The 271,954-nt window shown below is 43.1% G+C and overlaps 8 protein-coding genes and 1 long non-coding RNA gene across 19 annotated transcripts; 2 read left to right on the forward strand and 7 right to left on the reverse strand.

The window, feature by feature from the left end:
* Positions 1-5,569: 5,569 nt before the first annotated feature.
* Positions 5,570-15,283, reverse strand: LOC135410851 (uncharacterized). The gene is made up of 8 exons (XM_064647695.1): positions 13,504-15,283; positions 11,172-12,278; positions 10,189-10,254; positions 9,143-9,243; positions 8,345-8,409; positions 7,613-7,764; positions 7,374-7,526; positions 5,570-6,245 (listed from the first exon to the last, which is right to left on the reverse strand). Exons 1-8 carry the CDS (start codon positions 14,963-14,965, stop codon positions 5,926-5,928), a joined length of 3,426 nt encoding a protein of 1,141 aa, XP_064503765.1. The 5' UTR covers positions 14,966-15,283; the 3' UTR covers positions 5,570-5,925.
* A 22,950-nt stretch (positions 15,284-38,233) lies between these two features.
* On the reverse strand, positions 38,234-118,095 carry B3GNT2 (UDP-GlcNAc:betaGal beta-1,3-N-acetylglucosaminyltransferase 2). Of its 4 annotated transcripts, none has more exons than XM_064647710.1 (2): positions 118,007-118,095; positions 38,234-40,674 (listed from the first exon to the last, which is right to left on the reverse strand). In XM_064647710.1, exon 2 carries the CDS (start codon positions 40,663-40,665, stop codon positions 39,472-39,474), a length of 1,194 nt encoding a protein of 397 aa, XP_064503780.1. In that variant the 5' UTR covers positions 40,666-40,674; positions 118,007-118,095; the 3' UTR covers positions 38,234-39,471. The 4 variants fall into 4 exon arrangements, with proteins under 4 accessions (XP_064503780.1, XP_064503779.1, XP_064503777.1 ...); XM_064647709.1 differs by lacking the exon at positions 118,007-118,095 and adding an exon at positions 55,109-55,224; XM_064647707.1 differs by lacking the exon at positions 118,007-118,095 and adding an exon at positions 54,263-54,722.
* On the reverse strand, positions 69,171-137,071 carry COMMD1 (copper metabolism domain containing 1). Its single transcript, XM_064647719.1, has 3 exons — positions 136,850-137,071; positions 118,007-118,288; positions 69,171-69,311 (listed from the first exon to the last, which is right to left on the reverse strand). Exons 1-3 carry the CDS (start codon positions 137,036-137,038, stop codon positions 69,204-69,206), a joined length of 579 nt encoding a protein of 192 aa, XP_064503789.1. The 5' UTR covers positions 137,039-137,071; the 3' UTR covers positions 69,171-69,203.
* A 1,490-nt stretch (positions 137,072-138,561) lies between these two features.
* On the reverse strand, positions 138,562-143,443 carry CRLS1 (cardiolipin synthase 1). Its single transcript, XM_064647717.1, has 7 exons — positions 143,081-143,443; positions 142,464-142,601; positions 141,658-141,787; positions 141,168-141,253; positions 140,718-140,786; positions 140,472-140,563; positions 138,562-138,884 (listed from the first exon to the last, which is right to left on the reverse strand). The coding sequence occupies exons 1-7, from the start codon at positions 143,324-143,326 to the stop codon at positions 138,797-138,799; spliced, it is 849 nt and encodes a 282-aa protein (XP_064503787.1). The 5' UTR covers positions 143,327-143,443; the 3' UTR covers positions 138,562-138,796.
* A 1,273-nt stretch (positions 143,444-144,716) lies between these two features.
* On the reverse strand, positions 144,717-161,828 carry MCM8 (minichromosome maintenance 8 homologous recombination repair factor). 2 transcript variants are annotated; one of them, XM_064647697.1, is made up of 19 exons: positions 161,755-161,828; positions 161,318-161,467; positions 161,055-161,129; positions 160,457-160,539; positions 160,123-160,272; positions 159,323-159,426; positions 157,164-157,362; positions 156,197-156,282; positions 154,663-154,814; positions 153,485-153,683; positions 152,666-152,696; positions 152,248-152,388; positions 150,422-150,563; positions 149,617-149,812; positions 149,132-149,345; positions 148,055-148,264; positions 147,396-147,472; positions 146,739-146,928; positions 144,717-145,449 (listed from the first exon to the last, which is right to left on the reverse strand). In XM_064647697.1, exons 2-19 carry the CDS (start codon positions 161,442-161,444, stop codon positions 145,357-145,359), a joined length of 2,469 nt encoding a protein of 822 aa, XP_064503767.1. In that variant the 5' UTR covers positions 161,445-161,467; positions 161,755-161,828; the 3' UTR covers positions 144,717-145,356. The 2 variants fall into 2 exon arrangements, with proteins under 2 accessions (XP_064503767.1, XP_064503766.1); XM_064647696.1 differs by lacking the exon at positions 161,755-161,828 and adding an exon at positions 161,593-161,754.
* A 39-nt stretch (positions 161,829-161,867) lies between these two features.
* TRMT6 (tRNA methyltransferase 6 non-catalytic subunit) lies at positions 161,868-176,940 on the forward strand. 5 transcript variants are annotated; one of them, XM_064647712.1, is made up of 12 exons: positions 161,868-161,976; positions 162,516-162,685; positions 164,096-164,223; positions 164,618-164,727; positions 167,932-168,023; positions 168,112-168,195; positions 169,340-169,464; positions 170,723-171,087; positions 171,326-171,411; positions 174,530-174,632; positions 174,720-174,806; positions 176,135-176,940. In XM_064647712.1, exons 6-12 carry the CDS (start codon positions 168,164-168,166, stop codon positions 176,306-176,308), a joined length of 972 nt encoding a protein of 323 aa, XP_064503782.1. In that variant the 5' UTR covers positions 161,868-161,976; positions 162,516-162,685; positions 164,096-164,223; positions 164,618-164,727; positions 167,932-168,023; positions 168,112-168,163; the 3' UTR covers positions 176,309-176,940. The 5 variants fall into 5 exon arrangements, with proteins under 5 accessions (XP_064503782.1, XP_064503783.1, XP_064503784.1 ...); XM_064647713.1 differs by lacking the exon at positions 164,618-164,727; XM_064647711.1 differs by lacking the exon at positions 162,516-162,685 and having other exon boundaries at positions 161,869-161,976.
* A 1,719-nt stretch (positions 176,941-178,659) lies between these two features.
* On the reverse strand, positions 178,660-189,759 carry CHGB (chromogranin B). Of its 2 annotated transcripts, none has more exons than XM_064647699.1 (5): positions 189,662-189,759; positions 184,470-184,513; positions 183,121-183,214; positions 180,037-181,799; positions 178,660-179,065 (listed from the first exon to the last, which is right to left on the reverse strand). In XM_064647699.1, exons 1-5 carry the CDS (start codon positions 189,705-189,707, stop codon positions 178,982-178,984), a joined length of 2,031 nt encoding a protein of 676 aa, XP_064503769.1. In that variant the 5' UTR covers positions 189,708-189,759; the 3' UTR covers positions 178,660-178,981. The 2 variants fall into 2 exon arrangements, with proteins under 2 accessions (XP_064503769.1, XP_064503768.1); XM_064647698.1 differs by lacking the exon at positions 189,662-189,759 and adding an exon at positions 188,412-188,503.
* Positions 189,760-193,803: 4,044 nt separating this feature from the next.
* On the reverse strand, positions 193,804-240,249 carry SHLD1 (shieldin complex subunit 1). The gene is made up of 6 exons (XM_064647718.1): positions 240,134-240,249; positions 239,640-239,713; positions 238,837-238,950; positions 236,760-236,929; positions 200,797-201,869; positions 193,804-198,510 (listed from the first exon to the last, which is right to left on the reverse strand). Exons 4-5 carry the CDS (start codon positions 236,920-236,922, stop codon positions 201,349-201,351), a joined length of 684 nt encoding a protein of 227 aa, XP_064503788.1. The 5' UTR covers positions 236,923-236,929; positions 238,837-238,950; positions 239,640-239,713; positions 240,134-240,249; the 3' UTR covers positions 193,804-198,510; positions 200,797-201,348.
* Positions 204,332-213,753, forward strand: LOC135410862 (uncharacterized). 2 transcript variants are annotated; one of them, XR_010428916.1, is made up of 3 exons: positions 204,332-204,435; positions 209,603-209,690; positions 213,588-213,753. It is a non-coding gene; the product is annotated as an uncharacterized LOC135410862 (long non-coding RNA). The 2 variants fall into 2 exon arrangements; XR_010428915.1 differs by lacking the exon at positions 213,588-213,753 and adding an exon at positions 212,414-212,716.
* Positions 240,250-271,954: the final 31,705 nt, after the last annotated feature.

A 271,954-nucleotide genomic window follows, 5' to 3' on the forward strand; every position in this document is an offset into this window, starting at 1 on the left:
AGCCTGCCCTCCCCGCGCTTGCCCCTTCCCTGCAGTGCCCGTTTGCTCACCTTGCTGCACGTCAGCTCACGTGGCCCCACCTGCACCTTCTCCAGCATCCCAGCTCTGACTGAAGTTGAGGGATTTGGGATCACATAAAGGCTCTGTACATCAGGAACAGCCATTCCACCATCTAAGTGGCAGCATTTGGGCTTTCAAACCACCATCACTGGGGTACCCTGTGAGAAGTTCCATGGGAAATCACTGCTCAGAAGCAGCCTGAGCTTTCCAGGAGATGGGGCTTTCCACATCATTTCCAAGTAATTTCTTAGCCATGTATAACTACATTTTTATGTATCACAGTCACTCACTTGGGTGAGTATCATCCAGTCAACAAAATACCACTAAAAGGTTCTGCACTTGTGCTGATATGGCAAAAAATACTTTCTCCAGGAGGGGTTGTCCTCAGTTTGTGGTTTATATTACAGCCTCACCAGCCTAGTGCCATTCAACCCACAGCATAAAGCCGCATTTCCATAATTTCACTTTCCCTGCTGGCAGCAAAGCTCTAGAAGCACTTGATGAGGGTTGTCCTCCTAAATCCTCTAGGTCACACGAGGACATCTGAGCCTCTGGAGATCTCCCTCAGCATGACAATAACAGCAGCGGTACCCCAGCCTCTACCAACTGGCAGACATTCACAGGCAGCAAAGACACAGGAATGGGGTCCCAGCAGGCTGTGAGCTCCCACATCCCTTTCCCGGCTCTTTCCTGGTTGTGGGAAGGAAAATCAAACTCATTTCCAGCATGTCCCTTCACAGTGATTCTCCCCACACATTATTTGTTGCTTTCACTACTCAGGCTAAGGTACCAGCCACGGCCACCACATGTTGGGTGAGATGTCTCACATTTTTCATGGCTTATCTGGTGAGGTAGGTGCAAATGGATAGGATGAGGGGTCTCCCACAAGGAGCTGCCTCCACATCTTCTGCCCTAACTTGATTACTTGTGTCCAAGTGCTTTGAACAGTGCTCTGCAGCTAGGTGAGGCTTGCCCTGCTGGCTTCAAAACCTGGGGAAAAAAACAGATGAACTTGAAGCATTTGGGAAGAATGTGTTCAATCGCACTTAGTAAATGTCTTTTAAAAAAAAAATCAGCTGATGTTCTTCCCCTGCAGCTCCCAGGACATGTTCCAGTCTCCAAGTAAATCATGGAACTTCTGAAACCTCTGCACACATCACAGTCGTGCAGCAATAATGCATGAGAGAACAGTTCCTACCACCAAAAAAAAAAAAATCATTTGCGATGGCCCATAAATCAACAGAGTATGTCATTTCATATGGCCAAGGGCTGTGAGCAAGCAGAGTGCTGCACAGCGAGGTGACAAATTCATTTTGGATGTCAGAAGCAGCAGAGCTTTCCAGTCAATCTCTGACTGCAGTGACCAAATTCAGATTTATGGATCCAGCAGATTTGTCTTGTTTTATTTTCTATTAATTCATTCCCCTGCAGATGAGAGAAAAGAGAAAATGCCAATACCCTGACCTGCAGCAGACGGAAGGAAGTTAGGGGTAGATGCCTCCTCAGCAAGTTCACTGGGGACACAAAGCTGGGAGGAGTGACTGATACCCCAGGGTGGTATGGGACAGTACCCAGAAGTACCAGGTATTCAGTATGGGAATACCCCAAGGTGCTGTGCAGCCCTTCAGAAGGACCTCAACAGGTTGGAGAGATGGGCAGAGAAGAACAGTCTGAAATTCATAGAATCATAGAATCAGCTGGGGTGGAAGGGACCTCTGAGATCATCAAGTCCAACCCTTGATCCACTACCACCGTGGTTACTAGACCATGGCACTAAGTGCCACATCCAGTCTCATCTTAAAAACCTCCAGGGATGGAGAACCCACCCCTTCCCTGGGCAGCCCATTCCAATGCCTGATTACCCTCTCTGTAAAGAATTTCTTCCTCATATCTAACCTAAACCTCCCCTGGCAGAGCTTAAGACCATGCCCTCTCATCTTACTGAGAGCTGGCTGGGAGAAGAGACCAACCCCCACCTGGCTACAACCTCCTGTCAGGGAGTAGTTGTAGAGAGTGATGAGGTCGCCTCTAAGCCTTCTCTTCTCCAGACTAAACAACCCCAGCTCCCTCAGCCTCTCCTCATAGGACCTGTGCTCGAGTCCCTTCACCAGCCTTGTTGCTCTTCTCTGGACCTGCTCCAGCACCTCAATATCCTTCCTGAACTGAGGGGCTCAGAACTGGACACAGTACTCCAGGTGTGGCCTCACCAGTGCTGAGTACAGGGGAAGAATCACTTCCCTGGACCTGTTGGCCACACTGTTCCTGATCCAGGCCAGGATGCCATTGGCCTTCTTGGCCACCTGGGCACACTGCTGGCTCATGTTCAGCTTCCTGTCAATCCAAACTCCCAGGTCCCTTTCTGCCTGGCTGCTCTCCAGCCACTCTGTGCCCAGCCTGTAGCACTGCAGGGGGTTGTTGTGACCAAAGTGCAGGACCCAGCACTTGGTCTTGTTGAACCTCATCCCATTGGAATCAGCCCAACTCTCCAGTCTGTCCAGGTCCCTCTGCAGAGCCCTCCTGCCTTCCAGCTGATCGACACTCCCCCCCAACTTAGTGTCATCTGCAAATTTGCTGATGGTGGACTCAATCCCCTCATCTAAATCATCAATAAGGTAAATGGAGGGTCCTGCACCTGGGGAAGAACAATCCCATGTACAGGCTGGGGGCCAACCTGCTGGAAAGCAGCTCTGCAGAAAAGGACTTGAGAGTCCTAGTGGACAACAAGCTGTCCATGATCCAGCAGTGTCCTTATGGCCAAGAAGGCCAGCAGTGTCCTGGGGTGCATTAGGAAGAGCATTGCCAGCAGGTCAAGGGAGGTGACCCTGCCCCTCTATTCAGCCCTGGTCAGGCCATACCTGGAGTGCTGTGTCCGGTTCTGGGCTTGTCAGGACAAGAGAGACACGGAGCTCCTGGAGCAGGTCCAGTGGAGAGCCACAAAGAGGATTAGGGGACTGAAGCATTTCTCATATGAGAACAGGCTGAGGGATCTGGGCCTGTTCAGCCTCAAGAAGAGACAACTGAGAGGGAACCTCATCAATGTCTATCAGTATCTGGGGGGAGGGTGCCAAGAGGATGGATCAGTCTCTTCTCAGTGCTGCCAACTAATAGGACAAGAGGCAATGGGCAAAAACAGATGCACAGGAAGTTCTACTTGAACATAACTTTACTGGGCAGTGACCACACATTGGAACAGATCATCCAGAGAGGTTGTGGAGTCTCCCTCACTGGAGATATCCAAGAACTGCCTGGACACAATGCTGTGCCATGTGCTCTGGGATGACCCTGCTTGAGCAGGGAGGTTGGACCACATGATCCACTGTAGTCCCTTCCAACCTGACCCACTCTGTGATTCTGTGAAGTCAGCCCCTCTCAAATCAATTGGGAGAGCAGGAAAGGAGGAATGGGTTCTTCCTAAACTGAGCTTGGCATTCACAAGGCAAAACAGGGCTGCATAATACTCTTTTGGACAGAGTGGAAAATAAAAGGTAACATTACTGGGGACTGAAATGGTGGATATTTGTACCAGGGAAACCCTAGCACCTATTGCTTATGATGGGCTTGATGTCTGGATCTGTCTTGCTGTGTTTCGCACACAGATCGCACGTGCACCTTAGATGCTTCCAATAAAAGCCTGACACCTCTCCAAGGCACAGCCATGAGGGGCAGGCACCATCTCCACCTCCTGCTTTCACACAAAGCCCAGATGCCCCTCGCTGTTATGGGTTTGGCTGCAGAAAGCAAAAGCCCTGCCTGGGCATGTTTCTTCTCTGGGCTTTTACTCCATCCCCTGTGCCAGCACAGGAGCATTAGCAGGACATTTTTGTCTGGAAGAAAAGCTGAAGGGAAAGATGGTCCATTAAGAGCCTCATGCCTGGGTTACAGAGCAGACTACAGCTGTATTAGATGAGCTGGCCTCCCACACAGGAGCACAGCATGAGGCTTACCTTGCTCCTGGAAAACTGAAAGGAGCAGAAGCATCAATCTGCTCATTCATTTCTTGAATTTGGTATCCAAACCTTAACTTACTGGGAGAGAGCAGAGTTTCCAACCTGAAGAGCTCCCGAGTTCCCTTCACAGAACCAAGGAGGGGAAAGGGGAGATCATGACTGACCAAATCCAAGGCCAAGGCCAAGCCCCTGCTGCTTTTCTTTGATCTCAGTGAAGAAAAAAGCACACTCTGTGCAAACCTATTAATGGTTTCCTTCTCTTTACAGTGGAAAATTACACCTACTTATCTGCCTCCAAGGGAGATGTTTGCATTTAATTGTCTGCTATTTGCAAAATACTTTGAAAGCCACGCAAAGAAAACAGTTGATAAGAGCTGATCGTTCCACATATGTCAAAGGAAGCAATGATCAGGATGTCTTCAGGAGAGCCATTTTTCTCTACCCTTCTCAGTACCCAAACCTGGGTAGCACTAAACAGTGGTAAAGTGAGTTGCTGTTAGGGGAGTTTGTGCAGAGAGGTGTTAGTTCTGCTTCACATCTCCACGGGCAGGAGGGGCCCCATCAGCATTAGCTAATTTGGATGAGCCTGTTATTGGAGAGCAACACAGTCACCCCTTGGCAGAGGGGCACTGCAGCTGCCAGCCAAGCACAGGGGACACTTGCTTATCATCTCAGTGCAAATAACATGCTCTCACCTGATTTTCACAACATTGCCATTTATAATGCCCCCATCTGTACCACGGCCCCCTCCTCTGGCAAATCCCCCTCCACATTCCAAATGTTGCTTCTTCCCAGTTCAACAACTAAGATTAAAGAACTGCCTTTTGGGTGTGGCAGGGTTGGGGAGCAGGGGAAGGAAAAGAGTTATTCTATATACTCATATCCTCACCAATTCCCTTCAGAGAAACACAGCAGGGCCTTTTCCAAACCCTGAGCTGAGCATACATGCATGAGCAAACTGCTTCATTCAGCCCACACCTCCACAGCACTGCTTGGCCAAAGCTGCTCAACAAGCACAAAGACACTGTCTACAAGCTGCACGAACTGGTCCTATTTCACTCTGGGTTCCCCAGCTCCAGCCGTGTCCCACATCTGGCAGCGTCTCCCAGGCCAGCTGGATCCAGCGCCCTCCCTGGGTTTTTGGTGGCAGACAGCTCCCTCCAGTGGGGCGTTTGCCACCACACCATGCACACTTCTTCCCGGAGAAAAGAGGTAATTCAGATTTTAACCCCCTCAAACCAAGCAAATAAAAAAGTTAGCAGCCTCCAGCTGCAGGACAAGCTGGGGAGGCACCTGTGCTTTACGACTTGGGTGGTGGTGCTGCTTTTTGCAGCCAGCATCTGGACAAACAGCATCCATGCAAGCACCAAAAATGCCGCCCACATCATTCAGTGAGCAGGGGCCCACCTGCCATAACATCACCAGGATTCTCACCAAAACTTTAAATCAAGTTCTGGAGGTGTTCCTCAGTCAGGGTGGAAGTAACACCCCACAGATCCTCAGGTCATGCCAGGGCTTCCCATAGAGCTCTGCCTGAGGGGTAGGAGAAAGCAGGCAGCACTGAGCAGGATGCAGAATAACTTTTAATTTCTTAAATTAAGCACCAAAACATCTTATTTCCTTTTTTTCCTTAAAAAAAAAAAAAAAGTGTTTAATTTTCACATACTGACAGCTCTGTGCAGCTCTTGAGCAGGGTAAATCAGCAGATGTACAGCAGTGTGGAGCAAGTATTTTGCTGAGTGAATATTAAAAAAAAAATTAAATTACAAGACTAGGAACACTGTTGTGGGATATTCATGGTCCATAAAACACAGCAAAAGGGTTGGCACAGCCAGTGGCTTGTGTCAGCTGGGAAATGCAGGAGTGACTGCACAGGTCACTAAGGCCACAGGGGGGCTGGGGAAGACCTGCAACTCCCTCAGAGTGGGGAAGACTGCTCCAGAAAGACTTGGCACACCTCACCATGGTGGGCATGGACACTCCACAGCCACTCGGGGGGCCTGGCCCGCAGCTTCAGCTGGAAGGGGTCCAGGCGCAGGCACTCCCCCAGGTCATGCAACTCCATCTCTGGCTCCTCCACGGACCTCACTGATGACTCCTCGAGGCCTGGGCTCCTCCTGGGGTGCTGTCTCCAGATGGCTGTCACACAGAGGATACCAGCAGCCACCAGCATCATCAGGACAGACACGATGGCTGCCCCCACCAGGATGTCAGTGTGACGGAGGAAGAAGCTGATCCCTGCCAGAGAAAGGCCACGGCCTCATCCCAGGGGCCATTGCCCCAGAGGCCCCCAGTGTGCTCACAAAGTCCCCCACATTGTGACTGCAGTGCTCAGGGGTGAGACCTATATCTGTGGGTGCTCCTCCAGGAAGTTCAACCTCTTCTTGCCTCCTGCTGTCCAGAAACCCTCACTCACACCTGCCCTCAGGGCAGAGCATCTCTCCCAGACATCCATCCCAAAGAAATACTTAGACCAAGAGCCAGCCTGCAGGAGCATCACAGGCTGGTGATGCCCCAGGAGAACCCCAACAGAGTAGAGCCATTTTCAAACCCACAGGGACTAAAATACCTGCTGCTGTTCCCATCCAGGCCTGAAGGGACCCTCTCCATGACCCAATGGATAAACATGAATTTATAAAATTATCTATACCTGAATATAACCAGCTGATCTGGATAGGCTTAGACTGCACAACTGGTTAATTAACTTGCAGTCACTAGGATGGGTGAGAAATTATATTTGGCTCACAGTTATATATTTTGACTCACATTGAGGTTTAAGCCACTGCAGGGATGTGAAGTAGTTTTGGTAAAGCAGCAGCAGAGTTTTGAGTACAAACTGCAGAATATTGCTGTTTTTCAGGCTGCAAGGCCTCATTACTCTGCAAGATTGGATTAGCCATCTCTGATTATAGTCAAGCACCATGTGCCATCTGCTCAGCCTTGTGTCAAATACATCAGGAGAGCTCTGGGGTAGACACCAGGAACATCAATGTCCTTCTCACCAAGATCTACACAGTATGACAGGAGAACACAGGGCACTACCAGGAGTGACCAGGTTTGCTGATCACATCAGTTACAGCAGAGGTAGCTCATAAATCACCCTTGACCTTGCTTATAACTTCAAGGCTCACATGCCAAGTTGTAGCCCTGATACAGGGAAAGTAGCAGACTGGGGAAAGGGAGGCTCATGGAGAGGTTATAGTGCCAGCTGCAAACTGCCTTGCAAAGATATTATACATCTATATAAGGACATCTAAAGCCACCAATTCAGTAACATCACATATAATAGTGCACCAATTACTCACCCACACACACAAGAAAACACCCAGCTGCAAGAGAAAGCGGAACTGCTGTTTTGTCCTCTACCTGATCGGGGAGTGCGGATGCAGAGGGTGCCGGACTTGGTGGGAGAATGATCCTCATAGCCCTGTTTGCAGCGGCAGAGGTAGGTGCCCACGCCATTGAAGCACTCTGCCTCCTCCCCGCAGAGGCCAACCCCGGCATTGCACTCGTTCACGTCTGTGATGGGGAATAGATGCCCTAAATCAGGTCAGCCTTGGCATAAAAGGGTTTCTCCCGGGGGAAAAAAAGGGTGAACCACCCACCTTCAACAGACAGCGAAACAAGCTGCAGCTTCTCTGCTCCGACTGAGGTGCCAAGCAGCTCCTCCAGCTGGGAGCGCAGGAGCAGAGACACATTCCTCTCCTCCGGCTTCAGGTGCAGCCAGAAGGTGAGCAGCAGGTTGGCATCCCTTGTGCTGCAGGTGAGGGAGAGCCCAGGGTAAGGCAGGAGGGAAGAGTCACTGCAGGCCCGCCAGCTCTGATAAGCCCATTTAGACCTTCCACTCACTCTTGCAAAAATTATTTGTGACAAGAGGCAGCTTTGCACTTGGACCAAGGGAAAAAGGAAAGCCCAGCTCCTCATTTGGAGCTAGGCTGAAGTGACGAGACATTTGTGTAAAGTGAATTGTAGTGGCAATCTGAAGTCCCAGATAAACCTCAGCCAAGTGCAGCAGCACCTTGCTGGCAGCTCCCAGCTTTATCCAGCAGGCTTTGTGGGGCAAGTGTGAGAATTCTCACTTTTCTCTAGAGTTTAAATCCATCTTAGACCTATGTAGGCCCCAGCTAGCACTAAACGTCAATTTTCACCATCTTTCCTCTAGAAAAACAGATTTATTTTTTTTTTTCTAATTTCAGGACAAGTTACAGATCACAGCAGAGGAGAAAGCACATGTGTCTGCCTGGGGAAGGAGAATGAGAACCCAGACAATACAAGCAAAGAAATATTACAGGTTATAACAGTCACCTGCCAAGACAGCAGCACAGCAGTAACCCTACCTTTTGACATCATTTAACTTTATTTCATTGACTCTGTTGGCAGAAAGTTTCAGGTTCTTCTGTATCTGCAAAGGAACAGAGCAACCAGTGCTGATTTGATATTTGACAGGAGTATGACAGCAGTTTCTTTTCTCAGTCTAACTCCCCATCCTGCTCTTCCCCTTCACAAACCACCTGGGATGCAGTAGATGTCCCAAAGCCCACTGCTCTGAGCTTTTCCTTTAGGAGAACACTAATTATTCCCATCTGCTTAGCTTCAGCTCAGCTCCCAAACACAAAAGTGAATTTGGAAAAAGGAAGGGCAATAGTAGCCCCAGGTAAGTGGGTATGAAGCCATTGCAGAGCAGCAGTTGAAGGGTAGCAGCTTTCTAGGCTAAGCAGGAGGCTGAACCCTGTAGCTCCTCCTGTCTGCATTCCAGAAAGGAAGTTTAGGTGCAGCCCTGAAAGCAGATGCTCACACACTTGCCCACTTCTAGGCTTTGGCTACAAGCTACCCCATTTCCAGAGGCGACTTACAGCCCTCAGTTGGTTGTGTCCCTGTATCTGAAGTGCTTTTCTGCTGCCTTGTGATGGCATGATTTGCTACAAAGGGCTAAACACCAGGCACTGCAGCCAGGCACCCCTGCCAAGGCATCAGAATTGGCCTCAGATGATGAACAGCACAAGCAAATAAGATACTGGTTCATCATGTGGCTCTAGCAGAAAATCTCTGGAATGCATGGCACAGCATGGTCTCTTCTAATTGAAGATTTGGGACATTACATGTGTTTTTCTCCACCTTCCCATACCCAGACTTACATGGTTCTTCATAGATTCGAGAAGACCCTTTCGGAGCTCACTTCCACCATGAGGAATCCAGTCCTTGGGTTTGACTTCCATAGTTACTTCAAACAGCATATCTACCAGAAGACACAAGATGCTGCATGTTCAAATCCACATAACACTGACAGGCTCCTTAAATGAGTTAGTCCTAAAACATCAGCACTGGCAGAACAAACCCATAAGGACATGCTTTTGCAAGTCAGTGCCACGTGGGTATTTCCAGAGGCTATGCACCAGGTAGAACAAGTTGTTGAGTAACAGGTGATCAGAATTGATCTTTCCATGAAAAAAGCATAAATAATGCATGTCCAATCACATTCACTGGTCTTTAGCTATTCTGTTTCCCAAAGGTATGGTCATAATTTGCGATAGAATCTAAAAGCCCACTTCTCTCACCCATCTCTGGGATCGGCTCAAATAAACTGCAGTGGTCTGGCTGAATCTAGGCTGGCACAAATTTTCCAGTCTGCTGTTTAAAACCTATTTAATTCATCGATATTTCTCAGGTTCAGAGCTCAGGCTCCTTCCGTATCGGCTCCTTTTTGCAAGCTGTTTCTGTGGCTTGCTCTGCCATAGAAGCCCAGCATTATGCTGCCTAGTTGCTAGTCCTCCCATAAGGTGGTTTTGCTTCTCTCACTGGTCTGAGGAGCAGGACTTCTGCAGGTTTCTGATTCCAGTAGTCACAAGGTGTCCATTGGAATGTATTGGAGGAATTGAAGTTCATTCACCTTAGAAAAGTCTTCTTTAAACAGCCAACAAGTAATGCTTAAACTTGAACAAGCCAGCATTTATGACAGTCATGTGAAATCAGGTTTCTCCAGGACAGGTACAAAGTGGTGAAAGCACAACTGTGGGATTGCAGTGGTATCTTAAAAACTAACATCTTCGAAGTGGTTACTACTCAGAAACAACCCCCACTGATTTCTAAATTTAATGAGCAGGTGATGTCCGGCACAGCCCCAGTCAGCTCACTGAACTTCGGACAGGGTTTTAAGACACATTCAGCTCCTTGCACAACTCACCTCCGGGATGGTGCTGGGACTGCAGTGCTGTGCCATTCTCCAGAGATGCCAGGGCAGAAACCAGATCTGTCAAAGAAAGGGAAAGCATCAGGCTGCTGAACTCAATGTACCAGTAATGGGGGAGGGAAAGGACATGAGGTCTGCGTCACTTTGCAAGAAAAGTGCCACATGCCAGCTCTTTTTTTCCAGTTTTTTTCTATTCTTTGCACTGAAATTAAATATCAAGCCCTAAATACAATCTGCTCTCCTCTGTAGTAGAAAGCACTCTTTAGAAAGAAATCACCCCAATAAACCTCATTTCCATTTCTAGTTATGGATGAAGTGTTATCCCTGTGAAGCCACTGGAGCTGCCCTGGAGCCCAACAGAGCAAAACTGCTTGTGCATTATGTGCCAGAAAATGAAAAAAAAAACCTAAATAAAATCTACAGTGGAGGGGCAAGAACAGTTTGGAGGGGAGGAAACACCAATTGAAAACCTCTTCTACTTTCTGGCAGAAATTAATGTACATTAGTGGCTAAATATTTCTGTGAAAGTAGTCTGCCATCAACTTCTAGGAGACAAAAGCCTTTTTTTCCCCTTTCTCCAGCCTCTGGAGCTCAGACTCTGTGATCATGCCTGGGAGCACTGTGACAAGCTACATAAGAATCAATGCAAGCCAGAGATGTTTAAAGCCAAGATAACATTCACAGTGGAGAGGCTGGCTCCTCCATGGGTAGTTCAAAACACTTGGATTAAAAAACAGCCTGTCCCTATCATGAGTAGTGTCATCCCATAGATAGCCATGTTATAGCAGATAATTCTGTCTTCTCAAGTACCTCCTGCCCTGGATACAGAAGTCAAGAGTGCTACTGCAGGGACCAACTGAAGGTAACAGCCATATCTACAAATAAAACCTCTTAAGAGAGTGATGCATCATTGGAGATGGATATCACACAATGTCAGGCATCAGTTCAGTCACAGATAACTCAAAAAACCACCTTACCAAAAAGCTCTTCAGTCCTTTCCCCCAGAGACACTGTATCACCAGCAGTCACACCAGGAGAGGGATAGAGAGAAGGTTTTGTACTTGTGTCTGGTGGTGGCTCTTCCAGCACTGGTGTCTGTGTGCGATGCGTAGCAGCAGCCACTTCTTCTGACAGGCTGTCACTGGCCTGACCCAGACTGGATGATTTGTCAGAGACACCTGCATTGCTGCTGGGCATCTCTGAGAAAGGTAAACCAGTTGAGTGACTTGGGACTGTGGTGGCCAGGGCAGCTACTGGCTCTACATCCCCCTTGGTCAGCCCCAAGGCAGGTGGCTCAGCTTTACACCCAGTGTCTTGCCCAGCTGGAGCTGCCTCCACCAACACGTCATCTTCAGTTTCTCTGCCCTCAGTGCTACCATCCTGAGGGCTCTTTTCCAGCTTGGTTTCATCCTGCAGCTGACCATGCTCACTCAGGTCAAGCTTGCTCAGGTTAGTACCAAACTGAGCATCTTCCGTGAGATCAGAAGGGTGTTGGGCCTTTCCATCTGGGCTCACAAGATCAGGCTGAATCCTGCCACCGGCAGGTGCAACTGGTGGGCCTAGAGAGGCACTGAGCATGGACACTAAACCTTTTGTTGCCACTGTCCTCCAGCTCTCTTTTTTAGAGGTCTCCTGGACAGGCTCTCGGGGAGCTGCTGTGGTATCGTTTGAAGAGCCCACAGCTTCAGAGTCTCTGAATACGTAATACTGTCCCTTAAAATATTTGTATTCATGGCTTTGGGAGCCACTCCCTGACAGAAACAACACCTGGACCTCAGTAGCTTGCGTAGCAAAGACCAGAGTGCCTCGGTTGTGGCAGGCATACACCACTTTGGTTTCCACACTTGATGAGACCCCCTGGAAGATGATCTTGTCCTGGTTGCTGCCACAGCCGTCGCTCCCCTCAAATCCCTGGACATAGATGACAATGTGCTTCTGGGGGCCTGCCCAGATGGTCCAGTTGCACCAGATGTTGGTTTTAATGTCAGCATGCAGCGGAAGGTAAAACACCCCAGACCCATCCTGAAAGATGAGATGGCAGCTCCTGAGGGGAAAGTACTCCATTGCCCAGGGGGGTCCCAGCTCTGACACATCAGAAATACAGAAAAGAAACACGTAATCAAAGGTCATTATATGCATCAAGACAACATGGATATCACAATTCCAGGAGCACTGCAAATTGCCACAGAACAGGCAATGGAGCCACAGAAGAGGCAATGGCCCCTGGAGCCACATATCCACTCTACAATTGGAGCTGAGCTTCTATGAGGGGCTGCACAAAGCAGAGCCAATGTCAGCCAGCTACAAGATGGACTCACCACCGGCCAAAGCCAAGCTCATCATCAATGGTGGCAGCACCTCAAGAATAACATGATTAAGTAGGGGAAAAAATCTGCTGCACAACAGTAGCCAGAAGGAAGGAGTGGACTGTGTGAGAGAAACAACTCTGCACACACCAAAGTCAGTGCAGAAAGAGGGGAAGGAGGGGCTCCAGGCACTGGAGCAGAGGTTCAGCTGCAGCCCATGGAGGGGCAGCTGTGCCCCTGCAGCCCCTGGAGGAACCCGCATCAGAGCTAATGCCCAAAGGAGGCTGTAGCCCCATGGGAAGCCTGTGCTGGAGCAGGCTGCTGGCAGGACCTGTGGCCCTGTGGAGGGAGGAGCCCACAGTGGAGCAGGTTTGCAATCCCACAGCAGACCCATATTGGAGTAGCCTGTTCCTGAAGGACTGCACTCCGTTGAAGGGATCAACACTGGAGCAGGGGCAGAGTATGAGGAGTCCTCCCCCTGAGGAGGACAGAGCAGCAGAGACAATGTGTGATGAAGTGACCACAGCCACCATACCCTGTCCCCCTGCACCTCTCAGGTCAGGGGAGGAGGTAGAGAAACCAGGAGGGAAGTTGAGCCTGGGAAAAAGGGAGGGATGTGGGAAAGCTGTTTTTAAGATTTGGTTTGATTTCTCATTATCCTACTGATACAATTGATAATAAATTAAACTGATTTCCCCGAGTTGAGTCTGGTTTGCCCCATGACAGTAACAGGCAAGTGATCTCTCCCCATCCTTATCTCAACCCACCAGCCTTTTGTTATACTTTTTCTCCCCTGTCCCACTGAGCAGGGGAGTGAGAGCAGCTCTGGTGGGCACCTGGTGTCCAGAAAGGGTCAACCCACCACACTTCTCCCCAGAGAGCAGGTTATGATGGCCAGGTGGAGATTGCAGGTGAAAGACACAGCCTTGGCTTTGCCCTCACCAAGTACTTCTGGCCTTCTGAAGATGGGCTATACCAAAATTCAGAGTACTGAAAAACCTACCAGCATGTTCCCATTGCTGTCCTTCTGCCATCTGGGTGTTTCTGGATACATCAGAGGGATCCCAAGGCATTTGGTCTCTTGATAGTGTTCCTCCCCATGGAGCTGCAGGAAGATCAGGGTGTGCAGGAGTGGTGCTGAAGGAGGCAGTTCTCTGCTGTCCTGCACCCACTCGAAGAGCTTCTGTGGTTTTCTGCATTTTACATCCCCCAAGGATGGAGGCAGGAGCCAGTTTGTCACTAGCAGCTGTGTCCTGATGCTGCACAGGCACCATGTGCTCCTCTCTCCTCACCCCCCAGCTGTCAGACAGGGAAGCTGGTGCCACCCCAGAGCCACTGCTCACACAGCCCTTGGGCAGAGGAAGCCCCACACCAACTCCCCTAGAGCTTTCCAGCAGGGAAATATCCATGAGCTTTGTATGTTGGAGGCCAGTTGTTCCCAGCTCAGATTTAGGTATGGACAAGTGCCTTAAACTGCTTTGGCAGCTCAGGCTTCTCTCAGGTAGCAGATGCAAGTGGTCCTTGTTTACCACTTCATAGTGGCTGCTCAGGCTGGGTGTCAGGCCCTGTGCAAGGCCCTCGGCCTCACTGCTCACCGTGCCACCAGCTGGGATGCTCAGCTGGGGATGGCTTTCACCCTTCTCCAAGCTGACTGTGCTGAGCTGCTGGTTCCTGGAGGTACCTGTGCTTTCTTGGCTTTCCCCTCTGCCAGGGGACACAGACTGCGAGTGTGCAGCTGAGTCCAGGCAACCTGTGCGTGTTGGTTTAATAGTAAATTGTAGGTCACCCAGACCTTTTGGCTTCAAGGTAGCGCTCAGGACAGACTGGCTGTCCTCCAGACTCACACCTGCTGGCTGCAAAAGAGGTTCTGCCGCATGCAAGGCACCGAGCAAAGGAGTTTCCAAATGCACACTTGAAAGCCTGTGCATATAACCAAAACCCACAGTGATGTCCCCACTCACAGAGAGACTCTGGCCCCAGCTATCTTGTGCTGCAGTGGGGATTATACCCTCAGGTGTTCCTGTGCCTTGACCTTCCTGAACCCCCGGCAGCTCAGACCCCAGCTCACCAGGAGCTTTTGTTTCCAGAAGCAGTGTCTTTGCACGTTCACGTGGGATAAGCTCAATAGGACTTTCCACAGCCATAGTATCCAGAGTGATCCCTCTTTCCTGCATCAGCTCACCACTTCGCACTGTGGTCTCGCCAGGGCTCGTGGTGCTACATGGGGTTGCCAAGCCCAGCACATTTCTAAGGTTTTCAACACAGCCAGACTGAAAAATACTGTCTTGCTTTGGTAGTTTTGGAGCAGGAGTTTCAGAAATCCCATCATCTTTGGAGGAAGATTCACCTTCCTGGTCTTGGAAGATGTAGTATTTCCCTTTAAACTGTGCATCTCTGCAGTTTGGCAAGTACCTCTTCAGCAACACAACATGGACAGCCTGAGCAAAGGTGGCAAAAACGTGCATCTCCTTTTTCCAGCAAGAGTAAACAACACTGTTTTCCACCAGTGAAGAAACTCCTTCAAATAGAATTTTGTCCTCATTTTTGTTGCAGTCCTCCTTAGTGTTAAAGCCTTGAATATAAATTATTATATGCTTTCTGGAGCCTGCCCAGATTGTCCAGTTGCACCAAAAGCTTACGGGGAAATCACCACGGTATGCTGGAGGAAAAAACTCCCCATACTTGTCCTTCAGAACTCTATGGCAGCTTCTTATAGGCACATATGCCAATATCCAGGGAGACTCTGGCTCTGGAAGACAAGAAGCAACAACGAAGTTTTCCCCCATTCCCCGTTCCAGAGTTACCAGTCCTTATTAGCAGAAATTATTTTAAAGGTCGCTCTTCTCCCCATTTTGCTGCCCCCTGCTCCCATTTGCCAATCAACATGCAAATCCATCAGCAGAAGAACGTGCAAGTAACTCTGTGTCAGGTCTGGAGGTTGAGGCCACTTGAGTGTGCACCCACACACCAGCCTGGGGTGTGCCTAAAACTGCCAACCCTTCCAACCCAAGTGGTTGTTTCCATCCACACCTGCCAGAAACCTACCCCAAGCTTTTGCCCCATCAGTGCTCGCCCCACCTGTGTGTGCCACTCCAGAGTGCTTGGAAAGCTGGAGAAGCCCTAGCTGCCACCACCACCTCCTGCTCCATGAGGAGCCAGGCTGTACCCCCACTGCTACCACCCCAGAGCAGGGCACTCTCACACTTTAAGTCCCCCCTGCCACAGCCATGCAGGAGCACAGAAGTCCCAGCACAACCACACAGTGGGTGCCACTTGTCCCAGGGAGGCAGATTCTCATCTGCAGGGTTAGGCTATTTAGGGATCAAAGCTAAAGGCTCAGGGAATTGCCACACCTGGGCAAGTTACAAAAGCAGTGAGTGTACTGTTACATTTGGTTTCAACACACAGGTGATGTTTGTTGTTTATACACAGAGATGGGAGATAAAGCTCTCCTGAAGGTGTTTTCAATCTCTTTGCTTTAAAGGGCTCAGCCAAGCCAGAAGCCCTTAAAGCCTCAGTAGGATAAGCAACATTAGTATCTCGTCAAAGTGTGAAGCACCTTCCCTTAAGCAGGAAGAAATACAGTGTTTTCCAAAAACACCATCTCAAAGCTAGAAGAGTCACAGGTTCAGAACAGGTTTACCCTACAGGAGCACAGTTGAAGTTTGGGTTGAACTTTTGCTACTTGTTTTAATTGCTGCAGTGCATTGCTCCTGCCTCCAGGACCTGCCCTGTGGTAGGGATTTGGCAGCCACAGGATAGTGGCACAGGTTCTCTCCCACACTAGCACTGATTTTTCCTCACCCCAACACCCAATACTGATCAGCCACATCCCCTTTCCTCTCCATATCACCCCCAGGGCCGGGTTGTTGTTCCTGACTTTCCATACCACTTATTGTTGGCTTGAGGCACCCAACAAATTCTGGGTAGAAAAAAAGACTAGTCTGAGAATTAACTCTTACCTGGTTTAACCTTCCAATATTCCTGAGAGGATCCCTGTGCCTATAAAGAAGAGAGAGTCCTGTTGCAGATCCAAGTACCACTGCCCATGCTTATAATGCTGCTCAGAGAAATGCCAATCCAAGCCCAAGGGGAAGGGAGCACCAAATCCACCATGGTGGATTGAGGTTTTGCCTGCATGTGGACCAAGCCCCAAGGCCACCTTGTTTATTCCGTGTGATAATAAATCTTCACCCCTCCCTACATCCAGAAGCATTGCCCAGTTTACACTGTCAGACCACAGCCAATACAAAACCACACCCGAAACACAGCAAGAAAAGCCCAGCTGTGCTTTAATCCATAGAGGCCACACAGAGGAGAAGGATTTGTAAGCAGGCAGGACACTGCATCCAAGAAGGGAGTTTCCTCCAGGCAACCGAGTCCCCTCTTCCCATCACTCACCCTTGGCGCAGCATCAGAGTAGGATCTCAGCATCACCCTGGGAGCCTGCCCACCAGTAGCTGGCCCCCACACCCCAAGCACCAGGAGCAGGGCAAGAAGCAACAGGGAGGGCAAAGGCTTCATGGCAGAGGTTTACCAGGAGCACAACATTGAAACGAGACCACAAAAAAGAGAAGAAAACCCCAGCTCTCCCCTCCCTAAAATAATCCACCAGGCAGAGCAAATGTGGGATCACCACCTTTCCCAGCCTCTCTCCAAAACACATCCCTACAGTGAGGGGGCTGGCCTAGTACCCACTCACTCATATATGGCCCTGCTACACCTCTGACAGCAATTAGCTAATCAAAGAAATGAGGCCAGCTGTCACTTGTTAGGGACATACTTGCCCTTTCAATTTGCTGTGCAAGTATTCTTTCTTTGCTGGATGTTTGAGTGAGAAGGCATTTGTCCATTTATAACACATAATGCTATAACCTGGAATTAAAGTCATGCTGACCCCCCAACATGACACAGAAGGTGCTTGCTGTCTTAAAAAAGAAAAAAATATTCAATTACTGAAGGGGACAAAAAAAAGCCCCAATGTAAAAGTGAGTGTTTTCATCACAACATTTTAACTGGCTTCTGCTGAAGGCTGTGATTCTCCCCAGGGCTGCACCATCCTGACGCAGGACTGAGCAAAAAAAGGTGAAACTGCCTTGAAATACAAGCACCTTCTCTCCTCATCTACACTTACTGAAGTGTGGAAAGCAAATAGCCCGGGTGATGATGTATAAATTATTAGATGCTTAAAATTCTTTCAGTTGTAACAGTCTAACTTGTCATTAGGGGCCACACAGATTAGGCAGTCAGGCTGCTTGACACGTGGCTTTGACAATATTCCCTTTAAAACGTCAATCATCACTTAGCAAAATAAAATGATAAATTCCTTTTTTTCTTCTAGTCATCACAGCTTGACAGGGTGATGGGTGTTCAGGGACAAATACACCCATGGGTTTTATGTGGGTCAAAACAAGCAGTGCATCAGACCGTCCCAGTCATCTGGATTTTCAGCAAGCAACCACATCCCAGCTCCCAGGTTTTAAGCTTTTCCACCCATCCCAGTGCAGTACCAATGACCAAATGGGCAGTGAGAGCCTGTCATTCTTGCAGCAGGACAAACCTCTTCCTTCCACAGCCATCTGTCTGTAACTACACATGTTCAAAGCGATCCTAAATCCCCTCTTTCAGTCCTACGGCAGGTGTGGACAGACCTGCAAAACCCCTTCCACACTTATCATAAAAACACAGAATCTTGGAAAAACACTCCAAGATCATCGAGTCCAACCACTAACTCTACACTGTCAAGCCCACCACTGAAGCATGTCCCTGAGGGCCACATCTGCACGACTTTTGAATCCCTCCAGATATGGAGTCCTTGTCCTTATGGGGAACTTCAACCTGCCAGATGTTAACTGAGAACACCACACAGCTGGCACAAACAGGTTCTAAAGATTCCTAAAACTCATGGATGATAATTTAATGGTAAAAGTACTAAGAGAGCTGACTAGGAAAGATGCCCTCCTTGATTTGTTGCTTCTTAACAGAGAGTGTCCCATGAGTGAAGTGGTGACTGAAGGTCACTTTGGCCACAGTGATCATGAAGCAATCGAGTTTAAAATCTCTGTTGACAGAAGGAAAAGTGCCAGCAAAACCTCAGTCCTGGACATGAGGAGAGCAGACTTCAGGCTGCTCAGGGAACTAGGCCCCCTGGGAAAATGCTTTTGAAGGTGCTGGGGTCTGTCAGTGCTGGTCACTTTTTAAGCACCACCTCCTAAGGGCACAGGAGCAGGCAATTCCCAAATATTGGAAATCAAGCAGACGAGACAGAAGGCTGTCTTGGCTGAGCAGGGATCTTCTTCTGGAACTGTGGCAAAAATGAAAGGTGTATGCATGCCTAGTGGAAGCAAGGTCAGGTGATGTGAGAGGAATACAGAGATGCTGTTCTCCACTGCAGGGAGAAGATTCATGCAGCCAAAACTCAGTTGGAATTTGAAGCTGGCCAGCAATGTGGGGGACAATAAAAAGAGGTTTTTTAAAATACATTAATAGGAAAAGGCAATGCAGCCTGTTGCAGGGTGAAGATGATCACCTCACAAACAGGGATATAGACAAGGCAAAGATGTTTAATGCATTCTTTGTCTCTGTCTTCAACACTGATAACAAATTAAGGGGGTCCCAGTTCCCTGAGCTGGAGGACCATTTCAGTGAGAATGATAAACTCCAAGTTGACCCTGATCTGCTGCTCCAGGTGGACCCCCATAAGTCTATGGGGCCTGATGGGATTCATATGAAAACACTCAAAGAGCTGGCTGGTGTCATTATGAGGCCTCTCTCGATGATTTTTGAACTGTCTTGGGAATCTGGAGAGGTCCCAGTTGGCTGCCTAACATTGTCCCAGTTTTCAAGAAGGGCAAGAAGGATGACCCTGGAAACTACAGGCCTGTCAGTCTCGCTTCAGTGACTGGAAAATTATGGAGAAGATTATTCTGGGAGGTAGTGACAAACACCTGAAGGACAACACAGTCATTAGTCACAGCCAGCACGGCTTCATGAGGGGAAAGTCCTGCTTGTCAAACCTCATTTCCTTTTATGACAAGGTAACCCACCTGGTTGATCCAGGGAAGACAGTTGATATAATCTTCTTGGATTTCTGTAAAGCTTTTGATACCATTTCTCACAGGATCCCTCTGGACAACATGTCCAGCACACAGCTGGATAAACATGTCATGTGATGGGGACCCTGCTGTAAAGCAGGGAGGTCCCCAGGGTATCATCTGGTTTACAAGGAGAACAGGAGCATTTGCTTCATATTAGCTTAACAGATGGTACAGCAGAGATGGTGAAATAAATCCTAAGGGCAAGTTTATTTTTTATTTGCTGATATGTAAGTATTTGAGTGAGGAATTTTAATGCGCAGGGGAGTTTTTTTGGTTGATTGGTAGCAATTCTTTCAGTTTTAGCCTATTCCTATAAAACCATAAATTGCCCATTAGGATGTTTGGTCCTTTTGACTGAATCCTCATGCTCAGTAGTTGCTGATTCTTACTTATTGTGGGCACACCTGGCCCAAGATTATCCCTTGGGGAAGAGCTGGTGGGCATGTTCCCGCTGGCCCTGAGCCAAGTTGCACAAACTCTGCACCATGGGGCCAAAAAACCCTAATTGCATGTCTCAGCCTTTCTACCAGCTCCTGGACTCCCGATTTCTTGGGATGGCACTCCATCTCTCCCAGGATGATCTGAAGGACTCAACATGACCTTCAGCAGCCAAGCAGCTCCTCAGGCTGCCAAGGCACCAGGGCTGGCCACAGCTAAGAGGGACACAGCCACCTTGGGGGCTGCCAGTGTGGACAGTCAACAAAATTAAGCTGATTTCAGCAAGTGCTCAAATTTCCCCCCCAGGCAGCGTGATGTACTAGGAGCTTCTACTTACAACTCCTCTGCTGTCATTTGTAGAGGCACCATAGACTGTCTGAGAGCTTAGGATAGATAAATTTACCATCTGCCTCCCTCTAGTGATTGCATTGCTGAATAAAGAAAAAGCAAAAGTCACGCTGGGCTGGAGTTACTTTTCTTTTCTTTCTTAGGAAATCAAAGTAACTGAACACTTTCATTTTTTCTGTTGCTTATTCATGATTCTCTTATGCATCAAAAGTGAGTGGGAAGAAGTAAAAGAGGATGAGAAATTAGGATTTGCTCATTGCCTCACTAACTAGGATAACTAAGTCCCAAAATAAAGGGTAACATAGATGACAAGTAAAAGCTGCTGCAAAACAAACATTTTTTTATCAAAGATGAGAATATTTTTTAGGAAAAATTATAACATCACTGATAAGGTCTTTTTCTTTAGCAGGTTTCAAAAGTCGTGTTATTGTTTAGACCTTAGCAAAATTCCCAGTGAAATTCCAGGGACTCATCCAGGGTTCCCATCTCAACAGCTCCATCTTTCTGAGTGAGCTGACAAGGACTCTGCTTGCAAGGGCTGCTTTAATATTTATATATACATTATGTAGAAAGAGATCCCTGTATTTAGTGACCAGAGATAAGCATCAGGTTAAGTCCCATTTCTTTGTGTCACTCATTAGCCAGATTGATTTTAGGTCTGCTGGGGACAAAGATGCAATTATGCTTTTAGATATAATTAAATGTAAGGCATTTCTCAGAACCTGGTGTTTTCCTTAAATAGGGAGCTGGCTTTCCTTGATCACTAGTTGCTCCTCATTGATTCAGCTTCTAATCCTCTGGAGCATTCTCAGGGATGTTTTAAATGAGTGATGACATCACGCTCCAGCTTATCATGGTGAGTGTTTTACCCATGTTGATGGTGAACTGTAATATTGTTAATAAAACTGATATATAGTTTAAACTTTGCATTTTGTGGGATTTGTATAGACTAATAGCACAGATTGTACACCTGCAAGATTTGTGAGAAGAGGAGTAGCATGGGAGGGATAAAATATTTTTTCTCTGGGCTTTCTGAAGCCTTTGAGGCACCTATTCCTTCTTCATCTCAATCTGGGAGCCCATGGACACTATCATTTAACCTCAGTGGGAGAATGCTATGGGATCCATATCAACTTGACTTAAAGATTCCCACTGCTGTCTTTTCCACAACTGAGCTGTGGCAGGCTTGGTTAGACCCACTACTGCATCCACAGAACAAGAGCTGCTGGTCCTGACCCACTTCTGACCTCCCACCTCACCTCAAAGGATGCTCCTGCTCCCCAGAGGAGCAAAACTGGTTGTACCAACACCTGCAGTGGCTCCTACTGCAGCTGGAAAGGAGAAATCCAGCTGAAAATCAGTATTGCTCAAAAAAAAAAAAAAAATAAAACCCACCAAGAAGTCCAAGTCTAACAACCACGTTGCAACATCTTGTTTAGCCCATGAGGGCATCCTCAGGTGTTGGCACTAATTTTTTCCCCATGTGATTATCCTACAACAGGGGAACTCATCAGGTGCATCCTGCTGCCAGAGAGAGCACTTGACACTTTGCTGTGCCACTTCAGCTCATTAGCAAGGCAGGAAAAACACCCCTGCTCTTTCTTTTTTTCCTTGCAGGGTGACTTTTCTTGCTCCTTCAGCATAAGGACTCATGGCAGCCACAGCTGCTGCCCGGCAGGTCCAGGAAAGCTGCTTGCAACCAAAAAAGATGAAAGGTGGGTTTAGAGGTGGTTCACCTGGTGATGAGAGGGATAGAGCAGCTGTCACCACAGCCAGGGATTTACACTCTCTAGTCTCTCCTGGCAGGGGCAGACATTGCCCTTCTGCTTCAGAGCAGGCAGGCAAGAGGGTTGATGGCCATCTCTTCGACACCATAAGATTCCTAAGCCAGGCTCACTTGGGGAGAACAGTTCTAGAGGACCTGGGAGGACTTGCATACTGTAGGGCATGGGCAGGTTCATCCCATTCCTGGAACAGTTGCCACCTTCTGCACATCCTCAGCAGCAGGAAGAAAAGGCAGAACAAAACCCTGTGGCAATGATGCCCCACACCCAGCCAGGCCATGGATTCTGGTGGGAGGAAACCCAGGCTGCAGGCAGCTTTGTGTCCTGCAAACCACTGCAAAACTGATTTATATTAAAAATAAAGAGCACACAATACCGAAGTGGTTGGGGTTTGTCTATTAATCTCTCAATAGTCAGCTGCAAACCTAACAAATCCTCTGAAATAGCAGCAGGGAGCCGTGTCCGAGCTCATTCCTCCCTGCCCCCTTTTACAGCTAAAAATAATCAATAATGACTGCCTGAAACAGGGCAACCAAAGCAATTTGACAGGCTGTGGGATCATGACTCATATTTTCACTCACACGCTGTCTGGGCACAAAACTAACCATGGGGCTCTGTTTCCCAGCAGCTGTGGTGGGAAAGCACCTCTGAACCATTGGGCACCTGGACAGAGCTCCCGCATCCCCTCCTTTTCCAGTGATGCTGCAGTGGTGCTTCGCTGGGAAGGAATGAAAATAAGACCAATGCAGCCAGGATGAGAGTGGCATTATCCTCCCTGCTTTATGCAAGCAAGGGCTAATGGAACCACTTGGGAGCAATGAGTCCCCAGGAGGCAGCTGGGCTTGTTATTCTGCTGGTAATGGCTGTTTTCAGCCACCACAGGCAGCAGAAGGGACTTGTTCAGGGTCCCCTGGGTGGCAATGGTGCTGGAGGAGTTTTCCATCCAAATCCCCATCCATAGGGGCCATCTTCCTCCCCAGGCAGCCACCCTGCTCAGGTGGGTCCAGTCTCTCTTGTTCCTATCTGTTTTCCCTCAAAAAGCAGCAGCAACACCAAAAGAGATGCCAGCAACAGTCTAACCAGCAGTTCCCTCTTCAGGGACCACATTTCAGGAGCCAATAACAAAAACTAGTGTTTCCCACCCGGCTCACTGCTATACTGCCTCCCATCACCTCTGGGGGAGTTTGCTGGGGAGGGTAAGAGGCAGCCTCGTTTCTCTGTGTCGGCATCACAGACGTGGGGAAAGCCCAGTGTCTTAGGGACTTTCCCAGCCTAGCAAAAGAACTCACTATATTACTCTCTTCTGCCCCAAAACAGCATAGCTTGGCCTGGTGGTGATGTGATGCCAGCACAGCGGTGCCCAGGGAACAGATGCATTAGCACTCACCCCAAACTTTCAGGATGACTGTACAGACATAGATCCATGTGCTGAGAAACTTGATTTTTCAGCAGCAGATCCTCTGTCCCTCACTGCCACCTTCTTGTGACAGCACAGAGTGGGTGTGAGGTGACCACAACCCTTTGCAGTTCCTCTCCATGCTGGTTCATTATTGCACAGCTGGGGGCGAGGGAGGGGGATCCTGTCCTCTCTATTAAAAAAAAAAAATTAAACACCTGAAAAAAAAATATGCAAAACAGATGCCACGAAGGCTGTGGCCACTGATTGATGTGATTTACTCCCTGCCTGCTGGGGAACGACTGGGTGTCAATGGATTGCTGCACAGGTCCTGTCCTGATGCTGACACAGGTTCAGTGCAGACTGCTCTTTGCACTGAGTTGTCTCTGTTCCAAGCCAGTGTGACTGGGTCTGCAAAGGGACTGACCCATCACAGCTCAGCATAGAGCTGGCAAGCCTCCCTGGTGTCCTGGCAAAACATGCCATGAAGGTGAGGCCCTAGAAGAGGGATTTTCCCAAAGCCCTGGATAGATCTGCACAGCCCTGGTTAGACAAGCTCCCCATTTTCCCTGGGGTAACACTCACCTCATCTTCTCAGCAAGGTCTGTTGCATACACCCTTGCTTCTGACACCTCTACTGGGTAGGAAGCATGGGATCAGATTGCTGAAACCTCGACCAGACGTGTGCCCTGAGCTGGTGCCAGTGCCTGAAGGCTGGTGGTGGTGCCCAAGGGCTGGTGGTGAGTTCTGCTGGGGATGTTCATTGCTCCACATGCAGACATGCATGGCCAGAGTCAGTGAGCCAACACGTGGTGCTTGCCCACACCAGATGCATTCAAACATGCTTTGTCTGGGCTGACAAACCCCTCTCTTCCCCTCTCCCTCAGCCCCACCACAGTCAGCAGCTACTCCAGGAGTCTGGCAGCACCGTTGCCTTGCAAATCTCAGCATGGGAAAAGGTTTCAATTCCAACGTGCTGCTGCTGACTTCACTGGGCACCTACCAAATCTGGGACTGAAACGTGCTGGAGGAAGGCAGCAGGGATTGCAGGGAAATCCCCCACAGTGCTAGCAAAGAAACTGGTGCTGTGAGGATGATGTAGCCAGGAAGTGGTCTAGGAAACAGTGTTGAAGTTTGACTTGAGAACACACCACCACTTCTTCCTCTAATGCCACTCCTTGCACGTGGTTCTGGAGCATGATGCCTGGTACAGAGCCACCACTTCCTGCTCTTGCTAAAGACTCTCACACAGAGGAGAAGTGAAGACAAACGTTGAAAATCCAACAAACAGATCATAAAAATGAGGATGAATCCTAGCTCTGAAAGGCTGCAGGAAACTCTGCTCTGTACATTCACGCCATGAAGCCACTGGGGGATCACAGCAGCAAAGGCAATAAAAGAGATGGATTTTTTTTACTGCTCCGTGCAGGGAGCAAAGGGCTCCCAAATATTGTGCCTCGCAGCACCTCTTTCAAAATCATCCAGATAGGAGCCATGATGCCTCCAGCTTCAGAAAAAAGCCAGATATTTTGGTGGAAGTCCCTCGGGGAATGGGCTGCTCAGAAGTAACCTATTGCAGGTAGTGAGGCTATACAACAAAGCCTGTGGCAAAACCCTGTCCGATTTTGGGGCAGACATGAGCTCAGCCTGAAAGGTCTAAATTCCAGATGGTTTGTGCAGGCTCACAGGGGTGATGACTGGGTCCATGCTGGCAGCAGCCATCAACTCTTTGAGAGAAGATCAGAAACACATCCAATTCCTCCAGCTGGATGTTCAAATGACTACGCCAGTAAGATGAATGTCCTCAAAGAACAGACTAAAAGAGCTATCTAAGGGGAAATTCATCTCCCTTCAGCCTGAACTCTCTTTTACTTCTGGCTAATGAGCTCACATGAAGGAATCCAGATGTTAGAAGCAGCAGTCACGCCAAAGAGCTGGCCTGTGTCCGTGTATGATACTTCCCCACTCTCCTGGCTGGATGGGCTGGGAAGGAGCTTGGGAGCAAAAACCCAGTTGAACAACAGCTTGCATTAGCTGAACAACTGCCAGCAGCCACGGCAACTCATAAGCCAAGGAGAAAAATCCCACCTGCAGTAAACCAGAATGATGGTTGGTTAAAAAAAATAGGCCGAGCAAATATTGCAGCCCTTCATGGCTCTGAAAATTAAAATTAAATTTTAAAGAAGTCAGTAAGAGGTATGCTTGGAAAGGGGATTTGTCAAATGGTAGCTTGGTCGCCACTTCTTTGGGTCTGTCTGAAACTATTGGGCTGTGAGTGCCTCTGCTGCCACAGGGGAGTCTGCTCCTATCAGCCACCCACACTGCACCAGGGAGGACCTTGTGCAAGAGATATAACTCTGCAGGACCCAATTCATCTGGTAATTCATTTATATGTATTTTCAACAAATAGGTCTCTTTGCCGTGGAACAGGATCTTACATCCCCTGGTGACACTGGCTGGTGTTTCTTAGCCACCAGCAGCCATCAAAAATCCCCCCAGCTGGATCATTTGTGCTCAGCTGGGTGTTGAGGAGCTTATTTGTACAAGGCTTTGGGGTACAAGGCTTTGGGGTCACCAGCCTTGATCTGGATGAAAATGGTTCACCCACTGCCACTGTTGCCCTGGCAGCCTGCTGGCCATGGAGCAGAGGGGCTGGATAGTCTTTCTTTAATTGCAGAAGTAGTTTGACAGCCAGGCTTATGGCAAAGGATCCTAATGAAAAGCAGCTGCCTCACGCCTGTAAATAGCATTGTCTGTGCAGCATTTTGCCCTAATAGAGCAAAATCAGAAGATAGGAATTTTCTTTATATGTAAAGACTTTCAGTCTCAAATCCAAACTTTACTGACACCATTGGTTGGAGGGGGAGGGTTTAGGAACAGCCAGATGTTGAAATAATTTATTCAAATGTGTTCTTTGAGACTTAAAGCCCCCCTGAGGCTTTGTTTTGCCCACATCACCCTGGCTTTGGTGGGGATCAAAGCCTACAGTGCCTGTTCCTGCCCCACCAGCCTGAATCAGCTCCCAGCTCCACCAGGATGGGAGCTGCCAGGCAAAACCCCTGGCTGCCACTGCACAAGCACTTGGGGACCATGTCCCTCCCATGTAAGTGCTCAGTCAGGGTAGCACTGGTTTGGAAGACAACCTGTATCTGAACACATCTGCAAAAAACTCAGCATAGAGCACTCAGGTTACCTCGAACAGACTTAAATACCTTCCCTTGCCTCCAGCCATGCTGTAAAATCCTCTAGCAAGAGAGATACACTTTATATCACACAAACCTCTTCACTCCCAGCCTTCCCTCACTCTCCCAGGCTGGTTTCTCTGCCAGGTCCCTCCTTGCTGGCCTCCCCACGCTCTTGCTGGTGGCTCATCCTCAGCTGGGTTTGTGTTGTACAGCTACAGAAGACAAACCCATCTTAACTTTCCTCATTGAGCAGGCACTCATTCCAATGAAGACTCATCTATGATGTGAAGTGAGTGTAAGCTGGGGTGTCTGCCCAAGCCCAAACATCACCATCCAGACCAGCAGGCACTCCACAGTCAGTGAATATGGACACGGATGGACAGAGCAGCAGAAGCCCGTGTGAGAAGTGAGAAGTGTTGCTGTAGGGGAGGGCAGCTTGCCCATCCCATCTCATGCCATCCTAACCCATCCCATCAGGCACCAGAGCAAAACACCTCCCCATTCCAAGTGGCCTTTCCTTCCCAGGTGGTTACACAGCCAACAAAAACAGCTGAGAAATGGCATTTACTACTTTCCCCAAGTGTACAGTGGAAGGAAGGAATGAAAACCAAAGCATTACTGATGTAATGCTCAAGTATTTGGTTAATAGTAGAAATATAAGCACTGAGCAAAGCCACCACTGAGTGACACCAGCTTCCTCTCCTTCTCTGCTCACTTCATCTCACTCAAGAAGTTGGCAAGTTGTCTGCAGAGCCAGAGTTACTCTTGCTTCAAAAGCCTTTGCTTCAGGACTGTCACTCTGGGGAGCTTCATGACAGCCAAAGGACAGCCCAATTGTTTTGTCCTGCTCTGCTCTGCACTGAGGCGGCCTCACCTCGAGTCCTGTGTGCAGTTCTGGGCACCAAAATATAAAAAAGACATTAATCTATTAGAGAGTGTCCCAAGGAGGGCCCTGAAGATGGTGAAGGGTCTGGAGGAGAAGCCTTATGGGGAGCAGCTGAGGTCACTCGGTTTGTTCAGCCTGGAGGAGACCAAGGGGAGACCTCATTGCACTTACAGCATCCTCATGAGGGGAAGTGGAGGGGCAGGCACTGATCTCTTCACTCTTGTGACCACTGACAGGACTCGAGGAAATAGCATGAAACTGAGTCAGGAGAGGTTTACATGGGATATCAGGAAAATGTTTCTCACCCAGAGGGTGGCCGGGCACTGGAACAGGCTCCCCAGGGAAGTGGTCACAGCACCAAGCCTGACAGAGTTCAAGAAGCATTTGGACAACATTCTCAGGCACTTGGTGGGATTCTTGGGATGTTGGGTTCAATGATCCTGATGGTCCCCTCCAACTCAGCATATTCGACAGCAACGGAGAGTACAAAGTAAATGACTGCTGCCTACATGCAATGGCTTGTTGTGAAAATGAGGAAAATAATTATCTTCTGTGAAGTTATTATAGAGTTGATGTTCTTGCATGTTATACTACAGACAATTGCTAGAAATTCTGTATATTAAGGAAACAAAGATTTTTTGGGCTGGCTCCTGACAACACTGCTAAAGGTGAACATCAGAATCGCCACCAGGTCAGGCCAATGGTCCACCCAGCCCTGTCTGCACCTCCAACAGCAGTTATGAACAAAGGAACAGGGAAGAGCAAGAAGAAGATGACTACATAAGTTATTTGCCCCTCCCTCCAGTGGGTTTCAGCTCAGGTGTCTTTTAAGCCAGGTGTGATTTCTGCTCAGGGACACCTGCCACACAAATACTGCATTCCTGACATTGACTCCCTTTTTCAAGTACTTGCCCGGTTTTCCCTTGAGCCCATATATATGTTTAACACCCAAAACTCCTCAGGCTGGTTACTCCATTAATCCAGTCCCTGCTGTGTGTAAAAAACCCATCATCTTTTCTTGTGGCTCTGGCTGGCTCCTGTTGAAGACCCTCCTTGCTTCCTGCTTCTCCAGGATACTTGTGATTGTGTAATCCCCTCTCATGCCCTTCTTCAGTCATTTCTTTCTAAATCCAAGACTAATACCTCACACAGACTGAAGCTGCTACATGTGGATCGTTGTGGTCTCCTTCTGCACCTTTTGCAGCTCTCTTCTGTCTTATTTAGATGAGGAAACCCAAACCATGAGCGTATTGAAAATCTGGATGGACCATGGATTTACTCTATCCCTTTCCTTACCACGTTTGGCGTGCAATTGGCTCTGACCACTTCCCAGCCTACCTACAGCAACCCCAAGATCCAGCTCCAGAGCAGCAACAGGTAACACCTATTCCCTCACCATGTCACCTTCCACCCCTCCTCCTTCACATCTACCTCCCATTTCACTTGGCCTCCTACAGCTCCTTCTGAACTTCCCCCAGGCTCCCCATGTCCTCATCACCACCACCCTGAGAAACTTCCCCTCATGAGCAAGCTGTCCTATCCCACTGTTCACCTCCAGTTCAGTGTGAATATGTTGTAGATAATGTTGGTTCCTGCAAGAAACTGTCTTATGCTCACCTGCCTGGGACCAAAGATGGTGTGTGAGGAGGACTGTCCAAATAACAGAGGTCTAATTTTTGTTACAGACCATTTGGCTCTTCTCAAAACTGTGCCTCTCTCAAATATTTGCTCTCACACCAGGTACCAACATGTGCCCAAGAGGTTAGGGACAAAAATTGTTCACTGAGTTATTATCTATATTTACGTAGCACATCTCAGATGCTCTTTTCCTCTGCAGCAGCTCCACGAGTCAGTGTGGAAACATCCTGGAGCTGAGTTACAGAATGCAGTTTTCATTTTTTTTGCCCCAAAAAATGGCAGCCTTGGAGGATATGACACAGCTGGTAAGAGCACTTGAGCTCTTCTAACTCTTTATCCTGTTTCTTAAATACCAAACTATTTTTCCTCCAAGTGTATGTTTACAAAGATTTTCAAATCTTAACATGAACAAAAATTCCCTGGAGTAGAGGCTGGCATCATGCCATGCTATAGATCATTATAAAAGACAAATTCCAGACACCGTGATATTCAGAACAGAAGTAAAAGGAAGAAACTCAGGGGGAATTTATAAATCAGTAGGTGGGAGAGATGTTTAATATAATGTTAAAGCAGCACTAGTTTATTCAAGCAAATGCTGGGTGACTAAATGAAATGGTGGTTGTTTTCTTTTGCATAATTTGGGCCCTTTCCTTTCGCAGTTCTCCCTTCTGGGGATAGAAACAATAACATCATCCCTGAAGCACCATGTTTTTCTGCTCACTCTCACAGAACTACACCAACATGGGTGCTCTGGTGTCTGTTTAGTCCCCAGAGATATGCAAGGTGTAAACATGTCTCTAGAAATAAGCTATCCATGGTGTTTTTGAAACCACTGTGCTTCACAAGATACAGACCCGGGGGGGGGGAAAAAAAAGTCTCCCAAATATTTCTGTGCATCAGTTTTCCACCAGGATTTTCATCAGGTGATCTGTTGGGATGCAGGAGCAGGCCGAGGTTTCTGCCAGGTTTGCTGTCAGCTATGAAATCCTTCCAGCTCTGATGACCTTGGCTGCCCCTCAGTGAAGGGCAGACCCTTCATTTACAAAAAACACTCCCACGCCAGGCTTTTTTATCTGTGTTTATCCCCCCCTCCTTCCCCTTCTCCCCTGCAGAGGAGCATAGGAAGTCATCTGGCAAGGCCCAGCCAACCATAGCGCTCCAGCTGCATTCCCGCCCCGCTGGATTGCTGGTGGAAGTGCACAACTGCTTCATTACAGGAGTGATGTAGGTCTGACACCACACTGGCCTCTAACCCCTTTTCCGAGCCTGGTGAAACTGGGAGAGGTGATGACTTTATCGTTTGGGCTTCTCCTGTTTACTGCAGCACCTCAGGACACAACCCCGCACGTTCATCAGTTAGGAGGGTAAAGAGCAACCCTACCAGGTTATGCAAGAGCTTCCTCTCCAGACAGACACTTTGGGGATGGATGTAAGTAGGACACAAAGATGTATCTTCTCTAGAATAAATCCCAGTGTAGCAAACGTGGCTTAAGGATTTCTTGAACAAACAGCTGCGCTGTGCACAACAGCCATGGACACAGCTGTGGTCTGAGAGTCTCCCTATCCCTGTTTGACCCCTGCAACCTCCTGCAGAGACCAGAGTTCATCCATATCCTCTCCTGGTTTAGATGAGGGACAATAGAGCGTCGCTGAATTCAACCACAGTTCTCTCCATGGAGAGGTTAAACTGCAGCAACTCCCGTTGCTTCTCTGGGCAGGAGGCACAGGGCCTCGGAGAGTTGCCCAACACAAAATAAACAGGGAGATAATTTCATCGAGTGCCTTTGTTGTTTGGAGGCACGAAAGGCAAAAGACTGAATCACAGATGTGGGGAATGAAGAACTCTTCTAATTATTAAGTACCATTAAAAACTTCAGTGCAAAACTCATCTGTGTAATTAGGTCAGTATCAATTACCCTGAGCGAATGATTCAGATCTCTCTAGCATTAAACACCAGCTACATGCAACAAACATCCTAAAGCAGGGAAAACCCTGAAGAGATCACCTGAGAACAAGCAAAAACAAATCCAGGAATGGATATTACACTCTTAACCACTCAACTGTGCACAGACCAGGACATCCATTTTCTCTCCTGCCCTAAAACACACTCGGAGTAGGGAAAAAGCACATACAGGTATGAGAGGGCCCTCCCATGTGCTGGAACTGCCTGAGAATTGGAATAAAGGAACAAGCCTCATCTGAGATTTAGTGCATTGGGTCCATGCCAGTTCCTTCTCCCAAGACACAGACGCATATTTCACTTTACTTTCTAGCAGGCAGCTGCAACTCCATCACACAGGATGGCTCAGGCAACACAGAAGAGAGCTGGGAAATATAACAAATTCTGGCATAAGCAAATGTGATTTGGTGTAGCAAAGAGTAGGAAGTCAGTTCCAAACCTAAATCAAACATGAATAGTTTTGAAAAATTCTGAGATGCTTCAATTAGAGTTCAAAGAAAACCCCTCTATAACCCCTCACTGTGGCATTAACTTTCCAGCAGCTCTGAACCCCATTTTCTCACACTTAATATTCTTTCACTTATAGCTAAAATGGTTCATCTTTCTTTCCTGTGAGGAAGAAAGCACAGGAATCAAAAATCAGGAAGCTAGAGCAGAACAAATGGATAATCAGCATTGAATAAGAACTGCTGGCATGTATCACATGTCAAGGTACACCTCATGGAGGAAAAACACCCTGTTCGATGCATCATGTAACCACACATAAAACTTCAATTTTTCCTCTTATACTTTGTTACTAAGAGATCACAAGGGCATCAGGTTTAAGTTGTATCACTGATGGCTGTACCAGCAACACCCACTGGGGATGGTCCATTCTGAAAAGATAACAAGGGTAACCCTCGTGCCAAACCCATACGCCCTGTGGATTCAGGGGGGCAACACCTCCCTGGAATCTCATTTTCCTCTGGGAAGAGTAATCAGCAGCACTGCAGGCTGTTACTGAGCAGGCACAGACAGTTCAGGAGATCAGTTTTTGTACATACTTTGTAGTCTCACACTGTTCCCACAGGTCTGGCAGAATAAAGTGTTTGGCTCAAAAGCCAAGTTGCCACGCCACAAGTAAATTTTTCAACCTTTTAGGCACAATTTACAGGCTTTGATAAGGGCAGAGGGGTTAGCACTTATGTCCACTCCAAACTGCAAGGTGGGGAGGAGGGAGCTGATTTTCCCATTCTCGAAGCACCAGATACAGAATGTTCATATAGCACATAATTATGTTGCAACGTTCTTTGCCAGTGAAGGTTTAAAAAGAAAAAAAAAAAAAAGACAAAAAAAATAAAAAGACAAATTCCTGGAAGATGATCTTGTTGCTTGTCACTAACCACCATGGTCTAGAAGCAGCTTCTAATGATTAAAGGCTCTCATGAGCTACCAGAAGCATTTTGTTCTTCCTCTGAGGGCTTGAGGACCAATCTAGCCTTAGAACCAATACAGCTCTTCCTTGAGTTTACTTTAGAACAATCCAGGTTATATTTATATGGAGAACAGATGACAGCTCTAATAACAAGAACAAATTCCCAGACTAATTCCAACAAGGAATCCCTCTGAAACCTGAAGGGCACAAACAAAACTCATCTCTCTCGAAAGTCATCCAATTTCTAGGTATTACAAAGCATGGCTTGTTTATACTGTCTTGATAGTGATACTCATCATTATCTTCATCTGAGCATCACTACTGCTGATCACCCAGGAGGGTATCAAAACCATGCAGGACAGGTTTAAGAAAAGCAACAATTTACTGGCCTCTCTGGCATTTATTTTTGTTTCAAGATGAAACTTTCAAATCTCTTGGGTAGCTGCCAAACCTATGTCTAAAGCAAAAGTCTCCTTCCTCACATACTGGAAAGATTGAAAGAAAAAGGCAAATTTCCTTTGGTTTTACATCTATTAAAAAAAAAAAAATTCCCTCACTTCCCACTGTGCCTAAATAAGATACCCATCAAACCAAGGGGTCATTTGTTCCTTCATCTCACCCTATTATTTCATAACCTGGCAGTTGCTTACCTGAAAGCTTTTGTAATGTCTGTAGTGGGAATTTCCTGCAGCCACTCCCACTATTTTTTAAAAAAATCATTTGTACGTGCTTGAATATGGGACAATAAGAAGTGCAAACCAGGATGCAGATTTTGGAAATGAAATAAAACACAACAGGTCTCTAGGTACACAAACATGCTTCTATTTTCTTCAAAAGTATTGCTAAAGAATATTTCGAATCTCAGTAAAATTTGGTCTAAAAGTGGATATTTTTAATCTCACCTCTACTCAGAGGTGAGCTTTCAGGTTTGATTTCCATCGAGAGAGATGCCAGCCTCCCTACTTAGCAAAAAGACCGGACATAAATCCCACAACTACCTCCAGCTCTATCCCAACAGCTAACTCTCTAATGTTACAGGATACCTGGAAAGTAAGAGCACAAAATATTAAGAACCAGAATGATCTTACAGGTAAGAAAACAAGGAAGAAATTACTTGCAGGATGATGCTTTCTGAAGTTACAAATTTATTGCACAAATGAAAGGTTGTGTGTTCTCAAAATTCGTGACCTCCTTCCATGCAGTTCAAACACTCATCACACAAGGGGCTCCTGCTGATCTGCCGGCACAATGCGCATGTGCTGTCCCCAAAAAAGACAAAATTCAGACTGTCATGAGATAACTGACTTTCCTGGAAGAGGAGGAATATCAGTGGCAGCGGTAGGAGTAGTGGAGAAAAAACAGATGACACATTTCAGGTACACAAGGAAACACAAATGAATCACGTACGACCTCCTCGCATTGCGGAACTCGGCCAAAATTTAGCTGGAGGGATGGAGGAAGAGGGGAAAAGGACACAAAAATACAGCCACAACAAATACTAAGCTGCAGCTCCTGGCTTTAAAAGCTATCAGGGGATCTTTGGGGATTTTTTCCTAACCCCTGTAGAAACTCTCTCCAAATCTTTCAGGGCAGTTTTGATTAAAGATATTACAACGGCAGTGACAGTAGAAACTTTCCAAAATCAGAAAGTTTACAGCTTGTTTTGCAGTCCAGCATTTTTTTTCTCCCACTTACTCCACTGTTTGAAACAGTTTGAATCAGGCTCTGATAGAAGTGATTTTGTAAATTTTTTTTTAAAGCTGATCTCTCAGGTGAATTGCCAGTGAACACTCTCCAAACTCTCTTTCCTCCATAGTCCAGGGGTCTGTCACTGAACATCAAGCCACAAAATGAAGTACCTTAAGACTACTCTGTCTGAGGGAGTCAAAATCCATCTGCTAGAGGGATCCATTCATTCCAGTGAATCCAAAGAGGTGTTTCTGTTTCTCAGAAAACCCTGAGATTTACTGGTGAGGCAAGCACTCAGTCTCTACCAACAGATGAGACAACACGGGACAGAGGGAACAAAGACATGATGACAAAGCAAGAAAGATGGATTTATTTAGATGGGGAGCTTAGCAGGAAAAATTGTAACTGACACAGGTTGAACAAGCAGAGGTAAGCCAAGGAGCCCAGAAATTAGAAGAGTGATTGGAATTCTACATAAAATTTGACATGGTGCACATTTCTACCTTGATTTATTTCTGACAGGAAATGCAGAATGTATTCATATAAATCCCCCCTCTCAGAAGAAAGCGGGTAAGACGAACAGAAGGACTTCACCTAAGATCAGTAACTTTTCAGAACGTGACAAACAGCAACAGGAGAGACCCCAAAAGCAGAGATCCCATGTGTTCATTGTCCTTCAGGGATGAATGAATTCCCTTTGAGCCAGCACAAACCTGCCGTTCCCATCCAGTTCAGAGCTGAGTCACACTTGCCAGGCCTCAGTGATCCTACCACATACCAGACTGCTGACCTGAAAATGAAAACTGGGCAATAAACTTACATGGGGAAGTTTTGAGGCCACCCTCCACAGTTCCTCAGAGAGCAAAGATGCTGCATGCTGTCAGTGCCCCAGCCCCTACAGCACAGAGGGTGCTGAGTTATAAGCACACAACTCGTGGTCTAAAGCGCTTAGGCTTGAAGACAACTCAAAGAATATATATATATAAGTGCAATAACATACAGAAAACAGAGCAAAATTTGAGGTTACAGTGATTTGTTCCATACTTATGTAGATGTTAACAGAGCCTGAAGTGATGGCGGTCACACCGAGACCAGATTATGTCCAACTCACCTCATTCAGTCAGATGTTAGACAGGGTACAAATGTTTTCATTGACAAATGAAAATGGATGTTTATCTTTTGAAAAGGCTGGTGTGCAAACCCCACAAGGTGCTGCTCAGCAGAATCTACCCAGAGTTGTTTAAACATTACTTTGAGCAGGCCGGGCCAATATAAATATAAACAAACTGTGATTAACAACCAAATACCTGATCTGAGCACAAGCAAAAGAAAAACTGACCTGCTCAGTTTTTCATCATTGCTGTCATTTTGAAAATTTGCTTCCAGAACTGCTGTTTTCTTTACTAACTTCTCACTCCCACTCTTGTTCTCATCCTCATCCAGCAACAGCTTTAAGAAGTTAGAGGAATACAATGAAGAGAATTTGGAGATGTTTTGTGCTGGGGCTGATTGGCATTCCTCCACTCAGAACCACCTCCGTGATTACTGTCTGTAAAAGGGATCCATTAAGCACCTCTCCCTGCCTTATTTCCTTGCTAAGTTGGGTTCGTGATTATTCTGTGAGGAGGAAGTAGTTCAGCATAGACATGAACTCATTTGGATTGGTGCCCTCAGGAAAACACAAGTACAGTGGAAATCTTATGCATATGAGGTGAAATAAGAGAAAGGAAGCCAAATTTCAGGGGGTAAACTGCTTACTGTAAACTAGATCAGAATAACAGCAGCACCAGATAAGAGCTGGATTGCTCATTACTGCATCACAAAGCCCAGAACTAAGGATTACCTGCCTGTAGATCCCTGCTGACTTGCATACCTAATGCAAAAATTTTAGTGAATCCTAATCTGCCCCTTTCCTGTGTTTTCCAGCCAAAACTCTTCTGAAGTTTGTCTCTCTGCGCAGAAAGGATTGCCAGGAATTCTCTTATCACCAGTCCTGTCAAGCGCTACATTTCATTCCAGCCTACATAAAAAAAAAGCTGGGTAGGGGAGGAAGGGATCCAAGTGTAAGTGCATACAGGCTAAATAACCAACTGGCAGAAAACTGGGACTCCATCCTCTAGAAGATAAACATTATAATTTGTGCATTAATTATAGCTCATTTACCTTCCTTATCCTGTATTTCCTCCTCCCAACTGGATTTTGTAACAAAGGTCTGAGCCTTTATACAAACAAGTTAATGGATTCTAATGGTTCACCCTGATGCAATGTTATTTAATCACAGCAGCGCTTCATTTTCCCTGCTGTATTCAGGGAAGAATAAATAAATAAATAAACATCGTATCCACATTCAAATGTCTCATCTAAACACCTCTTATTTCAGTTTTCAAATTCCATTGTTTCCATTGTAGTGAAATTTTACCATGCTTTCGTTTTAGTAGACTCTTTCCCTTAAGAAAAATGCAACAGAAATTTTAAGTATTTAGCAGTATTTAAGAAAGATACAGCAGAATACAGCAGATACATGTTATTTGTTTTTCAAAGACTTTCATGCTCTGTTTCCCAACTGTCCCCAAATCCCATTGCCACCACACTTCTGGGTGCATTCTGTGCATTTTATCTCTGATATTTATTTCGCTTACTCTTTATACTCCACACACTCTCAATTATTTGTCAAGACAATTCTTTCTCCATGGGAGTGGACCAGAGACATAATTGGATAATAGTCACCAGAACTTCTCCATGCTCACGGAAAACAAAACTGGTCTGTCCAATTTCCTCCCCAGAACCTTTTACCTCCTCACCCCACCAGCACCACCTGCTCAGCCTTTTCCTCTCCCCCTTTCTCTTGTCACTTCAGGAGGTGGGTAGATGCTTTCTCACAGCATTTCTCCTTTGCAAGTACCACTCGGCCTGTTTTTCCTTATTATCAGGGGCATCCTATGCAAGAGGCCTGCTTTTGATCTCATGGTTGCAGGTATAAATTACACAATTAATGCTGGCACTCCACCAATCCCACCCATTTCACTTAGTATCACATGTGCACTCCACCCTACCTTACTCACACCATTTAAATCCTGGGCTTTTTTCCTGTCCCTTTTTCTTTTTTTCCCTTCAAGCCTCTCTTCCATGGACCTCATCAGTACGTTTAGTGTTCACTTGCCTCTGTCTCTGTCACTCCCCTCCATGTCTCTACTCAGCAACCCCTCCTCCCCCCTCAAGGCTCTTGACACTACATCTCTCCTTGCACCTCTCATCATCAGCATAACTAATTTTCTTTCACTTGGCCCAAACTCTTGACAAAAATCCCGCTAGTGTTTAAGGAAACAGGGTGCTAGGAACAACAACCCATGAACGGTAAAACCTGCATCTCTTTCAGAAAGGTGTAATTTCTCACAAAGCACAAGGTCAAACCTCATGGCACAGCACCAGAGCACAGTCTGTCTGTCTTTTACCTACCCTGGGGCCGACACGATCATCTACAGAACAAAAAGGTGGAAGACCAGACGCAGACAAAGTACCACGTTTGTTCAAGGTAAATGAAGGGGAAAAAGCAGGTGAAGAAGCAAAGGAAAAGAGTCGTCGCTGCCAAGTTGTTTCAAACAAAAACTAAAGTGCCAGCTATTCAATCCATCCCTTGACTCCTTTCAGCTGCACAAGCAGTGGCATTGTACAGGCAATTATCTCTGTACATACTGTTTCTCCCAGGGCACTTAATGTCCCCCTGCTTTCGCCAGAGTTGTCCATCTATTCCAGTATCTAACGAATGCATGCACAATTGTGACATTTTCTCGATAGTCTGGTACACAACCATTAGAGAAATAAAGCCTTTTGCTTTATGTCCTTTTACTGAATGCCACGTTCTAGAGCTCTGCAAGTCAACATGAAGCATTACAAGAAATACTTAAATCACATTTTATTTTTCAAGTTCAAAAATAACAATTAGCTTTATTTAACATGTTACACGTATCAGATTTAAAATATCATGCTCTATTTAAATATCTGAATGACAACACTATACAAATAAAATGTTACACAAAATATATTTAAGAAAATGTTTTGGTCTTCCATCTGAACAATAAATAGACAGGCACTTCTACATGTACAAAGAAAGCAACCACTATTTAGAATAATTCTTATAAGCAAGATGTGGAAATACAGAAGATCTGAGTTTCGAGAACATGTTTAACTCTACGTGAGGCTTCATGCAACTTCAAAGTTTGTTTCAAAATCCGAAACTCTTTGTATCTGCACAATTCTGGATTTGCTACCGCTTTACAGGAGATCCAAACCGTGCTCTCATAAGCAATGTGCAATTTCAGTCATTCCCATCAAGCTACCTGATCACATTTAGTGCCCAAACAGGAAACAAGGATTGACCAGAGTAGCTTTTCACATAAATAACATAAACAGTAAGTCATCTTTAGTAACTAAGTGAGGCAGGGACCAACTTAACTGTACCTACTGCCCAGCTCCAAACAAAGTCTGTTCTTTTTCCTTATATATTGAGCTCTTAAGGGGTGTTTCAAGCAGTATTACGCTTTTCTTGTAAAAAAAAAAAAAAGGCATAATCTAATAAAAGGGTAAATTCCTTCAGACACAGATACACTTTGCACAAAAGATCCTAAGTAAAGGAGAAAAATACTGTTTCGGGGTGCAAAAGGACTGAAAACTATACATTAAAACAAAATCTAAAAGTTAAAGTCTTGTAAATGATTCATACCTAAAGATAAAATTACATTCCTCCAATTTGTGTATTTTCAATTTACAGTGGTTTCCACACATGAACCCTACTCAAGGAAAAATTATCTTCCACCAACACAATTAATGAAAGATGCATTGCAGTAGGCAATCCCTGTTTCCATACAGCTAACCAGTCACTGACAGCTAGTTATATCCTCAAAGTCTCTTTTAAAATTAAGACAAATATTGAAACATAACGACCATCAGGACAGTGGAAAAGTCAGGACCAAGTCTTCAAGCCATCCCTTCAAATTTTAGTATTATTCTCGTTTTCGAAAGTACAGGAAAAAAAGTTTAGGGAGAAAATTCAACTATTAAACAGAGCTTCAGTGATCCACCAAGGAAGTCAGACCCAAACCTGGAAAGTTATTTGGACTTGGACTTATGCACATTACTTTAACAATTTAAGTGTGGATCTTGCAAGTGTGTCCAGATCTTAATCATCTCTTGAGGTTTTCTACTATGTACTAACATTAAGTTTGTGTAGGAACATATGTTATTTCTGTATTTCTCCTCGATGTCAAACGTTTTGAAGCCTTTGTGTTTTTCCGGAGCAAGCCCAAGCTTCTGAAGGCACATTCCAGTATAAACATCATCAATAGGGTAAAGGAGTACCTGGTCAGATGCATTATTCAGTCTTAATGCCAGATCACCAGAGTACAGAAACCCGCCACCTCCCGCATACGGAGGGTAAGAACCTTCATAAACACTCTCTGGGATGTAGTACTTCAATTTTTTCTCTCTGTGAGGTCCAGCATCTTTGATCACGTCGCCTATAAATAAGTCTTTGGCTTTTTCCTTTGATAAGCTCTTCAAGTAATCCAGGATCTGATGGGTATTCACAAAAACATCATCATCACCCTTAAAAATAAACTGGACGTTCGTGCAACTGCTGCTGACCCACTTCAGAAACAGCACCTCTTTCAGAGTCAGGTTGAAGAAAGTATCTCTGTAGTTCCAGAGGAGAATGTCTTGGTGGGTTTCACTCTCGAATTTCAGCATGTGTGAAAGATCGGGAAAATGATCCTCTGGTGGGGTCTGTCCAAGTAAGAAGACCCTTTTGACTATCACATCCCCTGATTCAATTTCCTTGCCCCAGGATTCCCTAATTGCTTGCCTTCTATCAAAATGGGGTATAAGTGACTTAATAGCCAGCAGCAGAAAAGGTTTATGTTTGCACTTGTTTGGCTGATCCATTACTAATGAATAATTTCTACATCTCAAATAAAGTAGAAAGTCTTTGAATCTGTCTGGCAGGTTTGCAAAGTCACTAACCTCTGAAGACACCCACGGGTCAGGGTCACAGGAACTGAGAGCGCTCAAGTTAGAACTCAAATTCTCTTCCACAGTCATATTGGAAAGCAAGGCCAGAATAGGGTTGTACAGGAGTTCAAGCTTCTGCTGCTGTTTGTTCCAGTAAGCTTTGTGAGGGGTATATTTTCTCCAGAATGTGCTACGTGGTATAACAACACGGCCCTTTGCATTCTTCTCTTGGCTGCCACTTTTTGAGACTTCCACAATCACATAAATAAAAATGTTCACCATCATCAGAATTCCCAGCAGCTTTAATCTTCTGCGTCCAACACTCATTTCTCATATCTAGAAATAAATAAAAGGAGATTTTTAGCCTTCTTCATATCAAGTTCTCGACCTCATAAAAATACAAACTACTTTCAGGTGAACAATATGAAAGTTAGTAGCCTAAAACCAGAGGTCACCTACACCCCCAAAAAGGCCAAATTAATCTGTCTCTAATACATGCACACCTACAGCTCGTAGGTGTTTGGGGTCTCATCAGCCAGCTGCTACAAATGCATGGTTTCCATTTGCTACTTAGGAAGGTTACACAGCATTTCACTGGGCACCTAAATCAGCCAGCGGTGTTTGCTTCTTATTCAGATCTCCTGTAAACACTTGACTGTATAATAATTAGAATCCGAGCCCTCAGCTTGGCAAAGGCAGGCAGAGAAAGTTTTTTTTCTGCTCGTAAGGTGAGCTGAAGGGTATAGAATAAATTGCTATATGATAAGGTCAGTTATTTTTAAATTAAGTTTCAAGCTTTTATATTTGCACTCTTATATCTTCCAACTACATAACAGGCAGAGCCAAATTTTAAAGCACACAATCATTTTCTGACAATTTCACTTGGCTGTTCCTTGGGAGAGAAGAGAGGCTGACAAAACTTGCCAGCTGCGTTGCTGGTATTCAGATCTCAGCAGACAGAGGAGAATGTGAACTTGGATTTATATTTTTTTTTCCCCCTTCAACTGGAAAAGAAATGAATGGCAGCTGAAAGTAGAACTGTAATTATTAGGAAGTTTAAAAAAAAATGAAAAGAAATAAAAAAGGAGAGGTCTCCCATACATGCAAGACTTTGAATTGTTGAATCAAAAATTCTGCTACCCATCTCCAGTTTTTACTGAGAGAGACAAAATGGATCAATCCCTCTTTCTTCCACAGCTGTCAGGATGAAAAGTACAAGGAGAAACATGAAAACAGCGTGTTCCTCTAAAGCAGTGCTTATCAAACTGTTTACCAGCCCAGGGGTATATCCATGTACAAGCTACACAAATAACTCAGAATTAATAAGGTCAGCAAGGCTACGGTCAAGTCATATATGGAACTCATTGCTGAAGACACTTCCACTTGCCAGGAATATAAATGATTATTAGAAGACCAGAAAAATCTCACAGAAGATTTGTAATCACTGTTACAAGCCCAGCTGTAAACACGGCCTCTGAGGTCCTGAAGTCACAGCAGACAGGGGCACTTGAAAAGTACACCTTGTACTTGCTGCTGTTTTCGTTTCTTTTCCCAGCCATCACCAGATGACTGAGCTAGACTGACCCTTGATCTCTTCTGGTTTGATCAGCCTTACTTTCTTTTACTCCTCAACAAGTTAAACACTAAACTACTAAAAATTTAGGAAGAAAGCAGCAGGTAAATAATCAGCAATCTTTTTTCTCTTATTTGACCTTATTAATCCAAAGTGGGTGTGTGTATTTCTGAAATAAAAAGCCACTCTCAGAAACAACAGGCTACTCAGAAACACCCCTGTCCTTCCTCATGTACCATCTGCATATTTATCTTTGTAATACACTCAGGCCAGATCCACTTTATGTATTATTCTATTCTCAGTCAGCTATGAAGTTCCTGTTCTAATTTTAAAGTAGTTTTCTTCTATACTTTAAAGACAAAAAACACACTTGTGGTCAGTGCCATCACTGAAGCTAAACAGCTGAACTGTTACAAAGCACTGGTTGGTCACACAGAGTTCAAAGAAACTTTATCTTCCTCTTTCAAATGCCACAGCAGCTTCCACTAAGAACAGATAATTAAATATTATTTTTCTTCACTTTCCTTCCAGTACAACAAAAATACTGAGGCAGCTGTCCCCTGATTGTACTACTCCATGCAGCTCAGCATGCACATCAGTGCTTATCTACCCTGTCCTCTGAAGCACTTCTCACCAGAACAACAAATGATGTGGTATCTGACCTGTGATCCCGGGACTCCTGACACAACGGGATGACATGCTCCCTCCTAGTAACAGCCAACAAAACTCAGGATTGTCAAGAGCTCAGCCAAAGCTTGATTTTTCAGGAAATATAGCACTAACACAGCACGTCTGTCACAGCCCCCAGCTTACTAAACTGTGAGTATTCAACACCTCTGTAAGTCATCAGGATACTTGACTCTTCTGAACACCAGACACCATTTGCAAACACTTAACAAAATCCTTCAAAACACTGTGACTGCAATCCTCTGCAGCAAATGAGACAGGGATCCTATGCAGAAAAATCTCCATTTCCTATTAGACTTGGTAGAACTTTTCATCAGAAGTCTGGCAAGGTGATAGTGGTTCCATCACACACAGCACAGTAAATGCTATCAGTCCCACAAGTAAATACTTCCAGCCTCAACCCTGTTCAAAGCTGTGGATCCACAAGCAGCTCAACCACTCTTATCACCTGATCACTCTTGCTGATGGAGACTCTCTCCTCCTCCCTTTCTGACTCCAAGAACTCGGGTCCAAGCCCTCCCTCACACTGGCTCTGGTGCTCTGCCAAGCCTCTCCATGAATCAGTTCCCATCACCAACCCAGCAGAAACCCAGCCCTGACCAGAGATGCACACCAGGCAAGCACCACAGCAGCTACAGCGGAAGCACAGGGCAGAAGGAAGCAAAGCAGACACATTTCCTCTCTTCAGCTGGGATGACAACATGAACAACTGAGCCTTGGTTCTGGATCCACAATCCCCACCATCCTCCAACAAGAGGCTTTGTGGCACTGTAGCTGTGACAGCATCACACTTACACCCTGGTGCAGGCAGTCATGTACCACCAGTCTCTGAACAGACTGTGCAGGTGCAAGCTAAAACATTCAACTTTTCCACCTTCTTCCAAGTCTGACAGAAGCCACAGCCTTTAAACTGCAAATACTTGTATCTACTACTGAGGACAGGAGTTATAATGTATTTTCTAAGTGGGTTGAGTAACATGTCTACATTATCTGACTGCCAAACCCAAGCATTAAAAGTCCATTTATTTACTGAGGCTGACAAAAGATAAGATAATCCTTATTAGCTACAGGTATTACACCTACCACTCTACTGGTTCAAGAGTAAACTATCAGGAATTTGGCAAAACAACGTTTTAATTCAGCTATCTAATAGATATAACCACCCTTCTCTCTTTGCAGAGGCAAGCTGTAACTGGCACTAAGGCAGACTTGGATCTTACCATATAACTTCAGTCTGAGGCCTGGTATCCCTTACAGAAGTTGTACATGCAGCACAACTTCTGACTAACACATCACAAGGCATACTCAGTCCTACTAACCTCCTGTGAGATGTATCAGTTCTCCTAAAAGCTCAGTTTTGTTCAGTGAGTCAAGAGATTTCCGGATTGAGCAACAACACAGTTTTAGAATGTGAAGATGTCAAGAGCCCCAGGCTGTTACAAAAAGTCTGTGCTATTTCCAGCTTTTAAGAACTTGAACACTATTTATTTTTTAACTACACACAGTCATATCTCTTTTCCCCCCCCTCAGAGCTTTACACAAGTTCACTTTTGTACAATAGTAATTAAGAAAATCTTAAGAACTGGAAAATACCGAACAGATATCAGTATTCTGCTTCTACAGAAGCACGTCACACACAGTGGCTACCACTGAAAACAGTCAATGTTCTCTGTGTTCTTCAAACAGCACAGTCTGAAACAATGCTCCAGTTGGAAGACAGTTACCAAGATAACAAAGTAAAGAGTGCAATGAAATTCAGAGCAGTTATATGTTTATTTTAACATCAGTTTTCATTATTTGCATATACCTGCTTTGAGACAACTTTCAGCATATTATTCAGCTTTGGGAGAAATTCCAATCTTCCAGTATTTGAATACCAAAGGACACCAGTGCAACTTGTGCATGGAATTTCAAGACCTGAGTAAATAGCAAGACTAGGAAAGGATGTATTTGTATTTTCCTAAAACACACTCCAAGGCATAAAGAACTATAAAGAGTTTGAATAAATGCCAAATTAACTTCACATTCTGTTTCTCACCAGTTATCTTCAGCACATTTTTGCTCAAAAAAACCCCAAAAGCAACACCAAAAAAATATTGATGTTATTTTCTCTATACGCATTTGCCATACCAGCTACATAATGAACTTTTATCTGTTGTCCCTTCCCCTTCTTTTTGGTCATTTTTGATATTACAATAACAACAAGAAAACCAAATCGTTTAGTACTTAAAGCTCACAAATAAGAACTTGTGGAGACTTTTTTTAGAGCTGTACATCAGTGGGACTTGGTGCACGGTGCAAACCACAGAACATACTCAGTTTTGCACAGACTATGAAGTCACTGTGCACCCCATGCACAAGTGATGGCTCTGAAGTGAAAGAAAAAAGCAAGACTCCCCTCGAAGCCTCTTAAACCTCATCCAAGCCACAACCAAAATCAAGCAGAGAGAACATGTTCCAACAAGGTTCTTCTACAGCACAACCCACAAGTGACCACACTCCTTCACTGGGTCTCATCAAGCCTCCAAATCGCAGGGATCAAGAGTCAGCCTTGATGAGGTGAGAACACCATTCTATAAGCTTGTCAGGAGACAATCAGATTATCATGGAAGCCAACTCCCCAAGGTGCAATGCATAGACCCTGCAGCTAATCCGAAGGGATCTGTGAGCACTACATTTAAATTTCTCAGACTACCACCACCACCACCACCTGGATGCCAGCAGGTCTCCACGTTATGCAGAGTCTTGCTTTTCAAAGCAATCAGATAAGGTTTAAAGGCATTGCTCAGAGCAGCTACGTTCCAACGAAACTCCAGAAGTTAACTTGCCAAAAGCTAAGTTAACTTCTTGAGTTAACTTCTAAGGGCGGGGAAATCCCTCCTACATTAAAGTTTGTGAAAGCTTAAGGAGAATCTAACTCCCTACCCCTAATAGCCTACTTGACTGCTGTCCCCACACTACTAATGTCAGTTTTTCAGCTGTGGTATTAAGACCTTTCATTTGCTGCTGAACGCCAAGTTCTGAGTATCACAATTCCAGAATCTTCAGAGTAAGTCATATTCTGTTCCTGTCACCATTTTCACTAATTTCAGGTGTTCCCCTCCCTCTAGCTCTTCCAGCAGAAAAGAGAAGCTACCAGAACACGCTATTTAAAATAACTTCTATGAAACCAAAGTTTTGTTGACTTTATATTGCTGTTTAGAAATATTGCAGCAACACCCACGAAGTTATCTTTTCAAAGTAAGTCAACAGTAAAAAATTAGTTTCAACTTCATTAAAACCAGCTTATGTGAAATTCCTGCTTGACAGAACACTTAGAGATGGAAGAGATACTATCAGATCTCCACCATCTCAAACTGAATACTTCCAACCCCAAACCAAACTGCTCAAGTGCCAAATTCTTCAACTGGAGAGTGATCTATTTTTTCATTTTTAAATGAGAGTCAGCTACCAGCAAATCCTCAGATCCCAACCCTATCTTTTAAGTTACTAAAGGTGTCTCTCACAAAAACTTTGGATTTAATTAAGATATTTAAATACTGTGCACCTACTGAATTCACTGTAAGTTAGGCCTAAATATTGTCTTTTTAGCTGTTAAAATTAAATTCTTGGATTGGCTGAATCAATGTTCAGTTTCATATTTGAATTGTTTTAATGTTTCTATAGAAGATCAAGGTATATGCAAGAAAAGCCCTTTGGTCATTATGAGAAGTATTCTGTAAACTCAATCCCAAGTTTGATGTATATTCCAATTTTTCTACTGGTATAGACTACTTGAGTTTGGTCATGATTTCCTACAGGGATGAAAGAGCAACAGAGCTCCACATGTACAGCACACTTACATAAGGCAATTTAAACCATGGCATGTCCCTATAAATCATGTTGATATCACCATTCTATACTGGCACACCTACAGCCACAGTAAACATCTATGAAGGTGTTCCTCACTGCACATGAAAAAAAACCCCAAACCAAACAAAAAAACCTGTAACCAAAAAAAAAAAAAAAAAAAAAAATCGGTTTCTTTGTTTATCAGTAAAAAGAGTTTGGGTTGTTGGTTTTAGGGTTTTTTTTTTTAGTAACTGAGATTTCACACTGACAACTGTGAGTAAGATCTCAACTCACTATAAAAACAAATATTAAAGAGGGCCTGTGGTAGCAGAAGTGGCCTGTTTTTCCTAATTTGTTAATACAAAAAAGTCATTCTAAGGTCAGTTCAAGCTTTAGAACTATGATATTGCAAATTTGTTAGGAATAACGCAGAGTTGCCAGTTTCCGATTTAAGAACTTCAGTTTTTAGTTACCCTTGACAGGCTTCAGCTTGAACGAACAGTAAATTATAAAGAATCAAGATAAGGGGTTTAACCAAGTGTCAGCAGAGAAGTATTTCTTGGAAGAAAATTAATTGCCATTCATCACGTCAGTCACAAGTTGGGGAGGTACAGTTCCATGGCAGTTTGAAACAGTTTCAGTCACAGCTGACTCATTCCTGTAATTTATTCCTTCCCCTACAAACTGCACAGTCCCATCCTACCTCTGCACTGATAGGATTGTGGTGAATCAGTTCAGGAAGCCAGAGGATGAGAAAGCTCCTGACAATAAAGCAGCAATTAGTTTTCAGCTGCCTCCCGTCCCTAGAGGTGTTTGCCACTGTGCTGCACAAACACCAGGAATGGAGCAAGAGAAGAATGAAGACTCCCACAGACCAGACCACAGCAGATCCCATTTTTCATCAGCTTAAACTTCCATGTACCAGCACGTTGCTGCTGCACCTCTGGTCCTGTTCCCACCTTTATCCACAGAGGTCCAACAAGCAGGGCCAGACCCACCACTGGTCCACCAGAAACAAAGAGTTTGGGAAACCTCATCTTTAACGAAATACACCCCAGGGTTTTAATTTCTCTAACACTTTTTGTAAGCAGGCCAGCTTACAGGTTGCCTACTGAACCAGCGTGACCCACCCATTTGTGCTGCTCTTTGTTCAGGGGTTCCTTTCACCCGGAGTGTTATCTGCCCATAATTCCTAGAAAGCCAAGGAAGTGGATAATGAAATACCTTCCTCCCAGATTCTTAGTACTTGGATCCGTGTTTGTTCTGATAACACATTGCAAACCTGACTCATGCTTTCAAGGTACATTTAAAGAGATGAAGTCTGCTGGACAGACACACACTTACTCCTTGCTTTTGTGCTGTATTTGAAATAAAAAAGGTGATTTAATGTACCTATTCAAGAGGCAGATGACCATAATTTCCACAGACAAGACATCTCCTCCTGGTATCTCTTCCACTTTTATCTTAAAACCAGTAATTAGTACTGCCTTAACCATACCTCAACCACCTTTATGTCTGCATAGAGAGCATTCATTATTTAGTCAACTAACCAAACCATCCTTCAAGTCATCAAAACTTTACCTTTTCTTAGCCTTCTTGCACAAAACACACTGCTAAAAACTATGTTTCAAAAGCAAGTACAGTGTAACCTGGTATGTCTGTTCAAGTTACTACCTACCCCTGATGACCACTGTCCTTTTGGGTTAAAAATAAACCAACACTGGTTTTCAATTTGACTTCCACAAGCTGCCACTTTTGCAGTCAGTGGCTGGGTGATGGGATACACAGCTGGGACTTCCCAGCCATCTCGAGCCATAATTCCCTGCAAGTGCTACGAGGTTGCTCAGAAGGCAATCCAAACCAAATTCATACTGTGAATATTCACGTCAGAATTCTGGGATCTGCCTCTGAACTTACAGTACTGAACTAAACACGTGTTTGAGAATGCAGAACCTACATTTTAAAATGCAAATACATGAAAAATACTTCTGCCTTCAACTGGGTTTGGTTTCAGGTGTAATTAACGAGTACAGTAAAAGTTTTTCATCTTTCTGAATAATTCATTTGAAGCTCAGAAAAAAAAAAAAATCAGTGGAGTTCACTGTCTTCTCTCAAACTTATAAAACCTAAGATGCAGATCTCGTTCTAGCCTGTCAAGTTTTTGGAAAAGGAAACAATTTCTCCACAGCTTTAGGCAGCTAAAGATGCATATAAATACCAGGAGGATTTTGTAAAAGATCTTTAAGCCGGTTAGGCAGCTACTCCCATTTTTGTTAACAGCAGATAATCATCTAACCCGATTAGAGACTTGTAAATCCAAGGAGTACCTTCTGTACCTGTTACCTGCACACGGATGCAAAGTATTTACTGAGTTTGTGAGTGGTTTAGGTAACCAAATTTAAGCTGTTTTGCAGATCTTTTAATTGTTTTTATTCAAAAGCAAATCAACAGTAAGTGTGCAAAAGATAGCCTTCCATTACCAGTTTCTAACATTCAAATATCAGATTAAAAAAATACAATTGCTCAAGTAAGATAAAACAGCACTAAATTCAGGATACAGAGCAACGTTCAGCTGCACCTAAAGAATCCCACCCTTTCCCAGGCCATGAATTCCCACATTTGCATAGCTCACTGTATTGCATTCTGTATAACCCTGAAAATAAGCAAACAGAAAGGCTATTTCTCAATCCACTTAGTTCCTCAATTCAGTTCACAACGCAGCTGCACAAACAGCTACACGAGCACAGGAGACCGGAGGCACAGAAAGCAGCAACTGCTTCAGCCACTCTGCCTCCAAACCGCAGTGGGATACACCAGGATGATGCTCTCAGCAGCCAGCCTGGGACAGGCTGAACGGCGGGAGAATGGCAGGAAGCTGCACATCCCACACACACACCTTGATGGGGCACATCAGCTTTCTACTGTAAATTCCGTACAAGTATGCACATCCTCTGGTGGTTCATAAGCCACTGAGCCACTGAGAGTTAACCTTTTACAGAAAAAATAAAAATTACTCATTCCCACCCAAGAATCAAGATTTCTTGCCCACTTCATTTAGAGAGCTGACTTTCAAATTAAGTGATTTAGTCAATTCACTCTCAGACTAACTCTTCTGTGAGTTTAAGATGAAGCAGCTGCTAAGTTTCAGAACTTATTTACAAAAGACGAACAGAAGTAGTTCCAAATTAAGTGCTTTTCAACTCATACTATTGTATTTCTCTCTAACAACAAAGCTTTCTTAACCAACTGCTGATGGAAACTGTTTCATCAATTCTCCCTTTAAAAAATCTCAGCACCACACCCATCACACAGCGGGATTCTTTTCCTTACTTAAATGCTAATTGCCTCTCATGAGACACCAATTCAATCATTCTTCTGCGCAGTTCATCACAAGACAGTTTAATGATCCAGTCTTTTCACTGGGCTTTACATGATCTGGAGACTTGGAGAGGTTTACACAGTCATCTTTTAAATCCTGAAAGGCCCAAGAGAAAGATACAAGCAAAGTGGAAGATCAAGCCCAAGATACCTGTCAGTTCTTCCTATGCAAAAGCAAAATGTGACTGAACAGATCTGACAGTTATTCCCAAACTTTTGGCTAGTGACTTTTTCACTCTGTACTAAAATGACAGGAAGAGCTTGTATTTCATTATATCATCATCATCTTTGTTGCTTTTTTGCTGATTTCTAAGCACATAAAGGGTGCTTACTTACATAAAGGGATACAGCTGTGAAGTAGTAGCAAACTCATTAAAAACATTTAAATATATATTTGTGAGGTCAGCACGTGGCATAACAGGGAGATTACATAAGTAATTTTTGTTAACTGCACTCACAGGCCCAAAGTCCTCCCTAAATCAAATGAAGCACTGTCCTGTGCAGGGCCAGGAGCTGGACTTCAACAATCCTTGTGGGTCCCTTCCAACTTAGGATATTCTACGATAAGCACTCACCTGAACATAGCCTATGACACACCAGAAACATCAAATACTAATCCTGTGACTGCCCATGCACACAACTACAACCACCCAATTTAATTGCTAAGACTTCGGTTAAAAATGTAACTTTACAAACTACCATATAAAAAAAAATTTGGTGTACCTGAAAAAAAAAATTTTAAAACTTTAAATATAAAAAGCAAACAGATGCCTACTTGCTTCAAAATTACTTACACACTTCTACTATAGAGTAACAGAAAACGTAATAAGGAGGCATACTAGGAAAAAAAATCCCAAACCAACAACCTATGAAAGGAACAAAGATGGTTTCAAGCTTTTGAGAGGCGATCAATCCTAATGGCCTTCAAGGCACATTAACATGAAAACCAGACATGTTAAAATGCTCATAATTTTAATGAAATATATATTTCTTTTTATATTCTGTGCTTTTAACAAAAACATACAAAAAAACCCCTTGTTGCCACAACAAGTACACTCTAGCCAATATCTTCCCCCCATCCTGCCTTTGACCTGTTCTTGGCCAGTTTTAGAATTATACTGCTTAAGAAGCTTTAAGTGTGTGGCAAACCTGCAAGAAACCTACCACACTCTACTATGTAGACTGCAAATCCTTCAACTGAAGAAGAAGAAATTAATGGGATTTTTAGAGCAGGACACATAACCCAGCAAAACACAAAGACCTTGTGTTTCTGACACAGCTGCTCAGTCACTTGCCATTGAAAGGCACCAGTCTGACAGCACACAGAAAAAGTCCATCAGGTAACTAACTCTGAAGTTTCACAAGCTGCCTGAAGTACAGATTTTACAAGATAATCTGACACACATTTGTCAAAAATTAAGTAATCTGCTGAAAAAGAACAAGTTACTGAAGAATCTGGCTGAGGATTTTAATTGACACTGTTCAATCTTTTTCCTACCCTTTAGTTAATTTGGAGCAACATGACTATACAGATTTTGGTCAAATGCACATATCAATGACAAGCCATCAATGCTTCTTGACTGTTGTGATAAATGACAATATTGGCTGTGATAGGGGACATATGTTTCAACAGGATCAGCACTGACACAGTCTTTTGTCACCACCATTTGTTCTCCTTCAACTGGATCTACACAGCCAACAGGAAAAATCCCTGTCAGAGCCAGTCCCACTGCAAAAATAGCTGCACCAGGTGGCAGTAAAATGACAATTCCTCATCGTCTAAGCGCTGACAAGTCACCATGGAGGAGCATTCCTCTGAAAGACTTTGCTCTCCAAGGAGTCTGATAGTAGGCAAGATGAAGACTCAAATCCTGCTTTTTTCCCCCTCTATATACACTGTGTATATATGTTCATGCAGACAGTTGCACAGATTTGTCAGCATGCAATACAAAACCACTTTATCTGCTTCTTATTTTTTTGTCAAACACTACTTTTTCTTTCTGAGCAAACACTGCCTGTATGCTGACCTCCTCAGCATCATCTTCATTATCCAGAAGTATTTAAGAATTTCAAGAGGAGCTTCCAGGCAACAACGATAATTTTTTTGACCACCAACAACATTGTGTTCATTAGAAACAATCTCTAGGGAGAATTGTGAGCTTTACCTATCATGACACAGGGCATCAGACAGCTCACTGCACTCCCACTAATCTAATGCATGACCTTCAAAACAAGTCCCTTCAGCAGTGTTACCTTGCTGCTGCATCTCACTTTCCGGCATTTTTCTCATCTTTTAATAGTATGTGGAGAAAAGACATGAGCATAAATCCATGCATGATGGCTCCAGAGATGACAAAATTGCTTTAAATAAATTCTAGCTTTTGGCTGGAATATACAGCCACACAACTGTACTGCACAACATCTCGTGCAGAAAGTCATACGCTCAAAGCAAGCAGCAAAACAAGGGGTTCCTTTAAGCCAAAAATATTTTGATTCTAACCGACAGCACTGTCTTTTTGTCTTTTGTATATGACAAACATTCTGTATTTCAATTCACCTCCGTGGCAGTATTGCTTTTTAAGGATTCTACTATGGTCTCACGTTGTTCACGGCCCCAGAAAAGAAAAAAAAAACAAACAACCCCCAAACAAACAAAAACCCGAACAAGCAAAACACATCAGAAATTACATCTGCTGAATGAGAAAAGCTGATTCTCTGTTTCGTTTCCTCCCCGCATTTCGTAATAACTGGCAGCTAATTCAACTCCTCCAGTAGTTTCTCAGGCATTAGGCTGGGTCACTAAGTGACAAGGCAGTCCTTGCCAGCAGCCACCTGAACGAAACACCGACTGTACCACTCACCCGAGTGTCATCTGCTGCCCCCACCCCACCCTCCACACACGCCCTCGGTGACACCACCAGGACCCGACGCCAAAGCGGAACTGCAAAGAAGAACATGAAACCGTTTCAAGCAGCTTAAAGAGAGAACTAAATTCCGCGCTGCCTCTCTGTAAAGACAGGCGAGAAATAGTTTACCAGAAATTTCCTCAAAGGAGAACGCTATAATCATGTTTCCTCAAGAACTTTAAGAGTATATATCTAGCATGTAATTTTATGCATCTTCCCGTATCCAGATTAAATTGTTCTGTGCCCAAACCCACTTTCTCTGTCCAAAATACAAAAACAAAACAACAAAAAAACCAAAACACCAAAACAACAACAACACCAAAACAAACAAAAAAAAAATCACAGGGAAAAAAACCTCTACTGTACCACGCAAACTCTTAATTTGCATAGTTAAAACTAAACATTAGTGTTTAATAATCAACTCCAAGAGCACTGAGCATTTTGGGAAGCCGGATTAAAGGGTTACTCAAGTAACTTTCACCACGAATTTTTGCAGGATGACTAATGAATTGCGAGCTGCAGTTCAGCCACAATCACAGCGAGTAACCTGAAGTCCCCCCCCCGACGGGGTACAGTACGTCTCAGGAAGTTTAAAGGACTAAAAAGCATCATCTCGTGATGGAGCACATATATTCAGGGCCAATTCTGGCAAAAACGTAATTTTCCCCCTTTCAGCTTCACCGAAGTCCACGTTATAGAGCCACTATCTCAGCACTACACTGTAGCGCAGAATCCTAGGGTTTGGCAGATATTAATAATTAACCTACTGGGTTGCAGCCCGCTAACGAGCTGAGATGAGCCGACACGAGCCGAGCCCAGGAGCTGTGCGGGTCTCCCCGCTCCGCACCCGGCGGGCGCTGCCCTCCCCTCCAGCCAAGGAGCGGATTGCAGCAGCACCCAGCACTGCAGCACTGGGCTTTCTCCGCGAAAAGCTCACGGCTTCAGCACCAACTCCGCCCTCCCCACGTTTAAATAAATTAAAAAAAAAATTAAAAAAAAAAAAAAAAAAAAAAAAAAAGGCAAACGACGACAAAACATACGGTGGGGCTGAGCTGGATTAAGTTTCATCCATGCCAGCGGATCGTGCCTCTTCTTCCCCGCCTTTCCTCTCGCCTGGTTTGGGCTGCAACATGTGCCGGCCGCCGGTGCTGCCCGTGCGCCCGCGTGGTGTAACCCCACCCTCCCAGCGCCCGGCACCTCCCGCTCGGGGGGGGGAAAAAAAGCGAACCAAAAAACCCCCAAGCCCTAAGGAAAAAAAAAAAAACAAACCAAAAACAAAACAAAACCCACGACAAAACAAAACATCAAATTCCGAGTAAATGCAGGTCTGCGAGCGTTCGCCTTTCCGCCGCCCGCTCACAGCGGTCAGCGCGCAGATAAAGCGAGGGGGCTGCGAGGAAGGAAAACCTCGCGACCTGGAAAACCAGGGGAGGTAAAAATTAAGTTAAAAAAATGATTTTTTTTTTTCAATTTCCCCTCGCCCCGTCCCTCCTAAGCTCCTCTCGCAGCCGGCAGCCGAACCTCCCCCCGCAACCCTCCCCGCACGTACCTTGCCCGGCAGCCGCGGGTCTCGGCCGGGGATGTTCCTGCCGCCGCCCCCGCCTCCACCATGCTTTTGTCCGCCCGCGGGGCTGCCCCTCGCCGCGGGGCTCCCGCCCCCGGCCCGCCGCCCTGCCCTGGCCCCGCCGGCCCCCGCACCTGAGGGGCGATGCCGGGGCGGCGCCGCGGAGGGGGCTCGTCCCGTCCCGTTCCGCCGCCGCCGCCTCCTCCCCCGCGGGGACGGGCGCTCACCGCCCGCTCCTCTCTCCCCTCAGGGCCGGCCGCGCCTGAGGTGCGAGAGCCCGCGGCGGGCGGAGCGGGGCCGGGGCGCGGAGCCGGACGCGAGGGGGAAGCGCACCCGCGGCGGGGCGGGGGCGGGCGGGGCCGCGCCCTCCTCACTTGTTGCCCTGTGGCGGAGCCGGGCGCGCGCCTTCCCGCGCGGGCGCGCGCACCGCCCGCCTGCGCCGCCGCCGCCGCCGCCTCCTCTCCCCCCCCCACCTCCAACCCCCGCCAGGCGCCGCCGCGGCCGCACCGCGCGCTGCAGGCGGGGGGCGGGCGGGGGCGAGGCACTGAGCGTCGCGCTCTCGCCGCGGCCCCGCCCACCAGCCCGGTCGGCGGCGCAGCGGGTTGGCGGAGAGCGCGCGGCGCGCGCCCCGCGGGCCCGGGCGGGGCACGTGAGCGGTGGGCGGGCACGGGGGGCCCCCGCGGTTGCCGGACGGCCGCGTCCCTAAGGAGACGCGCGGGCGGGCGGAGCTGCCTTCCCCACCCTGCTCCTTCCCACCGCCACCCCGCCCCCGTCCCTGGGGCTCCGCGGGGCCGCCCCCGAGCCCAGCCGGTAAAACGAGACGGTATTTACCTCAAAAAACGTGGGTTTTTTTGTGGGACGAGCGAGGGGAAGGAGGTGTCGCCCCGGACATCACCGCGCTGCCGTTCGCCTTTCTGCCGGGCCAGGTGCTGCTCCCTCCCTATGGAAACAGCCCCGAGCCGGGCACCCTCCTCCTCCCGGGGGGGGTGGCCCCGGGTGACACCTCCCTCCTGCTCGGATGGGGTGTTTTGCAGCGAGCTCTGTCTGTGTGGGCATCGCCCTACCTCACCTTTTGGCAATTTTCCTTTTTTTTTTTTTTTTTTTTTTCCCACACGGCATCAGCCCCTCATCCATGCTGGAAAATGCCGTTCCACGTGATTTTGTTTTTTTTTTTTTTTCTCTTAAACGTTCCTCCTTTTTAAGCCAGGTAATTGCAGCTGGCCCACCTTTACGTGGATCGTCTTCAAAGCTTTTGTCACCGAGACCAGGAGGGAGGAGAAAATGAGTGTTTTAGGCTGTCGAGGCTTCCCTGAGTAAATAAGTTTCTGAGAATTTCCGATTTTGGAGATTTGCCTTCTGGGCTGATACTAATCACTCATGACTCATTCATTAGTAACCCTCTTTATTTTTTGTGTTGTTCTTTGCTTACTAAGCTGATGAGACTACAAATCCTAGCCAAACGTCCCTGCTGAAACAAACTAAAGGAATCTCTTTAAGACCTGGGATGCTGACTGAAATAAAACATAAAAATGTGTGCTGCTACAGCAAAGAGTGGAGTCTTCAGTCTTGGACAGATCAATAGCAACCAGCAGTTCTCACGGACGTGAACCTCACAGCTTTTTGTCCTGTACAGGGTGAAAATGAACACATGCCAATTTGTTTCTATTTTTAGCACCTGCATTCTGAGTCCAGTATAAGGAGAGGCCCAACCAAAGGAATTATCTCAATGTCACCTGGCACAATCACTTAAAAGCTGTTTTCACTGCAAAGGGAGTTATAAGGATGTCCCCGTGATCCACGAAAATACACACTGATGCACTTCCATTTTACAGCACTCATTTTCCCCAAGACTCACATCAGCACAAGCTGATGTGCACAGCCATAAACACAACTGGTTTGGCAAACATCACGAGTACCCACAGCACATACTGAGCTCCCCATACTCTGCCAATGAATGCCAGTGGAAAACCTGCAGTGAGACATTTGGAGCTGCTCTTGAAATCTCTCAGGAGTCTGGAAGAAACGTCCCCATTCACAGTGCATTGGGAGAGACGTTGCATATTTCATTCCTCTTCAAATATTAATATATGTACTTCACGTTTGAGTAAAGCTGTCTTTTTCATCAACACAGAAAGATTACAGCAAAGGGAGGAATTACCCTAAATCAGCAAAGCATCATTGTCCATTAAGTAACACAGGGCTGGAAAGGAGAATTAAGTGTCTGGCAGCCAAGAGCTTGGCTCCATTACATGGGAGATTTCATAACAATATGTTTTGAGATCAACTAAAGAAAAAAAAAAGAAAACAAAGATCAACTATAGCAGTGTATCATGTAACACCGGGTGATAAGGAGCCTGGAAAAACACATTAAAGCTGAAAAGTTTGGAAAATGGTGAAATGGTCTGCTGTCTTTGGGGGAAAGACACTTCTCCCAGTCCCACACCCATGGCCGTGCCTGCTCCTCTGTAATCACACCGACTTAACTGGTCACGGGGCTGCATTTTGAAACCTTTGTGTGGGGGGGAGGTGTTTAAATCCAAATATATTCCCTGATGCAATTGGCAGCCTCGAGGGTTAGCTGAAAGGAGGAAAACACCTAGGACCAACATTGCCATGGAGCACAGCATGTTTTCAAACAGCTGCTTCACTGTGATGTCCCTGCTGTGCTCAGTGCAGCTACACCCCAAAAACACCAGCAAAGGGTGAGGCCGGAGCTCACTTTCCAGCCCTGCTCTCCCAAGCAGGCAGATCAACCTTCCCCAAATCCGTGAGTCAATACCAGGCAAAGCGTTAAGTCTGGGGAGTTTTCTTACTGATGCTGCCAATTAACAGGTCCTGGTTTGAGTACCAGTGAGCACAGCACTGTCCTGCACCTCATCCCGCTGCAATGGCGTGAAAACTGCTCCAGCTCTAAACTCAAATCTCCCCTGACAGTCATCAGGTTTAACAGTCTCATTAGCACAAACAACCCCACAAAGCAACTCTCTCCCCCATCCCATCCTGAGATGAGATCTGCAAAGCCTGAGAACCACTCCTTTCCTCCTGCCCCTCAAACTCTCACTGGGGGCCAGGACACCTACCCCTAAGTTCATGTCCCCACGGGGGTTTAGGGGACAAGTGGGCATGCTGGCTTAACAAAAGGCTCACCAACTCCTTTGCAAAGTGAGGGAGCAGGGAAGGCCATGTGGAAAGACAGCCTACCTTCTTTAAACCAGCCTCCTTCCTACACCCCTCTCTGCCTGTGCTGGCTAGTGCAGGGTCATGCTAAGCCCATGCCAGCACCCCATCTTGTTTAGAAGCACCTCAGCCACTTCAGATTCATATGTATTTTACTTTATTTATATATCTTTCTCCCTTTTTGGCAGGCCCTATCGCTTACAGCAAGCAAGGCAGGAAAAAGCAACACTGCCAAGCAAGGACACAAATCCACCCAATGTCCTGCCATCTTGTGTCATGACCTGATACAACCTTATCCATTAATTACTGAGGAACAGCTCCTACCAGCACCCAGATGTGCTGTTCCCAAGCTTTTGCTGTTGTTGTTGACATTGTTCATTTGACAGGGCCTGCTGAGAAAGAGGATTTGGTATCCAGCTATTGAGACAGGTAGTGCCAGAGTAAGGAGTAACTTCATAAAAATATACTTTTTAAAGCACTGACAATGAAGCAGACACTAATTACATCTTCCAGGGAGTACAGTCCCTAGGCCACCTCCAGCATGCACTGTAGGATGAAGCAGGACACAAGGGATCACATCTAAACACAGATGTACAACCTCTCCTGGATGGCCGGTTGTGTTTGGGTGGAGCTAAGGGAGGCCTGAAAAATGTGCTATTGAAGTTATTCTGCAGTTTGCTTCAATAGAAGAAGCAGGATTTTCATGTTTCAGGTCTGTAAAGCTAAGCTTTATGACGGACACAGTAGTAAATTGTTGCTCTTTTTTTTTTTCCTCTCCTGAGAAAGAAAGCAAATGCTTCTGATTGCAGCAACTTTAATTTGGTCTGAATCTGGAATAACTATTTTGCCTACATATTCAAAAATACCACCTTCACTCAGCATCATGATTAGATGCAGTGTACAGCCCTTGTCAGGGAGTTGCAGGGCACCAAACGTTTCCCAGTAGCAGGTTACAGGGAAGTTGTGTGTTCAGGGCATTAGATGTTATATCACTTGGTGACACAAATTCTTCTTGCCTGAGGTTTTTCACAGGTAGGACGATGTGCATGACAGCCAGAAAAGAGAATCTTTTAAAAGGATTCAGTTCTCACTTTTTATCAAGTTCAGAATAGTTTCTGGGGTTTTTTTCCAGGCTATTTATTCATAGCAATTGGGTTCACTGTTAATAAAAGCTGACCTAGGGACTGCTGCATTTACATTTATGGAAATGACTATGTACATTGGCCTTTTCTCTAGCATTTGCCTGTTAATTAATAATTGGTACATTGCCAGGAGCAAAGGAGAAGTAGGAATGAGTCTCAGGTTATAAAACCTTCAAGGTTATCTTGCTCTCCCTGTTCCACTGCAGCAAAGCAAGAGCAAGAAGTCAGACAGAGCCAGGCTGCTGAGAGATGGGGACCAGCCTCAGGGCACTCGCTCCAGGGGGCCATGTGCTGCATTCCTGGGGGAGCCACATCACAGCACGTCCCATCCCACATCTCTCAGTCATTGCAGTGGCTGCAGGCACGTCCTGTCCTCCCCCAGCTACTGGAAAGCAGCAGGCACAGGATTTTCCTGCTTGCAGCCACCCTTGTGAACACGGTCGGCTCATCCCCCACAGCAGCTTTCCACAAGGGACCAGCACTCATCCCATTGGAAACACTGACTAGCTCCTTTCCACAGGGAAAAGGACTGGCAGTCATTTACATTATGGAAGTGCTCGTCCCAGACCCCTCACACCACATCCAGTAATATTACTGACATCTCAGCCCCTGCTCCAAAACTCACCACCTTGGCTGAAAATACTGCTGGCTGCAGGCATACATCTATTGGAATGATTCCCAACCTCCCTCTTGTAAATAGTCATTTGGTTTTCCTGAGTCAAAGCCCTCCCATAAGGCCAGTGCAGCTGGCCTTTTCTGTGATGGACCAAAGCTTATCCAGGACACAGATCTGTCTGACTTTTGTGGACAGAACAGCGTGGCTGGAGGACACTTGGAAATCGTGGGACTAACCTGAGTGTGCTTCTGTGACCAAAGAGGATAAGAACAGGAGATAAGATGTTAAAATTTAAATAATAACAGGAGCCTAAAGATTGCTCCTGTGGCATGTGAGCACTTCAGCAGCAATAAGAACAAAATAAAAAAGCAAAGACGACATGCAATTGGAGCTGGAGCATCTCAGTCCCTCCAGGAATGAATCTGTTTCTTCCTACCCAAATGCTTGAGCCTGTAATTCAAACAAGCAAAGAGCCTCTTCCGGGGTAGGCAGCGTTTGTCAGCAAGTCATGCCAGCGACATGAACACAGCATTTCAGTGGTCTCCTCACACAGTCATCATTTTCCCCACCTTCTCCCCCTGCCACACTCTTGCAAACCAGCACAGCCAGAGCAGCTTCTACAGAGATGTTCTGCCCCACCTCCCTTTGCTTTTGTTCCTTGGTGAGATGGGGGAGATGTGGCTGGTAGGTTCAGCTTTGGTAAAACCACCCGAGTTGAAGAGATTGGCACATCCATCCATGTGCTTCAGAGCACCACTTTTTTCTTCTGGAGCGTTGCAGTTTGCTGTACAGGGAAAGCAGGACAGGATAGAGATTGTGGAAAGAAACTTGCCCCTGCTATGCTGTGTGCTGTCATTTGCAAGCTGTGGACAGAGCTGCCTTGTGCTCATATTGATTCACATTTACCAAAAATAATTACTCCCTGAGCTGCTTGGATTAAAGTCAGTGTTTCCCTACTCTAGAAGGACATACCTGCCTTTTTCAGACAAAGGCTGCAGTAACTAACACTGGTTTCCTCCAAGTGGGGTTCCTTTTGCTTGCAAACAGAAGGCACAGCAGTGCAGAGTGCAGGCAAGAGGACGAAGAAGAATCTACTTGAAATTCAATTGCTATACTAGCAGAAACTGAACAGTAATTATTCGGAAAAAAAAAGCAAAAAAAGCACGTACTGTGTATAAAACATCCTTTTTTGTGTTCTGGAAACATGAGCTCCTTACACCTCTCCTTCCCTCAGCTCAGAGGCTTCCCACAGTGTTTTGCAGAAAGACCTGAAGAGCTGTAAAACTGAAGAAGCTGCAGCTGAGCCTCTTCAAAGGTGAGAAAGCTATTTACACTTGGGAGAAAATGTACTGGACCCACTTCAGCTGAACTGCTTCTGCTTTGCTTTTATTTTTTAGCAGATGCAGTTTTAAGCACCAGCAAAATCTCAGATGTGGGAAAACTGCCAGTCCTCACATGTCACCTAGATTTTTTTTAAATCATCTTGACTTCAGGCATCTCCTGGATGAGGCTCCTCTGTGTGATTTCCCTTGGACTCCCACAGTGCCAGCTTGGGTAAGGCAATTCCAGTTAAAACCACCCCTCTATCTGGGAGGGTGCTGACACCCAAGCTGGCTGTTTCTGGGTGGCAAAGGAATCTACGCCAACACCGTGCGCAGGAGGTTTTTCAGGACACTCCCAACCTCTTGGCAAAGCACTCACACCTGCTACCAGAGCGAAATCCTGCTCAGCCCATGGGAGTTGCAGACCAGTGGCAGAGGCACAGAGTGTTTTGTCACTGGGCTTGGGGCTGGCACTCCTCACTGAGAGCTCCTCAGAGGTCTTTTCCAACCTATTTGATTCTGTGATTCCTTCTTTGGATGGCATGAGCAGAAGCGTCTCCAAAACCAGGGTGGAGAGAGTGGCTCTGTCTCGGGAGCTTCATTCTTACAGCTGCAGGGTTGGGGTGGGACCTAACTGGGCTGTTTTGGAGCACGCTCCAAGGCACTCATCAGGCCCTATGCAGAAGGAGATTTGTGCCAGTTCTCTGGGGTCAAAACAGCAGTTGCAAGCCCTGGTTTCAGCTCTGCTACTGCCTGCAGCCTCTGTGTCAGCTCTTAGGTGCAGGGACCTGGCCAGCACATTGGGTGCCCGGCATGCAGACCACCCTGAGGCCTCACTCCCAGCTCAGAAGTCCCTGTCCTGCACCATCTGGCTTCTGATGGCTTCTCCCAGGCAGTCATCTGATTTCCCCCAGGACCTGCAGTTCTCCTGTAACCTTTTCACATGTATTTATGCTCCTAAAAGCCACCTCAGAGGCCACAGGCAATTTGCTGTGCCACAGTGCTGACTTACACACACTCATTACTACCCAGCCCACATTACACTGAGCCCACCTGCAGTGCAGGATGTGGCCCCCTGCATATCTGAATTACAATATGTCAAAGAAGGAGATCAGAAAGCTTCTTGTTATTGTAGGATCTGCAGATAAACTTCAGAAATAAAAAAAAACCAGGACAATGGGAAATTAAATAATCCACATATCTAGTTTTAATATTTAGACTCATACCTATGGGTTACTGAAAAATGACATAGAGGGGAGATGCCTCCCACATTATGGGCTGGGATCAGCAACATAATCAGAGTAAATGAAGGGTTTTCCTCATGCTGCTTGATGGAGAAATGCCCCTGACATGGATGTGCTCACTATAAATAAATAAAACTTCAGAAACCAGCACACAGCACAGATGAGATCTTGCCTCGTAAATTAGTAAACCACTGCCCCATGTACACAATTGCTGCAGGTTTTGTGCCTGATCCTGTACATATTTAACCTCCCCCATGTAAATAGTCCTCTGGAGTTAATGGAGCTGTGCTAATTTGCAATGGCTGGGGATTAAGCCGTTGGGGTTAAGCATTTCTGCCAGCTCTGATTGCAGCATGCTGTAGTTACCGGGCTGTAGGATGACTCAGAGGTGTTCCTGTGCTCTGGGGAAAAAACACCCATGGCCATTACACCATCTCTCCAGCAGCCCTGCAACGCAGCCCAGGTACAGCACTTGCCCTTCCCTCAGACAGAGAAATCCGGCTCCTGCCCTGCGCAGGCGGGTGCAGACATTCCGTCTGATGATGCAATGTAAAGTTAATTTCTTTCTTTCTTTCTCACTGGGTATGTACCAATGTTTTTCAAAGACTATTTCACTACTATTATGCTGCTTGCAAGCATCTTAATTTAAATCCCATTACAGATGCATCAAGGCAAAATGATCTATCCACAGCTGAAATAATAAACTGGAGTGAAAACATCCTTGGGCTGTGAGAGGCTAGAACAAGCACTAATTGAAATGTATAAACTTACATAACATTATTTATAGAAAGGAGCCCAGTTGTCAAAGGCCCTGAGAGAGCTGCAACATGGGAATGTTTGTCCTCCTTGCAAAGAAAAATTAATTATGTAAGTTTATAAATTCCAGTTGCTTTGCTTGCTCATCTCCTTATGTGCCTAAGGACTGCCTGAAAGGTATTTATGGTTCCCAGCCACTGCTTCTTGATGGCATTTTTTTAACCTTATACTTCTGCATACCATTGCCTTGCAGGATCTTGGAACAGGGGATTAACTTTACACGCTGTGTTCCTCGGCCGTAGAAAAATGCAGATTTGTTCTGAGATTCTGCAGTGGTGAGTTTATTTTAAGGATGCCTAGATGAGGCCAGAGCTCACCAAGCCACCACATATTTTGCAGAGGGTGGTGGGGTGGCTGCTGTGTTTTGAGAGTACAGGGAGAGGCCTGAACCACTCACAGGTGGCTGGGATCAAACAGGCACCTCTGTCTGCTTGAGCCTGCCATCTACTTCTGATGCAGCTTTGCTTATTTGTTTCTTTAGCTGCCAGGAACAGAGATGCCATGAAGACTCTAATGCCAGAAATGGTTTGATTTACAAGGCAGGAAAAGTGCCACTTATTACTAAAATGCACTATATCATGTAATTTCCTGGTAGTGCTGTATCAGCCAAGGCTGCCAACTGGCCAGAAAGCTCAGGAAGTATGGCAGAAAAATTACATATCATCAAACCCAAATGATTGTTTCCTCCCATGCTCCTCTCAGAAACACTATGGCTTTGAGTTTTGTGCTGTGATCACTGATTTTCTCCCATCCACCCCTGTAAATGTCTCTCCTTAAGGGTCTGAGACCCTTGCTGGCATCCAAAAATGCCATTTACTCCATTATCCGGTATTGTGTATTCTCCAATACCATCTCATTACAAGAGCTAATGGCTGAGTGCTGGAGCTGCAGCGCTGTGGCCACTAAGTGAATTAAAATGCAAGCTCCAAGTCACCTGCACGCAGGGGGAATGAGAAACAGGAAGATGTCTTTGGAGAAATATTTCTTACCTCCCAGTTGACAGATGTCCTCTGACAGCTTTGCATTTCAGGGACCTCCCCTTGGGTCCTGCTTGCTGCGATAACCCCAAGGACCACCTGCAAAATGCCCCAAGGTCAAACCCCCCCACGTGGGCTCTCCATCCCCAGCTGCCCGGGCCCACTCCCTCTCACATGCTTCCAAACCTGTTCTCCTGCAATTTCTTGCATTGCAAGATCTGCCTTGCTACCACTAAAAGGAAGGAGGAAGGGCAAGGCATCTGGGGACTTGACCTTGGGAACGATCAACCCCATTACATCTGGGAGGAAAGTTTCACAGCAGCAGCCTCTACTGCCCATGATTTTGTGCTTGGACAACAAGCTCAGGTGATATCCCAAAATAGTACTTCCCAAGTGGTGCTGGCAGTTCAGAGGTGGATTTGCACCAGGTGAGGCTGTAGCTGCATCCCTCTTGCCACCTTTTCATGGGAGGTGACACACCATGTCCTCTGTGGCCCTGGGGATCACCCACAGGATTCATGCTACCAGGAAAAGGCATCTTTGTTGGTGTATGTATGTCCTTGTTGAGGAGAGGGGGGGACCCATCCACAGCTTTGGCAAGGACTGGCTGAACCAGTGTGACCTGTGTGAGTAGAAAGAGCTGTATTTTGCTGCACTGAGAGGAGAAAGCGCTGATGGTGACGGCTGCCTGTCCCCCTTTTATCTCCTGCCACAACCAGGGAGAGCCAGGAGTGCAGTTCTACCCTCCACGTTGGATTAAATGACACCCCAAGCCACACTTCCCTGGGATTTGGGAATAATTTAAGAGGCCCAGCTTCAAGGTGAGGAGTCACCGTCTGTTATTCCAGCTGCAAGCCACATGAAACGTAACGCATTAAAAAGTCGTCAGTGGCTACTGCAAAGGACCACTGCATTCCCCATCTTAGAAAGGCTCCCTCTGTTCCCAGCACTGAGCACCTCTTTATAAATATTTGGATCGAATGAATAAACTGTTGAAATGCCCCAGAAGGAGAAGAAAACATTTCTGTGAGCAACGTACGGCAAGTGTGAGTCTTTGGGTAAAACTTTTTGGAGCATCTACAAACGGTCAGTAAATATTTAAATCAGGAAATCTCCTCAGAAAAATGATTTATTTTATCAATATGTAGCAAAGAACTGACATACAGGAAAGAAAATCTCTCAAAATATCGACCAGTTTATCAAAAAGTTAAAGCACAATAAGATGGGGAGGTCATGGGCTCCGGCAAAATCCTTCCCCCGTGGAACACAACAGGAGCGCGAAATGTTAATATTTACACTTGCAAAAAGGGCCTGTAAGAAATAAATAAAAAAATGTAAAATGAAACAAAGTAACCTGGATAATGGGAAAGTAAATCAACACCAATATAAAATAAATATGCCTCATCATCTGCCGCTTTCCAAGGCCCAAAGCATTATGAAATACAGCACTTGCTTGGCTTGGATTTGGAAAAGAATGGTGTGCCTAAACCATTATTTTTTTCAAAATACAGATACGCCTAGAAAAGTACTTAAAAAATTTATCAGTTCTGGGCATATGCAGACCAAGAAAGAAGAAAACTGTGCTAAGAGTAATTGTCTTGCCAAGCAGAGATTGGATGCAGGGCTTGCCAATTGTGTAACGTGATTGAAGGCGGCAGGACTTGCAGATATTTTAGGGAGCACCAGATCATACAACGAGTGGCAACTTGGAGGAATGCCCAGAGAAGAAGGAGCGATAGCAGGAGTAAATTGCAGGGCGTTTTAGCAGTGCAAAAGGTGACATGTAAGGAAGAACAAGCTGAAGGTTGCAACAACCATGCAGTGGCTGCTTGTGAGTCTTCAGTGAGAGGCAGCAGAACTCAGGATGGGCTGCACATCACATGTAGGGTGAGTCATCGGGAACATGGTGCCAGAGCTGCAGCAGCTGCCTTTGCTCACCGCAGGGCAAATGCACTGTGGCTTCTGCATGTTGTCACTCAGGAAACTGCCGGCAGAAGTGGGGCAGGAGGAAGCTGACGGTGCCACTGGGTGCTGTCCCCTGCCCCGGCAGTATCTTCCCAGACACTCCCTGCCCGGCCTCTGCCAACACGATGCAGGTTAGATTAAAGACCCAGGCTTTGATTGAAACCAAGCTTGCCCCAGCCACGTGGTAGTTCCCCTACAAGTGGTTTTTAGTTGTTAGTAAACCAGGGGGCAGGCAGGCACAGCTGCAGGGGGGCAGGCATGAAAGGCAGCTCTCTAAGGTTAAGGATGTTGGAGCGTAGCAGGAGTGGTGTCCCAGCTCCTTCCCTGGCTGCTTTTGAGGATTAGGCAGAGAAACAAACCCCTCTCAGATGGGACTCGGGCAGGTGCCCTCCTTCAGCCTTTCTTCCTGCTGCTTCCCCATCTCCCTCACTTTCCTCCTCTGGCTGTGCTGAGCTGTTCAGTCCTTGCTGTAAAGCTACAAACTGCCTGACAGGCTCGATTTGGGGCACGCTGTCATGTGGCTGCTTCACTGAAGGAAGGAGGAAGAGGAGAAGGAGGCGAGAGCCCCAGTGTCACACCGGCTTAGTGCACAGACACAGGTGCCAGTGTCATGGCAGGAAGCAGTGGTTTCCAAAACTGGATGAGACCACTATGGCCAACAGGGCTGTACTGGGATGTCTCTTGGCTGGATCCATGCAGGAGGCAGCATCCACGTGTGGCCCCAGCCACTGCAGGAGCTGCCTGGCCACGCATGCAGGCTAAGTCTGGTATCTGGGCTTTGGGGGTGGAATATGAAATCTCTCCTGAAGTGCACAGGCAGGAGCTCTCACTTGCCAACACCACAGAGATATTTAGCAGGACCATAGATAGCAAGTGACGTCTGTGAATCTTAACAAAAGCCATGGGTGATTGTGCCTTTCACTCAAGAAAGTGAGTGGCATCAGAGGCCTTTCATCTCCTCCAAGTTCAGCTGAAAGAGGCCAATAGGTTCAAAACACTGTAGGCAGGGACAGATGGATGGACACACACAGACCATCCCAGTAGGAAGGAATGGTCCTGCTAAAGGAGCAAATCTGTCCTCTGTGCCCCAGCAGCAGCGGAGGATTACAGCAGTCTGGGGAAGCACAGCATCCTCTTTCCCTCCCTACATCCAATTTTGTGAAGCAGGAATGATTTTGCTGCCCAGTGACATCTTTGCCCTCACAAAGGGGTGAGCAGAGTGCAGTCCTCAACACACTCAGCTATTTTTTTTTTTTTTTGCACAGTAGTTTACCAAGATCCACCAAGAAGAAAATGTGGATCATTAGATATTCAGTGGAGGGAGGATTAGGAAGAGAGAGAAGCATCCACCCATAAAAATGTACCCCTTTTTAACTTCACACCTCAACTAGGGAAGTATCCAATGTCTTAAATGTCCCCAAGATTTTTTGCCTCAGCCTCCTTGCCTTGTTAGCCATTCCACATATTTATATTCTTTGCATGAAATAATACTTCCTGACATCTGTTCCCAGTTTGTGTCTCTTTAATTTCCATTTATAGCACATTTTCCTATCCTCTGACCATGTTAAAATAAAACAATAAGTATGTTTGACACAGTGCAAGTTACTTAAGAACATGATCCTTCTCTGACCTTAATCTTTTTTTTTTTTTTGTAAACTAAACTGCTCTAAAACACAGAAAACATTTTAATGAACTTTGTTGAAAATGGAAAGCTCAGAGAGTCACAAACCACTCATTTCATGCCAGTGACGCAGCCAGTGACCAGTGTGAGAATCAGTTGGTGGTTACAGACCAGTTCCTCTCTCACAAGTTATCTGCTGAAGGCATGTGGGGAAATCGAGATGCTGTGGGCTGTGCAGTCCCTCCACGAGACAGAGGGGAGAACCAGGTGGCTCCAAGAGACAAGGCGGCAGCAGGACAGGCACAGGGAAAGGAAACGTTAATTCCCTGGGCAGTGACACAAATTGGCTCGAGTGGTGCTTTCCCTTCTGACCAGGCAGATGGGAAAAGGTGCCCTTCCCTTGCTCTGAAGAGATTTTGCGTCCAAGTACAATCTGGCAACTCCACAAGCAATAAATTCACAAGGAGAAGCAATGAGGAGTACTTTAGTTATGGCACCAGAACATTTTATGTTGTCATCTCTATCTTGGTGCAAGCCCTCAGTATAATTTCAGCTCAGGAGGAGGTTGCTTGCAAAGCTAATATAAAATGGGAAGAATCAATGCAGCCTCCAACCAAATGTGTGTGCAAACCTTCTGGTTAAGTAACAGAGCAAACCAGTGAGGCAGTATCCTCCCCCTTTCACGGACCAGCAGGCAGCTCTCCTGTAGGGACCCTCGTTCTCTGTGCGAGTGTCAGCCTGCCCAGACAGCCCCTCCAGTTCCTCCTGCACCAAAAAGGCAGTGAAGTGTGGTCAGACCCCCTGCTAAGACACAGATGACAAGATTGCACCCCTGGACAGAAACACATGACACTGAAAACACTCCTGTGAGGCCTCTTTCCCTGGGAGGGCAGCAGCTGCTCTGCAGTTACGACAGAGATGTGGGCACCCACAACTGCCCAGAGCCACAGCAACCTGGGCAGTGCAGACCGTGGTGCTGCTTATCTGCCCCTGCGTTCAGCTTTCTTCACACAACTGTTTTATTCATGGGGCCTGCCAGGTTGCAAAGGGCATTTTCCTTTTACCCACATTCCAAGCTGAACATGCACACACACACTAGAAACTCTGGGTTTAATCTGAGGCTTTCCGAGGTCAAAACAAACCATGACAAACAGGACTAAGAGCAGCCAAGTTAAACTGTGCTCTGACAAAGCACTGGCCTCTCAAACACACCGTGCAGCTCGGCGCCAGGGCTGCACCACTACAGCTCAAGAGCCAAGAAGGCTGATGAGGGTGGACGGTCCTTGGGGAAGCACATCAGAAGTGGCTTTGAAGGATCGCCAGAAGTAGCTGGATCAGGTGATCTGCACATGCAGGAGGACTGCTCCTCTTGGGAAACCAGCACCTCCCACTGCCCTACAGACGCTCCCCTGATTGTCCCCTGGCTCCCCACAGCACCGGGAAGGTCTCACTGGACAGGCCAGCCAGGTTGTCCAACTCACACCCTTGGGAACCACTTAATCCTCAGCAGCACAGGGACTCCCCTTTACGGAAATGCGCGTTTGTGTCTCTGCTCCCTGAACTCGCTGCACTTCATCTGCTCTCCCGGGCTTTAAGCTCTAAGCAGACAGAGTTCACGCAGGTGGATTTGTCCTATAAAGCCCATGGTTTGGAAGGATAAACATGAGTACCCCCTAATCTGCCTGTTTCTTCTGCTCATTTCTCTCCTGTCACAACGGGCCAATTTACCTTTGCTGTTCATCCAGCCCAGCATTTACAGCATCTGGAAGACTCCAAAATTGACTGAGGGGTAAATGAGAAAAGCTGTGCTACATTCTAAGGCTTGGTTATGCAAAGCTTTGTGCAAACAATGTTGCTGCTACCTTGGTGAAGAGGCCAGGAGGAGTGGATGAGAAATCTTCACAGTGTGACTCAGCCCATGTCTGGTTGTGAATGCATCATCCACTTATAATTTAACCATTGTCACCTATTTTATGTGCAGAAACAGGAGTTATGAAAAAATACCAAGGGACATTTTTTTTTCTAAGTTGCAATATCTTTATTTGATTAAGTAGTCTGAGTCAACAAAGTCATACTCTCCTCTACTTCTGAGAGTTTCTTCAGCATCTGGTTCACCTTGGCCTCATCGAACTCCAGACAGAGAAACTCCGATTCCTACAAAACAAAATTGCAAGAACAATATTTGAGAAAAATAACTACATTTGATCACTGTGCAGAAAGAAATGTTTGGTGAGGAATTTGACACCTTAACTCCACTTGGCAGTGGGCTTTCTTGTATCTTCCTGAATATTTTCCTGCCTTGAAGTACCTCTCAAAACATTCCTTGATTAGGAAGCACTGGAAAAGTCAAATCTCTAGCAATCCATTAGTTAACCCCTGAGGCTTTGTGAAGCATCATGCAGAAAACATCACAGACCCCTGCTGCAGTTAACCATTCTCCCCGGAAATGAGCAGAACTGGACAGTGTCAGCCCACCCAGTGCAACTGCTGCAAATTGGGACTGCAAAGCAAATGCCTCTTCAGCTCCTGCTAAATCTCCCCAGTTTTAGCATCCCTGTTTTCCCAGACCCGACTAGGAAAACGACTTGAGCTGTCTTTCACAGAACAGCTACTGCAGGAGCAGCTTTTCTCACCACCCCAAAATAATCCCACTATCTATAACACATTACAAGTCTCGTTTCACAGACAAGATCTGACAACAGCTCCTCTCCGTAACTTGACCTCTCTTTCCTCCACATGTGTTCCAGCCAGGGGCTGATTTCTATCCTGACCTTCCAGGGAAGGAGTGGCAGTGCCATGTTATGCAGCCCTAGGTCCTGGTCCTTGACAAGATGACCTCAAAGGCCTCCTGTTGACATCTCAGGCTTTCCAGCCACAGCTCTGCACCCCAAGTCATGTGAGCCCATCAACAGACTAAATCAGGCCAGGGTTTGCCCAGGCAACCTTTAAGATCTGCTAAAGCTGATTTTATGGCTTAATCACACGGCGAGTGTGAGCAGACAGGAGGAGACTGAGGTGCCTAGGTCCGGAGGAGATGTTTTTCATGAGCCTAAGGCATAAGGAGGACTTTTTTTTTTTCCCTCTTCAGGTTTTGTCAGCTAAAAGGAATGTGAACTGCTCAAAACGAAACTCTTTGATTACACAAAGACATTGCCACTTCATCCAAGTGTAAGTGTACTCACTGAGCATACTTTTAGCTATAAAGCAGCTATAATTTTCCCATGTGGGTTGGATGGTGTCTGGTTATCCACTCTCAAGTGGACCAACCTAAAATTTGACCAAGAGAGTTGTAAATCAGGCTGCTCAGAATTGAGCTTCGGTTTTATTTAATGCTTTGTTAGTTTATATCCTTCATGAAAAAAAAGAAGACAAAATAAGATGCAGTGGTGAAATTCAAACCTCCTTATTGCTCCCCTAAGGTGTCCTCCAGGCGAAGAACAAACTTGGTATCTCTGCTCATGATCACCAAGAAACAAGGCATCCCTTTTGATATACTTCTTATTGTTAAAGAATAATTCAGCCCACTTGGATCCTCTGCAGTTGAGCAAAACCAAAATGGAACAAATCAGCCAGTGGCTCGAAGTCCTAAAGCCCAGCACAGTTTGCTGCCCAGGCTGAAACCTGGACTTCAGCTGATCCCTTCATGGGGGTGGACGTGGTCTTTGGAGAAAAGGTGCCTGTATGTGCACAAGAGGGGTTGTGAGAGCAGGTGGCATGCAATGGGAAGAGCACCTGCATCCCCACCTTCAGGCTGGAAAGCCAAGCTCAATGCTTTCAGGAAGGTGTAGGAATGGACATCCATTTCCTGCAACTGCCAAAGTTTTCTCCCCACATGCTCTCCCACCCCTCCTCCCATTTCACTCCTGAGCCTGGGCTATAAAAAGGAGCTGCAAAACAAACAACCAAGAAACACAAACTGCCCCCAGACTTGAATCAGGTTGTCTAGGAGCTGCAACAGCAGAGTGCTGCAAAAATATTTATATGAGAGACCAAAAGAAGCACATCTTTTTCTATCTTAGTAACTATACTTAAAAAAACCCATGTATTTTTAGAAAACCAATCCTCACATGCTGAAAACTTTAAAAAATACAATTGTTCTCTATGGCATAAGTTTGAGCAGCTACTTAAAATGGTTTCTAGCAACTGTGATACATCTAGTATTTTTAACTTTTAGCCAGTATATTGGAACAACAAAAAGAAACCTCTCTGAATTCACATATCATTTTGTTTTTATTCATAGTCATTTCCAGTGTCACAGGGAGAGGGAGTCAACTCCACCTTCACACAGGGAGAGCTCCACAGCGTTCAAGAAACCGAAACAGTCTGAAACTGGACAGGGTTTGTCCAGTTAGATCCTATTTCACACCAAATGCAGTTGCATTTTAAAGCCACCAGCCAAGGCGCCAGACCCACTCTTAAAAGCCTTCTCAACTTGATGTGGTGCTTGTAAAATCATTAAGGGTTCTTTGTAAAGGAATTATCCCATCTTGAATTACCAGGAAAACACTCCTTAGATAGTGAAAAAGCATCAGCTTCTGATGCCTGTGTGCAAACACAGCCAGACAGCCAAGTACTTCTGGACTTCTGTACCCACGCAGCTGCTTCTTGGAGCAATGGGAGTATTGTAGGGTTTTAGGTCTGATCCTTTTGGTACAGGCAATGCAGTCATTTGCTCTGCAGAGGCTGGGACTCAATGCAATTTCATTGCTCAGGAAGATATTTTATTCTCCTGTCTTGAGTTTTGCCTTAGATTACGATGTTTTAAAGATTTAGCTGTCCCTTGCATAAGTAAAAACCCAATCTGTAACGTCACCAGAAACCCAAAGTGCCTTCAAACATCCTAGTACCTTTCATTGTGATTAAGAACCCACATTAATTTTCAGCCTTCCCAATTTTTTTGGTCAACAGAGACAGAAAAGACATTCATTGCTTTTGGGAAGGACTAGCCGATAAAACAGTTTTACAGCTGCAGTTATGCATTCACTTGTTAGCAAGGAAACCTTGTCCTTATTATCAGGTTTTGAGACTGTGGTAAGCAAAGTTCTTTACTAACAGAGGGTTTTTTCCTAATTAAAAGAACTGCAGAGCCCAGACTTTCAATAAAAGCTATTAACGAAAGTAGAAGAGTTCAGAAGTGTTGCCCTTTTTTGGGGGACTGAAGCCCAACCATTCAGTGACATGTGATTAAAATAAAAAGGAACTTCCTTCTCCACTTCTTAGTCAGATATGTGAAAAGGTGAATCAAAGAAATTTCTAGCATAACATTTCCCAGAGAAACAAATTTTGTTGCTTGTTAACAACTTCTGAGTTCCTCATGGGTAAGCAATAAATAATTTTTTTTTTTTACTCCATGTCATTTTTCCTTCTAGATCACAAAATATTCTGCATTTAAGCAAAACTTCTACCTCTGTTATCCAGGAAAAACATCAAGTATATATTATGTAAGTAACTGAGTGTATCACAAATAAAGACTCCGGAGTCAAGGCTGTCAAACCTCTCAGCGTGTTACATTTGCTTGGATAGTGAAACCAGCAGGGAACACCTCCAAATCAATATAATATGGTACTGTAATATGCCTGGGGACAACTACATACAGTTTTCCACCTGAACAGGTGCCTCAGTGTCCTGTGCAGAAGAGGTGGTGGGCCAGGAGTCACCCGCAGATCCCACCTGGCTCACCCCAGGCTGACCTGCAGGAAGAGGAGTCCAGGAAGAGGTCAGGCATCGCCAACCAGCCCAGGGGAACTCCATCGCTCCCTCGAGGAGTTTAGGCAGCATTATGTGTCTGAATAATACTTGTCTTATATGCAGAAGAAACACAAGGGTATATAAAGCCACATACATTACAAGCTAACCAGTAGTGCTCTTTCAAACAGAATTATCTCTGTAAACACGTTATCTAAAACCAACCTTTGACTTTTGTTTTTAAACCCACCTCAGAGATTGCGGGCTGGGCTCACATCAAAGCAGCAGGGCTATGGTTAAACCAGCGACCTGTTAACACCAGATGAGTATCTGCCCGTTCACAATACAAGCACATTAGGCTGCAAACAGGAAAGCCAGTGGGGGATAAATAAAACAAGGAGCCGGTCCCAAGACGTCACCAAGGCTGAACTTGTGGCCAGCTCGAATCACACGGAGGGAGCACACAGGAAACGTGCCTGGGAATTCACAGCACACACATCTTCTCCAGAAACACCCACGACCAGAAACAAACGTCATTTTGTTTCCAATGCATTAATTAAGCAGATACTGATTTTAGAGTAAATCCACTTTTGCAAATAAGTATTAAGAGATTGCTTCTCTGGAGTAAAAGAAAACGTATGCATGGGCTTAGATACAACCTGCTTCAGCAGGACAAGTTAGGGTTACAAAAAAAAAATCTAGTTTATCTGATGATGTCAACTCCCCCACTTCCTCCAAATTTGCTAATTCCATGTAAATACTACCTTAGTAAAACACCTGCAGGGACTACTCTGTAAATATTATCCCAAGTTACAAGTGTAGTAGCATTTCAGCAGGAAAATCAATCACAGAATCATAGGATGGTTTGGGTGGGATGGGAAGGTAAAGCTTGTTCCAAGCCTCTGCCCTGCACAAGGACGCCTTCCACTGCACCAGGTTGCTCTAAGCCCTATCCAACCTGGCCTTGAACATTTCCAGGGATGGGGCATCCATAGCTTCTCTGGGCAACCTGTGCTGGTGCCTCACCACCCTCACAGTTAAGAATTTCTTCCCAGTATTTATTCTGAACATACTCTCTTTTAGTTTAAAACCGTTCCCTCTTGTCCTGTCAGTCCATGACACTCCATGTCCAAAGCCCCTCTCCAGCTCCCTTGTAGCCCCTTTAGCTACTGGAAGGGGCTCTAAGGTCTCCCCAGAGTCTTGTCTTCTCCAGGCTGAACCATCCAAACCCTCTCATAGCAAATTCTCTCTGTCTCCATAGCAGAGGTGCTCCAGACCTCAGAACATCTTTGTCAACCCCCCTCTGACCTCATTCCAACAGGTCCAGGTGGATTACTGGTCAATAATGGTCAACTACCTTATCAGCTCCCATTTTATACCTTCCTTCCCTTACAGGAAAGTACCGAAGCTCCCTCCAGATGAACCTCCCTCCTTGCTGGCTCAGCACCAGAGCAGGCTCTGCCTGAGCCAGTACGATCAGCCCCCATGCTCACAAGCAAGAACTGCACGTTCTCAGTTATCCCCGTTTTTATTCCTTAATCCCTAAAAGATTATAACTGTAGTTGAAAAAGAAAGTCTCTGGAAAGAGCCAGTGAGGAAACCTAGAGATTTGACAGCAGGAACTGCACCTTCACTTGGCAAGTAAAAAAAATACAAACCAGTCCAAGTCCTTTTAACCTTTTTTACACAGTTCTCTGTCAGGGTCACTTGGATGGTTTTAAAGTCAATAGATTGAAAGTACAAAGTGGCTTCTTCAGTCATTCCTTGGCACATCAGCACTGCTGGGAGCCAGGGGAGCAGAAGTGTCTCTAAAGCAGCAGCAGGGAGCTGCCTGTGGAACCCACTGGCTCCAGTGTTCAAAGGAAGCTGGCACATAGCCCTGGCCACTGCCAGGAGGCATTAACATGTTAGAGTTATTTCTCTAACAGGGACAGAAACAATAAGATTCTATTATATTATTTTCAAGGTCTAGCTAGACCTGCTTAGAGGCTTTCATTGATAAAGAAGTGCAAATCTTAATTAAAAACAAACAAACAAACAAACAAAAGAAAATAATGGGAGGGGGTAGGGGCAGGAAGAGAAAAAAAAAATTCCAAACACCTTCTCCCATTCCAAAAAAGGCAAGAGAAAAGAAATAAAACCCAAAAAAGTTCCCACCATAACCAGAAATTCAAAATGGGAATTAGACACTTTGTAACAGTGCAAGGACACATTCTCTTTGGAAAAGGCACATCCAGAAGTCATTTTTGCAACAACGCTGCCAAGCTCTATCGCAGAAGCCTCCCTTCCTTGGAGACTATTTTTACTTACTCAGTACTGTGGGAATTTTTTATTGTACTGTCTGATAGCACAAAATAAATAAACCCTGATAAACTCAGCACTATCACTTGCTTCCCAAGCTTTCTTTGGGTGGCCTGTCCCTGACAACTGGTGCACACAGTTCCCAGGTGACTCACCAGGACTGCCTGGGCAAGTGGTGTTGGGGTTTGTTCTGCTACATGTGGCTTTAGTGACTCTTCCATGCAAACATCTGCAGCAGGAATGTCAAAATACACAACTGACCTGCACTGCATCTTGCATGGATGACCCAAAAAGAAGACAAATATTGGATTTGACCTTATATTTTCGTCTTCAAAAATTACAGTAATACCACATTAAACTGGTGATTCCACTGGGTGGAAATATTTCATGTCAGATGTTTATGAGAGTGATTTATTTCTGCCATTTAGATTTCGTCTTGGGAATATTTGATAAATGGTAAAAAAACAAACAAACAAACAAACTACAGGGCTGCCACAAACCAAATGGTAGAAGTGTGAGATGCTGCATCAAATCTTCTATCACATTGAATCAATCGTGATCCCACTGCAAACTTGAGAAGTTATTTTTGTATTCATTAATATTCCACAAGATATATTGGGGCATATGATAATGACAGCAAGTCTAGATAATTCCAGGAAAAAAATGGAATGGATGGCAATCCACTGATTTCATACGACCACATTTCTGCCAATACTAAATTCATTGAGCTATTTGTGCTGCAAATCTATAATCATGGCCTTCAGAAACTCTTAGGCAAAGTGCAGTTCATTTCCATAACACTATATAAAAAAAAGCACAAATATTTGCAAAAGAAAGTGCCTTTTAATTCTCCATTCTTTTGGTATTACATGAACCAGGAACCTCTTAAGCGAATTATTATTACATCCTCATAGAAAAAAAAGTGAACTCAACTGCAGCTTTTTTAATACTTTTAATGTAACATCAAGCCTGTAATATCACAGATTAAACAGATAAAGGATTGCAGAAATTGGAACAATTCCAGGAGGATAAAACTAAGTCCCTGATACTGCACAGCAAATATAATGTCATTCCTTTCACATTATCAGCCTCCTGAAAACAGTCTACCTCGTATTTTATACCCTGCATGAAAAAATGAGCATTTATGGATATAGAGGTGCTTTAACCTGCTGCTCTTCGTGTCTTTTGGAAGCACAGGTTTCTTTTCAGGAAATGTCAAAAAACCCCCCCAAACCACACTTTAATCAGTATATTAGTAGAACTAATTAGAAGGTAGCTTACTGTGTAGCTTTTATATGTTTCATATCAAAGAGTTAACAAGAATAATATTATTCTTAATAATTAACAAGGAAAAAAGCGAGTGCTTTTATGAAAGCCTTATACATTTTCTGTATGGTTGTGCTGTTTTCAAACTGGTGATATTAACCTGAATTGGTTTCTGTAAGCCCTTCAACTTCCTCTCTGTTTGATTTTTTTTAAAAAAATCACTTTGATTCGTACCTGTACCTGCTTTAACCTTATGTATTCCCTATATCCTACCCAGAGAACAGCAGCCTGTCCTGTGTGCTGCCCCTGCACAAGCTCCTTATTACAGGAGTTACTTATCCACACTTCCACTTAAAAACATCCTGCCACAATGCACAAATAGAGAGGCTGACAATGAACAAATGGTGGATGTCTAGCACAGGGAATCACCCTGCATTTGTGATTAGTGATCTCTGATTTCTGTTCATTAGTGAAGGAGCCCTCAGTCACCCTAATGCTGAGCCACTTCATAGGGCAGCTTGCTGTGGTCAGAAAGGGAAGGTTATAGAAGCCACAGTTCTGCTGGTACCAACACAATCCAGAAAAAAACCCACCTGTTCATGCTGACAAGATGCAAATTTCTTTCTCATTTATGGATGACTCTTTGCAAGGTTACACCTGTAACTTTTTATGTGGGCTTATCTGATCCTGATCGATTGCTGTTTGCTAAGCCTAGTAACCTGGTTCCTCTGATACTCTTTTACAACATCTTCAACTATCTGAGACTCCAGTTATCCCATAAAATCTGCTGCAGTCACTGGCCACCACAGGAGCTTAACAGAATGGAAAACCCTCTTACCTTTGGGCAATGTCCTTGCACAGCCTGTTCATCAGCCTGAACCCAGAGACAGGTACCTACAGCAGTGCCCAGTGCATCCAGAGACTGCATTTCCCCTTTGGAACATGCTCAATTAATGCAAAAGCCTCTCAGAACTGAGGTGTTGGACAAAATCTCTATCAAAGACAGACAAATAAGATGTTCAGAGGCTCCTAAATTTTCAAGTCAATTCTTTTTATAAGGGCACCAAGAGGCACCTTTCTGACCTTGCTATAAACCTTGAGCTTACTATTTCCAAGTCTTGGGGTTTTTTTTTCCCCAAAAAACCATTATGGCACTTCCTATATAAAGAAAGATATTTAAGGAGAAACACCCAGAACATTTTTTTTTCCCTCCTAGTCTTGATCTTGGATACAGACAGTATGGGGAAGGATTCAACCTGGCACAGGAAATACCGACTATGTAAGTTGGTCAGACTTGATGGCCACTAAATATAGGGCCAGGTAATCCTAACCAAAGGCATTGCCACCACTGTTGCCTTCTTCAGATAGGAATGGAGTTGATAAGAGAACAAAAAGTGTTATGATCTAACTCCTGGTGCAGGAATGAAAAGTCAGATGTCTCTGTGTCAAAACTGTTTATAAAAAATAAAACAAAAACACACACTTCCCCTACTTCCTCTCTGCCCCTACAGACACCATTTTGACAAAGAAAGCACATCAAGACTGATTTCATTTGAATTACAGCACCTTTGAAAGCACAGCTGAGCTGGAGTTCTTTCACACCCTAAAACAATAAGCGTGGGATGTTTAATCTTTAACGTGAGCATTTTTCTTCTGCTGCTTGACTGGCTTGAAGTGAACAGGTGTAATGGTGTGCCAAACAAATCACTTAACCTGCTTAGCCTAAATACATTGTCTTGGTATGCAGCTCTGGTTGGGTCTTGAGCCAGCTGTTACGTAAACAAAGGTGTAAAGAGAGTGAAAATCACTAAGAAATGCATTCGCTCTCTGACTCTTATTTGCACAAACCTTGTTTCCACTTGGCATGCTTCAGAGACCTCCATGCAGATGGGTTGCAGAGATTTATATCACTTAGTGTGAATATTAGGAAGAAAGTCCTGCTCTTCTCCTGTCCTACAGACATGGTAGTTTCGTTCTTACAAGAAGATAAAATAGGCAATACAGCTCTAGAGAGCTGTGACCCTTCAAGGGCGAGGCTTATTAAGGGAAAATTTCTGAAGAATTTATTTTAGAGGTTTGTGGTCAATTTTTAGAAATCATAGAATAGTTTGGGTTGGAAGAGACGTTTTAAGGTCACCTAGTCCAACTAGAGCCATCTAGTCCATCTAGGGCAGGGACATCTTCAGCTACATCAGGTTACTCAGAGCCCTGTCCAACCTGACCTTCAGTGTTCCCAGGATGGGGCGTCCACCACCTCTCTGTGCAACCTCTGCCAGTGTTTCACCACCCTCATTGTAAAAAATTTCTTCCTTATATCTAATCTGAATCTGTCCTCATAGACTGGTCATCACTGGGTGACCCTCCATGTGGGAGATGGTTCATAAAAGCTTCATGCTTCATTTGGCAACAAACACAGTTGCCAATTCCCAATCACCCTAAAAGTGTAAATTACACTGAAAGTTTCATGTTATTTTTCCTCCTTTACAATAAAGCTTTTGGGGATCCTATGCAATTCCAGGGTTTGCCATAGGACGCAATCTTAGGGAAACAGAAAAATAATATCTTTTAAATTTGTATGTGTCTTTCTCCATGTGGATGTCCCAGTTCATGCCTACAGATATTTGGCAGGACTTAAGAGGTTTCAAAAGCAACAAAAAAAGACAGTGATACCTGCAAGCTTCACCAAACTGTACAGAGAGCCACATAAAGACATCATAAAAAAATTTAAATTACCTTTGTGTTAGTGTGAGATTTAAATGAACGCATGTATTTAAAAACGAAAGGAAATACCCCATGTTTCTGGCAGGGTATCAGGTTCTCATCTTCTTGATCGTGTTTTTCGTTGGCTCAGCTCAGCACCCCCAGCACTGGTAGTCCTTCCACTGCCGGTGGTCACAAGGATGCCAGCGACCAGAAAGCTCCATCATCATTAATTCAAGCTCTGTCTGCTGTGTCAGCTCTCCAATGATGAACTGTCTCTCAGTGGAACCACTGCAAGGTGATGTGCTCTTCTCTGAAAGTCCTCTGCAGGGGACCTCAAAGGGTAAATGCCCCTCCTCACTTATGGTTTGTTGCCTTCCTGTCCTGATCTGCATTTTTCCATCTTGTTCGACAGCTGTACTTGTTTTCTTGTGCCGTATTTTGTTTGGTTGGTGTTTTTAAGACTGGCTCAGAGAGCTGAAACACGTACATGTTTCATCTCCAAATACCTGGGCTAGCCTCTGTTTTTTCAATCTTGTAGCACTTAGCTGCAGGATGAAATTAGTCCAAGAAAAAGAGAGCCCTTACTGAAGTATCTTCTGCTTTTATCCTAAGCTCGGCTACTCCAGTAAGAACATTAATCAGACCTGGAATTCATATTCATTACATTTTAACCCACCTATTATCTAAAACGGGAGTCATTCGGCATGGCCAAAAAATTAAAATCAAGCATCACTCAGCATCATAAAACCCCCCACTTTCTCAGAATTAAGTTTCAACTACTTTATGTTATTATTTACCATTTTCTTACATGTTTTGGAAAGTAACATATCACAGCACCAAACCCTCCTTGCCACTGGGGTATGTTTTTGTTACAGGGTGTCACCAAGATCGTGCACTTGGTTAACTCTTAATTACATAAGGAAATTTCTGCGCTTTTAACATAATTTTTTATTTAATCAAAACAATGTCAGCCACATTCCTCTCTGTTACTGCAATATATACTGGCAGGAAAACAGGAATGAACTGTGGGGTTAAGAATTACTTTTATACCAACTCCATCAACATGGTCTAAGTAATCTGCATTTAAAAATTATCTCACAGTTAAACAATACAGTAAAAACCTGAGCAGAGAATTCCTGACCTTTAGGAGGCTGCTAGACTTGGGATTCTGGCATATTCTGACTGAGTGTACTATCAGCTTGCAGGCTGAATAATGTGGTTAGCATCCCCAAAACAGATCTCTCTTGCTCCCCTGCAGCTCTTTAATGTTTTAGTTTATCTGTTACATAAATGATTCAAGAATCCATTAATGTCCTGCCTAAAAGTATTACACCAAATATAAAAGCTGAGTAGAAATTAATATTCTCTATGAATATCCTCTTCCAACCCAAAACATTCTACGGTTCTATAACCCTAAAACAATTTATTTTCCATGGGAACAGACAATGCTGGCTCCTGTTCATGGTAATGGCTAGAAGACCTTGGCTTTTCCCCTCCAACCAGTCTTCAGTCAAGACCACACCTGTTTTTCTCAGAGAAGAGACCGAAGATTAGAATTACTCCGAATCAGCACTTTGGAATAAGATGTGTTTAAAATCTTCTTTTCTGCTCCTTTCTGAACGGTTCGTACTTGCCCTGTGGTCTAAAAGGCACCCAGATTGCCTGAAACAAGAGAAGGTGAGGGGTGTACAGGGCACGCAGCTGAACACACGGAGCTGAACTAAAAGTACAGCGGTGTTTATTTTGGTTGCTGCAAGTTTCGCAAGTGGTTGGTAAAGGCCAAGCAAATCCTCTGCTGATCTGTGTCTCGTAACAGCAAGTGCCCTCAGAAAGTCCCATGTTAAAAAGGTCCCTATATTCCTGCACCTAAGCTCTTAGATCAGCACAACCCAGCTACAGCAAATACGTTTTGTGCCCACAAAATGGCATTTTTTCAGAAATAATTTTTCAAGGGCAGCTGTTTATGCTCATCTCTCCTGGCTGTGTCCATGGCATCGCAGCTCAGCCATGCCAGGCATCCATTTGCTCCAGGGTGTTCCACCATGCAGAGGAGGGAGAGCACAAGCCTGGCACAACAGAGCCTCCCCAGGCACACACACCACCAGCAGCATCTCCACCTCCTCCCAGGAACATTAACCCTCTGTCCCTGGCACAACCATGCACCCCACAGATCTGGAATTATGCATGAATACACCACTAAATGAAGAGTGAAAAGCTACTAGCATTTGGGCAAAAGGGCTTATCTAAAAATATGAAAATCGTGTACCAAGGGCTTGAAAATATGCCTGCAGTTCAGCACATGTTCAGCTGGGTTTTCTTTCTTAAAATATTTAACAAGACAAAGTGGTCAAGCTTCTTTTTTTTGCTGCTTTTATGGCATTTATCTACACCCTTTCCGATGATCTGAAAATAGAATTTATCAGGACAAGAGGGTCACTCAGAGTTATGCTGCCATTGCAGACACATCTTCTCAGTGGAACCCAACTAACCATGCTTGCTTCTTTTCTGAAATTCAATCATGTGAACTTACAAGGGGAAAAAAGCCAAACTGGGAAAAAAAATTGGTCTAAATAATTTCTGGTATTTTTTTCTCATCTCTTTTAGAATGCAAACTGCTGTCTTGCAATTCACCATGAGAAATCTCCCACGGAAAAGGGGGCAGCCAAATATCTGTAGTTCAGCCTGTTTATAGCCCCTCCAGCACTGCTGCTATTGCTGTTTCAAAGCCTGGGGCATCACACTTGGATTTATCAGCAAAACAGCAGCTCTAGCTCAGTGTGGTGCAAAGTCTGCTAAAGACAGTGTGAATCTCTGCACTAACTTCAGTGACCTTCAGATCAAATGCACAAAAATATCAGCATTACGTGCCAGCAGGGAGACACCAGAGGAACACAGTTCTCTTCTGAAAAGAAAGGAAAAGCTACAGATTTGCATTTTTCTATGCCTTTTTTTTTTTTCAAACCACAGAATATGTCCTTGCTCATATTTGCTGCATAATACACAACTCACTTTTGTTTTTTCCAGCCTCTTTTCTTGTGTAAGAGGAAAAGCAAAGGCTCGCAATGAAAGCTGAAGCTGTAGGTGCAACCCTGAAAAGAGATGAGCGTGGGAGGACATTTATGCCTGTGCAGAATCCCACTGAAGCCAAGGGGCCGTCTGCTCTGCCCACACAGCTCTTCTTGCCTCAGTTAATATTACAACTTTGTTTTATACAATCTGTGGTTTCAAAATGAATCCTGGCAATGAATGTAGGCAATAGAATACAAACTCTGGGCTACAGTCAATGCACCACACCTGTATTCATCTGTTTAAAAGTCTAATCAGGACAGATCACGACACCAGTTCTCAACCTGATCCCAAAAACAGCCTGGCCACAAGAATTGTTTTAAAGCACAGAACTTCACAGTCCTCTTGACAGGCATCATGTTGAACCGTATCCCTTTTCAGGAAAAGAAAAGGTTCAAAGAAAAGTTATCTAATTTTGGTTGACCTCCTGTTCTCAATTCAAGGGCAAGTGGTACTGAAGTAGAAATCATTTCCATAACTGAACTGCAGAGCAGTCATTTAACAATTAATAAGTGATCCACTCAGGATATGGAACTGAATATGAAAATAAACACGTGAGAATTGAGATACCTCTGCAAAGAGAAAGGCTGCAGCTCCTCCACGTCAGATATTTAATTGGTTGTCTTTTTCTTTTTCTCATCATGAACAAGGGGAGAAGAGGGCAATGAAATATAAAAGACCTTAACCACTTCTACTGAGGAAAATGGAGATGGTTCATTTAGCTTTCTGTGCCTTTGAAGCAGAGGAGAAGTCTCTCTTTTTTTTGTCTCTCCTGTCTTTTTTGGCCTGCAATCTACAGTTTGGACGTCAGCCTTTAGCAGAACAGGCACGTTTCTCACCAGTAGTAAATCTGTAATGCCTTCCTCCTGCACCCAGAAAATGTCAGATTTGTGACGGGCTCCCCTTGGCAGATGTAAGGTCATTGCTCTTGCTGCAGGACTGTGAGGAATAGAATGCATTTCACCTCCTCCCTATTCCTGTGATCAGACTAAAGGTGCCCTCCTAGGAGACCAGCCGAAGCACCAAGGACCTTGCCTTGTGCTGGCCTGGCACATCGTGGCCATGAGGGCGCAGGGACACCACCCCCTGCCTTCTCAGTGCAGCTCTTGAGTGGAAGAAGAAGAAGAAGAAGAAAGAAGAAGAAGAAGAAGAAGAAGAGGAAGAGGAAGTTATAAAAGAAAAATGAATGGAGCTGTGATTTCAGGTAGGGAGATGAGATGGAGAACAGCATTATACGACTCAAAGCCACCCTTTCCTTAAGGAAGCAGGGAACAGGAGGACAATGTGCAATACCGAATGCTGTTGTCTGGTTTTAGACAGCTGTCCTGAAGTGGAATTATGGTAAAATTTGTGAGTGTACCTGTGTCCTTCTCTTTTCAAACATCAAAGTACTACACTTTTTTAATCCTGGCAAGCCTAGGGGTTTGTACTGATGCCTGGTCTTTCTACTGCCTTCTTGACCAAAAGGTACTAACAAAGCCAGGACTGACTGTGCACCATCATCATAAAAATACCTGTTTCTGGTTTAAATACTTTGCTTTTCAATTCCCCTGCTTGCTGACCTGCCAAAGGGCTGTGAGGTAGTGAAGACTGTATGGAAAGATTTGGACTGCTTTGGGGGCTAGTAGGGCAAAAAGGGGCCTGCATACAAAGACAATGAGGACAGGGAATGTCTGTCTCCTTCCCTGCCTGCTTGCAGGATTTCATGTCTCTCCTCACCCTGCTAATGCCTATTATATCTTTCCATGTCTGTTATATCTTTCTTCAAGGTTAGGAGACAAAAGCTAGCACAGACTTTGCAGCAACAGTAAATAATTAAATTTATTTCCTCCCATTCTTTAAGCTTGCTTTTATCTGAACCCCTGCTGAATGCCAAATAGGGATTTTCACTGACCAGCCCACACTTGCACTCATCCTTCACAAGCCTTTACAACACACATAGAGCTCAGAGAGGTTTACAAAATCCAAACAACTCTTTCTCTAAAGCATCATTTTGTCTCCCTTCAGGAGATTTTTTTTTTTTTTAAAAATATTCATTAGCAAAGCTGGGTTCAAGTCATGGTAGCTGCTGTCTGTATGTACCAGAAAACTGTAGGGATTGATTTTCCGAGCCTGCCAAACCGTCTGCAGGGAGAGCACGGAGCACTGTTCCTTCATTTCCTTGTATAAAAGGATTATCCTGAGATACAGTACGCTGGGAAGCAGCTCTGCATTTGGAATGGCCTTTCACCCCACAAGCCCAATTAAGAGTTTCGGAAACAAGTCGTAGACACGTAAAGATATTTTCTAAAATATCAGCCTCAGTTATAAAAAGGGTATTGGTGCTTTAGAGCTCCCAAAATAACCAAGGAGGGAATACAGCATTTTTGGCCTCCTTCAATTGATTCCCCAATAAACAAGTTCTTGACGAGAACTCAGCATTACCATTTAATGGGTTTGTGCTCCTCCTGTATGCACCTGCTTAACGAAGGACAGAAATTAAATGCTGATAAAATACCTTATCTTGACATCACAGACCTCAGCTTCCCATCTCAAACCAAAGCAGTGGCAGTGCTTGGTTGTGGTTTGGTTTGGCTTTTTTGTGGCTGTGTGGCGGCAGCAGAACAGGGAAGGACACTGGGTACCATGAGCACTCACTGCACCAAAAAAGCAACAAAAAAGAGTAACTTCCAAAAAAGTAACTTCCACTATACCTATTAAGAAAGCCAGGCAGTCACATGAAGAAATCAAATACATCTTTGGCTGGTGTGCTATAAAAAGAGAATAACACACCCTTGCCAAAAAACATCTCAGAAATGCTTTCCAGAAGGAACACTTTGGATGTGCTGTTCAATCCTGAGCTACTGCAAAAGGGTTAATACAGTTTTCAGCTCACTGCTGAATTTTAAACAATAAAATAGGTACAGACAACATTAGACTTGTATTTTTGTTTTTTAACCTCACTGGAAAGACTCAGTGGTCAATCCTCAGCAGCAATTTCATAGATGCACTTGAAGTTCAGACAGTGAGAGGCCCTACGTGATTTCTCCACAAGAGAAAAACCAAGGAGGGATGAGAATGGACCTGCCTGAGCATCATTTGAGAGAAGTCATGAGGGATTTCTCTTGCTGGAAACCTCTCCCACATGCCACCCTGGGTGGACAACATACCTGCCTCTTTCCACTGCCCTCCAGCGCTGCTCTTGAAGAACGTGTGTGATGAAATTTCTATCATGAAATCTCCAAGAAAGCCAAAGTCTTACTGAACGGGGGACTAATTTAGTGCTCCTACTGCAGATGAGCCTCAGAAACATGGAGCAGTACTTCCACTGAATCACTGTAGAGGGGTTAAGGAGGAGGCAAGAGGGCCATTGCCCATGTTCAAAACAAACACCTCAGACAATATATTTCATCTGGACCAGACCTCTAATGCAACTCCTTCTTTCTTGTTAGTTTTTGATTGCCTTGGATTCTGTGTCTTAAAATGGTCATAAATAGGAAATGATAAGCAAATACATCTCCACTCACTCCCACTGTACATTATACATCCTTTGTGAGCAAAACAACCAGGACTTTTTAAAACTGTGGCAAAGCATATTTGTAACTGTTACTACAGATACGGTGAGTCACTAATGATCTGGGCGCCAGAAGAGTCTGCCTTCTGAAGTCACCACTGCTCGTTATTTCAAGAAAACAATTAGTCAAAATTAAAACCGAAGCCCTAGAGCTTCCAGGAATTGGTTACTGTGCTTTGGATATTCATGAACAGGATGAAGACAATAAAGGCTGTCTGGACCATCCCCTCACCCCTTCATAATGGGTATAATAACTTGAGACAACCTCATCAGTAAGGGACAATAAAAATATAGATTCCCTTCAGGAGCTATGGATGGGGAGGATGGAGGGATGGAAATGCTGAAAAGTTATTCTTATTTACTGACTTGTCTGCATTAAACTCCAAGCTACATAATTTTTATTTTTAACCAAGAGTCTTCTTAAGCATCTAAAAATGAGAGCACTACTCATATTGGAAATAAATTCAAATCACAAAACCCCACACTGTTTAAAACTGAGATTAGATTTTCAAAAGACAACACATTTAGAAGAGAGTGCATTACCAGAAACGGAACATCTTAAACTATTTCTCTTCATTAAAAAATGAATCATCATACTTTTCCCCAGCTAGAACTCATTTATCTAACTATAATGAGGAGCTGGCATTTGATGTTATAATCTCCACAGATTCACCCATCAGAATATAACTACTGCTGGACCAAAAAGACCCTGGCACCTAGGTCAGATGCACCAGTAGGACTGTCTAAAGTTCTTTAGTCTCAGAATAGCTGCACCCATATGGACAGATGCACTCGGCTCAATGAGATTTATTGCTATTAGATAAAATGGCCAGAAAAGCAGCTTTCCTAATTTTTTGTCTTAGGTAAAAGCTCTAATCACTGTCCTTTTAGTTTCCATCTACAAAGGGTAAAACCGAGTTGTTGAGTTGGCTTTTTCTCTAAAAAAGCCCTGAACAAACCTAAAAACCCCATATGTTTGGAGTTTCCATGACATCATCCCTCCCTGTGCCCTTGCTGACCTGAGAGCTCACTGCAGGCACAGACATGTGCCATCAGCTGACAGCTCCAAACAGGGCAAGCAACCAGCCCAGCCACTCACCTGGGTCTGGATTTACTCACTGCAAAAAAACCACCCTCAGTTTATTCCTCAAAGAAGGGCTGGGGAATCTGGAAAAATAGAGCAGAACACCACTTGCTGCTTTCCTTGGGGTATATGTTTAAAGCGTCTTTACTTTCCGATTGCAATACAATATTTACCTGTCCCAAGGTAACTATGTAATTACAGCAAAGACAGTGGAAAGAAAAACCAATGGAGAAGAATAACATTTATTATTTATAAAAAAAAAAGTAAGTTGTTTCCTCTTCTTAATCTTCTCTTCTTGCTTTCCATCAGCAGTTTGGTAACTAGGGATCATTTCTTACAACACATTTGCAACATGTCTAGTGCAGAGGTGTTCTGTCCTGGAATCCTTGAACCACTTCAAGATATGACAGATAAAGAAAACCAATTTTTAGTTTTGCTTTGGAACCACACAGCCAAAGGGTCCAGCACTTCCAGAAAAATATTTTGGGCTTCACAGCTGAAAAAAATATGATCCCATGCTACAGGCACTATCCCAAGAGTGTATTACATGGAAGGGGGCTTACTACCAGCATGTGCTACACTCACTTTGAGGTCATGTCACTCTGTCCCTAATTCTGCTGTCCATTTTTTGGGTCCATTATCCATGGATTGAGCACCTCGAAGTGTGCAACTAGCACTAGTACCTCTCAAACCCAGGGCACTTAACGGCAGCAGAATTTAAGAAGTGATGTCCTACAGCTACTGGTGGATCTGCTGCTTAATATTCACAGTTCAGCTAAAAGCAGCTTTGAAAAGGCCCTTTTTCAGACACATGTACGAATGTTAATGATTAATGTGCTTTTGCATGAAAGAGGGGAAGAGGAACAGGTGTAGCAAAAAGAAAACAATCGTAGGAAAAAGGTTGTTAGGGAAAAATATGGTGTAAAGGACGAAGAATGGAGAACCAGTCCATCCTTGGAGTTACCAAGTGTAGCAGATCACGGTAAATGAAGGAGGTACCATTTCATTTTGAGGAGAAGACAATTTGCCATCAGTACAAAACTCCACTACAATAATTTTCCAACTTACCAAGTTGGTCCACAATTTTTTCAGGTGTTTTTTGCTGCCTTTCATTTGATGCTTTCTTAGGTGACACAACAGGGCAGCACTATTTAAAGTAAATACAGAAATGTTTCTTGTTGTGAGTGAAGAAAGCCCCTGCAAAGCCTTTACTACAGATGTAATTGCTTAACACACACCAAAGATTTCTGCCTGAAGAAATCAAAGTTAGTATGTATTTTCTTCTTTTTCCTTTCAGCCAACAAGCAGACATGACAGGGCACCAAATGAGCAATCTGAGACTTACTTCCAGTGAAGGACAATATAACTTAGGGTGGAGAAGTAAAACCTGAAGCAGCCTTTAAACAAAGTCTCCTATCTCAGAAATACCCTTCAATACCTTATCATGATTTGGAAGGTTTGTTAGTGTGCTGAAGTATTCGTTATTAAACGGCACACGTGAGAAAAAGCCTGAAACATGATCAGACATTCCAGGAATCCTCATGGTAAAAACACTGTGTCTGGGGAGCAGAGGGCTCCTTCTTGATGGCCCTTCCTGAGAGGGGGCAGAAAGCTCCACCTCCAGCTGCATGAGGAGACCCATGACACTGAATTAGTCTGATGGAGACCTTTCTCACCCGCTTCTTAGAAGTTTCCTCTTGCTTAACCCAACAAGTTCTTAAAATTGCCCTGCCACATGCCTGGAGCCCTCAGGAAAAGCACAGTCAGGAAGGCATGTACCAAGCGACCCCCTCATATGAAAAGAACAATAAGGAAATGGTGTATTTTGAATATCTAATCAAGGATAGAGGTTATTACCAGAATTTTATATTCTGCACTATCTGCATGGACTGCACAAGAAAGCAAACATGCCTAACTCAGTAATGTGAATCCCACTGCAGCAAGGAAGTTCATGCAAAGCTTTTCCTTTAATGCCCGAGCCAGGCTGGTTATCTGAAAGAGATGCCAGTTCATAGGGCAAGCAACTACCTTGAGAGCTTCAAAACCTGAAATGCAGTAATCATCAGTCTCCCATTTAGTCTCTAATGCCCTTACTGTTTTGTTAATGGATTACCCAGCTCTGCTTTAAAAATCGCAGATGACATAAGGGTCAGGTTATACAAAGCTGTAACGCATTCAGCATTAGAAGAGTTTGTATAAAATTGCAAACCTGTTGCATAAGCTTTACAGGAAACCAGATCGTACATGGATTTCGTCTTGATCAATGTGTCTAGTCTACAATCTAGTTTCCAAAAATATCAGTGTAGTTCCTTCTTGAAAAGTCAATGAAAATGTTTGAGGTGAGCTGATGAGATGATGTTTGCCATGAATAAGAATGTTTATATTGGTGATGCTTTAATGTTTGTGTAAATGCTTGTGTGACACTTGTTTTTACCCTTCAGAGTGAGCTTTACATGAATTCTAGATGTATTTACCTTCCATTAATGACAATACCTATAAATTCAGATTGTTTTTCATTGAAAAAAAAGAGTTTTAAAGAAGCAAGGAAGAACCTCACAACTCAATTGCCTCTGTCACACAAATCAATTGCCTCTGTCAGATGACAACAACTGGACTTGTTTTTAAGTAAATGGACTTGTTTTTAAGTCATTGGTTAGCAAGAGTTCAATACAAGTGGGCAGCTAACAGCCAAATTCAAACTTTGATGAATTTTCAGAGCTGCAAGATATAAGTGCATGCGACCATCTATCAAATACTCATGAAGAAAGCATCTCATCTGACAAAGGCATTTCTCCTTTTCAGTTTTTTACAGTGTGTGCTTTTGAAATTAGAGCTCTAATCAGAATGCTTTCCATGTCCAGTAAGGACCAAAAGACAATCCAAACCTGAGACTGCAAACTTCGACTATTATATCCATCAGTCTTGATTTATTCAAGGCTTGAATATTCTCAGTAGAGTAAGGGTCAGCATAATGCTCTATGCTGATGTCAAAGTGCCTTGCTCAGCCACATTTTACCCTCATTTGAAGGTTTCATTAGCAATAATTACTTTTTTAAAGCTACAAATGCTTGTCTTTCTTAAGACTTTACTTACACATCTTGGAAAATCTAATGGGTTGAAGACTGACAGAGCAAAGCACTCAATATCCTAATCAATACAGCACTCTATGTGCTAACTCTCAAGAGATTGGCAGTAAACTTATCCATAAAGTATTATCTGGGAATCTCAGTGCACGTGTTAAGAACTATACAGTGAGAGAGAAGAGAAACTCCTAGTTTTATTTGATGAGAGCACTTGGGCTGCAGCCCACTGGCCTGGGCCCCTCCTGGTCCCAGCCAAGTATTTCATCCCTCTGCACATAGGAAATTAGCTTGGGATCACCAGAAAGCTTCAGCATTTCTTTTTTATAACTCCGTTTATTAATGCCCATTAAGATGTTTGTTCTAAAAAATGTAGGAAATGGAGATCTACAGAATCTGCTAATGAAAGATTTAATTGAGGGTGATGTTGCATCTGGGTTGGGTTTATTCGTTCACGCCGTTGAACAGTGGTGAGTTATTGTATCATCAGCAAATTATGTAAACCAACCAATATTCTGTAACATGAAAAGCAAAGTTATTTTGGGCAATGAATGCAAAAAAAAAGCAAAATACATCTCCCTTTCAATTTTGCTCTCTGGGTGCATTTGTTTCAGCAACTTCCCTTGCTATCTATATCCTGAATCTTCTCACAACTGTGACCCACAAAAAACATGGACAGAGTAACTAAACACTTGATTTCAAGTTACAAAACAAAGCTGTTCACATTTGCTGGTAAAACAATCCCTGTTCCTGTTGGAGTGAACTTCAAAACACCTCTGTTAACTCATGCCACAGATAAAGCTCTAAAAATAACTTGCCCTTAAGACAGTCTTGACCAAAACAAATTATTCAGTTTAACAGGCGTCATTCCCTCCTTATCCTCCTAACGTTATGTGTGCCAAAGGAATTACAAATAAAACTAGCAGTTTTATCTTCTATCTTCCTCAGAACTACCAAACCTACAGGCTCCTAACAGAGTTCCAGTGCAAAGGAGTGCTGCAACCCGAGCTTGGGAATGAAAGCCAGAAAACAGTTATTTAGCTCCTCAAGTATCTGAAAGAGCAGGATATACTATAGTCAACAACTCCACAAGTTCAACCTGAACTCCTGGTCCTGGATTATCGGTTGTTGACACTCTCCTTAAAGCACAGGATGACAAATATTCCCCCTGAAGCTTATCATTGAGCATCCCAAATAAACTCCAGAATAAACTCAAATCTGAAAATATTATAAGTAACAGATGACAGTGAAAAACACAAAATGAACACAGCAAAAGACTCTGACTTCCAATGAGGCTTTTCCTTAAACCGTCCTTTCTTGAACAATCTGTTTTTCTCCCAAGTGTTCTTAGAAGTTAAATAAAAAAGTTTAAAAAGTTAATAAAACCTCATGGTTTATTCATGCAAAACATGTCACAGAAACTAGTTCTTCTATAGGTGGGTTTTTTATGAGAAATTACAGAGGAAGAAGAGATGCCTTTAATTAAAACAATGTAAAATGGAGTATAAGTGGTTATTTACATATGGTTTAAGTACTCGTGGGAGGAGTGGGAAGACAGCTGGATAAATATTGAACACCATTAGTTTCTTCCTCTTTTAAGACAAAGAGGACCCTCAGCTAATTCTAAGTATTATTTGAAGGGTTACGAATTATTTTTGTAGCAAGGCTTCACAATAAACAGAGCACAAAATATCAGAATATTTTTCTAAATATGCAATGAATTCCAAACTTCCTGAAACCCAGTAATAATTAAATATTTTTGTATTTTATAAGATTTAGCACTAAAGTAACAAACAGAATTCTTAGAAACAGTCACTTTCACTTAAAATGAAACCCAAATGCATTAAAAACCCCTCCTACAAAATGAAGCTTAGCGCCTCAGGGATGGGTGATGGACGTGTCACGTGTCTTCTCAATGAGAAAGTGAGAAAGCTCACTTCAGCTTTTTTGTTGTTCATAAACAAAATGTTTATGTGTGTTCATAAGCAACAAAACCCCATGACAGTGATGGAAAAGGCTTTAAGACATGCAACATCACAGTCTTTGAATGTTGTTAACCAGCAGCACAAGAAAATGCACGTGAACAACTTCAGCCCAGCACAATAAGAGGAAAAAGCACCGCCGATGGCACAGGTTGCATACTTGTCAAAGATAAGATTTATTTTATTTATTTGTTTTCTAAATAAAGAGGCAAGACCCGCTGCTGAGGTGAGTCTGAGGTAACCTGAGCAGACAGCAACACACCCTGTCTCCCCAATAAACTGGTCTCTTAAACCAAAGGACTGTGTTGGTGCACAAACAACTTCAGGAGGGAAAAGCAAACATGTTATTGCCAATAAAAGCCTCACCACACAATTAATGTGTATTGTCCAGAAAACAAAGTCCAAACTAATTATGTTTATTTGAACAGCAGGAGATGTAAGACTTCCACCCTCAGAGGTGAAAGCAGGGAACGTGCCTGGGGCCCTGATGCTGTGCCTGGGGCCCTGATGCTGTGCCTGGGGCCTTGATGCCGGGTTAAGGGGCTGGGCAGGTTCATACTCTGAGCATGACTTCAGGTCACAAGAAGGCCCTAAGGCTCTTCAGGTGACCTGGATGTACTGTGGCTGCGGAACCACATGGTGTTCTGACATAGGGATGTGTCACGAGTGCCTACCATGACAGCTGCCAAAGCTCTGGTGCAACACTACGGGGGACAATACCTTGGAAAAAACCAGCCCTCTCCCTAGGAGAACATACTCTTGCCCCCAAACCTTTTTCAACAACCCATTTTAAACCATGACAGGCATCAGCATCTTGATAGTTAATGTCCCCCATCAGATACCATCACAGTCCAGCAGGCAAAGCCTTGAAAACCCAAGTGCTGCCCAGCTGGCCAGACAGTGCTGCTTGCCAGGACTTGGCCATGGGCACTTCACCAGACAAAAACGCCTTTCTTGGGAGATGTGACTTTATAATCAGACCCTATAACAAGGACTGCAATTCAGGGCCCAGAAAACAACAGAAGACTTGATCCTTCCCATGTGAACAAGCCAAACAGATCTGAATAAATAAAGCCTAAGGCAAGCTAAGTTTTAGCCATTGTGTTTTTCATGTGGAAAAGCCAAGAGGTACTAAATTTAAACAGTGAAAATAAAGGAGATGCTGTGTTGCTTCCTCTTCGTCTCCCCCACTACTCTTCTTTCACCAGGCACTGTGCAAGGCAACATGAAAGAAGCTGAATTTTGTAGGAAAACATCTCTTTCCCTGCTAGAAAGAGAAGAGACTCCTCTGACCACCAACTGCCACAACATGAGGCAAAAGGGTTTCTCCTCCCTGTCACGCACACCCCCCCCCCCCACATTATACACTTCTGGAAAACATCACTTTGTGGAGATAACTTATAAATGGGTTAAGTCTGGTGTTAAACTCACTCTATGTAAGCACAAATGCTGTGATAAATTAGTGCACAGGGGACAGAAGGCAGAATATCATGACAGAAATAGCCCTGTCTCTGTCACTGTTTACTGTTTTTCTTTAGTTTTCATTTAAAATACACTTTAGAGATAAGCACAAAAGACTTCTTTTTTTTTCCCCCCCCAGGTCAGATACAATGGACTTGTCCTGAAAGAATTTAACCTTACCTTTTAGCTGTTCTCCAGAAACACTACAAAAACAAAGTTTTCCGCACGCTGGGAAGAACAGAAACAAAACTGAAGCTTTAAAATTCGGGCCCAGTGGGCTGCAGGTCTCCTGTCCCAAAGCCAAACACTTGGCTCATCCCTGCCAGGCTGCACCACACAGCTACAGCCCATCACTTCAACACCTTCTTCTGTTCTTTTTTTTTTGACCATGCCAATACATGCAGAGTATGATAGCACTGTTGAGAATATCAACACGTGAGAAGTTGAAAAGCCTTTTTAAGTTGGTATCATCTGCACTATGGGATTTGACCAGACAGCTCCTTCCACTGAAAGCCTGACAACGAAATACAGGTTTTCCCTTATCCATGAATTAGCTGACTGTGTAATTTCAAAGATAAATATTTACAAATATTTACAAAAATATTTGAAAATCTCCTAAGAAGTAAAGGCACACAACGCTTTTCCTGGTTTACAAATACGAAATATATTTCTGTAGAGTGATAACAACAAAAAAATTACCAATAAAACCTTAACTAAAATTTCCCTCTCTTTGACCTACATATTTACTTGTACATTGTTTTCAGGAAGTTTCTGAATTCTGAGTATCAGCAAGGCTGCTCCCTGGCATGAAATTCCCTTACCCAAGGAGTGCACAGGATAAACAGGTAAAGCAGACTAAGTCAAACTAGAAGTTCAAGACACAGGGAGGTCAGCAAAGGTTTCTGTGAATTTATCCCTGATGAAAAAACTCCATAGATAGTGCTAGCTGCTTCCTGCTCAGATGGAAAGGAATTCATGTTGCCATTGTAGATCATGTTTCAACGTTGAATAAATGGTTGTTTTTTAGAATACACTGACATCTTCCAATGAAAAGACAAAACAAATTGGATTTAATTCTGTCTTCATAGCCATGCTGCCAAATCCAGTCCCTCCTGCTCCAGACACAACACACTCAGCAACATGATACACCACAGTTTCCTACAGTTTTATAATACAGAATGTTTAAGTAATTTTACTAATCTTTTTTGCTGTAACTGGTATTCACTGTGAAAATACTGATATGATAATATATTTAAATTATTCCATATTTTTAAGATGGAAAGACGTACTTGCTAGAGATTAATAGAGGCAAAACAGCCTCAGACGAAAGAGAGAAAGGAAAGCAGAACTAAAAAGGTTTAATTGTTTTTGCAGAAGTGTTCACATCTTTCATTGCAAATCTAGAAAATTTCTCAGAGCCACAAGGAAATACTTCTGTTGGTGATAGCTGATCAATTGGTGGATGAAGATTTTGTTTCATTTAGAGCCTCAGAGGAACAAATTCCCTCTGTTTTAATCAACATAGAAGTATTTTTCCATTATTTGTATTACAACTTCTATCAGTGTTCAACCTTCACCAAAAAACTGCACTCCTCTTGAATTTCCATCTTGTATTAAAAACCAAGAAGTCAGAGTGTAAAATACAAAGTAAGAGGGCTTTGCACAGGACGAAACAGGACACCCCTCCAGCACTAGAGGGGAACAATCAGCAAACTCTCAGCTTTTATTTAAGGATAATGTTACAGGCACAGCTATTACAATGTCACTGAGTTAACATGAGACAAATACCTCAGTAAAAATCCCTTTCACAGCACACCCTTTCTTCTCACCCCCCTTCTTATAATTGGCAACAAAAAGACTAAATAGTGTGACCTACCAAAAGAAGCAGGGAAATGCTGCCACTCAAAGAATCAGTGTGTGATTTCAGAGGGAGACAAGACCAAGAAGAGGTAGGACAGGAAAAGATGAACAGTCATCTTCTCTGAGGATGGACAGCAAACATATTAGTTTCACAAACAAACTTCTTTTTACTGCATCAGTTGAACTTGGAAGGTGGCTTTTTGAGGTGAGAGCTGAACAACCAGCAGTCTTTCACAAATATTTGTGCAACAAACCACACTGAGGAGTATTCACATCAAGTCCAGGTACCTACAGTGCTTAAGGTAGTCTTTGTCAGGCTAAATTTGCCCCCTGAATCGACCCTGAGTCACTCCCTGGAGAAGCCTCTCCCTCCACTGACTACACAAGGAACCTACAGAGATGAGACTCAACACACAACATTCAGAAGCAATTCTGATGGCCAAATATTAGGTGGGGATAAATCTTCCCAGATTTAGCACCTTCCCTTGTACTTCCTGGAGGCAGCTGTTTGAATTTTTTGTTTTGATGTTGTTTTCTTCACTCTTTTTATTCAGACTGCCCGTCAGGTCACATTAATTTTGTATCCTCCTAAGTAAAAAGATCTTTTCCAAGGTTACCTCTGACATCCTGGATACAAGCTCCATGAACACGTTTCCCAGTCTCCACAAAACTTGAAGATATAGCCAAAAGATGTGTAAGTCTATCAGGATCCACAGGAGAGAGGGAAAAACCCACCCTGCTTGCAGATGAAGGCTGCTATGGGTCCAGCCAAGCTGAGGAAGAATGAAGCACTGCCATGTCTCAGGAGAACAGCATCCATCAGAAATTTCACTAGTATTTTGGCACTGTGCTTGGAAAAGAAATCCTCTCCTTCAGCTGCTGTTGGGAGGGGGAACAAACTAAACCCCAAGCAACTCCACTCATTTCACTGCAATTCACATTTTCTGACATTATCCCAAGCCCTTGCATAGCAGGAAAACAGGCAGCCAATGGAATGAGGGAAGATGGGCATCACATAGGAAAGCTGGAATTCAAGTGCTTATGAAAGCAAATAAACCTCTGCAATATTTTCAAAATCCCTGCTGTAACAACATCTGTTTGAAGCACTGACATTGCCACCTTTCAGTTACCTCCTCAGTGAAACACAAGCCATTAGTACAACAGATCCAGAATTCATCACCCAGAGCCTTCTCTCTCTCTCTCTGGACTCCTTTACAAAAAACAAGGACACCTCAGAGATGGAGCTTTAGGTGAACAATCGAAAAACCCGCAGGGATTTGCCCCAGGAAGTTTGACCCCAGGCAGGCTTTGCACGGACGAGCCCAGGGAAGAGCCTGCGAACCTGCGCCTCAGGCGCACACACGGCACAGAGAACGAGCAGATCAAACGTTTACTTTCACTAATTCTTAGTAGATTTTTTTCTGCTGGAAAAGTGTTTTAGTTGATGGCCCACTGTATCTTTCATATGCTTCTCTATTCAGTCAGCTCCACATCTTCCTGGCAATTGATGGGGTTTTTTTTAATATATATATATACACATCTCAATCTGAATTTATAGATCTAATTATTGCTAATCTGACTTAGTTTCTTTCTTCTAACCAGCTCGTAAGTCCACAGCAAAATAGAGTTCCTTCTGTGAAATTCAGCAGAATTATCTTCCTCAAGCCCATGGCAACAAGCCTGTGGCTTTCTTTTTGAAGAAGGAGAAAAAAAGAAACTATTTTGAATCTCAGACCCTGAAATTAGAAACAAATAACCCTCCCAAAAATCAGTAGAAGCCCCTTTTACTTTAGATGCTGAAAATTAGCCTTTGCCAAGTGAACATAACAAGTTATTTAGATAGAACAGAGTAATATTTTCTGTTTCAATGTTTATATTTGTAGGAGTTCTCCCAGAAGAAAGCTATCCCACTCAAAGATTTATTTCCACCCCCTGCCCCAGTTTCCCAGTATACAGTAAGTTAGGTTTTACTGCTTCTGGCCACTTGGTCCTTCCTTATGTGAAATAGGAAAAAAAAAAAAAAAAAAGAAAGAATCATGGTATGCTTACAGTTTAAGTTCTCATTGACTTTTTTGTTGACTTTATCAAACTTAACAGCCCCTCAGAAAAAAGCTTTAGTTTATTTTGATCGTTGAAAACAAAAAAAGGTTATGAAGAACTAGTAATTCCAACATCCCTGGGTGAGAGGCATGATAAACCCTTCAGAACCATGACCATCAGCCACTGCCAGCACCATCTCTTACTGCAGGTTCCCAGCAGAGCCTCCTCCAGTTACACAAGGAGCCAAACTGAGGTCCTCTCCCCCTTCCCAGAAAACTCCCCTATGCCAGTGCTGGCAACCACTGGAGTCCTCTCCACTAATCTGGCCACAAATCAACCCAGTAAAGCAAACAAACCCCTTTCTGGGATAGGAAAGGAGCAGGGAAGGATAGCAAACAGCTTGGCAGTTTGTACCTGCTCGAGCATGATGCATAACTGCAATCTTAACCCATGTGGCAATTTTTTTCAGGATAATATTACCTTAATCATAGTACTAACCACTCTCATACCCCTGAGGAGCAGGATGCTGTTGTACCTGGGACTCCAACATGATTCTGGAATCACTGGAGGCTTTGCCAAACAGGGAAGGGAAATTACATGCCCTTGGTGCCACAAGGGATGTCTAAACACAGTTCTGAGCTGGTTCTGTTCTTACATCTGCAGCCATGGCCTTGAGGTCTGTGTGCAATGCATTTTCCATGTTTTAGAAAATTTTGTTTCAAGTCCAGAAAAGGACTGTTAAGAGTTGCTTCCTGGATAAGTTGAAGGCCAGGGAAGTTAGGAGAATATTGTATCATTTTATATTTCTACTTTCCAAGCAGAAGTACAAAAGAGTTCATTACCAGTGTTCATTTGAAACACATCTAGAAGTAGAGATCCATTTGTATTTCAGTGAACAGCACTTTTACACAGGCACATTCCAATGTCAGAAACTGTTCTCCCAAAGCTAAAGAAGTACAAAGGAATAAGGCACTGATAAGCACTGAGCAAATCATTAAAAATTAGTTTCTCCTCAGGTAAATGGCATTGACATTGTAGTGGGGATTAGATATGCCTCTTGTTTCAGCATCTTGGAATCAAAGCAATAAAAAAACCTTACAAAAATTATTTGAGAAGTACATGCAGGCAGTGTGACAGTGTTTAAGATCACCATGGTACCTGACTGCAATGCTGTTGCAAAGATGACAGTGACAGCAAGCCAGAAATCTGGAGGTTTTTCAAACAAGACAAGCTTCAAGGCTCCCTTTCAGATGCTGATTCAGGTGGAAAGAGGAGGCAAGTGCAGAAAGAAAAGATGTGATGATGATTGTGTTCGGTCCTGGGGATGAAACAACCCCAGGGTGATGCAGCTCACCCTAATAAACAATTCAGTACTTTGAAAGCACTATGTAATCCCTCCCCTTAAAACATTTCCTTAATCTAGGAGTTACTAGAAATTAAATGCTAGAGGAGAATTAAAACCTTTGAAGATGCACAAATAAAGTACAAAAAAGCATCTTTGTAAGGTTAGGATTGGGACTTGTCCTTCATAAGCATGATATATGGGATTAACCCATAGAATCACAAAACCAATTAGGTTGGAAAAGACCTCTGAGATCCTCGAGTTCAACCTATCACCATGTCAACTAGACCATGGCACTATATACTACCTCCAGTCTTTCCTTAAAGACCTCCAGGGACAGTGACTTCACCACCTCACTGGGCAGCCCAGTTTGATCACCCTTTCTGTGATGTAATTCTACCTAAAAAATCCAGAAAATACTTCAGAAAGAAGTATAATAAAATAATACAGAAAGAAGTGAAGTATTTTCATTTTCCTGCACTCCTGTGAGGAGAGAGACAAACAAAAAGAGCCGTGGACAGGAAAAAGCTGCTATGGCAAATATTTAATGAGAATAGTGATTTCGTAATTAAATAGCAAATTATAAGCTCTGCACTGCCCCCCTCTACATCCCTAACATGGAAACAACTGTCTGTATCCCACTCCTGTGCTGGGACACATTAGAATTACTACCCAAATGTGACATGTTTAATAACATAGAAATAAACCAAGAGGAACACAGATAGCATTGGTACCAACACAAGTAAAGCAGCCCTCTGCATTTCTTTTCTAGTGCCTACTGGATTTCCATTATCACAGAGTATTCTGATTTGGAAGGGACTTACAAGGATCATCAAAGTGCAACTCCTGGCCCTGCACAGTACAGCCCCAAGAGTCACACCCTGAGAGTGTTGTCCAAATGCCTCTCGAACTCAGACACACCTGGTGCTGCAACCACTTCCCTGGGGAGGCTGTTCCAGCACCCAACCACCCTATGGATGAAGAACCTCTTCCTAATATCCAACCTAAATCTCCCCTGACACAACTTCATACCATTCCCTCGGGTCCTGTCACTTGTCACCACAGAGAAGAGATCAGTGCCTGCCCCTCCTTTGTCCCTCACAAGGAAGTTGTAACTGCAGCGAGGTCTCCCCTCAGTCACCAAGTGCCCTGAGCCACTCCTCACATGGCCCTTCATCATCTTTCCTGCCCTCCTTTGGACACTCTAGATTAAATAGCTTAATATCCTTCTTACATTGTGGTGCCCAAAACTCCCACAATATTCAGGGTGAGGCTGCCCCAGTGCAGAGCACAGCAGGACAATCCCCTCCCTTGACCAGATGGTGATGCTTTGCCTGATGCTCCCCCTGGACACGGTTGGCCCTCCTGGCTGCCAAGCACTGCTGACTCATGTTGAACTTGCCATGGACCAGGACCCCCAGGTCCCTTCCTGCAGTTGCTCTCCAGGATTGCCCCATCCCAGGTGCAGAATCGAGCACTTGTCTTTGTTAAACTTCACAAACTTGGTGATTGTCCAGCCTTTTGTCGAGGTCTCTCTTCAGGGCTTCTCTGCCTTGAAGGGAGAGAGCTCCTCCCAGTTCAGTACCAGCGACAAACTTACTTAGTATGCCTTCCAGTCCTGTGTCCAAGGCATTTATGAAGATGTTGAAGAGCACAGAGTCTAGGACAGAGCCCTCTGGAACCCCACTAGTGACCAGTTGCCAGCCTGATGTCACCCCGTTCACTACAGCCCATACAGAATTCTGTCCCTGCAGGAACCTCAGAAGAAATACTCTCTGGGTATCTATCTCCAGGGCCTCCTCCACTCTGGAAATTTCTCTGGGTGTCAGTAATTGATAATTTGCTCCTGGCACACCCACACACAGCTGTGTGAGTTTGAACACAAGTTTCCAAAAAAAGGCCATGGGCATGTATGTATGTATGTGAGGGGGTGAGCTACACGAGTACCCAACACGTTCCAATGACTCAAACCAGAGTGAAAACTTCAGAGGTAAGAGGCAAGAGGAGACAAAGTGAAAAGCAGAAAAAGACAGAATAGCTTCGTTTTACCCAGATGTTTATGCAAGTGGAAGGCTGCACATGAAAACAAATATATTCAGAATTTATCAGGGGTACAGAGACATGCCATTAGCTTTGTAAAGCGTGACTTTTTTGGCTCATGAGTACAGCACTTACAGTGATAAAACACCCATGACCATAAAACATTTTTTCTGTTTAAGCTATTACTTTAATACCAAAAAATACCCTGGAAGGACATGAAAATGTCCCCCTGCTTATCCAGAAATATAGACTATCCATGTAAAGCACTTTGCTCTGATTAAAAAAAAGCCACATCTTTTCCTCAACATCTGACTCATTGCTTTTCACCTGATTTGTCCCGAGTTAGTACCAGCCAAGTCTAAAGGCTGAACACAAGCGTAAAAGATGAAGGTGTGTTTGTAACAGAGGAGTGAGAAACTATGGACAAAAGGCATCTTCATCATTTCAAGTGTAAGAGATTTGAATATGTTAGTTTTCAGCACAAAACAACATGGTGACCCAACTCTTCCCTCCATCAAAAGCATCACTGAGTGTCAAAAGGATGCTGTCCTTTGCATGAGCAATGCTCGTAGAGTTAAGCATGTTTACCACTGTGGAAAGGAAAAAAAAAAAATAATTATTTCAATATGCAACATGCAGAGCTGGTCTTCTCTAAATAAATGGACCCATTTGTTCATGTACGTCCATCTTCAGCTCTCAACATTTATTTTCAAGTAAGGCCAACTCAAAAGTAAAAGTCTAAAGAGGAAAGCTTCAATGCAGGCTACAAACAGATGACAGATGAAGTACGGGGAGGAGGAAAGGAGAGGAGAAGAGATGATGGCCCTTTGGTTTGCTGATATTTAATGAGGCATCTGAAGACTTCATCCAGTGTGTGCACAATCGATTCTCTCGGTAAATCTATTAAACCCCTTGACAGCATCCTGTTTGAAGCTGAGATTGCCACATGATTCACTAGTCCAAAGGGGAAAAAACATCAGAAAGAAGCAGCAGTGTCCTCGTGCACCCCGGAGCCCCGAGTCGCGTCACCAGCGTGCGATACCACTGGCACAGACTGACGTACAATCGTAACTGACAGCGGTTTGCACATCTCCACTGCAACCACAGCTCACTTAAAATGCAAATGTGTTCACTTTTAAGCTGCCCCCTGCCCAATTCTAATCGAGTCTCCAGGGTAATAAGCCCCAGCTGTGTTCATGTGTACCTCAACCAGCAAAGCTGATTCTCAGTATAATCATCATCATGAACAAAATTTAAACAGTTTAGCTACATAAATGCATCACATAAAGCTCATTATTTCAAATATATTAGAAGATGCAGGTGACAAGTAATTCCTCTATATTCCATCCTTGTTTTTAAAGCCCTGCTTTGATATTGCAGTTCACTAAATTCACACAAGTAGTACAGGCAAAGAGTTTCACACACAGTTTCAAGTGAAGATTTCATACACTGCTTCAAAGAAAAAAAACACCAAACCACATACAACCCTAAGAACACAACCTATTCACAGTTTCCCAGAAAAATAAGCTGTGCCACAGAGAAAGAACAACGTGCTGTTTTCATAACACATCACTGGTCTCAATACAAATAACATAAAGCAACAGAACATGGAGACACCTTGTAAACCTGAACCTTCCCCAGGACAGCCTCCATACCTTCATGTAGTCATGGGCAGCTTTGACCTGGGACAGTTTGTGGTCCTTTGCTGTGTTACATAACTCAAATAAAGACAAAAAACACTCAGCGCCTCTGCTGAAACAAAGGAAGGAACTAAGTTTGAAGATGAAGTCAAGGGAACGAAAAGATGGAGGAAAGAGGCAGAACAGCACCTTGAGGGCACGGGGGCAGAAGGGAAAAGAAGAGAGGCAGAAGAAATGAAACAGAAGCAGCAGAGAAAGGCAAGGGAGAAACAGCAAGACTCACATCAGCAAGGCATACACTGCTGCTGCCCAGAGGTGATCTGCACCTCAGGACCTGCTGGACTCCAAGCCCACACCAGGACTCGGACATCTCTGCTGGACTCTGCTACTCCTACTGACTGTTCTCGAGCAGTCCCTGATGTAGCACCTACCCTGGAAATAGTCCCCTGTCTACCAGTGAACTCATCATAACTCATGCCCAGGCAATGTTCAAGTGATGGCCTATCAGTTCGAAAAGCAGTATCTCAAAACAAATCCCCTATCTTGGCTTGCTACATCTTCGACAGATGTTCCAAGGAAAACAACCTGTCTCCCCTGTCAGAGATGACAGGCTCTTCCTCGGCCAAACACAGCTCAGTGCTAATTGCTCTGTAATGTCTTTCCTGCCCAGCTTTTCAGTCTTACAACATACTCACTTTATTCAAGAAAAAAAAAGAAAGTACCCACCGAGGATGCACTTCAGTGGCAGCTGGGCAGGCTCTGGTTTCCAAAATCACAGGTGCATTACATCTATCCTACTACACCAGCATAAATTAGATTTTTCTGCATGATTGCCTACACCTTTAGAGAGGCCTGAGATTCACCTTCTTGATAAGAGTGCATACAATATAACCAAATGATTACATTTCACTAGGTATAAAATGCTATTGCTTCACAACTGAAAATCTGGAAAAGGCAAGATGTTAAGAAAAGGATGAGGCTGAATAATACATAGACTGGCATGGAGCACGAGTCCCTGGGGAATCCACTTCAGATAAAAGGCAGCGTTTGACTCAGGTTCTAACAACAGGGAAAGGAAAGAGAAGCACTAAAAGCCATTTCCCAGATTTTGCTTGGGGAGTTATTAATGATCTGCTCCAATGCACGTCCACCTCAGATTTTCTTTGGCTGGAGAAATCCCACTAATGTTTTCTCCAGTGGCTTATGGATATCGTGAGTGTTCTGCCTTTACAGCGCATGGAACCATTACACAAACATATCTGCACACAGGTAAATGTTCTTGCGTGCACAGAGGAGGTCCAAGCCCACATTTTTCCAGGTGATCACTCACTGTATGTTGCCTGTTTTTTTCCAGGCTTAGTCTGAGGCACTTGGGGTCTGGTTTGCAGAAGGACTGATGTCTGTCACCGCTGTGGGTGCACAGTCACTGGTGACACCACGAAGGCTCCGCATTCTGGGAACTTGGGCTGAGGGTTTTTCAATCTGTGCACGAAAATTAGTGGAAATCCTTGTGTTTTAGTTCTCTGCCTTCAGACTGTATCCTGGAAATGGGAATTATAATAGTATCATAACCGATTATAAGTATTTACTTATGAGTTTTTTATGGCAGTAATAGAGGTTCTATAGGAGCCTCCAAAACAATAACTACTATTAAAATAAACCACGGTGGAATTAATAATTTTATATTCAATGCACACTGAAAACAAATGTTAAATAAAGAGAGAATGAATGAAGAAGACAAATTACTTAACAGCACCCTTTCAACAAACCCCTTATTATTCTGGGCAGTGAATGAAACAGGCAGTGTGGGAGAGAAAACAAACACACAACCAGAGCCAAGCAAAGGGCACAGAAGAAAGGAGGGCGCAGAGGAGCTGTGCTCAGGCAGGGAATGGTGCCAAATGGGGAAGGCAGTGAGACAGCAAAGGGAAAGCCCTGGTGACAACTCCCTGCCTGAAGGAGAAAGCTCTGTCCTCCAAGCGAGCTGTTGGACACTGCTGTCACTTCTTAGGATGGGAGATCACAAGCCAGGCTGACCCAGAGCACAACAAGCATTTGAAGTCACGTGCAAGGTCCTGGCTGACGGCAAATCTCACACACCCCGTTTGCACAAAAAAGTACTCACCATCCTCAGCCCTCCGGCCAGGTGCTCTGAATGCTGCCCTGAGAGAAAAGCATGAACTGAAATCTCTCTCCTAAGACCCAGAAGAATTTGTAGAGAGCTCTACAAGCTCTCATGCAAACAGGGGGTGCAAGAGACGCGCAAAAAGGGGCAGAAGGAACGAGGCTGTGTCGCAGGCTTGGAGAGCGGCATCGCACCTCTGACAGCCCCTTCCAAAAATCCTCTTCCAAAGAAGAAGAAAAGCAACATCCAATGCTCTTTGAAAGAAACAGAGAAAAAGTCGATGGTTTAGAATAAAATACAAAGATCTGCTAAGCACAGTTTTTTTACCAGGTAGCTTCTGCACAAAGTCAACATCCCCCAAGAAACTCAAAGGCCACCGGGATGTGACAGCATCATCCAACACAAAAGTCCCTCAAACTAAGCTCTCCTCCAGCAGCTCTGGAGAACAGTCTCCTTCAGAGGTGAGCAAGTCTTTTTGATCTCCAGGCTCTGTGCCTGGAAAAATAAGCCTCTCTTCTTCACTGTCCCCTTCCCTGGAGAGAAGCTTCAAGCCCTTGACACTGATCCATTTGTTCATCATCTTTCAAATCCTTGCTCTCAGCTGCAGGTACTGTCTTTCTTCTGTTTCTCCTGCCTTAGCATCCACTAAGCTTGACTTATAGAGGAAAGTTATGAACCAACACATCCAGAACGTGATGATACTTCAGTGCTCTTGGATCACAGCTTATCTGTGCTGTTAACTGTCATGCAAAGCATTTGGTATGCTTAAACCTGCAAGTAATTCTGCTTTTAATGCTTGTTTCATTTGACTTTAAAAAGAAATGCACATTTAAAGAGGTTTTCTTTATAATTTCATTTATAACTTGCATTAATTTTACCCCAAGAGTTTTGATTTAAGGCAAATGCAGGTCTCTCACTAAGCAGCCTGCACTTCTTTGGCTGACAGTTTAATGACATGCACTCAACTACACTTCCCACAATATAAATGGAGGTGCTGCATTTCTCTTCTGCTTTTGCCTCCCAGAAAATGAAGGCTGAGACACTTTGCCTCCTCTGCCCTGAGCTGAACAAAGCAACGAGGTTTTATCTGTACCATTCAGTTGAGAAGAGCAGTTGTCAAGCCATCATTAATCACTATGCAGTTTAGACAGAGGGTGGAATTTGCCTCACCAAATCCTGGGCTCCTAGAGCTCACCTAGTAATGCTTGCTTTCCTTTGGAGTCCATACAAATTCTTTGATGGAATTATCCAAAGCAGACACCTAAACCAAACCAGGTTTATTGTTCCCTCAAACAGCCTGGGTTTCTCCATGTCCTCTCTGGTGAGCTCTGGGTGACCAGCTGGATGCAGACGTGGCTAATTGCTCAGCTTGAATCTTCAATGAGAAGGAGCACGTGAATCCAACACCTCTTTTTCACGTTCTCACAGCAGACCGTATCACAAAAGCCAATTTTGTCAAGTGTTGAGTTTGTTCTCATCGTATAATCAAGATATTTGTAGGCAGGAACAGGTTCCAGTCTAATTAAGTTTGATCAGACTTGAGCTTTCTCCCAGACAGTTGCACTTCATAGCTGTCTCGGAGCATCATGGTGATATTTACTGAGAAAAGCAAGAGCTCCATTTCCATAAAAGCAGGCAGTTTAAAATTAGCTGCAGATAACTCAGAATGACTGCTTAGAGCAGAAATGTAATTTTCTGAAAGGGGTTATTGGTTGTGACCATGATGCACTGCACTCATGATCTGTCATACCTCATTACTTCAGAGCAAGTAAGTCACGCCAGTGTAACTGGCTCTAACTGGATACGTTAGAGACTCTCCTCAACGCCGAGTTCTTTTAAGATGTTGCCTTCCAGGCTGAAGTCTTCCAAAAAAAAAGCAATTATCAAACTAATTTTCTCAAGTCCTGTGGCATATTTACAGGTTAAATGGAATGAAATTTTTTAATAGTTCTTAAAGCAGAGCTTCACTTTTGAGGACAATTCAACAGAAACGGAATCAATTGACTGAAAAGTTTATTGCCTGTAAGCATTCAAATACCACTTCAGAGGCTTAAAAAAATCTGGATATTATAGCAGCTTTGCATGTTCAACCAAGATTCAGAAGCTGACTGAGAATTTATTCTAATTCCAGGAGTAATTTGTGAATATCTCATTTGGTTGGGCCACTGCAAATTAAATACAGGGCAAGCACGTCCCTCATTTGCATTGGTGGAGCTTGGCCATATTAGGACACGAGGAAACTTTATTCTTTTCATCTCGTATCTGCCTATCTAACTCCACCTAATGCAGTCTGGGAACTCAACTTACAATGCCATAATCTTCACTAGGTCTCCATGGATGCAATTTATTACAATTCCAGCATTAGGAATGTGACAATGCACACAAGGAGGACAGATTCTCAGCAAAGAGATCCTTTAGTTGTGCAGGATTGGGGTAAAAAGCACTAGAAAGTTATTTCTGTACATAAACCAAGAGATTTTATATCCTCCTCATGACTTAAAAGAAAAAAAAAAGAAAACTTAACTGAAAAATTGGCATCAAGTATGGCTACTTTTAAAATTGGGACTATATTTAAAGCATTTATTAACCAAATTAAGCATATGCAATTTAAATTATGCTTTCATTGTCTTATTAACATATTAATGAATATACATCAGTGAGTTGAACTAAAAATATATTGAAGATTTGCATGTCTGATTATCTTTCTGGAGTTTTGCAACTGATAATTTGAAAGGAGAACAGAAAAAAACCCCTCTTTGTCAAGGTCTATGCAAAATTACAGCTTCACGAGGTTTATTAATCAAAGGATTGTTTTGTATCTTTTGTAAGTCCACAAAGAGACTAAAGATCTCTTTCTAAATGAAGAGGATTTGCTCTTGGAATTATGTTCAAAGTAGTAATTTCCTCAAGTAGTATATAGGACAATGATGTCTTAACCAAAAGCACTTGCCAGTGACCTCCTCCCAACCATCTCCTTCCAGAGAAAAGCAGGGAAATTTATGCTTCACCACACTGTCTCAGTGAGCATTTTCAAAACAAGCAAAAAGAAAAAAAAAAACAGAACAGATGCACGCAAGGAATCAGACAAAGATATTTAAGGATGAAATTGTTGACAGCAACCAACTTCTTGTAACCATTGAATGAAAAACAAATAATCAACCAACCAAACAATAAACCAGTTTATTTGTTAAAGCTGTAAGTCAGGACTCTCTTGCTGTTCCCAGACTTAGAGCATCACTCCAGGAAACTCAGCCAGGCTGTGGTTCAGCTTGCCATACTTCCAACCTAGCACTAGACAAAATAATCAGACAACTAATAGGACCAGTATTTCAATTATGTTTCTCATTAGTGCTGTCACAAATGTATACAGCTGAGGAATTTTCTAGAAACAAAGAATAACAACACTGTTAAAATACCAAGATTCCCCTGTTCTTGCAATCTTAGCATATTCCCACCTCCAGATACCATTTTAAATCATTTCCATATCAGATACCTTTTCCACACTTCTCCAGAGAAAGTCTACAATATCCAACAGCCGTGTCTCTCATTTTCTATTCCTCCTCCATTCCCTGAAGACAAACTGGCGCTTCAGAGAAGTTACCCTCAGTGCTCAAGGAAAGCTGCCTCGTTTTTGTTCAACAGATGACTAGCAAGGATTTAAAATGGTGGATCTTTGAAGATGTATGCTTAAATGAGCATTTTTTTTCAAGGCAAGGCAGAGTTCTCAATTTATTTTGCTCAGTTTTCCCCCACTCTGTCCCTTCAACAAATTGATCCACACCAAAAATAATCTGGGCGAAAAAACAAAAGGGTGGGGAGGGAACAAAAAAATTTCATTTGGACTCAGTCAACCACTTTCAGTTCCATAAACATGTCACTGCTGGGAGAGCACAAGGGTGAGAACAAATAGCAAAGGTGGGGAAATTTTCAAGTCCACCTCACAGCAAGACCTGAAACCTAAAACAACCAACTCAGACCCACACGTGATTTTCTGTGGCAGTTCTATTTACTGCCTTTCTTTCAGTCTATGTTTTTAACAGGATGAAGCCAGAATACTAAGGCACAGACAAATCCATTTAGGGTAAGTGAGCCTGCAAATGGAGATGAAATGTTTGAATTTGTTCAGTGCAAATTCCCACCAGTCATGTGCTGAAAACCTGACCAATAAAACACGGAAGTTGGTACTTGCAAAAAAAGCCTTGTTGCCTACAGTCTTAATTAATTCTCTTGGGAAAGTGCATGAGCCTCTTCCAAAATTTCTCTGCTGGCATCTAGAAGTCCCTAGGTAGCACTGCTGGTAGTATAAAGCAGCAAGAGCAACTGCAGCACCAGTGGGAGTTTGCTTATATCCAAACACGGACAAGTATTCCAAGTACTTCACATGTGGATTAACTACATTTCTGTACAGGGAGCTCACAGTGTCTCAGCCTTAGTGCTCAGTTACCAATTTCCAAGGACAGCTTTGTACACCAGCAAATTCCAGCCTGTAAAATCACTCAGTCAGGGATTTTGTATATGCAATGATAAGAAGAAAAGGAAAGGAAAAAAGATAAGTTTATCTTTTTTTCCTTTTTAACTAGGATGAGACATATGAGTAGAGGCACAAGAAGGATGGAAAGTCAGAGTTTGCTAGAACTTAGAACAGAAATATCTGCTCAATGAATAGATTACACAGAGTACTACCCACAAATTGCATTCTCCCTTTGCTCATGTCTTCTGCTACCTGATGTTTTCACAGAACTGTTCACCCTGTGGGAATTCAATTCATGAAGAAAGGTGGAAAAACAAAGCTGCTGGCAGATAACACACACACTGCTCAACAGAAGTGACACAGGTTCATTCTTCCCTCAAAAAGCTAATACATGCTGAGAAACATGGCAAGTTTAATGGTACAGTTTGTGGTGGTTTTGCTTTGCCACTGTGGACTGTGTTGTTTCTTCTGTTGCATCAGTTCTTGCACAGCCAAAGCTGGAGTCCAGCTTTTATAGAAAGTATATATATATATGTATATTTAAGACAGAATAAATAGAATCCAAAGGATTAAGCAGCAAAGAAGAGTGTAAATTACAAGTGCTTCTCCCCAGTTACGTGCCAGCTTTCTGATTTTGTGTCTTCTGATACCTTCTCCTGCAATAGCTCTTCCTAATCAAAATAAATTGAGAACCTGTTCCAATATACATCCCTGAATGCTAATACTCAGGGATCTCAAAAGAGACCATGACAAACCTGAAATGATCTCCAAAGCATTTTTCAGCAGCAACATGGCATAGTGTCAAGGAGGGGAAGCCTGGCCAACTGGCAAAACAACAATTTTAAATGTATTTGGCCAGGCTAGGCCTGTAAAAACAAGATGCTTTGTCAGCCAATGCAGTGGGCACTTACGTTCATAACGACTCCTTTTTTCCCCGAGTTTTCTAAGAACAAATTACTTGTTAATGTTGATACTCAAGTCCTCTGAAGAACACAGATGGACAACACAACCAGAGCTAAGAGGCAAAGAGGCTTTGATTTGTTGTATACAGGCTCGGCTCTCCAGCAAAGAAATTTGCCGCTTTTAAAATGTTTTCTGAAAATCATGCAAAACTTCTGACTTTTGTTAAAAAGATGCTAGTGGAGATTATAATTTTCAGTCCTTCAACTATGCTTCCCTTCTTTGAAGGCCTCCTAGGTTAAATATTTTTCACAAAATATATTTATCCCAAGAAAAATTAGTTTAGAAAACAGAACACATTCACTTCCACACCCAAACTACATGCTGCTTGTTAGTCCTTGACAGCTGCCAACATGGCAGCAAATAGATCCAATCTTTGCATTGCAAAGTTGCTTTCTAATAAGCCAGGAACTGATCACATCAGGCAAGTGTGGTCCCCTCTGCCTCCTGCCCCAGGCTTGGCACTAGTAAAATGAGAAATGGTAGTATTTTTTAATCCACCTTTTCCGTTTCAGTTTTATCTCACCTTCTGCAAATCCTAAAGACCTTCCACTGCACACATTAAAGCTCCATTTTTGCAAGCCTTACACTACATTTCACTTCAAATAAAGACTAGTTTTGCTGCATGGTCACGCAGCCAAATGGTGCCAGTCTGCACGTGGCATTTTGTGCAAATGCAATGCTTTCATTTGCATGTTTGCTGTCTCCACACAGCTCCAAGTCCATGGTGGTAGGGAATTGCACAGACAGTGCGATCACCTGCGATTATTTACACAACAGCAGCAGCACAAGGGTCACACAGAAACTGCTCTGCCAATCTACTTCAAACAGAACAATTCCTTTGGTGATGGGGGATATACAATTTAGGGTCAACGGATTAACCAGTTAATGCAAAGTGATGAGGAAGCAGAAGAAGCTGATAACCATCCTCTAAGCTCACCAGTGACACAGGAACTTGCTTATTAGAGAACAGAGCCAGAGTTGTGGAGGTTTGGGATGTCATCGGCCATCCTTGCATCCACCTTCTGCAAGGTGTTCTTTTTAAATGCTGCCAGTTTTTTGCCCCACAATATTCAGTATCACAGTTCCCAAAAAACGGCTCTTCTTCTGCTGAAACTAAACTCCCTGTCTCCCGACACAGGAGTTCCTGAATTCACAGTGGAAGAAAGCACAAAGTACAAGAGTCACAGAAACACACGCTCAGCTCAATCTTCCACGTGAGGTTTGGTGAAAAGAGACGGAACTGAAACACACACAGCAACTGGACTAAACCAGGAGCATGAAACCATCCACTTCACCTTAAAGGCTCAGGTCTGTTGAGGTGGAGACTCTCACCATATGCCTGACTGCAGTGACTTTAGCCAGCTTGAGTTTTGAGGATCTCCAGCACGCACTTCTGCAAACTTCTAGGGTAACCTACTCCAGCACCGTGGGAATAGCGAAGGAAAGGTTGAAAAGTTATGGGAATGCTTTCAGTAAGGGAGTCAGGGTAAGGATTTGGGGCTGCTAGTTTAGGGTAGCTACCAGCTGCTTCTGGGGGCAAGGGAGCTGGTCGTAAACCAAGGTGAGGACTTCTAGAAAGGCCATTAAGCAGACAACACAGGGATGATAAGACTGGAGAGCAGAAGGAAGAACAGGTCCTTCTGACTAACTCAAACGTGGTGGCAGCTCCAAAAAAGGTACAGCTGAGTGATGAAACACATTTGCTGGGGACAATTTTCAACAGACAGGTCTGCTGAACCCAGCTGCCCCTTCCCAGAATTATCACAGTATACATCCCTTGGCTGCAAGAGACGGCTCTGGAGGGCGTTCCATCAAAGCCATGCCACATTTTATTGCTGCATGAGAACGCCAGATTGATGTTAGGATTGCAAAATATTTGTTGACATCACGAGATATACAACAGATGGCAAGTCCCCTGTCACAATGTCCAAGATCTCAATGTATTGTCTGAGAAGGTAAAAAATTTCAAGAGTCCAAACCTGAATCTGAATTTAGGCAGAATTAAGGCAGTAAAAATGCATCACTACAGTACCATCTCTCTTCATACAGCTCATCTACAATTAATGCAGAATTTTCCCTGTAATACCCTGAGCTTAGCTACAATCAAAAATATTTAAGTCTGACATAAATTATTCTATTTAACTACTTCAGCAAATCCAGTTCCAGAGTAAAGACAGCTGACAAGGAATATATGAGTATGCATGTACCTGCACATCCATATATGCATATGTTTCCAAATAAACAAGGATGGAAACTGTTAGCACTATTAATTGTAGAATATCCTTGCTCCATATGGGAACAGATGAGGTAAAAAATACTATTAAATATATACAGTGGAAAAGTAACAGTTTGAGTCAGACAGTTATTTAACAACCTCAATTTAATGCTCTTATCTCCATAACATACACAGCACATTTCACATCGCAAGGGCCACAAATAACAAAATTCTCTTCTTGTTCCCTAAATTTCTCCTCACTTTCAGAAGAAGGTAACAAAAACTGAACTGTTGAAGCAAAGGACTATAGAGAGTACCCTGCAGAGGATTAAGTAAATAACTGAGTTGAGTCAGTCAACTGTGTTCCAGTTTCCTCTGTGCCGAGTGACCTGCTGCCCTCTCCATTTTTTATTTGCTTTTGCACTGTACTGCCTTATGTAACTGTTCCCTCCAGCTCACAAATTTCCAAGGTGAACAAAAGCTCAAGTGATTATATTCGGCTTGGCCACAAAGGTGATTTTTTTTCCACTAACTTCTACTTACCGGGTTCTATAATTTTAATCACACAGAAATATTAAGCCCATCGAAGTTAAGTTGATTAATTTGGCTCCAAAACGCCTGTGCTTTCCCATTTTTGACCGCAACAATATTTCTGATAATGTTAATAACTACAAAGATTATGATGGATTATGGCTGGAAACGAAAAATGGTTTGGTGGTTGTTTTTCCTTCCCCTTCGCAGGACGGGCTGATGTTATTTTGGTTCAGGTATCTAGAAGTGCTTTTCATCTCCTTATGCATCGCTTTGCTGATATACCACAAAAAGTGGTCTGTCTTTTCAAACAGCTTCTACATAAAAAAGACTGGAGGACCATGATCTGAGGTCACTTTCAGCAATATCTCTGTAGCAGCCTGACCCAGAGTAACTCGGAGGCAAAAGCAAGCGCAGCCATAATCCTTCCTCCCCATGGCATGAGTTTACTCATGATGTTCTCTTGATCTGACCTTTCCACGACGGTGACAGCTATTGCTGAGGATAACTGTAGCCAGGGGAAACCAGATCCTCAGCAGCATTCAGTCTGCAATCCTACCAAGGTAATGAGATTTTTAGAAGATAAATTCTAAGGGTTTTTTTTATTACACTGTGGAAGCATGTTCAATTTTAATATTTGTCAATGTGTGTGAATGCTGTAAACAACCATAATTTGTTTATAGTGCAGATGACAGAAATTTCAGCCTGAATTTGTGTAGAACAGACATAATTAATGAGTCAGAAAAAAATTTATCTTCTAGAAGTTTACTTTGAGACCTCCTTCACTCCTTCCCAGAACATAAAAAGAATTAAATCTTCATAGTCATACAAACAAAAACTTGATGAGATTTCAAGCTCCAGACCTGGTAACATTTTACCTCCTACATATAGCACATGACAATTGTCTACATTCCTTATGAACATTTTCCACTCCTGAATTAACAGAATTATTACCTGAATTATTATTATTTTTTCTGAATTACCAAGGTCTGGACCCAGCCATTAGCAGAGATCAGGTGTGATATATCTAAGGTGAACTCCAGCTGACAGTTCTTATTTTTTCAGCACCAGATATGTTGTTTCACTGGTAAAGGTGCACCTCATTGAACGAGTCCTTCCATCAAAAAGTATTTTATCTCACTGTGGAGAGTTTAAAGTGACAATCAAAATATAGTCAGAACTACCACATATTAGATTTTCAATTTATCAAAAGTCTGTTATTAATGCTTGTCTGTTCTTTAAAGAAAGATGCTTGTTTTATATGAAGATACATATCTGTGGTCATTTCAGACCAGAAAAATAATATGGAATGAAAGGCTGCCCTTAAATTTGAAAGAAATAACCCTAATTTCTTAATTTATACATAGCTTTTGTTATTTGCCATATAATGGTATTTACCTACTGTATATTATTAGCTAATTGTTGTGACACCTCTGTCAGGTAGATGTTTTAAAAAAGAAAGAGAAGAGATACACAATGTTTTGGGGAAAACTCCTCTAATTCATAATCCTGATGTGATATCTTCAGGTCTTTCTGGGAAGAATCCTGCAGTGGAATCCCAATTTCATGTTAAAGTAGGGCAGAAAACACTCTTTTCTCACAGAACATGCTTTAACATCCAACAAAATTCCAACAGAAGTGATATCACATGGATTACCAGTATCTTAAACACTGAAGAGAAACACATGTGAAAATACCCACTCTGTTAAAAAAAGCAAAAAAGCCAAGAACAAATTCTCAGGCTAATCTGTAACATCTGATGAGTCTCAGATACTAAACTGCAAAATACATAATGCTGCAAGGAAGTAAAACTCCCTGGCAAATCAGCCCAGAACACTGTAGGGAAAAACACATCCCCGAGGGAGAGGCACATCTCATGAGGAAAGTAACGTGGCAAAGTCCATAAAACAAGTTTAAATATAACCTTAATGCCAAGCCACAGCGCAAAAGCAAGGCATTAATTTTCTGTTAATGGCAAGGTCAGCTATAAATCTGTGACTGAAATCTGCAGGTAAGCCAACATTGCACAGCAGCAGCTGCTCACCATATGGAGCAGCTCTGGTGCAGAGGGGCAGGAAGGGCAGGAGAAGGATGGCGCTCCAGCCCACTCCGCCATCCCTCCTGGCAGACTGATGGCCGGTTGGAATTTCATGCCAAAAGAGCTTTCCAGCGATGCCCAGAGAGGGAGAACAAGATTAAAAACGACGTAAAGGAGGGGGCAGGTAGCTACTGATGTCTTAAGAGAAAGCCAGCAAGTTGTAGAGATACAGGAGGATAAAACCACTGTGCCAAGGAAAAGATGGGCTGCTCAAAAGGGAAGAATGGGCTGGCAGTGATGAGTGCTGAATATCATGAGAGGAAGGCAAATGCAGGCTGAAGTGCAACTGCTTCAGGATTTTGTTTTCAATCATATTGTTAAAGAAAATGGGCTTTCAAAACAAAGCACTTCGTGGCTAGCACGTTCATCTGCCTTTACCCAGGATGTGTAAAGACCACAACGCCAGCATAAAGGAGACTTTAAATGTTGCTGTAAAAGCTTTACTGAAGAAGAGTTCAAACTGCAAGTTACAGATCCTGAACCAAATTTTTCAAAGTTTGAGCATGGTGTTTTCAAATGTTTCTTATTACAATGTTTCTAAGAGCACTTAGGGGAAAGGGTTCTTTTTTTTTATTATCAGTAATGCCAAGGCTAGTAAGAATGAATGCAAGTTGTGATGGATTCTCAAACTCAGAAATATCTCTCTCTGATGAGAAAACATTCATGAAATTCAACAAAATTCATGTAAACTCAGTTTACAGGCATTTATGATGAACCAGTCACTCTCAGTTCCCCATTTCTAACCATATTAGGTCTCACACATACAGCCTTTCCATCATGAAAGAACTAACTGATTAAGACTCAGAGATGGCAAGCAGGAAGGAAGGTTACTTATTGAAGCAGAAGGAGCAGATGCCCCACCAAACAGCCTGGCCTTCTGCTGGGCAGAGATCTAAATGCAATCCAGAGACATTGAGAATAATCAGAGTGACTTCTGGAAAGGTACATTTTCTACAGAGCATTTCTTTGCTTCTGCTGAAACATGAAATATTAATGTCAACTCATTACATATCAGTGCATTTGTATACTCCCCCGTTATCAAGTGTCCAAATGAAAAGTCTGTTGTGAATAATTTACTCCTGAATCATCAGCCAGCTTTCTTCTGTGAAGCTACATCTTCCCTATTCACCAAATTCCATCTATGACTGGCATTTTAGAAAATATATTCTCTGTTAAATTGCAGAAAGGTACCACTTTATGTGTATTTGATGTGCTACGAAACTTGAACTTTAGAACAGAGAAATGTGCTACCAATAAAGTAAAAATACATTTATAAAGACTATAAAACATGACAGTTTCAAGTTTGTAGGTTGGATCCAGCATGCAACAACTACTTGTTCAACCTCCAGAAGAAATCTCTGCAACCACCCTTCTAGGAAGTCCCCAAACACATGTGGGGTTACCAAAACTCATCCCACCACACGAGTGTGTAGCCTGATGCAGACTGCCTCAACCAAAAGCTCTACAGCAGAGAACTTACTAAATCCAAAGCTAAAGACTATGTGAAACCACAGCTCTTTAAAATAAACATAGATTCTTACTCAAGTGGTGACAATGCTAATTGCTCCATGATTACATAATTATTTAAATTATTTAATTTGCACCAAGCGTCAGACTTGGTGACAGCTCACTGCTGTCCTCAGCGAAGGAGGCAAGAGTTGTGTTTGATGGCAGTTCAAAAAATGCATTCACACAAGCACTTCCCTTTGAAATATGAAGCTGCATTGCTCAAATAATTCATTTTGATTTTGTTGTGGGGCTCTTCGGTAACAGAAATTACAGCATCTCGGAAATGTGCGTTCTTCCTCCGTGTTCACATTCCCTCACTCTCACTGCACAGGGTGAAGGAAATATAAATGTACTTGCTCATTGCTCTTACTGTAACAATCCATTACTGGGGGAAAAACCAATTTCAAACCAAGAGTCACTAACAACATAATTCCCTTATGAAATGCAACAGCGATTCCGAGTTAAAGATGCTTTTTTTTAAAGAGCACAGGTATTTTTCCCATTTCCTCACTAATGTACTCAATGTACTCATTATAATGTACTCCCTGTAACTTTTTTTAAAACAGCTTTCTCCATATGGTACTAATAGAATATAACCATTTCCAATCTCAAGATTGTGAGCAGAAAACTCCACTTCTTTGGGGTTAGGAAAAAACCTAAAGCCACACACCATTATTGTATTGGTCACTGCAGAGATCCACGAGTGGAAGGCAGAGGGTCTGCACTCAGGAAGGATAAGCTTTCAGAGACTGTGAAGAAAAGTAAACTAACAGAATGACTACAACAATATATACTGTCTCTGCAGGATCCCAGTTTACTTGTATTTTATTGTACATTATTCTGGTCTTGGTCTAGCCAGGCAGTTTCGAGTCAATCATTCAGTATGCACAGGAACATCCCAGGTGGGTACATATATTGAGGTATTCCTAATTCAGGTACTCTTGCTATAAGCTACTCAAACATTATAAAATACAAGGAAACTTGCTAAATGTTAACTATCAGCATCAAAACACCAAAATTAGCTCATGGTGATTTGCAGTAGCTACTGCTAAGAAATGAGGTTTTAAAATTTAGTAACACATTGCAGAGGGAAAAGATACCAAATTGAAACACATTTCCTGTTAGAAAATGACAGCAAAATTGAAGATGGGAAGCTATGTCTTTAGCTGTACATTCATATGAACCATGAAGATTAAAAAAGATATGCAGTGTTCAGCACTGACAGATCTATATATAGAGAGAGATATCTTTCAGGCAGATAAGGCCAGATTGCATAACGTGACAGGTAATAAAGACGTACTTCTCACATAAAAATAGGTGTTATGTAAAATAAAAATGGGTCTTTCCCCTCACTTGTTCTAAAATGTAAGGGATGTTTGATCTTCATAATTTGTTAACTTCACTTTTCCAGCTTCTACAATGCAGATATTACCTAATTTTAGTGTTTGATTAAAAAAAAAAGACTAATTGACTTCACAGTACATGAATACAAACAGAATTACAAGATAATGTTTGATATCTACATCCTCTGATTTTTCAAGCTTAATGTAATTAAGAGAGCTGTCAATACGTATATGAAGATATAAAAAAAGGGAAAAATTGCATTCACCACCCAGAATGTTTCTTTCTATGTAGAGATGGACCAGAATTTCAAGTACACTTAAAGGCCCAGTGGTGAAAAATAATCTGACTTGATTCGGATGCAGTGAATTCATCAACAGGTAAAATGTCTCAGCACTTACACAGTTACATCACTTACATAGTATATTTTGCAATCACTTACACAATATATTACTCAGCACTTACACAGTATATTTTGCAAAAGAAAGCTTACCTGCCCATTTTTTCCCACTTCCATTTCAACTATGGCAACAGGAGTGTTTATCTGATCGACGTGTCTCAACTGTGACTTCAGATCCACTCGCCAGTTCATGTTTTTCAAGACATTATCCCAGCGGCTCTGATTGATCAGGCTCTCATGGATACTAGTTCGGTGGTTCTTCCAAAATTTTGCAATGACTGCAGCTTGATCTGATGTGATGCCACCTTGTTTTTTGGTTTGGGCGGTGAGGAAAGCTTCCAGCTGATTCAAATCCATGTCCGCTGAAGCAATTGACTGTAGGGAAAATAAAAGGAGCAAAAGGGAAAAGCTTGCTCAAAACCACTCCTTAACTGTCTACCGAAAGGTCAGATCTTTAGGGTCTGACAAATATTGATCTTAAAGGGGTAGTACAAACAAATCTGGGTTATGCAAATAACCCGACAACTTTCATTAAAACTCAATTTGCAAGTGTTCTACTACTTATCCCAGATTCCTGCCTCAAAACAGCTGGAGGGTAGTGGAACAGTAACAGCCATGAGGGAACTGGGAGAGCCTTTGGGAATGCAATACTGGTACAGGATAGCAAGGAGGCTTCTCACTGTCTGCCTGGCCCTTTCCTCACTGTGCCCTAGGCATACCCACGCTGCACCAGCAATGCAGGCTCTGCAGCACCACGAGCACGAGTCTTTCAAGGGAAAGCCCATGTGCATGGAAAAACGCAAAACTGCATTTTTTCATCTATATTAATATACATATAAGGCCGAAAAAAGCCTTTAAAATGCAACTGCAGTGTCTTCTGGAGTGTTGGTGAACTTTGTTAAGGATAAACACTTGTGTTTTGCAATGGAGTGGATGGGGTCATTTACTCTCCCCCCTGTGCAGCAACAGAAACTATTATTCTTCTTAAACCCCCTTTTTATATAGATATCCAGTTTTTCTATCTATTTTGCCTGGTAATCCCACAGCCTTATATTTGCATTGCCTAAGTGGCAATGGTTGCTACATATGGCCATGAAGGGAGGGGAAGTCAGGAGGTGGAGAGAGGGAAGTGTGGGTTAAGTTTCCTCATTGTAGTTTCAAGTAAACGCTTTTGCTTAATTTTCCACACCAAACAGATGCAGCTTATCCAAAATGAACACATCACCTCCAAGCACGTGCTGATATGGAGCACAGCAAGGTGAAGTACGGCCAATCCTTGGGATTTGCCTCGATTTAATCCTCCTTGACATGGTATTGCTGCTGCTGACTTCTCCTCCGTGAATTCAGGGAAGTAAGATCTCCTTCTCGTGAGCCAAGGGGGTGACATCAGGTGGCTTTTGGCCGGACACACACTCTGTGCTCTCACACTGCTTGTCTGCAAAACCTGGGCAGTGCTTATCTGAAAACTGAAGCAGTTGTAGTGTTTTTTTTAAAAGGGATGAGCTGCCTTGCCTTGCTTTCACAATAGATTAGCTGCCATCTGGTACGTGACTGAGAAAAGAAATGGCAATCAACACTAGAAGTAAACCCTCAGCTGTATCAAGGTTCCAGCTTCATAGGAGCATCCATGAATTTATTATAAAATTTGAGGTGGCTTGTGCACTGCTTTGTCTTTTCTAGAGGGCACCTGACATATCAGTACATAGCATTTGCTTTATACTGAAAATATTTAACCTAACAGGTAATTATCCTGTACTAACTAATTATGCTGTAAATGAAAAAAGCACTTCTTTTCACTTTCAAAAGAAAAGCTATTTAGACTTACAGTCCTTTCCTACATCCACGCCTTACAGGAACAGGACTGTCTATTAACAGCAGTGTGGAATATTTCTGGCTTAACACTCTTCACATCACTACATCTGTGTGGGGATCTGTTTGCGTGTTGTGTGACACCAACTGCTGCTTGTGTACATCTTTTGTGTTGGTTTAGTTGAACGGGGGGGAGGACTGGAGGTGAATCAACAAGCACAGAGCCCAGCACCTTATGTAAGCCCTGCCAAGATCAAGCTGAGATGCAGACTTTCTTCTCAGTTCAGCTGTGCAGAAAATTGCCTTCTGTTTTATTCCTGTGCAGAAACCAAGAACATAAACTGTGTCCTCTGCACTGAATGATGCAAAGGTACCAGGGAGAAACAGCTCATCTGCATTAAATACGAACCTAATGCAGATTCATGGTCATACCAAGTAACCCTTTTCTAGACTTGATTTTATAACCTTTAAATATTTCACATTTGTAATTCTTTCGGATTTTTTTTAACCCACACTCTTCACAACAACTCCTTTTGCAAGAAGCAGCAAGATTCCTGGTGATGCCTTAAGGTCCATCTGGTTTTCTGATTTTTCTAATTTTTATAAGTTTTGTAAGTAGTTATATAGCAGAAGTAGATTTAGAAGCAGCAGCATTTCATTCCTTTACCCGTAACACAGAAGCTACATAGATTACCAACCCTCTAACCCCATTCTATACTCCCCACATCAATTCTACCCCTGGATTCCATTAGAACATGTTTAGTCTCAGACTCTAAGATAGGCCTGTTCTGTTTGGAGAATGCTTGTATCTTGGCCTAAACTGCAGAGTGCAGTCAAACTCTGGGCAACTATGTGCCCCCTGTACCCAGAAGAAGATGAAGATTGATGAAGAGAGGGTCCCAAAAAGCCCCCGCCTCAATTCCCCAGGGCTGGGCCGGGGGTGGTTCAGGGCAAAAGCCACAGGGTGGGAAAACCTCGGATTGGACAGGGAGTATTATAAATTGTAACATCCGAGACAGGGGGACCCTTGCGTCTTGTAATCTTATGCCCCACAGGCACAAATTAAAACCCTTCCCTTATCTCACCTTCAAAACTAAATTGCCTCGGAGTTTTTTTCTCCCTGAATTTTCTTTTAGGCATCACTGGCAGTGCTCTGCTAAACTGATAAAAAGCCACAGACACACAAACCTTATTGTGCTTGATATGTAATAGAAATCTGAATTTGAAGTGTATCCGAAAGATGACCAAACTTGCAGTTTTAAAGCATAAAAAAGGTAAAACAATATTACTGGGGCTGATACAGGTCAGTTCAACCTGGCTGTTTGGTGAAGATCGTCAACAGATTGACAATTAGTTAAGATGTAGTGTGAGCTAAATTTAAAAACTCTGTACCTTTATGCATTAAAAGCACCCTGACATAATTTGCTACCAAAATACTGTCACATAAAACAGAGGAGGGAAACCATGTAAGATAATTAGTAATCACTTCTATCTCTCCCTCTTGCACACGTCCACACAATGTGGATTTATACTGTACACACATAAGAAACTTGCTGTACACAGCTAAGAAACCAAAAGATAATAACCATAACTGTATTTTGGTGGAATATGTATCAGATAATGCATACTTTAAATAATATGTTCTTGTAGTCCATAGTTCAGGGCTAGAATATCTCTCTTCTTGGAAGTATGACTACTACTTAAAAAATCCTTTAAGAAAAATTAACTGGAAGTGGGTACAAACAATCAGTAAGTTATACTTTGATACAGCTGCATGAAGACATTAATGAAGATATATTTTCTTTGAAATTCCTCAATGAAACCCACCAGCTGTAATGGTTTTCAAGTCACATAAGAACAGCAACTAATTTTAATATTCTTTTTCATCTTAACTTGGAAACATTTCACTGTGGACAAAGAATGAGAGAACAATTAAAGTCTTTGCTGATCTTTATTGCATGAACACTTATATAATTCATTTTATATACATGTGTAGTTCTACTCTATTGCTCATATGAAGGGCCACAGTTCAGACTTTTTTTAAGTTTGAGGAAATCTTTTAATTTAACTTGAAAAAAATTATATTTCCAGTCATACTCTGTATAGCATTACAAACAGTTCTTTCTATTACTTTTAACAGTGCTCATTTTTTACACAGAATATCAAATTACAGTGAATACATCTCATTGATATTTCTAAGGATTAACTTAAAGTTAGAACACGAGTGATTCTTCTGTGCTTGTAATTAGAGACAGATAAAATATATCTGATTATAAATCTCCCTCTCATGCTATCAAGCCCTAGGAGCTTCAGAGGAGCATTTATCACTACCAGGACAATGACCAGCTGTTGTCCAGCTCCCATTGCCATGGTAAAGATTGTTTTATTGCTGGAAGTAAACAACACATGCACAGTCCAGCATTACAACTGGAAAATTCGCAGTACTTAAAGGTGTTGAAACCTGTTTCATCCATCTGCTCCTCCAGCTGAATCACTGTCAGCATTGGTTCTAGAGGGATGCATCTTATTGATGCCAATTACTTAGTCCAGACAGACCTTAAAGTGCAGAATCTGCTGCTGTACTGTGAGTCACTGTACTGTTAGTGACACAGGTCACTGTATTATAAAGACTTTATATTCTGAGCTAAGTGTGTGTACACGGAGATCCTGCCTCAGTTGCTTCCCACCTTCTCTCTTCAGCAGTCTCCACTGAGCACTTTTGCAATATATTATCAACAGCCCCCTTTTTATTTACAGATTGTCTCATCCCTATGCAGTTCTACAACATGTCAAGAAACGCTGTGTTAGAAGTATGACCCCGAGAGAAGAAAGTTATATAGGACTTAATTCCAATTTTTATTGGTAATCACAAGTAATCTACCATTTCAGCACAGAAATCCTACCCTCAGCAACTGGCAATCCCTTTCTTTCCAGATGCTTTTTAACAGAGGAAAGAGTTTTGGTCATACTGAATTCTCCTTGTGTTCACCTTCAACACATACCCACCATATCTCCAAATATAATTCAGCCAACAAAAATATGACTTCCAATACTATTTCCTTCATGAAACAATATTTGACAATCTGGAGAGTTTTGTATTAGCTTAATTAGATCCACTAGACATGTGCCTTGGTACACAGAACAGGAAAACAGACCTAAATTCATTATCTCTTCTGAGAAATAAAACCCGACAAGCACGCAATACTAGGGAGAAACAAGAACTGGTGAAACACACTGGGGAAAAAAGAACACAGAAAGAAAACATTACTGGTCAACCATCACAGAAGAGCTCCAAGAGCTGGACATGCCATCATGTGTAGGCATTTCCACCACCTGACTCTCAAAATTGCAGGCTGCTGCCAGCCTGTAGCACAAAGGTCAGGAAAACAAACAATTCAGTGCCATGTACCATATTACTAAACTTGCCTCTTCAGGTTTCTGGGAGGTGGGGGTAAGAGGCTTCTCCTGTACCACAATCCTTGTAATTCATATGCTTTTAGAAATGTAACCTTGAAATCCCAGGAACACATGCAGGGAGAGGGGGAACCAGCTGCAGACAGGAGGAACACGCCAAGGAACCCCGCTCAGCCAAACACCTTGATCACACAAAGCCAATTCTTGTTAACATCAAGATGTATTTCTTTCACTCATCACCCTTAGAAGAAAACCTTTACTGGATTTGGGGCAAGCAGGGGATGCCTGCTGCATTTAGGGGAGGAACAGGAGCAGCTCTCATCATCCTTGGGCACAACAGCACCCGTGAATCCTGGTGACTCTGCTGTTTGTCAGAGTCGGCCCAGCCTGTTCTGCTGCAAAACAGTGGTTTCAGACAGGAGGAATCCAAGATCTTCGCAATCCTGTGGTTTCTGGGTTTTCCTTTGTGAGTACGTACTAACCAGACTCTCCCAAGGGCTGCAGAGATATCCAGCCCTGTCACAAATGAGCTGTTCCCACAGATGTTCCCTGAATATTAGTCCAGTGGACTTTCCCACATTTCTGGAGACAGTGGAAGTTTTCAACTACTTGGTAGGTTGTGCCTCACAAACACTGTTTACTAAAGTCCAAGAGCTCTCCTGAGAGTTGGAATTAAGATAAAATTAGATACAACAGCCTGCTTTGTCTGCACTTGAAAGTGGGGATCCATCTTTTGGAAAAAAACCCCAAATACTAAAGGCTTCTACACCCCCTGCAAACTTGTAAGTCAGAAATCACTAGTGACCTTAACAATACACTTAGTATTTCTACATCAAAGTAGAAAGATTTTCATCTTTAAGTCTTCATTCTAATCCATGGGCAGTCACACAAATTTCTTTTATTCAGGTTCCATACTATGTCTCAATATTAATTTCTTGCCTCTTACGCAGCTGTAATACACAGCTAAAAGTGAAATACACAGCTAAAAGTGAAATGAAACAGTTTGCTAACAGAAACGAGCTAACTGTGAACCATTAAGAGGTTAATAATACATACATTGTTTAAACCCCATAGCTTACTTTTTTCTACTATGTAATAGATCTTCTCCAACAACTATTTTTTATTCCAACCTTTTGATTCATTGCCAAGGAGGCACTAGCCAGGTCAACAGATGCTCGGTAGACTTGTAAATACTGTTAAATTTGACTTCTGATTTTCATCAAGCTTTCTTCTTGGATGGGGGGACTCGCAACACTCACCAACAAAAAAATTATTTACTGCTACTGCAGATGGGGAAAACGTGTGTGTATGATGAAGTTTCAGGCAAAATGACATCCTTCCTGCATTTTTGATCTTATTAAGCTTGATTCCACCCAGATGTGTCAACTGTGTATATGGAAGATAAAACTTTTCTCAATGGATCACTTCCACTCTTCTTGATTGACTCCTCCATTTTCTCTCCCACAATTCCCAGGTTCCCACCAAGCAGAAATCCCCTAAACCCCATCTTAATTTTTTTTTGCTCAAGCTCACCAAACTCAATGTTCTCTGTTAATATTACTTTTTTGTTTGAACAAGAAGTTCAATCACAGGGAAGTAGATATTCAGCTATTTTTGACCTAGCTTACCATTGAATGCAAAAGAAATCTCAGCATTAGTTTTTAAAAGAATGTGAAGCGACCACATTTTTTCCCTCTGCCTCTGCCATTAGTCTGCCAGATACGACCAGTTTGAACTCGTCATTTCAAAAAACACCACTTCCTAAATTTATTTGCAGAAGGTGTCATTTTTCTGCGGTGTGAAGACTCATTTGATGACAAAGGAGGATGCAAGGTTGATTAAAACAGGCAGCCACCAGATAAACTGCAACCTGAGCCCTCCTCCCGCAGTCAGATCGCGCTTCCCGGAAAGCTGCTGTGCTGAGCTCCAAAAAGTGGCTCCCTCACTCCAGGCCGATCCCAGAAAACATCTTTAGCTGAAGGAAAACTGAGAATCATTGGGATTACTCTGTCTGAGCCTACTCTGTCTAGGCTTTATACCACTTACAAACCAAGAATAAATAATAATAAAACCAGAATAAGCTCTCTAATACCACCAGTCATAGGCAGATATCCAAGAGATGCCTCCATACTCAGATTATGAATAGATACTAAAAGCTTAAATTTTAAGCAATAAACATGAAAAAAAAAAGCACCAGCCCTTTCTTCCTGAATAAGTTTTCAAACTACATATATTAAAATAGAAAGAGGAAAAGTTATACAAGACAAAAGGCAATGGAAAGTGCTTCTCAGAGAGCACAGATAGGCGTTGGACACACTGGAGAAGATAAAACAGGGTACCAAAAAAATAGGGAAATGTTCTATTAATAGCAGATATACTTGTACCTACAAGGGTGAAATGGGATTAAAAATATAAACATATTAAAATTAAAAATATAAATGTAAATTGTCCACCCCGGACTGTACTCTAATGAATTATAGCAAACAAAATCCCAAGATTTGCTATCAGTTTTCTCCCCACTGAAGTCCAATTCTTTGCTGTGGTTTAGAAAGTATTTTGTCACTTGGGGTGGAGGCAAAGAAATGTCACATTTCCAGTAGTTCTTAAACATGCAGCCATATCACAGACAAGTTTGAGAGGTTCAACCTTTTTCAAAATGAATGTGCGAGCACATGTGCTCCCTGAACTGTGCTTCAGCAGAAAGGAGTTGTTTTCCTGGAGAACACATAAATCTTTGTAGGTTAAACCATTTTAGACTGAATAATGTCTTCTTCAGTCCTCCTGAAGGACCTGGATTCAGAAATAAGAACTCTCAACACATGGAAAGCCATCTAATGCAGTATTGCCAAAGACAAAGAGGAAAATAAAGGACAGAAAGAAATCCAGACAGGACAGAAAATACTAGATGGTAAATAAAAAAAAAAAAAATTAAGGGAGGGAGTAAAAGCAGGAAAAGAGAGACAGACACAGTGACAGTCCTGGAACTGATGACATGACCTGTTGTTCCCTTAAGAGACCACACAGTCAACTTTTTTTTCTCCTTCTCTGCTCTCTTACAATGAAAGAGGACTGTGTTTATCAGGTTTCTATAATCATTCTGGGAAAATTACTTACTGCTGCAGACTATTGCTTCATGTTTAATCTCGTTTCACTTAGGAGAGTTAAAAATAGAAGCTGGAGCAGTTCACATTTTGAAGACATGGAAAAAAAAATGTTGTAGCCCTACCCTGAGAGCAGTAATGGTGCAAACATTAGCAGAGCTTATTGGAGCTTTGCAGGCACTGATCCTGTCAGTGAAATCAGCAAAAACTTTATTATGAACCAAGATCAGAAATACAATTAGTATCACAAATTAAATTTTCATTTTACTCCGTGTGTCTTGATTGTTTGCATCTTAAAGGTTAATGATTAACTCAGCTCATTTGTCTCTTGGTTTATATTTGGACATCAGCTTTGCTTTATAGCAAAGCACAGATGCTCTAGCAGTGAATAACATGAACTACATGAGTCTCACCTCTCCACTCTAGGATGTCTTGCCATAGACACCATTTTGGAGCCAAACTCTGACTTCAGGCTCTGCTGTCCCTCCTTTCACAGCACTTTTGTATATTATCTGTACTATTCTGGGCAGCAGCTAGAGTTGCATTTCCTACCTGGAAGGAGAAGGATTTCTGCACTCCCAGACCAGGCTGGGAGCACATCACTGCCTTAGCCCAGACACGTTTCACAGCAGCAAGTGAAGGAGACAAGTTTACAGACTACACTGTTTCATGGGAAGCAAGCAAGAGTGCTCTGCCAACTGGTCATTCATCACCTACTTTGACAACTCGTGTTACATGCTGACAGGTTTGACAGGCGAGAGGGAAGCTTCCAGTCTCAGGATACCAGCAGGCAGGTCTTCCTTTCGGCACAGATAAAATACTTTTCCCTCCTGTCGGCTCAGTGAAACACAAAACATGTTCCCCAAACCAGTGGCAGACATGGTGGTTCTTAACAGTTGAGCCTTTATGAGGAGAAAGGAGCAACAGGTCAAACTCTTCAGCAGAGAAATCACAACTGTAAAGGTCCCTGCTACACCCTGGTTGCTGGAAATAACACCTGACTGAGAACAAAGCCCAGACTAGGGAGCTCTGAAGAAAATCATCCCTCACTTTCCCATAAAGATTTAGTTGTGATTTCCTGTATCAAAAATAATCTTTGCACCAAATGTAATAAATGGTTTTGGGGAAAAAAAAAAGCTAAACACTTAATGAAACAGCTATCAATCAAAGTATTCTCCAATAGAACCACATTAAATATTAATGACTGCTTTGATTACCCCATGGGGGGGTTTCTATTTCTATCATCTATCAGCAGAGCTGGCCAAGTCATCAAGTTTTCCATGAAGCTTGTAGGAACAACTCAACACCCCTGTGCCTCCACAGACAACATGTATAGTGTTCTGGGGAGCTGCAGGTGCACAACTGTGGTTTGCAGAGACACCCCATCACAGAAAACTGTCTGGTGCCAAAAAAAAATCTGGCTTTAGATTTCACCATTGCAGGCCTTAACAGCTAAAAGCTTCAGCACTCAATTGCTCCATGACACTGCAGCCTATGGCATTAAAAAGAATTCAATTAATTCTTCCCAGGGCTTTTCTTTGGCTTTTAGTCAAATTGGGGGCTACTCATCTGATAAACCCCCTACCACTTGCCCACATGAGCCAGAAAATTCCTCTAATGCTTTCTTTTCATTATGAGACTTTTTATAGATTTCCTGACATGTCATCAACTGACATGTCATAAAATGAACAAAAGCACTCTCCTTGCCAAGCAAGGAACAACTGACACTCTTCTAACCTGGTTCACAACAAGCCAGAGCCAGATCCCTCTGTTTCCATCGTTCAAGAGACTTTATACAACAGACACCCAACAGAGGCACCTACAAACACACTCATGTACAAGAGGCACGTCCAGCAAACAATGGGGAAAGGGCCCTTCTGCAAAGTTGCATCAGCTGCTCATGCTTTGGGCTCCTTAAAGCCCTCAGGAGAGGACCTTCTTGGAGGTCTCACGGGGTCTGAAGCACAGCATAACAATCTCTGACCTCTTGAGGACCCATGAGGAATTCACAGCTCTGGAATCCAAGCATCCACACCGTAAGCAAAGCACAGGACCATACTGTCATAACCCAACCAGCCTCAGAGCCACAGCTTGTCATGTTCATCCTAGGGAATGTACAAACCCCAAGTATCACTAAATGGCTTTAGAAGGGCACTTCTGACCTCTCTTCTTATCTCCACATTCCTGCAGACACACTTTGTAAACACATATGTGTGAGCACCAGATCTGACCATCTACTAAAGTCATAGCACACATGTAAATGTGCCCTTTCTTCTTCCACAGAAAAAGGGAGTTATGAATATTTTTCTCACTTCAAAAAAAGGTAAAAATTTAGTTTAATTAAAAAAAAATCACAACTAATTCAAATATATAAAATTTTTCTACCACGTGACCATGTAAAACTAAAGGGTACTTATACAAACAGCTTGTTAGAACAGAATATAAACTACTCTTGCACCAGAAAAGACAAAAAGAGTATAAGAGAAGAGCACATCTGATGTGACAGTCTGAAGAGAGACAACAAAGCCATGTGTAAATGTCAGACAAGGAGTAAAAATGCCAGTTGATTACTTGCCTTTTAAACAGATACTATTTCAGTGCCTGCATATATCTTCAAAACATACTTCATAATCCTGACATCACAGTTCATAGAGACTGCAAAGAAAGGGAAAGAAAAACTACCCACCAAGCTGAGGTAGAAATCTTTCGGCAGAGATCCCAAAACATCTCAACCAGGAAAAAATCTAACCTTATTTGGAAAAAACACAGATTTCACCCAAACTATATTTGTATTGCCACTTTTTATTGTTTGAGGAGAGAGGGAGATGTAAAAAAGCATGCTCTCAAAAACAGATTAACATATGCAAACTGACAAAATTACAAAAAAATATTTTAAAAGGAATTGGAAAAACAGTTTAAGTCTAAAAATTGTTTGGACAAGTTGGCTATTATTCCTACATTTTCTCTGCTTAGTATATTTTATGTCTTCTTTCCACGAGATTCTGCTGTAATCTATTTTTACTTACATGAAATCACATACAAACCAGCATTATTAAGAGAATAATGCCAAAGAATTAGAGGTATAAAAAAAATGTATTCCAAGATCACTGTCACCTTTAGAAGTGAAACATGCAGCCCTCAAGCACAGCAGATACAGAGATATTGAACTCCACCAGGAACTGAGGAGGAGGAGGGAGTCATAGGCTTGCTATACAACTCTAAAACTACCAACTTTATAAAGGACTGAAAACTCTGAATTAGACCTTGGGTTGGCAACCAGAACCAGGTGCTCGTGCATTGTAAACAAAGAAAAAGGTAAATCCCACTTATTTTGTTGAAACAGTCCAATTTTTAAAGCACTGGATGACTAAAATAAGTATAGGATGATTTGGTTTCCTCTTATATGACCATTATATACAACGGTACACAATTATGGGAAACTACTGTGCTTAAGCTTCAGGTGTTCAGAATAAATAACAAAAATGCACCCTCCCCCAAAAAACCAACCACAAACCAAAACAAACCCCACAAAACCCAACCAACCAACCAATCAGTTTGGTTTTCCCAATAATGAACTCCTAATCCTTCACAATGGAGGCCATTCATGTGCCACTCAGTTCTGACTTACTCCATATATTAAATCCTTTTCTTTTTAAATTTATACTGTGAAAGCATATGTTTATAATGATAAATACAAAATTAAAAAAGAGGATATTTTAGGCCCTGCCTTTGAAGAAAGTCCCTTACTTCATCTTGTTATAAAACAAATGATCCCCCAGGGATGAACCTGGAGCCCTCTCAGGAGGCTGCAGTTGACCTTTCCTGCCCAGGGAGGCTCCTGGAGAACCAGACTGGGCATTCTGATCACAGCTCAAGTTGCTGGACCTTCTTACCTGACAACTTCTGCCCCATGGGGCTCAATGGCTAAAACATCAGTGAACAAAAGACTTCATGTAACAATTGCAGCACCTGCTATTTTGTGCCACTAGTGCTTTTCCTTTTTTTTTTTTAATTAAGTAAACTGTTGAAAAAAATCAACATCATCCAAACATGTTGAAGAGTTCAGGCTCCATCATATTTGGTCACCAGACTGGAGGAAATCCAGAGTACAAGCTGCAAAATGGAATAATTCCAGCCACACAACTGGATTCTAGTCACACAATATGAAATTTTTGGTCTTGTCAGCATTTTTTTTTAAACAAGTTGTTGGATATACTGCATCCAGTTGCTACACACCAGTAGAGTCAAAAACCTAAAGTATATCATCCCAAGACTGCAGCTGCAAGTGTTACTGGAAATGAAGAATTTCAGATGTTCAGCTTGTAAAAAGGTTGACTCATAAGTGTCATCCAAATTTCCTTTTCATACCCTAGCTGTGAACTTCGCTGGCTCAAGTGAATACCACAGCTCTTGCACCTTTGATAGGGTGTTACTCAATCTGTTAACAGCTCTTTCTGTTGCTCTCTTCTTGTTCTGAACTTTCTGGGAAAGGAGGACATATATGTGAGCAGAGAAGATTATTCTCACGCAAACGTAAAGGATCCATTGACTAGTCTTTTTTCCTAATAAGATTAATCCTTATCTGCAATGAAAAAAGATATGTGTATCTGAAGAAAGAAAGAAGTCTATTATCTGCTCAGCTGTGTGGCAGCCCCTCACGAGACCAACAAGGTTGAAATTAGTATTTTTACTTCATTGCCAACATCAGTTGGCTCCTGGAGCAAGCAAGAATTAACCTTCCTTCACACCAGTTGTAAGAGACACCATTTTTAAAGTATCATGTAAAAAAGAATATAATTTCAGTGTACAGCTTTTCCTTTTAGTCTTCAGCCATCAAACTGAAGATAAGACGACTCAAGTTCTCCTCTTTTCATAAAAGAGGAAAGACAACTTATACTGGTCCAGAAACTCACCAGTGCTGAGATGATGGCAATGAACTTCATTACCCTCTTAAGCATTTTCCACACACTTTAGGAAATAGGGAAGGGAGCATTAGTGTTACTGAAATAAAGGTATGAAACCACATGTGAAGCCTAGGGGAGTCTTTCTCCCTTTTCAAATATATTCCATACAGCATGTGTTTGATGAATACTAATTAGGTATAGTAGAAGCATTTAATTTGGAGCAATGGTCTTCAAAGGCAAGATCCGACTCCCTATTCTTCAATCAGAGCAGACTCTTATTAAGGTCAAGAGAAACACTGCAGGGATCAGACTGGACTAATGAATTTCAGTATAATTAATGCACTTGCCTTTCTGTGCCTGCACACACATATATACAGAGCACGTGCTAATCACAGACACACATATGTGTAACTTATGCTAGTCATACCTGTAGGGTTTGGGGTTTTTGAGAAATGAGGAGTACATCCAAAGCTTGCTGGTGTCACTAATGATGAAAATGCTATTTACTTGCAGAAGTTCTGCAAACGCAACAAACTAAACCACGCATTTGGATGGGAAAGTGGAAATCAACAGGACAGGAAGCATTGCCACCTCCAGGGAATTCCAACTTCTCAGCAGCACACTGTTCTGGAAGTCTATTAACTGGCAATTATCAGATTTCAAATGCAGCAGGGGCATTTTAAAACTCAAAGGTAACGAAGAGACATTACAAACATGAAGAGCTAGTACTGATCTGTCTACTCTAGACATAGATGGAGCAGCCCCCACCTCCACAGCTGGAACAAAGCAACTACATCTCTACTTACAGACATATAATCAACACTGTAATTGAGGAAAAACAGAGAGAGAGAGAGAGAGAGAGAGAGAGAGAGAGAGAGAGAGAGAGAGAGAGAGAGAGAGAGAGAGACACTTCCTTCTAGTTTGGGCAATACAGAGTTTACCACACTTATTACACATCAGTGATGCAGATCTGCCAACTTTTTAATTTACTGCTTTTCTGTAGGTAAGAATGTTTAAAAAAAATGCACCACAAAAGGTCAAGTAAACCATTAAACTCAAGGTGATCCACTTTCACTGAAGTGACACAGTTACAGCATACCACCTCTTTACAATCTCAAATGAAATGAGCCTTTCTGTCCATATTTGAGTTACAGAAAATACTACTTGTCAAATGAACGACATTACGAAGGTGGGATCCCTTCTATTTCTGCCTCCCTTCAGGATTGCACTTGTAGTTGCAGGGCAGCAGGAAGATTGTGAGATTTGTAATGTACAGACTCTTGTTCACACCCTGTTGTTTAAAACAACACTCCAATTCATACAGATCTGCTTGGGTGCAGAACACCACCACCCCCACGTCCCACAGTAACACCACCTTCCACACATCTCCTCAGTAATTACAGGAGCAATGAAAACTGCACTGCAATTGCAAAAGGCTTTAACGACACAAACCCTGACTTTTGCAACTCGAGAAATCACAGGAAGAGGAGTATTAACAAATCCATAAAGATGCAGGTACATTGCTCTTTCTAGCTGACACACTCAAGCAATAAATTGCTGCTCTGGGCAGTGAAGCACTGATCTTACAGCTCCTGGCAATGATCTTCAATCATTTTCTGCATCCAACCTTCCTCTCCAGTTCATTGTTTTCAAGTGTCTTCTCTCTCCACTTTATGCTAACTGCCAGCTGTCCCAGTCCTTATGTGAACTGACCATAAATACACAAACCTAAAATCTAAAATAACTCATATTGAAAGTACTAGGAAGAATGCTTTGGGATAGTACACATGCACATTTTCATCACTGCAATACAGTAGTGATGAAGTAAACATTACATTCAGGTAAACATTATATTTTCTACCCTCCTGAGACAATGCTGAAAACGGGAAAAGAAATTAAAAAAAAAAAAAGAAGAAATAACTGTGGGTTTATGGTTTATATGAAAATATAAAAATGAAAATGTATGCTTCAACACTAGACACTGCAGAGCTGGCAACTGAGCTGTGTTCAGATTAGTGAGCTACATAATAGTGGTGTTTCACTAAATTAAAAAAATAGGCTAGGATTTTTATGTAGTTGTTCCAAGCAAACATCAATTCAGATAATAATTTTCTTACATATGTCCAATTATGACACAGTAGACACTCCCTCCCTCCCAAAATTTTGTGCAAAGTTATTAATACATTTTCACCCAGCCCAGTAACAAATAGAATTATTCATAGTAAGCACAGTCATTTGCTAGAGTGAAAAGTATAACACTTACATAGGACACATTTGGGTAGAAAGCAGCTCATATGGACACAGTTGGCACTGCTGTACCAGCAACTTGTTTTCTTTTACCTGAATCAAGAAGAACAAGTATGCTCACCGAGTTCTCTCTCTAGTTAGTAGGCACAGGCACAACTGCAACTCTAAATGGAAGAAATCAAGCAGCCTCTCCTATTAACTCTTCCAAAATTACTTTTATCTCAGTCTTCAGACTGAAGCTGTTCTGTCTCTCAGCCTTGCAGAAGCCTGGACAACTGCAAAGTGCTCCCGAGCTCCTGGCAGAAATTGCTTCAGAAATTCTTGGCAGAAATGTTTCAGTTAGCAGAAATCCTGCTGAAGAAGATGCAAAGGCCTTTATATCCCCCACAACCGAGTGAACCTTACAACTGTTCTTCTGCTCTGACTTTTCACGTAAGGGCAGATCCCTTTTATGAAGATCAAATAGTCCCTTCCTTCTCAAACAGGGGTAGCAACGCTTTGGGAACTCCTCTCGAGGTCACAACAGCAACTTCATAGGGAAAGGACCACAGTCCCTAGCAGGAAAGGGACAATTTTTAGGGACAACACATGGTAAGAGCACACGGCAGCTTCCAAGGCACCCACAAGTTGCTCAGGCAACTCCAGAGCATTTTACACACCGAGAGATTTTATCCACTAGTCGCACTAATTTTTCTTCCACAAGCCTTTAGATAAGATTTTGATCAAAAGGTTTCTTATTCAACAGCTTTTCTCTGATGGTATGAAGAGAAGCAATCACCAGAAATAGCTTCAAGATGGGATTTACATACACTGTGTGTGCCACGGCACAGCAGGGCCCAGTAACCCAGACTGGCTGAAAACCAGTGGAATTAAACAGTAATCTGACAGAACTACCAGCACGATTCCTAATGAAAACCATCGAGGGAAGAGAGCAAGTGAATGTTAGGAAGTGCATACACAGAGCTCAGGTGCATCTTATATGTTGGATATCAGGCTCTTGGTTCCCACATATTATTTATGTAATCTGATTCATATTTTACCATTCACATACCAAGATATTTATTACAGATGGTAAAATCCTCGGTATTTGTGGGGGAATAAATTATAAATCAAATATATTAAAATATTTATAGTCCTCACGCTGAAATTTTTATTATTATTTAGCCTATGTACAGTTCATTCTGAAGCAGAAGAGTGAACTAGGGACACTTTCAACCCAGCAGCAAATGATCCCGTTCAACAAATGCAATAACTTACTGCCACCAAAAGGAAAACAGTGGGATTACTCCACATGTAAAGTAACCGTTACCAGTGGACTAATACTGTAAATTAAACTTATGTAAGAAGGAGACAAATTTAGTGTTTCAATCAGGATGAAGTAACATTTGAAAAACCAAAAAAAGCTGGGGGTGAGAATTTGCAAAAGCTGATCTCCCCCAGTTTCTCAATGTTTCGCAGCCTTACAGGACAGGAGGCTGGGAGGGATGAAGGCAGAGGGTAATAAAACGACTGACAGAACAACAATGAAGTCATACAGTTCTCCAGGGCCAGCCTTCCTAGGGCTTTATTCTACCTTCCAAGATATTCCACACAAGAAATAAGACTAAAAAAAAAAAAAAAAAGTAAATTGAATAAAAACCATGATTTCACTACAAGATAAATCTTGCGTTTTAGAAAGAGCTCAGATGATTCACACTCATTCAGCAGCTCTATGGACACCAAAGGAAACATCTGCAAAAAGTAGATCATAATGACATATTGTATAAATATAAAACCAGGACTATTCTATACATAATCCAGGGGAAAAACCCCCCACATTTAAATGCTTATTGACACTTTAGTGTCACTTATTCATCTCCATACTTCTCACAGGTGCCACGCTTTGCATAGGTGGAATGCAGAAGGGAACAGGAAAGTCCTTTGCCTTATTTATGCTCAGCTCTAGTAAAAGCAAGTAGTTGATTCATGGTACAGATCTGTGTTTGCTAATTAGAAGACATGAACTACTACAGCAATTAAGTCACAAGGGCAATGAACCTCTCTGCTTCTGACTGTCAAGAAGATGGATGTCAGAAAAAAAAAACCTCAAGAGACATGCATGAGGCATTATCCATCCCATCTAATTGAGGTGCCTTCAAAATGACCAGAAGGTCAAAAGATTGGTTTTTTTAGGATGCTCTAGAACAGAGGTGCTAAAAGTATACACATGACTTGGGTGTTACTTCAAGTTACCTGCTAGGAATAAGCCCCCCCAAAATCCATGCACCCTTGACATGAAGTTGTACAAAGTAGTCTGTGTATTGCTTAGCACAAAATTTCATCTTTAAAGCTGAACTGCAGATTTCAGTTATTTCCCGGGGATTTCATCCATAAGGAGATGAGAGGAGTGCTGGCCATGAAGACCATGAGACACACTTGGTAACAGTCAGATGCTAATTTACGTTGCAAGGTGTGAGTGACCTCGAGGAACACAACTGCCACCAGTTTTGCTTCTGAAGCAGCACACAGGGAACGTGATACCCTCTCCCCAACACACAGTTATCCTATTAAGCTACATGCCTATTTTACAACAATGGGTAAATATCCACAAAACTTTAATCACCTGTGTCTTCTGAATTAATATTATGTCCGGAGTATGACATCTCAACAGTGCTTGAATAAGATTTGCACTTGAGAGGAGGGAACGAAACAAGCCCACAGACAAAACCAGTCTCCAGTCCTACAAGAATCAATTTTTATTTTTCAGCTTTCATTAGAGGGTTTTCAGGGCATCATATGAACCTAATAATTAAATGAACCACGGAACCTCCATAAAAGCAGAAAACCAGTGCCAACATCCTCATCAAATTCCCAATCTGTCAATTACATTTAAAACTACCGACCGAGTTTATAAATCCAAAGAGGCCAAAGAGCCACGGATTCACCCACAAGGTGGCAGTGGCCACCCAAGGATTTAGCACCTAGAGGCTCCCTGAGCCACATCGAGCCGCCGGGAACTACACTACACCACACTACTCTCTTCTCGCCGAACGGAGCTCAAAATAAGATCCATTAAGGGAGAAGAACATCTTCTCCTCTCTTACACATAAACCAAAATCTGTTGTCTGTGTAAAACGGCTTGCTTCCGCCAAAACACAGTTTACTTGTAAGAAATCCGCAGTTCTCCTTAGAAACCTGAGGGTACTTATTTCCAAGGCTGTAGAACCCGAGTGTCGCCGTTACCCCTCCACAGCTCCTGAGGAGCGGCCGGAGAGTCCCGGCTGGGCAGGGCTGGGCTGGGCAGGCCTGGGTTAGGCTGGGTGGGGCTGGCCAGGCTCGGCCCCGCGCTGAGGGCGGCCGGTGTCCCCACAGAGGCAGCACCCGCGGCTCCGGCTGCCCCCAGAGCCCCACCGAGGACACCCGGAGGCCGAGGGAGCGGGTCCCCCTAGAGCGCGGCCCCTTCTCCGCCTCAGCGCCGGTACCTGGAGGAGGCCGCCCATCTTGGCGCGCAGGGCGCGGAACTCCTCCGGCGGCGCCTCGGGGTAGAGCTGCCCGCGCAGCAGCTCGTCGGTGACAGCGGCGTTGCCGTGGAAGGCGGCCTGGGCGATGCCGCCCAGGAGGGCGCTGAGGGGCCGGGAGCCCTCCGGCGGCGGCGGCTCCGGTGCCGCCATTGCGGGCAGGGGGGGGCGGGCCCGCCCGGGTACGGCGGCCGCGCGGGGACAGCCCCCGCCGCGCCGCGCCCACGCCCAGCTCCCCCAGGGGATGGATCACGCCCCCGGGAAGCGGATTGTAACCGTGGACCACCAGACACGCCAGCGGCTGGAGCATCCAAACGAATTTTATTTAACCACCGAGCCATTGTACATTTAACTTGGTACATTTAACTTGGTACATTTAACTTGGTACATTTAACTTGGTACCCTCGCGGACCAGCCCCGGGCAATTCCATGCGATAGGTGAAAGGAACCACCCCCTCAACCAAACCCCCATTACATTAATTAGAACCAAACAGCATTTGACCCGACTAGGAACAATAAATTTCTGCTTTTCGAACTGTTTCTTCAAGAAAAAAGTGCTCCATTTTACTAAATACTCCTCTATTTTAAGGAAACTTCCCCTCTATCCCTTCACTGTACGATGCGGTGTTGACCACAGAACATGGGGACAGAGGTACTAACATTTAAGACAAAGGTACTAATAAAGATCAAGTGTTTTCTCTGTACACCGCTTTTTAAGTTTAAATATAAAAAAATATTAAAATGCTTTGTATATACAAACATGTGCTATCACAAAAGAGACTGTGTGCTCTCAAGAGATGTCTACAGCAAATTTTCTTCTGCCAATACTACAGCGGTATCATTTACCTCCTGATTTCAATGATTTAAGCCCTTCACAGTTGCACTCCTTCTTATGACACACGAGAAAAAATCATGTTGCACCATGAGTTTACGATCACCATGATCTCTTCTGTCTGGTTCTTTCTTCTGTGGTGTTTTTTAAGTAGAGAAAGTTTTCCTTGCCTGATGGGGATCACAATGCATCTCCTGAAGCTGGAAGAACAGCAAGAATTAACAGTACTTGCATCTAAAGGTTTCTTTCGCTGTCTCATTTGAACAGTATTTAAAATGTCCTCTTTTGCCAGTGCTATTTACATTAAAGAACATCTTTAGGAGCTTTAAAGAATCTGGAGATACAGGGGCTTCTTTCAATCACTAGAAATGAATATATAGTATGAAAAATGTAATTCCTTTTGGGTACAGACTCCTCACTGCCCCGCTGAGCCTTCTGAGACCTAAACTCTCCTCTGAGCACAGTTCACCATTGCTCATATTTAAAAAGAAAAGAGAGCAGGGCAGGAACTCTTCATGGCTTATCCATATCACCATGGAACATGAAGTAAGATTTCTCTCTGGTTTAAATTTCTGAAGATACTGTTCCTCGATGATGTGCTTTCCTCTGCTGCAAGCTGAGGTATGTCATTAGGTCCTAATGAGAGCAATGCTGGTTTACTGACTCAGGATGAGGCACAAAGACAAATTTGTTCTTGTAATTGCTTTTTCTTCTCAGATCTCAGCTTGCTCAGTGCCTTGCATGAAGACAGCACAAAAAAAAACTGGTGCAAAGTGTGTATTTTAACTTTTGTACAACAGTACAAAATTATTCAGAATTATTCACATGGCAGCAACAAGTGATCTGTGTTTTTAAGAATGTTATTTATTTTTGTAAACAACCCCATTTTTAAAGAAATTAAAAATACATTGAAAAGTCTCTCTCTACATATATACACAGTACATGTTCAAATTCCATTTCATTGTGATGCCATGGTTTAAAGCAGACAAGAGTGCTCGATCCGAAACTCAGCTGCAATACAACCATCTTTGGAGGCACAGCACCCCATGCTGGTAAGTCCCTGTGCTTCCATAAAAACTTCATTTGTTGTTTATCACCTGGACTGTTTTCCTGCCATAGTGGTAGTAGCTGTAGGCAGATGTAACCGTTGTGAAAGCTGTGATGCACCTTTGGGGGAAAACAGTTCCTGTAAGTCATGTAAGTCTATGAACAATGCAATAATTGTTATTTTTTTTTCTTTTTAGTGTCTTCCCTATTTTCACTACATAGCTCCACAGTTTACAGTTTCTATGCTGAAATTCAGTGCTAAGTGGGGTATTAGATAAACAAAGGATCTGCCATCCAGCACTAAGCTGCATGCTTCAGTGTAACTGCATACTAAGACAATTTTTTACCATATTAGCATTTATTTTAGAGAAGGGAAGACAAAACATTCAGCATTTGCAGCCTACATATCTTTTACCAGCATGAAAACTGACTGATGTGAGAAACTATTCCTTGGTAGACTGTAAGGCAAGTGTTTAAACCACACAAGACTTGAACTTACCATTTTACCAAGTTCCAAAGCTAAAGCATGAGTGTCTGCTTCAGCCTGTTTTGTTTCCTTCCCAGATGCTGGTTGACAACCATACATATTCCTAAATTATCAGTGCTCCTCTGTGTAAAAGGCTGATGCCACCCACTGAGGTGTGAGTCACTGCTACAGTCCTGCCACTGTTAACCCTCCCTGGGCCAGAACTCAGACAGGGCATTTTTGAAAGTTTTTACAGAGGACTCTGGCAAATTACACACAGCATTTCTCCATTATTCACAACATGGTAACTCTCCCAGAGTCCCAGACAAGCAGCAAGGTAAGCATCTTTCACAGATACAACCCTAGATTTGTTTTTCCAACAGAATGAAAAACCACACTGACTGTTAAGATCAAGGTTCCTAGTTCCTTAAATGCTTTTTGTTTTGGGTTTGTGGTTTTGGTTTATTTGGTTTGGTGTTTGTTTTTTTTTCCTAGAAGACAAGCAACACTGGATTTTTCACTACTTTAACTAAGTAATTCTGGTATCTGCTGTTCAGCCTCTTTGTTCTGAGCTCTTACTTAACTGCTCAGGAAAAATAACTGCACTTGTAACACCTGCAGTCAGCTACAACTCAGACTCAGGTCAGTTCTGATCTCCAAGGACAGTAGTGAAAGGAACAGCACTAACTAAGGAGGGACACTCCTGTATGCCTGTTTTCATTCAATCTCTCCCCCTCCTTCCTACAATCTAGCAGGAACCACCATTTCTTCATGTGCTTTTCCAAGAGGCTTCAGAAACCTGGATTTCAAGATAGCAGGTACAGAGTAAAGCAAAAATAAGAATACACTTCACCTCTATTTTTACTGATATCAAGGTTGCTTTTTCAAGAATACTTAGGGCATGAATAAGAGAAGAATCCATACAGCCTTTCTTTCCATTCCTTTCTTTTTTATTGATCTGAATTTATGCTTTGCCTCTGTACACCTGAAGACTTGTTTCTAAGCTATTATTCCCAGATCTTAACTAGTTTCATTTGACTACTTTTTACTTGCATAGTAAATTAAGTGCCAATAAATATCTATCTCCGGCATCATTTAAGAATAAAGGTGTAAAAATTCAGGCATATTACATCATCTGGGCACAGTTTTTTTGTGTTCCCCACAATTAGAATGATCTCAATTACCAGTTTCTTTAGAAGCCCATTAAATCATCTGGAAAACACCAAAGAAAGCTAAGTTACCATAACGTCTGCAGATATATGCTGTCCACATAATTGAAAACAGGAGCTGCTAAAGAAGCTGCCACCAAAATTAGCTGAACCACTGTATTCGTCTGAAAAAAAGCAAAATGGGAATTGTGACCCAATTAAGACGTGCCCAATTTTGAAATTGTACTCAGCAGTAGTAGTAAACTGTCCCCTCCCTCCAAACTACACAACACCCCAAGTACTGAGGAGTTATCTTTTGTAACGAGTTACTACTCTTACCTTGCTAATGAATGTTGGTTTTAACTGGGCAGTAGCATAACAGGGGTTAAAGTACCTACTGAGTGTTCTCTGTTGGGGGAGAGAAGAGGAAAAAAATGCAGTCCTAGTACATTCAATTTGATACCCCTGTTCACATGATACAGAAAAGTTAACTGTAGCACTAGAGAATTACACTGCTCTTTTATATGATTTATTACACATCATGAACAGAAAAAAAAAAATTATCAGTGGCTCTGACTCATCTTAGTGAAACATATTTTATGAAACTCTGTTCTGCTTGGAAATCTATCTGACAGAAGAACAAGCATTATGTCTTAGGGTATACACCCAAGTTCTGAGCAACCATCAGTTCTCAAGATGAAAATCTCTTGGTCACAACTCTGTTAAAGGCTTATTAATTTACTTTTTATTATGATTACATGTTCAAACGGTTTCGTTTAAGGCCCTTACCGGTGGAGAGAGAGTTTTGTATCGCACGTAAAAAACAGCAGCAATCAGAGCTACATCCCGCAGGATAATCATGGAAGTAAGTGAAACTGAAAAATCAAGCCAACAGGATCTAGTGAAAAACCATGTCCATGATTAAAAACAAAACACAAGCAAAGGGGCATACAATATGAAGAGAGAAAAAAATAACCACTCTCAAATTCTTCTGAACAGGTTTTATGCACGCCTGAAGATTTTTAACGCGACTTCTGAAGGGGTTTAAGTCTTAAAACGATCCAGTCTATTTAAAAAAAAAACTTTAACATAGCTACTAACTATTGTTGCTTTAAAGAAAGTGCATTTGAAAATGGCAGTTGCTTTTATATGGGGCCACCATATGCTTTATGTGGGGTCTGTGGGGTCTGTTAGGGGGATGTTAAATATTTAATAGAAATATTACAACACATAAAATTATCTTTACCTTACGTAGTACATGCAATCGGTATTTTCTCACCTGGGATTAGATTTGCACAAGTTAGGCTTACGTAGAGCACACTGATGAGAATTTTATCAGCCAGAGGATCAAGAGCACTTCCCAGTGCTGACTTCTGATTCGCCCAGTTTCGCGCAATAAATCCATCCAACTGGGAAAAACAAAATTTAACATCTCTCTGTTAGAAAACCAAGAACAAAACCAGCTTATACATGCTACTGTTAGAGAGGTATTTAATGAACGGCGTCACATAAAACAACTAGTTTAACTATGATGAAATATGGTACCTGTTAGCTGACATTTGCATCATGCTTTCTTTCCCTCACTGCATTCTAGGTACTGGAAGCCTCTCAACATACTCAGTTCTCATTAGAAAAAGAAACAACCAAACCAAACCAAACAAACACAAAAACCCCAAAACCAACCAAACAAAAAACCCCAAACCACAAACAGGGGTGTGTGTGTGTGTGTGTGTGTGTGTGTAACTGGTATTATAAAATTCACAAAATTATTGTTATGATGGATGCACCAGGTACACTTGCACATAGTAACCGACCCCCAGATGCTCTGACTGGACAATGCCCACCTGGAGCTGGTCAGGGAACCCTGACATCTCCCCTTTGCTCCACCAGCATTAAGTCCCCTTTGGACACCTGCAACTTCCCTCTGCGCTGTCACAAAGGACATATATAGCATTCCTAAAGAACAACAAATATAAAACCCCATGTATTTTATCTCTTTCCATTCCACATTGGAGTCTAAGTTCCAGTGGGATCACCATAAGCCCTGATTGCCCCCAAAGCACTTCCAAACCGAGGCGAACGTACCAGATCAGTCACACCAGCCAGAACAAAGACACCGAGTGCAACATCGAAATTCTCCTCAACAATCAAATAGCCCAAAACCGGCGCCAGACCCATCCGTGCCATGGACAGGATATTCGGGATGGTCCAGGGGTTTTCATACTGCAGAGCAAGAAAGCAAAGAACTTTCAGGGCAGGAAGGCAAACACTCCAACTTGGCACATAAACTTCAAGGCGGGAAGGCAAACCCCAGTTTGGCTCAGAAACTTCAGGGCACGCAGGCAGGCAGGCAGACCCCCCAGTCTGGCACGTAACAGAATCAATCACTACAAACGCTCTGAGCAGAACTGGAGAGAAAGCCTGGAAAGTTCCCGGGAGCTGCTTGCGCAAGGCACAGGGACACAGCCTCTACCTGCCAAACATTAACAGGAGAACGCTCCGCCAGGACAGACCCAAGCCCCCCCAGAAGTTTGGCCGCTAGTCTGACACCTGTGTCCCGCGGGGCGGGGAGGAGATCGGGGCTCTCGCTGCGTTACTGCGAGAACAATCGCACCCCCTGGGGCAGCTCCGCGCACGGACGCGGGCGAGTAAACGACCCCCGGCCCCGGTGCCCCCGCGCCCCCCCCGTCCCGGTCACGCACCAGCTCCGCGTACGGCCCCGCCACCCTCCGCTCGGGCGGTGGCCCCGGCGGGGCGGCCCCGCCGCTGAGGAGGCGCCAGGCGGCGGCCGCGGGCGCGCGCAGCAGCCGCGGGGGCCGCCGCGGGGGCCCCGCGCACGCCGGGAGGCGGAAGGCGCACGCACCCCCCGCCGCCGGCGGCCGCCTCCGGCCCGCGCCGCGGAGGAGCGCCCAGGAGGGGCCCCTGCCCAGCCAGGCGGCGGCCAGCATGGCGCGGGAGGGAGGCGGTGCGGGAGGGAGGTGCGGGAGCGAGAGGCGCTGCCCCGCGGGCCCTACGCGCGCCCCGGCGCCGCCCGAGGGAGCGCGCGGCCTCGCGCCATCCGCGCCGCGCGCGGCGCGTGTGCCGCTGAGCCGCGGCGGGCACGCGCGGCCTTCTTTTGCGGCGCTTTACGTCAGCCCCTCTCCGCCTCCTCGGGGCGGCGCGCTTTACGGCAGGCGGGCACACCCGCGGCGGAGGAGTTGAAAATCCGGTACCGGGAAAAATCCTTTTACCCGCCGCTTTCCCGCCCTTCTCCCGGTTCTTCCCCCCGCTACCTCCCGGACCGGGCTCCCCTCTGGCGCTGTCCGTGGTGGCAGGGCGGGCGGCTGCCCCGGGGTCATTCCGCTCCGCCTGCCCCGGTGCGGAGCCGTTCCCGCACAAGCGCCGGGCGGAGGCAGCTGAAGGTTTGCTTTGCCTCGAGAGACCTCTCAGGGAGCGTGAGTGGGGTGTTGTTCTCGGCACTCGCTTTCTGCCCTCCCTTGCCCGCGTTTACTTTAGCTCGAGAGTTACAAGAAGAGTTTACTTTTCCAGGCGCAGCCCTTTCTTCGCTGCTGAGGCTCTTTCCTGTCCCTCCCAGCGCTGGCAAAGGTTAAAATCGGTATCTAACACCTGCTTCCGATTAGTTAATCCAGCAGGCTGCTTCTACTGCAGGATTAAGTCCCAATTTGCAAGAAGGTGTCTCCTCTGCTGCCCCCATTCCCCCACACGCGGACAGACAGACTGACAACTGCTGTATTTTTTTTTCAAAAGAGCCATTAACCACAACCTGGACAGAGGTGAGTGCTTGGCCCTGGAGTGTTCGGGTGTGGAACTATAATTTCTTGGCTCTCTTAAAAGTATCTCATCTGCCAAACTAGTTTTCAGATTCAGGTATGGTGGAGTAGATTCACACTAAGGCAGCCTTGAGCAGTTTAACATGTTCTTTCAGCGCTTGGATTTTGGTACCAAATGGCTGTGGAAGGATGGTGCAGATCAGACCCTCCTGGCACTTAAATTAGAAGATAAGGCAATAAAGCTTCAGTATTTCTGCTTTCTTAAATCTATCATATCTTACCCTAGAAATAAAAGAAGGAAAGCAGAAGGATCAGCAATGCATTCTTGATTTTTTAAAAATATATTAGTCTTTGGGTCATTTTGTGTTGTTTTTTTAATACTTACACTAAAATCTTCCTATCTGCTATTTTATTGCACCAGACCATGATTCTGATTTCATCAAACTCAGCACTTTGCTCTTGCTGAACACACATTCTTCTGTGTCAGGAACAAAGACATCCATTACTTGTTTGTTGTTATAGATCTTGCAGTGGCCACAAACACCGTACAACAGTTTTGAACAAATAATATTTCTCACATATAAAGTTTAATGAAAGTCAAAATCTAGTTCTTGTTTTACATAATAAATACTGCTATAAGGATATTTTCTTAAATCAGACTTGCATTTCAAATTAAATCTCAGCTTCAAAGACCAATAAATATCAAACTTCCAAGCAGCAAATCAAGGCAGTTTCAAAAAGGTGCCATTTGGTAACAGCTGTAAAAACAGTCTTGTCTCAACATGAAGGTTCCCAACTTTTTTGAAACATTTCAACACTTTAAATTCCCCCTGATGCTGAAAATACAGCTCATACCATCTTCTCATGAAAGATTTCTGGGTTTAGAAGTAAAATCTGTCCTGGCACTGTAATAATGTCAATGTAAACCCACACTTCCCACTCCTCAAGGATGATGAGGTGCATTCTAGTCCTACGCAGTCCCTTTTGGGTAAGCAGACCCTACAGGATGAGTCAGGCAGCAATACCACGTGTCAGTTTGTCCTGAGCAGCTTTAAAACAAGCCTGGGGGCACTTCAGTTTCTGAAGGGAAATCTCAGCCTCAGTCAGCCCCAGTGCCAGCAGTGCCAGGCTGCAGCTCAGTGTCTCACTGCTGCAGGTCCATCAGTGTATCCATCATGTCCCAGGGAAGTTTATCACAGTGACTCTTTTCACATTGTCTGAAGCTGATAAACCCTTGAACCTTTTTTCAAAAGATAACCCTGGTCATTCAGGGATCCAATAAAGCTTTCAAAATCAGATACCTGGAGAAAATAAAGACAAAAATATCAAACTGGAGAATGACACCTTATCTGATGTAAAGCACCATAAACCATTTCAAAGAACTCAGTGAAATAAAGTGAGCTAACAATAGGTTGGTTTCCTCAGCGAACTGTTGACCTACTAGGAGGTGGCACACCATCAGTCCCACCCTTCTGTGCTCTACTTACACACTGTTTTTACTGTAGTGTTACACAGAACTTTATGACATGCACAAAGTATGCAGTTCTGTATGTATAAATTCAAGTTCTGTAACACAAGTACCTACCAAAGAAAAGCCTGATTTCTACAGCTCTCACTGATTTCCAGGTGTAGAACTCTGAATGGGCAAAAAATATTCTCTATATGAAGGGAGAATGAGAGTTAATTGAATTAACTTTAAGTAGTCACTGAATTACTGATGGTCGTGGGAGAAGAGAGCTGGATGTACCACGTTCTGTCAGACAGGATTCAAAACAAATCTAGACTTGTGTACAGTCAACAGTTCAACAAGTTTGGAAACTGAAGCCATCTTGCCCCAGCAGGCCCAAGTAGGGTCACCAGGTAACAGAAAGAACAGCACCACTTCCCATAATTTATCTTTATGAAACTTATTATCACTACTTTTCACTCATTACATCTGAAATCCAGTTTTAAGTTGGCATTTAAAACTCTTTAACATAAAGCAAAAAGTAGAATTAGCCACCAATATTTTTCTTTGGCTGAAGCCCTCCACAAATACAGAATGCAAGTCAATTACAGGGTAAAATACATTTGTGGCCATGTGTCCTACATGATGTTCCTATCAAGTTACAACATTAGGATGCTTGAAGCAGGAATGAAAACCCAAAACACAATATTTCATCCAGAGGAGGTCAAGCAGAAACACCATTGCACTGCTGAAATAGAGCAGGGACACCACAAGGATAAATTTTGGAACAAAAGTAGGTGTGCCCTCTGGGGAGCCAGAGGGACTAAACTAAACTGAAACCCATATTGCTTTTCACAGAACAAAGCAGGGTCTTGTCAAGGACCAGCTTCAGAAGCAGAATCAGCCCTTACTAGTGCGAGGAGTTGCTGCTGCCGAACAGCTGGTGAGGTTAGTAAAGCTTACAAAGGCACTTCAAGAAGACTGTTCAGCCTAGAAGCAGCATTAAATTGGTTATTTCTGTTCACTGCAAAGAGGCACAAGGAGGCACAACAGATGTGCCTTTTCTACTTCCCATTTTGCAATAAATAATTTTGACTAGTCTTGCAGTTTGCTGTTGAAGGAACGCCTGATTTCCAGACTCACCCGTATCTGTAGCTCCTTTGCAATCTGCCGAAGCTGCTGCAGGTCAAAGAGGTTGTTGTAGGTTCTTTCTGCGATGCTGTTCAGGGCAGAAATAAATCTTTTTGCTTGAGACCGGTTGCTCATCCCAGACCCGTGCTGGGAACGCTCAAAGTCCAGCTTTCCAAACTCGTCGGAGTAGGTTCCCAGCATGCTAAAAACAGATTAAGAAAAGATCAGCAGGAGATAAAAGCAAACATATGTGGATTTGCTTCCTAAAACTGCTTGAGAAGGCTTTCAGAAGCCACATAGGAAACCATCCCCTATCAAGGAAGTCATTGTCTAAGGAACTTAGACTAAGCATTCGTCAAAACTGCTTTTAAACTTTAATTGTTCAGCTGCAACAACAAAGAGTAATCACATGAGAGAAAAAAAACTTTCAGCAGCCTCATGCCTAAGTTGCTGTGCACGGATATACACAACTACTGTGATCACATAAAGGCCTAAGCAATTGTGTTCAACTTACAGCTGCTGTCAGCTTTCAAAGATAAATCCAAATATTAGTATTAAGGGCCTAAATTTGATCAAGTGATTTCTTCACTGTGTTTGCATATGTTAAAAAAAAAAGTTTTGAATGAATAACACCGTGATTTATTTAATTTTTAAAGCAGTGTGTGTTACCTGTATTTCATTATTTCTATTACATCCTCAGCATCTTCCTTGGTACATTTCTCTCTTAATTCCAGCCTTGATCGTGCCTTAAAACAAAACAACAAAAAAACCACACAAAGGTTTATTAAAGATATATTATAGCTGATGTGAAAAAAGCTACAATCACTCTACAACAAGTGCAAATTTTAGGAGCAGAGATGGAACCGAAGCCTAGAGGATTTAGAGGAAATTTTTTTTTTTGTTAGTGTTACAATGTCACCTCCTGCATACTTGCATTATTAGGCTGTAGCTTGGAGTTTGTTTGCTTCGTATTCTTGTGAAGCAGCAGATCACAAATAGTGTTATTAAGGCAGAGTGTTAGGGACAACAGCAGCATTCTAAGTTAAAGATTGGCAGCAGGTTGTTCCTGCCTGTACCTACTTTTTCTCCTTTTGGGGAATGTGATAGATTCCCTTTCCGCCCCCTCAAGAGTGTTTTACTTTATAAGAGGCTTTAAGGAACAGTAGCTCTTAAACACTTCTAGGCCTCTTCCATTCTCACTTTTTTTTTTTAAACAAAACAAAAAAAGCAGAGTGGTGAATAAGCTGTCAAAAATTATAGGACATCAGAAGTATCTTAGGAATAATCTCTTTGCTTTCAGTCCCTGGAGTACTACAGCTTGAATTTACCTCTGTGAGTCGAATCAGCGACTCCAGCTGCCTCGTGGTGATTGGGGTACTGTCTGCTCCCTGGTTCTGCTTCCGGAGCTCAAGGTAGAATTCCTGGAGGACCTGTGCAGCCTCTGGAGATAAATTTGGATGAACGTACTGCCGGGCATAACCCACGTACTTCCTCAGCAGCTGATGTGGAATGGCATCAAAGTTTTCTCCTGTTGAGATCTAACCCAAATACAAGAAGCTTAGATTTCTGTCAGAACCCTATACAATAAAAGTTTTAATATAAAATCATCATCATCTATGCTTTATCTGGTGGAGTCATCGCTATAGGGGCTTTAGTGCTTAATATATGAACAGTGTACTTGAAGTCCATACACTGTGCTTAGACATGTAAACACACACGCTTGGCCATTTCAGAAGCAGCCAAGGCTTCTCATTTGCCATGATAAGAAGTGCCAAATGGGATTTAACTATATAATGAATTCTTTCTCAAAAAGAGAAAATCCAAATTCCCAGTTGTTACAGCTCTGCAGAAGACTAACCCATCACTGCTGATATCCCATTTCCAGAAGTGCATGGGTTTAGCTTCAGCAGGAGTATTTCTCCCAAGACCTGTCATTGGACAATATCAGCTCCCAAACTGATCACTGAAGTCTAATATACTTCCTCTCCTGTAATCCGTGAATCTGCCTAATTGCAGATGCCCAAGGATTTGTTTACACATGGCTTTATTTGGATTCAATACTTCATTGCATATCACGTTATATCAAATTATTATATCCAGTCTAATTTTGTAGCTCTTTATTGAAACCTAACACAGCAAATTTGCAAAGTGTCTTCTCACAACCAAAAACCCAACAGCTCAGCTAATAAATTCTCTTCCATGTGATGAAGATGTTTTGAGCCACATCTTCTGGCAGGACAGGTCATGTTAGCTACAAGGGGCAATTGGTAGAAACAGGTAAATGCTTCCTCTAATTCAGAAGCAATTATGAGAAGAATGGGAGTGGCAGACTGAGGACATCCAGCAGGTCAGCGTCACCAGGTCCCAGTGCAGGGGCAGAGCAACAATCACAGGACAAGTCCTACCTTTAGCCTTTCAAGCAGTGGTCTATCAGACACAGCCTGAAGGACAGAGCGGTCCTGGGAGCTGGTCCGGGTCACAGCGGCGCTGCTGCTCCCTGCCTGCTTCCCTGCCCGGATCGCCATCACGTGCTCGGACAGCAGGTGGTCGTGGTCTTCATTGGGGGTGTCCAGCAGAATGAAAACCAGATCAAATCTTGACAGTAAAGCACTCCCCATTCTAGAGTAAAGGCAAGGAACCACACAGTGCTCAGAGAAGAGGAAAATTTATAGCAACCCTGTTCCACTTCAAGTACATATAAAAAAGTCCTGTCCTGTTCATTCAGAATAAAGTAGAAAAGCAATTTCTCTCTCAAGAGCCACCAAAAATTATTAAAGTTTGTGTTCAAGCTCCAGAAAACTAGAAAGCAATTATACACAAGATACAAGACTACCAGAAACATCTACTCCTGAATGTGAACTATAAAAGCAGCATTTCAGAAAGTGCTCACTTTAAGTTCTCAGACACTGTTTTGGCTTTGTTATAATGTCCTCCAACTGGGTTTGCTGCAGCAACAATGGATGTCCGAGCTGGCAAACTGCAAACAATGCCAGCCTTGGCAAGGCTGATGCTTTGCTGTTCCATGGCTTCCAACAAAGCCTGATGCTGGTTTCCCATCTTGTCAAATTCATCTATTCCACAAATTCCTGGAAGCAATTAAAACAAAAGACTTACTAGAAAACACATTAACTGATGGGCAAGTGTGTCCTACAATCCAATAGTCACTACATCAGAAGTCCAACCTAGAATCCTAGGGACTGCAGGAGACACTGGACAAAGTCTCCATTTCAGCAAGGTTTGTTTTCACTTCATGGTAATGCAGCCAAAGCATTATGAAGTCAGCCTGACTTGTAGATCTTGATTACACATTAAAATGACCAAACAAGCTTTTTATAAATAGACAACAAATCTCATAAGCTATCTCTTTTTCAAAAATTTTAAGAGTCCAGCAGATGCCATCGAGTCACATTTCTGAACAAAAAAAAAAACAACAAACTAGTTCTTTGACAGTAAGTCTAGTATGTGAATTGCAGAACTCAAGTTTTCCTACACCCAAGGAAAGCAGGGGTCCCCTCAAGAGAAGTCACTGGTGAAGCTCAGAATTTCCCACGGTGTGGAAAGCCAATATCATACTTTAAATATATATTTTTAGTCCACCGTTAAACGAGCACTGTGGTTAATCTTAGAGTCAGCAGTGCACACACTCCTGCCCCTCACATATCATCATACAAAACCTGTGGCATTACATGTATTACCTTGATCTCCAAGCACTAAAGCACCAGCTTCCAAGGCAAAATCTCCAGAAGTGCCATCTCTAGACAGTGTAACAGTCAGGCCAGAGCTGGTGGAAGTATTACCACAAACATACACACCTCGAGGAGCAACGTTACATACTGCCTAGAAGAGAAAGAAATACTTTTGCCCTCCCCAAAGTGAAGAATTTCATAAAGCTTATTCTAGAGAAACAATTCAAAGTAAACCCAAACTTATTTCTATTTTACATGGCCCAACTGTAAAGCTATAACTCCTTGCAACCCCAAGAGACATACTTGTGCAATGCAGTAGGAGAAACTTTGGTCACTTGCAGTACAGCCGTACCCTACTGTGTTATCAAAATTACTGGGACCTTGGGCACAGCACTTAAAGCACATTTTAAAAGTATGTTGAAATGCTCAGGGACGTAATGTCTGTCATGGAATTGCAGATAAATAGTTTCTGTATCTTCAGACCCCAAGGTCTGTTTAGACTAGAGTCTTGCCCTAGTGCCCAACACATGCTGCTTCACAGAAAGCACACGTAGTTCTCCCCACAGCTAAGGGATAAAGGACAGTCCTAGTTTTCTCCATGACTCTAGTGTTCAGAAAGCAGCCTGCAATCTGAAATATGAACTAGAAAAGCAAAGCATGGTAAGCTTGAACACAGACAGGTTGCAGTTAAATTTGCCTAGAACACAGTTATAACTGGATTTTCTCAGATAATACCTATAATTACTCTGCAACTGGCACCTCTGTTTTATTTAAAAGATAACACTTGAATACTTGTTTAGTATCAAATATGTGACAGGCACCAAGTAGGGAAAAAAAACCCCAACCAACCAAAAAAAAAAAACCAACCCCAAACCAAAAACCCTGGCTCCTACACAGGTTCCTTGGCTTTTCTCCTTAGGATTCTTTTCTCTGACAGTGATGACTGAGAGGAATCTTGTCTCAGGGTTGTATCTGAGGAACAGAGTACTAGCTTTTCTTAAATGTTACTAAAAAACAGAATGCCAATGTGAAGAAAACAAATCAGCTACTCTGTGCCAGAGAGTCCCCATTCAACAAAAAAATAATTTAAAAATGTGTTTGTTAAGATGCTTGCAAACAAGTCCATTGTGGTTAAATTATTGCAAATCACATCCTAACATAACAGGTCCACATTAGAAAGACTCAGGCTTTTTAAACAAGGTATGCAATGCTGCAGGTCTAAGTGAACTCTGTCCCTCTTTCACTTCACAGTAACTATGTGAAAAGAAATGGAATTTTAAAACCATTCCGTTTAAGACAAAAAAACCCCAACCCTATTACTAACTGATTTTGTCATGGTCATGCAGAAATGCCCACCAAGATTAAAACCCAAATGCAGCAGCAGGTCCCTCTCCCAGAAAGCCAAGATCTGTTCTAGCAACATAAAAACAGGGCAAGAGAATGGAAGTAAACCTCACTGGAGGTGAGTTACATGGCAAAAAGTTGCATTTGTTCCAAGAGTGTACTTATTCTGACAGTGGACCAGCTAAGTGAAGACAGGAAGGAGTGAACCTCCTCACTGGGGAAAAGGGTGTATACAGAAGGGCAAGACAACAAGCCTATAAACCTATACCTGAAAGTCCATAGGTAGATATATAATAGGCCCTTCTGCAAGGCTCCTTGCAAGTACCCCTTTGGGTACTATCCTATATTTGAGGCATCCTACATGAAAACATAACTCCAGCCAGGCTCAAGCAACCCCTTGGTCTTAGCACACCTATCCTACCATGATTACAAGAAGTCAAGATAACAAGGAATTAGAGAAAGACAGAGGACAGTGCTACATCAATCCATACTTGCAACATTTGACTTTTTCCTAATCCTGGATCTCCAACAACCAGAACATGTGGATCTCCTCGCACTGGGATTCTGTTCTTGTCATCCACAAACTTCTGACATCCTCCAAATAATGCCAGGGCCAAACCTGCCTTTACAATCTGTTGTGGAACATACCAACACTGATAAGTATTTGATCATGGTGACCAATACTGACAAGCTCCCTAGCATTGGCTGTAATAACTCTTTTCATTTTGGATGACTGAACTTAAAGGTATAAGGCTGCCACTTCCTTGATACCAAAAGTGACTGGGAGTCACAGTCACCAGTAACAGTCCCTTACCCACACCCCAGGAAAGTTTTATAAATCCTTTAGGAGTTTACTGTGGCATAAACATTTCAATCAGAAATTGCAAGCAGAGTTGTTAAATTACTTACCTCGTGGCCATAGATTGCAGGACAAAGAGAGCTGAAAAACAAAGAACAATTCAACATGAGGGGAGTATAAATCAACACATCAGTATTAAATAACCCCTTATTCTGTCTCTTGTCACAGAACACCTTTATAAACATATAAAACTTTTAGTTGGCTGCTGCTGAATTTCCAGCAGAATCAGTTTAGACCAGCAGCATCAAATTTCTTGAAATATTTGCACAACAAGAAATGCTTGATAATAAGAAAAGACTTTCACTCGAATTCCCACCAAGACAGAGGAGAACCAGCTTCCCAGTGGTTTCTGCACCTCTTCTTATCTTAATCAAGCAACTAACTGTAACCCTACTTTTAAAGTTCTAGTTTTGCATTCTTTGACTCCACTGGGAGGGCCTGAGGGACACCTAGAAGAGTATTTCTCAGTCTGAAATGAGGGTTTTTCACACCCTAGGCTCAGTTCTTGCAGCTCTTTCCTCCACTGTAAAGCAGAGAACAAAATGGTACTTCTAACTTGAATTTGCTCAGTGAGGAGCAAAATTAATTAATTGTTTTTTTATTCATAGCTTTCTGTCTCAGGGTTGAAATAAAACACAGCTAACTCATTGTATCCTTAAACCCCTCCCAAAGTCCTAACATCCCCACTGCAATAGTTTCACTTCCTCTCAAGTTCCTTACCCACTAAAGTCTGTTATATCTCTGTGGTTTCTGTTGCACAAGCCTTGGACATTTCATAGCTTTAAGATGAGCTGTCACATTTGTCTGAGGGTGGTCATACTGATTCACAAGTCCAATCCTAGACCTAGTCTAGGTCTAACACAACTTACTTTACGATGAGCCTGAAGAGATTTTCCTCAGCTTGAATTTCTTGGACAGCATAGAGGTCTTTAAGTGAAAACTCCATGAACGATCTTTGAAAAGTCTCATCATCAAAATTCTTTAGTTTTTGTCCTTTACTGTTGCTGACAGAATTTGCCTCAATGTACAACAAGAACATACACTTGTCATTCTTATTTTTAGAAGCTCCTGTTAGAAAAATTGAGAAAGGATGATGGAGCATTTTTCTTCTATCATTAAGTATTCATATTATCTACAAATGGCATAGAATAATTCAGAAATATCATACATATGTGCAAAATGTTCATATTTAAGTACTGAACATCTGCATTTTCTAAAATTGATGCAAAATAAGTTTCTAATTACATTTGTTCTTTTAAGGTTTCTCCATTCACATACACAAGAAAATATGTTGCTGAAATGGAGGGTCTATGTTGAGACAGAGAATTTTCTCCCAGAATAAAATAAGTTTTCCAGGAATTTTAAATTATTACATTATTGCAGTCAAGTAAAAGTTGAATATAAAATGTTTCCACTCAATATTCAGAGGAGAAAAAGATGCACAGTGCAGAAGCATTAAACATATAGCTTAATAATTAACCATTTTCTATACACTCCAGTGATCATTGAGCAGAGAATGAAGTCTCAGAGTAAAACAGTACTGCAGTTATCTGCAATGTATTCTGTTACAGCTTTGCACAATATATTTAAAAAAAAAAGTTGTAAAATTTGACTAGGGAGGACTAAACTAAGAAAGATAACAGTCCTTCACAACACTGTGAAAGTTCTCCTAATGTTTGAAGGAGATATTAAAGGAAATGGTGAGTCATAGTGAGACTTCAGGAAATAGGGATGTCCCCCCTACATTAGTGGTCCCAAGATGGCTTTTCTGTCAGCTGACATCAGATGTCAGACTGGCACTTCACATGCAGGCCCGCAGTTGTGCTGCAAACCCCACCCTCTATCAGTGATTAGAGGCAGTGCACCTGTTGGGCAGCCCTCCTGTCAAAAGAACTCTTCACTGTAAAACTCTGGTAACTTCTGAAGAAATGTACCCTTAATGAATTTACGACTTTGAGAGCTCAGATTACGGGGAGTGGCTGTTCTTGCGTAATCCCTAAGAAAACCCCACCCTCAGAGGAAAGTGTTCTCAGATGAGGTATTTCACCTTCCTCAGTGCTTGACACCTTTACTATCCCTGTGATCGTGACCATATCTCCCGGGACACAGCTGTCCACAAGATCTTGAACCAGCTCACACTCGATTGTGCGAGGGATCCGTCCTGCTTCCCGCTGATCATCTGCCATGAGCTCCTGCACCCTGCCAAACACAGGTGAGTTACACACCAAGTCAGCTGCAGCATCCAGGATCTGCAGCTGTAAGCATCCAGCCAATCCTTTCCAAATTGAAAAGAGATACAGCAGAAATGCCCTGGTAAATTCTAGAAACAACAGTGCTGGAGAAACAGGCTTTTTCAATTCAGATTTCAATAAATTTATGCATAAAACTTAGAAAGACTCCTATGAACTCCAAGTTGAAACTTAGATTTTCTAGCACTGCTAAGCATGTTAATGTAGAAATAAGCACAGTACATGAAATAAGATGGACCCTATATACAAAAAATATGAGGCCAGACACTATAAACCCTCATAAATGCTTAATTGGTATTTTAACCCTAGAAAAGCCCAAGAAATTTCTCAGACCATAACAAGAACAGTAGTTCACTCTAGAGTTGTGAAAGGCTAGCAAAGTTTCAGTTCTGGCTCTGCACTTGGAGCTCTGATAGTTTTTCTCGAAGCCGAGTCAAGCTTTACCGAAGAAGCTGTGATAAACATCGCCCTCTAGAGCTGCTACATCAGCACGACTTTTTAAATGAATTTTTAAATTGCTTACATTACAGAACGTTACTAAAGAAAAACTTACTTAGATGTCACTTGTCACACCAAGACTTTTGATACAGAGCATGTGAACTTACAGAATCTGAATGTTAGAAGTGGGAAAAAGTAAGCAGAGTCCCGTTTTTTCCAAGCTGACACCCTTCCTGCTGTGAGCTAGCGGGACGAAACACATCACAGTCTTCTGAACAGGTATTATGGAGCAACAGTATTCTACCTTCCTACTGCTAATTTAACACGGGTAATTTCTGTAAATATTGCTATGCTCCCCCATAGCAAAGGTCTCGCAAATTTTACTTGCTGATTAGACAAAGAAAGTAGATGAACAGGCAGGTGTAGCACTATTTCCTTCTACTGACTGTACCTTAAGGACTGGGGGGCACAAGATCACTTCAAGATTTTTAACCCTCCAGTTTACTTTCAGTTCATTCATGTCAACTGACACAGCTGACTGATATAACTTAATAGGTCTTTTCTAGCTGACTTATATCTCATTAAAGGGAATCATTAAGTCATAGATGCAATAAGAAGTGATCAAGAGAAGCTGCAAAGAGCACAAACTGAACATTTGTCAAAGAACTCTGTAATGGCAGGAGGAATTTCCAGGAAGCTATTCCATAGGGTAGGTTACAAAGTATACCAGTGCTTGGATAAAACAACTGCTTTGTGATACAAATGTTGAAGAGTGCTTTCTGCAAAAGAATGAGATTATTGAAATTACACAGTGTAACAGGGGTTGAGCCACCCTGTCACTTTTTGAGTATCCTGTGGCATTACATTTTTGTGCAGAAGGGAGGACGTGCTTACTTAACAGACTGCCAGTCCACTGTAGTGGTTAAAGGAGAGCTCCTGTCAGCTGTGAAGGATCGGCCACGGCACTCGGGAACAAGGCACTGTAACAACAGGAATTCTAATTCATTCTCAGCCTTTTTTAAAATCATAAGTTGAAACTGCCTCATTTGATTAGGAAAAAAAAAAAAAGCAAAGCAATAGGATTCATTATGGTTCCAGGAAAAAAGCTAGTTAAATTAGGGCTCTAAATTAGCATGTACATAATTAATGAAGAGTTATCAAGCACAGACACCTGAACTCTGACTCACAGTTGCTGGAGCAAACACAGAAACACAGCTGAATTGTATGATCCCCTTCCTGAACTGGTTTGAGTTGGGGAAGGGCAGTGGGGGGGAAAAGGAGGTGGTGGGTGGGTTTTCCTGGGGTTTTTTTGTTTAGTGCAGTGTTTTGGTTGGCTGCTTTGTTTTGGTGGGTTTGTTTTAATACCCACAGATGCTCTAGATAATTTTTTTCACTTGAGGACATCAGGTGACATAAAATAACCAGGCACTGTCCTATTTCTAATAACTTTTTAAGTCCAGATAACAAACAGCGAAATGAAAATAGAAAGTTCTAAACAAAACTCACAAAACCCTCCAGTGCAGGCAGAGAAAACCACTGCAGCCAGGTGGAAGAGTCTTTTTAAACATAAGCAGTGAAATGGAAATTAGGGGTTAATATTTCTTCTAGATTTCAGGGAGTTTCTATGTTTTGCTTGTCACGTACGCTGTTTCAGCAGGATATGGTTTTTTCAAGTAAAAAGGGCCTGAAGTAACAAGAGTTGCATGGTATGATTAATTTTTTCCAATGTCTCAGTTGTCTAACCCAGCTTTACAGACTACATTTTTAATTTTTTTTCTCTTTTTTACCACCAGTGGTGTCTTTTTTGTGCAAATCACAACCGACAAGGGAAAAAGTGTGAAGTAAAACGGTTTTAACTTACCTTAGTTGGAAGGGTGTACTTTCCATCAGGGAGAGGAACACTCTGAACATCTCCACACGTGGCACACACAAAAGCCAGCTTGGTGCACAGAGGCTTTATGTTGCTGACACGCACGACGGTGCCACGCAGGGCGATGTATTTGCCGTAGCAGTTGGCCCGGACGTTCTTCAGCTGAGTTAGCGGGTCATAGTTGTACACCCTGCACAAAAATTAAGCATTAACATTTTGAAAGCTTGGCACACATAAATGCAGAACAAAAAGAAATCTAAAAACCACAAAACCCACCCAAACAAACAAACAAAAAAAAGTCCTCCCCCCAGTGAAAAAAAACGGTAATCCAGAAAAAAATGGTTGGAAATATTTTGTCGGTGGACCCACGGCATAGTCTTTGATTCTTGTTCTAGAAAACATTTAATAATCCCCAAAGGTATACATCTCAACAGCTGTACAGTTTGTTTATATAGTGACACCTCCCTCCTGTAAACAACTGAGATTAGCAATACAACAGAAACTACTTTATAATTGTCTCTTTCCATTATTTCAGATAAACACTAGAGCTGTAACGCAAAAGGGTCAAAGTTTTATCATGCCTAGGCTCCAAAACAAAGGGTGAGTTTTTGTGTTTCAAGGACATAAGGACATCAGGTACAACACACTGCCCCTTTTTAAGGGCAACAAAGTACCTAGACAAATAAATCAGAATGAAACTCAAGACAGAGTTGTTTACCATGGAGTGGATCTCATAAGGTTGTCTAGTCCAACCCTCCTGCTCAAGCAGGGTCAGCCAGAGCAGGTTACCCAGATACAAGTCCAGTTGAGTTTTGAATATTTTCATGGAGGGAGACTACACAACATCTCTCACAGTAAAACAGCGTTCACATGGATTTTTAAGAGTTTTAATTTGTACCCTTTGTCCCTTGTCCTGTCACTGGGCCCCAATAAGAGTAAGGCTTTCGAAATCCAGGTTTTTCCCTGCTCCCTCAACTTAGGACCCTGAACATCACCAACACATGGAGCTGCAAAACTGTTTTAGAATCATGATCTATTATTGATTTATGGAATGCTTTTGTCTACAGGATAATGGTCTGTAACTGTCTCTTAGAATCTGAGAGTTTGTACATACCTTTATTTGGACACAGGTTTCTCTTAAACACATTCTACTGTGTAGTTAAAAGCTCGCTCTTATAATTATAAAAGTGCAGAACTTAAAAATACATCATAGGGCAATAAACCCCCAAAATAAATCCACTTGCCATCCACATGCCAAAACATGCTGCTTTCCCATACCAACTCACCACCAGCAGGGAATTAAAAACCATAATAAAAAATAAAATAATTTTTTTAAAAAAGTACTTTAAACTCAAACAGAGCTTATACTCCCAGTTCCCCTCAGATCCTTGAAGTCTGAGATGCCATTACTTAAGGAAGTAAAGAAAAAACTTCTAAGGACTCGTTTCATCAAAAACTCAAAGGAAATCACATTTTAAAAATCATAACAGCAATTCTGTTGTTATAAGAAACATTCAGAATTAATGTAACCCCAGTTTATTCCAAATTATTGTAACATCAGCCTTCTTAATTTCAAATTGAAGTTTAGTTAGAATTAATATTCTTGACTGTCTACAAGTAATCATTTAATAGATTTAAGCTAATAAGAAATAACACATCCTCATATGCCACTGCCAAAACATCCATATAAGGAATAATAAATATTACCAGCTTCAGCTTATGTCCACACCCTCCAAATCAACCTCCTTATTATAAAGATGTGCCTTTTGCTAACAAAAAGCTTGATCATAATTACATCCTAACTTCTCCAGTAAACAAAAATTTAAGTAGTTCTGCTTTTAATCAATACATGCTTTATAGAATAGTTGTACTACTTATAAGTCAGTTTTCTGCTTACAAGTTTTTCCAGTCACAAGCTGTTTGCTCATCTGATAAGCAGGTTTCATTTCACTTTTTTCTTCACAAGGACAGTTTAGCTTTTGTCATGGTGAAGAAAAAAGCAAAATGTAGACTGTTCTTCTGGAAATAGCTTCACAGAGTCAAGTCCTTCAATAAATATGTAAGCCTTCAGCAACATGAATGGACACTGACAACCGTTAGACAAGAAGCAAAGAGGTCTTACTTGGAAAAACTCACTCAACACCCATTACCTGGCATGAATGAGAGGCACATTTATTATAGGTTCTCCCTCAAGTGGTAATCCTTCCTGCACCTGCAGCTCTGCAGCATGCCTTTCCAGGTCCTTGGTCAGCACCTACATGGAGCAGAAAGGAGGACATAGCTGCAGTGTGCCATGCTCAACACGGATTCATGGATTCGCTGTTAGGTTCAATTAGCATCCTTTACAATCAGATCCTCCTACTGAAGTCTAATGACTGTCCAGTGACACCCCACTAAATAATGTTTTTCTGCTTCTGAGCAGTTTTAAGCTTTATTTTAAATGGAATTTAAAAATCAACCTATTCGTTGTGTTTGGGTTTTTTAATTAAAAAAAAAAAGTATACAGCAACCTTTAATGCTGTGGTCAAAAAGTGAAGTTTCATTTGACTAAAGCACCAACATCTGAACTTGCCTGTCAACAGGCACTGAAATGCTACTTTAAGTACCATTCATCTACCAGCCATGGTTCTGCTGTGTGAGGTGGGATAGGCAGCACAAATAACTTGCGGTATATTAAAAAATGCCCCCAGGAATTAGAATTTCCACTAGGGAGTAACACAGGTGCTAGAACTACATTTAACTGCTGTAACAATGAATAAACAAAATGCACCAAAGCACTTTCAAAATGTGATTTTGTGGGCCCTACAGAAATGGGAAAGGTTCAAGCATCTGAGTTTTAAATAAACACTAATTTCTCGTAAGACAGGAAAACAGAGATTTGGGTTTTATAACATTTATAACTTCTTTGTTGTGAGGGTTATGCTTCTATGTATTAGAACATCATATTTACCTGGTGAATTGCCAAACCCATACACTGCAGTATTTTCTCAGGCATATCCCTTAATTCCGTAGATATATTTGGTATCGATTTAGTCAATTCTCTGTCTTGTGTTAGTTCCTTATAATCCACAAGAATACTTCCTTTTCTTTCTATTTCATCCTGTGAAACATTGTAAGTTACAAAATACCCTTCAAATTAGAAGCACAACACATCCAAATTATGTCATAAACGTTTCATGTCTACGATGGAGGTTATTTTTGATGGAAAAACCACTCAAGATTTGTAATGTTCTTGTATCAACAGTAGGTTGTTGGGGTGGGATATGTTTTGGGTTGTTTTTTACCTTGTCATAAAGCTCAATGCGTTGCATGAAAAACTTTTCAAAGGCTTGAGTCTTCTGGACAAAAGGAGATTTGTCACTAAAAGCTAATTAGAAACATAACACATTAGTAACTAAGAGAAATAATTACTTCAGTTTCACAGAATACATACACAGGTAATTTCTCTTCCATTATTTTTCTGCATTCCAAAGCTAAGGAGGATGATAGATCTCTACAGTATCACAGTAATGTTCTATTGTAAGACCTGTTACAAAACAGAACTTTGTCAAAGATGGCATAGGACAAGCACATATGAAAAGTCCAGTAGAGGAATGCATATGACAGTCTTTGATACACTGGAGGTTTTGCGTGCCTAATTGAACAGGCTTTAAAAAAAATAAATCACATTGTACACTATTAAGGATTCTTTTCTGAGGTTTGCAGCCCACAGAGATTACGGTATGCCACAAGACAGAAGTCTGTATTGTATTCATGGTTTTATATAAGATATATATTTTGGTGTTTTTCTATTGAACCTATAACTCTACAAACACAACATATACCAATTCTAGAAAAAAAAAATTAAAATACTTGCTACATATAATTTTGGTCTAAAAATACCTTCAGAGAAATAAAGTTTCCAGCCCTTGTAGGGAATAAACTGGTCCAGCGTTGACTGGACTAGTCGAGATTTTGCTGGGGGAGGGAAAAAAAAAAAGATTAAAATGGGGATTAAAAAAAAGTGATAGTAAAACTTTGCATTTATTCTCAGTGATTCATTTGACCGCGGGAGACGAACAGCTGTAATTGCCTAGCACAGAAGTAGGTCAAAAGAAAAGCGCTTTGGCTTCAGAAAGCAGGTAGAAGCACAGGATTTGGCTCACCAGGTTCGGGAATCCTTTTGCTCTCTGCCTTCTGTCCCCTGCCTCGCCATCCTCCTCGCCATCCTCCTCGCCACCCCTGAAAGCCTCTGCCCCGGGCGCACCCCCGGCCCCGGGGATCCCTGCTCATCTCCCTCCGCCGGCGCCAACAAACTGCGGCAAAGAAACGGTAAAGAAACAGAAATTTTACCAGAAGATACTTAATTTAAATTAGAGCTATTTGCCGGGGGGGGGGGGGGGGGGGGACCGCGCGGAAGGCTCGGCCTCCCTCTCCCTACCACAGGAAGGCACAGAGGAGCCCCGGCTGAGGGGACGAAACAACAACACGACCTCCCGCAGCAGCGGCCACCGCTCAGCACGAGCTCGGGGCTCCGCGGGCACTTCCCGCTCTCAGGACAGGATAGGATAGGAGAGGATAGGATAGGATAAAGATACGATACCATAGGGCGGGGCAGGAGCGGGAAGCGGAGCCCTCAGCGGCCCCTCCCCTCCCCGCCTCAGCCCGCGCTCCTGACTGCGCAGGCGCCAAGGCCAGAGCGGGCCCGAGTGGCGGCGGCGGCGGCGGCCATGGAGGCGTCCCCGGGCGCGCGCATCCGTGAGGGGGACTGCGCCGTCCTCAAGCGCGGCGAGGTCTTCAAAGCCGTGCCCGTCCTGCGCCGGAGGTGAGCGCCCGGACCGCGGCTCTCCGTGCTCGGTTTGCGCCTTCTCCTGCCCCCGTGAGGCGCTGCCAGCGGCAGCCGCGGGCCCTGCCGGAGGAAGGGGGGGGTCCCAGTCCCAGTCCCATTCCCGGTCCCGGTCGCAGTCGCGATCCCGGTCCCGCCGCTCCGGGCACAAACAGCGGCCTCGCCCCAGGCTGCTGTGACAGGCGGCGGGAAAGGTTTTAGTGCTGCCTCGGTTCCTATGACAGAAAACAACCCGGAAGATCTCCTGGCTGCGTTTCTCCTGAGAATTCTAAAGGAATTTAAGGTGGTTTTGTGTTGTCGTTGTCAAACGGGTGCCAGTCGAAGAGGAGAAGAGGTGGCGGCAGCCTGGGAAGGGAATCGTCATCACACCTCGCCGTGGCACGGGATTTCTGCGAAGTGCAGCATCGCCTCGTTAATTAGGGCTTGTTAATTGGCCTCGGTGTGCTCAGTGTGCAGGAAGATGCTGGCGCTCAGCTCTGGATAGTTACTATGAAAGGTCTCCTATTTCTCTTTCCTAGGCCATCTGGCATAGCGGGAAGCGCCTGTACCCCAGCAGGAATTGCTAAAATCAATGGACACAGCCCTGGGCTTCTCCCCATTGCAGCAGACAAATTTATAGACCAAGGTGTAGAAGTCAGTGTTGGGTAATGTGGCCAGACATCTGATTCAGTAGGATGGAGATCTGAAGGTACTACGCTTGAATGAGACTGGTTTAAAAATGCTGTAGCTCAGACCTAGGAATTTGGGAGCACTGGTTATTGTCAGGCTTAATGTTCACCTGTAGCATCTGGCACCAAAATCAGGTAGCCCCTGTCAGCCTGTCACCGACAAGATCTTGGTCATTAAGTCCCTCTTCAGTTTTTGTTTAAAATCTCTGTCATAAAAGAAAGAATACAAAAGCCAAAGAGTAAACATAGCCATAAGCAATTAAATTAGTTTTGCATTAATTTTCCTTTCTGTAATCTCACGAGTTTAAGGACACTCCAGGAACATGTGACAATAGCTATGGTTGGATATTCTGTTTAGAATGGTCATCAAAATGAAATTTGATTATGTGCATACATTTTTAATCTATTTAATATTTTATTTAATTTATTTAATATTTTGAGTAATTTCAAGTCTTTTGTAGTAATTTATTAGTCTTTTAAAATCTGGGTTGGCAGGGGTTAAGGGATTTTAATTTATAATGTCCTTTTTTAGGAAGAGGATTTGGTAATGTCTCTGATAAAACTTTTTTATTACACTTCCTTTAAATTGTAGATTTTATTTGGGGATACAAATAATATAATATGTAAAATATATGTAGAAATCTCATACTTCAGTCAGTAGAAAACTGGAAAAAACAACCTTTTTCCTTAGTTTCAGAATTAGTGATGAGTATAATTTGCATAATAGCTCCTATTGACAAGTTTTGGTTTGAATGTGAGTGTGGCATAATATATTGTTACTTGTTCCATTTGGCAAGATTGGCATTTCTCTGGTTAGCAAGGCAGCCTTTGTAGGCCAGCCTGAAAGTTGAAGGCTTTGTGGATCCTGTTTTATGTCAAGAAGGAAAAATGCAAACCTGCCTTAATGCAAAAGGGATGATACAGTTTGGTTTTTTTTTTTTTAAAACATTTCTAGGATTACAAGGCACTCTCTGTTGTCTGTTTTCTTCATAGTCTTTTGACAAATGTTATTTCAAAGGAGCTCTGCAACATACAGGTTCATGCTCATCTTTTTGCAGTGATCTGCATGACCCAGCCTGGATTTCCTATGATTAATTTAATTCCTTGCCTTATTCTGACTTTCTCTATCAAAAACGGTACTGTATAATTTGAGTGCCATAGCCTTGTTTTATCTCTTACTTTAAATGTCTTTTGAACTGAAAAAATTTTTTCTTACTATATGTTCGATTTAAGTTCTTTGTTCTTTTCTTAACCAGTTTCAGTTTAATGTGGGTTTTGTGGTTAATTTCACTTTTTATGTTTGTCCTGGTTTTCTTAAAGGATAGAGATAAAAATGTCATGTATAAAGCTATAGTTTAAGCTCAACTCTTGTGGGTTTCAACATAGTAAAAATAATGCTTTTAGTGTCATTAACTTTTCTCTTATTTCAGAAAAATTATCTTTGAGAAGCAGTGGTTCTACCTGGATAATGCCATTGGACATATTTATGGAACTACATTTGAAGTAACCAACGGTGGAAACCTCCAGCCAAAGCAAGACGTGGAAGAGACTACCACAGGTATCACAGAGCAGTGACTGGTGTTTGGAAAAACTAGTTCAAATTAATTTTTCTTTGATAATGGAAAAGCTTTCTATTAATCATTTGTTAACTTAATGTTACTTATATTCTTTCTGTCCTAAAAGTGCATGGTTTTGTCTTGATCTGTTGTTTCACTAGTCTTGTAACAAATAAGCTTTTTAATATGGGAGAAAATCTGAACCTTAGTTTGGGTGAATTTATATACATTAGGGTTTATTTTACATATTATGTTTCATTGCTTAGGCTGTGCTTTGCAAGGCTGTAAAACGTGTGGGTTTAATTATGAGAAATCTGCTTGCTGTGAAACTAAAATCATGTGTTTCTCCAATTTATTTAGTGCTAGATTTTACAAATCTATATCCTTTTCCTTTAGAAACAAAGGAAGCAGGTACAGATAATCGTAACATAGTTGACGATGGGAAGTCTCAAAAACTGACTCATGATGACATAAAGGCTTTGAAGGACAAGGGTATTAAAGGACAGGTAAAAATAAGGTTTTGGTGTCATTTCTTTGCTACCTTGATGGTTATATTTTAGTTTATGAAATAGGCTATTCTTTTTATCTGTGTATAGATTTCAGTACTTCTTTGTTCTGGTCAAGTCATGTTTTTTGGTTTTACAAAAATGCCAAGGCTATTTTCAGAGAAAATTTCATGTGAGGTGTGCAACTTTGTCAATGGAGAGTAAAGTATAGATTTTTATGGCATCAGAAGTCATAACAGATAAAAAAGTACAGGTCATATAATCCCCGTTTAGTTTTGTTTCTGTATAAGAATCAAAATGCTCTTTCTGTGTTACAGATGTTTTAAAAGCATGCCATAATTAAACTATCAAAGGTATAGGGAAGGATTATGGACAAATAACCAAGTATGAAGAAATAACACTGTGTAGCAAATGTACCATCAGTGAGCCTGTAGGTACCTACCAAACACGTGTGATGCCTGTGCTCTACCTGTACCTCAAAAGCTAAGAATGTTCACAAGAGATCAGTTCTGTTCTGTTAGAAAAGGGGTTGGTATTGACCCTGCACCTTGTCATAAAGTGAGTGAGGCCATCTTAAATGTCAGTGAAGAACACTGCTGTTCTGCACATGCAGTCAGGCAAAATTGTCTCTCTTTGGTTTACCCTTCCTAATAAAAATAAGAAATTGCTCATGCTTACATCAAGTCCATCTCATCTCCTGTTTGCATCTTGCTGTTTGCTGCTGCTCTTTGGAGCAGTTTTTCTGCTTCTGCCTGCTTAATAATGGATGGACCCAGGGAGTTTAGAATGGTATTTCTTCTGTTTCCATGGTTGTGCTGCTAGTTGTGTTATCTCTTTGAGAAGAATGTACTAATCAGTCTGACAGCTTTGATGTTTTCTATTTGTTCTCATTATCCATGGCAGAAGATCATTCTGACTTTTCTGTATGTCCTCAGTGTGTCTGTGCAATACATCTACTGTGCTTTTATTTTAGGTTATTAAAATATCCTATTTCATTACTCTGGTTTCTGAACCATGGCTGAATATTCAGTTTAAGTTATATTAGCAAAACCAGACATTATTCCTCCATAAACGTCTAGAAAAATCTGAACTCCTGTTTAGGAATGGCTTGTCTTTGTGATTCAGGCTCAGTTTTTAGAGATGATTGTTATTTCAAATAAAACTTCAGTGTTGTTGTGGCTTAACCCCAGCCATCAACCAAGCCCCTACACATCCACTTGCTTGCTCCCCCACCAGCAGGACTGGGAGAGAAATCGGAAGCGTAAAAGCTGCAAAACTCGTGGGTTGAGATAAGGACAGTTTAATAGGGAAAGCAAAGCAAAACAAGGAATTCTTTCACAACTTCCCGTGGGCATGCAGGTGTTCAGCCACCTCCAGGAGGACAGGGCCCCATCACATCTAGGGGTGACTTGGGAAGACAAACACCATTACCCCAAACATCCTCCCTTCCTTCCTTCTTTCCCCTAATTTATATATTGAGCATGACGTCATATCCAAGGGTCTGGAATATCCCTCTGGTCAGTTTGGGTCCCCTCCCAGTTTCCCATGCACCCCCAGCCCCCTTGTCAGCTTGGCACTATGAGAAGCAGAAAAGGCCTTGGCTCTACGTAAGCCCTGCTGAGCAATAACAGAACCAGCTCTGTAGGATCAACTGTTTTCAGCACAGATCCACAACACAGCCCCGCACCAGGCACTGGGAAGGAAGTTAACTCTACCCAGCCAAAACCAGCACAAGTGTTGATGGGCCTTGATTTCCCATCCCTTCACAAATCCTTTCCAGTTCCTGAGGGATATGTGTCAAAATGAAGATGTGAAGTGGCTTGTACTCCCAGGGCATTGCACAGTGCTGCAGCTTCCTTTTGGCTTTTGCTTACCCCCAAGAAATACTCCTCAGTTTCCTCACAGTAAATTTTACTGCAACGAACAGCCCCGCAAAACAACAACATAAACATCCCAGGCACTCCATTTAATTTTTTCCAAGAATAAAGCAAAAAGGAGGAGATGGTGTTTCACACCATTAGTAATACATGTTAAGTGTTTGAAGGAATAATGGCCTGAAAAACTGCTACAGGAAGTGAGAAGTACTTGCAGCACTGTGTTTTTAAACTCTGAGCAATGAAAGCTCCATTGGTTTGGTTTGGTTTTCTTGGAAATATTAGTGATCCCTTCAGCTGGAATCTGAAAGTATGAGGAAGAGTTGGATTGGCAAAGGGTGGAGACTAGAATAAAGAGACCAGGAAACCAAAACTGGAAGCCTGGGAAAACCTAGAAGCTAGAGAAGGAAAAAGTCAGGGGGAGTGTTGTAGGAAATAATAAATGCTAAGGAGTTTGACATTGTGCAAGGAGTTGGTAATACCACAATTTGTGAGGCTGACAAAATTAACTGGGGTGAGGGAGGTGTCTGACCATTAGCCAGAGTGGAGGGGAAGAACTAACACAAAATGGGGAAAAAAGATACCCTCAGATGCTGAAATCAGACAGAGGCACCCAAGGAGGGAATTGGATTAAACTAAATATTATGTCTGATATCTGGTTCCTTGTTTTATTTCTGTAAAATATTTTTGCGTGTGTAGCTTCACACAGGGTTTAGTGTACTGCAGTCCCTTTACAAGGGGAATGTTAGACTGACAAAATGTGTCAGTTGTTCATAATAATTGACAACATAACTGCCTCATTCTAAATACAGGATAATTTAAGGTAGCTAATCACTTAGAGAAAGCAGTGTAGTCTTGTTCACATTCAGAATGGGGTAAATATTTAGGTACCAAGACTTCACAGTAAGTGCTGAAGTAATGACTTGCTGATTCTGAAAGGAACACTCCTGCTTTTTCCTCATTTCTGGCCACACAAGTCTGCCCTCTCTCATGAGTTAGTTCTGGCACCTACCAGACTCCTTCTCCACAAAGTACCCTGTTTTCCAGGATAAGCATTTTCTGTTTTATCATTTTTATTATGGCATTCTGTAGTTAAAGAACACGTAAAACCAAAACAATACTATTAAATTCCTACACATAGTCAGTGTAGTGTCTCACTTGTCATGTTGGTTAGTAGAAATTTACTTTGCCATTAATGTCAGTAGAAGTTAATGGTATAAATGCCTCTACTGGAAGAAAATATTTTCAGTGTTTGTTTAAAAAAATACTATATATGAAATGAATGAGAAATAAATGCTAGCTGTAATAAAAATAAATTGTCTCTTCCAAGGAAATAGTTCAACAGTTAATAGAGAACAGTACAACATTCAGAGACAAAACAGAATTTGCTCAAGATAAATACATAAAGAAGAAGAAAAAAAAGTAAGTGAATTTTAAAATGTGGAAAATATTTAGTAATCCTCTAAGCTGTTGAGATTAAAGTAAGACTATTCCTATGTGTTTCTTACAGATATGAGGCAGTTATTACAATTGTGAAACCATCCACTCGCATTCTTTCAACAATGTATTATGCAAGGGAACCTGGAAAAATAAAGTAAGTCTTCATTCTTTTTCTTTTTTCTAATTATAACTTTATCATATACTGTAATTTAATTTTTTTTAAAATACTATACCAGAGTATATAATACCTTTCTTTTTTCTGTGAGTGGGAAGATTGCAAATCGACAAAAAATAATGTGATATAGAAGAATATGCTATTGCAGCAACAGCTTTTACCACATCCCTGTCACCACCATGTGGCAAATTACCTTTGTAGGCAGACGTTCTTTGCATTTTCACAGGTATCTCTTACCTGGTTTTGGTTGCTGGTGTATCATCTCTGTTTTCTGGCTCAGTAATCAAAGTAACAAGCCACTTACCAGAAGCAGGAATTTTTGCCTTTGATGTGTCAGGGGTTCAAAGTCTTCAATCAGAAGTCTCCAGAAACTTGTGGTTAACCCTGGGGTCAGGAGTCAGAGGAGGTGATGGCTACAGAGATCGACTGGGGAGATCCAGCCCTGCTGGATTGTCACTTCTCTGGACTAATACGTTGTTACACACATTCGTAAATATGGACTGATACATGCTTTTTAATGTAGTAATAGTAGATCTAATACACTGAGATTTAAAATCCTCAAATGTATGTTATTTAAGGCTTCTCAAACATTTTTTCCTTCTCCTTCCACCATCTCTGTCACTTGGCTTTATTTTACTATGAAGATGAGTTGTAATTTCTGTAGCTATGACTGAGTCTCTTCAGTTTGTGCACTGCAGGCAGCAGTGTTAGGTTTTGGTCCTGGACTGCAGTGGTGTGTGCTACTGCAAAACAGGTGAAAATCACAAGGAGTCACATTATTGGATCAGGAAATGCATTTATACCATTTGTTCTTTACAAAACTGACATGTCAGAGAAAAAAAGGGAAAAATTTAAAAATTTAAAAACCTGACACAGCACAACATGTCCACTTTGATATGTGCACCCTACTTCACATCCTACTTTTGCTATTTATTCCTTTCTAATTTCTTGTTGGCTCTGGTTCTGGTTCTTCTTTATTACCAGACGGTTAATTAAGAGTTTCCACATGGTGACTGAGGATCACCGACACTGCTCTGAAAATCTACCTGCAATCCAACTTTTTTGGCAGGCTCCTGAGCCAATAGGCAGTATTTCTGACTACTTTGATGTTTGTGCCTTCCAGCCACTTGAGATATGACACCCTGGCTCAGATACTTACCCTGGGAAACATCCACGCTGGCAACAAGATGATTGTTATGGAAACATGTGCCGGCCTCCTGCTGGGAGCGGTGATGGAGCGAATGGGAGGTGAGTTACACAGTAGCTTTAGTAATGCACAGACTTAAGCTTACCTGAAACTTAAGTACACATCGCTGTGATACTTTTAAAAGGCAGCCATTCAAAATAGTTGTCTCAGTTTTTTCAAATCTAATTTTACTGTCTCTGGTATTCAAAGAGATACTTGTTTTTCTATTGCATCTTTCAGTTGGATTTGTTTTTCAATATTTAAAAACCTAAAAAAAGTAATTGACAACTAAATTTGATATAATTGTTTGTATAATGAAATTTGATTAAATTGATATCTCTGTATGTAGATCTGTTTTAGTTCCTGTCTTAGTTCCTGTGTTTAGGAAAAGCTGTAAGGAGCTTGTATGTATATTCTTCCCAGACACCTGGAAGTCCAAGAAAGTGAATGGCAGAAAACAGGAATAGTAGCACTGGAATTCAGACAGCCTACAGCACTGAAAATGCTGCCATCCCTCTTGTTCACTGCACCAGATTTAATGTGTATTCTGCAAAATGTGGATTTTAAAATTATGTGACATTTTCTTGAGGATATTCTAGGAGAAGTTTGACCTGTTTTTCAAACTCAGTTAATTAGTTTCATCATTCAAAGGCACTAGACAGAGGGGACAGTTATATTCCAGAAGCCTGGAAAGGTAGGATGCGTGATGTGATGTGATGTTGTGCACACAGACATGCTGTCTGTTGGCTGAGAAGGACACAGGCAGTGGAAATTGAGTTTGTTGCAGCAACTTTTGGCCATAGAGCTACTTTTTGAAGTAAATTATACAATTTCAGCATAACTACTGAAAGGGTATTTTTAGTAAGTCTAAACAGCTCTTCCTTTAGAGCCTGGATGTTGAAGAAATTCTTTGCCTATTAACACTGTTAAAATTAGCTTTTGTTTTTTATCAAAACAACTCCATAAATAAGTAACAAAAACTGCAGAAATTTTGTCTGTTAATTATTAATTAAATTATCTTTTCTAACAGTTTGCCACTGCTCAGATGTTCTGAGCTAATCCTAAATACGTGTTTGATACTCAAATATTCTATGAGTCACCTTGACCTTTGGAGTTGCAAGGTGTTATCATTTCAATAAAGATCTTTTACCTTAAGGCACAGTTCCACAGCTTGTTAAATTTGATGGTTGGGTTAGGAGTAGGAAATTTACTTTCCTATTCTTAAATGAACACTTCATTCAAGCATTTTGGAAATTTTGAAAATATGGCAGTTTAAGAATTCTGGCTTTCCAATGTGTTTTGATTCTTTTGCTCTCATAGGCTACGGATCCATCATTCAGATGTACCCAGGAGGAGGACCTGTGAGAGCTGCTACCAGTTGTTTTGGATTTCCAAAACCTTATTTTGATAATCTTCATGAATTTCCTCTCAGCAAAGTGCACAGTCTCCTCTCTGGGACATTTTCTACAGAGACTCTGCCTTCAGACCCTGAAGATAATGCACTAGTGGAAGAAGAAAGCAATGGACTGACTGAGGAGAAACAGACTTCCCTGCAGGAAACAGAAGAGGAACCTACTACTGAAGCACCTCTGGAGATCAACCAGTCAGAAGAACAAGAAACAATGGACATTAATGCTGAAGATGTAGAATTTAAAGAGAACAAAGAAAAAGAAAATAAAGAAAATGTGAGAATATTTATTGTGGCTATTCAAGTTTTACAATTTCTATATACATAAAATTCTGCTGTATGAATCAGATGTGCTGAAATACAGCTTGTTCAGGTGTTAAAATAGAATTCTGCAAGTTGTTTCTTTGTCTTACATTAAGACATAAGATGCAAAAAATGAAAACTCAGTCCATGCAATAGTGATCTGACATATAATTACCAGTTAAAGTACAAACTATTTGTTTTGTTGTTCAAAGGTTCGGGAAAAGCAAATGAAGCAATGGGAGAGAAGAAAAAAGCTCACAGAAACCGCTGCTTTGTTGAGGGAAAAGAATGCTGATGGGTGAGTCTGTTTGTAGTTGTTTCCCGGTTTAGGAATGTTATTCCCCAATTTAGTGTTCCCACTGAAGCACCCCAGACTACACACCTGCCCTGCTCCACCTTCCATGGGATGGAGAGGAGAATTGGAGGCACAAAAGGTAAAGATCATGGGTTGAGATAAGAACAATTTACTGGAAATACCAATGAGATAAGAAACCAAGTGGGTCTTGGGTCTTGTTTAGTTCTTACCTGGTTAAGATTTTTTCCTGTTATTTAAATGCCTTGAAATTTCATGATCTAAAAATCAACTAAGTATAAGTAAATATTAAAATAAAAATTTAAATCTATCAATAAAAACCCAGAATCCAGGTAGAATCCAATACAAAATGACTGCCAAAAAAAAAATCATAGGATTCTAATTGCCAAAGTAGAACCTGAGGTTTTAAGTTTATTAAGGTGGAACTAAATTTGTTGGTTTGGGGTTTTGATTGGTTGCTTTGTTTTTAGACACTCATTTCTTTTTTACACAGGAAAAAACTCCCATATAACTTCATTTTACCTGCTGTTACTCCCAGTGAAGAACTTAACACAAATATTCAATATCATAAATTTAAAACAAATACTATAAATATATTCCTACAAATACAGCCCCACAATAGTATAGGAGCATTTGGTGATTTGGTGACTTTTTCTTATGTTCTTAGCAAATGCTGAAGTGATTTGAGTTAATCAAGTAATAACATTAACACTAACTTTCTCTCCAAAGACTGTTAGTTCACTGGGAATAAAGCTTTTCTGCTCCCATAAATTTTAATGCACATTTGTTGGTTGTGTTTAAATGCTTGTGTGTAGTTTTTGGTTTTATTATTATGAAATGTTTTAACTCATATGTTCACTCATGTACCTCATGTAGCATATTTAAGTGGTAGAATTAGCCTTTTTTATAAAGATGCAGAAACAGGTCACTGTGTGTTCTCTAAAGCAACAAAATGGTAAAGGAGGTTTGTAAAAAGCACTGCACATCTGTTTGGCAACAGAACAGCACCACTGGCAATGCCTGTGCATGTGACCATTAAGCTGCCTAAATAATGGTACTGTTTTGGACTGGTTTTATAATTAATGTCTGTGCACGATCTGGCAAAGTGAAAATTAACATCTGACTGAAATAGTATATTTAGTTGTTGATTGAGTTCAAGGAAGCCTGTTTAGCATTTGTCTCTTCTTTATTTGTTTTCAGTCACTTTTATACTTCTTTTGTCCTTTGTAAGGCATGAAAGCTGTAACAAATTACACATCTGAAGGGATGAGTGATTTCTTGCTTTAGGAATTCTTCAGTGTGATGGGGGGAGAGAGGAGTTTATGGTGCCTGAGGGCACTATCCCAGATGGCTCAGTCATGATCACCTTTCTGTAGTCATCTGCCTTTTATAGCCCACTGTTCATTGAGATCAAGAACCACAGGGTAACACAAAAAATTGGCATGGAATAAACAAATGCTTCAAATTAACAACCCTGTACCTGAGTAGAAGCAGGCAGGGAAAGTAAGGGTTTGGTTTGGTTTTGCAGGAGAGAAACAGGGAAAGGATAGGTAAAAAACTGGTTAACGTTGGTGGGGAGAAACATAAGGACTTACTGGCAGAGTAAGGAAAAACTGGTTGTTAGATAAAGATGGGCAACCAACTTTAGGAAAATTAATTCTTGAGGCCCTGAATTTAACAGGGTTTACTACTTAATGCAGAAGATACCATTTCAATAGGATTTCTATCTTCTATTTGTTCAATTCCATTTATGAGAGCTGAAGTCTGATGTAGGTCATTGAGGGGGGAAAAGGAAGATATTCATTGGCTATTTGGTATTCTTTTAAAGAAGACTTTTTAAAGATAGACTTTTTCTGATATTATGAAAGCAGAAATTGGTTTGTGGACACTCCATGTGTTCAGAATTAGACCACCTCCCTCCCTCTACCCTTCCCTGCACTTCCTCTACCCCTTCCTGCTCCCCCCTCACCCAGTACATTGATTTTGTGGCTGGCCAGGCTACCTGCTGGCAGCAATATGTGCTGCCATATGAAAGAACAGAGTTTGGTTTTCCACGGTCTCTCATCTCTCCCTTATCTTCCTGTTTTCTGGCAGAGGTCCTGGCAGTGTCAGTGCAGCACTCCAAGCCTTCCAAGGCACAGGATGGAGTCTTTTCTTTATGACCTGCTTGATAAATTACTGAGCACAATTTTTCTGAGGTTTGGATTTGAAGCAAATGGCTCACAAGGCCATGGCTGGCAAAAAAACCAAAACAGGAACAACTGTAAGAGAATTGTCTCACCTCTTTATTGTATTTAGAAAATTGAACAACCATTTTCACCTCCCTTTTGACAGACAAGTTTAACTGTGTCTCCAGTGCTGTACATTCCCCCAGAGAACAAATGTTAATTAATGGGTCATCTCACGTAGCCTCTGTAAACTAGTGAAGTAGTTTAATTATCCCACTCTTTCTGCACAAGCACAACTTATTACTAATTTACTCAGCCATTTCTTGCAATCTAGCTTGGCAGTGATTTTTTTGGATTTCAGCTGGAGATAGCTGTAGAGAATCTCAACCATCTGTATCTCCAGGTTGTACTATGATACTAAAACAGGGATGGAGAATTAAATAAGAAACCTTTAAGTTTGAAAGGACATAATTTTAAAGATTTTTAGTCATGTCTATTAGGGGATTGTTTTCTCTTTAAATATTCTTCTTATATAAAACTGTATTTAATGAAGACTACCCAGTCTAAAAATCACGGCTGAGGTGACATTCTAAGCAACAATTAGCAGTCACATAATTTAAATTGTATTTGGAAAATGGTCTTGGGGCAGAGAAAGCAGCATGCAAAGTGGGTTGTAAGAATTATTGTGGAGCTCAGCACAGCTGGAATGAGTGCTTCTGCAATTCATTTAATATTCTGCACCTTAGGGAATGAGAGTTTTAGGCTCTTAATTATGCAAGTAGAAAATCATGATTTGTTTTTATATTTGGGGAGTTGTTAGAGACATGAAAACATGCTGATGAGCAACTTTTAAGCTATAATTGATTGCTGTACTAAGTAGGAGGAAATGTCACTTGATGAGTAGAAAACTAATGTGCATGACACTTGTTTTGCAGCTTAATTGTAGCCAGCAAGTTTCATCCCACACCCTTATTACTGTCTTTATTGGAATTTGTTGCTCCTTCAAGGCCTTTTGTTGTCTACTGCCAGTATAAAGAGGTAAATCAAGTATGTTACTTTAGCTATTTACTGTTCAAGTTTGATACTATTCTGCTATGTAACCTACTATTTGGGGTTTTTTTTAAGCCATTATTAGAATGTTACACAAAGCTGAGAGAAAGAGGTGGAGTTATAAACCTAAAGCTGTCTGAAACCTGGCTACGAAACTACCAGGTAAGGATCACAGTAAGTGGCTGTCAAAACTGCAAGTACTCAAATACTGGGGAGCAAAACACTCTCTGAAAATTTTGGACTGACTGAAACAATGGATAAGCTCATGCATTTGTTTTACCCATAAGTAGGGGGTATTCTGAAGAGTTTTAATGCTTCATTTTAACCATTTCAAATGGAAATACTTTATTTTCTTCTCACAAAGCATTTCACTTAAGCACTTCCTGAAATATTTGTAGCAAAGTGTTGTGCTTTAGTGGCTAACCTAAAGCATTGTGATGTGAGAGAGATGTAGCAAAATATTACAAGTGTTTATTTGTTTCCAGCTGGTTTGACAGCTGAAAAAGATGTGTAATGTTGAGAGTGGTCGTGACTTATAAAATTATCATCTTCAAATAGCACATTTCCTGAAACCCAAGTAACAAGTTTCTGGTCTGGGAACTGAAAAATAAAAACACGATGAGAGGGGAAAATATCACCACAGAGAGAAATGTCAGCATGACTGACTTTGTTTGAACAAGATGTTTGTGGGAAAATGAGTTGCTGCTTCATCTCTGAAGAAGCAGAACCCTATCTGAGGAGCAGCTCACCACCTCTGAAGGAGGTGCATTCACTGGCTTTCTCCTTGCCCAAGGGCTTCTGGAGTCCATAAGCAACTATTATTTAGGGGATGACTTAATTCAAGGGTGGCCACGATTACTGACTTACTTATTGGGCAATGAAATTGGGAATGACCAGGAGATCCATAGATGTTCACACGAGGTAGGCTTGGCAAGGGTTACTGTATCCTGGACACAGGTCAGTCAGTCCAGACCTGCAGTGGCAGTCAGAGCAAGGAGGAAATATCTGAAGAGAAGTCCTTTGCAAAGAGTGTAATGCATCTGAAAATGATGGTTCATTTCATGTCTTACCTTAAGCTACATAAAGGTGGTAGTGACAGAACTGGAAATTCCTGTATTCCTTCCTGCTGTTTTGTAAGATCAGCTGTGGTTCCAAATACACCACTTCTGATCACATAATGGGGACTTCCATGCAACCCAAAGCTTGACTTTACAATTTTGATGGAAATGCCACAAAGAATTAATCAGTAAGGCAGTAGCCTGTATGCTTACATATTTCTATAACTGGATTCTCACCTGCAGATACTTTGCCCTTTATAGATAAATACACTTTCCCAAATGGCTGTTTGTTGTTGTGGCTGGAAAAAAAATTTACATCCAATACTGTAAGCTGAAATTACACAACATGATGTGCAGATATAGAGTGAGCTTTTACAGGTGCTTGTTGTGGTGTGGGTTTTGGGTGTGTTTTGTTGTTTGCTTTTTTTAAAGGTCTTACCAGATCGAAGCCATCCAAAACTGACAATGAGTGGAGGCGGAGGGTACCTTCTGTCTGGCATCACTGTTGTCTTGGATAAGAGCAAATCTGATTCCAGTAGTTTAGAAGCACTGAAGATGGAGGAGCCATCACCTAAAAGATGCAAAGTTCAAGATCTTCATTGTTAACATTTGGAGAATTGATTTGGTTTTTTAAATCTCGGGAGTCTTACTGTTAGTAAAATACTTATACTTTCAGTGCTCTTGGCAGCACAGGAATTGTACCTGTCACACATCTGTCAGGAAAAGCAGCAGAACTGTGTGGTGGGAGGATTGTCTCACTCCTTAGCAGTTTACATGATCTGAATGTGAAGAAGAAGAAGCCCTGGAAGCAAACAGCACACTGAAATCATGGTAACTTCAGAAAGAAGAGATCAAGGAAGATAAAGCATCAGTGAAGGCATTCTGTTTGTTTGTTGCCAAAGTTGAATATGATGTAGTTTTTTAAAAGGTTGAGTCCGAATCAACACATCTAACTTAGCTTTCCATTTTCCCAGAGCAGCATCAGAGAATCCTCATCAGCATTCTGTGTGATCTGCTCCCCCTTTGGACACAGAACTCAGCTGTTTTCAGTAATTTAAGAAAGTAGAATGAACAGGGAAAAAAAAAATCATACACTTCTTTTTCCAAAGGAACAATAAAAAGAGAAACTAATGTTAGACATGACCCCATGTTTACAGCATGACCCCATGTTTTCCTGAAATAGATACAGAAGAGAAAGTGCATGTTCTTAAATTAAAATACTAAGTATTTAAACAGAATGTCTCTATTAGTATTGTCTGTCATTTTCCTGAGAGTTGTTATCTATTTTTAAGATACTACTATTTTGAAGACTGCTATATGTATATATATTTATTCTACTGTTTGATCTTTCAGGATGTCAGCTTTTTTATTGATTTTTTTTTTTAACTTTGCATTTGCCATGTCAATTAAACTGCAGGGTGTTTTTCCTAATGAGATTTATCTTCTTTTTCTTACTTTTCCCTCTTGTTGGAAATAAAAAGGTCTAGCATAGGCTTCAGGAGAACACCTTTGCTGTCTGCACTCCAGTGCACCCCTGATCAGAACTTTAGGTCCATGTGGGAGCTCGTAGGGCCAGAAGGACTTGGCTTCTGCTCTTGAACTTACTTACCAGGTTCTGGACTGACTGGACAGACCCTGGAGCTTTGGGATCAAGTAATCAGACTTCATAAAGCTGTAAAATTCTGTATTTTGGGGCACCATTAGCTCAAAACGGGTTATATTCAGTGTAAAGAAGCAGTTAAGGATTTCTCTTAGGAAAACAGGTAGAAGGTATTTCAGGTTTTATCTACTGCTGGGTTCTGCAAACTTTCCTGTGTTGTTTTTCTCCTTTTATGGAAAGTTTCTTCTCTTTCTCTTTTCTTCTACTTATGTGAAAAACCCATCAGGGGAGAGGATGCAAGTTTCACCATCTCTGTTCCACCTGCCCTGTGGATCTGAAAAATGTGCTTTGCCTCTCTCACCCTTCCATACAATGCCAAGTGTGGCAGGTCACATGAGAGAACAGAAATGTGAAGCTTTTTTTAAAATTCTGGATTTCTCAGCTTCTCTGAGGAACCCGTAGCGAAACGCTGGATGTGTGTCCACACGTACATACTGAAGGGAAACTGGGCCTTTGAAAGCAGCCAACATCCAGGATGTGATGAAATCCTGAGATCACATAGCTTAGAGCAATGGACAGGACCCTGGAAGCTTGGGAAAGGATGAAATCCATGTAAGCCAGGAGACTAATAATGAAAAACTATCTTGTGCTTCATTTCTCTTACCTGTAAAGCAGGCACAGGTACTTCTTCTCTGCCACTTCTGCTGGGCTGGCAGGTACACAGGTGTATCTGTGGCACGACAAAGGTGTGAAAACTTACACAGTAAAAGGTAAACTACCAGCATGTTTTAAATCCTACATATCACATACACTGTGGCAATAAAAACAATAGCACGAGAAAAAAATATTTGTATAATTAAAAGATCAGTTTGAGAAATAAACAATATTGGAACACCTGAAAAGCTAGTTTAGATCAAAGCCAAACAGGCTGCATTTCACCAGCATTAACACAAACGTGGCCTCGATCCTGAATCCTGTTTCCCAGTTTCCAAATGAGCCATAATGTTTGTACCAAGGAAAAACAATAAGGAAAAGGAAACAAATCAGTGATATTTCAAAATGACAGAAGGTATTCTGTAGGTAATAGCTGAAGAGCATGTCTTGAGGTACCATTGTTCCTATTTCAATTGAAACGTGAATATGAGACACCAGCACAGCACGAGGGCTGTAAAACCCACATTTGGATAAGTAGTTAAATTGAACTCCAGATATTTGGAGTAATTGAAACTAATCATTTATTTTACTGCTTTGTAGTGTCCTAGGATCACCAAAAGGCTCCTTCCACACCCCCCTCACTCTTGTAAGTGCTACAGATAATCCTGAAATAACCCAATCAGTCAAGTAAGCAAGGAGAAAGTTTGGTCCAAGATCAATGGTTTTTATTATTGCAAACTCAGACAAATATATTTCTGAAGAACACTAACACAATTATTTTCAAAAGCCTATTAAAAATACCTGCCCACATGAAAGGTTATGATACTAAAATTCATGCCATTCAGATCTCAGTAGCATAGCAGCAAATTAAAGACATTTTCAGCTGTATAAATCACTACACTATAGTGGACAGTAAACAGTATTTCCTGGGTTTAGGGCAAACAACAATCCAGTGGCAGAGAATTTACCACAGAACACGGGTACAGCAAGTACAGCTACACCAATCTCTGAAACCCCAAACACCTTCAGCCTCTCCTGAGGCTGTTCAACTTCTCTGCTATACTCTGCAGCTCCAAATCCATAGCGGCCAGGTTTTGCAGTTCTTTTTCCTGTGAAAACATAAAGAGCATTTTACTCATCAAATAACGTTGGCAAATATTTTGTTCCATGAAAACGACAGAAAAGGCCATTTCTAAGGCAGATGATCTCCTGCTACTTAATGGTCCCTGAGCAGACTGCTGGGGTAAGAGGTGTTGACAGCATATACTTTGTGCAATTTCCTGCTTTTATCTGAATTAGGCATGGGGAAAGTATCAAAATACTCATTCTGAGAGCTGTCTCTAATTACAGCCTAATCATTCTAGATTTAAAGCACCATTATATAGGGGGGGATGTCCTGCTCTCTCACAGCTGCAGTCCCTTCTGCTCAGGTGAAGGACCTTTAGGAAGCCACAGCCTGACAATCGCAGTGGTTCGGGCTTTTGACACCAGCAAGCACAGTGTGCAGCAAGAGGAACATCTCCATAACAGAGAGTAGGAGAAGCTTTATGCTGCCAATTCTTGTTTATTATGACTTGCTAACACCATTCAACGTCTGTATAAATCAGTATTAAGCCTCCACTGCTCCCAGTGACTGGGAAGCCTAGAGACAGCTGATTTCACTCTAAACATCCAAGTTACTTGCCAACTATGTGCTTTAAATAACCCGACAGACCAAGTGGTGTTTGTGAGTGACCTCTCTGCTCCTGCTGCTACCGGCATCTTTGTTTTATTAGTCTGTAACACCTGACAAGGAGAGGTAGGGTCCAGGGGGGAAGAAAATCTCCTTTCCCTTCCTGTCTTGCAGCAGACAGAAGCTAATGTCTTTATTTTATAAACTGTGCCCTGGGGTTGTTCACCCAATTCACAGTTTCACCATTCAAAGACAGCAGATTTTTAGGTCACTGAACATCTGACTCTCAACATGACTTAATCTTGTTTGTGTTTTTCCATGCACAGTTTACCAGCTGCCTTGGGAATGGATTTGGAAATGTACATTTGAAGCTTTCCCAGCTTTTCAGAGAAACACCTGTACACATACCTCCTCTTCCGTCAGAGGCCTCTGGCTTAGATTTCTTCTGTCGTTCCCAGTTACGTGACGTTTTTTCAGGTCTTCTCCAGAACTGTACAACTCTGGGAATTCAGCTGATTTCTTCCTGTAATTCAGAAGCTGTGCAAGTTGATCCATCTTGCTGTATTGCCTTTCCACATCATTTCTGTTAATTTTGCTGGGATTCCTCTTCTCAGCGCGTTTGTGCTTCAGAGCACTCAGGATTTGCTTTTCCTCCCACCACTCATCATCATCATAGTCAGGGAAAAGACTCTTCTCATTCAGAGCAGGCTTGTTATCCTCTTTGCCCTCCAAAAGCTGCTCTCCTGTGCTGTCCCTCTTCTCAAAGTGCCGGCTTTTCCACCACAGCAGTGGGTAGAAAGGGCTGTAGAATGCTGGGGTTCTCTTCTCATTCTCTGCAGGGAGACGGCCTCTGTACTCCTCCCTCTCGGCATATCTTTCCTCCTCTTCATTTTCCACCTGATCACTGCTGTGATGCTTCTTTTCTACCTCCTCCTCCTCCTCACTGTAGCTGGGGTAGCGCTGCTGCTCCCCCCCATCCTCAGTGCTGTGGTACCTCCTGGCCTGCCCTCGGTGCTCCCAAGCAGATGCTTTCTGTGACCCTTCCTCTTCATTATTCCAGAGGTATCTTCCTCCAGCATGATGCTGCTTCTCCTTGCTGCCACCACTGAGGTAACTGTGGTTACTGCCCGGCTCTTCCTCATTTTCATCTGCAAGATACGTCCTTCCCTCGGAACGGTGCCTCCTGGCCTCACGTGATCCATCGTGATGTCTCCTCTCCTTGTGCCATTTCTCATTACTTTCTGCACTGTGGTGATACCTCTTGTTTTCTTCTTCACTGCTTTCTTCACTGCTCTCTTCGCTGCTCTCTTCCCTTTGCTGCCACCTGTCTCTGTACTTCTCACTTCCCTGGATTGAAAGCCTCTTCTCCTTCGCCTCCTCAGACCCACGCCCCCCATGATAACCACTCTTCTCCTCACGCTGCTCTTCACGCTGTTTCTGATGGTTCCAGAGATGGGTGTCCTCTGTGTCTGATTCCTCAGCTACTTCCCCTTTCCCACCACCATGACCCCTCTTGTCTTCATAGGAGTCACCCACTCTGTGCTTCCCATGGTATCGTTTGGGTTTGTAGAGTTGCTTTTCCTCTTCTGTTTCTTCACTCTCATCAGATTCTTCACGCTCTTGCTGATGGGAGAAATCACGTTCCTTAGACTCATGGTGGTACTTTTCACTTCTTTCTTCCTCTCCCTCTTCACCTTCATGAATTTGTTTGTAAGGGTTCTGCATTCCCTCCTCCAAGTGCCAGCGGCCCACGGGGCGCTGATCATTCCCATCACGGAAATCTGTGCTCGTGCCTCCAGAGTGAGACTTCTTGTTGAGAACAGCATGTTCCACACCTTCATCACAACATCTGCTCTCTTTGCTTCCTTCTTCACTGTGGTAATTCTTCTCCTCCTCTCTTCCAGTTTCCTGATAGTGGGTTTTTTCTTCTGTGTAAAGACTCTCATCCTGAGCAGGCATGTGGTGTCCCGCCTCCTCTTCCGTGCTTTTACCTTCCTCATGAGCAAGTTTCTCCTCATCACTTTCTTTCATGTAGTTTTTAGATTCCTCTTCTGCCTGACTTTGTTCTTGCTCCATGCTCCCAGTATGATGTTTTTCAGTCTCTGCTGGGTCTTTGGAATGCCTCACTTCAAGTTGTTTGCTTTCACTTCTCTCTCTGTCATTTCTACCACCTGTAACACCAAGAGCAGCACAATGGAGTAATCCAACTCTCCACTGAAGTGTTATTTCAGTGCAAATAGACAACTGGCTTCACAAAGTAGCAAGAAGATTTGGACAGAATTGATTTTCTTAATTCTGCTTTTAAAATTAGTAATTTGCTAATATTTTGTACGCTTACCTGGAAGAGGATGAACTAACTTTCATTTAATTAAGCATTTTAGAAGCTCCCCTGGAATTTCCAGAATAATTTTTCCTCTTTGGCTTTTTTCTTTGTTTGCCATCATGTTTTTAAGTATTGAATTAAATTAGCTTTCATTTCCACTAAAAATCAGTTGAATCTAGAGTTGTGTTCAGTTGTTTGAGTGTCAGGCCCTACCCATCACATATGATTATTCACAAAAAAGACAACCACCTGTTTCAAGCTACTTGAAAATATTAGGGGGTTTTAGCAAATTTTAAAATGTTTAAGTTGACTGAAAAAAAAATTAAAGAAATCTGTTGCTTTGCAATAGTTATGTTTAATCAAATCACATTCCTTCCACTATTTCTGAAATGTTAAATGAAAGTCTGACTTTGACTGTATGTGTAACAACATACTTCTATGAAGATATTTCTGCTTCACTTGAGTCTTAGTAACATCAGAAATAGATCACAAATCCTCAAAGTTTTCAGACAATATCTGCATAGATTTAGAAATAGCTCACTATTTATGAGAACTTTCTCATCATCTGCTACTCTTGGATCTGCCTAAGGGCAAAAATATGGTGCTTACCCTCTCCAGTACCTGTTTTTTTATTTTCCAAAACATGACAAATATACAGGGCGGGGGATTTTTTCCTGAAATTACAATGTCACAAACTAAGCTTGATGGCATTCAGCATTTCCTAGGAATCTGGGGCTGAGTTAGATAAAAATACATGTTTTACCAAAGCTACCTCTTCCCTGTTCAAACAAGGAGGAGACAGTGTTCATGGACTCAGTTGCCTTGTTGATTTAAATGCTGATTTGATGTGAAGACAGTTCCTACCCTCTGGAATACATTCAGCACGTGGTCCAAACATGGTCACATTTTTGACTTTTCAGGCTACCTAAAGAGTCTGTCAAATTCTCTCAGACTCTCCAAGTGGTTTAAGTAGAGAGCCACAAGTGTTAGCCAAGAATCCCTGACAATTACCAGGTCAGGCTGTTTGTCTTTGAGTGAGACAGACTAAAGAGAAGGAAATCAGAATTTTGATACCAAAATTTGGAGGTTGAAATAACAGTTCACCAGCTCCGATGCAAGACAGAAACCATCTAAATTCCTTTGACAAGTTTAGGTAATGTTGTACTTACTCTTCTTCAGGATTTCCTTGCATTCAGGATTAATTGGTGGTGCATTTGGCTTAGACAGAGCATTGGACAGAACTTCCACTATGCACTGGGTTACCTAGAAGAGACAAAATAGGGGAAGAAATTCTCATGGCAAAAATGGAAATCTTACTACTAATCCAGTTGGTAGAGAAGCTAGTTTAGGATTAGTTCAGGCTATTGTTAATGAGTTTTGAGTAATCCCCAGCTCTAACACAAATTCTTGTGCCTTTGGCCATCAACTGCTTTGCTCCCCACAGTATCAGTAAGAAGAGAATAGTCACAAGCTCTTTTTATCTCCCCTTTTGTTTGCACAGGTAAAGGCTCCTTTTGTACCTTTTTACATATAAAATACCCTACTCAGTACAAAGGGGAGTCAAACAACATGAGGTAACAGCACCCTACAAAAAAACCCAAACACAACACACATGCAAAGGACGGAGAATCATCCTGTAGGATCTGTCCAAATGAGGATGCTGCAAAGGTGCAAAGGTAGTTTGGGTTGCCAATAAAGCAAACCCACCTTGGTGTCCTCTGTGAGTGACATGCTCCACATCTTTTCATGTGTGTGTGCTGTAAGCCCTGCCTGGCTTTTAGCGCTTAACATTCAACTGAATAGTCCTCTGGAAGCAGAGGAAGTTGATTTAGGAAAGTCACACAACCTCCTCTAATTTTAAGTGCTACCAACGTAGCTCCTCCGTATAAAATGATTTTCAAGTGTTGAAGTTGTTGGTTGTGAGCAAACACTGGGGGTACAAGAGCTTCATGTCGACAATCTGGGTGGCTGACTGGGAAGAGACAATAAAACGTTTATGAAGTTTATGTTTTAATTATTTTTAGTTATTACCACGTGTTTACTAATCTAAATGATCACATTAACAACCAGAGCAGAGGGTCTGAGGTGATGGCATTTATTTAATTACACGAGTTAAGAATCTCTTTCTAAAGCAGGAGACGGGAGGACTATATTAGAAAGTCTGTTGTATAGTTGGTAACTGTAGATATTTCATCTTTCCTCAAAGCTGCCATCTCACTTTATCCAGTACAGTATCATGTACTGTCAAACATTTCAGTTCATTTTTCAGGAAGCTGTACAATGCACAGTTCCAGAAGCACCACACTGACACGAGCACAGCTTCTCTTTCCATCAAGTGCATTGAAGTGCACACAGGTATCTTCTGACAGCTAAAGGGACTCTCAGTTCCACATCAGCAATGATCTGTTAAGAGTTTACCCTTAGGAAAAAAAGCATTACCCTGAGAGTTTAGAGACAGAACATGGAGAATACATCACTGATAATTTTCTGAAGTTTGCTCTGACACACAGCCACTCACCATTTCTTCAGTACGGTCTTTTTCTACTGGAACTGCGCTGACACCTGGAAGAAAAACAAATTATTACAGACTCATTAATACTGGCAACAAGCACCAGTGACAGGAGTTGTCAGTCAAATCGGTCTGATGAGATGGCTTGAGTTTTGGGTTGGCTGGTCAGTAAACAAGGCACATTCCACATTAAATCTTTCCTTTTTCGGATGGAAAAGGAATGTAAGATCGCAGCACAGCATGAGAGAAGAGGCATGTTAACATTTCTAGCACTAAAAGAATATACACCACCAAAAAAATCCCACCCCAAAAAAAGCCCCAAAAAAACACCACCACCAAAAAACCAACCAACCAACCAAAAAAAAAAAAACTAAAAAAAAGGGAAACAAAAAAACACATAAAACACAAAACAAACAAAAACCAAAATGAAACAAAAAAACCAAAACCAAACCAAACAAAAAAACCCCCAAATAAAACAAACAAACAAAAACAAAGAAACAAAAAAACCCACAAAACCCCACCCCAAACAGGAAACAAGCAAGGCCTGTTTACACCCCAAGAACCTTTTGGTTTCTGCAAGGGGCTCTAAGTGCAATCCCCTTCCAAGAGGAGACTATTCTTCAAGATTTTAAAGCAGCTTGGATAGGAAGCTGGAGGGAAGGAGAGAGCCAAAAGGCACAGGAAAATTTCCATTCACTGAGTGGTCCATTATCACTTCAACAAATAAGCAAAAAAACCCAAATCCCAGCAGAAAACTACTCCGGAAGGAAGCAGTACAACACATGTCTCTTTGTCCTGAGGACAAGTAGATGGGAAACCAACACCTCCTTGTGCCACTTCAGTTGTACCTGGTCCAAGATATTTGCTTCTGTAAAGAAGCTACTGCAAACAAAACCTCCATTCTGGTTTATTTTGCCATCACTGCTGCAGTACATCTCCAGCTGGTTATTGAGCTTGGATGTATAATTAACTGTGTCAATTCTCATCCACCTTGAGATTTCCAGAAGTGAAGTTAGGCACACCCGCCAGCAACACAAGAGTATGTAGAAGCAAGCCCTATTCTACCATGGCTTCACAGACTCCCCACACAGTATAGAGTCAGAGTACACAAACACACAGCTTGGGGTGCAGTTCTGAAGTTCTTACACGAGTCAGGATAGTCTTAAATATGACTGTTGCTCTCTCTGCCATATGCTTGGTTGGGACAGTGAGAGATCCGTAACACAGGAACACAAAGCACATTATGTAGACAAAGGAGGTCAGTTCACCTTACAGCATCAGGAGACCTAGCACTGCCCCAAGGAAGCTTCCTGCAAAGCACACAGGAGCATGTAGCCTTGCACTGTTTAAAGCAATAAAACCTTTATTTTCTGTGTTTGCAGAGGAAGCAGACATCCCCTTGAGCACTGACTCAGTGCGCGTAATAGCTGAACATGACACAGTATTAACTCTCTTGATATTTCTACTGCCCTCTACTTCTGCTCCCCCAAACACATATGTAGGAATGTGCTTCTCCAGCCCCCATCTCTTCTCTGCGTACACAACTGAGATCAGAGAAGGGAACCCACACAAGGGTAGCACAGAAGGGATTCCCCTAAAATAGCACTCCATCATTTCCCCAGAATGCCAGGTGGTGTGTGGGGGGAGATCGTGCTCAGAGCCAACCCTCTCCCACACCTTTTGTGTTCAGTGCTTTAGGAGCCGGGCTTTAGGTTCCTTTACTGACCCAGTATGCAAATAACTACCACACAGCACAGCACTGACGCTGCTGCAGTCCAACCTGCCTGCAGGATCCAGTCTAACCTGCCTGCAGGACCCATCTGAGCATGGAGGATAAGGATGTACATGCACGTAGGGGCAGGAGACTGGCAGCAAAGTCTCTTCTACTGAAAAATAGTGTTATCCACTAAAAGGACACTCTCTTGATCCCACAGGTGTTGGAGATGCTGCTCTAATGGCATGAGCTGCTCACAGTCACCACTTGGCATGAAAGCAGAGGGGATGACCTGTTCCATTGCCTCTTCTTGGAGAGACCCCTCTGGTCCTCCAGCCCATGCGAAATCACGCCATGCACAAGGGCAAACACCTTGATTTTTGTCCTTTTAGTCACAGCACCTCTCCTATGAGTTACACCCAGGTGATGTGATAAAGCACAGAACAGACCAACTTCTGAACATCTTTTGCTACTACAGATGCCAACTTCAGGCTACCTCTCGAGCCATCAACGGCACAGGAATACGAACTCAGGTTGTGTTCACTGCCTTTGCCAGGTCATCCAAAAGCTCCCATCTCAGCACGTGCCTGGTTAACAGTAAAAGCCGACAGGCACAAAGAGGAAGCATCAGGCTCTCATAACAATGTCAGAAGAAGCAAATGGTATTAGGCATATGTCATATTAACCTGCCTGGAGAAATAAGATGAGCATCCAATCCATCTCACAGCCTGAAATAATACATTGAGGCAGCTGCTCTGCCAGAGCTGAGATAGGAAGCCAGGGAGGAGCCACCATGCCCCACTTTACACCGGTGCTGGTAGTGCCAGCCCGTGCCAGCTGGCAAGAGCTCCCTTGGGGCCACCTGCTAGGTCAAGATGGCTGGCCAGCGTGTCTGCCTTCCTCTCCACATGTGCTCCCCCTGACACCAACAACAGAGTCAGGCAGCAGGGCACCCACCCACTGGGCTTGCAGGGACCCAGCAGATGGTACAACTGCAGGGCTTCACAGGAGAAACAAAATCAGAACACATGCCAGCAGGGAAACCTTTCCCCTCTCCATGCAGAAAAAAACAGACCACAGACCTACAAAGTAAAGCAAAGCCCTGGGTCTGCTTTACCCTCCTGAACCAAGTCTGCCCAGGCAGTTACAATCAGATTATCTGAATTTTGCCTCAGTGCTGAGAGTTGTTGAATATCATGAAAAATGATGAAAAACGCAGGACAAATCCACACGGTTTTTGCTTGCATCTCCAAGACTGAGACAGATCTTTGGGTGGGTTTATGATGAAATCCCCACATGGCTTTCTTTCATTAATGCTGATGACTCAGTGCAGTGTCATTCCTCACCAAAGCGTCAGCAATGTCTTCCTAGGAAGGATAACTAAACTTTGGCATATAGATTTGCAGGAGTACTAGAAAGTTCTTGAAGTTAATGTTTCACTGATTTGACATATGAAAGCAAGACAGCCACAAAGCATATAAAGAAGTACCTGATCTGTTTGATGGCATAAACAGGAAAAAATATTAGATAATAAATGCCCATAGATCTGTGGAATAAGTCTGGTGAGATCCTCTGTGTTGGGGTCTCTTCCCCCATCTTCCACCCTCCCTTTTTGATTTCAGTAAAGGCACGTGAAGGTAGTCAACTTCCTTACAGTCTCTGCACAAGTCCCAGAAGTGTTTCCATGTGGAGACTTCTGATAGACCTAAAGCCAAATTACTCAACCCAGAATGACACTGACTCTTTCAAGCAATGATGTAGTAGGTACTATAAAGCCAAGCCATCATCTCATTCTATCGTGTTCAATGTTCATTTCACGGTGGGGTTTCAATATTTAATGCTGCATGCCACAAAAAATATTTTTAAAAATCCTGCTAGTTAAAGCTGCAGTGCCGATACTTTACCATCGGTATCGAGCACTGGCTGGCAAAAAAACTTGCGGTACTCTTGTAATAAAATGACACCGAGAAGTCTTTGTGGAAAGATGCTGCACTGGGATAAAAATAAAGGAAGAGCAGCCGATCCCTCGCGCAGCTCCATCCCACCGCGCCCTCCCCCGCACCCCGGGGGTGCCGCAGGGCGGGCCGGGCGCGATGCCCCGCACCCGCGGGCGGCGTCACCCCTCCGGGAACCCCTTCAGGAGGGCACCCGTCCATCCCCACCCGGCGCCCGGCGGGGCTGTTCCCTCGCCTCCCGCTCCATCCATCGGGAGGTGCCGCGCCCGCGGTCCCGCTCACCTGCCAGGGCGGCGGCGCCCAGGAGGGCGAGCAGCGCCGGCGGCCCCATCTCGGCTCGGCTCCGCTCGGCTCGGCGCTGCTTAAAAGAGGGACTGGGGGCGGAGGGGACGGGCGGGGGGCCCCGCCGGGAGCTGCGTCACCGCGAGCCCCCGGGGGCGGTGCCGCCGCCGCCCCCACCGCCCTGCGCTCCCCCCGCGGCGCCGCCGCCGCCCCCTCCCCTCCATCCCGGCCCCTCCGCACAGGGCAAGTTCTCCACACGCTGGCAAAGCCGAGCGCGTTTCCCCTTCCCTTGGCGACTACCGCATCCGTTCTTCCTGCCCTCCGCTTAGGTACTTGCGAGACCCCTTTGCATCCCCCCGCCCCGCCATTCCTCGGAAAAGGGGAAAAGCGGGGCTTTCCTGCCTCTTTCTCCAGCTAAGAGGATGTGGTATCGTCCTTAGGTCTTTCCCACCGTCAGAGGATGCTGAGCCTCTACCTACAGGGAGGAGGTGCGGTAACCGATCCCTCTTAAACAGCTTTCACAAGGAATCACCGCTGCTTTCCACATCCATTTCCGATCAAAGCCTCCTCAGGCGCTGCAGCAGCCTTTTCTTCCTGGAAGGTTTTTGTCCCTTCCCCTCAAATCGTTGTCCCCTTCTCACAGCCTTCCCCTACCCCCGCACAGAGCAAACCCAGAACCAGAGAATGACTACAAAGTGATCCTGGTACTTATGTCATCTGGTGAACGAATGACATGTAGTGTTCCTCAAGAGTTTTACCACGGAAATCACTGCTCTTAGCATCCATCTCTGCAGGCAAATCTCTTATTTACTGTGATGATGCTCTGGGGAGCCAGAGAAAACCTACAGACATCAAATTTTATATAATTTTCTTTAATAGCCCCCACTGTCCCAATTAGTCCTTATGACAGCTATGACGAGCTCTCCACAGAGCAAGTCCAAATGCTCCGCCCAGCTCGCTTCAAAAGCAGGCAAAGCTCTGAATCTATTTTGGTTTTCTTTTCATTAACCCTCCGAGGGCCATCTCCAAATTATGTGTGTTTTTCAGTTTTCTTTGTTTGTCCTCAGAGCTAAGCAGATGGCTCTCTGATTGCCAGTGTTCACGGAGGACAATGGATCTATACATCAAACTGGCAGTTATTTCTGTTATTGTTCTGTGTATTATTTTATTAACAATGCCAGGCTGCTATAACCATATAGCCTTTAAACATATAAAACAGGACACAAGAACAATACTCCAGTTAAACTCACATGAGGCTTCACTGGTGCACAAAAGAAGCAGAAACTTCAGCTCCATTTGAAGCCTGTTTTAGAAGACAGCCTTTAACACCAGGAGGCGAAACCCGACACCTTGTTCATCTTGCATTTGGATTACAATTCCTGCAAAATAACAGAACCCAGTTGCATGGCCACCGTGGAAAGAAAATCATCTGCAACATCTTCTCTCAGTCTTCTCTCAGCCTCTCCCTCCTGCATTCTGTTCCCATATTGCCTATGCAAGCCCCAGTCTCCTCAAAGAAGCAGATGCTTCTTTGGAAATCACCACCCTTGGCCTTGGGAAATCAAGAGTCTGACTCAAAAGACGATAGCGAATTTCACTGGCTCCAAGGTCCCCATGCCCTCCTCTGTCTGTGTGGGGATTCAGCCTGTCCTCAACCTTTTCAGCTGCTCACAAGAAAGAATTTTAAGCAAAACATTTGCCTTTTAAGCCTTCTCTGCTTCTCCAGGCATATAAATAGCACTCTGGTTATCCTTGTGTAACTGCTCTACTCCAGCGTTTGCCTGGCTACACTTATCTTGAACATGACAGACAAAAGGGGCAAGTGATACAAAGATGCTGAATAAAAATAGCCAGCTCTTTTAGTTTCTATGAAGAACTCTCACTAAGTACCTGTATTGCACAAGTCCTGTTCATAGTCACTACAACCACCACTACAGAATTCTTCTTGCTGCAGAACAGAGAGGTGAGATTAGGCAGTCCCACACCCAGCTGCCTCACACAGCTTCTAATGCATCCCCTGCACCACAGCAGGAATCACTGGGGCTTCTCAGCTGTTTTCTCTGTGACAGTTTGTATTTGACTTGCAGGATTTCTCTGAAATGCTCCCTCATCTCAGCATTGTGTGGGCTGATCCTGAAGGATCAAGGAGTCCTGTATTTGCCACTGGCAAATGAAGATGTCAAAGCACTGCTGGGGAATGTTCTGCCACCAGTTACATCAGGGTCTACACGGGAGCACATGTTCATGCCGTCAGATTTGATCAGAACTGAAGTTACAAAGATTTGCAAGTTTTGTAGGAGGTCTGTTACAGGTCCAGGGACAGAACTGGATGGAGTACATATCTAACTCCACCTTCAGGGTAGGATTTCAAAACACGATCCAGCAGACTTTTTGTCCGCACTGGAAAACCAGAGCATCCAAGCATCTTGCCCACAGTTAATTCAGACTCTATATTCAAAACAATGTTGCTTCACATGGACTCTTGCAGCCAGGTATGAGCTGGGATGAGTTTCCCCTCAGAGTAGGAGCAAGATGTGACTGCACTAAATCAGGATTACTGCAGGCAGTGGCGTATTTCACTTGATCGGTTGTGAGTGGCACACCCCAAACCTCCCTTCTCAGATGTGTCAGTACTTGAGCTGCAGTGATATACATGCCTCACAATGTTGTGACAATCTATTGCTCTATGAAATAAACAGTATTTATCCTGCTGGATTCTCTAAAATACAAATGCTTTAAAAAAAATTACACATTTGGCTCATTCTAGAAGCCAGAACTTGAAAGGATGACAAGCAAATTTCTGTGTCTGAACTCCTAAATCGAGAGGAGACTGCTTGGGGAATATGAGGATTGCTCTTCTAATTAGATGTGCTAGTGGGATTATCTTCATTCTTGGGTGCCAATTAGTTTTCATGGAATTAAAATACTGCAGCCTATCTCATGAACAAACTCAGCTCTTTCATTCAGAAGGTGCTAAGGGGATGGATCTGGAGAAAAACAATTGAATTGGAAAAGACAGCATCTAAGGGACATCATCTATTCAGTAAGAGCAACAAAAATCCTTTCAGAGGTCTTATCATATGCAATGCTAGTTGCAACATGACAGATAATGGATCTGCACAGATGCTCAGGCTTTCCTGCTTTTATACATCACCCTACACATATATCTACCCACCAGCTGTTACAGTAGATTCAAGATGGTGCAACACAGAGTTGAACCATACCCCTAGAACTGAGTTATCATCTTAGTAGCTCTACAGCGAGGCAGGATCAGGTGCCTCTTAGTTCATATGGTGAAAGATTTCAGAGGAATTAAAATCCATCACACACACCCACTGGAGAGGGAACAGGCTCAGCTGGATCTCATCCCCACTGGATCCAAACACGGGCCAGCAAAGCAGAAGGGACAACCCTCGAGGGGTGCATGTGCCCATATACGTGCCAAATCTCTTACATGCCTCCAGTCAAAGCCTCTCTTTAGTGTCAAAAACTTTCTTCAAAGGAAATCTAAAGAATTTACAGTGTATTTCTCCTTCAGAACCAGAAGAACCTTAAAAGTTCAGTGCAACTCTTCTTGAGTTGTCTTTCTTGGTCTTCTTATAAAAGCAGCAGATTTTGCTCACTTGTAACCCTCTTGTCTTCCACACAGGATCCTTCTAGCTCCAGTTCTTCAGTAATATATCTATGCCACAGAAATAAGGTTAAATATTATATGGACAGACTAAAAAGAGGTTTAAAATCTGCCTACAAGAACTGTCATAACTGTTAAGGGATATGAAAAATACACACACAAACTGCTGTGGTCTTCTGGAGAAAGCCCTGTGCTAGCTAATATAAATCTTCAGGGCCTCTGGATACACTCACAGGCTACAGAACCTGTAAATGTATCACCAGAATAAAAAAAATCAAAACATACAAACCCAAACACCAAACACAAAAGGAAGCCAAACCCAAAACAAAGGTAAGAGAGGGTAGACTAAGTATAAACACGACTTCCCCAACATCCCAGGTTTTCCACATGAACATCTTCACATATGCTGCTCACACACACCTATTTCCACCCCCCCAGCCATTCCTCCCTCAGTGTTTGTTAGCTCAGATGGCAGAAAACTAGATTATGCTGCAATACAAAAATAAGTACATAAACAAAAAGCAGCCTTCAGGGCATAGGGAACAAAGGACAATTTTTCCATACTGTACTGTCATCATGATTGCCACCAAAAAGCAGTGCCACTTCCAAGGTCCTTCCCTGATAGCAGCTCTCTGACCTTGCTTGCTCCAGGCAGTAAATGCAACTTAGCTCTTGCAATTACACTGGGAATTACCACAGGAAAGATGGCATTGATGTGAAACAACATGCACATTTCCTGCTGGGATTTTTAGTCACGAGGCTCTTCATTTTGCCAGTGCTGCCACTTCTAACCTGATCTGCTGCCAGAAGATGATCTGCTGGAGTCCTAATCAAAACCTACCACTCCAGATGAACCAACCACCAAGCTAAAATGCAGCAGGGGCCTAAGAAGCCCTTACATGATTACTCATGGCTTTATAAATTTGGCTATGACTTAATCTTCTCCAAGTCCCAGCTATAATGAAATTGCCTTGCTGACAACAGAAGCCACCTCCACAGCCCCAGGTGCCTCCTCCTCTACAAGAGGAGAAGTAAGGGTACCCCAACACCCTCCTCACCAGAGACAAGTCCTGGACAACGCACAGTCCCCAAAAGCAGCCAACATGTCTCTCTGGCCTGGCTTTTGGATGCTTGGCATCACTGCAGGACTGGAGTTCCCAGGCAGCTGATGCCCAGAGAGCATCCTGAGAGCACTGGAGCCTCTCACCCTCCAGCCTGGGCCCAGATGAGCTGCACATGGATGTGCCCCCCCCAAAAAACTCCTCCACAGAACAACCCCTGCCCAACCGCCCCTGCATTTTTTTTTTTAAGTATGCAATTAATCACACTGGTAACCTCATGGTGAAGTTCGAGGCTTGTGCAGTAGAATGTAAAACAGGATAGAAATTTCTTTCAGCAAGCAAAAAAAAGCCAACTTAAGCCCTCATATTTTGAGTACTGCTTCTCATTAAGCAAAAATGACTTTAACAGTTGCCTTTGCACCACAAATAATTTCATTTAGGCAATTAAATTGCCCCATTCAGTGTTTCTGTCTGCCTTTTGTCAACTATATATGTTCCATTTAATATTTAAAGACTGGGGCGCTAGTCTGGCTTACTTAGTAATTAATTTCTTTAAATATTTATAGCACTTTGACTCTCAGCAACGGTTCTGTTTTGTAAGAACAATATTGTTCTGTTGTTGATAGCATCATGGAAATTTCAGAGGCAAATTTCTATTTTGTAAAATAAAAATATATAGATTTCTGCAACAGACTGTAACTATTTCAAAGTAAAGGTTTTATTAATAACCATATATGTACTGAAAAAAAAATAAATCCAATTATGCCCCTGCACATAATTCCAGACTGAAAACACAGTGCTGAGAGATCTATTTCATGACAGCCATACTCACACAGCAAAAGGAATTGCCAAAGAAATTTTCCATAACCTCCTTTTTAATCCCCACTGGCACTAAGAACAGAAATCCAGCTGCAAAAAGGCTCTATGAAAGAGAGAGTGAAACCTACAAAATGCAAGAGGAGATTTTGCTACCATCTCTTCCCCGTAGAATATAATATTTTTCTTTTGCATACCCTGATTTTAAGACTTTTAGGCTCTTTGTGTGAAATGCTGTGTGCTTATAAAAAAGGTTTAAGAGGCTTAAGCTTAAAGGTAGCCTTAGGAAATGAAAATACCTGGAAGATACTCTGTCAGTGTAAATTTGTCTAGTAACCCTCAGGGTGGAAAGGTGATGCAAACATGAAAAGCAGAACAAGAGACCATGAAAGACACTCTACTACCCTGGATATGAGAAAGAGAAAGCCACAGTGGGTGGTTTTGCCAACTCTCATGTGAGGCATACTGAGCTTGCAAAGTGTCATGGCCTGGCTTTGGCAAAAAAAGAGTTTCCACGTGCCTTGTCCTCCTCCAGGCAGATCGAAGTTGGGTGGCTGCCTCAGGGGGAAAATTCAAGCTCAAATGGGCCAAGTGTGGCAAAATCACACTGGGAACAAAGTTAAGAAGATACCTCCTTTCAAGGTTAGGAGCACCCAAGGCTGACTTACCCACCCAGGCTGAGTAGCTCTAAGGATGATCAGGGGTGTCAAGAGTGCCTGCTGCACTCAAATGCTAAAGTCTGGACTTTGTCAGCTTCATTTCTTTCCCCTTTTGGCAGGCTGGGGGCTGACACCATCTCCTCTCATCAAGCACTAGCAACCTGTGGAAGTGGGAACAGGAGGAAGTGGCACAGATCCTTGTCCAGCACACCACTGCATTTTGAGTCTAATTCACTGCTGCCTTTGGTAAGATTCCTCCAACCTACAAAACAGCAGTCTGTATCTCCTCATCCCAGAAGATTTTTTTTTTCAGTGATTCATGTGCCTTAAGTCTATTCTTGAACACCAGACAAGCAGCATTAACATTCCCAGAGACAGAAACCCAGACATGGGACTTGTCTACACATACACACGTTTCTCATCACTACATGTGGAACTCGACTTGTGGGCGCCTCTTTCTGCTTTACAGCACCAACATCTCAAGCCTAAGATCAACCTTTCCTTTCTCCTGAGTGAGAACACAGATCACAAAAATAAGCCACCCCTAAATACAAAACAAAGCAACTCCTCCATACAGCCAGCTATCCCACGGAGGAAAGAAGTGTTTTAAAAGAACACATAAGCAGTTATCCTATGGCCGCCTTTGGCTGTGTCCTCACTCTCTCGGCCCCCAGCCCATGCCCTGAGCAGTGATGCTCTCTTAGGGACCAGCCAAACCCAGGGAGAAATGAGGAGATTAAGGATGCAAACACAAGCTGGCCTCACAGAACACATGCTGAGCTGCTTGTTAAACAAGTGGCCTGGCCCACAGACACAAAACCTCTATTATTATTTCAACCTCTAGTTGCAGCCTTCTGAGAGGAGTTTGCTGTTAGACAAAGATGTAAGTTTATATGTCCTGCCCTCTCACTCTTTCTCTGAAGCTCCCAAATACCCAAAACAAGCTGCTGGGAACTTAGAACCAACCAATTAGTGAAAGGCACACGGAAAATATGTTGCAGGGCACAGCATCCCCCCCTTAGTATCTGTAATAACAGAATAACCCTGCTTCTCTGGCTGGGAGGTGCTGATTTTAGCACTCGTTTAGCAGCATTTCTGGCTCAGGTACTGTATCTTACCCAGAAATGCAGACAATGCTGGATAGTGTCACCTGCCCTAAGGCTGACTGACATTTCCCATTACAAGAACCTACTTTCCAGGGCGAGTAAAAGTTTGTTCAGCTTGAACTGAGGGTAAAATTTTCCATGACAGATGTTCTTTCATTGCAAGACTTTCCCCCTCAATTCACAGCACCTGCAAACAAATAGGCCATTGCAAAGGGGATTTAAATAAAGGCTTGACCTTCCAGCCATGAGTTTTCTGGCTTTGGTTAGCTCCAGCTACTGTTTTATCACATCTTATTACTTCATGCTCTGTGTGTTATGTATGTGCCAGATTTTACTTTTAAGGAAGAAATGCTGACATATGTTGTTGCCTAATAGATGTGTGTGGGAAAACAGTCATTAGGGAAAGCCTACAGAATAGGGTATTTTTAAAATGAACTTCTGTATTGTGGGAAAACATATGCCCCCCACAAAATCACCAATGCTCAACAGACACATTTATACAGGATGTATACTGCCTGTTGTACACCGAATTTAACAACCATACGTCCCGAAATATCCAGGCATACCAAAACACCTCAAACTCCTGGGGGAAAATCCTCCACTGGTGTAAATGGCCCTGTCTCCACTCACTTCACTGACACCTGCTGAGGACCTGCTTCAGCCCCTGCCTGTTGCAGGAGCTCAGCTCTCTCCCTGGCTGCCTTTGGACTCCAGGACTGGGTAGGTCGTTGGCATGAATCAGTACCTCCCACTGGCAGCTGTGTGGGAGGGGAAAATAAAAATTCTGTTAGAGTAAGCATCAGAGAAGCCATTGATACCAAACATTCTGGAGAAGCTCTCAGCTGAGGAAAGTAGAGAATGATTTAATAGCAGGAGTCATCAAGGATGACAAAAAGAGTTTGGATCAGGCATTTATGTATTCTGGGAACAGAGGCAGCACTCACAGCCTGCCAGACTTAGCCTTAAGATGAGCCCCAAGGCAACTCAGGTGTCTGGTGTGCATGGGCAGAGGGCTTTGTGCCTGCAGCAGTATGAGTCACCTCTCTGAGACACTGAAGGATGCTGGTCCAGCTCAGGTGGAAAATACCCAATCCAAAGAATACACATCTCTAACAGACCTTGAGTGGGATTTGGATCTGGGCTGTGCATCAGGGAAATCCCTGGGAAATGGCTGTCAAGTCTTCACCATGTCCTGTGCTCCTCCTACTTGGCAATGACAGATCAGTTTTGGCCTTGCTAGTCATACCCTATGGGACCGATGTTATTCCCCATCTTCTACTTCACTTACACATTTCACTTGAAGATCTTGAGGGGTCTTGTCCACCCACAGCCCTGAAAGGTGTTGTAGGTTTTCAGGTGGTGTCCTAAGCTAGGCTCAGAGCTGGTCCTTTGCTGTGAGCCTCGAACAAGCAGAAGGAAAAAACCCCTTGGATTTGTTCTGCAATGTAAGCTACAAAATGTCTTTGCAAAAGCAGCCTCCATACACTACCAGAGCACACAAGGGGATGAACAGAGGTGACAGCAGCTGGCTTTGGCGGTGGAGATGGGAACCATCAGTGCTGGGGAGGCCAGCGAGTTGGGGAGGTAGGGTGAGTTCCCCTTCTAGAACACTGTCCAGTTTAAGTCCATCAGAGCCTCTTTCCTCAGGAGGATCACAAACGGAAAAACGTTCCCTGGAAGGAAAGCAAAGGAATCAAGAGTCCCTGCTCTTCCTCCTCTTGAGCCACAGCAGCATTATTTAGGGAAAGCTGGGAAAATTCCCACCTACAGGTCTTGAAGTAGGCAAGAAGCAGAAGGGCAGGGGGGCACTGGAAGTGCATGGGACCACCCTGCTGGGCAGCTCTGCTCAGCCAGTCCTGCTGAGCAGCAAATTGTGCTTGTCCTAGAGCAGGGGAAAGACAACAACTCAGAGGGATGTTTTCTATTGCACAAAGGGGCAACTTGCAGGACACCTTGACCAGTGTGCACACAGCACAGGCATCAACTGGCAGGGGAGTTTCAGGGAGACTGTAACTTCAGGTGCATGTTTCTGCCTGGCAGCTAAATGTTCAGTGGTTACAGCTGAGTCTGCTTTTGAAAGCTGAACCAAAGCAGCTCACAGTGGTGGAGCATGTTTGGGTACAATGCAGTCCAGCATTACCTGGTTCCTCACCTTCAGGAAAACAGGTTATTTCCTGCCTTATATACTGCAGTGGAGAAGAAAAATAAAATGATGGAGTGAGTCAGAGAAGCAAACAAAGTGAATGGAGAGAACCCAACAGCAAAGGGCCTCTGAGAGGATGACTTGTGCTCTGATAAGTGCTGAAACCATAGAAGTGTCAAAGCTAAGTTAAGGGCAAGCCAGAGAGAGAGGAAAGCACTTCACTCCTCAGGAAAAAAACTCAGTTTCCCAGAGATTATTGCACGGGCTGGGGAGAAATGGACAGAACACAGGACACTTCTGTGAGGGCTTCGTACCACTCTTGGTACTTCACATGCAAAAAGACTGTGTTTTCAACTCGAAGAAGCCATGGATGGTCATACCTCCAGGACACTGGAAGTGAGCAGCACACAAAACTGCAGGCACTCCTGACTGCAAGGGGTGCAAACTTTTCAAAAGACTGCATGCTTCACTAGCACAGAGCTTACCATGTCCTCTGCAAGATGCCAGCCAAGATTTGTAGATATGAGTCATAATCCAGATTTTTCAGCTGCATCCAGCCTGTTCTGCCTACGTTGGTCTTTAAAATTGAACAGTTTCATGCTCTTCTCTGCCAGTATCTATCTTCATGCTCTTTCAGCAGCCACCATCCATTCTTTATTTTGTTATTGCTTACATCACATTACCTAAAGGGTTCGAGAGTAATGAGTCCTCTTTTTTCTTGCTGCCCCAGAAATTTCTAATGAGAAAACTGGGATGTTAAAGGCAGTGGCTGTGCAACCCCAAGAGCCCAGAGGAGCTGAAGCAGAAGAATGAGCTCACTGGAGGTGCCTTCCCTCCCCTCTGTGCAGAGAAGCAGCATGATCCCCCCACAGAGGGACCCCACATTAACTTCCTGCGTGGACACGCCTCTTCCAAAAAAAGATCACCTCATTTTGCCATCATTTAAAACACTTGATAACAAATTAACAGCTATTCCCTTGAATGGTTTTATATCTCATTCAAAAAGGGGATAAAATTATGGCAGCTCAGGTTAATCAGGCTTCAGGAGGAGCACCCTGTGTACACCCCAAAGAGGGGCTCCAGGTAGATACTTCACGTTTGTTATGAGTGGGGAAAACTAAGTCTGTCTCTAGAGCTAATCTGGGGTCATACTAGAGTCAATTAGGGCTTCTTTTCCATCAAACCCCAGTAGGTATCTCTCAGACATGAGTAGCAGCAGGACTCTCCTAAGGAACAGGAACTTCGTGTTTTGCTGCAAGCCGCCTTTGTGGAAATTGCACATCTTCGGTCTTTTTTTAAGAAAATTCTGAATAGAAGACCAGATGGTTTCAAAGCTAACCCAAACCACAGACCAATTCATCACTAAACCAAATACAGCAACTAAAGGGATTCAGATGCAGACCTCTGATTTCTCAGTCTCTCTCTTCCCAGGAGGTTATTTCCCTTCAAACGGCAGTTAAAGGGTTTTGCACAGCAACTAATTTAACTGTGTGGAACAGCATAAATGCTGGCAAAAAAATTAAAAGCAACACCATCTGATTCACACTGAAGACCTTCCTTCCTCCCTGTCCATCCTTAGCAATAGATCCCTATATCTGTCAGTATTAATGCCCTTGTAGCTGTGACAGATCTGTGGTGGTTAAGCAATGTGAGCTGGCAGGGAGAGGCCAGTAGTGTTACTGTAATTACTGACAGCACACTCAGGAGCATGTTTCCTTTTTCCAGCTGTATCTATTGCCAAACTAGTTGGTATCACCTTTGTCTATAGTTTTTGCCAGCAGGATGCTTTCATCTGGATTCTGACACACCAGCACCTGTGGATTTATTTGCTGCCACAGTTTGATGCATTCTCATCTCAACTATTTTTTTCCCAAGCACCATTAACTTGAGTAGCAGGGGAGCAGCTGAGGGTCTGCTTCAATATTTTGTGTGCCCTCCAGCACATGTACAGCACATCTGCCATAAAAGCAAGCAAGCAAAACACCAAGTGGAACCACCAAGAAGCCAGATGTATCAGTTCCATGATGATTCAAGGACAGGAAACTAAACTAGGCAGTTCCAGTATAAATCTATTTGCAAAGAGACTTTGCACCAAGTCCTAAGACCTTGGCCATAACTTGTAGCCAGCTGGGCCAGCAGGGCCTCTTCCTGTTCTGATTAAAGTTAACAGCCAAATTTCCATTGCCTTTGCTGGAAACACCTGCAGAGCACAGCTGCTGTGCCAATCTGCCAGGGGCAGCAAGGCAGGAATAGCAGCCCAGTGTGAAACTGAAGCAGGGAATCTGATGTGCATGAACACCAAAACCCATCCTGATATCTGGCCAGTGTGGAAAGGGAACTGATGAGAGGGCTCAGCAACTGGGCTGGCAAGGTAAGGGCTGTCTCCAAACTGAAACGCTGAAGATCAAATACTAAAACTGGTGCAAGCAGTGTGGCTGTACTGGAGTAACCACATTAGCCGGGAACCTTAACGTTGACCTTTGAGACCCTGACTGTCCATCCTTTCTTCTTTGCCCATATGCTGTCACCTTGATCACATCCACACTGGAGAATGACCTCCTCAGTCAGCAAGCAACATCACTACAGCAATCCTCTTTTTCAGGGGACAAGCCAGTGGGTGGAAAATAAGCACAAAGACATTTGTCTGCCTGGCAGAGGGAGCAAGGCAGCAAAGAAGCCACTGAGCAAGGAGGCCTCCAAGAGAGAGACCTCAAGTGGTTGTGTGGGGGTTCATTGTTCTGTTGCTGACTGACATCATCAGCCTTCTTGGACTCAGAGAGATTTGTTTTATTTTAAAGGGAACATTCCTCCAGGGATCTCATTAGCACCATCATGAAAGACAGAAAGGAACTGAAGGTTGTTGGAGGGGTGATGGTAAAAAGGACAGAAGTGCTGTCATGGAACATGCTCAGAAACTGTATTTTCTCTTTCTCATGCACAAACACACTTTTTCTCTTGGAAAAGCTCACCTGCATTTGCAGTCATGATCTGTGGGATCATATGTCTGCAGGTAAACACATACAGCTAACAGGCATCCCAGTGGAGGCATACATGTTACAGTATCAGCCAGGAACAGAATAAAATGTTAAGCTTCTCTCTCTAGGTCTGGGGCATACCATGCCAAGTTCATTCAAACAGTCTGTTCTAATCAACAGCACTTGGACATCCGTGCCTTCACAGGGACTGAATTTGGGCAGGGCCACGATTCAGCTGGGGTAGAAATGTAGGTCAGTTTAAAAGCCTGGTAGATTTAAATTATCATGTTTGATGTCCCAGCAACAAACACTACATCACCCATCCCAATTAGTGACATGTCCCAAGCAGTTACATGGGGACCACAAGTGCTCCTTGTGCAGTGCTGCCCTGCAGAGAACAAGGTGGCAAGGTCTGATCCAGGTGAATCCCTCCATGGAGTGTCTGGTGTTGAAGGTGATGCCAGGAGAAGAGTGTCTTTCTAAGGAAGTCCCCTCTTTTTAAAGTGAAAGCAAAGCTCCAATGACAGAAACAAACCACTGTCTTGCTCACTTCTCGTGTGACACATCAGGGCTATGTTCTGCCTGTGTTTGTTTCAAGAGGAATTGGAGGATGTCATCTGAGAGCCCAGGTGTTCTCTTTCTGTCTTCCAACAAGACTTCTCCTTCAGCTGGCTTCGAAAAACAGGCAGAAGGGGGGTGGTTTGGAAAGATCTTGCACCCGTCTCTGTTCAAGACCAACTGTGCCATTTGCAGGCAACGTGATGCATATTTAGTTCCATCCCGGTTTGCCAGCTCCGAAATCTTCCGTGACAGACACCGTGATGCAGCCTCGTAAGTTGGATCCATTCTCCCTGGTTGTTTTTTGCAATACATCTTGTAGAAGTCATCAAGAGATTTCCTGATGCTGGGGCCTTCAGCACTGTCACGTTCGTACATCCATGAGAGTGCAGCACCATCAGGTTCCATGGGCTCACACAGCCCTGCTTTTAGATAACATCTCACGTTTGCTTTCTCAGAGCCTTCAGCAGAAAAGCCTGCAGGAACTGCAGATGATAGATTGCTCTCTCCTGCAAGCATATGATCAATGAAAATCATTAGTCACCAGGTCATCCCTGTGGCAAAATCTCTTTCTGTCCCCGTCCCACTGCAGTCTGGCAAAAAGGCTCTTTGCACCACCGAGCTAAGTATTGCTCTAAACGTGGCTGGACTGCCAGGGAGCTTTGCTGCATAGATTGATATAGGATGGATTGTATTTGGGGATCTCACAGTTGTCCCAGCCTTGACACTCTGCAGTGACTGAACCTAATTGGTGGTACAAACCTCCTGGCTCCTCTCAGTCATACTTCCAAAGACATAGTAATTGGGATCTACTGCAGCTGACCCACGGGTTTGCTGCTGAAACAGTTCTGCATCTCTTTCTCCCCTCCAGTTTTCTCCCCTCATCCCTGGGTCTAATCCTTCCCTTTTCATAGTTCTCAACTTAAGTCCTACAGCACAACGTGCAATCCTGTCCTCTAGCTTTCAGTCAGATCTACAGCCTCCAAACCAACGCTGTTACGGCGACTGCATGGAGTTTCGGAATGCAGACTCAAAAGGGGGACCCTGTGCTTCCCCAGAAGTCCCACTTTTGCAGCCCTGCTGCACTAAATGTCATCCCCACACCCTGAAAGAATTTTTATAGATAAAATTCACGTAAAGGCTGAGGACTCATTCTTGCCTAGCTCTTCTCCCCCTTCCTTGCTGACCCACATCTCTAGATAACAGTCAGGGCTGTGGCTTTCTTCTGCTTCAGTGCAATCCAGGCAGATGCTTTGTACTTTCACATAATTAACACACATAGCAGAGACACAATACAGCAGAACAGAGACACTTGGCAATGACAAGATGTCTTTGCCATCTTGTCTTTGCCTGGTCAGCACACTTCTGGCAGGAAGTGTCAAGATGGTCAGCACACTTCTAGTAGGAAGAGCCTTCCTAAAGAGACTCCGAACTGGGCTCTGGTACCCAGGTAACGCCTCTAACGTCACTGTCATCTCTAAGCCCTCTGCGCCAGACTGTTTGCCAAGCACCTGACTCACCGACAAGGAAATTTTCCAGGGCTCAGCCAGAGGTTGCACAGCCTTGTCATCTGCAAGTTACATAAGCAAGATGCAGGGAATCGGAAAATAGCTTGGTCTTTTCTAATTCTGTGAAATATGAAGCAGAGTGCAGTCCTTCATTTTGGTAAGAGATGATGTTCAAAGAAAATCTCAGTGTGTGGCAGAAGGCTGTTCTTTCCCTCCTGGTACACAAACAGCTACCCTTCCCTTCCTGAGCAGAGATTCATTAAAAATGAAATTCAGATGTCTGTGTAGCCATACTGTACATGGTCTCTTTCTTTCTCTCCCTACTTCCTATCTTTGATCTTTCGCTTCCATTTCACTTCATCTCTGATTATGCAATTTTAAATAGAACTTCTCCTTTTGCAACGTGTCACTTCCAACGCAGTACAAAGAAAAGCTTAGTGGCCCTCTTTTAACAATGATATATGCCATAAAAATGGCAAATCAAAGAACAGATCCATTTTTCCCTCAATAATCTCTCAGCCTTGGTGCCTATGCTAAGCTAGAACTGAAGCCTCATGCATCTCTGATAATTGAATCAAGTGGCATTTGCACTCAAGAGTCCCGTGGCAATTGTAAACCCCTGTGCTGTCTTCTTGCTACTTCTTGCTCACAGCCACATTTTGTAAAAGAGCAGCAGCTGCCTCCAGCTACAAGTCTCGAGCCTACATGACCAGGGTAAGAGAAAAATTCCTCTTGGTTTCACGTTGTCAGGGGAGACCTTTGCAATGCTGCTCTGCCTTTCTCCCGCGATCTTAGTTTGGCTATTAGGAAAAATTTCTTCATGGAAAGGGTTCTCAAATATTGAAACAGGCTGCCCAGGGAAGTGGTTGAGTCACCATCCCTGGAGGTATTTAAACAATGTGTAGATGTGGCACTTGAATACACGGTTTAGCGGTGGGCTTGGCATTATGAGGTTTATGGTTGGATTCAATGATCTTAGAGGTTTTTTTCCAACTTAAACGATTCTACGCTATTTTATTCTAAAGCCAGAATGGCCTATAGAGCAGACACCCTCTGTTGAAGCACAACCATCGAAGAAAAGACCAGTAAGTATTTCAGAGGTATATTTTGGGGTTTGATTCATCACAACATACTCAATTATTATTATTGGGAGAACAGTTTTCTTTCAGTTACTATTCAAATTTATGTATCTCTATTTTCCAACAGTAGACCCTATCCTCTCAACGGATTACTTTTCCAGCAAAGCCTCCTTAAGGCAAGACATCCAACAGGGTTGGATGCCCTAACCCTGGCAGTGTTCAAAGCCTTGGGCAACCTGGTCTAGTGGGAGGTGTCCCTGCACATATCAGGGGGGTTGGGACTATGTAGTGTTTAAGGTCCATACCAACCCCTTAACATTCCATGATTCTACGTTTCTGTGACATGAAAGGCTTGGATGTAGAATTCCCACAAGCAATCTATACCTCACAAAGCTGCACCTTTCCTCAGCTTTCCTGACAATTTCCCAATATGTTCTCCAACTATGTGCCGAGACTGACCTTTTCCTCCCTAAGAGATATCAGTTAAGGTAGAGAACCTTACTCAACGCCCTCTAAAGAGCTGACACTGCTGTTGAAACCTGAATGATTCATAAAGCACAGGGAACAAGCAGAGTAGCCGGATGCCTGCAGGGTGCAGAAAAAGCTTCTCATCTGGGGCACATGTACAGCACACAAGCACACATTGTAGGCCAGCAAACATGCTGCTAAAGGCAAAGACAGCACTCAATTAATCAATCCCTTTGCCTCTCCATGCACCTGCACCCCTCAAGAAAACTGGGATTCCCTGATAATGCACAATGTTGCTGCAAAGCTTAGACCTCTCTGGCCATCTCTCAGCAGCAGGAAAAATGTAGTTTTGTAAATTCTTTTGTAAAATACCTCCATGGCGAACTGAACAACACAGCTGTCACACACCCCTGTCCTGGCTTGGCCCAACACCTACAGAAGTCAATGCAAAGATGAGCAGGGCTCAAAACTCTCCCTCTGTTTGCCTGTAATAGAATTTAATCACCAGAGAATCTGGCTCATTATTTTTAGCTATTTTCACACAATTATACTACTAAGCATTAAAGGGGGGAAAAAACCCAACAGAAAAGCTCCAAAAAACTGAAACAGGTCATTATTCATATCTCTATTTCACTCTCACATGATAGATAATCATCAGTAAGAAAGTGTATTATTTCATCTGCACTTCCACTCCATGCTAATTGAAGTTCAGCATTTGCACCTTATTAGTAAAAGACCTGGGGGTGGATAAAAGGGTATTCTTCTGTTCATAAACCTGCTGATGAAAATTTAAAAGCTCCATCTGGTACCAGCACATAACCCCATTGCCCGAAGCATAGAACCAAATCCTGCTTTGGGCCTGGGCCACTTTCAGTAATGCAACAGTTCTGCCATATTGTTATTTGCACTTATACAAAAGCAGCTCAAGTAGTTGTTTGAGCTTCTGTATAACTGTGTTCATGCACATACAGTCAGACTGTAAAATAAGATATCCTTCAAACAGCAGTGACACTGCTGGCTTTCTGGGGAAAGAAATCCCCCTAATTCAGGTGGGCAGTGATCCGTGCAGCTGCTTCACTAGAGCTGGTGTTGCTGTGATGTCTGCCTTTATGCCTTGCAGGGGCTTAGCTGGATGCCAGCAGCTGAAATTCTGTTATGTCTGTAGCTGGATTTGTATAAGCCTTCTACTCTCTCCTACTGTCTGACTGCCTTCCCAGGAACCCTGAGTGTGTGGTTCCCCTCCCACCCAGTACACAAAGGCCCATCCTATTATGAGGGACTGGGAGATTTATACTGTAGACCTGAGTACAGGAGAGCTAAAGCACAGTGGTTTGTCATCAGCAGTTCTGTGAAAAGGGCAATTAGTTGCTTGGTTTGGGCAGGAATCATTTGCCCTATGTCTTAGGAATGACTCCTTGCATAGATGGAGCTTGAGTCCAAACCCATCAAAATGAATGCCAATCCTATACCCACACAGAGCTGCTCTGGTGCTCTCAGGTGTTGGACACTACTGGAGCAGCCATGTTCAGTAAGGCAGCAAACCCCATCTCTAAATGGTTCAGCCCTTGGCCTCTTTCAGCCATCTGACTGAGCACACACTGTGGATAACCTGGAGCCAGGGCTGAATTTCTCTGTGTGCCTCCACTGTGTCACCCTAAACAAGGACCAAGAAAACTATGAGAATGAGAAAAGCAAATAATTTTTTTGAACTAAGTTAATCTGGAGACATACAAATAGCCTTTATGTTCATGGTAGTGACTGAAGTTCAAGCCGATGTTGACTAGATGATGCTAGAGCACATCCCCCTGTTGTAAAGTCAGTGATCACAGAATCACAGAATCGATTAGGTTGGAAAAGACCTCTGAGATCATTGAGTCCAACCTATGACAGAACACACGATGTTAACTAGACTATGGCACTGAGTGCCATGTCCAGTCTTTCTTTAAACACCTCCAGTGACAGTGACTCCACCAGCTCCCTGGGCAGCACATTCCAATGTCTAATCACCCCTTTTGTGAGGAAATTCTTCCTGGAGTCCAACCTAAACCTCATCCTGTTGCTGGTTGCCTGGGAGTACAGGCTGACCCCCACCTGGCCACAATCTCTTTCAGGTAGTTGTAGAGAGTGAGGAGGTCTCACCTGAGCCTCCCCCTCTCCAGGCTGAACAACCCCAGCTCCCTCAGCTGCTCCTCATAGGACTTGTTCTCCAGACCTTCACCAGCTTCACTGACCTTCTCTGGACTCGCTCCAGCACCTCAATGTCCTTCCTGAATTGAGGGGCCCAGAACTGGATATAGGATTCGAGATGTGGCCTCACCAGCACTGAGTACAGGGGAAGAATCACTTCCCTGGTCCTGCTGGCCACACTGATCCTGATACAGGCCAGGATGCCATTGGCCTTCTTGGCCACCCGGGCACACTGCTGGCTCATGTTCAGCCTGCTGTCAACCAGCACTCCCAGGTCCTTTTCTGCTGGACCACTTTCCAGACACTCTTCCCCCAGCCTGCAGCGCTGCATGGGGTTGTTGTGGCCAAAGTGTAGGACCTGGCAGTTGGCCTTTTTGAACCTCATACTGTTGGCCTTGGCCAATCTATCCAGCTTGTCCAGATCCCCCTGCAGAGCCTTCCTACCCTCCAGCAGGTCAATACTCCCACACAACTTGGTGTTTACTGAGGGTATACTTGATCCCCTCATCCAGATCATCAGTAAAGATAATAAACAGGACTGGGCCCAACACTGATCCCTGGGGGACACAACCAGTGACCAGACATCGACTGAATGCAGCACCATTCACCTCCACTCTCTGGGTCCTTCCATTAGCCACTTCTTAATCCAGAGAAGGGTGCACCTGTACAAGCCATGGGCTGCCAAGCTTCTCCAGGAGAATGCCATGGGAGATGGTGTCAAGTCCACGCAAACTGCATCCACAGCCTTTCCCTCATCCACTGGGTGGGTCATGTGGTCATAAAAGGAGATCAGGTTGGTCAAGCAGGACCTGCCTTTCCTAAATCCCTGCTGGCTGGGCCTCATACCCTGGTTGTCCTGCATGTGATTACACTCAAGATGATCTGCTCCCTAACCTTGTCAGGTACCAAGGTCAGGCCAATAGGCCTGTAGTTCCCCAGATCCTCCTTCCGACTCTTCTTGTGGATGGGCATCACACTGGCCAACCTCCAGTCATCTAGGACTTCCTCAATTAGCCAGGACTGATGCAGCTTAGCGAGCTCTTCTGCCAGCTCCCTCAGTGCCCTAGGATGGGTCCCTTTTGGTCCCATAGACTTGTGAGCATCTAAGTGGCTCAGCAGGTCACTAACTACCCCATCCTGGGTCACAGGGGGGCTATTCTGCTCCCCATCCCTGCTTCCAGCTCAGGGGGCCAGCTGCCTTGAGGATAACCAATCTTTCTGTTAAAGACTGAGGCAAAGAAGGCATTAAGTACCTCAGCCTTTTCTTCATCTTTGGTGACTATATTCCCCTTCACGTCCAATAAAGAATGGAGGTTTTCCTTGGCCCTCCTTACCAATTTTGTCCCTAACTCTGGCATGTCACCCCTAGGCTCATCCCTAGCAAGCCTGGTCTCACCCCTATGTTCTAGTTGGGAAGACAAACTCCAGCTATGGACTCAGATGTCAGAGCTTAAAATACTATCTTGCCCAAGGCACCACCATGATTTTATGCCAAGAGATCACAGACATAAGCTTCCCATCAGAGAGGAAGACAGAAGACTCTGTCAGTCACAAAATCAGCCACTTCTTGCCCTGGACTGACACCTGTATCTAAGCTCTTTCTACCCATGAGTCTTCTCTCCATCGTGACTTGTCAACAGTTAAAAGTCAACACATTCCCAACATCCACAGGCAATGATACGCAGAAGAGTCATACAAGAAGGACAAAAGTTACCCATTGTTTTGATCAGTGGTACTCATCCCTTTCTTAGAGGGCCATGCAGAAGTTCTCCCAGACTGTATTATTTCTCTTTTATTATCAACCTGCCAGCATGTACCTGGGTGACTGCAATCATCCACAAATAAGGAAGGGTCTTTATATATTTGTGGTTGCTATGAAGTGCTAAAACAAGTAAACACAGATGACCTCCCTGAGAGTTGCTACAGCCCTCTCACTACTCCTAGAAAATCCCTTCTTGCTTCTCCATCAGACATGTCCATATGGCATGGGAAAGCTCAAGCAGAGGTGATACTACTTGGGCTTGAGCAGAGCTCCCAACTGACTCTGAATCTGTGCCAAACGGCATGATTTCTGGGATGCATCTGTCTCTATGAGAGGCAGGGACAAGTCCCACATCACAGCTGAACTCCCTACATGCCCATGCACCTCACAATGACATGTGTTGAGCACTTGAGACAGCTAATGCAGAGAAAAGCATTTTGTTTTCTTTCCACCTGGCTGATTTGAAGTGAGAGTGCACATATCATCATGGTAATGCAACTCCCCTCTGCTCAGGGAAGAAAGAAGAAATTTAGGACGAATTTGGCAGGAGCTCATTCTCCCCCAGTCTCACACAGAATGTTAGCCTGCCAGGTATTGCATACCTAAGTACTCAGACATTGCAAAGCTAGATGTTTGGGGACAAAATTTTACTGCCCTTGCTTGCATTAATAACATTTCCACTGAATGCAACAGTTAAAAACCCAAGCATGAACTGCTGATTACATCCCTTTATGTGAACTGCAATATATTTGCACTGTATGACTGCTATTACTACATTTCAACTGGAATAGCACCAAAAAGACAAGTATCAAGAAAACAAGTCTCATTCTGCTAGGTGCTGCACAAACATGCACCACTCTGAGTAAATGACAGATGCTAAAGCCTCTGCTGTACAGTATTGAAGAACTGTGGCAGAGATTACAATTTCTCTGCACACCTCTCTGCCTTGCAGAAAACAGCTGTTGTCTTCCTGTGCAAAGGAAAAATGAAATTTTCAATGACATTATCATTCAAAATGACTGTTATAAGCAGGGAAATTTTATCCCTGGAGGGTATTTAAATTGTGAACTGAAAGTGAAAACAAGAACATAATAAGCCTTGCTACTTTGCTGCCCCCCTCATGACACAGCAACTGGCTTTCTCCTGTCATATTACGCAGTAGACTGTAGCTCACAAGATCATATCTGTGAGACTCTGCTTTACACACGACATAACCTGCAATGCTCTTCATCCACCAGCCCACAGGAAAGGCACATCTGTCTCATTGCTGAGAGCTGGCCAGGAGCTCTGCAAATGTTGGCTGCTCTGTCAGGATAAATGGAGAAGGTAAGGGTGGGCAAAACGCAGCAAGAAGGGAAGGAAGAGGCTGGAGGAATTTGGGGATTGGAGTAGAAAAGGGAGACAGCAATTCCACTGGGCATAGCTCAGTACTGTGTCAGGTTTCCTGCTTTTTTATTCTGTCTGCTGCACATTTATGGTGTGAAAAGTTGGGGGGGGGAGTTAATTTGCACGCAATAAGATGTAAGCAGTTATTTTAGAGAAGCATAAAAACTCTTCCCTTTCAGTCTAACTCCCGTAGGAATTTGAAATTCGAGAAAAATAAAAAGGCTGGCAAGTGGTAAAGTGCTTTTGAAATGCAATATGCAGGCATAGTGCATTCCCCTAGACACTCTTCCAAATGTCACACTTGGTATTAATCTCTGCCCTGCTCTGGGAGCTCACATCCGATGCCTGCTGTGCCATACTTTTAAGACAACTGGAAAACTCCGCTAAATGAAAGCTTTCAGAGAACACACTGAACACACTGGATTTAATAAACCAAAGAGAAAGTCGGCTACAATATGAACTACAAATTAACACTCCTTACTTGCTGAGAGTCAAGAGATAAACACCACTGTCATCTCATAAGTCTGTCTCTAAGCAACCAAGCCCCACAGTCCAGGGCAATAGGAATGGGCAGAAGCAGCAGCAGCAGCATCATAAACACCATCACTTACTGTGCCCCATAAGCCTGATGATGATACATCCTCAACGAGGCCCCAGACAAATGGGCATTGGATGTAACTGTCCATGAACAGCTGCTGTAAGTGCAACAGCATACAGGAACTTCTCTCATTGCAAAGATCCCAGAGATGGGCAGCAACACAACTGTGGTGCCTGAGATTTTATTTTTACAAGGTAAATTATTCTCTTGGAACTCATAATCATTCTAAAAATAGAAATAGCAAAGTTAAGAATTCTTCAAATAGGTATATTTAGAGTGGTTTAATTTACATGATTCTGTAGCCAGTAAAAAAGCCCTAGAGCATTCTATTTGTCTCAAATTGTGATTTTAAAAAAGTTGCTTAAGATCTGAGGTTAAAGATTTTATTATCAAGAGTAACCTTTCTCTGAAGCATAAATAATAATTGACAAATGTTTATGCAGCTGAAAACATTAACTGTCAATTAAAGTTATTATCCAGTAGATAAGGGCATCAAGGGGCCTTATTAAACTGCTACTATCTGCTGCTTTCCTATTACATGCAATGTCTTGGGAACTCAGCCAGACTCACCTTGTCTGTGTAACACCAAAGGCACCAATTTCCAAAAGGAAACTCTGCTAAGGCTTTTTGAGCTAATTGCTCAGCTTCTAATTAGGCATTAGGACAGCACAGAGAAGTGACTGTAAGAACAGCACCAGGCAAGTTCATATGCACAGACACAGCAATGCTGTGCTAGACCACCCTCTCCTCAGCCACAGCCAAACATCTCAGTGGGCTTTCAATTATGGACAGACAGGATCCAACGCCAGCATCCCCAAGCCAGGCCTCTGCCTTCTCTGCTGGTGAAAGTAAGAACAATCCACTCATGTCAAGTCCCTTACAACCATGACCACAGCATCGCTCTGCCCACAGGGAGGACTCACCACTTGAATCAGATCTGACCCCTGTCCTCCTGTGAGCTGGCAGAAGCCTTTAAATAAAATGACTGATTTTTCCTTCTTTTAATCTGTAACTTCCAGTGTTGCTTTTTTATACATGGAAGGCTCTAATTTAGCCCCAGATCAAATTTGTCTTTAAGCTTATCCTATTTCAGAATAAAAGCAAAAGTCTGCTGCTTGAAACTGGTGAGAAACAATCCTGCCTGCCTTGATTTTCACTATTTAAGATTTGTAAAGAATTTTATGGGGGAAATCGGTGTTCTATGGTGCCTGAAGAAGCTTTCCCACTTAATTAACATTGCACAGCTGAAGCAAACAGTAGTTGTTTCTGTTTATATTTTTTCCTGCCTAAAATTTGTAAATTCCAGTCTTGTCTATCCTCTTTTTTTTTTCTCCCAGCTGATTATTTATAGAGAGTTAGCTTTTCATGAACTGTTGGCTTTCTGACACATGAAGCACTTCCTAGGGAACCCTATTAAACTAAGAGGGATGAAATTTTTATTCAGCCCCTCAGTTTGGTTACTAGCTTGTTAACTCCAGAATCTGGAAAAGGATTTTTTTATACCAACCCCTTGAGCTAAGAGCTGAGAAAATCTTTGGGAAACGAGTCATCTGAGGAGATGTCTTGTAGAGAGGAAGAGGGATTGATGAAAAGAAAATTTTCTTCATAGTTCTAAGGTAAAGGGAGAAATCCTTCCTGTTTCTGGCAAGACACACAAAGGAAAGATACTGCATTTTAGAGATTTTGCTGACGTGGCCATTCAGAACTGACAAAGTTGTGAGCTGAAACTAAAAGCAGACTAGCAAAAAAAATCTGGAAGAGTTATTAAATCCCATTCTTTGGGGCTTTAATGAACCCTCTGCTAGAGGCAAGAATAGGGCCCAACAGGCAGCACATTGTGTGCTGCAAACACCCACTTTTGAGGATGGGGCTGAAATAAAGAGAGGGGAACCACCACCTACTGTGAAATATTCAGTAATGGCCACTGACAAGGACAGGAAGCAGCCACAGATCACAAGTATTACTGAGTAAGACAATATCACTGTATTCACAACTATTAAAAAAGAAAAGAAAATCCAAAGCAATATCCTTTCTTGATATATGAAACACTTTGTCTTTCATTCAGATACATGTTTTCAGAAAGCACGAGGACCAACAATCTTCAGCTGATGCCTTTAGCAGGAGTAGGAATAAGCAGACAGCTCTCACTGGAGATCAACTGCTCAAGTCTCAAATCACTTTACAAAAATTCTACCTTCTGCATCTCCTTGCAGAGTGGCATGCATGACAGTTTGCCTGGGAAAAACTCCCAGAATATGATGCTATTCATTCAGCTAAAATAGAAGAGGAAGAGCCTGCCATGACAGTGTTTCTTTAATGAGAAGAACAGACTAGAAGACCAACATATCACATAAAAATTAGCAAAATATTTGCTTTATTTAAAGATTGTGTGAACTTGGAAAGGGAGATGGCGTGGGGTGTTGTTCAGTGTACACTGCCTTCCCTTGCCATTACAGCACTTGAAAGTCCAATTCATTACAAAGTTAGCACCCACAAACATAAATACAGTTTCCATTGAAGAGATTCACAGGCATTTCAGCTCTGCTTCCAACCAGTTATGCACAACTGTGGACACAAGTGACATGAGAATCATAGGCAGAAGTGCAGTTTTTGACCAAGAAAACACTGCAAAGCAAGGTATTTTTTAAGCATCCCTCTTGAATGGTAGGTAAAATTATACTACTTGTAAATACTTTTGAGAAGAAAAGAGTTATGACCTATAACAGCCTCATTAGTCATGTTCATGGGAGGCCCTGCACTTGGAAACCTAAATCCTGATGTGGAGTTGATGCCTGGGTACCACAGATCAGCTGCTGGGGGGAAGAGAAAATGCTCTAAAACCTATGGAGGCAGGAAACTGAGTCACATAAGGCAGAAGAAGGTGCAGGCTGGCTTAAACACAACTTCCTCCCAATTCTTTACTCCCTCTAACCTGCACACCTGTGTGTCTCTTAGTCAAATGCATCTGTGGGAGTTTGTTAACTTTCTATCAACTTATTATTTAGGTTCACATCCCAAATCAGTGGACTGATTTTTCAGGAGCGCTGAATACACAGATGCTCTTACCAAATTTAAAAGAAGCCATAGAGATTTTAGCTCTTTGGAAAACAATGTTATCTAAGCTTTAACTTTACTAATTCTTCAGCAGCAGATCACTGCAAGTTGTACAACAGAGAAACAAGAGAGGTACCTCTTGGTTCGCAGATTTTAAGGTCCTGATCTTTCATTTTTGTCTTAAGGCCAAAAGCACAAGTGTGGGAATACTACAAGAAATGCTTACAGATGGACTGATTCTCTCTAGATGGAATTGAAATAGCTGAACATGTGCAGTCTGTACTTCTGCAGATCAAAGGTCTTTACCTCCAGTCAGGATTGATCTTACATGAAGAACAACAGAGGAACACTTGAAGATGCAACAAGATGATCTGAAAACCATGCTTCTTGTCTGTGTCATGCTCCTGAAAATATGCTGCATGTCAGACAAACACAGAAAGGCTTGCTCTTGTTTAAGAAGCAGAAGCAGGGAAAACCCACAAAGAAATAATCTTAAAAAGCACAGGCCAGTAGCAGATACAAAGGTAAAGAAAACTACTGATATTCTGGTGAAGATCTGAAGGTAGAGCGAGGCATTTTCCCAGTCTCCCTGCAGGCCTGATGTGACTACATGCATGGAACAGGCTGTGCAGAGGTGTGCCAGCCTGGAGTGCCTTGGCACGGAAAGAGCAGACCTACATCTCTGTCCTCTCCATAGCCCTGCTGTGTGGGCTGTGAGATCACACAGCTTGGGGCTTTTTTTTCTTCTGCATTACCAGAGGAAGCTTGTGCATCAGACACCCATCAAAAAATGAAAAAAACAGACTCAAAAATAAGAATGGAAGCAAGATACCAATCTCCACCTATGAGTTTTCCACAGGCTAATAAATGAAACATCCTCACATTGAAAAAATCAGAGTGTCAGATATATCAGTCATCAAGGAAATTTTCAAGGGACAGAAAATGCAAACTGAACAGATTACAATAAGAAGCAAGCAAGATATACAAGTTTAATAACTTAGAGATATTTGTTCATCACTAGCCTGTGACATTTTGGCTTGCCACTCTGAAAGTACACTGAATAAACACTCAAGACATCTAATTTTCCTGCAGTATTACTTAAAATGAAATAACGAATAGAAAGATTATTGGACTAGAGCAATAGGCACATTTATAGACCATTCACAAATGCTGGAGGCTTGAGAACCACAAGGGCTTTTTCTTAATTATGTACATGCTGTTTAGGGAATCACTGAAAATCTCTTCCATCAGAACCAGCTTGATGGAAAATTAGGTTTTGGACAGAAGTCTTCTGCCGTTAATCAGTCAGCTTTCTGCAGTCTGTCGCTACTAAACCAAGCAACTGAAAACTGAAATTGGAAATGGTTATAATGTAAGGAGTGCAGTGGGAGTGAATCCTCAGGCCCTTAATAGGCTGCAATCCCCTGCCAACTTTCCTTAGGTGGTGTCATGGCTGTGGTACTTTATATGCCTCTGAACAGATTAAGAAAACCTGAAGTGCAGAGCAGAAGAGGAAAAGTCCTTAAAAAGCAGTATGACTTTAAAAGCTAGAAAGAAGAAAAATCACTGAGCAAGCAACTAGAGCAGTCTCCATTCCTATCTCCTCACTTTGACCTCTCAGCCAGTCACAAGAAAGGCTTGGCAATGCAGGCATTTCCCTGCTATAATTCAGTTTTGCCCTTAAAGGCCAGACAGTAAAAGGTTTCAGTCACTCCAGACTTGTCTGCATCTCTCTAACTGGCTGTACAGCCTACCAGTCCTGCTTTTTAAGAAAACTTCTTACCCATGAGCAGATCTGGGTGCACTCAAACCTCTCGGTTCTGCCCCAAATCAAACATTTCACCTGAATTAATTGTGGCCACAACTTTGGACAAACTATGAAGGCACGCGAGAGCCCAGATCCTGTTTACAAAACAAACAAAATAAAACTCCATGTTGCCCATCCCATATTATTATCCCACAGCAATTCTGCACCAATGTGGCTCTCCTGAGAGGCTGCACACACTCTGTCAGGAAAGAGCCTGGTGCTGTGCATGAAGCACTTCCTTGGAGTTTTTAGTAACACCTTCAACTACTGACAAACAGTTACTGCAACCACCCAATTGTTCACCACACTTCTATGTCACAGATGTTTTTAAGCCACGCAAGAGATATTAAGATCTTGCATTGCCACATATAGTTTGAAAACATCTCATAATGTTCACAAACACTTGTGGAGAGACACATGAATTCATTCCTGCAAAATAAGGTGAACAGAAGGACAGATAAACCAGAGAAAGTCATGGCAATTCAAATGTTCCTTTATTAGAGGAAACAATTTTCACCCACCTTTGGCCATAAGATTGCCTAACTGAAAATACCTACTTCATTCAAAAACAATCATGCAAGTAGAAGGACAGGGAAAGAGACAAAACTTTAAAAATTATAATCCATCTGGTATTCGCATGTATAAATGCAATATATAAATATTAAACAGTATAAATAAAAATAGTAAAGAACAACACACCAACTATTTTTCAAGGTGATGTGAGAGTGTTTGTATGACTTCTAACAGAGTAGTGAGATGAATTATGCTCATGTTTGTTTATAACTTGTTCTCTGATTATGGGCTAGAGAGACTACAGAAACAGACAGACAGATATGGGGAAACTCCAGCAAGCCCAGAATTTGCAGCTTATTGATCAGATTCCCAAAATTGCATGGCTTTTTTTTCAAATGTGAAGTTACCAATGTAACTGGGGCATTTAGCAATCCCCATTGCTCTTCTGTCATCTGAACAAGAATAGAAGTGCAACCACTTGCAACTGCTCCTCTCTCCAAAACAGTATCAGAGGGGGAAAAAAGACATGAAATAAAAATCATGAAAATAAACATGAGTAAAGCTGAACAAATGGGTAATTAACAGACAAAAGATAGTCCAGACAATCAGAGGCTACAGCATGAAAATTATGATCCTAAAGAACATACATATGTTCCTAAAGAACATTCTAAAGAAACCAACCCAGCTTACCAGGCATGCAACCAGGAGCCCCCAGTTAGATGGGTTTAAAGGTATCCTTGGACTAGTGATGGGGATTCTTTAAGAAACAAAAAATTCTTTCAATATGGTGGCCTTGCTCAAATCTGGGAGCTTTTTGTCTCTACTCTCAACTAGTGAAGACATCAGAGAATTTTGGATGTACATTTTAAGGAGCAGGGGGAAGGACAACATGTTTCTGGATATTGCTCTACTTGTTGAGAAAGGTTCTGGCCCACGTAAAAAAAATTTGAAAAGAGAACGTTTTGGACTGAGTCTACACTGAAATGAAGGTAGAAGTGTATATAAATTAAACCCCATTAGGGTGGTATCTAGTTACTTTCAGTTCTTGGGGAGCCAGTTAACCAGACAAGGGGCAAGAGCCATTACAAAGTGGAAACTGAAACAAGGGGCAAAATGGTTACAGAAACCTGAAAACTTGGCTTCATTAACAAAGTATCTTCAAATCCATGTAGCTCATCATTCCTAGGTAGGCAAAATCAATCCAGGTCCTGAAATTGTTCAGGGAGTGTCTGGGACCAGGTAAGTTTTCCAAATCCATGTGCACATCCTGAACTGCTAGACTACTTCTCAGTGATGGAGAAAGGAGGGTTAACACCACCTAAAAATCTGGCATGACAGAGCTGTGCAAGTCTTGATTGACCATTTCTACTTATAGTCAAATTATAATGTGGCTGAAAGTAATACAGAAAATTTAAGATAATTTTGATCAAACTGTGAAACTCACACCAGCAATGGAAACATCTGCCAACTGCTATGAAATTTAATTTTTCACAGTGGTGTTTGAACAATGAAAACTCACACATAGAGTAACATTTCCTCTTCTTTTAAAAATGTCAATGAATTAATGACAAGTCACTACTGATTAGCACTCCTGGTAAACATTAATACAAACATAACTAATAATATTAATCATATTAATATAGCCATTCACCTATGCAAAAGAAAAAGCAAATATTTAACATAGTGAATGCCTTAAAATTGACATTTTTATTCAATGATATAATTGGATAGTATATGTGTATGATACAAAACAGACCCTTAACAGTGAAGGTAGATTCCATTTTTCAAATCAAATGGGAAGTTTACCACTGGTCAACTCCCTGTATCTGAACTGAGATATTCCTGACAGCTGTGTTCCAGTACAAGCTAAAATCTCCTGGTTCTTATTTGACATTGGTTGGTGGGTGGGGTTTGACAGTCCAGATAAATTAGCAGATCGTATATTGGGGTAATTTTTTTAAAACTATTTTTAATCCCTAAAGTTCATGATCAGCTCAAGAATTTTGTTTTAGGAGGCCTAAAGAAAAAATAATTCAAACAGATTGGATTCTGTGACTGTAGTAAATACATCTGTGTTATTTACAAATAAAACAGGGAATTCTGAAACAAAGGCTTCAGTGAACATTTTCAGCTCAAGTTTTGGGATTGGTCTTCAAAGGCTGCTTAATAGGGTTTTTTCAGATCAAATGTGGACAACATGAGGATGTAAGTAGTTAATTTGTATTCCACTACCTAGACAACCTGCTTCCTTAATCTCTTTTATTTTCTCACAAGCCATCTGCAAAGTCTCAGTACCTTTGCAACAGAGGACACTCCTGCACAGTGTATAGACACTTGAGTCTCTTAAACAAGGTACACAAACAAGAGCATATCAGAAAATGCTCATATTCAAAAACGACTTGGACATTATTAACTTACAAAAAAGGTGGCTATGTACATTTCCCATTAATTAAATTAAGTCAGGAACAGCTGTCAGAAAATAAAATTGACTTTTCAGGGGATCCCTCAGCTCTGAGGGTTTAAAACTGGTACGTTCATAGCACAAGAGATTTTTATTTTCTCCACTCTACAAACAAATCCACTTTCCACTTTCACATTTTTCCTCTTGGGCACATTCACTGCTGAAGGTTAATCGTGACTCTTAAGACAACAAGAGATATATCTGATGCTTCCTTTAGTTGGAAAAATGTTTAATGCATTAAAGGCACAAAAAATGCTGGTGCCCTTGAGTAAGCAATTGAATCAGGATAAAATAAAGGTCACTGAGAATTAAAATAAAACAAATATCCGTCTGTCTGTGCAGAGGCTCACTGCCCCCTCTGTAGCTACTGTCACTTATTCTTTATAATAAAAAATAAGAGGTCAGTCTGCTGCAGCACAGTCTTGAAACAATTCAGAGACTAAGGTATTCAAACAGAGGTGGAAGCAAAAGGTGTATTTTAGTGACAGCAGCACTTGTGATCTAATGCCAACATATAAGCACAAGCAGAGCACAAAGAGCAAAGTGAAGCCATCCTAAAGAAGGCATGCAAGGTTAATCACGGGGTGTGATCTTGTTACTTCCTTTTAAACCCAACTGTATCATCACTGCCATGTACTATAGAGCTTAAAAGACCTTGAGGATTTTTTGGGGTTTGGGTGGTTTTTTTAACCTTCACCTCAACAATGAAGGCTTATTCATGCTCCTGCCAAGCCACAAGGAAAAGAAGGCACAGGGAAAAGCTATATAAATCTGCTCATGGTCAATAAACACTGACACATTACAGGCAGCACTGAGTCAAAATGAAGATAGTAAAAGAGTGGTCTGTCCTGGTGGAGCAGGGATTGTGCAAAGCAGGAGGAAAGGCATGTTTGCTACCTTGCAGAGAGGTCTGGCAGAAATGATGCCATCAGCTTGTGCTGCTTCCTTTCCAAGTGTCACCCTTTGTGGCAGCATTCACACCATTCACACCATTCACACTGTGAGCTCAGTTGTGTGATGAGCATTCCATGCTTAAAACAGCTCATGCATGTGAGGTGTGACGCTCGCCTGGTCCAGGATCCAAGGCAGCCTTCGGAGCAGAAAACAGACTCACCACACACCATCCCTGTGCTCCCTGGCAGCCTTGATCCCAGGGAAGATGCAGGTTCTGCTGCTCTGGGCCATGAGCAGAGCAGCACCACGTTCCAGTCTACTGCTGTCCAGCCTGCTCATGGAATTTCAGCATGGAGGGGTGAGATTTATCCCCCCGTGAACCCACAACATGATACTGAGCCATACCGATGGACCTGGCAAACCGCACGGAGTAAAATCTCTACTGCAAATCCCTCAGTGGAAGTCCGCTGGGAATTTCACACGTGCTTCCAGGAATTAAGTGGCATCACCAGTAGTTGCTTTGCAACATCCACTGCCCCTCTCAGAGGGGTCCTCTTTACCTGCCAGCACTTACCCAGCACACACATCTCACTGTGTTTGAGAGATCAGACTCCCAATGCAGATTTTCATAGACTAGAACTAAGGTAGTAGCAGTGTTTATTTTCTCAGCTATGTTACAGAATTTTTTTCTCATGTTGCAGAAAATTAATTTAAAGAAAATTCAAAATAAATGCAAATAATGGCATTTCTTATGTTTGTACAAAAAGCCCTAAGCTTTTTAAATGCAATTTACAATGAAGGAGACAAAATGATTTTGAACTCTTTAGCAAAAGACCATGTCAAGTTAAAAAAGTGATTGAAAAGAAATTACATCCTGGTAAATTATATTACAGACAGCTAGTTGTCCAACAGGAACACTTTGGACTGTGATACACATCAAAATGAATCTAATTATCCCTAAAAATCAAAGAATCTGTAAGTTTACCTAAAAAACAGGAAATGAGCTTTTAATTGTTTCCACTGCAGACACAAACAAAAGACATTGATTAGCTTACTGGGCTCAAGAGAGGTAATTATTTTGCAGCAGATGCATCTGCAAGAGCAATTCTGTGACAGGTACAGATTTAATCTGCCTTTGTTTTATGAAGACCATCTGCACAAATTACTTTTTCTCTCAGATTTTAGTTTTTGAGATGAACTCTGCTCAGACAGAATGCAAAACTCAATTACAGCCCAGTATCAGGACCTCCTGATGCTAGAGACCCATGCTACAGACTGTGTCTAATGAAAGGCCCCAAGCTGAAAGCAATTTAATTTCCTTTTTAAAAAAAACCCAAACACTCCCCAGTCTTGTAAAAATATTAAAAATACTATGAAAACAGATGAACAGATTACTGAGACATATGAAAGGGAGAATATTTGAAAAGTTTTTTGCCAGGAAACAAGCTAAGAAGTATTTCAGTAAAATACTCTCTTACAGCTAATGTGCTGTTTCATTCTGCAATATTGCCCCAAGAGCAGAATGTCTAGGTAACAATATTCTGCAATACTCTAAATCCACAGTCTTGACAAAGCATTTAGCAAGAGACACCAACATCCCCATATTAACTCTCCCAGTGGTCTGTTTCCCAGACCACTGCTGACTATAGCAAGGCTTGAACTCTTTTCCAAGCATCCACACCCACGCCCCTCCAGCTGCCCTCATCTGCAGTGCATTTAGTGTCTGGACCTCCACACAGATAAAAAAAGTGCAGTAGGTTTTATTTATTCAAATTAATCCACTGAATAAACTAACTGTATCATCCACAACAGGTGGATGGGCACTGAGCAGTGTGGTTTCAGGAGGCATCCACAGAGTAAGACACCACACAAAATGAAGCCACCAGTACTTGCTTCCATGCTCTCCTTTGGATGCACACACTCTCCAGGATGCCACATGTATGTCACCCAGCGCCAAGAGGTATCAAGGTAGAGCTGAGGTACAACAGATGGTTTATTGAATCTCCTTTGTCTTAGTTTTTTGCCTTCAAGCAGGACTTGACATGCACCAAGGCACACTCTGGACATGTTTTAAAGACTGCACTGAGCTTTAGGGAATGTTCACATTACTGTTAATGACGGGAGATGTTCCCACAAACACTCACAGAGGAAAAACAGAGATGGTTTTGGGCAAAGTGTTATAGAAAAAGACAGAGCTATATTGTTATAGAAAAGCAAGAGCTAAATAATCATAGTCACAATAGCATAGATGCAGAACTGATAACATTAACCTCTTCTCTAGGTTACTAACAGCAGCAAGAAGAGGCAGAGACAACTATATTAAAATTTAGTGAGTTATGACCAACCAGATATAGTTCTAGATACCATTTAAGTCCTGTAAGTAGCTTAGCTCTTGCCTAATTAGTTATGTTTGACAACATGCACTAAATGGTAACAACCTATCTGGCAAGCCCAAGCATCACTCAGATCTATGGTCAACCATGAGAAGAGGAAACAGGGACCAAAAGGTGCTACTTAGTGCACCATCTCTTGTCCATTTTGGTTCCTCTCACTGTTGCAGACTTCCTACCAAAGAAATCTGGCACAGGTAAGGACAATACACCCTTCTAGGTGCATTATTCCACAACAACTGGACTCCAAGTAAAGCATTCTAGGCAGAAGGGCTTCTGGATTATTGAGCTGATAGTTGATATGTTTATATTTCCAATCACATACACTTTATAGCCCTGGGAGTGTTTATTCTCACAGAATTACTACTCCTTGTGCAAGTAGGAGAAGTGCAGAGACAGAAAGCCTGGTGGGCAGGGTGTACAGCAGTGAGCTGTGCAAGCAGAGCAGTGGGGGCCTGCAGTACTCACCCAAAGTTCAAGTCCTTGTCTGGTCCCTACACTGCTGAAGAAGATGGGCCCTGGTTCTGCTCCATTGCTTGCTCCCTTCTTTTGTCACAGGTGGAAACAGTGTTGGAGCCAAGGCACAGGTATATTCAGATATCCAAACTCTCCACCTCAGTTTCAAGCAACAGGCCACTTCTGTTGCTTCATTAGTCATTAAAGCAAGAGCAGTTAGGGATATTATGGTCTCCTGAAGAGAAAAAAAAATCCACAGGAACACATTGGTTCCTCAGAGAGAAAACAACTGTTTTCAGATTGGCAATAAACAGTGTTTTGCTAAAGGAAAACCCCAGACACATTACAGCTTCCAAAACAGCAGTGAAGCCTGATTATTTTCTCATGCAATAATCAAGCGAGGGAACCAGAGTCCTTCAACAAGGAAGTAACTCACTGGCTGAGAAAAGCTATGGAGATCTGCTTGAGAGGTGAGGAGAAAGGGAGGGCCCAGCTATTGCCTGGCAGGGCTTCAAAAAGCTGGGGAGGTTCAGATTAAATACCTCCAGCAAGGCTGCTGAACCAAAGCAAGCCTCCTGCCTTCTCTCAAATTTGACCACCCCACTGTTTTGGGATTACTCTGATCTTAATAATATCTGCTCCAAGATCCCACAGGAAGTGAGATGAGCAGGATCTTGCTGCACATAGAATTGTAGTATTTCTAAGGAGGCCAAATTTGCCTCTAGCTGCAGTAGTACAGCTCTGTAATAATGCATTTCTTTCCATGGCTTAGCTGCAAAGAGCTTTTGGCTAAGTTTGATCACTACATATTCATTTAGTACCAGTTTAAAAAGGCAAATTCTGGTTGTAGTGTACAGCTGAAAAAAGGTAAACTGGCAGGATAGACTCCTGCCAGATCCTCTCTGAAGGATTTCCTTCTGAAATTATCTTACTCTTAAGAAGTGGTAAAACTGGTTTGTTTGTTTACTTAAGAGGAGGATTGAGAGTGTGGAAACCATTGATATAATCCCAGAAAGCACTGGCTGCAACACTTCAACACAAACACAGTTAGACATTGGCATCTAGAAACAGCACAGGGTTTTGTTCTGTGCTAGAAGAAGGAAGATTTTGGTAAACTAAGGATGTAACAAAGCAGGTTACTAGATGGAAGTATTAAATCCAGCCACATGCACTTTTTAAAGATGGATTGTTGCCTGCAAGATACCATTAGGTTTTACATCCCCTCATTCTATGACCAACTCTTAAGCATGCTGCAGAGACAGCAGTCAACTAATCCATAACAGAACATGAAAGTTCACCTACAAATATTTCATTGCCAGTTATTGTTAATACGAGACAAATCATGAAGAATTTAAGCGATTGAATATTTTGTGCATGTGTGTGGGAACAGCACAGCCAATTTTGTGTGAAGAACTTCATTTTCCAACTCATGTTCGCCCTCTTTAACCACATGGTCTAACTCATCCTGGTGGGTATGCATTTCACACTTGCTAATTATGGAGCATGATGCTTACATTCTGAGTATCACATCCAACTATCAACCTCATTTTTGCTTTTAATCTACTGCAAAAGAATGATTTCCTCTTCTTTCTCTTAAAATAAAAAAAAAATCACAGCTAGAGCCTCATCAGAAATAAATCACTTTCCCCATTAACTGTCAGTGGATTGTTGAAAGCTAATTGCAATATGTGACTTCTTAACAAAGCAAACGTATTCCCCTTTGTATTCCACAATTGCTGGGTTAAAGAACACTATTATTTCCTTCCATTCAGTCCAACACAGGAATGAAACCCATGGTGCAAACCCAGGGTCTCAGCCACTATAGCTCACTCCACTTCTGGAATGCTGTCACAGGCTCTGCAGATGATTCACACACACACAAATGCTATTAGACATGTGCCTCATATAAAACAATAATTAGCAGCAATACCAAACATCTGACCATAAAGCACTGGTGCAGCACAAAATGGATCTTCTCAAGTTATTTTATTTTGCAACTTCTGTTGCCTTCATTATATTTTAATTAAGACTGCATCAGGAGAAAAATTAACCTAGAAATAACCTCACTAGACATCCAGAGAAACACCAATGTAGAACAATGTTAAATTCAGCTGGGACTGCAGACGGTAGCTCTGTAAATCAGGTTCTGTTTCAATTCAGCACTTCAGCAGAAAGTTCATGCCTTCAAGAAACTGCTACTGAAATGTAAGGTATCATGAAACAGATCCCACTCGTGCTGCACCATGACCAGGAGTAGAGACGATATATTTCTCTGCAATCATTATAGACAATAACTGCCTAAATCACTGAATTCAAAATAAGTTTGTACTATGAACAGTACAGAAGGACTTGGGCTAGGCACCAGGTCAGCATATCAAGGATGAGCATTCCTTAGGTCTGTACAAGTCACCGTATTTTTGATGTTTGCTATCTGTGGGTTTAGTAACAAACTAAAATACCACTGTAAAATTTACTCATACACAACTATAACCTAAGCTGTGGACCCAAAAAACGTTCGTCCCCTCCTCCAACTCTGCACTACCTGCTTCTCTGTTCCAACAATCCCCTTCTGCTTCTGCTCTTGGGTATGTTATCTAAGGATTTTTTTCAAGTAACAGTACTTAAGAGGTACTGACTAGTGAAGGCAAGAGTTGTAGGTATTAAAGCATTGCTATCAGCTTTGCCATCTGCAGAATGGGAGCACTCTTCTCTAAAGGGGAAAGGAAGGAGGTGCCAGGCAGGATCAGATCAGACGTATATCCAGTGTACTATGTCCCCTTCACGTGTAGTATGTTCTAGGTGGCACTGTTGTCACGGGGATCTGACAGGTGTGACCTGACACTTGAAATTAGACAGTGATTAGCACAAGCTTTGAAACACCATCTTATGTACTCAATATCTCAGCAACATTTCTATCAGCAAGAAGTATTGACTTAGCTTGCTCTTATTACCCAAATCAATGCACAGTCCCCTTCCTTGATCCTGCTGAGCTCTCCGTCTCAATGATTTCCTGGTGCACTGAGTTTTATAATCTAATTACCTGCTGTGTAAAAAGTGCTTGCTTTTGATTCTACTACCTTTCCTCTTCCTTGTCTTCCAACACACACAGAACCAACATTCAGATTCCACTCAAGATCACTACAGTTTTCTGGATTTAAATTTAGTTAAAAAAAAAAAAAAAGTGTTGTATAATTCTTTGAGATAGAAGTGCACATATAAAACAGACCACTATGGAAGTACAAAGCCTCCATTCATCTAGAAGACACTGTAGTGTACTTGCCTCTTTTCTGGTTCTTTTTGTCTCATCTTTTCAGATTAAAAAACAATCAATCAATCAAACAAGTACGCTAAAAAACAACAACAAAAATATACACACAACACCTCCCCCCCAAAATAAAAACCAAAAAAACCCACAGGAAAATCAACCAAACAGAGAAACAAAAAACCTAAAACCCTAAAGCATTTCCTGCCAGGCATTGCAGCCTGTACAAAGCTGGGACCTCCTTTAGTACTAACATCATCTTATTGTTACTTAGAGATGTATAAAACAGTCTGTAGGCACTCATGGAAGGCAGGAATGCACAGGGCTTACTTTCTTGACAAAACCAAATAATTTTTGGAATAAAATAATGTCTATAACATAGGCAGTGCTATGTTCATAAAATACAGCCAGCTTCCAAAACTCAAGCTGCCACTTGCTTTCACCTCTATCCAGAACGAACATAAACAGAGTATAGCCTCAACAGAGAAATGCCTCAACAGGCTGAAAAGAACATCAAGCAGCACAAAGCACAAAATACTGTCATTTTCTTGCCAGTGCTTATTATGGCAATAAATAACCAGCTGCCTTCCACCCTTCACATATATACCCTGAGCGTGGGGGCTCGCTGTAAACGCAGAAGCATGGCTCATCCTGACAGCATTCCATCTGTCTGGGCAGGAGATTTTACAGGAATATACATGCGCCTGTGTCAGCCAAGAGGCTCAGCTACTATGAAATACACAGCACACAACACAAAGGAGGAAGGAGGGTGGGGTGGGGGGTTGTTAAACTCATGAAATGAAGGAAGACATCAGACGCAAGAAGGCTCCAGGACAAAACTTCATGTGCTATAATCCACACTGAGGCTGAATCACTGGCTGGCCTATGTTGTTTTGTTTAAAAAAACATTGTGGATGACGGAGTGTGCTATATTTTATACTTGCAGTCTGCTGCTAAAGGGTTATGAGTCACTATTTTCTATGCTTTTATGCTGCAGTCTCATCAGCTGCACACCAGTGAGCTCAGTGAGAAAGAGACAAAAACAAAAGATGCTTGAATTAAGACACACAGAAAACTAGTTTAAATTCCAGATGCCCCACATGGAAGTGGTGATAGGAGTCTGAGCTGTGAGGTTTAGGAATATTTCAACTGGACTTAATCCATATCATGTAGTATAAGCCAGATGTTACAGAGGAGAAGCAAGGAGACACTGAGAGCAGCATGTGAGTGTATAGGTAGGGACTAAATAACTACACACAAATCCAGGAAAACACTCCACCATGATCCCCACAATCCTGGGATTAATCCAGGCCACATCACTGCAGAGAGAAAAGAACTCCAGTCAGAAGATGGTAATGGCTGTCCAAGCAGCACTGCAATGTCCTAAGTTGTCAACACAGCTATGGAGCATCTCCTGCAACCCTCCAGGCACTGGATCCACCCTAAGCTCTAGTCATGCACGTGAAACAAAGGCATCCCTGCCCACAGCCTCCTGCTCAGCTTACTCCAAATCTGCCATGGAAAACTGGGTAGGAACAATTTGCATCCTCTCACAGCAGTAAGTCTGGCCTCTACACTGAGCAGAGTCCTGGGAGCATAGCAAGAAATATGGCACCAGTATAACTTTTTTTGTGCTCATCCCTGCCACCAGGCACAGAGAATTCCCTGAAATGTGTTCTTCTGTTGCCAGTTCACAGCAGCACCTAAAGAAGCTTCAAAGTCAGGGAATAAATTCAGAAGCAATATGAGACCACGGCAATCAGGGCAGATGTATCTTGCTTTCTACTGCAGTACTTCAACAACTGCCAGTGCAGAGCCTTTTGGGTCCAATAAACCCTAGATGATTTTTCTACCACATAGTCACACTCTACATCTTAAAAAACATTTGAGTGACAGAGAGATAAGTGTAGTGAAAGCTTCCTAGCGAAAAAAAGAGTCAGGCTGTGCATAAATGATCACTAGAGTAAAAGATGCCCCAAAATTAGGATTCCGAGGGTCCTCCAAGGTGTTTTGTGTATCAGGACAGGTGAATCTGGTAAAACACGAGATAAAACCCCTACTCTAAGAATCAGACCAGGAAAAAAAAAAAAGGAAAAATCTTGAATCTTGCTAATAGAGTAATGAAGGAACACCCTTCACTACTGTACAAATACTGTACTGCTTAGGCCATGAAGATACTGCATACTTTATCTCAGTGACACTCAAAAGCACTCAAGCAATACCAGTATTTCAGTACACGATGCTCTGGCACACGTTGCTTCCTTAAGATATCCCTGTAAACTGGTAACGAAGGAACATTTTCTGACTATTTATTTAAGGGGCTGTTTTGAGCAGTAACATTGACAAATTACATAAAAGCACTGTTAAGAGTGGGAAGAACACTCTCCCAACATGTGGCATGATGCAAACCACTGTCTTTCCCTGGACTGCACCAGAGGGCAAAGCTTCTCAGTGCAACCAGCAATGCTGAGTGCAGGACAGGTGACACATGCACTCACCAGAGGGATACTCTTGAGAAAATCAGGCAGAAATGAAAGCCACTGACAGCAAACCAGTGTATTTAGAAGAACTAACACGGAAACACGAGGTTTTAAAGAGACTTGAGGAGTGACATTTCTTATTTATGTGGTGTGGTGTGTATAATCAGAGCATCAAATCACCCTCTAAACTACAAACACCACTCACAACTAGACTGGAGGTGATATGCCCAGAGCATCTGAATAAATGTGTGAAGCTCAGAGTTTTTTGGAAGCTCTGTAGCATCGTTCACCTGGGTTCTCTGCCTTGAGTACAGCTGCATTTCAGGCCAGTGCAACTGTACTTCTCAAAATGCTGGGTGACCCACACAGCACCACAACACCAAAGAAATATCCTAGCAGGCTGGCACAGGATGGCCTCAGCGTGGCTTTCCAAGACAGTCTGCCCTTTTTCATTGTTCTGCCCTTGCCTGACATCCTTCATGATTTAAATTGCCATTTTTAAGCCATTTTCACAGATCTTTACCACCCACACATAAATGATGCAGCTGAGACACCAAGGCACACTCTGCAGAGAGCAGGGAAGGGTAATGCTTTTACGTAAGATGTCATCAGAGGCATTTCATCTTTTGCCACTTGATAGCTGCTCAGCACAGATGCAGACATCTTTGGGTCATTTTGCATTATCTGCACTGCAACAAGACCATGATGCAAAGAGCAACTTTATTATCCAAGAAAGGAGCCAACATTTGGGAATCTCACATGAAATCTAACACTGATTAAAAAAAGCCATGAACAACTGCCCAGGTAAAAGAACAGTCGCACCCCTATGCCACTTTCCACAGTTATTTCAATTACTTAAGGATTCATGGCTTGTACTTTCATTTCTCCTTAAGAAAAAATAAAGTATTTTGTGGGTGCATTTCAGCTGTACAGCAGTTCTTGCACTCCAAAGTAAATGGAACCATTCATGCACACACCAACATGTTTCACAACTGCTATTACTGTATTATTGTAGCCCTTTTTATAAAAATGACTACTCTGGCTTACAGGCCTCAGGATTGCTTTGTAGCTTCTCTTCCCCAGCTGCTAAGGAAAACTGGGAGTTTTGCTGAAATGGTTTCCTACAGATGTTTTCTTCCTCAAAAGAATGAAAAATGGGACAAGTCTAACCTGGACCCTCAACAGCAGGGTCTGCAGGAGCTGCAGCTGAACCCCTTTGTGTTCCCATTCTCCTCTGTGGGCTTTGTCCCTCGTGTAATGCTTATGTCTGTGAATCTTTTAATGCAAACTTCTTGCATGGTTTTAAAGCTAAAAACACATCCCAAAGGTTTTGTGCTTTGGGTTTTTTTTTTCTTTAAAAAAAGGAAACCAAACCTTTTTCTCCACAGCAGTAAAGTGAACTTCTTTCTTTGCCTCTCAGTGTTTCAAACATAAAGCACCAACTGTTCACAAATACACTGAAATCTGGTCCATATTATCCTTGTTTAGACACATAACAGCACAAAAAAACCAACGGAACTCGGAATATTGAACTGCAAAAAGGATCCAGCACTTGCTGGATTTCACATCAGAAAGAAGAGAGGAAGGGAACCAGACATCCAGCCTGCTGAATGGGAAAGAGGCATCTCCCAATTCATGTGTTCATCTCCAAGACCTGCTCTTAGGTGTCACAGCTTCTACACCAGATCATGGTGATAATACTGTCAAAGTTTTGGTGCTGTAAAAAGGGTCACTTTATGAAATCCTCTCCCATGAGTCTCTGAAAAGAGATTCTCAAAGTTGCGAATGAACATAGCAGAGAAGGAAAGTCTGTCTTCCTGCAAAAGGGCCCTCCTGCAGAGTCTGCAAAGAAGCCTGGCAGAAAAAACAGTAACTATCGTCTCGTACTGCACACAAGTGCACCCAAAATCACCACTACACCAGGAAAGCAGAGGACATTCTCCCAGCCCTCTGCACACTGCTTGGTGAAATTTTATGGATACCTGGATCTAAACAACACAATCACGCTGAGCATAGTCACTCAGTGGTAAGAAGTACATCTACAGAAGGCTATTCAGAAATTCTGCATGTAAAAATGTAACTTGTCTGAAAAAGAGGAAACGTACTGAAGTTAACATGGTAACCCAAGGCGACGGGTAAAGAAGGAATGCTGCTCAGCTCCCACACACCTACAAAATATTCTCTACATCAATGGAGATGTCATTGCTATCCATCTTCCCAATCCCTTCCAGCCCCACAGTTATATCAGGGACTGCTCCTAGAGCTTCTCAGCTCCAAAACAATGACAAAACTAACCCAAACCTACTAGCTAATGATTAAACCACAAAACCCATTTTGCACAGGATTCCTGGCCTCTCCCTCAACCTCACTGACAGTTTAATTTCCTTTGATGAATCCTGCACTTTCATTCAACCCCATACCCTTTCTATTGCCACTTTAGCACTTTTGCACAGAGCCACAATAATGCTATAAGGAACAGAGCTGGGCAACAAACTGTTCACTTTCATAGAACAGAGAGGTGCTCTGAAGCATTAAAGCCTAAGAGGCAAGGTCACGTCTCATTTTTTCCCTTACTGATGTATGTAAGTGCTCTAATTCTCCTAAAATAGGACTAGTTTTCTTCCTCACACTGTGAAAAATAAAGCATTGCCCGTTTCTCTTCTAGGATTTATTTTTGGCTGGATGCTTTATGTAACATTTTACAAAATATGTAAGACATTCAGTGACCCAGTGGTGCCAGCTGCTTTGTTTTGTGTGCTGTGCAGTTTCCCTGCATTCCTTTATGTAAGGTAGCATGAATTCCACCTTGCATCTTCATTCAATATTCAACACAACCAAGCCACACAGATATGGAGAGTTTATGATGCCAAACTCACCAGAGCCATGTAGTTACCTGGCCAAAGAGCCCGCCCATAACTTCAGCAGAGCTGCATAATTTCAAGCCCACTGCCCTACTGGATCACACCATCTATACAAAATTATTAGCATTTGGAACATTTTACCTTTCTTTTTCCTCTTGATAAGACTGGAGTCTAAGAAAAATGTAGTATTTTCCTCACATTTGAACGTGTACTTGACTAAAAATCATCAATTAAAAAACCAAAACAAATACATTCACTTGAAAACAGGTGCTTCTTTGGTTTTGACAAGCTAAACAAAACACCCACTTTGACAAATAACTGGATGTTTATACCAGTATCAGTGATAAAAACCACTAAAACCAGAACTTTCAGACAGACTAAAAAATTTACACTCACGCCCCAAAAAAGTATAACATAATCAATATTTAAAGACTCTTCATTTCCATAGCAAAATTATATCCCAGTACAGCTGTAACTGTGACAGATAGAAGTATTATCTGGCTGCTCCCAGGTAAAAACAGATATTTCACCATCAGGCAACATTAGCAACCTTATGCCAAGATCCATGCAGCAAACAATGAGCAGCCAACACTCCTCAGATTTATTCCCATGTCGGCTTTGGGGGTCATTTAGCAGGATTTCTCAACAGCAGTATGCTGACAGGAGACTGAGCTCTGTACAGTGACAGACATCCCCAGCACTGGCTGAAAAGAACCACGAAACGCCAGTCCCCTAAGCATGGAATCAGAAATAGGTAACATTGAGCACTAGAGGGCAGCAGGAAACAAACCAAAATCAATTAAAATCCTCTAATTCCCAGAACAGGGACCACGTTCTTCATCAAGGCCTCGGCAGTTAAGCACTGTGCTTAACCAATTTCAAACCAATTGATTGGTTAAAAAAAAAATTATTAATTCTGATGTTGTTTGGGACCAGAGTTCAAACTGAAGTGAGTTTCCAAGTGGGAGAGCATGTTAACTTCCTGCACTCAAAGGAGACTCTTCACATCACCACAAAGCACCTTTGTACAGCACCCTCCACTTCAAATAGAGCCAAAGAGTAAAATATTCTTAGTGTGATCTATATCCTTCTGGTAAAGGGAAACGATGAGAAGTTTCTGTACCTAACCATGGCAGCCCAGAGTGGAAGTACAAGCCTTTCTAGCTCAGCTTTGCCTCAGCCTGAAAGTGATTTAAAATAATCACGCACGTTTTGGATTTACAAAGTTACAGAGACTTCTTAAAGAGACTGTATATAAAGGTCTTTAGCCTTCAGGTTGTCTTCAGCATGGCCAGACAAAAAGCCATTTTGGAAACTTTGCAACTTTTGGTAGCTCAGATGGCCAAGCTATAATTTCTATACCAAGTAATGAACACTTGAGTTCTGGGCTGAACTGAACCTCCAAGCACCCATCAAGTGTCAACCTTGGAAAGGTTGCTGCTGACGTGCCAAAGTCCACTCCTTTCATTTTCTCCCTTTACGTCAGCACCCGTGGACTCGTGAACTCCCGCAACAGAAAAAGCACGGGCCACGCCAGACTTCTAAAGTAAACATAACCCATTTCTGCAGAACACATTAAGCAACTGTTGACAGGCCAGCAGACGTGGCAAACAGGAGAAAGCATTTAAGGACAAGTCAGAACACATGTACCAACATTAGCACCGCTCCCCAGTTCCTAATAAAAGACACACCAATCCACCACAAAACCAGGCATGTAAGTTCTGTGGCAACAGGTTGATAATCTCTGTTTTGTTTTTACATAGAAGCTTGGTTGACTGAAAACCCAGAAAGCAAACAGAACAGTCCAAAAATCATGATGGCTTTTACTTTTAAACTGGGATAATCTTGTGCTCAGTCCTCTTGATTTGAATGGCAATTTCAGTAGCAGTGCCATGGCCCAGGCTCACTGATTTGCCTGAAGCCACTGAGTCTGTTCCATTTTCCCCAAGCTCTCACAACTTATTCCACATGAACTATTTTTGAAGAAAGCCTACAAAACCCTCACAATTGATCAGAAAGAACCTACAGCCTGGCTACACAAAGGGAAAAGTGATTAATACTTCTTTCAGAAACCACCATCCTGCAAAGACTGTAACCCCCTGTGAAAGGTAGGACATGTTGCAGACACTGTATCTTGGCTGTACTTGTGCTGCTGCCTGAAAGAGGAGCTGTCCCCATCTCAGCCACACAAATATTCACATGGCTGCCCAGAAAGCTGGGCCAATTCCCTGAGCTGACTTCTCATGTGGCCACCTATGTACCAACACTAAGGATTGACCAGGAATAATAAGCACAGTCAGAGGCAGCCTAGGATTCTCACTGCATTAGAGAGGTCAGGGAAGTCCACGGAAAACAACTACAGGTAAGCCTGGGCTCAAACCTGAAGAAAACTACAGGAAGAGAAGCAGCGCTTTTGGAGAGGTAACTAAAGGTTGAACACCTCTATCCTCCCAAAATGGCTTTAATTCATTTTGCTTTTTTTAAAAAAAGCTAGCCAGCTTTTAGATAATTGCAGGTCTCTTCAAGCCCATGGTAAACTCTGTGTTCCTTCACCACCCCATCTCTCCAGCATCATCCTTCCTCTCCTACTGTCATCCTGTGGAGGTTTTCAAACCAAGACACATCCCTCTTATTTTCTCTGTTCTTGTGGCACTCACCCCATTTTCCTCCACTGGCTGACCCTGTCTACCCATCCATTTTCCTAAGGACACAGCTTTTTAATTACTTTTCATTACAAAGAAAAAGCAATTAAGGCAGAAGCTACAGGGCAAACAAGGAGACCCATCTCCCCAAGATCATCAGCCCTAGGCAAGGGCCATGGAGGCAGATGGGACTGAGCTTTGGCCATGCTTCACACAGGAGCCTCCCAAGTGTGGTTCCACAGCTGAGCTCTCAAATGCTGCCTCCAAACTTAACAGGATTACTCCAGGGCTGCACTGACAAACTCAATTCTGGCTGATCACAGCGCATGGGTAGAGGCCAGAATCTTGCCTGAATCAACTTGTAGAGCACATCTGTCACCTATTCTCTACAGCTTTTTAGGTTGCTAATTTTCCAGGCAAATATTATGTTTCCACTGTCCCTGGTACCCTCTGGTTCAGTGCCCTAAATGAAAAGTTACACTGTGAGTGATTTATTTGCTTTGGAAACAACCATTATTAGCTTCTTTTGAAATATTAATCTGAATAATTTAAGGCTTTCCCACACGCACACCTGAGTGCTGCCTGCCAAGTAAGAACTTTTGCTGGCAATTTTTCTTAATCCAGAGGAAGTAGTAAGATGTTCCTGCTGAACTCTGCAACTGAGTGATGTAGATTAAAAAAACAATAAACAATTTATTTTTAAAAACTATTTTCCATTATGGAGTAAAAAAATATAAAGCACACTGAAAGGTCCACTGATCCAATTCAATTTTCTCAGTCTATCACCACTTACACACTTAAACTCACTATGACAACAAGCTAAAGGTCTGAATGCTTGTTGCAAGAGTAGAACCCTCATTTCCACACAAATCATAAAACCACTCATTTATACAGAACTTAGAGATTTAGTAGCATTCCTACAGGACTACTTGTTTTCTTGCCCAGGGATGCCTGCTGCCAGAAAGCCCTGTTTTCATGGCTAATGGGTACTATCTTCTATTACCAGTGATGGAGCCTCTTTAGGCTAATAAGACCTATTATGAGTGACTCAGACACTGGGAATACCCCCATAACCACTTCCATCTCCTGAGGCACTGATGTCAGGGTACCTTAGTCAGTCTCAGTCCAGTTCACGCAGCAGATGTCAGAAAACACAGCCTGTCCTGTCAGTCTGTTCCTTTCCTAAGGAAGCTGTCACGTTCCCAGAGGAAATGTTTTTGAATCATTAAGGAAGATCCTCACCCCTAACAGAAATCTTTCAAGTTTGATGGGAAGACTCACCATCTGTCCTGCCCAAGCCCCAGGATGCAATCTTCTGGTCACATAACCTATAGCCACTCCTGCTCTCCTCGCTTACATTGTGTCACAGCAGCAGTTCTCAGTGTCTCACGAGAAAACAAACAAGTAAAGGAGCTTCCTTTCCCAAGATACATTTGACAGAACTTGCTTGTCCAAGAACATCTGACACAGGCAGATTAATTTTAAAAGCCTCCTCCCGCCTCTTCTGCCACACTGACCAAACTCAGTGGCTTAGAAAGCTGAAGTTGCATCAAAAGAGAGAGTTCAAGAGAATATGTATATTGGTTTGATGCTGTTACAAGGAGACAGGAACCAAGATGTTCAGAGCATGAACTGGTTATGCTGTGATACTTGGTTATTTCAATCCCAGGAGCACAGAGTAAGGAACCATTGTACAGCATGCATCCCACAGTTATTTCCAAATGGTTTCAGTTGTGAGCAATCTCTAAAACAAGCAAAAAAGGAGAGGGTTCACGGACCTAATCTGCCCTCCTCAGCACAGCTGGAATCCACACTGATATCAGGGGGTGCTGGAGACAGCAAGGAGGCAGGATGTGGCCTCTCAGCATACCTTGAGACTGAGCTTCAGCTACATATTCCACACATGCACCATTAATGATTTGCCCAGTGCTGTCATTTCCACATATGTCACTTCCACTAAGCCTCAGAACACTCTTAGGACTGCTAACTGGTCATGCAGTTCTTCTGTGCACCCCATTCCACAGAGCAATCAGGTCCACTTGTCCTGAGCCACACTAAATGGTGCCTGTGCAACACACTGCAGGAACTGCCTCACAGCTCCCAGAATTCCTTCATACCTGCACCACAGGGCTTGTGAAATCTGAGTAAACAAATGCCTTCGAGCCTGTCTCACTATCAGAGGAACTTCTCCATCCTCCTCTCCCACAACAGAGGAAAAGGATTGCTCAGGGCATTCCTCATAGTGATGGTCATTGCACTCATACACAAAAAATAAAGCAAAACCTCAAAACAGAGGCCCTATTGCTCTAATGCAATGTGGATCATGGAATGTGATAGGTATCATGGTTTAAAGTAGAGGTTAAGAGCAGAAGATTTTCATCATTATTAACATAAGATGTGTGAATTCCTGGTCTGCACAGCAAAACCAAAGCAAGGCTTGGTATTTACCATTTGCAGATTTCATTACAGTTCTGGATGTCCCACACCTGGTGGTGAAGACAACTGCACAGGCAAGTAGTCAACATCAACAGAGCTCATTAGTTGGTAGATCCCACTGCTTGCCTGTTTAGCATGCAAAAATTGTGGAATTCCCATTGAAAAAACTCACCTGTCAGATTCCAAGCTAGCTTCTTGGAAGCAGAACAAAGAAAACCACCCAGCATCAGAGTAAGAAGGAACTAAATTCTACTTTTACACTACTTAAGATTTTAAAGCAACCAGAAATGTCATCAGTGATGTTTCACTTGCTCAGGTGTCTTGACAAATCCTCTCCACACATTATTTGCTGACCAGAATTTATTTCCCTCCCCAATATTAAATATAATTAATATATAATGTATATTTAATACGTTAAATATATTAAATATACAACCTTCATCCCAAGACAGCATGAATATAAGGCAGGAAGTGTCACTGGGCCAGAGCATTTCGATTTCACCTTTCTTGCCATGTACTCAAGCTGACTGGCCTGAGGGCTGTAGGACTGAGCATGTGTCAGCTTATCATCTCAGATACACCACTACTCCCAAGAATGGGCAGTAGTGGCTGACCTAAAATGATATTTCTGCTGGAATCAGCCCTCTTTCAAGTGAGGAAACTGCTGCCTACCAGGAGTTGAAATGATGAAGTTCTCATCACACTCATGTCATTAGCATAAGCAAACATTCAGTTATAATTTTAAAGTAATGGGCTACAGAGGCCACATCCTGAGTTCATGACTGGAAGATACATGATGAGCACATGAAGAAGATAAGGAAAAGTTTAAAAACTTCTTACTGACTATGGTAATATGTGACTATTTCCAGTCTGAACGACTGCTCTGTGGATTAGTTCAAGTAACTCTTTCTGAGAACACATTACACATGAAGAAAGAGTGTTGTAAAAACATGAGCAGCTGAGAGTATTCTCTGAACTCCTCTTCTGTGTCTCATCAGCCACACTGTATCTGGGGAGCTTGAACAGACTGTACTTTTGCTAATTTGTGTTTTAAAACAGGCAGATGCACCAGTACCAGACTGCAGTTACCTAGTCACACAACACACTGCCTGAACCGGCTAAAGAAAGAGCATGTGGAGAAACAGAAGCTGTTACCTGTGGGCAGAGAGGGAAAAGCATCCACAGAACGATAAAGTTCCTCAGTGTTTTCAGTGCTGCGTGGAGGCACAAAGAGCTCTGCCAGGTCACAAACAGATGGAAGGTCCAACACACTGCTCTCCTCTGAGTTAACACTTGGTGACATCTCTGTTCCTTCCATGGTCCCACTGCAAACATAAATGCAACTGAGCTGGGTTTTTACAGCATGAAAATCTAAGCAGAAGTCAACACAAATGATTTGGCATTTTTGTACCACTTTATGAGCTGTGAGAAATTGTTTTAGCACAATTATATTTCATTTAAAAAGAGAAGCGCAAATTTAAAGATGTAAAGAAAGAAAAACAGCAAATCCCAGAGACAACAGCCCTCAGCCCTAAGTAGGATAACTAGGAGTCCACAATAAACCTGGCTTTCTTAGAGGCTTCCCAGAAGTACAGACACAGGCCCCAAAACTAGGAAGCCATGGAGTATATGCCCTCCACGGTACACTATGTGGGCAATTCAGAAGGAAATATGTTCTACAGGGTCCCTTTCTACTGATGCTTCCAGAAGTCTCAAGTTAAACCCACTCCTCTTGACTATGTTCACTGGCAGAAAGAAAAAGCATCTTAAAACTTGGTAGTCTCAGTCTCACAGGGATGGCAAAGACCTCCTGGTGTGGAGACACTCGGGCAGCTATGTTGTATACCCTGTGTAAAACACTTTGGAAAGCTTTGGTTGAGGTATTCCCACACCCCAACATCCTTCTGTCAAGCGTCCTCAACCATCTACCATCACAGAGGGCAAGAACACACAGCTGGGTGGAGAGCAGGACAGGGCTGGTGCCACTCAGCTCCACATCAAGCGCCGCAGTGGATGGGCAACTCTTCTGGAGAGGATGAAACTAAAGTGTTCCAGTCCAGCAGCTCCAAGCACAGTCACACAAGTGTCTGGGGCAGAAGAGAAGTGAAATGCAAAAACTTGGGAGGGCAGGAGCTCTTTCTATTTCAGTAAAGAGTGACACGACAGAGGAACCAGATCCAGTGGTCAGAAAATGGCCTGTGACCCGGCAGGATTCACATTTATCTTCTCTTCTATAAAATAAGAGGACAAATTCTTGTCTCAGGGTTATTATCAGTAAGGAATGTTACAGGCCCAGAGGGCAAAGAAATCCCCCGCAAGGATTAGTACTGAAAAATAAAGTCAATACCCCCATGAGAAGATTTAAAAAAACAAAACAAAAAAACCTCACACAAAACCCCCACCATTCCTCAGGTGTTTCTGTGTTGAGTAAACTTTTAGCTAAGATGCACCTCTGACCTTTCAAAATGCTGACCAACTCACTGATGAAGAGATTGGCAATGTTGGCTGTAATACCAGAGAAGAGCAGCTGCCTTGCCTTGGAGGGACAAGGTCCATGTATTCACAGGAAGTTTCCAAGGAAAAGGGAGTGGAAGGTTAAAACCAAAACAAAGTACACAACCCTCTTCCCTAGATCAGTCACTGCAGAAGGAAGCTTCTCCTCCCTTGCTCTTCAAGTCCCAAAACACAAACAATCTGTGCATAAGGAACATATAGAAGGAGAAACTTTCCTCACATATTGTGTTAATGATGTGTGCTACTTTTTAAGTACAAGCATATTTTAGAGAACTGCCTATTCAGCCACTGGTCTGGAAAAAAAAACAACCAAAAAAACTCCCAAAAACCCACACCAAAACTCCAATGAATTCTCTCTCTTCAAGGGTAAGTAGCAAATTACAGCAACAGGAGCTGCTGGTGTGATACCAGATTGTCATTGATGGGGCTGCAGTAGTCCTGGCTGTCTCTGTCAGCTGCTGTGCTGGTCTCCTTCCTTGTCTTGCCACAACAGGACTAACAACATGTGCAACCATGTTTTGATCAGGTTTAAATAAAACAAACCAGCTGTATAAAAAAAAAAAGAGTTTTCCCCTGGATCAGCTCCCTCTAGATCTCCTAGGTCAAGTACACAGCAGTCCTACTCCTAAAAGTGATGGTGAGACCTGTTTGTGAGAATAGGCTCAGCCCTGGGCCTTCAGGCATATGAAAGAAAGGCACTATTATCTCTGTGCCATACCTGGTTAAGAGCACTGATATGCAAACAGTCCCCTTGGGCAGAGTCCAGGAGCAAACACTGTTACTGCTTCAGGATTCCCTCATTATTCCTTCATGGTTTGTCAATCCCATCTTCCTGGAATGAAACAAACAGGTCAGTTAGATGCTTCACATCAGCTGATTTGGCTGATGGACAGTGTGACCTTTCAAAGTACATATGCCAGCCGACGTCAACAGTCAGTCATCACGTACACCCCTGTTTCTTGGGTCTGGCACAGAAGAAAAGTTTTCATAGGAATCAGAGACAGCACATCTAGTAAGACCCTGGAATGCTTTTGACAGCAGTGGAGACCTCCTGGAAAAGGGTTGGTCTATTCTAGAAATAAAGTCAAGAGTTTCTTTAAGAATCCACCAGATAGGCAGAGAAGCAAATTAAAGCTGGCAACCTTCCCTCCCTCCTGTGGAGAGCAGTATTTCCCCAACAGGTTTATCTCACAGCACCTTGATGTCAACGGATAGCTTGTGCTGTGTCAAACCTCAACCAGGAAACGTGTTTTAAGAGGGCCACATAACCCTGTAAACCACAGGCTCACAAAACCCAAATCCTGTTTGCCACCCTCTGCCATTACCACAATTATTTTCAGCGAGCAACGAGGAGTAGTTTCAGGAGGAAACCGGATTTTCCTCTGGGCCACCCTGAAACGGTGGAAATACTACCAGGCATTACCCAAAGGCATTCCACCAGTCCTGCACAAGCCTTCCCGGCTGGCAGCACACCCGGAAAGTGCAGTGGATTACAGGCGGGGTGCGAGGCGCTGGCCTTACCCACTGCCCCGCTCAGCTGGTTTGGGCGGATGCAGGTGAGGGGGTTCTCTTCCTCCCGGTGTCCTTTGTCTCCCCTTTTCCTGCAGGCAGACACGGAATTATTTCAACAACCGCTCCCTTGGCAGTGGAGGACAACAAGAGCAACACAGGGCGAGCCAGGCCCCCCCAACGCCGGAGCACCCCCGGCCTCGCCCCGGCCGCTGTGCCCACCCCTCACCAGTCCCCGAGGAGAAACGCAGCTGCAGCGCCCCAAGGGCAGCCACACGTCTCCGAGGGTGATAAGGGGAAAGCCAAAAGCACGGCAGGGCTGTCCCGGGCAGGGCCGTGCTTCCACAGCCCGCCTCAGGCCCTCCGCTCCGCGGCGGGGCCCAGCGAGGGCCCTCTCGCTCCGAGCCCGAAGTGGAGCGGGCAGGAGCCTCTTGGCCGCGGGCAGACGCGCCCGGACGGCCCGGGCAGGGCACTGCGGGGCCGGCGAAGCCCAGGGGGACACGAACCCGGGCGCGGGCGCGGACACGGCCCCGGGCGGCAGCGGCAGAGGCGGCACCTCCCGGACCCGCGGGAGCGTCTGCGCAGGCGGCGGGTCCGCCCCCCCGGCGCCGCGGTGTGGGAAGGGGGGCGGCTGGAGACCGAGGTGTTTCCAGTCAGGTTTTCCTCAAAGCGCGGTTAACTGGGCTTTGTTACTCTGCATTCAAAGGGGAGGGGCTATGGTGAGGCGGCAGCGGCACCATGCCGTGCCTGGCACACGGGGTTTCTTCTCGGGCTGCTCAGAGCTTGGTCGTTTTAACACCGCGGCCGCACCAAGGCGCGGGCTGGGAAAGCCCTGAGCGGGGCTGGACGTGGGGCTGTGCTGGTGCTGCGGGGTGGAAACATAGTAGGAAAAACCAGCGCAATCCTCTCTCGGGGCACGAGCAGTTGGGTGGGCTGTGAGCCTTCCTCCGAGGGCTTACGGAGCTCACGAAGGAAATGTGGGGCCTGTCTACGGCTGTTGCACACCAAGGATGTTCTCCCACACGTTCTCCCACGTGGCGCTGAGGAGTTTAACAGGCAGCAGATTGGAAGCTTCGCAAGCCCTACTGAGAAGTGGGACACAAACCTCAATGAGTTTGGGGCATCACATCACTTTGGCACGTGGCACTACCTGTGAGTGCTGCCACAGGCACGACAGGCGTGGTGAGGAGGAGCCCAGTGGCAGTCGTGGGGGAGTGACACAGACATCCTGACCCTCTTCACAGGGGTGCAATGAGTACTTGGGGACACACGCTGGATACTTTTCCAGCAAAGAGAATATGTTGCTGTGCCGCCTGACAGTGTGCATGGCACAGCCAGACATCCCAGGACACCAACGATGGCAGAGGTCAAGGATCAGCCCTTCTATGGTCTGGGCAGGCAGCCGGGAGGAAAGCTGCTGGCCGACCTGCCTGAAAGAAGTGCTGCCAGGGGGGAGCTGTCTCAGCTCTTTGGCATGCATGCCGACAGTAAGACTGGGAATGAGCTGGGAGTTTTTTCCAAGAGCCTTTGGACTGCAGAGTTACTGATGGCAAACTGATGTGTTTAGGAGGAAGTCAAATAAACTTGAAGTCCTGCGGCTGCCAAGAGGGCTTCTTTTTTCTTCCAGGTGAGCTGGCTTGAGCTGGGAAAGGTTCACACAGGGAGAACCTCCGAGTCTGTGCTTAAGGCACAGCAGCTTTGACTCTGCTTTGCCCTTATGACCTCTGTCGAGTCAGACCTGGGCATTTGGGCTCACTGCACAAGTAGAGATGCAAACCTAGCTACATCCTGAGCTGTAACCCAGACACTGCTCTACTGCTAGGCTACCTCTTGCCATTTGTGTTTGTCCCCAAGAACAACCCATCCCTCTGGGGGAGTTCTGTGACCTGGAAGGTAGTACCCCAGCATTTCATTTCCGTGCAGGGAGTAGAGCTGGAGCTGAGCTGTGGAATGCAAAACATCAGCAGATCTGCTTTATTTAGCTATGGGAGCACATGCAATATTACAGCGTCCAGAAACCAGCCACCTCTGTGACTTCACCCCACTGGATCATGCCAAGTCTCTGTCATTAGAAAAGCTCTGTCTGGGGAACACCACTGGGTCCTGAAAAAGCAAGGAGCTCCAGCAAGCAGAACTGACACGGAAGCCATAGTGCTTATTAACAAACATAATACAGCTTACCAGTTTCTATTTGTCATATTAGGTGGACAACCAAATCTTTGAACTTACTTCATTTCCCTCCCTCACCAGAATGAAGAGGTCCTGCACCCTCCTGATAGAGCAGTGCACTTCCCTGACCCGCCCCCCCCCATTGTAATCTACACTCTTTACCTTTATTCCTTATGAACTGCATTATCAGCAAAAAGATTGTTTGCCTACAGTATTTAGGTCAAGTATCTATGTGTGTACTATGGTCTTTTTTATCAGTGTGTTATTGTTAGGACATGTGAAAACTACAGCAGGAGTCATGTGTGAATTTGGTTAAAGCGGAAGGTACGTGAGAACCAGGAAATGCAGAATTAAACCCCACACCTGACATTTACCAAAGATCAAAATACCGAGAGTCACACGTGGGGAAAAGGAAATACATCTGAGTGTTGCATTGGGAGCTTTCAGAGCGTTGACAGCCTCAGGGACAGAGTCTTAAGCTGTACAATTTCATGTCATTGAAGCTAATGTGTGCCTGCCAACTTACCATCTTAAATACTTAATACATAACATGAAGAAAAAAAAGTCTGTCTTCACAAACAGCAAAACTTGCAAGTTCATGTTCTTTTCAGGCCTTTCCCATTGTCACTCCACAGGGTGTAAGTCTTACTTACTTCTTTCATTCACAATAGCTAGAAGTTAATTTAATACATGGAAACAGAGTAACAGCTGAATGGAAGCTAATCCAGGAAGTGGGCTGAAGGAAACATGAACAAGGTTGATTTTCTCACTGTTGAATTTACAAAGATTGTTGATTAACAGAGATGATTAAACCAAAGTTTGTAGTCTGTATACTTCAGTGTTTTGAGTTCACTCCTCACAGTGAACTAGTCCTTTGTTCTGAAAACCAAAAGAATATCGGTATATTTAAATCTATTATTTGAATGCGTTTTACTTCTCAACTCTAGACACTGTTACTAAAACAGATGGAGGATTAGGCTGTACTGAATTCCCATTCTGAAGTTCACCCAAAACATTGCAGACAGTGCTTTAGTGGCTTTTGCTCTGGAAAAGACTCTTGCGGTTACCCCAGGAATGAGTGTTTATAGACTTCAGGCAATCCAGTGTGAGAAACAGCTCTTCAAACCCTTGAGATGAGAAACAGCAACTCATCTCCACTCCTTCCAGACGAGTGAGGTTTGCTGGCGACACTGCAAATAGCAAAATGCAGAGAAAGACTGGAAAAAAGCTTTTTTCCACGACCCCACTATCCCATAAAAGGCAGGGCCCCTGGCATTCTCAAGTGACTTTTTGCATGATGATCATTCCTTCACCTATAGTTTTGTCCTTTGTGTGCACACCATAGTAACAGGATGGAAAGTGCATCTCAGCTGCAGAGGCAAAAGACATAAAAGCTGTATTTAAAAAAAGGGGGGTTGGTTACCTAAAAACTCATTGATTTATTCAGCCATGTTAGCTGATCAGATGAAGAGTATTACAGTCTCTCCAAATTTGCCAAAGTTAAGTTTTCAGGACCACGTAAGAAGACATTGTGTGTTTCATGTTCTGTCACATCAAAGGCAATCACATTCAAACCAGCAAACCTCCCTCTAAAGGGTCAGTTCCCCTTAAACTAAAATACCCCTCCTCGTCATTACTATCTCCAAACAGCAATAACTGCAGGGCTAATGCCTTACAGAGTTTGGACTGAGCTATCACAGAAAACTTACTGCTGATTCAGGTTCCTGGTTAACACTAAGGTCAACATATAAGCTACTTGTCTTTCTCATGCACAGTCAAGTAGACACCTACCAAGTTGTTCCAACCCTATCAACTGTATTCTGATCACTGCACTTCTCTTCAAGACAGGTGAAGTTTATGAGCAGCAAGCAGTCATCTGCATTAAAAAAAGTGGGTCACCCAGGCACCCAAAAACATTCTTGGTCTTCTCTTCCCTGGCCATAAGACAAGTTATGCTTTTTGCTTCCTCCTTCAGTAACTAGGAGTTTAAGCCTTTTGCGTGCTGCAGTCAACACCTGAGGTACAGGAAATTTCAAAGACCAAATATTATTTTCTGCTGTACCACATGCCAGTAAATTGACTTTTTTTTTTTTTTTTAATTAATCTCTTGCTGTGGCCTGCCAGCACTAGCTAACTTTTTTTTTTTTTAAGATGTCACTTCTAAACTAAACATTAAGTCATGGTAGCCAATTCACATATTAATACATTGTCTTGGAATTTTGTAATTTCAGGAGAAAATTGCTCTCTCTTTAAAAAGTAGGCTTCTGTGGCAGAGGCTTGACCATGTGAAGGTTGGGGATATTCCAGTACAAACAGGAGCCAATTTTTTTTCCTTACAATCCTGTACCAAATCTGCTCTCTTTCCTTTGAGAGCTTCTGCTGGAATGTGTGCAGAAGCATGCCTTCTAGTGCTCTGATTGATATTACCTCCCTCCTTTTTGGGCTGCCTCCTTTGCATCTGCTGCTGCTTGAATGAAAGCTTCTTAGGACGCTAACACTATTATTCTTGTTCTGCTTAAGCTTTTTTAGCACAGTGGATGCAGACTTAGGGCTCTGTGAGGCCTCATTTCCTCCCTACAGAGAGCCCTTCTGCATCACAATTCACTGAAAATAAAACAAGCATTATGGGACTCAAGGATAGACATGAAGCACACTGTAACTTAGCTCTTATCATGCACCTAAGCACAACTTGGGTCTGTCTTAACTTGCATTGTATTTCCTGCTTCCAGACTTTGCCTCTTGCACTGCACTTCTATTTAAGTCTTCACACCCACACCCTTGCATTCCTGCTGCCCAGTGATTTCGTCCATCCTGGTGGCTCTGCCTGTGCTGAGACACAGCTGCTGCCCCACGGCAATCCTGCACTGCAGAGTCATGAGGAAGGAAGCACACAGAGCAGGGACATTTGGAGTAAAAGGACAGGTCTTATGTCAGCTCATGTCTCAGTCTCTGTTTGGGGTAAAATAACCCTTTAACCATTGGTTTATCCTCTGCTGTTTATCCCCTGTTTAACACATCAGCCAGCAACTGGACTCCTTTTATTCTGGCAGGGATTTGTCTCAGTTTCCAGTTCTTGTACCCCTGGGATCTGGGTGCAAATTGTTTCAGCTGGACCTACATATATCTATGCACACATAAATATCCACCAAGGATATGTCATGTTCTCATGCTGTTGGGCCTTTAGGGAATTTCCAAAAGATGCTTGAAGTAAATAGTCACAGGAGAACAGGAAATAGTCTGGCTTCTCTCCTCAATATTCCAGTGCCTGATGTAGTACAGAGGTCCAACAAGAAGTGTTAATTGCAGTAATTATGCACTTTTTTCCATTAGAAGGCCTCCAGTGCTTAAGAGCGGAGATATTCTCTCTACTGTATCACCTCAGGGAGCCTCTAACAAGTTTTTGCAGCTGTGAGCATATAATTTTACATTAATTAGTTCCCACTCATAAGGCATAGACTTGACAATGGCTTTGGTATTAATTTCACACGTAAGTTCTAGGAGAGCATCTTTATAACTTAAAATGAAGGCTCCATTCTTATCCTGTTCAGTGTTTCTCAGTTTGAGATGACAGTCTTATTACCCTGCCCCACACATTATCGTGGGGTACATTGGGGCTTTTGGGTTTTTTGGGGAGTAGTTACACATTTTCCCATAATTTCTGGATAAAATCTGGTCCTCTGTAAGGTTCATTCAAGAAATGTCTACTTCTAATCCCTGCATTCTTTTGAAGTCGCAGCTAAAGGACTAAAGTGCACCAAAATCCAGGCATGTGTAAGTGCTCCTATGTGAGAGGGACACAGTTGAGCTCTAACTCTCTGCAGAGACATGCTGCTGATGGAAAGTGGCAAGAAAATGCTCAGAGAGATGTTGGCTTTCAGCTGTTGTCCAGTACTCCACCTTGGCAGGGCAGGGCAGGGCAGGGCAGGGCAGGGCTTTTTCCTGAGCTGTGAAATGCTTACAAAATCCTGCTGGTTATACCAGCAGTTATACTAGAACAAAAAGAAAGTTTTCGCTGCTACCTTTTTGGTTTGGGCTATTCAGCAGTGAGAGAGTGGGTTTGGGCCTTCCTTTTCTGAGTTGTCAGCAGAGTAGAAGTGCAATGGGAATTGTCCCCCAGCCTGGAGATCAAGAGGGAAGCAAAGGTAAACCTGGCAGAGTGATATATTAATGCATTAACTGATCTTTCCCTCAGTTTGTGTCAGCCTTCAGACTGCTTGCAGGTGTTCACATGAGCTTCCCTGATCCAGTATCACCAACACTGAGAACATACTATTGTGCCATAAATCTCCATGACCACCTCAAAAGGAACACCAAACTATCATCCCTGTCTCCCACTTCAATCTTCACAGCTCCAAAAGCCCCCACTACTACTGAAAGACTTAAGACAACAATGTGTTTTGTTTAAATAGATTGGAGCCTTGTTGCTGGCTTTAGGCTAATGTTTCTGCTGTCCTTCTGGTTGCATTTATCCTTGACTTCCCACTAGTATAGAGTCCATCCTGTAATAACTTTATGAGTAGGAAGAGCCATGGAGCTTCCAGGGCTGGCACATACCCACTGCTGCTCAGCCTGGTTTTCCATTCCCAGTGCTCACGCAGCTTGGGAGAAGGAATACAAAAGCCTTGGACTTGGGCTGAGGCAGGAGAACCCCACAAAACCTCTGGCCTGCTGGAGCAAGATTTCATACACTGTGTTCCTGAATCAGCTGAAGTCGACCTTGAATTCCTTGGATAAAAGCATCACACTAAGACTGCCTTGGGCTCTGCATGTGAGCAGACATAGAAGAGACCCTGCCCTCCAGCCTAAGGCTCATTTATTGCCTAAAGGCAAAGACATTTTGCAGACAGAGCGCTGTTCTTAGTCTCCAGATGTAAGCTTCTTAACCACTTTTATTTTTAGATTAGCTATTTTTAAGAGATTGTTTGCAGCCTACTTACTAAGAGGTTTTTGATGCTCACATTTCTTAGTACTGAACATTGTTTTTTTTGCAGTTACGTTGCACCAGTTATCTGTCTACTGACTGGATCACAGAATATGACCTTGGCAGGCGTGGGAACAGAGACCTCTAATTAAAAAACCCGAGTTAGTGAAAAAGAAAGAAAAAAGAGAATTCAAAGCTGCAGTGACTCAGTCACTGGTTCACATTACTCTGAAAATAGAGCAGATTCCTGGGGAGGAGATTTCTTTTCCAAGGGTGATGCAATCTGCAAGTTTTGGCCTCTCAGCACTTTTAAAACCAGGGTGCAATAGATAGAATTTGGCAATGTATTTCAGGGCTATGTTACGTTGACAGATATTTCTCTTGTATTTTCAGTTGTAACTTCAAACTTTTGACTTTTCCCCTAAAAAGCAAGGGAGGGGGGGATCAGGGAGAACCCTATATTCCCTTAGTAAAAATCTGAGTTTGCTGATGGACATACAGAAGAGGAAAGAGAAGTGTGCCTAGACATGGATACCACTGTGGTTTTAGTTAAGGATCACCTGACTGGGAATGATGAAGTTTGTCACCCTCTGTTTGCTCGAGAGGGCATCTCAAGTGCTCTGTAACACAGGCTTGTGTTTTGCTGAAGGTTTCTATCAGCTGTCACCAAGTCCCTGATCCCAAGACACCAACAGGCCGAATATTTGGTAACCTGTTACCACTTTTTTTTTTCCTACCACAGTCTTGAAGGAAAAAATACCAGAGCCATGAGCACAGCCTGAAACCCGATAAGCCTGAGCTGGCTGTGTCTCTGCTTTGATCAGGTCCTTAAAACCAAGGAATGGCAGGTCCAGGACCTGCCAAGCCACAACTCCTCTCCAACAATAAACAGAGGGTCTGGAGTGCTTGTGTTTAGAAGCATCAGAAAAAGCTGGGAAGTAGGATATGTCTGTCTGCTGTGTGTTCATGTAGTACTCTCTTGGCTTGTTACAAGCCCACAAAACCCTACCAGGCTGTTACTACCAATTTTTCATCCTAATGGAGACAATCCTGAGATTAGCTCAGTTACTTAGAGCTATGGTGCTAATGATGCCAAGGTTGTGGGTTTGTTCCCCCCATGAGCCATTCACTTAAGAGTTGGACTCGATGATCCTTGCAGGTCCTTTCCAACTCAGAATATTCTGTGATTCTGTGAACTATGCTGGATCCCAAGTGGACAGACTCACCCAAATCTCCTTTCTGGATGGAGAAGACAGCAGCCTTCTTCCTATTCTGCACCACAGTTGTGTCTAGAAGTTACACAGAGACCAAACCACACTGCCAGTCACTGCAGCTTTTCTCTGCAAGGCTTTCACACCCAGACCCATAGATAAAAGTCAAATGTTAGAGTAGATGAACTTCTCTATATTATATATATATATATATATATATATATATATATATATATATATATATATATATATGTATTCAACCTGACAAAGGTAAATTTAGCAGCTTTTTGCTGATCATCTCTAGGAAGAAAGAGTACATAAGTCTTCTGATGCATGATCACAGCATGAATAATGAATCTCTGTAAAAGAAAAAATATTCCCCAACTACACCAAAGAGAAAACTAAAAAGTCTTGATTATACCCCAGAAGCTCCAGCTGGTCCTGTTCTGACCCAGGTTACTCAGTGTCCAGCATCACAGTGCAGAGGCTGCCCATAGCAATTTTTACTACAACTCTAAAAGATTCAAGCCAAGAGTACATTCCAAATAACAGCATCAGTACAGAAAAGCAAGCCAAGAGATTTGTAATGTACTTTTGAAGACCAGCGAGGAACTAACCAGTAACTGCACTTAGTCCTCCAAATCATTGCTGAAGCTTGTATGTAAACAGCATAGGGGTTTCATACTTTTAATGTTAAAAAGCAAGGGCCAGAATGGTTTCTATATGGTATCTATTTTTACTTTTGTACTTGGTTTCTTCTTACTAGAGCTCCTGTACATTTCTTTCTTCATTTATCATATTTATCAGTGGCATGTACTTGTTTGCTTCTCCAGCTGGAGTTTTAATACACGCACAGCAGCTCAAGTTGGGAGAGGTTGACCAGTTCCTGCTTTGGCCATATGGAAGTCTGTGACTTTCTTTCCAGTGTCACAATGTTGTTTAGAAAGCAAGTCAGCCTCTAACCCTACTGCATTAAGTGGTTGTGCCTACTATGGCAAAACTGTCACAGCCAAACCGTGCGTGTCTGCAGCTTAGAAGTACCAAGGAGATTATTTTACCTCTATTTGACCTTTTAAATTGGCAATGAGAACAATGGTATATTTACATTTTAGTGGGATGTGTCACTGAATCTAAGGAACAGCTGCTCTCTCACCATCAGGGGAACCTGGAGTTACTAAATAACAGCAACTTCCTACAGATGAAAGAAATCTTGTCATTTTAGAGCACAGCATGTTGCATGTTGCAGAAATTAAAAGAGCTACATGATTCTTGCAAGATCATTGTTCTGGCAATAGATGTTATAGATGTTCTGGCAATAGATCCTCCCTTGGCAGTAGATTCTCCCTTCCTCCATATCCTCCTCCTTTGGGTTTACTTCCCTCATAAACATCGTGTCTCAAGATGCTTCCCTCCCACTCTTAAATATGCATTGGCATTTGCTTAGCAGTTCCCTGGCACTACTACAACTTTCCACAGCAAAGGATGTTAAATGAGAGTGTAAGCACAAACCCAAGGAACTACTGAGGACTGAAAGGCAACTAAACCAGACATGAAATAGCACAAAATTGCAAAATATCCTTGCAATATCCCTGCTGGGAACTCCCTGAGAGATGGTGGGAAAAATGTTCCCTTTAGAAATCTTGTCCTGAGTAGAGAGGGTCTATGAGATGCAGCTAAAAACAGCAGACTAGATCTGACATCCAAAACTGAACTGTCACAGGTGGGGCTGGGAACAGAGCACAGCCAAATCTGCCCCTTCTGCCCTAAAATGGCCAGGGATGAAACAGCACAGACAGGGCCAAAACAGGGCAACCTGCTCCTGCTGACTGGCAGTGATGTCTGCTCCAAAAGCTGTATAGGCGGCTGCATTGTGCCAAGAAGTGAGCAAAGGATGGATTTCCACAGTCCAAAAGTTGCTGCCAGCAAACTCTTTGCACTGAAGGCTGCCAACTGATACCAACAGCAGCCAAAATTTGCCCTTCCCACCTGGGAGGGACAAAAATTCACCATGCAGAGATTGCTCCTTTTTCCTATCATCTAGAACTATCTCTTGGCAGGAAAAATATTACCTCATTCAGGACAAGCATGGATACTAATTCATTAATTTAAGACTTTTTAGTGCTAATGGTACATTTAGGTGCCCTGAATGATGCTGAGTGCAATGGATTTTTACATTAGCACTAATAACAGTTACCCATCCTGCTCCCAAGGCACAGGATTCATTTGAATTTTCCCCTTGAAAATATTTTTTGTGTTGTGTAAGCCTTTAAAATTACAGATAAGGTTCAATCTTCTCAAACCAAGGACTAGCACAAACCGCCTCCTGTGTAACACGTGCTGCTTGTGCAGTGCTCCAATTCTTCCTCAAAGGCCTAGCATGCTTTAAACTAAATTACATCATCTTCCCTGCCCCCTCCCCCACAGAAAAAGGTAAATGAGATATTGTTTACATGATCTCTTGCTCATTTAGCTTTTAGATTGCTCATGCTGTCTTATTTAAAATATGACCCAAGACAGTCTTACTTCCTTGCCAAGAAATAACTGACCACTGCTTCATTAGACTGAATGCCAAAGAGACTAGCAGTCATAGTGATATAGTAGCTATTTTTAAAAATGCATTTAAATACAATATTTGGACAAAATGAAGCCCAGAATAGTCTCTAAATAATGTGCTGCATACCTCTGGGGATGGTATTCCATTTCTGAAGGTAACACAGCTTCTCAGTTATTCCAGTCATTGGCCTTGAGCAGCTATAGAAGCACAAACTTTCAGCAGGTACACATGCATAAGTTCTGGACAGGAGTATGTAGTTGGAAGTGGCCTTTGGAATCTCTTTCTATTCCAACCTCCTGCTAAGAAGAAGATGATTGCCAGTGTTAGATCAGGTCTGCTGTAGCTTTGTCTAGCAGAAACTTGAACCTCCTCTAAGGATGGAGATTCCCCCAACACCTCTGCTGCACATCTTCCCCATGATAAAGTTTTTTCCCCATGATAAAGTTTTTTCCCCAGCATCCAACTTGAACCTCCCAAGCCACAGTTTGTGACGTTTGCTTCTGGTTACACCATCTGCCACCACCCAGCAGAGTTTGTCTCTGTCATCTTTTCAACTGCCCTTCAAGAGGCTGGTGGCTACTATTACATTGTCCTTTTGCCTCCTGGACATGCCAGTACTTTGTTGCTGGCACTAACAGTGGGACATTCTTCACAGAGGAGGTCACCAACAATATCCTGTTGGCTAGTTGCGAGCACTTGGCACCTTTCAGCTGAAGATCCAGTATTTGCAAACAAGCCACGTAGCATCCACGCAAGTGGGCGCGTTTCACAATCGCGTGCCTTGAGTCGGGTGCCAAGGGCAAGATTCTCTGCCAGGAATCTCTTAGCAGCTGCTCTTTCAGTTTCCCTGCACCCTTCATGGAGAGGAGAGATGGGAGATAGTATTTCTTTGAGCTCAGAGGTTCATCAAGCATCATCATGTAAACAAAAAATACAAAACCCGTAATAAAGACAAGCAGCATCGCTGAAGGACGAAGTTAAGGTTTCTTTCCAGGACAAGGTTAACTCACCCATATCCACAGAACCCTTGTGCAAGGACATGTCAAAGGAGACTGCTGTGGAGCTAAGTCCAAACAAGCATCATAGGACAAAGGCCCAGTGCCCATATGGGCATGATCACTATTAGTTTTAGTGACAGAGCTCATGGGTTGTCCTTCTCGAGAGGGTAGGACGAGTGTGCAAGGTGTGCAAGCAGGAACCAAGAGGAGAGATGGGATAGGCAAGGTAGGACATCAGCAGCCCCATGAAGAAGAGGTCTCAGCTTCATGCTCACCTTCCTGGCAGGTGAGAGGTGTCTTGTTTTGAGGGTGTTGCCACTGCAAAATCTTCCTCAAAAAGTGAACGTGTGCAACGAGACCACGTCTTGGTTTCCTTCATGTAGACATATCAGCCCTCCTCTGAGGGCAACCAACAGCTATCAGAACAACTAGTTCAGGGAGAAGAGATCAAGTGGGCCCTACAAAAAGCCATGCCCTCTTCTCCTGTGCATCCAGAGCCCAGGGAGAAGGAACTGATGGAAATCAAACACACCCCAAGAGATGCAAGACAAGGGTCTTGCAGCATAGCAGAGCACAGGCAGGAAGCTGCTTGCACCAAGGCTACACAGCACAGCTTCCATCTTCAGTCACCCCCACTGCAGAAGGGTGAAGGGGACCAGAAGCAGGCAGTACGAGCATTTCAATTCAGGGAAGAAATGTAGGAAAACTAGATAAAATGGTAGAATATCAAATACAGAAGGGGAAAGGGAACAGCAGCAATATTTAAAATAGATAACTGAAGGTGGGCAGCCTGCCTTCCCTACAAGCCAGGACTCAGCACCTAAGTCCTTTAGGCTCTTCTTTAAAAGCCATTGGTCCCTTATTTAGGACAAAATCACAGCAGCAAGAAGCTAAAGCCTCCCCCACGCCCAAAGCTATATACACATACTGATCAATTCTTTAAGATAACTGTACCTGACTCTCCCTTCTCTTGTACAAACCTGCCTCCACCACCCAAATCAGGTGCTAAAGACAGGGCGACAATCTTTTCCAGCCCTGATGTTCTTTCAGTGTCTTATTTACATGTTCCTGCAGAAAAAAGGAGAAAATAGGTATTGGGTATATCCTTGATCAAAAGAGATTTTAATGAGATTCAGAAAGGTTTAAACATATTCCCCACCTAGAACTGGGCTGCATTTTATGGATAAGTCGGATCGCAAGGGTGTATAATTCCCACAAAACATTAAGCTGCGATTTGCAGAGGAGAAATTTTATGGGATTTTGTGAAGTGACCTAAAAGAGGCTGTGGGGTTCCACTAGTAGAATGTGTAAGCCACTACTTACCTATGGATACCTAAAAAAAGAAGTTTGCTTCAGTGATTCACAGTGACAGAGTCCCTTGCTTTGCGAGTCAATGTTTCACAACATTTGGGTACAGGATCTGACTCCCAGCCACCTTGATGAAGTTGTTCATGAAAAGGAAGAGATTCTTACAAGACTGCAGTTTACCTGAATTTTAAAATTATAGCTTTCTGTGACCTTCTGACTGCAATAATCCTAACTGCACTTTGCCAGCTGAGACGAAGATGATGTAATGCTGAGGAATGGGGAAAGGATGGGATGGTTTGTCTGCAGTACTGTGACCTTGGTAAATTATTTTCATGTCTTTGTGCCTCATATTCCTGCTTGTGAAATTGGAGGGAACTAAAACCTCATTTCTTCCACAATGTGGTTATTCTGCCCACTCAGATGGTAACTTCTGAGTTAGGGCCGTGCAAAGCAAAACACAGCCCATAAATAATAAAGCAATAATCAATGTCCTGCATTCATTTGCATCAGCTTGCAAAAGTGATTTGGTGGTTATAAATTGCTGTGGACCCAAGGCAAGAACCAGAGGGTCCTCATTTTCAGAGATGAGGAAAAAAATCTGCTTTTATATGAAGAATTTACAGATCGTCAGTAAGTTAAATCGTCTGTTATTTCCCAAAGAAACAAAAAGATTAAATAAGATCCTGAAGTGCCTTATTTTCAGTAATGGGAAAATAAATCAAGGAAAAGTTACTAATCTGAGCCATATATGATGAAAACAGATCTGGGAAGACAAAAGGAAGAAATGCAGAGATAATTATAGTCTTGTTAAAGCAGCAGAGCTCATATCACCCACCACAATGAACCAGGTGCTTGGTTAGAGAAAGAAGGACCTTTTCCTTTTCTAACTTGGGTGTGTTCAGAAAGAAGGAATTATGCTTGCCTTGGAAATTACTTATTTCTTGTGTGTTCACTAAATTCTTTTAGTTTGCTAATTTAAGTGCTGTGGGTCACTTGGGAAGACTCATTATATGACCGGTAACACGGATGTTAAAAGACCCATAACTGGTTGATATCAGCTTCCCCCTAATTTCCACTCAAGCAACACTTTAAACCAGGTTAGAGCATTAACTTTTGTATGAAATCTCTCCTCAGCCCATCCAGCCTCCCATTGGCTAGTTAATTAAAATCAGCACCAATCTTAGGCTGCTACTTTGCAGCAAAACAAAACAAACAAACCCCACCCCCCCAAAAAAAAGGCAAAAAAAAAGCTAGTAATTATCCTTTGGGGGAATAAATTAATTAGGTTACTATGTGTTAATGCTCAGCTGCTCTCTTGTAGCTAGAAGCCAGAATCCTCTCTATCCTGCTTGGCTTTCTGGAAGATAACTGGGTCACAGGAACATGTGCCTTGGCATCACCCTTTGCTGTACTTCAGCTTGACAAATATTTGTTGCAGATAATCTCCTTAAAATAGGGGCTGGTTTCCTCCAGCTTTCTTGTTGGCAACTAGCTTCCTGAGCACCTTACAAGGACATACCTGACCTTAGAAAGGTTTGAGTTCATGCTGGCAGGGAGCTGGGCTTTGCATTCATGGAGCAGCTTCCAGAAACCAAGGCATGGTTTCTCTTGAGGATTGCTGGCCACGCACTGCAGGTTCCTCCACAGGTGTGCTCTAGATGCCTATCGGTCACCAGCAGTATCACAGAAGGTTAACACCCATCAGACCTTGCCTGTGTTGAGTCAGCAACTTCTATGCTATGCAGCAAAACTTAGGTAAGAATTTGATTCCTGTTTTGGGATAGGTCTGTGCCACTCAACTGGCAAAAAGTTTCGGATGCTCACTAGTTCTTTAAAAGTGTGCCAATAAAGTGTCACTTATATCCTGACTGTCAAAATGCTATTTCATGCTTTGGATATGTGAGAAATAACTGAAGAGATCAAACAAGATACTTGTCAAGGTAGTAACATTAGAAAGACCGTGGTAAGTAGATAGGCTGAACTAGGGGTTAAAAGGACAGAGGTTCTCCCCTAGCTGGCCATCAGAACAGTTTCCCCGCAACTGAAGGAAGTTGCTGGTGTTGCACCAGAGAACTCCAGGCATCTGAAGCTGTGCATTTTGTGCTGACAATAAACTTGAGTGCTAAAACCAAGCACTACGTTCTCAGTTCTTCATGTGTACGTGTTACTGGCAGTATCCAAAGGAATATGCCTTTGTGCAGCACCTCTGGGACTGACTGCCACCAGTTTGCAATCAAATCCTATATTTTTGTCTTTGCTAAGCCTTTTCCACTGGTAACCAAAGTCCTAATACTAATATTCATTCTTCCTCCTCTGTGTAGAAAATTGCTCGCCGTTTTTATGACAGGTTGTATAAATATGATCTCATTAAGTGGAAAGGAGCCTGTATTTCTAAACTATTTTTTATAAGAGCAGTCCCTTAGGAAAATCCATGGCCTTGCTGCAGAGCAGAGATCCACTTGGGGTGAAATAGTACTCAGGACTGGGAGTTAAACTCACCTGGGACAGCAGGTAGTGCTAAATTTTCACAGAGGCGGTAAGTCTCTGTGAAAAAATGGAGATACCCATTTGTCTGCCTGTCACATCACTGGAGACATCACTCCTTGCAGCTCATATCTTGGTTGCTTTTCTTAAGCCCACAGAGCACAGTGGCCAGGACACTATTCTCAAGCCAGCCTTCACATCCCATGCTTCCTTTGTTGTCCTTATCCAAGTTACTGTTGTTGTTAGAGGTACAAAATATGAAGTGGCATTTTGTCTGGGAGAATAATAAAGCCATGTTTATTCTTTGCAATATGAATATGATTAAAGACAAATATGGCTCCTTCCAAACTCTCGGCTCTCACAAACTCTTCACCTGATTCCCAACTTTAAGATTTTGTCTTACAGATTTTATCTATAGACAGATCTTATTTATCTAAAGTTTATCTTTATTGCCTTTGTGCAAGATGCGATCACACCGTGAGAAACGGAAGACACAACAATTAGACACTTTAGAAGGAAAAACCCACAACTATAAACCACTGATTATCCTAGGACTTGTTCTCTTAACACAGTAGTTGCAAGGCAATGTGTGATGTAAACAATGATAATTACTTCCTCTTGCAGTAAAAGCGGTACTTTACCGTTCATAAAGCAGTTCATATTCATCTCTTTGCACATTGAGATAGGAAGCACCCAAACATAAGAGAATAAAGTTAAGATCTAAAAAGGAATATATTTTCTGTTTTCCAGGTTAATCATCAATAACATGGCCTATGCTAGTGTTATGCTGCTAGACACAGCCATTTCTTACATCCTTCTTGTGTCCTGGAAAAAGACATGGTCATTTAATTCTACCTGCTTTTTCAGATGTAGCCTATCCTTATGGTGTCTGAGCCTCCTTCTGAAATTAATTCTTCTATCTTTGCCACGAGATATTAATCCAGAATTAATTCCTCTGTCTCCTCAGAACCTGTACCACCTCCCCAGGTCACTGCATAAAAGGTAGGAGCTGGTGGGACAGAGCTTCACTCCATAGTTCCTGCATGTTCTCACCTCTAAACACATTCCCTGCTGGTATTGTGGACACAGATGGCAGAAACATAATGGCTATTCTGATTTAATGAACTGCTGGGAGTTTTCTTCTCCAGAGGGAAACCTGCACAAGCCGACTCTGAGATCACACAATTGCAGAAGGCTAGAGGTGAGAAGGGACCTCTGGAGGTCATCTGGGCTAATCCTCTGCTCAACCAGGGCCACTTAGAACTGGTTGCCCAGGACATTGTCCAGCCTTTGCCCAGGACAGATGGAGAATGACTGCTCTGACCTGTAAAAATCTTGGAGAGAGCCCAAGGTGCCAAATAATCTGGCACATTTCAACCTGATTACTTTAGCTTTCTCTCCTTTTTTTCCACATCTTCCCTGGTTAAGCTGCTCTCCCCTTAGGTGGGCTTGGCTCCCATGAGGTGTGTAGCACAGCACAGGCAAAACAGATACCCTGTGGGTAAGAGGAGAGAGAAATGGGTGGCAGGATGCAGAGGTGACAGAGCTGAAGGCTTTGCCCCCAGTGTGTGGGGTTTATTGATGTGACTATCGATGTGGGGCTAAAGGGAAGGATTTGTATTTTGTCATTGTAGCAGGTCACGTTTGGTTCTGCCGAGCAAGTCTGATGCAGTTGGGAGGTTTTGTCTGAAGTTGGTGATGGGAAGGTGCAGTAACAGTCGGCATTCAATGGTTTTGCAAACTCCAGCATCAAAGGAATATATTCACTTGACACTGCAATTTACCCTGGCATTATGTGACACAAACCTTCTGCAGTATTGATCAAATTATTTGAAACTGCCGATGGAAAAGCTTCAACTTTGCTCCTTGAATTGCTTCCTGGGGAAAAGATCCTTTATGAGGCCAGGCTTTCTGGCAGGGAAGTTATTCACCCATGGCAGGACTCCCCTGGAGAAGAGAGCTGCAGGACTCAACCCAGCATTCCTCCATAAAAAACATGGGAAAGCAGACAAATGACTCCATGTTTTTATGTCCCACATATTTCCCTTTCCAATACAGTGTCAGGTCTGTTTGAGGTATTAAGGAGAAAGGGTGTTTGTGGATAAACAGCAGCCTGTGTGAACAAACATGGGCTACAGGGAGATAAGCGTGACCCCCCTGAAAATTGCTACCACTTAGGAATGAATCACAGAACCAACCAGGTTGGAAAAGACCTCTGAGATCATTGAGTCCAACCTATGACCTAACACCACTGTATCAACTAGACCATGGCACTAAGTGCCACATCCAGTCTCTTCTTAAATACCTCCAGGGACAGAGACTCCACCACTTCCCTGGGCAGCCCATTCCATTGCCCAAAAACACCTCCTAAGAAGAAGTTCTTCCTAATGTCTAACCTAAATCTCCCCTGGTGCAGCTTAAGACTATATCCTCTGGTCCTATTGCTGGTTGCCTGGGAGAAGAGACCAACCCCAGCCTGGCTACAACCTCCTTTCTGGCAGTTGTAGAGTGATAAGATCTCCCCTGAGCCTCCTTTTCTCCAGGATGAGCAACCCCAGCTCCCTCAGCTGCTGCTCATAGGACTTGTTCTCCAGACCCTTCACCAGCTTCATTGAGCTTCTCTGGATTTGCTCCAGTACCTCAATGTCCTTCCTAAACTGAGGGGCCCAGAACTGGACACAGTACTCGAGGTGTGGCCTCACCAGCTCTGAGTACAGGGGAAGAATCACTTCCCTGGCCCTGCTGGCCACACTGTTCCTGATACAGGCCAGGATGCCATTGGCCTTCTTGGCCACCTGGGCACACTGCTGGCTCATGTTCAGTTTTCTGTCAATCAGTATCCCCAGGTTCCTTTCTGCCTGGCCACTATCTAGCCACTCTGTCCCAAACCTGTAAGTGCTCTGTGGAGTTGTTGTGGCCAAAGTGCAGGACTCAGCACTTGGTCTTGTTGAACCTCATACTGTTGGAAGGTCCTGCATTCAGCAAAGCAGTAGGAACATGCTAAATCTGAGCTAAATACACACTTATATTGCCCTTGAATGTCTTGCTAACCTGAGATGAGGTCTGGTTCCTTTCCCCCATGACAGCTGTGGGTACTGTCTCCACAATGTTCCCAACCCTTGCCCTCCATTAAAGAGCTATTCAATGTGGAAGTCACTATGAGGTGTCAGAAGGTGAGAGACCACAGTGTTAAGGCTTAAACTGAAGTTAGCATGTGCTCATTGATGGATACATGTGCTGGATCAGGCCTTTAGCAAATAACTAATCCCTTCTTGAGCTGGGGACAGCTGCATGGAGACTTGTATACACACTTTCCAGCTAAAAATTTATTCACATTAATAATCTTCCATTGTGTGAACAGTCCTACTGAACACAAGAATTACAATACAACTAAGGGCTGGAGGATGAAACCCTCAAATAAGATGCAGAGTAAATAAAGTATGATATTAGAGCTATTCATTAATGTTTACAAATGGATGAAGAGATAGACAATAGGTTAGCAAAAGGCATATAGAGCTTTTGGAAAACTTCATAAAAGAGTTTGGCAAAATAAACACTTGAAGAAAAGTACAAAGATCAGTGTTTACAGAGCCATAGTGCTGTCTACTCTTTTATATGGATCTGAATCATGGGTCATCTACCGCCACCACCTGCGACTCCTAGAACGCTTCCAATCAACGCTGTCTCCGTACGATCCTAAACATCCACTGGTCAGATTACGTGACTAATACGTCTGTTCTAGGCAGTTACGAGGCAACAGTTACGAGTATTGAGGCCATGTTACTGAGAACACAGCTGCGATGGGCAGGGCACGTCTCAAGGATGAAGGACCACCGCCTTCCTAAGATCTTGCTTTATGGTGAACTTGCCACCAGCTGCCACATGAGAGGAGCCCTGAAGAGAAGATACAAGGACTCCCTGAAACAACATCTCAGCCTTGGCCATATTGATCATCATAACTGGTCTACTCTGGCCTCCAACCGGGAGGTCTGGAGACACACCATCTATAACGCTGCTGCTTCCTTTGAGAACACACGCAGGATCACTCTCGAGGAGAAAAGACAATGCAGAAAGAACCGTGTCTTGTCAATACCACCTAAGGAGTCTTTCTGCTGTGCCTTTTGCAACCGGACTTGTCTGTCTCGTATTGGCCTCTTTAGACACCAGCGGACTTGTAGCAAGTGTGGGTAGAGCCCTTCCCAAATCTTCGTTCGTGAAGCCCAGCCATGATGACAAATGGGGATATAAGGAAGTCAGGATGGCCATGAGTCACCAGGCTTCCCTGCTTCCTGAGCTTATAAGCAAAACAGTTCTCTGTTCAAAGCCGTGGTGTTATTTTTAAATACAGACACCATCCATAAGCTGAGGTTATAACCTATCTGTGACTGGGTAAATAAAGGTGTCAGTGTCACCCAGGGTATAAGTTTTGGCAGGAGCTTAGTGTTATTCTGTGCAAGTCACCCACCCTACTATCTTCTCAGCTAGTGATAGTTTTGCTTTTTATTTTTTTAACATGCTTGATTTCTTTTGCCCAGTACCCTGAGAAAATAAAAGTTTACTTGGCTAGGCAGTGTGTTTATATTTCCCTACTTTCTGAATCCACACACTGGTTTTGAACTATATTGACAAAGTGGGATCTGTGTTGGGAGCCTCACAGAAGACATTTTATTTGAGGAGTTAGTGACCATGAACACACCAGGTCTGCCCTAACAGGCATTGGATGCAGGGCTTGATCAGCTCCTACATTAGCATGAATAGCCACTGCAAGGGAACGTGTTGGAGTCCTTAGTGCCAGCCTGTGCTGTGCACTGCTGGGTGTTCTGACAGGGGTAACACTTCAGGCTGTCAGGAGAAAATACCTGGTTTTGTTTGTTACACAAACTGAAAGGCACCATGGCATGGCAGGGAGGCAGAGCCTCTTCATGGACAGGATCTGCATAGCAGGCCATGGGAAAATCCATCTGGAGTCTGTCCCATGCCATTTGCAAGCCAGATTCCCAGCACTTGAGGGATGAAGGATTTACTGGCTATCTGCATTCCTATTTTTATTCTACTGTATTAAAATATCTATTTTATTATGCCACTTGTTCTTGGGATTTTCATACTGAGATGTAGAAAAGCTATGCACCATCTTGCCCTCCTACCCTTCCAGTGGTGCAGAACAGGATGTTGATGACCTGGGACACAAGGTACACAGTCAGGTCAGGAGAGGCAGAGCTCATGTGCCACTTCTGAGGGAAAGCCTGCAGCACAAGATTAGTCTTAAACACACAAGTGGGAAAGAGATGCTGACAGTCAATCTTTTTCAACTCCATAGTCTGCAATGTTTAATTAAAAAATTTTTTTTTTTTAATGTTTTAACTCAGGTAATAAATATAAAACCATCTCTGAGCAGTGCAGTCATTTTGTGCAAGTGCATGAATTGGAAAAACAAGATAGCTTTGTTTTGTCTCTGCAGTAGTAGTTGAAAAATGCTTTCCTTATTGAAACAAAAAGGATTTTCTGAATATGAAATATCTGCTGTGTGAAGTTATTCGACAAAACCATAACCCTTTAAATAAATTTAAAAATGTTAAAGGTCTGGAGCACGTTGCAAAACAAACAGAATTAAACAGGAAATAAGTGACTGAGTAGTCACAACATATTAAGGTCAGTTCCCCTTGCTCTGCATTTAAATATAACCTTTCCCAAAGTGGTTTTTTTTTCAAGGAATTTTTCTCTCTCTCTTTTTTTTTTTACCTGTGGCTGCTGCTTTTTCCTTCAGCTTTAGTTGAACTATTCCTCTTGGACCTCTAGAAAGTTCAAAATAAATACACTTAATTTCTACTTCACAGCTGGGGTGATAATCCTTATGCACAAGTCACAAATTGCACTTTAGAATATGTCAAACCCTGGTTCATCTACTGTCTTTTCAATTACTTTGATTTAAATCAGCTTGCTCTTTGACTTGGTTCAGGATCCTTTGCAGAAGATCCATGGAATAAAGGAATTAGAAAACTAACGTAACAGTTTGTTGAGGCAAGGCAGTCTGCTGTCTCAGAACCAGCCTACTCCATTCAAAATTCTCCCAGTAATCCCATCTCTGGGCAGAAAGAATAGGATTTTGCAGGTCCCTTTTAACACCCATTCCCTAAAAGACTCCTCATTTCAGTCAGGATCTAAGAATCTTCACTGATTTTGACTGCATACACACAGTCCTGAGACCTGCCCAAAAAGGGAAGCCCACTGAGCGATCACACTTGTTTCTGTTGTTTGATTCTCAGCATTCATTAATCTAAAAAACCATAATGTGGCCTTTCAATACTTAAAGGGGGCTTATAAGAAACATGAAGAGAAACCTTTTACCAAGGCCCATTTTACCAGGGCCTTATAATGACAGGGCACAGGGTAATGGTTTTAAACTCAAAGAGGGTAGATTTAGATTGGACACAAAGAAGAAATTCTTTATGATAAAGGTAGTGAGACACTGGACCAAGCTGCCCACAAAAGTGGATTCCCCATCCCTGGAAGTGTTCGAGGCCAAATTGGATGGGGCTCTGAGTAACCTGGTCTAGTGGAAGGTGACCCTGCCCATGGCAGGACCAGATGATCTTCAAAGGTCCTTTCCAACACAAACTATGCTATGATTCTATGTTCTATAGAGCTTGATTCTATGTTCTATAAAGCTTCCTTCCAACCCAAACCATTCTGTAATTCGAATTCCAGTGAACAAAGGTGAATGTTTAGTCCCCCAAAAAAGTCTTTTTACTTTCCTATTATCCCTTAACACAGCTCATGTTCTGAGCCCCCAGGATACTCTGGTTTGTTTTAATAACGCTAAAAACTGGTTCAATTCTTAAGGTCTATAACTATTTGTGGAACAATACTGTGAAGGAAAACAGCAGAAATAATTATAGCTGCATCTTGCTCTGGGAGAGAGCAGGGAAACACCACAGGCTTGCCATTAACGCTAAGAGATCATTTCTCTGCTCTCTCTTTACTCCTTATGCTACACACTCATCTGTACTTGAAAAATATGAAAGTTCTGTAATACAGTGCATAACTGGCCATAATTCAATCCTGTCAGAATATAAAGGCAAATACTTTTTCCACCTTGGGAGTAGGTGGTGCTGTTTATGGAGCAGCACACCTCCCTGCAACACAGCCTGAGCTCAAGGCATCCTTGATAAAATTGGCAGGTGCCTCAGATTACCTCCCTGCAAATCAGAGGGATTTTTTTTGCATCCCAGAGAAACGCAAGGTGCAACAAAAGGATACTTCCTATCCTAATGGTCTTCTAGAGTAACTCATGTAACTGGAGTCAAGTGACTGATGATAGCACCTTGAAATGGTCCCCCTTTCCTGCTGGTCTGGGTTCAGGATGAACAAACTCAGCCTGGGACTGCAGCACAGCTCTTCCTCACTGGGAGCCTCCCCCATGGATTATTTTAATCATTATTTCCTCTGACTTCTCAGCAGGGTCAGCTCCCTAGAGGAAGAGTTGCAGTACAGCATGGAGGTTTTGCCCTTCTGCGTTTTTTCCAGCAACAAGCAGTTTCCCTACATTGGGAACAGCAGCCGAGCTTCATGGCAGAGCTACCAGCACCAACAAAACAGAGCCTCACAACTTTAGTTAATCAGTCATCTGTCTGTCTGCAGCTTTACCTGCACACAGGCTTCAGGTGAGGCCAGCACTTCAGCACATCTTGACATCTTTTGGGCTCGAGGCTGAAAGCAGCTGGGGAGGATTTTCAGTGCTATTCTGTGATTCACAAAAAAGGAGCATTCCTATCAACCAATAAGCAGCTAACTTTTGAGTTCTCACTACCTCACAGCAGTTACAGCCTAGATTTTGCAGCTTTTATTTTGCTACCATTAGTCCTAGTACACTCTTTTTTTTTTTTTTTTTATGAGGGTAGTGGGTTGACCCTGGCAGGATACCAGGTACCCGCTAAAGCTACTCTCTCGCTCTCCCTCTGCAACTGGACAGAGGAGAGAGAAAAAAACAGCTAAGAATTCATGAGTAGAGATAAGAGCTGGGAGAGGTCAGTGACTGATTATCTTCAAGGGCAAAAGAGACTCAAAGCGGGGATAAGTACTTATATTTATTACTAACAGGATAAGAGCCAAAGAGTGAGAAATAAAACAGCCTTAAAAACACCTTCCCCCCACCCCTCCTCCCATGTTCTCCCTCCTCCCCCCCAGCAGTGCAGGGGGATGGGGAATGGGGGTTACAGTCAGTTGTTGTTTCTGCAGTTGCTCAGGGAGAGGAGTCCTTCCCCTGCTCCCATGGGGTCCCTCCCATGAAAGACAGTCCTTGATGAACCTCTCCAGCGTGAATCCATCCCTCGGGCAGCAGCTCTTTCCAAACTGCTGTCCCGTGGGTCACTCCTCCATGGGATACAGTCCTTCCTGAATGAGCTGTACTGACGTGGGTCCCCCACAGGGGCCACAAGTCCTACCCGGGAAAAACCTGCTCCAGCGTGGGCTTCCCTCTCCACGGGCCGCAGGTCTCTGGCAGGACCCTGCCCCATCCTGAGCCTCCCATGGGGTCACAGCCTCCTTCATGCATCCACCTGCTCCAGCATGGGCTCCTCCATGGGCTGCAGGTGGGTCTCTGCACCCTGATGGTCCCCCATGGGCTGCAGGGGCACAGCTGCTCCACAATGGGCCACAGGGGCCTCAGCTCCAGCTCCTGGAGCACCTCCTCCCTCTCCTTCTGCACTGACCTTGGTGTCTACTTTGTTGTTCCCATGTTTTCACTCCGCTCTTCCCTGGTTGGAATTCTCTCTGCACCACAATCTTCTGTTCTTAACTATGTTATCCCAGAAGTGTTACTATTGCTCCTAGTTGGGTCGGCCTTGGCCAGCAGCAGGAAGTCCGTCCTGGAGCTGGCTGGCATTGGCTCCATGGGACAGGGGAAGCTTCTGGCAGCTTCTAACAGAAGCCACCCCTGTAGCCCCCCCCCACTACCAAAACCCAGCCACAGAGACCCACTACAGTGAGAAAACCAGCCAATATGCCAATAGATTTTGTACTGTTTCAAAAGTTTATCTATACATGTCTTGGGTGAACCTGATAAACCAGTTTCTGCTGCTGTTGCACAAAGGCTACATGTTGTTCAGCTGTGCAGTGTGTCATTTTTATCATTGATCTTGTATTTTCATAGAGGTTGCTCTAAATTTTTAAGGCTTTGACTAAAATGTGAATGGCAAACTTGTGAACAGCTTCACATGGAGACAGCCACTGAGGAGAACTGTAAGACTCAACAAAGACTGTTGTCATCTTTGAAGTTACATACACCCATATCTGTCTTCAGAGGTTTAGAAATGTGAGTTCTTTCTTTTTCCCAGCAAGGAGAATAAGAGTCAGAGTTGCTGCAAAGGCTTTCTTGGTTTGTATCTTGTTAGCCTTAAAAAAATAAAAATAAATCTCTTTTTTGGATATTTCCAATGCTGTGGGCAGAATAGGCACACTTTGCTTACAAGAATTATTGGCTGAGCGTGACAGAGAGAGCCGAGAATACAGAGTAGGTGTAAAGTAAGTGACGTGTTCTCCCCTTTTCCCTCAGAAGTCCACTTTGAGGTTGCTCACCAACAGCTGTCTCTGTTTTAAGCGAGAAATCTGCTTGAGCTGCTCTTTCAACAGCTCCATTGTCACAGCAAGCAGTTCTCTGGCAGCTGTGGAGAACTCAGCTTCTGGCATCTGACATTCAGATATCTGCTGATGTCCCCACTTGTACCAAGACAGCTCTGACATTCATCCAACCTGAGTTTGAATTGTTTTAGCCCACTGACCCAACACAGAACTAACCTAATTAAAAACAAACAAACCAGCAATAAAACAAAACCCAACCCAAACCAAACCTCTACACTTTCTGACAGAGCTATTTCAGCTCAGTGAAAGTTTAGACAAGGGCCAGAGAAAATACAGAGGACAGGTAAGAGTGCCAGAGCAGGTGTAGTACCATCAGAATGCTGCAGCCAGATGTTAGACTGGCTTAAGGCAGGGACACCCTTAACTTCTCCTCAGGCTGAGCTTTGCTCACAAGAAGCTGTGTCTTTGGGCATGGCTGCATTGCCAGGAAAAACAGTGCAGTAAACCTGGGGTTTAACACATGGGAACTGATACCTCTTTAATAGCTACAAAAAGGAAGAAATATCAGTCACAGTCTGTACTTTAGAGAATTTCATGTCAACAACAAACTTAAACACATTTCTCTGTCATTAGGAGTACGTGGGGCAGATGGAGGAGAAATTAAAGCGATAGAAGACAGGAAAAGCCAATGTTTTCCCCATTGGATTTGTCCCACTTACTTTGTCCATATCAGTATATTCAGCACAGGGACACTTCAAGAAATGTCGAGTCTGGAATTACAGAGACCCAATGAGCAATAAGCAGCACATTTCTTCCCCTGTTGGGCCCTTTGGTGTTCACATTGGTCACTGGGAACACCATTGTCCTTCCCCCTCAAAACACTGGGCACCACCACACCATAACCCCACATTATCTATCAGTAGCCCTGACCTGGAGAGTCCAAAGGAAGCACTTGCATCACTACCATTGTTATCTGGCAGAGCATAAAATTCAGCCTCACGTTTCATTTAAAGCACAAACATGACCTTTGAAGTGGTATTTTAAACCAAACCAGAGTCAAACCTTCCTGCTGTCATAAGAAATCTCTTCTCTCCTTATCTTAGGGCAAGTGTTCCTCCTTATTGTTGAGATAAAAAAAAAAGAAAAGAAACAAAGAACAAAAAAAAAAAATTAACATCACTGTGTCATATTCCATAACTGCTGTTCTTCATTTGCTCATCACCCTTGTCTCTTACACAGTGAAGTGGGTGCTGCTGGCAAAAGTAGCATAGGAAGTCTTGAGTACAATTTCAGAGACAACCAGATGGAGACAGTAACACTTGAAGACTTTGTACAAGTACACAAGAGAATGGCTTGTAATTGGCATGTAGACAGAGCTAGGAGTTCACAGAATACCACATATACAATCATACATACAAAAATAAAACAAAGTTATGCATATAACCTACTATATAATCTGCTTTACATATATAAATAAAAATATATATATAAAACGGACTATAGACCTTATTCTAGTTATAGTAGAAAACCCTCAAAAGTTTCCTATTTGTAATTGACTTCAGCCAGTTCGAATGCTTTGGCTGTGTGGCACTTGAGTTCTTTAAGTGTTTCACAAACAAACAAAACAAAACAAAAAATTTCCAACCCCAAAACCAAACCAAAAAATCCACAAAACCAAAAAAAACCCCCAAATTATAAATGTTTAATTTCAGAAAATATAAACCATCTTAGATCAAGAAGCAAATTATGCTGATACCCTCAAGACTAGATTATTATATGTCTCATTTCTAACCCAAATCTAATTTCTGCAATATTGTATTAGCACCTGGGATTGGGGGGGGGGGGTTTGAAAGTTTTCTATCATAACATTGTCTACCACTAATGCCAGATTGTATATGAAAATTAATGTTGTTTGAAAATGACTGAATTTTCTACAGAAGAAAGTGAAATATCTAGAACTATTCCTTTTCATGTTATAAATTTGATAATTGTTAATAGTAGCCACATGAGGATTTCATTTTATATTCATGCTTTATATTTGTTACTTTATGTTACTTTATATTTAGTGATGCTCTCATCCACCTTGCAAAGCTCTAGAGGACATGACATAAGTATTATTCTCACTGAAAAATTAACTTTCCCCTCCTCATAAAAGTTGGAAGTGGGAAAAGGGGAAGTAGGGCAGAGAAGAGGAATCAAAGTTGGGAAAAAAACCCCTCAGTCCATAAATCAAGTGTCACAGAATCATAGAATGGTTTTGGCCTAGAGCCCTTCCAGGGACGGGGCATCCACAACTTCCCTGAGCATGCAGTGTCTCGCTAACCTCCGAGTAAAGAATTCCCTCCTAAACCTCTAGTCTAAATCTTCCCTCCTTCAGTTTAAAACCATTTTCCCTATCACTACGTGCCCTTGTAAAAAGTCCCTCTCCAGCTCCCTTGTAGCCCCTCTAGGTGCTGAAAGGGACTCTAAAGTCTCCTGGGAGCCTTCTCTTCCTCAGGCTGAATAATTCCAGCTTTCACATCCTGTCTCCATAGCAGAGGTTCTCCGGCTCTCTAAGCACCTTTGCAGCCTTCTCTGGACTTGTTCCAACAAGAGCTTCTTCCTTCTTATGTTGGAGACCCCAGAGCTGGACACAGCACTCCAGGAGGGATCTCACCAGAGCACAGGGGAAGAATCCCCTCCCTTGACCTGCTGCCCACGCTGGTTTTGGTGCAGCCCAGGATATCTTTGGCTCTCTGGGCTGCAAGTGCACATTGCTGGGTCATGTTGAGCTTCTCATCCACCAACATCACCAAGTCCTCCTCCTCAGGCCTTCTCTTAATCCATTCTCCACCCAGCCTGTATTTGTGCTTGGGATTTTCCTGACCCGAGTGCAGGACCTTGCACTTGGCCCTGCTGAACTTCACCAGGTTTGCACAGCCCCACCTCTCAGCCAGTCAGGGTCCCTCCAGATGGTATCCCCTCCCTCTAGTGTGTCAACCCATCACACATGTTGTCTCATTTGCTATCAGCACACCCAGTCTTTGTATTAGGCAGAGAAATCTGAGCTATTGCCAATCTAGAGTAGCATTCCACCTCTCCCTCTTCACCTTCTGCTTACCTTCTAGGCTTCCCCCCTTTAGGCATTTTAAAAGTTTTAGACACAACGTTATCTTCCTGCTTAATTCTTATCACCCACTTCTCTCATGTGTTTCTGTGCTCTCTGACAAACTGCTAACTTGCCCACGGAGAAAAATATATTACACGGGCCTTTTTCTAATAATGTTTTCTCATCATTCTCCATGAGACTGAGAGGCTTTTGCCATGCTAATAGCATGGATCTAACTGTCTCGTAATTTTTATTCTTGCTTGATGCTTTCCAGTCTCTCAGCATCACTTTCCTTTAGTGCCTATAAATTGTCCAGATTTCTCATTAGGTGATGATACAGCACGATTCTCAGTGCCAAAGGAAAGGTTAGAAGTGCATTTTCAAGTATAAGTGATTATACAAAAAGGTTAAAAAACATTAATGCAATACTCCATGCCTAATGCTAGGCCATCAGTTGCATCATTTTATGAGCTATTTTTGCTCACAATAACCCACCAGACTGAGAATGACTGCAGAAAAATTAAGTGCAGTAAAACAGGGAGTGCAATTTATCTCAATGTGCAGCTTTCTTCAGCTGTGAGCCCTGATGTCAGTAAAACCAGATCACTGGAACTGATAATGCATACTATGAAAGAGGAAGAAGCACAGCTGTAATTTGATGTTCACAGTCTTTATTACTACTTGGAATATCAATGGATCTTGATTATAGGCTGAATCTATAATTCTGGCAGCTGAAGAAAAATATTATATTGGCTACAGATGTGGACATAAAACCTTGAAGGCATTTCCTAGTGCCTGTTCAGTGTAAGTTTGCTAGTGTATTACATACATGAGCCTCAACCACTTATTTACAGCACGTGGGCAAGTATTCATCTTATTATTTATAAAAACCAGACTGCATAAGTTCCATTGGACTTCACGTCTCAACCAGTACAGCCTGAATGCTACTTCAACATTCTACCTACGGCACACAGCACCTGCAACCCCCTTCATACCCTATTGTCATGGCTGGGAGCAAGACCCAGTTATAAGGCAGCTTTCACAGCGTTTGGGGAGGCAGCATGAAACTTCTAGCATCTTTTTAGCATGCATCTTTTAGCTCTTTCACTCCCGCTCAGAGACGTCATCACCACAGTATTGTTGCCAGAATGAAGACAAAACATTTTGCCAGGCGGTATTGGTTAAGTACCAGCAATTCTTATTAAGCTTATTAACTCTTATTGAAGAAGAAAATATGCTTTCCAGCGTGTGCACGTGTAGTTTAAATAGAGTTTGAAACAGATTTTGTAACCTTCTAACCTTGTCTTTCTGGATCTCTTTGGGACTTTTGCCAGAAGCACCTTGATTCAATGCAGGTTTTGTGATATAAAACCAATTTCCTTTGTTTTGTTTATGTAAACAAGGAAAGCAGACCACCAATTTTAACTTTTTGGACAGATATTTAAGAAGAGTTCTACAAACTCGTGTGTGCTCTAATTACTGTAGAGCTTTATATCACCTTAAGGAGCAGCTGAGACCTGCCTGCTGCGTCATGGCAAATTCTGACCTTATCTCACACAACCAAATTGAAGCAACTCCTTCAGGAGGAGGAGATAAACAAGTACACTAGCAGGCTTCATTAAATGCAGACTTTTTTCAGGTTAAGTAAGCTAACAGAGATCAGTATTTTCCATCCCACCCTCTTCCTACTTGCTCTACACTTAGCTCCAAGCTTAATCAATATTCTTAATTAGCTGCTTTTGTTTTATTCAGCAAGACCAAGAAGCAGTGCAGTGGAAAAGCCTTATCAATGAGGAATGAAGAACATAATCTCTGATTTTGACAAACTTGAGTTATCTTTAAAGAGAAAATTAGTCCTTGAAAAGTGGCCATGACAAATCATGCTGTTTAGAATCAGCTATTTCCTCTAAATGCAGCATAAAAATCCTATTAACATTCTTTCTAAATGAATAAATATATAATATTTTTTTATTTACCTGAAGAATTAAAAACTGGTTTATTTGACAGAATGGCAGCTTTTAGCTAAAACCAATCACATGAGTTAACAAGGAGAAAAAGAACTCTCTAAGTGTTTCAATTGAGCTGATTAGACGATCTTCTCTTACGTTAGTGAAGAAGTAAGGAGATGTACACCTTTAATAAAATGAACACATAAATATTTCTTGAATTTATTTAGGGTCTAAATTGTAATTTTTAGCTACAATGAATTATTGTAGGAAATGCAATAATAGTTTTGACAAAATACAGGATTTTTTTTTGAAATTTACACTAGGGCTGAACGAAACCAGGTGTTACACCTCCAGTTTTTAACAAAAAATTAAGGGTACAATTTTGTAATATGTCTGGCATGATATCATAGACCCATTTTTGAAAAATTTTACATGCCAAAAGATGTTTGAAAGTGTTCATTTCATCCCAGCTTTACAACAAATTCCTTGAACTAAAAAAATCTTAAAAATGGGGAAGAGAAAATAAGCGGTCAACTGCTTTTCTAAATACTATTTTCTCTAAAGTTTCTTCATCCTCTTTCTTCAACTCATGGCTGAATACACCAGTAGAAATGATAGCTCCTAATGTTTAGTTAAACATTAAGGTTTGTAACTAGAGTAATTCACATCCGTGTTTACCCAGAGGAATTCCTCTTATCTTTTCCACTTCAAAATAAACTGCTTTCAGCTATCATTTCCTTTTACTGCATAACTTCCCCTATCTTTCTTTCCTTTGAGCAGAGTACTCTGATCTTGCAATACCCACATACAGACCTCAGCAATTCAGAAGCATTACACGCTTTTCTGATATAGAACATCTGACATTAACATCCCTTTTCCCTACAACACCCAGGGCTGTGTCACAAATTACTTATAAACATAGCTAGATTTGTAGGGGATGAATGAATGGAAAATAGCCCTCTATTTAAATGACAGATGGAAGGACAACACAGAGCAGCATTCTTGTAATGGCACTAACTTGTAGTGCAAAACAAGATAAATGGTTTCTCTGCATACTCAAAAGACAGTTTATTTGTCAGATGACAGAAGTTGTATAAAGCAGAAGCAAGTTACTCATCAAGCTATTTATGCAAGCTCATTATTAGAGTGAGAGGACTGGTGAAATTATCACAACTTCACAGCTCAGCTACAAAACAGAGCACAAGGTCTCCCCTAAAGGCAGAGGAAAACAGTTTCCCTTTATCTGCTAAGGCTTTGTTGGGTGAATTCCAATGGGTTACCCTCGTTGTCATAAAATTAGGTCTCAGGAAGGCCACAGGGTTGTAGCCCCAAACACAACACTACCTTTCAATGCAGCAATTCTCCCCAGGGTCTTCACTGGACAGTCTCATTACCCTAAAAACAAACATAAGTATCACACTTAAACTTTGCCTGGAGCTTCAAAACTCCAGCACGGGCATTCCCACATGGGTCTGCCTTGGCACCATTGCCGTGAAGGCATGCTTTTAGCTGTACCATGAATGACAGCCCTTTTGTTTGTGTGGATGGGCATGTGGGCAGCCAGATGTGCACGGAGAACGTGAGACAAGAGCCTGCCCAGCAGCAGGGGCGCTCCTGGGAGCCCCAGGACGGATGCTTGACCCTGAGATCAGCTCAGCTGGTTAAGACTCGGTGTTAATAACACCAAACTCACGGGTTCAACCCCCTGCAGGGGCCATTCACTTAAAAGAGTTGGACTCAATGATCCTTGTGGGTCTCTTCCAACTCAGAATATTCCATGATTCTGAGTGGGGCAGGGGACACTGGCTCCTGACATCCTACATTTTGGTGGGTAATGGAGCATGCAGCCTGCTGGCAGGGCTGGGACACCTGCACAGGTGAAAACCAGACACAGGCAGCAACCATTAAACCCATAGAGACCAAAACCCCTCACGAAAGGCTGCCTGCCCCTTTGATACCTCAGGGCAGCCCTCCCGCTCCCAGGCGGGGAACTGAGGACACAGACTGAGGTAACGTGGCCTCACAGGGCTGAAAAATGGCAGCGGAGACCTCCCTCGCCTCAGCAGGGC

The sequence above is a fragment of the Pseudopipra pipra genome, chromosome 3 (assembly GCF_036250125.1).
Source record: "Pseudopipra pipra isolate bDixPip1 chromosome 3, bDixPip1.hap1, whole genome shotgun sequence".
Classification (NCBI taxonomy): Eukaryota; Metazoa; Chordata; class Aves; order Passeriformes; family Pipridae; genus Pseudopipra; species Pseudopipra pipra.

Bases quoted from the DNA above. Each gene is read 5' to 3' on its own strand.
- LOC135410851 (XM_064647695.1), bottom strand. From the start codon at position 14,965: ATGCACGTTTTTGCCACCTTTGCTCAGGCTGTCCATGTTGTGTTGCTG. The intron at 8,410-9,142 runs GTAAGTCTGGGT...GTTCCTTTGCAG, and splicing joins TCGAATCTATGAAGAACCAT to ATACAGAAGAACCTGAAACT. The intron at 7,527-7,612 runs GTGGGTGGTTCA...TCCCCATCACAG, and splicing joins TGTTTCGCTGTCTGTTGAAG to ACGTGAACGAGTGCAATGCC.
- B3GNT2 (XM_064647710.1), bottom strand. From the start codon at position 40,665: ATGAGTGTTGGACGCAGAAGATTAAAGCTGCTGGGAATTCTGATGATG.
- CHGB (XM_064647698.1), bottom strand. From the start codon at position 188,460: ATGGGGCCGCCGGCGCTGCTCGCCCTCCTGGGCGCCGCCGCCCTGGCA. The intron at 181,800-183,120 runs GTAAGTACAACA...TTGGTGTTACAG, and splicing joins CAAGGAAATCCTGAAGAAGA to GTGGTAGAAATGACAGAGAG. The intron at 179,066-180,036 runs GTATGTGTACAG...ATGTTTTCACAG, and splicing joins GGCCTCTGACGGAAGAGGAG to GAAAAAGAACTGCAAAACCT.
- CRLS1 (XM_064647717.1), bottom strand. From the start codon at position 143,326: ATGCTGGCCGCCGCCTGGCTGGGCAGGGGCCCCTCCTGGGCGCTCCTC. The intron at 140,787-141,167 runs GTAAGGGCCTTA...CTCCCCCAACAG, and splicing joins ACAAAACTCTCTCTCCACCG to AGAACACTCAGTAGGTACTT. The intron at 140,564-140,717 runs GTAAGAGTAGTA...GCTTTTTTTCAG, and splicing joins AACCAACATTCATTAGCAAG to ACGAATACAGTGGTTCAGCT.
- MCM8 (XM_064647697.1), bottom strand. From the start codon at position 161,444: ATGAGCAGGGATCCCCGGGGCCGGGGGTGCGCCCGGGGCAGAGGCTTT. The intron at 152,389-152,665 runs GTAAGTAATTTA...GTTCCACAACAG, and splicing joins CTGCAATCTATGGCCACGAG to ATTGTAAAGGCAGGTTTGGC. The intron at 150,564-152,247 runs GTATGGATTGAT...TTTCTCTTCTAG, and splicing joins GAAAAAGTCAAATGTTGCAA to GCAGTATGTAACGTTGCTCC.
- SHLD1 (XM_064647718.1), bottom strand. From the start codon at position 236,922: ATGGAAGGAACAGAGATGTCACCAAGTGTTAACTCAGAGGAGAGCAGT. The intron at 201,870-236,759 runs GTAACAGCTTCT...ATATGCTTGCAG, and splicing joins TTTTCCCTCTCTGCCCACAG to GAGAGAGCAATCTATCATCT.
- TRMT6 (XM_064647711.1), top strand. From the start codon at position 161,882: ATGGAGGCGTCCCCGGGCGCGCGCATCCGTGAGGGGGACTGCGCCGTC. The intron at 161,977-164,095 runs GTGAGCGCCCGG...CTCTTATTTCAG, and splicing joins GTGCCCGTCCTGCGCCGGAG to AAAAATTATCTTTGAGAAGC. The intron at 164,728-167,931 runs GTAAAAATAAGG...GTCTCTTCCAAG, and splicing joins ACAAGGGTATTAAAGGACAG to GAAATAGTTCAACAGTTAAT.
- COMMD1 (XM_064647719.1), bottom strand. From the start codon at position 137,038: ATGGCGGCACCGGAGCCGCCGCCGCCGGAGGGCTCCCGGCCCCTCAGC. The intron at 118,289-136,849 runs GTACCGGCGCTG...TTTTCCCTACAG, and splicing joins AGATGGGCGGCCTCCTCCAG to TCAATTGCTTCAGCGGACAT. The intron at 69,312-118,006 runs GTAAGCTTTCTT...TTTGTTTTGTAG, and splicing joins AAGTGGGAAAAAATGGGCAG to GAATCGGAGTTTCTCTGTCT.